The sequence below is a fragment of the Hakea prostrata genome, chromosome 9 (genome assembly GCF_041222555.1).
Source record: "Hakea prostrata isolate BN-2017 chromosome 9, UWA_Hpros_2, whole genome shotgun sequence".
Classification (NCBI taxonomy): domain Eukaryota; kingdom Viridiplantae; phylum Streptophyta; class Magnoliopsida; order Proteales; family Proteaceae; genus Hakea; species Hakea prostrata.
This window is the reverse complement of record NC_142608.1, coordinates 64,086,458-64,374,815: the sequence shown is the minus strand read 5'-3', so window position 1 is coordinate 64,374,815 and position 288,358 is coordinate 64,086,458. Positions and strand designations below refer to the sequence as shown.

The 288,358-nt window shown below is 39.0% G+C and overlaps 11 protein-coding genes across 18 annotated transcripts; 6 read left to right on the top strand and 5 right to left on the bottom strand.

Annotated features, from left to right (window-relative positions):
* The first annotated feature begins 1,321 nt into the window (after nt 1-1,321).
* LOC149006097 (uncharacterized) lies at nt 1,322-3,060 on the top strand. The gene is made up of 3 exons (XM_089169620.1): nt 1,322-1,470; nt 1,561-1,690; nt 1,800-3,060. The coding sequence occupies exons 1-3, from the start codon at nt 1,341-1,343 to the stop codon at nt 2,593-2,595; spliced, it is 1,056 nt and encodes a 351-aa protein (XP_089025746.1). The 5' UTR covers nt 1,322-1,340; the 3' UTR covers nt 2,596-3,060.
* Nucleotides 3,061-4,568: 1,508 nt separating this feature from the next.
* LOC149006096 (NAC domain-containing protein 54-like) lies at nt 4,569-7,257 on the bottom strand. The gene is made up of 4 exons (XM_089169428.1): nt 7,054-7,257; nt 6,622-6,905; nt 5,786-6,154; nt 4,569-5,102 (listed from the first exon to the last, which is right to left on the bottom strand). Exons 1-4 carry the CDS (start codon nt 7,208-7,210, stop codon nt 4,803-4,805), a joined length of 1,110 nt encoding a protein of 369 aa, XP_089025554.1. The 5' UTR covers nt 7,211-7,257; the 3' UTR covers nt 4,569-4,802.
* A 5,791-nt stretch (nt 7,258-13,048) lies between these two features.
* Nucleotides 13,049-14,500, top strand: LOC149006095 (Pectin lyase-like superfamily protein). Its single transcript, XM_089136042.1, has 4 exons — nt 13,049-13,384; nt 13,522-13,877; nt 14,026-14,161; nt 14,291-14,500. Exons 1-4 carry the CDS (start codon nt 13,133-13,135, stop codon nt 14,498-14,500), a joined length of 954 nt encoding a protein of 317 aa, XP_088992168.1. The 5' UTR covers nt 13,049-13,132.
* Nucleotides 14,501-16,415: 1,915 nt separating this feature from the next.
* On the top strand, nt 16,416-25,055 carry LOC149006094 (centrosomal protein). The gene is made up of 2 exons (XM_089169196.1): nt 16,416-16,625; nt 24,494-25,055. The coding sequence occupies exons 1-2, from the start codon at nt 16,425-16,427 to the stop codon at nt 24,680-24,682; spliced, it is 390 nt and encodes a 129-aa protein (XP_089025322.1). The 5' UTR covers nt 16,416-16,424; the 3' UTR covers nt 24,683-25,055.
* A 7,463-nt stretch (nt 25,056-32,518) lies between these two features.
* Nucleotides 32,519-89,833, top strand: LOC149006093 (uncharacterized). The gene is given in 13 exon segments (XM_089168624.1): nt 32,519-32,792; nt 32,933-33,057; nt 52,275-52,427; nt 61,287-61,417; nt 73,592-73,801; nt 74,316-74,488; nt 81,241-81,341; nt 84,660-84,827; nt 85,447-85,502; nt 85,631-85,688; nt 86,997-87,117; nt 87,186-87,349; nt 87,351-89,833. Coding segments are annotated over 13 exon segments (1,494 nt in total). The 5' UTR covers nt 32,519-32,782; the 3' UTR covers nt 87,375-89,833.
* Nucleotides 89,834-100,057: 10,224 nt separating this feature from the next.
* RGLG4 (Ca(2)-dependent phospholipid-binding protein (Copine) family) lies at nt 100,058-107,286 on the bottom strand. 2 transcript variants are annotated; one of them, XM_089168112.1, is made up of 11 exons: nt 106,858-107,286; nt 105,743-105,827; nt 104,925-105,065; nt 104,703-104,816; nt 104,151-104,284; nt 103,987-104,066; nt 101,170-101,275; nt 100,902-101,029; nt 100,684-100,807; nt 100,511-100,567; nt 100,058-100,412 (listed from the first exon to the last, which is right to left on the bottom strand). In XM_089168112.1, the coding sequence occupies exons 1-11, from the start codon at nt 107,188-107,190 to the stop codon at nt 100,326-100,328; spliced, it is 1,389 nt and encodes a 462-aa protein (XP_089024238.1). In that variant the 5' UTR covers nt 107,191-107,286; the 3' UTR covers nt 100,058-100,325. The 2 variants fall into 2 exon arrangements, with proteins under 2 accessions (XP_089024238.1, XP_089024239.1); XM_089168113.1 differs by having other exon boundaries at nt 100,062-100,412; nt 104,151-104,248.
* Nucleotides 107,287-108,602: 1,316 nt separating this feature from the next.
* Nucleotides 108,603-110,641, bottom strand: LOC149006091 (metacaspase-4-like). Its single transcript, XM_089168114.1, has 2 exons — nt 109,987-110,641; nt 108,603-109,740 (listed from the first exon to the last, which is right to left on the bottom strand). Exons 1-2 carry the CDS (start codon nt 110,330-110,332, stop codon nt 108,824-108,826), a joined length of 1,263 nt encoding a protein of 420 aa, XP_089024240.1. The 5' UTR covers nt 110,333-110,641; the 3' UTR covers nt 108,603-108,823.
* A 2,836-nt stretch (nt 110,642-113,477) lies between these two features.
* LOC149006090 (metacaspase-5-like) lies at nt 113,478-115,477 on the bottom strand. The gene is made up of 2 exons (XM_089168804.1): nt 114,929-115,477; nt 113,478-114,594 (listed from the first exon to the last, which is right to left on the bottom strand). The coding sequence occupies exons 1-2, from the start codon at nt 115,272-115,274 to the stop codon at nt 113,627-113,629; spliced, it is 1,314 nt and encodes a 437-aa protein (XP_089024930.1). The 5' UTR covers nt 115,275-115,477; the 3' UTR covers nt 113,478-113,626.
* Nucleotides 115,478-118,356: 2,879 nt separating this feature from the next.
* LOC149006089 (peroxidase 7-like) lies at nt 118,357-120,344 on the bottom strand. The gene is made up of 3 exons (XM_089169407.1): nt 119,894-120,344; nt 119,336-119,678; nt 118,357-119,231 (listed from the first exon to the last, which is right to left on the bottom strand). Exons 1-3 carry the CDS (start codon nt 120,167-120,169, stop codon nt 118,783-118,785), a joined length of 1,068 nt encoding a protein of 355 aa, XP_089025533.1. The 5' UTR covers nt 120,170-120,344; the 3' UTR covers nt 118,357-118,782.
* Nucleotides 120,345-137,602: 17,258 nt separating this feature from the next.
* On the top strand, nt 137,603-144,504 carry LOC149006088 (uncharacterized). 3 transcript variants are annotated; one of them, XM_089169292.1, is made up of 8 exons: nt 137,604-137,734; nt 138,256-139,609; nt 139,736-139,854; nt 140,913-141,914; nt 142,667-143,021; nt 143,115-143,268; nt 143,586-143,685; nt 143,796-144,504. In XM_089169292.1, exons 2-8 carry the CDS (start codon nt 138,425-138,427, stop codon nt 143,911-143,913), a joined length of 3,033 nt encoding a protein of 1,010 aa, XP_089025418.1. In that variant the 5' UTR covers nt 137,604-137,734; nt 138,256-138,424; the 3' UTR covers nt 143,914-144,504. The 3 variants fall into 3 exon arrangements, with proteins under 3 accessions (XP_089025419.1, XP_089025418.1, XP_089025417.1); XM_089169291.1 differs by having other exon boundaries at nt 137,604-138,015; XM_089169293.1 differs by lacking the exons at nt 143,586-143,685; nt 143,796-144,504 and adding an exon at nt 143,455-143,574 and having other exon boundaries at nt 137,603-139,609.
* A 16,965-nt stretch (nt 144,505-161,469) lies between these two features.
* Nucleotides 161,470-286,982, top strand: NUA (nuclear pore anchor). 5 transcript variants are annotated; one of them, XM_089167782.1, is made up of 49 exons: nt 161,470-161,983; nt 162,064-162,210; nt 168,780-168,878; nt 173,055-173,183; nt 173,365-173,457; nt 173,570-173,635; nt 176,462-176,551; nt 176,665-176,742; nt 179,658-179,767; nt 204,540-204,660; nt 204,749-204,841; nt 212,211-212,259; nt 218,931-219,034; nt 219,110-219,178; nt 230,194-230,331; nt 230,414-230,518; nt 230,600-230,713; nt 231,432-231,510; nt 231,759-231,802; nt 231,881-231,954; nt 235,350-235,452; nt 235,679-235,813; nt 235,887-235,985; nt 236,077-236,118; nt 236,209-236,262; nt 240,143-240,322; nt 240,470-240,517; nt 243,300-243,341; nt 246,987-247,070; nt 247,156-247,230; nt 247,357-247,541; nt 247,631-247,733; nt 256,504-256,620; nt 268,457-268,549; nt 275,424-275,576; nt 275,677-275,730; nt 277,458-277,571; nt 277,703-277,780; nt 277,944-278,072; nt 278,165-278,236; nt 279,065-279,211; nt 279,313-279,366; nt 279,522-279,609; nt 279,689-279,771; nt 279,912-280,040; nt 284,033-284,095; nt 284,806-284,989; nt 285,087-286,492; nt 286,601-286,982. In XM_089167782.1, exons 1-49 carry the CDS (start codon nt 161,678-161,680, stop codon nt 286,667-286,669), a joined length of 6,291 nt encoding a protein of 2,096 aa, XP_089023908.1. In that variant the 5' UTR covers nt 161,470-161,677; the 3' UTR covers nt 286,670-286,982. The 5 variants fall into 5 exon arrangements, with proteins under 5 accessions (XP_089023908.1, XP_089023907.1, XP_089023906.1 ...); XM_089167781.1 differs by having other exon boundaries at nt 277,944-278,093; nt 279,695-279,771; XM_089167780.1 differs by having other exon boundaries at nt 277,944-278,093.
* The last annotated feature ends 1,376 nt before the right edge of the window (nt 286,983-288,358 follow it).

The window sequence follows — 288,358 nt, the reverse complement described above, 5'->3', positions numbered from 1 at the left end:
TTTCCTTGTGCAGTTTACCTTAAATATACGTAAAACCTTTCTTATAGCATTACCATCTATATATATTTATATATATATATATATGTCAAGATGCATGTATTCTTTGAGATAGAGTAGAACTCGTGATCAGCACCCAGAACCCACAAAAGAAATTTCTTTTACTATTTATTTACAGATTCTGCATATGTGGGATTCAGTACCAGGCAAGATTTATCTTCATAGATAGAAACGTGTTAAGATATAATTGGTTTAATTTACTTGTGGGTCATGACACAGGAAACTGTGAACCAGCTTTTTACTCGAATTTTCTTTGGTGAGAGTTAGGGGCCGAGGAATGATTGATGCGACGTGAAATGAACCCATGATCAGCTAGCAAGGAAATTTTGAGATTAATTTTTTAATTTCTGTTTCCTCTTAAGTGGGGAAATGATTTTGTTTGATTAGTTATCAAACAGATATATCCGAAAGAGGACTGATTGGGTAGTTGTAGAATAGATTTCTTCCAGTGGCTGGCTGGCGATCAGGGATGCTGCTTGAAGGTTCAAGTACTGTGACCTACCTGGTAAAATGTAATGAATTTAAAACCAAGCATCAGTAATCAAATTGAAAGTTTAACTGTTGAAGACAAGGCTTGGAAGCTACTGAAGCACTCATGAGAATGAGATCACCCGTGGTCCTCATGTGGTCTCATGAGTGTACCCTAAGTTAGAATTCCAGCACATTTTCTCAAGTGCATGGTACTTTCTCTCTCTCTCTCCCCCCCCCCCCCCTTTTCCTCTAGCTAATTTAGTGTTTAATATTATCAATACGTGCGTGACATTAATTTGGTTTTTGTAATAGTATAATTTACGTTACCTGGTAACTTAAATGGGAATGAAATTTTATGGACAAGAAAGTGATTGCATGGTTCTCTATATTCCATATCAGACTTTAACCCAACTTGAGTTCTTCACATTCCAGAATAAGTCATTAAAATACAATAGAGGGAGTGCATGGTACCATTGCTTGTAGATAGGAGTATGTGTGGTGTATGCCATAAGCATGCATGGAAAGGAAATAATTGAATTGGAAAATCGAAACTGATATTTGATATGTGACTAATATTGTCATATATCATTGTATATATGTGTCACATCAACCCATGGATTCTATGTATTTATCACCATGCGTGGTGACAAATATCTACGCAGTTACAGTAATATTTAGAAACTCGAAAATCTTTCTTGTGTGCAACCAAGGAGTCAAGGTTTGAGAGAAGGATAATATATATAATTAAGATAAGGCTAACACTACTTGTTAAGCCTCTCTAGCTGCTGGAACAGCTGAGGTGGTAGTTTGAAATGGGTCATCACTGCTGTAGCAAACAGAAGGTTAAGAGAGGGCTATGGTCTCCAGAAGAAGACGAGAAACTAGTGAATTACATCACTACTCATGGCCACGGTTGTTGGAGTGCTGTTCCAAAACTAGCAGGTCAGAATGAAATGGGTTACATCTTCTCTTCTTTCCATTCAATTATTCTCCATGTAGCTCTAATAAAATGGGATTGGTTTGAGGTTGCAGGGCTGCAAAGGTGTGGAAAGAGTTGCAGACTGAGATGGATTAACTATCTCAGACCAGAGCTGAAGAGGGGTTCTTTTTCTGAGCAAGAAGAAAGAACCATCATCGATGTTCATAGAATTCTAGGCAACAGGTTTGTGTGAATTATTCTTTAACATCCCATTAACCCATCAAATTAATTTGTCCGCATTTCCCAGCTTCTCATCGGAGGAATTGAAATCCCGTGATATTTTTTCCCACAGATGGGCCCAGATAGCTAAGCATCTACCAGGAAGAACAGATAATGAGGTGAAGAACTTCTGGAACTCATGCATTAAGAAAAAGATGATTGCACAAGGGTTGGATCCAAAAACTCACAATCTCCTCCCCTCTCATAAGATTAACAGCACTACAATTAACAATGCATGCAACAATCTTCATATCTACCAAGAAGAACCCACTTCAATTTTCTCTTTGAATTCTTCACAAATGAGAGATGAATTACCGATGAACACAAGTTCGCTTGTTATCAGATTGCCTCCCCCTCCTCCATCTTTTGCATATAATGCTACTACTACTCAAATTCAAACTTCATTCCATGAAAACACATCGATTCCCTCTTATGAATACCAAAACCCCAATATTTCTTGGACTGTAGAAACCCAAAAGTCGCAGGTTTCTTATGATTTTGCTAGTCGATCGTCTACTGAGAACACACCCATCTCCTCAACTCCAATGTTCCCATCTGGGCTTGGATTTTTGGATGACAATCTCGAGTGGGCTGCTTACGGTGCTGAACTACCCTTTGATCCCCCAAGGCAGCAGGAAGAGATGCAACCAATATCACAGCAAGAAAAGAAAGATCAGGAGGTGTATGAAGCTGATCAGTTCAATGAAAACAACGAAGTGAAGGGTGGTGGTGTTGGTCAGGACATGCAGATTGGTTCTTCGTATAACAGCTCCGTCGACTTTGATCTTGACCTTATGGAGTCAACAATGATGTCATGTGGGATGTATTGCAATCCGAGTCCCATGGATCAGCTTGCATGGGATTTTTAGGTCTCTTTAATTTGTGTGTATTCTCTTCTCGTGGGGTTTTGTATTCTTATGATCAAGCTTCACACTACTACGCATTCAGAAATCTATTTGTTCGAATGCGCATGGGGATCGAACTACAGCTAGCTTGTACATGATAGACAGCTCTCTCTCTCTCTCTCTCTCTCTCTCTCTGTGTCTCTCTCTGGGCGGCATTAATTTACCTTAACTGCCTTTTCCACTGCTTGTTCGTGTCACCTAGCTAATTGTCGACTCCAATAGAAGACAGACCATGGTTGTGCTGTGCAGGTTTGAGGATGGAAGTACTGGAGAATCTATGAGGAGGCAAAGGCAATTTGTCTGGAATAGTATTACCTTTTCCCAATTATGTCAATGTTTTTTCTTGTAAATCCTTATGTCCATGTTATGGATGAATATTTTGTACGTAATATCAACTTACAGCAGGGAGGGAGGAAAGTATAACCAAAGAAAAACTTCACATTATAATGGATTCGGTAAGAAAAATGCAGTCCCCATACCAAGGGTCAATTGCATGTCAAAGTTTCGTAAACAACATTGATGTGGGAGCATCTCTTAATTAGGTCCAACAAAATAATCACTAGGCCCACAAACTTAAATAAAACATCTACAAGTAATTAATAAGAAGTAGCTAATTAAACAGTCACCAGTTTTGTATCAATCAATTTTGTACTGAATTCTATATGAAATTTAGAAGCATTTAGTACGAGGTTTTATATAGATGGAAACGTCTTGAAGTCTATTTTTCAACCCAAAAGATAAGAGTCATTTGTCGTTGACGTGAAGGAGTTATGGTCATTTGATGAAGGAGATCCAGCATACTTTCTATACGAGATATCGAGCTTTACTCAATTTTCAAGGCCAATTCTCTACTTTCACGCCTCATTGAAATGAATATATATTGAAGGCTTATAACCAATCAATTCATCATATTTTAACTGTTTTGTAAATGTTATTTATTTAGTTTCAAAAGTTTTCATTTAGTGTGGAAACTACATACGAGTTGGTCATTTTCAAGGAATTATGAGATCGAATTGCCTAAGCATTGATATATGGTTATTTTAATACCAATCTGTATAAGCATTCAATTGCAAAAGAAATTGGAAAGAGAATTGGATGGAATTTGAGTTTAGTCTTTGGTAGTAGGAGTAGATCTTCTAGTTTTGTTCTCATCTATTGGATGGCAATTCAATGTACTATTTTGAGTATTCAGTTGTATATTCCTCCCATTTCTCTATTCTTAATTTCTATGTCATTTGTTTCCAATTTGAGGCTAGATAAATAGTTTTGCTCAATATATCTTTCGGCTTAATTTCTACCACTCCCAAGTCCCAACCACAATTGTTAATGCTAGCTACACTATTCAGATGGAGTCAATCTTTTAATATCCGTGATGGACCCGATACATTGAAAGGAAGTACTAGTCTTTAAAACCCACCCACCAAATTTCCTTGACAGTTAATACTAAGTTTAGAATTTTGATATATGCTTCACCTCTAAATCATCCTCTACCGTTGCTTATAAATTGTGCTATGCAATGTGGTGATCAAACCCTTTTAGCTTGGACCAGCTCAAACGAACTAGAAATTTGGGACTTAATTAAATAAAATAAAAAATCCTTTTAAGTGGTGAAAGATCGACGGCAGAGGTATAAAATTTTCAATTAATCCATTATTCAACTAATCCCCCTAGTTAAGTACTGCGTTCTAATTGGCCCATAATTGGTGCAAGAATATTTTAGGTTTACATCCCTATTCAGCTATTCTCTTGGTGGTACAATTATTGTTCCCATTTTCTTGCCCTTGGGTTTTAACCACAAACACTTCCTTTAAATTCCTTTTCTCAATCCTTTAATTTTTCCATATTAAATTGAGAAGATGTGAGATTTGAACACCACCCAGCAGGGGGAAAAGAATATCTATTGACTAAACAAACACACTCCACCAATGAAAGCCATCAAATTACAACCTCGTTTGAATTTCCTGTCAGATGATCATAATGTTCTCTACTTTCTATTATTCCATACAGAAACATCTTTAGTATGTATATCCCAATGAATCGTACGTAGTATTACAGTATTTGTAATTAAGTAAAAGTGTAAATACATCACTCGGTCATGAAGTCATCCATGTCAACTTAATGATAACTAATGGCTAGTTTCACTATTCTCAAACAATCCTCTACTTGCTCCTTCATTTATCATTCAGAGTAGAACCTGTACCATCCAAGTGTAGTTGTATGTCACCCAGTTTTGAATGGCTGAAATGGGTGTAATCTGGCCAGGGTAGAGCTTCGTGGTTCTCCTGAGAGGAACAGAGATAGAGGATATCCTCTAACATATGATACTTGTCATACATTAATGTTTGTTCATCGATAGTAAGCTTTGAGGATGACTTGGTCTCCACTGTATCCATCTGTGGGAAATCCTCCAATGCTAAGGGTGGATAAGAGAGCTGGTGCTGTAACCATGTGTAGTTTGGCATTGTTAAATCCTGCATCAACAAAATTTTGGAAGAGTATCAACAGGAGTTTAATTCATTAATTCCTTTTACAAAAAAGCACTAGTACTGAGAGAAACAAATTCAAATTAGAGGCCCCAAAAGAAGACTGTGACAAAGATCTGGAGAAAAAAAAAACTGAATAAACATGATGAAAAAGAGAAAGAATCATTATTTGCATCAGCTTGCATCAGTTTTTCGAATCTCAATAAGAAAAGAAGTAGTAGAATATGGTGGTGAATGAGATGGGAGTCAGTCAAGAGATTTTTAGGAGAAAGGAGAACTTTGAAAAGGGCGTTAAGTGCAACTTTTATTACTTTACCCCAAATATTCAAAAGACCCAGTACTGAAGGACCCATCTCCAGAGGGAAACCCTACTCAACTTTATGGGTAAGATCACATTCAATTAGGTCCATATTGGAATTAAAGACCATGCCATGCATCAAATTTTTTTCTTTCCTCACCGGAAAATCCATGATTGTGAACAAGAAGCCTCCATTAAAGTTAGGCACTAACTATTATTTCTCAAAATGTCCCATTCAAAGGTGACCCTACCAGGCTTCCAGTTAATTGATTAAGCAGTAACTAGATAGATCCTTTACATATGGTATCTTTTTGCTTCTTTTGATTGGAATAAAAATATGCATGCTTTTATCATGCCCAAGAAAAGAGTGTACCTTTGTTAGATTAGATGAACATTCCACACTGACCGAGCAAATATTCGTGGCACTATTTGCTTCATCTGATGCAAAAGGAACACTTAGATCGTCTGTAATGTTGCCATTGTCGATAGGTGTTCCCTGAGTGACTTCCGAGGAAGAAGCAGAAGGAAATTTTGAATAATCTTGTTGATCATAGTTGTCTTCTCCAACATATTTCATCCTCATCTGGGAGATGCTTGGGTCGTCCATTAAATCATCTGAACCTGAACCGCTTCCTCGTGTTTCTTTCTGATCAAGATCCGCCACGCTACTTTGTTCATCATCCTTTGCAGATTTGGTTTGCTGGATTGTTTTCTTGAATATACGACATAGTGCATAACCATCCTGCAGTTTGAAACCAATTCGATTTGGTTTATATATAGTATTTACCCAAAAAAGAAAAGAAAAAAAGATTGGTTTATATGGTAACAAAATCATTTCTTCTATCAATCTATGGTAGAAACTTATTATATGCCAAGAATCCATGGAAGTCCTAGTTATCACCCTGATCATTGAGCTACCATATTTCTTGATGCAAATTTACTGCAAAGATTGAAACCCATTCACTTGTTCACAGGAAAAATTAAATCTGACGACTGCCTTCTTTTGCTCAAGATCCTCAAGGACTGTTAAATGACCGTTCCTGAATACTACGCTATCTTAGCAAATCACATGCTTCAAAATTCCTATACGAACTGCTTTTATTTTCAGGGCGGTTTTCTATTTTTGTTAACCCTGCTAGTTCACTCAGCTGAAACTTCAAATGAGTTTGAAAGAAGCATATATATATAAGATTCATGATCTATCTATACCTTGAAAGGTGATCGGTTGCTGTTGTGGCAGAGGGAGTCAAGAAGACGATACTCGTGCATAACCCAATTGGTGCGGATGCCATGAGGAGCACGGCCTCTGTAATAAACCAATGTCTTCTTCATACCAACTGCTCTCTTGTGAGATTGCACCGTCCGGTCCTTCCCTGTCGCCTTCCAATATCCAGCTTTCGTTGCTCGATTAGTTCTTGACCCATTTGGATACTTTCGATCCCTTGGGCTAAAGAAATACCACTCCATATCTTTACTTGGTAAATATGATTTATCTGTAACGATCGACATAATAATACAGTAACAAATTTATGAATATGGAATCCATTTATACGAAATGAAATTAATGAGCTTCTGGAACACAGTTAATTTGAAGTTTATGTGGGATGATATATATAACATAAAGAAAGCAATCATTCGTACCTGGTAAGTCCCATGGCTCACATTTGTAGAGATCAACCTCTGGAATGATTTCAAGCTCAATTGTCCCACCATTGATTTTCCTATCGAGGTAGTATGAAACAAGCTCCTCGTCTGTCGGATGGAATCGAAACCCAGGAGGGAGACTAACAGGCGCCATTCTTTGTAGTACTGTTACAAACAGGAAGCAGAGAGAGAGAGAGAGAGAGAGAGAGAGAGAGAGAGAGAGAGAGGTGATGAAGCAAATGATAGGAGAATGAGTACAAGGGAAGTGGAGGGAATCACATTGAACAAGAAGGCTTGAATGACATTTAACTATATAGCCTACTGTTTGGAGCTTTTGGACCACAGACAAAAGAAACAACAGACATGGCGTTTAATTGTTTGGTTTGCTATTTCTCAAGGGCACAAAAAAAACCCATTAAAATAATAATAATCTTACATGAAAATTCTCAAAAGAAAAATATGATCTTCATCATATGTATGGAACCAAGAGATCTAGATTATGTTTCTCATATATATATATTTGCCCGTCAGATCAATATGTTCTTAAGGTGACTGATGGGATTCCAAGTGCTTAAGATCAGTTCCCCCTAATATTTATTCTTTGAAAGTATTTTAAGATATTAAATCATGGTGTTATTTCAACAGTGATATATTGTTATGAGTTATGACATCAGCATGGTGTGAGAGGTTTTTGTAGATTCTATGCAAGTGATTTTGTGTGAAAACTGAAAACCCCCCAAAGAGGATAAGAAGCTTCTCTGCTTTTGTCTGCTCAGAAACTTACAAAAACAGAGGCTCCTAAAAAGGTTGGGTGGGCCATGAACCGTCCAATCCCACAGACACGCAATACTATGCTATCTTTCTTTAAAAATTATTTATAATCCTCTTTTTTATATATAGTTTTTATTAACTTTTTTAACAATTATTTATTGTAGAATACAATGGCATTTACTCTTAAAGGAATAATCCACTGTTTCTCTAACATGAATAAAGTTCGCTGGGAGTGACAACGCATGGGATGGATGGATTCCTTCTTTCTGCCTTGAAGGTGGCAACAGCAGATCGATGGGGCCCTTATGGTTGTAACTTGTAACCTAACCTAAGGTAATAATAAATATTATATAATAGATCTCTGATTAAAGTATCACTACGTACTGTGTCATTAACTTTGCTTAATCCTTTGATTATGAAGCTACATACATTAATGCCCATGGGAGTTAGTTGTCATGCATTGTGTTATAAATTCAATTAATATTTTATTTTAAATTTTTATTTCTTGAAATCTAGGGGTTTTCAGTAATTAGTTCATCTAATTATCTGGCCTGGTATTGGGTTTAGAGGACTTGTACCTATATATGCTCCAACATTGGTGTGCTAGCTAATGCCCAGATTGATACATTGGATGGTGGGCCACATAAAATGGACGCGGAACGAATGTGGTTTGTGGGGTCCATACGTTCCTTTTCTATATTCTAACTTCTAAGAGGGAAAGAACACTTTAGCATTCAACAGTTGATGATGATGATGATGATGATGATTATCAGTTGGGGATGGACTGACTGACTGAGTCTCTGATATATACAATATTATGTAGCTGATCGCCAACTAGTCTACCTGGCAATCACACTGGCCCCCTCTTTTGCTTTTTCATCGGCTCTTTCTTTTTCTTCTTTACTGTTGTTTCTTCCCCTCCTGTATTGCCTTTTGTTTTCTTCTTCTTTTAAAATATGAATTTCTGTTTAGTTAAAGACACCCTAAGCCCTTTAATGATTACACGCAACACAATCTTTGACTGGTCTCTCTCTGGTATTTCACATCCATCCCTCTCCCTGTGTGACTGTGTCTGGTATTTCTTTCACAACTCAGTTCATGCCACTGGGAGATGTAAAGTTAACTGCAGAAAACCAACTCCCTCCCTCCCTCTCTCTCTCTCTCTCCCAAACAGCCACAAGTCACAGCTGCTGTAAAACCTGACTAGACTACAGAAACCCCCCACCCCCCAAGCTGCAGAGAAACATTAATAAACGATTGGATGAATGTCTTTCACATATCATAAATGTAGATGATATATATATATATCCTTTCTATGTTAGAAACGTCAAGTATAATTGCACCAGGAAAATAAATAAAAAAACCGTTAAGTAAGATTTATGCATGTGATAGCTTCTTTCTCAGAATGTGGAGGCCAGAGGGAGAGGAGACTGCAGGTGGTGGGGCTAGCTTTTGCCGAAAGACCCTTTACTTCCCAACAGTCCCTGGCAAACGCTGATCACTCCATTCCCTAACTCCAAGTCATGAAGAAATAAAAGAGATTATTCCGATCCCAATTACTCTTTGGGGTTCTTTCAATTCATAATTCATACCCCAGAGATACCCCAGAGAGCAAGGAGCAGTAGTAGATCGATCGAGCTATATACGTACGTACATATATAGTTAAGCACAGAAAGTTGAGTTAAAAATGCTGACCATATGTAATATTGTTTTGATTGAAACTTTGCTTAATTGTTCACTACAAGGGGATGGACCGCGCGGATAGATCGATCGAGATCCACTATCAATCATCAAGAGAGTTCTAAAGTCATGCTTTCTTTAATTCCCATACATCTTATAATTAGAGAGGATAAAAGAAGCGTGCGTGGCATGGAGAATTGGCCATAAGCACTGGATTCGGGGAATGTCGGCCATGATTTGCGTGCAAAGCCAAATTTACAGATTCTTCTCTCAATTAAGTTTCATCAGATCAACGTACGTAGCAGCATCCAAGGGAGAATAGCAGATTCTTTTTTCTTTAAATTTTCTTCATTTCTTTCATGTGCTAGCTGTGGTTAATGTATATTATCTTTCTTCTTTTTCAGATACTATTGTTAATTTAATATCTTAAATATTGTTATTAATGTAAAAGCTACGCCTGGGTCTACATGTTCATCTGACTTAACATAAACCGCGTAAAAGCAAGCATATGTAGACAAGTTTCATACATAATACAATGGCATGCAGCTGATATCATAAATATTTATAAAGAAGTGCAATTAAATAATATTCCACAAGAAGCAAGGAAAGAATATGATCTGGCATGTAATTAAAAGATATCATGCTATAATAAAAATGTGCTCACAAGGAATTGGAGTCACACATCAACTGTGGAACTAACATTAGGTATTATTTTAATGTAACATATATAGGCTCCTAGGGGAAGGGTTAATTCTTGATCTAAGCTAGCGGGGTGAGAAAGCCAGTCAGTAGGAATGTGATGTATAAATCAGTTTTTTTTTTTTTTTTTTTTTTTTTCTTTGGTGGAAACGTATAAATCAGTATGTGAGTAATCACAATTGTTAAATGATTTGGCAAGAGCATCTGTTATGTGCTTGGAGTAGAATGAGAGCTCAGATCCTCTACCCCTAACCTGTATGTGCCTTCATGCATACTCTCACACTCACATGTGAGGGTCTCATACTGTTAGGTCTGATGCGAGCAGTTGTGACTGTGCGTCTCACTATCTTATGTGAATGTAGAAGCATGGAAATACAGACAGGTTAGACCATTGGGGGCATATAATTTGAATATACAAAATGATTACAACTATACCTTATTATTCATGTCTCCCTCAAATTGTATAGAAGAAATTTGTTGTAATTCATTGCGAATTAAGTTATGGGAAAAGAAAACTTAATTTGTTGGGGGCGAATAAGCATGAGTACTGCATGAGTACTCTGTCTCTCTATTCTCCATGTGAAAAAACGCACTACCCCAGTACTCCTACCCCTGCCTCTTGTATTGAAGAGGAAAGAGATTTACATGCAAAGAAATCATGGAAGTGCTAGCTATATAGCTAGCCAGCGTAAGCTACAACTCTCACATAGAAAATTAAACCACTTTCCCAACATCATATAAGTAACTTTCTGAAAATACCAGCCCATACAATCCTAAAAGATTTTCTCGAGCCCTACACTTTATTCATCACCCTTTGGAGCCCGTCTACAAACACAAGTAACACAATGAAGACATAGTAACCCCCCAACATATGATTCATTATCGAAAAGGCAAATAGGGCAGACAAGAAGGAAAGCAATAAAGTGTGTTTGCATTGCCTATCTTACTAAATCATAAAGAGTTTCCCTAAATTTATTATCTTTAAACTAATATAAATCATTTCATTGGCACCTATATTAACTGCACCCTACCACGTAAATGGCCAAAATAAAACTATGAGTTTTTTACATGAGCCCCCTTCATTTTCATGGAAAACAAACCGCACCCCCTCTAAAATCAAAACCTTGCAAATACCCCCTCCACCGTTAACCCCGTTACTTAGGACTGTTAAATAATTTAAATATGACCATATTATTCTCAAATATGGTAACATTTGAATTTCATTTTCAAGATCTTTTTACATGCGCCCCTTCCATTTTCATGAGAAACAAGGCGCACCCCCTCTAAAAAAAATAAAAAATAAAAAACCTTGCAAATACCCCCTCCAATGTTAACCCCGTTACTTAAGACTATTAAATAATTTTAATATGACCATATTACCCTCAAATATGGTAACGTTTGAACTTCTTATTTTCAAAACCATGCCACCTCACTCCTCACAGTTACTCACGATGCCTCGTAATCTGTCATGATCACCATTGACAATCAACCCCCACGATTACCACCGGAGGAATATTTGAGGAGAAGCAGTGTGTACTTCACTTGTATTTTTTTTTTCTTGTTTTTTTTCTTCTTCTCCTGCAATTTTTCTTCTCCTCAAATGTTCCTCCAGTGGTAATAGTGGGCATTGATTGGCAGTGATGATGACAGATTATGAGGCATCGTGAGTAACTGTGAGGAGTGAGGTGGCATGACTTTGAAAATAAGAAGTTCAAACGTTACCATATTTGAGGGTAATATGGTCATATTAAAATTATTTAATAGTCCTAAGTAACGGGGTTAACGGTGGAGAGGGTATTTGCAAGGTTTTTTATTTTAGAAGGGGCGCACCTTGTTTCTCATGAAAATGGAGTGGGCTCATGTAAAAAACTCGTGAAAATGAAGTTCAAACGTTACCATATTTGAGGGTAATATGGTCATATTAAAATTATATAACAGTCCTAAGTAATGGGGTTAACAGTCGAGGGGGTATTTGTAATGTTTTGATTTTAGAGAGGGTGCGGTTTGTTTCCCATGAAAATGGAGGGGGCTCATGTAAAAACATCCATCAACCCTATTCATGCAAGTATTGTCTTTAAAAATAACAAGTTGAAATGCACACATATTTTATATAGATAAATGTATTATAGTTTTGAAGTTAAGTTATAATATCAAAACTCACAATATTGTTTTAATACAAATATTAATTAGACGTAAAAAAATTTTGGTAGATTAATTAGAGGGGACAACTTCTTTAAAGAAAGATGAAGCTCCGTGACAATTTTGTTTAGGGGGTGGGAACTATAACATATACCACCAGAAGCGCCGAATCTTTGACCTCTTTCTTCACTAAGAAGTGTCGGTATGAATTTGAAATCGTCTTCTTTTAATTGAAATACCTCCACATTAATAGACTCTTAATTATTAATTAATAAAATAACTTACAACTCTTAAAGGAAGAAATTAATACTGTCACCACATTAATAGGCTCTTAATTACTAATTAATAAGAATAACTTACAACTCTTAAATGAAGAAATTTATACGTTATTAAGGATCGCATTAAGAAACTTAGTGAGTTTTTGTTTTTTTTTTGCCATGTATATAAGTTCAGGTCTTCTTTGTTCTATACATCCCTCAGAGCTCAACACCATTACAGCTTGGATTCAAATTTGCAAAGTTTCATTCAAAATATCAGGATTGTGGTTGTCTGGTTTCAGTGCTTTTTCTTAAAGCTAGGTTCTTGATCAATATTTTGATATTCGACCAGGTTAAAAACCATGATGAGGCCCCAAAACATACGACTTTTTGCAATTGTCATTCTTCTAATCTTTCTAGCAAAATTCAGCTTTGCCTCAAACGTGATCGATCGCTGCTGGCGTAAGGACCCTAATTGGCGAAACAAGAGGCAAAAACTTGCTAAATGCTCAGTAGGGTTTGCAGGGAAAATGACTAATAATATTGGTGTTGGGGTAACTTATTACAAAGTGACAGACCCAACAGATGATCCGTTGGACCCAAAGGTTGGGACTTTGAGGTACGGAGTGACAAAAATTAGATCTGGGAAGGTTTGGATTACCTTCCAGAAGGATATGCTAATCAAACTCCAAAAACCGCTTATTGTTGGCAGTTACACCACCATCGATGGCCGTGGTGTCCATGTTCAAATTGCTCATGGAGCTTGTTTCTTGCTCAATAGGGTAAGCTATAAATATATATATATATATCAATAATCATTCCGGCCTGGCCTTCACTGGGAGTCATCTTAACCTTAATTGGCTACACTTTTCATATCTCCTAATTATAACATACATAATAAATTTAACAATATTTGCAGGTGAGCAATGTGATCATCCATAACCTGAGGTTTCACCACTGCAGTTCCCAAACTCCTGGTGAAGTGATGGGTCCTGGAGGAAAAATGTTGAAACTACAACAGGTTGACGGTGATGCAATTCGCCTTGTTGGGTCTTCGAAAGTTTGGATTGATCACAACACCTTCTATGAGTGTCAAGATGGTCTGATTGACGTCACACGAGGCTCTACTGATATAACCATCTCAAACAACTGGTTTCGGAACCATGACAAGGTGATGCTTCTGGGTCACCATGATAGTTTTGTTCAGGATAAGAACATGAAGGTAACTGTGGTCTTCAACCATTTTGGTCCCAATTGCAATCAACGCATGCCCAGGTGATCAAATTCCTCACGCTAGCTAATTAAGCTACATATATACTTGCGCGTCTTTCATGTTCCATGTATATATATATCTAGCTCTCCGTCAGTTTTGAAAATTGAAATAACGTGCTGCTTACACAATTAAAATATGCATGGGCCGCAGGGTCCGCCATGGGTATGCACATGTAGTGAACAATGTTTACCAAGGTTGGGCACAGTATGCCATCGGAGGAAGCATGAACCCCAGCATTAGGAGCGAAGCCAATCTCTTTATAGCACCAAAATCTGGGAACAAAAAGGTAAACATCCACCGCTAGCTTGCTTTTATTTTCGACTGTTCTAGCTTGGAAGAATTCTTTTCCGACTGCATTTACTTCAATTCCATCGATCCTTCTCAAAAACACGATTTCCATTCAAAAATAAAACAGGTGACATGGAGAGAAGGTGATCAGGGTGAGACAGGATTATCATGGAATTGGCAATCCGTGAATGACATCTTTGAGAATGGAGCTCATTTTAGACAAAGTGGCAATGGAAGACAAATGCCTCGCTATAACCGTGAACAGAGGTTCCCAATATCGGATGCAAGAGCCGTAAGGTCCCTAACAAGATCAGCCGGCATCCTGCGAAAGATTTAATTGCAAATTCAAGGATACGGAGATGAAAGAATAAACGCATGCAACAGTGATCATCAGCATTGTTACTAGATTAATATTATTTTTATAATTTATTCAATCTGAATTCATTCTTAATTGTTACCTTCATTCTTATTCCGATGCAGTCATGCAGATCATGCATGTTATCACTAAGAAACAGTACTCTGTTTTAATACAAACAAATACAAAGAATTTGCACTACCTTGGGTAGGAAAAGAACTTTATTAGAAGGAGAAGCCACGATTACAACCTAAACTTAAAACATCAAATAAAATAAGTCATCAAACATGACGAGACGGTGCATGTGTAGGTAAATAAAAGCCTCCTGAGTTAAAGCACACCTTCCTTAGGCAATGTATCAGCAACTATATTCACTTCCCTGGGCACATGATTGAAGGATATGCATACAAAAGCACTAGCCATACGCATGATATCTGAGATTAGGGGAAAAACCTTCCAAGGGGCTCAGTAGGATGTTTTTTTCAAGAATGGTTATTAGTGCTTGGTTATCATTTTCAATCTCCACCTCACTCAATTGAAAATCTTGTGCCCATCGTAGAGCTTGCCTCATGGCCATTGCCTCTATAGTGAGAACATCTTGTGATGTTGTACCACGACTAAAGCCAAACAACATCTTACCCATATGATCACATGCAATGCCATTATACCCAACTAAACTCTTCTCCTTGAACAAAGAACAAGAATTTGCACTAAGTACCCATATGTAAGCACATGTTACAATTCGTGATCACATCATCAGCTAATGAAGTGAGTGATCAGTTGATTAATGATCACTTTTTCTACTTACAAAAGAAAAAGTGAATGACTCGATTTGAGTTGACATGTGATGGGCATGAATAACTATGACGTATTCAAGATAAAATCCAATGGTGCAGAATCAATATTTAGTTGTAAATATGAATTTTTATTTTTACATTATAAGGGTTTAGTATTTTACTAATTTACAAAATCAAATCCCTCCATTCACCCGACTCACCAATCTCTCTATTTTGTTTTTGCCCTAACTTGAAGATTAGTATTTCTAGAATTCCATTCTTCAAAATCGACCATTCTCCCATACCCTAGTCTAATGTTAGAAATTCATTAAACTATTTGTTTCAACCTATGTGAAGGGCTCTGATTTGGTCATTGGGAGGGTTTGTGGTTCAATTTCAAATTTAAGGGTGTCGTTTGTAATGATTCTCCATGCCCTCTGAATGGCAAACACTTCTTTGTGGTTTCTTCTTCTCTTTGTCATCAATGAATTCATCTTTTTCATCAGCACTTGCTTTTTCTTCCAATTTCGTTTGATTTCGACTTTGAAGGAGGATTATTTCTAAATTGTTCGTTACAATTTAGATTTGTTTTGCCATGATTATTCGCCCCCTTCATCACCGCGGCACCGCCTCTATTGCTTCCGCCTCCAAACCCTTCATACATACTCCAAACCCTCCATCTATGTATGAAGAATGGAACTCTAGAAATGCTAATCTTCAAGTTAGGGCAAAAATAAAAATAGAAAGATTTAAGAGTCGGGTAAATGGAGGGATTTGAATTTGTAAATCAATAAAGTATTAAACCCTTATAATGTAACAACAAAAATTTATATTTCAACTAAAACCCGACCTTTGAAACTGCACCGTTGGATTTTATTTTGAATTCGTGGCATAATCTAGGCCATTGGTAGATACTACAAATAAAAATCCTAACTACGAAGAACAACCCTAGCAAACAATTAATGGGCCTAATGTGGGCTACAAGAATATTTTCCGTAAAGAAAACCCATTGGGTTTATTGTGGAATAACAATTAGGCCCAAAATATGTCCTCAGTAGTTTGTCCCTACGGGAGGCATGTATAAATTAGAGAAAGAGAGCAGCAGAGTTGAGGCACAGGAAGGAAGCATCATGTCGTTCCTTTGGGAGAAAAGTCAGTCATGGCGGTGGATCGTTCGGAAAACTCGGGATTCGAAGCCGTTCTTCATAGCCTTCGCTACGGTGTGTGGAGTAGTTCCTGGCGTTATCGGCTATTGTGTCATGCAACTCACTAGCTCACGCAACGAGCAGCTCGAAGCTCAACTCCGCAAGAACGCCAGACCCGAGTCTATGGTAACAATGTCATTTTCTGCGATCCTCCCTGCTGTCCTCTCCATCTCCTATGGGTTTCAAAAATCTCTAATTTTCTATAGAAGCGTTTGTAAATATGTGTTTGCCTAAACCATTTTATTTATCCAATATCTTATTTCATTCGTAAGGTCCTTCTTTGTTCTAGCATACTTAAATATGAATTTTATTTTCTCAATTATAATCATTCTATCCCCTGGATGGATCTCCTGTGTGTAAAGTGTGATTCACATGAAAGACCGCATTTGTGAATACGTTTGGTAAAAGTTTAACCTAAAATACTGGAAAAAAAATTTAGTTGTGGAAGTCATGTTGATATTTAATTTCTTTTAATTTAAACTTTCCAATGTTGTAAAAGTTATAAGATATTGCTTAGCCTTGGCATTGTTGATTACACGATTGAATGATGAATATGGCATAGGATTTATGATTTCTAAAAATTGGGCAAAGGCCCAACAGGCCTAGACAAGATACCGCAACATACATTTATGGGAGAGGATTACCGAAACTCACTGGAGAAGATCTTCAAGGGAGGCGACTTTCTTATTAAGGAACTCATGGAGAGATATAGAGATGACAAGAAAAATTTTCACATGGTCTTCATAGATCTGGAAAAAGCCTACAGACTTAATTTTGGAATATTCTAGAGAAGAGAAGGGTATCTTGTAGATATAAACATAATTGAACAAATGTATGCTGATGTGGTGAATACCCTTGGAATAGAATTTTTTTCCCGGGGGTGGGGGGTGGGTGGTGGGGGGGGGGGGGTGTGGGGGCAAGGTAGTGAATCCCCAATGTCAAATGGGCTACACTAAGGATCAGCCATAAATTCTTATTTCTTGTGTTGTTGTGGATGATCTTCACAGATGATATTTTCTTGCTAGATGAGACAGTAGGGGTTAATGCTAAAGTGGAACTTTGGAGAATAATGTTGGAACCAATAGGTCTGGAGATAAGTAGAAGTAAGATCAAACAGTGGTGTCTAAATTTGCCATTTTGTAGTGGATGATGAAGTGGTGAACATTGATTAGTAGAAGATCCCGCAACTTTTGCTGTTTAGGACCAATGGTAAACAAGGGGGTGGCATATATGTCAATGTTGCCTAAAGGATTAAAATAGGGTAGTGGAGAGGTCTGACCAGAATATTGATGATTAATGTACCCCTTTAAAGGAAACTTTTATAGGACTATCATTAGACTGTCAGATGGAACATTAGGCTGTGAAGAAGTGCCATTTATATAAACTTGGTTTTGTGTAGATGAGGATGTTGAACTAGATGAGTAAGAAAACTAGGAAAGATAATGTAGCGAATGAACCTAATTGATCTGGGTTAGGAGTAGCTTCAATACATCATAAACTTAAGGAGAGTTGATGAAGTGGTATGGCCATATTAAGGAGGCTTTAGATGCCCTAGATTGGAGGAGTTACCTGATTATGATTGAGGAATCAAAAGAATCAGTGTTAAGCCTGAGATAATATTAGGGTAAGTGGTGAAGAAATACAGGCTTAGCTTAGGTCTTCTTGCTAGCATGACATCAAGAAGAGCTGATTGGAATACTAAAATCCATGCAGGTGACTTCATTTAGTTAGATTGTGATGATCTGATGCTTTTCCTTCTACACTATTTATGTTTGTTGGAGTCATGGCTAAATGGCATACCTAGTGCATGAGGTTTCCACAGTCCCACCACTGCAGAGACTGGGGAGGGTTATAGTGTATATAGTCTTATCACCACCGTGTAGAAAAGGTTGCTCCCCACCTGAAAACCGCAACTTCTAGGATGCGATGGAGTAACCTTATGGAGACAGGAACTGTGTGGCTCTTGAAATTTTAGTTTGCAGATTTAGTTTAGATTGTGGTTTCTGGGAATATAATTGGGTTAAGGGTAGAGTAGTTTAGCAGAATGAAACTTCGGTAGAAGTTTGTAATTTTTTTTTCCACTCCCTTTTTTCCCAAAGAACTTCTCCACTTGTCTGTACTAAATTCATTTATTCAATTCCCTAATACTGGAAGATAGAATTTGAAATCATCCAATGGAGCTCATAGAGTTTGGAGGGACAGCAATGCACTGCTCAGTTGTATATGTCTTTGTACAGTTTCAGAGGATATAACTTCAACAGCTGATGAAGGAATAAGAAAAGGATCTGTCAAAGGACTGTGCTGTGGATACTTAAAAAACCTCGCACTTTGATTACTAGTCGCTTCAAGCACCCCCCCCCCCGAAAAAGAAAAGAAAAAAAAAAAGAACCTAAAAATAAAATACTTGGTTAGTAGTGCAGACTAGAAAATAGCAGATTGAATGAGATTGTCTTGAAGGCTCAGTTATGATGCTGTTTGTTCCTAAGTCAGGTCAATTCCCTGAAGTTTATATTATTGTTATATGCTTCTTCCCTTATTAATTTCTGCTGCTTCTGGTTATCCATGCAGCTTACCCCATTTAGTTTTGATTAGGCTAAGTTTATGTTTTTAGTTGAAGTTTAAATCAAATATATGGGGTTTGTTTTCTGATTAACCCCTATTTGTATGTGGTGATTATAATCAGAAATGCGTACAGCATGCAGAAGGTAAAAAGTTAGCTATGGTTTCCACTCAACACCTAGTTGCTGTTTGTGGACAGTAATTTTAAGTGCTGAAGGAAGCTTAGATGGTCATATTAGCAACTGATTAGTGATAGTCTTGAATTATGGTACATAAATATATTCTTTGAAATGTCTGGATGATCCCCCCCATCTACATTCACTGAAGAAGAAAAATAGCGTTCTTGGAATAAAGATCTAGTTTTGAATTAAAAGGTGCTTCTAGACTGGTAATTAGAATGTAAAACTATTGTTTATACATTATACCATTTGAGTGAAAATTTGTGGGACCTAAGAGTGGTGGGACATGGTTGATCCCTCATCCTTACTTTTTGTATGTTGGTCTACAATTGAGTCTTGTGCATCGCTAGGGAGACTAGAGACACCTTTATCCCTCGGTCTTTTCACCCTACGTATTCATGAGTATAATACTCTCCTTTCAAAAATTTAATGTGGAAAGTGGACATGATTTCAGTTTACTTGAGATCTGTGCAAATATGAACCAGCTTCACTCCGAAAAAGGTTTATCATGATAATTTATTGAGAGAGTTGTCTAAGGTGGTATGTTCATATTCATCAGAGGCATAGTGGCACACCACCATAGAGGAGTGATATGATCCTTATTGGAGGAGCTAAAGCGGCAGACCTAAAATAACCTTATTCGCAGTGGTGAGGAAGGACATGTATAGGCTAGGTCTTACCAAATATGACCCAAGGTCCAGCACCGACACGGCAACACAGGTCGACATGTCGGGCGACTTTTTGAGGGGGTTCAGTGAAAAATTGACCCCCAGTTTCGAAGGGCATTTGGGGTCATTTTTGCCTGAAATTTGACGTGGAGCCTAATTTGAGGCCAATAAACACATTGAGAGTGTTATTTTGACCTAAAACATCACCTAGACTAATGTTCTTAATCAACCCATGTCCGACTGTATGCGGGCGAAAGCCCCGAAACTAGAAATCTGAAAACGCATACAAACCAAATCATCTAAAGTCTACAATTCATTATACAAGTACATAGAGTCATCCAATCATATAAAATCTCCAACTCTCAATTCCAAGTACTGTGCCTAGGTGGATCGAACTCCATTTGACTGTGCTATCTCCAATGATCCTCTAACAAACTCACATATTGATCCCATCTCATACGATACTGATAGTACTCTAGATAATCATCAATTGCAGCGTTATAGCGGTCATCCTCCGCCTCCAAGAGAACTCCCATGTGAGGGAAGTGAGAAGAGGGCCAAGGAAGGTGTTGCATGCTTGATGATGTTACTATTGGTGCCAATGACTGTGAAGTCATGGACTCCTTAATAGACATTGGCCTCCTCGAGAGACCATGGTCATAGTAAGTATCGCGGCTATCGCCTTGTGAGTGCCCACAATACGAAGTACTAAAGGGGATACCCATACCCATACCCATACCGTATTGTCCATGTGAAGGAGGGATGCCATATATACCGGTAGGCCAAGTAACCGATGTGGAGCCTACGGACTCATCCAAGCTCAAGGACCCCATCAGTCCTATTAAGTTGCCTACCGGATCCAAAGGATTAACATAAGAACCATAGGATATATAATCGTAAGAACCGTAAGCTTTGTGCAGGAGGGTGACATCATCATAACCACCTCTGTGCTGTTGCTGGTTCCCATGGCCCTTCCCCTTCCCCTTCCCCTTCCGGTGGTGGCTCGGCCTTGTATCAAAATATTCACGACCACGGTGCTGATCACCACCATGATCATAATCCTGGGTGGCATGTGTGAAATGAATCTCCCCAGTGTATCTAAATGGGGGTTGATGTGTCTTTGGTAGTGGAATATGCAAACACTCTTCAAGGCCTCCACCGCCACCACCACCACCATCATCATCATCATCCCTCACAGTCTGACTAGGAGGGAGTGTGTCATATGGATCGTCATCCTGCCGTTCCTGCGTGCCTGGTGCCATCATCCAATCCTCATCAATAGTAGCAGCTGCCTCTGCATGTGCCTGACCCTCTCGAGAGGCCATAAATTCATTCACATCAACCGCTACAGCTCGAGCTAGCTCTGGGTGAGGCCTCCCTCCAGGTTGGTCCAACGCCGGCTCACCCTTGTCCAACATCCACTGAGTGAGGGGATCTTGGTCATCTATGCCCACCTCAAATATATCATCGAGATCGATGTATTGCCTACTATTCTCAGCCTGCTTCCTAACATGTTGTATCTTCAACCTCATATTATAGTGACAAAACACCAGATCATTTAGACGTTGGCTTCCCAACCGGTTGCTCCTCTTGGAGTGGATCATGTTGAATGTACTCCAATTCCTCTCACATCCAGAGGCAGAGCAAGCCTGAGACAGGATCTTGATCGCCAATCTCCGAAGGTTTGATGCACTGTTCTTAACACTTTCTCTTTCGTAGTTTTTTCTCATCTTTGTTTTATTTTATTTTTTCCCTCCTTTTAAAAACTCCTTTTGGTTTTTCTTTTGCCTTTCTCTCATTTCTCTTAGTTTCTTTGTTTTTTAATTTTTATTTTCCTTATTGTATTTACTTTTTCCTTTTCCCCTCCCTTTCTCTAGCTAGAACTCTGTTTTCCCTACATTTAACTATTTGGATCCATCATCCTGGTAGCCAACCTCATTAGTTGGACAAGGCTGACTTTGTTGTTGTTGTTGGGGAGTTGGCTGGGATTGTCTAGTGTTGTGGGAATGCTTTTGTTATTGCATTGTATCCATTTCAGAGTTGGATTTACATATGAGATTCAATTTAGTCGTCAGTTTTCCTTGTTTGAGTTATTTTCCAGTTTCATTTTTCCTTATAAGAATATATGTTAGTTGGAGACAGAGTCATCAATGTGATCTTTCCTGTTCTCTGTCTGTCTAACCTTTTCCCCCAGTAAGGTTCGTTGCCTCTGTGTGTCCTTGCCCTCAAAGCTCTAGACCCAAACCTTGCTGGAACTGAGAACTAAATCAAACTCAGAGACGGTTCTCCTTTTAATTGGATCTGAGTTTCAGAGTATTTAATCTCCTTTTACCACTGGCTCTGACTTGAGAATTCTATTTGTTTCTTATGTTTTAGAGTTTCTTTACTTTGGTAGTGATTCCAAAACACTGACCCAGGGTTGCATTAGGTTCAGTGGGATCAGAATTTTATTCGAGTAGCCTTGTTAATAATTCCTTTTAAGAGCGCCAAAAACAGCATGCATGTAGTGTCTGGAAATGAATCTATGAGACCTTGAATATGTATGGTTTGTCTATGATCTGTGCAAATTTGGATTTGGGAAGGTCTACTAACACAACTCTGAAGGTACAGAGGAGAAAATCAGAATTAAGGAAACCTGAGGAGTCAGTACTTTCCTTTGCTGTCCTGTGACTCTGTGAGTTGGTATTGGATCAAGTGATAAGTCACTACCAATGATGTAAAACATGGGCAGTTGGAACCAGCTTTGGATAGACCCATGTCAAGCCAGCCACAGGTCTTCTAGAAGGGCCAAAACACCATTCACGTGAGATGTGTTAGCCAATTTTTGTCTTGTGTGGCAGTCCTCTTTTTTGAAAGTTTTACGGGGCCCAAAATCAGATTCCATGGAGATTCTTGGGAGTATAGAAGCTTAGTTTGGTTTCTGTTTTAACAGTTATTGCTTTTATTTATTCATGCATAATTAGTTTGTATTTCTCTGGATTTCTAGTTTCAGTATTAGTGAGTTTCAGTTCTTGTTATAGCTGAGAATCTTAGCTAAATATGTCAGCAAAGTTTAATTTCTATTTTAGTAATGAGAAGTCTCTATTTTTGTTGGGCAAATATTTGCTCTCTATATATACGGCTTAACCATACATGATTATTAAGTCTCCAATTTGTTTGAGGATTTTATTTGAAGCCACAAGTGGAATAATTGGGACTGGTAGGAAAGGAATAAGGGTGAGATGCCATTACAACATTACTAAAGGAACAGTTTGACAGTGAATAAATGAACTACAACAATGAACAAACTCCACAGAAGCAAGTAAAATAGAAAATCTAGTCACACAAGTTAAAAAAGGGACATCTAGGCTCAGTGATTTGATGTGTGGCTGTTTACATCTGTGTCTCCTCTGATAAGTCCTAAATCCATGAGTGAGGTCCTCTGCCTCTTGCCACTGCATGTAGTCTGCTGAAGCAATGAATACTCCAAACAGTGGTTGTCTGTTATGAATGAGATGTTTTTTACATTAGCCTTGGAATACCTATCAAAAGTCTAACGTAATCAACTCTAGCATAGGCTACTCAGTAGGGGCTTCCCACTAACCAAGAAACAAAGATTTGATCTATGAACATGAATGATTTTCCCTTCTTTACCTCTCCAAATTTAATTTTTTTTGGGGTAGAGTTTTTATCCCTCTGAATAAAGAGTTAGTAAAAAAATAACCTCAAATACTGCTCAAACTGATTAATTTTTTATATTTCTGGATCTAGTTTACACTAATGTAAATTAACTCATTCTTTTGGTAGACTTGCTAGGAGAAACCTTGATCTATATCAACTTCCCCTATTAAAAAGGCTAAGTACAGCATGAAGCAGTGGCGGCAGAATCTCTGTAGCAATGACCGTCTCAAAGCTGCTCCTTGATCTGTCATCATTCTTTATATCACAGAACTGATGAAATACGTGGAACTTAAGTCTTTTTTTAACACTCCTAGTTGAAAATGGTTTTGTGGTTCATCGGAAAGGAATTGATGACAAAGTTCAGGCTCTGTGGATTTATAATATCCAGTTAATTTACCTAACATTTTATTGCTAATGCAGTGAATTTATTTCCATTGATTATAAATATGTTTCTGAAAGATTTCCTCTGATTTGCCTAGATTAATGGATAAAGTCATTTGCGTTCTGGCTGTGACTCTGAGTGAGGCTTACTATTTTGTTATGGTGGATGAGATACTATAATCATTTGATTACCCAAAAGAAAAACGATCTATAATCTTTTAATACGTATTAAACCCTCTGCCTCCTTTTTTTTGTTTTTTTTTTTGTTAAATAGAATTTTTTTTTTTTTGTGAAGTTAAATAGAATTTGTCATTAGCTATTATATTATGAATGTGTCATAGGATATTAAATAATAGAAGTGAAGATTTGGCAAATTTTCCTCCGCTGAACAGCCTTGATACTATTTTAACTCGAATAGCACTCATAGTTTCAGAACTGCCTGTTTCCCATTATCATTAGCATCATAATAGACCCTATTCTTTGATGATGCACTTCCCTATTGCCAATTACTAAAGCTTTTGGTTATTTTCTTGTGCTTGTGAATCAGATGATGGGACAAGTTAACAAGGAAAGGCTGGCTGAATTCCTCGGGGAGCTCCAGCGGAAAGAGGACACAAATGACCGATATGTGGCTGCTTTAAGAGGAGAGACACTGACTAGAAACCCTTATGTTAGGATTCAACCGGTTCCAAAGCCAAGCAGCACTGAAGCTGTTAAGGAGTCGAAGTCTGAGTAGTGGAACATGGTCGGGATGTGTCTTGGGAGTGTTTGTCTATGTAACACCAGACTTCCAAGTTAGCTCTTGACGCCAAATGTTAAAACAACAAAGTTGTTGTAGGCTGTTGGATTTGTTCATTGTAGTTCCATAAACACTGTCACTCCTGTGTGGCTAGTTGAGCTTCTGTTTACAACATGAAATTCATATAGACAGAGTTCTTTATTCCCTTCCCCAGTCAAACTGCAAATGTCGATTATAAGATCAGTCACAGTGACAATTATTTTACTGGTGCATTACAGTTTGTAATCGTACTAAGTACTAACTGGTGAACTATAAGTAATTGAAATGCTTCGATACAATGTTAATTAGATACTGTCCTTGTCCGTTCTGGCTGTTCATTCAGTTTATTGTTTTTGGCCTTGACAATGGCCATTTACACGGCACGATAGGCTCAACTTTGATGTGTTGCACTCTGTGTCAAAGATTCGGATGCATACAAGCTCTATGTCACAGCCTTAGTTCTTAACTAAGCCAACTGCGCCGGCACTTAGCACTTACTTGCATTAAGTTAGCAAAAAACCCAACTAAAGAGAGTAGAAGAAAGTTTCAAAGAGAACCTTAAGAGAACTTGTATTGATCACTTGTTTGATGGTTTGTACAAATGGTTCCTTCCCCTATTTATAGGTGAGATATGATACCATGAATGATTATGATTATGTACAAGTATCTATAATCTAATGGTTAGGAACACCTTAGTAAATCTAGATATTTCTTAGAACATTTCTAGAGACAAGATATTTTCTAGTTGTAAGATTTCTCTAGAATCTCTTCTCTTTTTAGAATGTAGATTAAGTGTAGCCCATTAATAACTCTTGCTAAATTGGGCTAGACCATATGTGGCCTGTTAATATTATACCATTGGGTCCATAACAAATTGGGTCATGCCATGATAATTCAGGCTGTGTCATTCTCCCCCGCTTAATTCGTCGACGTCCTCATCGTGGAACCTCCTTATATGTTATTGGAACTGTCACAATGCATTTTACAGTTCTCAACTTGCTTCACTCTCGGACAATCTCTTCTATTTCACCAAATACTCTCGACTCGGAAGCACCTCGCGTTTGCGCATTACTCGATCCACTATTATATACTCTGCCTCCTTGTCATAAGATGTTATGCTTGTAGGTGCCTTTGTAGAAGTCGCACGACTAGAATCCTCCGCATCTCCTTGGTAAGGCTTCAACATACTTGCATGGAAGACAAGATGGATCTTGAGCTTTGGTGGGAGGTCTAGTTGGTAGGAAATCTTATCCACCTTCTTCACAACTTTGAACGGTCCTTCATATCGACGGATCAATCCTTTATGCACATTTTGCAAGGACGTGAATTGTTGCGGTAGTAGCTTCATCATGACCATATCCCCTATTTCAAAGTTTGCGGGTTGTCTATCTTTTTCAGCCCACTTCTTCTTCTTTGTAGCTTTTTCTAAGTATGACTTAGCCACATCCAACCTCTCTCACCACTCCTTGGCAAACTTGTAAGTTGAGGGGCTCTTTCTTGTATAACCCGTCATTATAGTGTGTTATGTTAACGGTCGTTGCCCGGTGGCGATCTCAAATGGGTTTTGATTTGTGGCCTCGCTTCTTTGGAGATTGTATGAAAGTTGAGCCACATCAAGCAACTTGGCCCAATCTCGCTGGTTGGCACTCACAAAGTGCCTCAAGTATAGTTCAAGTAAGTTGTTGACACATTCAGTCTGTCCATCCTTTTAGGGATGAAAGCTCGTTGAGTACCGCAAGGATGTGCCCAACACTCGAACAATTCCGCCCAAAACCTCCGTGTAAAGCGAGGGTCACGATCACTAATGATCAATGGTGGCACCCTCCAATACTTGACCACATTCTTTAGGAATAATCTTGCTGCTTCTTCCACCGTGCAATCCCTTGGTGCTGCCACAAACGTGCCATATTTGGATAGCCGACCACCATAATTGACCCACATCCTTCAGACTTAGGTAGAGTGCTGATGAAGTCCATATATATACTCTCCCAAGCATGACTTGCTGTAGGCAATGGTTCCAACAAACCCCGTGGTGGTTGTTGCTCCACCTTGTCTTGTTGCCACACAAGACAAATCCTTACATAAGCCTCAATATCATCCCGCATCTGAGGCCAATAGTAGGCTGCTTCCAACAATGCACGTGTGCGTCTTTGCCCTGGGTGACCAGCCCACTTGGTGTCGTGGCATTCACGGATAAGGTTCCCCCTTAGGTTGTTCCACTTAGGAACAAAGATCCTCCTTAGGTTGGTCCACTTAGGAACAAAAATCCTCTTCTTCTTGGCATAGAAAACACCATCATCTTCCCAAAATTGCCTTATTTTACCATCTTGGCTAGGGTGAGTAAGCTCTTAGCCATTGGGTCATACTTGTCCCCTCCTTGATAAAGCTCAACAATTCTCCTTCCAATTGGCTAAGAGATGCCAACTCTGCTTTTCGAATTAGTGTGTTGGCCACCTCGTTTGCTTTCCCGAGTTTATACTCATAGGTGAAGTCAAATTCTGCTAGAAAGTCTTGCCACCTAACTTGCTTTGGACTTAACTTCTTTTGGGTTTGGAAGTAGCTAGTAGCCACATTATCCATCTTCACCATGAACCTCAATCCCAACAAGTAGTGTCGCCATGTCCTTAGGCAATGCATTACAACAGTCATCTCCTTCTCGTGCACTGTATAGCGCCGCTCCGTCTCATTGAGCTTGCGACTCTCATATGCAATAGGGTGTCTTTATTACATTAGCACCCCTCCAATTGCAAAGTCGGACACATCCGTATGTACTTCAAATGGCATGCCATAGTTGGTAATGCAAGCACTGGTTCTTCCATCACTGCCTTCTTTAAATCATCAAAGGCATCTTGACAAGCATCGGACCACTCCAACGCCTTGTTCTTCTTTAGTAGATCCATGAGTGGAGCTACCCTCTTTGAGTATCCTGCAATGAACCTCCAGTGTAGTTCACAAGTCCTATAAAAGACCTTAACTCACCAACCTTGGTGGGTGCCTCCAATTCCTGAATTGATTTCACCTTGCTCTCGTCCATTCTCAATGTTCCGCCCCTTACCGTATAACCTTGGAACATCACCTCCTCTTGTGCGAATGTGCACTTCTCCGTCTTCACGTATAGTTGATTCTCTTTTAGGGTTTGAAGAATCAACCTAAGATGTTGTGCATGTTCCTCCAATGTGTTGTTATAGATGACGATGTCATCCAAGTACACGACCATGAATTTGTTGAGGTAAGAGTGGAATATCTTGTTCATGAGGGTGTAAAATGTGGCTGGTGCATTGGTGAGGCCAAAGGGCATCACTAAGAACTCATATGCCCCATATCGAGTCACACAAGTAGTCTTCGGTTCGTCACCCTCCGCGATTGGACTTAGTAATACCCAGACCGCAAATCCAACTTGGTGAAGTATCTTGCACCGCCAAGCCTATCAAAGAGATCATCAATAAAAGGAATGGGATACTTCTTTTTGATAGTTACCTTGTTGAGTGCCCTATAGTCGATGCATAGCCTCAACAATCCGTCATTCTTCCATTGGAACAACACTGGTGTGCCATATGGTGCCTTCGACTATTGTATGTAGCCTGCATCCAATAGCTCCTTGAGTTGCTTCCTTAATTCATCCAACTCCGGTGGGGACATCCAATAAGGTGCCATTGTTGGTGGTTTGGCACCCGACTCCAACTTGATTGCATGATCCACCTCCCTCCTTGGTGGTAGTATTTTGGGTAGCTTCGGGGACATCACATCCTTGAACTCCTCTAGAGTTCTCTTGATCTCTCGATCTCCTTTGGTAATGCCACCTTGGGGGCATCCTCCTTGTCTTCCAAGAGTGCTGCCAAATATGTGACTTGTCCCTTTTTGACTCCCTTTTCCAGTTGCATGGCCGAAAGAAGCTTCAACCCCTCCTTAGTCCCTTGTACCGTCGGGACCATAGATGGTGCTCCTTCCTCCATAATGCACACCTTGCTTATGAATGGCATGGGTAAAGCCTTGACCCATCTCATGAATTCCATGCCAAGCACTAATTCAAAATCATCCATTGTCACGACCGACAAGTCCACGGTGCCTTTCCATGCCCCAATTGTCATCTCGACTCCATTGGCAACTCCCTCGATAGGGAGTGCCTTCGAGTTAATGGCCTTAAGACTCCCTCTTTCCTTGCTCATTTTGAGTCCCAAACGCTTTGCCTCCTCCGTTGAGACAAAATTGTGTGTTGCCCCTGTATCAACCATGGCCCTTGCCATCTTGCCATTGATACGTGCCTCCACGTACATCAACCCCTTTGGTGATGTAGGGTCTTTGTCCTCCTTGGCCTTGATGGCACCAAGCTGCTGCAACGATCACACATGCGCCTCCTCTTCATTCTTGTCTTCGAGTAGTGCACTTAGAGCCTTCCGTTTTGGGCAGTCCCTAGCCCAATGTGGTCCATCACAAAGGAAACACTTGTCTTTGGGTTGGAATTTCTTCTTCTTTTCTTGCTTGCCACCTTCCTTGTTCGAAGAGAACTTATTTGTGCCTTCCTTCGTGTGGTCGATCTTTGATCCCTTCTCTACCCCACCTTTTCCATTGTTGCTCTTCTTGGCCTTAAACTCATCCCTTCTAAACTCTATTAAGGACTCCACCACCGCTATAGCCATTGCAAGATCCTGCACGTCTCGACGTTGTAGCTCTTGCGAGGCCCAATTTTGGAGTCCATCCATAAAGTTGAAGAGAAGTTCCTCTTCGGTCATACTTGGGACCTCCAACATGAGCGTCGAGAACTCCTTCACGTAGTCCCGAATCGACCCCGTGTGTTTTAGCCTCTTGATGTTCTTTTGAGCCAAGAATGCAGCATTCTCCAGATAAAATTGCTTCTTAAGCTCCTTCTTGAAGTCTTCCCATGTGTCTATGGTGCACGTACCCCTTTATATGTAATTGTACCTTCGTCTCCACCATAGAGTTACTCTCTTGGTGAGGTAGAGTTGCACGGTCTTGATTTTGGTGGGCTCGTCCTCCATCGACATAGCCTCAGAATAGCGCTCCATATGCCATAGGAAGTTGTCAACCTCTCGGGCATCTCTTGTTCCCTCAAATGTTTTGGGCTTTGGCACCTCCACCTTTGGTGTTTCATGCCACACATTTCCTCCAATCATGGTTCTCCTATACATTGCTAACTCTCCACTTAATTCGTGCACACGAGCTTCTACCATGACAATCCTTTCCACCACTTTGGTATGAAGAGCATCAAGTTGTTGTTGTTGTTTGTGCTCCATGGTGTTAAGAGCACCCAATAGGAATTCCTTGAGCTCATCCATTCGGCCATCGAGCTCTTCGGTCCTTTGCTCCCCCCATGTCAAGGCGTTCCCTTGCCTCGGCCATTGCCAACTTTACTAGTGTTAGACGTGGCTCTATAGTAGCACCAACTTCAACGGACTTTTCATTGCCCTTATGCTTATCCTTGGTGGTGTGGGTCTCCCTCCTACGGTTTAGCTCGTCTTGTGCACCATTGCACATCTTGGACTTGCTCGTCATCGTGTCTTCCCACAAGCTTGACACACCCAACTGAAGCTCTGATACCACAAATATCACGCCCTTAGTTCCTGACTAAGCCAACTACACCGACACTTAGCACTCCTTGCACAAAGTCAGCCAAAAATCCAACTAGAGAGAGAGTAGAAAAAAGCTTGGAAAGCTTCAAAGAGAAACTTGAGAGAACTTGTATTGGTCACTTGTTTGATGGTTTGCACAAATGGTTCATTCCCCTATTTATAGGTGAGGTAGGATACCATGAATGGTTATGATTATGTACAAGTGTCTATAATCTAATGATTAGGAACGTCCTAGTAGATCTAAATATTTCTAAGGACATTTCTAGATACAATATATTTTCTAGTTGTAATATTCCTTTAAAATCTCCATTCTTTATAGAATGTGGGTTAAGTGTAACCCATTATAACTCTTGCTAAGTTGGGCTAGACCATATGTGGCCCATTAATATTATATCATTGGGCCCGTAACAAATTGGGCCATGCCATGATAAATAAGGCTTTGCCATCTAGCTAAGGAGCAAGGGTGGATATTACTGATTGTATGGATGGACTGTCGTTGTTATTTTGGGAACAAGTTTTCATGCTCTTAAGTTTTCTAGGAATATCAGTGGAGAGTCATTTTGAATTTTGGGGAAAAGATTTGCCATGCCACTAGCAAATTAGCAATGTGTAGTTTCCCTCTTGTATATTCTTTATAGTTTATAGTGTTCTCTCAGCCGTCTAAAAGTGGGTCTCTTGCTCTCATTGTCACATCGGCGATGATACATCAGAGGGAGTGTTCGTAGAGAGAAGGGTTGGAGGTGGTGAAATGGAGAGTGGAATGGAGCATTTGGGAGAGACCGTCAGTATGCTTACCTACTTCAATGCACTTCCACTTGAACAACTTTGCTTTATCAACTGCCTTGGGTATTTGCTCTACCAGTAAAACTGGGTAGGTTGAAGGATTCCCAATAAGGTTAGTCATTTTTCGTTATTTTTTCTCCATGTTATCAGTTTCTTTGTTCGATTCTTCAGCAGTTTCATCTTTGCTCTCTTCACCATTCAAAGGTTATTTATTTTATAGGATATCTGATAGAGGTGAAGAATTGAAACCGATCTAGGGTTTGGAATGAATGATTAGGGTGTGATAAAATCAGGGATTTTGCTTCAGTGTTGCGCATTTAATGCGCAACACTGAGCTGCGAACGGCTCAGATTGAGCCAGAAAATAAAAATAGATTACAGGCGTTGATTTAAAACATGTGAAGGTTTAGTGTTTTAAGTAGGTAAACCGGTTCGGCTCAAAATATTTTAAAACCAATTCGGCTAAAAACTAAACCAAACCGCTCAATTTAAAAGTTTCAAATCGAGGGAAACTAGGTCGTCTTCTTCATTGTTCGAAAAGCAATCTGAGAGGAGAGAGAAAGAGAGAACCCGAGAGAGAGTGATGTGCGATCATCTATTCTGGGTGATGAATGTTCCCCAGATCAAATATCAGGTAAAGATTTTACTGTGGAGAAATCATGCAACCTCCCCCTTCTCTAAATTCCTTTTATCCTAATCTTGCAGCAATAACATGACATTGTGCAACAATTTTCAGAGGCTGTTAGGTTTGATAAGACTCCAGGCCAAGCACTTGTTTCTTGATGATAAAACATCTAAAATGTAGATAAAGATAGAATGAAGGCAGTGATGGAAGAACCAGTGCTTGCCTTACCAACTTTAGGGTTTGAGAATGAATAGACGATCGCACATCACTCTCTCTCGGGTTCTCTGTTTCTCTCTCCTCTCAGATTGCTTTTCGAACAATGAAGAAGACGAAACTTTTGAATTGAGCGGTTTGGTTTAGTTTTTAGCCGAATTGGTTTTAAAATATTTTGAGCCGAACCGGTTTACCTACTTAAAACACTAAACCTTCACATGTTTTAAATCAACGCCTATAATCTATTTTTATTTTCTGGCTCAATCTGAGCCGTTCATAGCTCAGTGTTGCGCATTTAATGCGCAACACTGAAGCAAAATCCTAAAATCAGGGGGTTTGGATTTGTAAATTTTTAAAATATAAGACCTTTCAATGTAAAACAAAAAAATATACTTATAATCAACCCTGTCTTTTTAATTAACATTGTTTGATCATATTTTGCATACGAGGCAAAATCTGGACCTCCGGCTGCTAACAACAACGGCTGCCGCAAATAAAGATCCGATACCGAAACTCCGACCCGTTACGTGTGGGGTTTATGATATATCGGCCCTCACAGACGGGCCCTGGGTTTCGTACTCGGTAATCCGCCTAAAAGCTTGCGTCTTTGTCGGCTGCCGCAGAGCGCGAAACTATAAAATCCCAGGTCCAGTTTTGAGTTTTGACCGTGAGAAGAACGTTGCCTATGCCGTGGGAGGTTTTTGAAAAATCAAACCTGTATTTCATTCCGTCCCCTCTAGTCTCTGCTTGTGTTTTATGTGCTAAGTTGTATTTCGGCCTTCACCCTTAGAAAGACTTCCTTTTTTTTTTTTTTAATTTTCTTTTATTGGTTCTCATTACTCCTAGAAGCATGCCGCAAGGTTCACTCTCTCTCTCTCTCTCTCTCTTTGTAACTGAATCATTTTTCTTGTTCCAATCTTATTTCGGAAGAGTTCGCTCCCTGTCTTGCTGACTATTTGCTTAATTTCCTTCGTATGTTCAAATTTTTGTTAATCTGCAGAGCTTCCGGGCTATTATTATGATCCGGAGAAGAACAGATACTTTCCTCTCAAAGGTCCAATACCCGGCTCTACTCGGAGTTCGTCTGCTTCTTCCTCTTCATCAAATATTGGAAGACCCAATCAGGTAAAACTCGTAAAATTCTACTTTCTGTTTTACTTGTATTTGTGGTTTTCAGTGAAGAAATAAGTATTTTGTCATTCCTTCTAAGTTTGAACTTTCCGATAAATAGACTTGGTTATTTCTTGCTGATGGAGTAATCGTTGGGTTTTTTTTTTCTTTCTCTAATCCTAATATTTGGGTTGTGCATAACTTAGACGAGAGGTGTTGAGGAAGATTAATCCAAACTTTGAATGCCAAGTGACGAAGTGTTCTCCATTCTCTCGTATTTCCTAACATACCTCTTTGAGAGAGAAGATAACAAAAAGAATTTAGTGATTAGGGACCCAACATAGCTATTTATAATAGCAATCCCAAACCTTAGTACACTTCCACAATGGATCGGTTTGGCCGATTTCAAACTTAATGGCAACGCCATGTGTTGAGACCTGCATCAATTATTAACTTTAGTACTTTATCCAAACCCATATATTGTCTAGGATAAATCTAACAATCTCCCACTTTGTTATAATACTCTGTTATAATAAATTGCTAGATTAATTATTCTGTTATAATAAATTGATGTGGCCATGGAATCTCAATCACAAAATTTGCCATTCATTTTTGATCCAGCTAACAAGTTCACCAATGTTGGACAATAGTAGAATATATGTCTCATTATACGATATATGTTTTTCTATCAGTCACAACAGAAGTCTACTTACTAACTAAATCGAAATGAGATAAATAAGAAATATTCAACAATTTGATGGTACGAGAAGTTAAAGCATAAATAATGGCTGACAACCAACAATAAAAGTTTAATAATAATGAAAAAGTCCATCTTTGAGTCCATGCGTGACAGTGTGGAGATGAATGACACTGCAGTAGAATATCTTGCAGAGGTAAAAGTAGTGTTTGAGTTATCACAAAAGGGTGAGAAAAGAGAATTGATGTCCAAGCTGACTTTATCCACATTTGATGGTACAGGATGGGTTAAAGAATATCTTATGGAGATGTCTTCTATAGCAAACAAATTAATGGATATTGGGACAATGATTGATGATGGATTTCTAGTTCATCTTGTTATCAAATCTCTTCCAGAGTCATATGCTACGCTTAGAACTTCACTTAATGTGTAGACAAAGGAAAAGACCATGAAAAACTTCATTTCCATATGTGCTCAAGAAGAAAGCGACAAGAAAATGACAAAAATCGAGACTATAAATCTAGTTGAAGACAACAAAGCATCTGCTAGTGGGTCTCACAAGAACGAACAAAATTATTTCAAGAAAAACAAGTATCATCCATAACAAGGAAAAGAATAATCATGGTGATATTATGTGTCACTGGTGTGATCAAAAGTGACATTTTAAAAGAGATTGTAATGCACGTAAATCTTGGCTGGAGAAGAAAGACGCCAAGGATGGGAAGAAAGAGTAATCTGGGAGATGAAGCCTATTTTCGTTAGTAGTTTTTATATATTTTGAGGATTGAACTTATTCACTCATTTTATTGTTATTTGACAATTTTAATTGAGCTTATGATTTGTTCTTAATTGAATTTATGCTTGTTTAGTGGGAGCTAATAAATTGATATTGATGATATATATGATTAGGGATTTATTTTTTCTTATGGATGTTTTGATGCATGCATGCATCCATTTGTACTTCGTTGTTATAATGTTCTGGAAATAGTAGTTTTACCATTGTCCAAATGCGGTTTTAGTCATAATTAACGGATTAACTATTGACCATGGCCTTGGGCCTAAATATATGTTTGGCTTTATGTGACGGTGTCCAAGGCAATCCATGAATATGACGACATTCAGGGGTATAATGAAGGATCGACCAAGAATAATTTTATTCATGTGATCACAATAGTTGGATATTCCTTGTTTATCTCATTTCAATTTAGTTAGTAAGTAGACTTTTGTTGTGAATGATAGTAAGACATATATGTTGTATAATGAAACATGTTGGTTGGTTCGGTTTATTTGTGGGTTGGTTTAATTATAACTTGTGGTTCAAATTATTATTATTCAGTTGGTTAGTGAGGGTAATTATGTAACTTTGTATATTTCACATTATTATAAATAGGAAGCTTAGGGGTCACATTGATGACCTAAGGATTCAATTATTTCCACATGGTATTAGAGCCAAGTTAAATTAGAATCAAGAAAACCAAGGTAATTTTTTTCTTTTTCCTTCTTTCTTTCTTCCCGCGATTTTTTTCTTTCTTTTTGTCTTTTCTCTTCTTTCTTCCACCTCGGCTTTCTATTTTTTTTTTCTTCTTCTGTTTCTACCATACCCATCTTCTCTTCTTCTCCTTTGTTTCTTCTTCTTCCTTTTGTGTTCTACAACACCAAGGACACATTCTTTTTTTTTTCTTCTTTTTTTCTGCTTCTCTCTTTCTTCTTTTTTTCTTCCGCCTATCTACAACAACAACAACAACAATAAGCCTTGTCCCAATTAAATGGGGTCGGCTACATGGATTCTTGCCCTTCAATTAGTTTTGTTCGAGGCCATGCTAGATACAAGGCCTAAACTATACATATCCTTTCTCACCACTTCTCCTAAGGTTATCTTAGGTCTACCCCTAGCTTTTCTAGTTCCTTCAATATGGATTATATCACTTCTCCGAACAGGAGCATTTATAGGTCTCCGTTGAACGTGGCCGTGCCACCTCAAACGACTTTCTCTAAGCTTATCACTTATGGGAGCAACTCCCAGACCAACTTTAATATGATCATTCCTTATCTTATCCATCATAGTTTTGCCACTCATCCATCTTAGCATCCTCATTTCTGCTACATTGAGTTTATCTATATGATTCTTTTTAACAGCCCAACACTCTGCACCGTACATCATAGCTGGTCAAACAACTGTTCTATAAAATTTTCCTTTAAGCTTTAATGGAATGCGCTGATCACATAAGACCCCGGACGCACCTCTCCACTTCATCCACCCTATTTTAATTCTTTGGGAAACCTCATCCTCTAAATCACCTCTTTTACTTATGATTGAACCTAGGTACCTAAAACAATCACTCTGAGGAATCTCTTTATCGTCAAGTATCACCACCTCATCATCTGCCCGATCATGACTAAAGTTACAAACTAGATATTCTGTCTTCGATCTACTAAGTTTAAAGCCTTTTGATTCCAAAGCTACTCTCCATGATTCTAATCTGGTATTAATCCCCACTTGGGTCTCATCAATCAACACAATATCATCCGCAAGAAGCATACACCAGGGTACCTCATCTTGAATGTCTTTGGTTAATTCATCCATTACTAGTGCAAATAGATATGGGCTTAAAGTTGACCCTTGATGTAGCCCAACTGTTATCGGGAATTCATTACTTTGTCCCCCCACTGTTCTAACACTAGTCACCGAACCATCATACATATCCTTAAGACCTTAACTATATCTACATATTTACTTGCAACACTTCTTTTCTCTAGTACTTGCCAAATTAACGCTCTAGGGACTCTATCATAAGCTTTTTCTAGGTCAACAAATACCATATGAAGGTCTTTCCTACATTCTCTATACCTTTCCATAAGTCTTCTAATTAAGTAGATAGCATCCGTTGTAGATCTTCCCGGCATAAACCCAAATTGGTTCTCCGTAACTGTAGTTAAGTGTCTCAAACGGGTTTCAATTATTCTCTCCCATAATTTCATCGTATGGCTCATCAATTTAATGCCTCTATATTTATTACAACTTTGAATGTCTCCTTTATTTTTGTAAATTGGAACCACAACCCTTCTCCTCCAATCATCTGGCATTTTCCCTGTGCTCATAATATTATTAAACAACTTAGTCAACCAAACTAGTCCATGGGTTCCTAAGCTCTTTCATACCTCAATTGGGATTTCATCAGGACCTTGTGTCTTGCCGAGTTTCATCCTCCTTAAAGCTTCTTTTACTTCGAACATTGAAATTCTACGTATATAAGTTCGGACATTGGTGCCTTGGTGAAAAGTGTAATCGTCCGAAACATAAGTGCTTGAAGAATGCTCATTTAGTAAACTAGAGAAATAGGTTTCCCATCTTTTCTTCATATCCTCCTCACAAACTAATACTTTACCATCTCCATTTTTAATACATCTAACATGGTCAAGATCTCTACTCTTCCTATCCCTCATCTTAGCTATCTTATAAATAGATTTTTCCCATTCCTTTGTGCCCAGCTTATTGTATAACTCTTCATACTTCCTTTCCCTTGCTTTTCCCGCAATTTTCTTAGCTTCATTTCTATCCAACCTATACCTTTGAAGATCCTCAACATCCTTAGTTCTTTGTCATGTTTTAAAACTAACTTTTTTATTCCTAATGGCAGCTTGAACCTCACTATCCTACCACCACGTCTCTCTATAAGAATGGATCTTACCTTTGGATTCACCTAGAACATCTTTAGCCACCTTCTTAATACACATAGCCATCTCATTCCACATTGCATTGGTATCCCCTTTAAAATCCCATTACATTCTTCCGCCTATCTCTTTCTGTTTTTTTCTTCTTCTGTTTCCGCCATTGCCAGGAGACACTCCTTTGTTTCTTCTTCTTCCTCTTGTGCTCTACAACACCAAGAACAAATTCAAAATTTTATTTCTGCTTCTCTCTTTCTTCTTTTTTATTTTTTTCTTCCACCTATCTCTGTATTGATTTTTTTTCTTCTTCTTCTTCCGCCTTTGCTCTCTTTCTGGCTGTGTTTCTGCCATTAAACAGCTTCTTCCTCTTCTCTTTTCTCCTTTGTTTCTGCTATTCTCTTCTCTACTGCAATGCAGAATTTTTTTTTGGAGTTTTTAAACCTCCTGTGATGTTTCAGATTCTTCTAACAGCAGGCTTTATGCAATATTGATCAGCAGATTCCTGCAACATTGAATCCGAAAAATACCACTGCTCAGAGATATATATTTTTTTGACTTCTTACACCTTCCTGGGATATTTCAGAACCAGTTTGCAGCCTGTAGAACAGCAGTTTTTATTAGTTTTTTCTCCAGCAGATTTGATCAACAAGTCATGATATTTTCTGCAGATTTTTCTGGCCATTTTCAGAAGTGAGTGGACTGAAGATATGACTACACCGGATGTTTCTGTGGTCCTGACAAGTCATGAAAATTATCCCAACCTTCCATCACTCTCTGTTAGGTTCGATGGAACCAATTACTTGATCTGGTCTCGTTCCGCCTATTTGACAATTACTGGACGAGGTCTAGTCGGTCATATTATGGGCACTACAACCAAACCTTTGATTGCTGGCATTCTTCAGGATAAGTGGATTTCACACGACTCTCTGATCATGTCATTTCTCTTGAATTCTATGCATCCGAATCTAGCCAGGGGATATTTATTGTTGGATACAGCAGCCCAGATTTGGAAGGCTACTAAAGAAACTTATGGCCAACTAGGGAATGATGCTCAAATTTATGAGCTATGAAAGAAACTTTGTGAGACCAAACAGAAAGAGCTGACAGTTGTCCAGTACTATGCTGAATTACGCTCTCTCTGGCAAGAGTTAGTCCAATATGGTGACTACCAACCGACTAATCCTGATGATGTGGTTGCCTACAAGAAATATGTTGACAAAATTCGGGTGTATGATTTTTTGGCTGGCTTAAATGTGGAGTATGATGCGATTCGAGTACAGGTTTTAAGTCGCTCTCCCTTTCCTATACTGGAACAATCCTATGCGCTTGTTCAATGTGAGGAGAGTCGTCGTCTGACTATGTTACATCACCCAATAGTGGAAAAATCTGCTCTTCAGAGTGTGAGTATGGTGTCCCGAACAGAATCAGTCAAAGATATGGTTAAGTGTGAGCATTGCCACAAGCCTTATCATACCAAAGCCACATGCTGGAAATTGCATGGGAAACCTATAGATTTTGAACAAAAAAGGGCTCAAAAGAAAGGTAAACCCAAGGCTCATTATTTAGAAACTGTTTCTACCGCACCTACTTCAGATATCGGTTTTTCCTAGGAAGAGTTGCTTGCTCTAAGGCGCATTTTATAGTCATCTACCGCTGCCATTGCCACTGCCTCTTCCAATACCTCGTCAACTACACATTCAAATTCCTACCTTGCTACTTCAGGTATTTTATTTAATGGCTTCCATGCTTCTTTAGTTTCTGCTCCATGGATTATTGATACTGGAGCAATAGACTATATGATAGGTTCTGCTTCTCTTTTCTTGAATTATTTTACCTACCTTAGGGAAAGATAAGGTCCGTATAGCTAATGGTTCTTACTCTTCCATTGCTGGAAAGGGAACCATACAACATTCACCGTCCCTTTCTTTGTCTTCACTGTTACATGTTCCATCTTTTTCTACTAACCTTCTTTTCTTTAGTAGTCTTACCAATGACTTGAATTGTACAGTGATATTTTTTCCCTCCTACTGTGTCTTTCAGGATCTGGTAACGGGGAAGGAGATTGGACGTGGTAAACTAGATAATGGCCTCTACTTGTTGGAATCAAATGGAGCGTCTTCTTCTGCTATGCTTGCTACTCCTCATCCGGTCAATTTGTCAGTTCTCCACCAGTGGCATCGTAGGCTAGGCCATCCCCCTATAGGAACTCTGAGAAAACTTTTCCCTTATTAAGTCTCATCTTGTAATAGGAATTTTTTTTGTTGTGAAGCTTGTGTTTTTGCTAAACAGATTCGTTCAAGTTATTTGCCTTCTCATAATAATATAAGTTCTATTCCTTTTATGTTAATTCATAGTGATGTGTGGGGGCCTTGTTGCCGTATATCTATTACTGACCATCGTTTTTTTGTTACTTTTATTGATTGTCATTTTCGCACAACATGGATTTATTTTTTAAAAACAAAAAAAATGAAGTTTTTTGATGTTTTTAAGATTTTCATAATATGGTTAAAACTCAATTCAATGCCACTGTGAAGGTCCTTCGCAGTGACAATGGAACCGAGTTTAGTGAACAAGAATTTCAGAGATACCTCTCTGATTTTGGCATAATACATCAGACTAGTTGTGTTGTTATTGCGACCCAAAATGGAGTGGCCAAACAGAAGAATAGGCATCTTTTAGAGATTGCTCGTTCTCTTCTATTTGCCATGAATGTCCCCATAACCCTCCTCTCCTCATCGTTGTCCGACTCCTCATCAACATCAACAAAAGGTCTAGCCAGCACTGTATCCTCAAATTTCCTTTACTTTTGTGCCATCTGTTCATTTTTTTTTTGTTTCCCTCCCTTTAAAGTTGATCCAATTGCTTTTTGCACTTTATAAAGAACCTTGGGACACGTGGAAACATCTTTCTAACCACCAGCCAAATGTTGCTTTAATCTGGTTGAACACCAGAATTTAAGGTCTTTAGGTAATACTTGCATCGGGATTTTTTCTTGTCGGCAGTCAGATCCCTATGTTATCAAGCAATGTCCTGAATCCCAGTCCCAGTACCAGTGCCGCCACTCCCACTAGTTGCCATTTAAGATACAAGTGTACAACACTGAAATACATACATGAATGTTCCCAAATAATCATTAGAATAATTTTTAGATAAATAAAAACATGTAAAAACAATTCATAAAACAACGAAACACACTTTGTTCTAAGATAACATATGTACAATGCTCACACAAACATGTTTGTATTTTTAAAATAAACTACCTAATATGAGCATCATTTAAAAAAAAAAAGAAGATATTTTTTTTATAAAATATTATTTTTTTAATAAAATATTATTTTTTATAGTTATTTTATGTAAAAACAATTTATAAAACAACAAAACACACACTGTTTTCTAAGATAACATATATACAATGTTCAAACAAACATGTTTGTATTTTAAAATAAACTACATAATAGGCATAAAAAAATTAATAAAATATTATTTTTATAATTATTTTATTTAATTATTTAATTAAAAAATAAAAATAAATACAGCAAGCATGATAATCAATAATTATTTTATTTCATCATTTAATTAAAAAAATAAAAATAAATACAACAAGCATGATAATCAAAATATGAATACATGGGATTGTAGCCCTCTCAATGTAGTTTAACATAAGTGATAATCACATTTATATTATAAGTATTTTTTTTATAATTTATAATTTTAATTTTTTTGATAATATGTTTTTTAAATATGAAAATTCAAAAGAAATTTAATTACAAAAAATTAAATTTGTTTCCATGAAAGTGTAGATCAAAGCTAGTAGATCAACATATATTTATACTACACTCACATACCCATAGTAGAACATTTTATCTGGAAAAAAAAAAATTCAAATTTGGGGAAAAATCTTAGCCTTTTGAAGATCTAGTTGAAATAGGCTTGAATGATGATTATCTATTGTTGTAGATGTGTTAAGAATGTTTAGAAGTTGAATCCCCAACAAATTCCGGCAAAAAATCAACTTTTCGGTCAATTTTGCAACTTGCAGCGAGAGAGAGGCAAGAGAGAGGCGAGATATGTCTCTCTTGAGCGAGACAGGGGGTTTTAAAACCCACTAAACAGGTGGTTGGACCACCTTTGGCGAGATCTCGTGTCGAGATCTTCCATCTCTCCCCTCTCGACTCGTCTCGCTATCTCCAGATAGCGAGATATCTCACGAGATCTCCTACCTTGACTGTACCTTTGTTGGAGGTTATCTAGTTACTTGGAGAAGTAAGAAACATAATGTGGTAGCTTTATCCATTATCGAAGCTAAATATAGAACTATGGTTCGTGGAGTTTGTGAGCTATTATGGTTGAAAGGCTTGCTACAATATATTGTCCAAGTTCCAAACCCTATGATGTTATATTGTGACAACAAGACTGTTATTAGTATTGCTAATAATCCGGTGCAACATGATCGAACAACACATTGAAATTGACAGGTTTTTTGTCAAAGGAAAGCTGGAACAATGGTTTATCTACATGCCTTTTGTGAGGTTTGGAGACCAAGTGGCAGATGTTTTCACTAAGGGTTTGAAAGAAGGAGATTTTCTTCTTATTATAGGCAAGTTGGGCATGACTAATATCTATGTTTCAACTTGAGGGGAGTGTTGGTTGAGTTCTACTAGAAGTTCAATTCTATTAGAGTTTGTGTTCATGTAAATTTCTATTTCTTGTTACCCAAGTAAGGGTATTTATGTAGTAGTGTTCTTTCCACTTTATTATAAATAGAGGGCTTGTGATGACACTGATCACTATAAGCCATTCTACCAACATAGTGTTTCTCAATAGTTTTCATGGCGCTTGGGTGTCTTGGGGGTGCCTTGTCACCTAGGTAACACCTTGCCGCCTTGGTTGTTGTTGCTGATGTAGCCAGGATTGGCATCCAAGGGCAAGGCAGAAACTGGGTCCAAACCAGGTCATAAATAGTGGCCCTATAAGGTGGCCAATCCTATAGGGGCAAAAGGGTCATCTCCCCAACCCCTATGGAGCTCCAAGTGGCTCAGGAAAATCCATAATAATTTTAGGAGTTGGGATCCACTTTTTGTTTTTCAATTGAATAAGTAGTTGGAGTCCTAATCTGTTTAGGAGTCCTAGTTGGAATTCTATTTTAAAGCTGGATTCCTTCTTGAAGTTGGTTGTTTTATTTTGCAAGTTTTATTTGTTTAGGAACTCTAGCAAGAGACCTTTTCCTAGTTTGTTTTGAAGTTGAGTCTAAGAAGGGGAATTCTAATCCAAATGGTTGAGTCCAATTGGGAAGTTAATGTAAGACTCCAAATAAGCCCCACTCAGTTGTAGCAAATCAGATTTGATGAAATTAATAAAAAGACTGAGTTTGGAGACAGAGTGTCATGAGATCCAAGAAGGATCCCCACGATTTGGAGTTTTACAATTTTTTGTAATATCCAGCTTGGTTACTCCTTCACGCCTGTGGCAGCCTTGGAAACACTATCAGTCCAGTAGCTCACTTCCAGTCCATCCCTAATTAATCCAATCCCCAACCCCTTCGCTACCCTATGTCCCTCCCCATCCCTTGTGCAGACTTCCCTCCTCCTCTTCCTTCCTTGCGGCAGCAGCAGCCTCTCCCAGTATAAAACCCTATTATCCCCCTTCCTCTTCATCCCATTCCTTTCCCCCTAGGATTGCAATTCTCTTCTCCCTCTTTTCATTCTTTGAAACTAGTCACAGCCCCACCATTAGTTTAGTAAAAACTTGCAATTCGTCTTCTTCCCTTAAACCTAGAAACCCTAAGTAGCTCACATCCCTATATTCCCTTAGCCGTTCACCCAAAATCCCCAAAATCCGAACCCTTTTAGAACAATTTTCTCCTACCCTCACTCTAGCTTCAATCTGAGCCCTAACCCTAACCCTACTTCAGAAACCCTAGAAATTACAAAACCCTAAGTCCTTGACCTTAGCTTGAAGAATATTTCTGCAAATTAAAACAAACCAGAATTGTTTTCTTCAATTTTAAGACCCACGCCTAGCCTGGCTGAACCCTGGAACCTCTCCCCAATTAACCCAGACTTCCCTATTCATCTCTCCAAGGTTTGGAAGTCAAACCGACCTTAGCTGCAGGTCATTTGGTGCACTTTTAGCTGCTGTCCACTGTGTTCCAAAGTAGAACAGCAGGGTTTTAATTCTAAACTGCCTGCTGATTCTTAAAAAAGATCCTATCACTAGCCCCCTATTAAGGGGTTGCAACTTACAACAATTGTGGGTGATTTTCCCCCTGTCATGGACATGTTTCTTACCTAGATGCTGTAAGAACTATGCGTACAACCTATCAACAAAGTGAATACTTGCCTGGACCACTGTTTACCATTTTTTACTTAGTTGAGAAAACTAGTTACTTAGATCATCAAAGTGAAAATAGAATCTCATATTTATAAGCATAGTATTGTTTTCCTGATGCAAATTAAACAACTCCTCTAACTCAATATTTTCTTCTTTCTTCCTGCTTAGGGCTGAACATAAGATCTCAAATAAGGCCTTATGTTTGAATACTAACGCTGTCGACTCTGTACTCTTTCAGTAGTGGCATCCAAATTGTCTGATTCTTTCGAGCCAATAGATGCTCATTGGAACTTCTATAAGTTGCTTCTATTTTATTTGGTGCTATAGCCAGCTGATGAAATTTCTATTTCTTCCAAGGATCGCAATTTCGGTTCCAAGGCCGGTTACGATGTGGCAAAAAATTGGAATTTCCAAATTTTTTTTTTGGGATGAATGAATAAATAAATTAAACAACAGGAAACAAGGGAACAAGGTCTCTAATTAGAAGATCGAAAAGAAGAACTAAGACCCCAGGAGACAACAATAAGCCTGTTCCTTAGGGTATCATCAACAGGGGGTGGGGCATAGTTAACAACCTAGAAGATACATCAAAATAGATGGCATTCCAAATCCTGTCTATACAGCGGGATTTGGACTAGGGGTGTAAATGGAGAACTGAAATCTGCTTCCGAATTCGCATTCGCATCCACATCCGTTTAGGGGTATCCAAATTCATCTAATTACTAATAGGATGCGGATATGGTATACCCCTTTCTTACCGATTATTATCTGTTCGATAAAATTATTAAGTTACTTATTTAAATTTATTTTTCTTATTTTTATGAATTTTTTACTTGTGATATGTGACTATTTTTCTAGATTTTTTTACTAAAATAGTTACTAAAGTTGCTAAATTCTTAAATTTCAAACCTAGCCCTCACAAATAAAATGGTAAAGATGTAAATAGGTAGTCAAAAACTTATATTCAATCTGTATTCTTGCCCATTTAGAATAATCTACTTAAGAAAATAACTATCCGATTATCATCCGAATTCGACTAAATCTTGTCCAGAAACCGATAGTATATTATCCGAATCCGTCTGAATATAATAGGATGCGGATATGGTATTACCACTATCCGATCCAAATTTGGTCCGTTTACACCCCTAATTTGGAGGTCCATCTCCGAAGATTGCGCTCCCATCAAAGGTGATGGATCAAGGCACAAAACACTAGTTTACCAATCCGATCGCAGATGGAAGAACCTGAAAAGTTTCTCAAAATCCAAGAACCCGTAGGATCGCCTCGAACGGGGCTAAATGGAGGCTATGGTTTTTCCCCAGATAGATCTGGAGAAGGGGCAAGAAAGAAAAGGTGTTCAAGGCTCTCCAAACCGTTCCATCAGAGGATGCAATATGGGTTAGTAGGGATGTGGCGGTCAATAAGGAAGGATTGGGTGGGAAGGGCTTGGTTGAGGGCTCTCTAAAGGGTAAGGGAATGACAAGGAATGTAACCTTTGAATCAAACCAAGGGGGCTTGGGTTTATGGGATCTAAGAAGGTTCCAGGCTGATGAAGTGGAAAAAGATTTGGAAGGGGAAGGGAGCCAAATGATGAGGTCTCTAGTGAGAGGGGGAAGAGATTCCCAAACCTGTGTGAGAATGGGGAGGGGAAGGACCCACTTGAGATGAAGTTTGACAAGGGGGTGGTTTTGGGGATATGGGTGTCATAGACGTTGCGGGGACGAAAGTGGTTATAGAGAATGCACATCCGATGCCACGGATTAAGCCAGAAGGAGGTGGAGGAGCCAGAGGAGATGGAGGTAGAAATAGCAAAGATGGCACGGGGCCGGAGCAGGAGAATTTTCCTTTAAACCCATGAAGGGTTGGAGGGCATAGGAACAGTCCAGAGGGAATCAGACTGGAGATGGAAAGAGTAGACCCACCTAACCCAAATAGAGTCATGCTTTGAGGCAATTTTCCAAATGAGTTTGAGGAGGCAGGCTAAGTTAACATCAGTGATCCGACGGATTCCTAGACCACCTTCAGAGGTAGGGCGGCAAATGAAAGATCAACTGGTCGGGTGAATGAAGCATGCAGTGTCTTGCCCTTTCCAAAGGAAGGCACATAATAAGGATTCTATAGCATGGATGGTAGATTTGGGAATGGAGAAAATCTCACACCAATAGAGATAGGTGGACTGAAGCACAAAGCGGATCAGGACGCTCTCCCTGCAAAGGATAGAAGCTTACCCTTCCAGAGTTGCAGCTTCTTACAGATATTGTCAAGCATAGGGAGGCAGTGGTGACGAGTGAGTCTACCAGGGATTAGCGGGAGACCGAGGTAAACCACAGGAAAAGAGCCGGGCTTAAAACCCGAGAGCTGAAGGAGAGAGGCTTGGAGCTGATTAGGGACACCAGAGAGAAAAATCGTGGACTTGTCGAGATTGACCTGAAGCCCCGAGAGAGATTCAAACTATGAGAGGGCTAAGAGGATGGAGGAGATGGATATGTGATTTGCTTTAGAGAAAATCATAAGATCATCAGCAAAAGCAATGTAGGTGAGGTTTAGGGACTTGCACTTGGGAATGGGGGAAATAAGGAGATGGTGAGTCTTGGATTGAAGGATACAGGAAAGGACTTCTAAGGCGAGGGAGAAGGGATAAGGAGAAAGGGGGCAGCCTTGATGGATCCTAACATGGGAGGGGAAGAAACCCGCTGGGGATCCGTTGGCGAAGATGGACAAGCGGGGAGAAAAGATACAAGTTTCAATCCAATGGATGAAAGGGGGAGGAAAACCTATGGAGGAAAGAACATCACTAATGAAATCCCAACAAATAAAGTTAAAAGCCTTATGAAGATCAACTTTAAGGAGTGCAGTCGGGGAAGATCTATCAAAGCCATGGACAATATCCGTACAAAGGAGAATGTTATCCGCAATGCTACGTCCCAAGATAAAAACTGATTGATTCGGACTCACAAAGGACAGAAGCGCCTTTTTGAGCTATTCATTAGGATTTTTTAGATGAATTCGTAGAGGAGGTTACAGAAGGAGATGGGTCGGAAGTCAGAGAGGGAGGAGGCTCCTGGCTTCTTGAGGATAAGACAGAGGAAAGTTTGATTAATAGAGGATAGCTGAGAGGGGTTAAGGAAGAAGCTACGGATGGCATGGACAAGATCACTCTCAATGAAATCCCAGGAGGCAAGGAAAAAACCCATACTGAAGCCATCAAGACCCGGAGCCTTATTGGGCTTGTGGGAGTGGATGGCAAGAAGGATTTCTTCCGAATAGGGAATGACACAGAGAGAAGAGATGGAGGAGGGATCGATGAATTTGTTAATGCGGTTGGGGGGAAGGGGGGGAGGAGGTAGAGAGGGGGGAGAGAAGGTTGGAGAAGAAGGAGACGATCTCAGCCTTGATGCTTGGCAAGATCGAAATGCAGGTTCCATTATGGTGATAAGGGATGGGATGGAATTGAAGTTATTTCGGGCTTTGAGGGATCGGTGGAAATAGGTAGTGTTGGAGTCCCCAAGCTTGAGCCATTTGATTCTGGGCTTTCGACGGAGGGAGCTTTCTTCCGAGGAGAGCAAGGAAGAAAGCTCAGAGGAGAGGGATTTTCCTCCTCAGCAAGAGTGGGGTTAGACGGTTTTGAAGGAGGGATTGGGTGAGATGAAGGCTTGAGCAGCAGGAAGTGACTCTATCCGAGATATTGCTGAAGGAAGAGGAGTTCCAAGAGCAGAGGGCTTCTTTGGTGTTGCGAAGCTTGCGGGCGAAAGTGATAAGAGGTAAAGAGTGACAATGGATAGGTTTAGACCAGGCTTCCAAAATAGTGGGAATGAAAGAGGCGTTTGCCGTCCACATATCAAAGAATTTGAAAGGCTTCGGACCAAAGGAGATGGGAGCATGGTGGGAGATCTCTCGTTTTATTAGCTTGGCGAGACGAGATGGAGGGCGAGAGCAGCGAGTTGGGATATCTTGCTCAAGATCTTGCCATATCTCGCAATATCTTGCTATATCTCGCTGTAACTCGCTATATCTCGCCCTGGATCTCGCTGGAACTCTCAATTTTCACTTTTTTTTGTGGATTTTGGCTGAATTTTCACTTGCAACTACTCTTAGCACATCTACAACAAGGAAGATCAATCATTCTCTACTTGTCTTATGAATTTATGATTTAATGACTAAATAGAACTTTTAATGGTTGTATAATTATTTTATTCTTGAAAATTGAGATTTTGATACTCATATGGATGGAATTTTGATAACATTTAAGTTAGTTGATGCATTTGATATACTTGCTATTCATTTATATGCCTTAAAGGTTCTATATTACATGTTGTATAACATTGCATTACCTAATCCTCCTACATTTCGGTTTCACACTATGGGTAGACTTAGAAATCATACATAGGGTTGTTTCTAGTAAATCCAAGGCCACCAACGTGTTCAAAAGGCCTTAAATAAGCTAAATACCAAGTTTCAACCCAATTGGGACCCTAAAACCCACCGAGATGGACCACTGAGTTGACGCGAAAAAGTTGTATATCTCGACTGAGATCTCACCGAGATGGTCGAGATCTCTCTTTTTCACATAGTTGTCACGGTGACAAGGCGGTTTAGGCTAATTGAGGCGATGAGGCGCCCTTCGAGGCGCTTTTGAGGGGGTTGAGGCGTTTTAAGTGAAATTTTTAGTGTACATCTCATTCACTCTAAATCTATCATATCTTATATAATAAAAAAACTAATGTCATACTACCTCAAGTCATCCAACATACTAAAAACCACACATAATAGGTCCTAAATAAAAAGTCGCGAGAAGAAAGGAAGAGAAGAAGTTGTTTGTCGCTGGCCACTGCTTGCCGGAGTGTCGTCGCGGGAATGGTAGAGAAGAAGGGAGGAAGAGAGAAAGAGATTAGGGATTAGAGTGAGAGTGAGAGTGTGAGACTTGAGTCAAGAACTTATTCTCTTTCGATTTTGTTTGTTTTTATTTTTATTTTAACATTTGATCGCATGTAGTGTCATTATACATATGCATATAGGTTCAAACAATAGATACTTTACAATCGGAATCTAATAAGTATTTCAATATATGCCTTCAATTAGGCATCTTTCTCGTGATTTAAAAAAGAAAAAAAAAAAGCGAACGCCTTATTGCCTAAAAATAAGGCGACGCCAATTTGAGGCTCTCCGAAGGAGCCCAGACGCTGAGGCGACACCTTGACAACTATGCTTTTTCAAGGTGGCGAGATCTCTCTTGAGAGCGAGATCTTCTACCATGGATGGGAGGAGAGATTTGGACAAAGCAGGGAGAGTGATCGGAAAGATTGGGGTTAGAGAAAGAAGCATGGGAAGAAGGGAAGGAGGAAAGCCAGGGATTGTTGGCAAGGAATCAATCAAGCTTTGAGGCAATTCGAGCCGGGCCCAAACCTCATCACCACTGCTCACTGCCCCTGTGACGCCACTGCCACTGGTATTGACAGATGGAATAGAAAGAAGGATCTAGGAATCCCAAAAGTGACCAAAAGACAACCCTGTAAGAGGCAAAATTGGAGAAGATACAGTATGCCTATTTTTGGGTGAATCAATTTACTGAATAGGAACAATAGAAAGTTTTGATTCGATATCGAAGGAATCAGGGGATGCACTCCCAAATGCAAGTCAAGTGTCTGGTTGGCCATCCATCTTCTTAGATTTCTCTACATGACCATTGCAACAAAGTATGCAGCTAGGGGATGTTGGAATATGCAAAAAGGAAATCCTCCCTGGAAAGCAATATTGAGGAGCATACCATGGTCAAGCTCTAACAAGGGATGAAATTTGAAAACCACAAAACATTATGCCAAATGATAATATCACCACCTGCTCTAGCAAGTTCCAAGCCTACTTCAAACTGAATAACCCAGACTGTCATGCAGTCCCAGAGATTTTACCACCTACCACAGAAGGATCTTTGGGGGAGAGCAGTCTTGATAGACTTTAGGGCAGGTTTTTTTTTTTTTGGAGGGACGGTGTGTGGGGGGGGGGGGGGGGGGAATTCCCATCTGAGTGTTTAATGATTTGAGACACCAAAGATAATCTGTCTGAGCCCAAGCGGTAGAGAGATCTGTCACCCACCTCTGAGAGTAGCACTAGCCAGAGGCCGATGTCTAACCAAAGCCTAGTGGAAGCACTGTCATCAATTAGAGAGGATGTATTGTGGATGATTAGGGGTCTGAGTTGTATCAATTTCCTCCAAACCCAAGAAGCACATGGATGGGGATAGTCCAGTTCAAGTGCTTTTGAAGATATCTTTGATACACCCAATTGACCTACTTAAGTTTTTCCCTGGAGCCAATCCTTTATATCAATTTTAATATTCCAGCGATGTTGGCATCCTTTCACCTTAGACCCAATTCCCTGGAAGTTTCAGATCCCTTTGAAAGAAAATAACACAGAAGGTTTCCAACTCCCCCCCCCCCCTCCCCCTTCCACTTGGATAAAGTGGCATGACTCCCTTCCTGTCTTGGAAATTTGGATCCTTTACTCCCTTTATCCTTGGCATTTTACTTGGCTACCCCCTTCCCTTGTGGTCCCTCAGGCCAGCCTTATTTGGTTAAAAAAAATCATATTCTTCACCAGTCATTGACTGTGTTGTGTGCCCACCAAATCTTTTCTCCTTCGCCATCATATCTAGGTTTCCTCTTCATGCCCTCTTTGATGGAATAGTCTTGAGGACAGTGACCATCTCTGTTTGGCTCTGTTATCAAAGCATTGCCAACATGACAAGGCATTTTCTGGGCTTATAGGCAACCCATTGCCTTTTTTATATGCAAAAAACACTCATGCTTTATTGCATAAGCGACGCCTTGTGGGCAAAGGAATCACTTTTTTGACTCTTTGTACCTAGATTAATTTTTTATTTATTGGGAATTTGTTTAAACCATCAAAATTTATTCCATAAAATTATATATGATTGGTTGTATACATAGCAATACCATTCAACAAGAAGCATAGGATCACAGACAGAGAGAGATTAAAGAGTAAAAATAATTAAAAAAGATTTAAAATAAGAAGAAGAAGAAGAAAGCCTAATCATGAAAGCTGAAACACCAAATCGAGTCTTAATACGCTAAAGAAAGAGGACCGCCTCGGCAGCAACATTATCTGGTTGACCCCAAGTCCACGGCATTTAGGTTTGGTCTTCTTCTCTAAAGGTCCTGCAAAGTGTTCTTTCCCTAAATCGCAGCAGGTCTTCTCCAAAACTCATGATAGCAGCAACCTGCAAGTCTTCTTCTCCCCTTCAATTGAAAGTCATCTTCTGTTCTGAGTCTTCTTCTCCTTTGCAAGTTGGCTTCTTTTCCTCTGCAAGAGTATTAGAAGAATCATTGCAAAATTCTTCTCCAAATCTGTCGAAAGCAGGAAATCTTCTTCCCCAAACCTCATCATAGCAACAGCCAGCAACTCTTCTTCTCCAACTCTCCAAATCTCACGATAGCAGCCCACAGGAACTTTCAACCTTCTTTTTTTTTTGGGGTGGAGGGGGTTTGTTTTCTTTTTTCTCCTACGACTTTTTCTTCTTTCGTGTAGGCTCTAGTGATATATAATCCCACGTCTACTCTTTTCATTTTCATATTTATAGATCATAATCGTATGTTATTATGTTATGTTGCTTTTTGGTATATTCGCATTATGATGAGATGACCTTATGTTTTTTTTTTTTTAATGACAATCTCGGGTAAATTATAACTCTTTAATATTTTTATAACTTATAGTAGAATTATATAAGTTTTTGGTGTGCCACATAAAATAATCATATCAAGAGAATGTTCTCTAAAACGCTTTGTTCGCCAAGACGATGCCTTGCGGTCCCCTGATCGCCATGTTGCTAAAATCCTTGGTCACCTTGCTTCCTTGATAACTATGCCATTTGGTACAAAACTTTAGTTTCCATTTGGTCCTGTAGAAGATGCCCCTTCCCTTCGACCATGGATGGTGCTGGCTGGCCTCCTATTTCTCAGGTTCCTCTATTTCTGACAGTATAGGCAAACTTGTATTTGGGGCTACTGTCTCTTATGCTTTGCTGGAGTGAATTCTTAGTAGGATTCAGAACATAGTTCTCAAGGTGCTAGGTGAACCAAGCATTTGCGAAGATTAAGATACAAGGTGAAGCCAATCAGTTGAGCAAGGCATTTAAGTGCTTCCAAAGGTCACCAAGGTGCCCAGGTCTATCATCATGTAGACGATGCCTTGACAATTGATCAGATTTGGAAGGCTAGCTCTCGTTGCTTTACCTTGTACCTATTATAGATTCCCCAAGGACCTTTTGTTGCTTTCTTTGCTTTCCCTCTCTCCTTATGTATCTCCCCACCCTAACTACATGTAGCCGCCGCCAATATTGTTATTGTACATTTTGTACTCATATTTTCCAAAAAAACTTGGTACTTTAACAGTTTCTATTGCAGATGCTGCATAAGCTTTCTATACTAAATGTTTACACAATTCTTGCATGGTTGATGAACTCTAGTTCTCTCCTACACATTATGGAAATTATGTTTGGATTGATTGTCTTATTTTATTTCAGGCGAGTGAAAAATTGAACATAGCTAGCAAAAAGGGAATAACAACTGGAAAGCTGATTAATGAGCGGGAATTGTTTGGTAAAGTACTCACTTTTAACAAGAGAAAGTTTAACTTCCAGCAGGAGTATGTTAAGATACAAGCATCAAATCCTACGGTATGTGTACTTGTGCCATTTGCTTGAAATTCATATTCTTTTTATGGTGTATGTAGTAATGGATGGCATAGTCCACTGGTCTGTTAGTTTTAAGTGATTTTGGTTTCTCCTAAGACAAGGAGTTTCCTCTTTTATTCTGAGCCAGTTTGGTATTGAAATGATATTACAGGATCTTGAGTTTTACTTTCATCAGGCCTTCCTGGTCATACTGTGGGCATTCTCTGGCCCCTCCCCACCCATTCAATCTATAATGATGTGAAAAGGTTAGTGTTTAGAAATGTCCAATTCATTGTGATTGCCGGCACCAACAGTCAATAAAATGGGTGCGTTTGAAACTGAAATGATAGCTACATGTCCATATGATGACCCAGACACGCCTCCAACCTGTTTTCCAGCATGGTTGGCCTCCCTGGGGTGTCTCTGCCTCCTCAGGGTTCCCACGTCCCCTCCTCTCCCTAACCCAACGTCTCTCTGATACCAAACTGCCCATCTAACCAGGCCTTTCTCCCTTGACCCTCTCATGCTCCTTCCCTAACCTCTGTCCCCATTCCTCCCTCCTTCCCTGCAAACCCTTCTCCTGCATGAAATAAAACCTCATAATTAGTCCATGCTTATTGTATGTCCTCTTAATGTATCAATTTACTCTTCCAACTCCTGATTTGATGGATCAAATAGACTTTCATCAATTCCCATGAGTGGGTCCTTCACTCTGTCTGCCTTCTCTGCAGAGGCAGACATGATGTGGTTGTATCATGTATGGTCACCAAGCAACATTAACTGTGCTGCTGTTAAAGAATAGGAACTTTGAATGACATTATGTACTCATTGGTGGGGATGCCCTCACACTTTGTTATCTCATGCCTCTTCTTCTCCTCCTCTATCTTATGTCCCTGCTTCTGGTGTAGTTGCTTTAGAACTAAAGGAACCAGGTACTTCCCTTTCTCTTGTTTCCTACCTCTATCTTTGCTTGAGGCTGTTGGAATGGTCTCCTCTCTGCCTCTTTTGAAATTAGGCAAATTGGTAGGTATGTAATCACTAAGAGAGGCAGTGCTGCCACTGGTAGGTGTCTCTCTAGCATTACTTCTCAAGCTCCTCTGTTGCCTTTTGCATTTCAGCCTTCTTCTGTCTTCCTTCCCTCTAGGGGTCATAAGGCTGGAGTTGTTGACCTCTGGCATCGTCATTATTGGCGATCTTTTGAACAGCAGCTGTTGTATGTGAAGAACATGGTAGGTTGGAGTTCACTAGCATTGTTACCATTGTTGGTGTTCTTGTGGGTGGTAGTGATTATGTTTGAAGGGCATGGTAGGTTGGCATTTGTCTCTCTTGTAGTTTTTGTAATTTTAATGAATTTGATGAGGAGACAGGAGCAAGAGAGAACGAAGAGAGAATGTGGATCCCGCCTTGGGTATCATATGTTAGGGGTCTGAGGTGGCATAGTACCATGGAAGCTACCAGGCAACCACCACAGCCACAATAGCTCTGTAGGGCATCTTGTCAAACAGGTGTGGAGGGCCTTAAAACAACCACCCTGGAAGTATAAACCAACAGATATATTGGAGCATGGGAAGCGACTTCCAACTGTACAGATGTGAAGCCCACTTGGAAAGGAGTTTCTGATAAAAACTTCATTTGATTTTGGAATGTGTACAGCTCATTGATGAGCTGTTCTTAATGTGAATTTTGGATCTGTTAATTTGGTTGGCTGATGAAGAATTGAACTATGTGAGTAGTCCACATTTTCAGGTGGCAATGGGTGTTATTCATTGATTGATTTGATTGAGGACCTGCTTTGGAGGTTCTATATTAGTGTTCCAAATGGCGCTCATGCATAATTGGTACACCTTGAGTAGTATTACTTTTAATTGTCATGAGGCTATCTTGATTGCTGCTTAAGGAATCTAATCCGATGGATCTGATTTAATCTGAGAATTTGGTAATGATCCAAAGATTGTGGATGCACTCTTGTGTAAAGCGAGGATGGAGTAAGATCTTGGTTTTAATTTGGATTGTCCTCACAGGTTAATCTAAAGGTCCATATTGTATATATATAGTTTTTTATGTGTGGGTCCTTTTAGTAGATCATAAACTAATGTTGGGTTCCCTTAGTGCGATATATTACGTCTGGGTCCCAACTAGACTAACACCGTCACCCACTGTTAAGTGCTTTTAAATTTCAAATCTAGAGGGACCAAAATACCCCTCAGGTTATTTAATAACCAAAATCATCCCCGTACATATCCTATTTTCTTTCTAATGCCAAACTTAATGCTTTTGATTCCTAGGCAACAATTCGAACTCCTGAAGCTGTAACTATCATGCTTACTCTCCCTCTCCCTCTCTCACCGCGGGTCCACTGGAGTTTGCAGTCGTCACTAGGATCACTAGATCAAATGCTTGCATTGTTAAGCTGTGTGTTGGTTGAGTTTTACTAGGAGTTCAACTCTATTAGAGTTTTTGTTCATGTAATTCTCTATTTCTTGTTACCCAAGTAAGGATATCTGTGTAATAGTGTTCTTTGCATTTTATTATTGATAGAGGGCTTGAGATCACACTGATCTATTTAAGCCATTCAAGCACAATCATTTCTCAACATAGCATCAGAGCCAATTGATTAGGAAAGAAGAAGAACAGAGAAAGGAAAAAAAAGAAGAGAAGAGCAGAAAAGTCAAAGAATCCACATACACCACCACTGCCACTGCCCTTCCTCTAACTACACCACCGTTGTCACCGTTGTTGCTCCTGCACCACCATCGCCTCTGCCCTTCCTCTTATCACTGTGACCTAATCGCAACCTATTCACAGAACCATCAATTTCTTTTAGCCTTTCTGCCATTGCCTACTGTTGTTGAAAACCATCATCACAGCTATTGCTCCTGCATTACCATCGTTCCCCTGGTTCCACTACTGTTGTCGAAAACCAGAAAACCTTTTGCATCCATCGTTCTTTTGGTTTTTGAATTGACTATATAAACAACCTTCTTTACAACCATTGAACTAGATGAACCATTGAACCAAAATCATGGACCAAACCAGAACAGGAGTCTATTTGTAAATTCATATATATGCAGGCGTCTCTTCTAGAATTCACAGATTTCCAACGGTCAATGTGTGATTCTCCATATTTTCATGGGCTTATCTGCAATTATCTATATCTTTAAGGGGGTGTCCTATAATTATCTATATTTATAGGGGTCTATCTACAATTATCCATATATATATATATATAGGGTCTATTTGTGATTTCTCATTTATCCAAGGGTCTCTTTTGAGAGAGAAAAAATAATGGTGTTACTTACACTATGGACCCTATAACTCCTTAGATTTGTTTGGGTGGTCCGGCTATTCCATTCAGTGACATTTGAATTGTTTTGAAAGGGTGAAGACTGAAGAAATGCATGCATCTTTTTGGCATGGCAAGATGGTACTATTGCCTCCACTGGCTCTAAACATTACCTCACTCTTCATCCTCTTTCGATAAGATTTGATGGAACAAATTATTTGATCCGGGCTCGATTTGCCTACTTAACTATTGTCGGAAGAGGACTTGTTGGACACATTGTGGGCGCTACTATCAATCCTACCACCACAGATGTTTCACTGGATAAATGGATCTCGAATGACTCTCTTATTATGTCATTCCTTTGAATTCCATGAATTCAAATATTGCCCGTATATACCTGTTACTTGATATTATAGCCCAAATCTAGAAGGCTACTACTGAAACATGTAGATAGTTGGGGAATGATGCACAGGTTTATGAGCTACGGAAGAAGCTTCATAAGACTACGCAAAAGGAACTGACTGTGGCCCAATATTATGCAGAGTTGTGATCTCTTTGGCAAGAATTGCATCATTATAGGGATTATCACCCCACTAATCTGGATGATGTGGCTACTTATAGGAAGCATGTTGATAAGATTCGAGTATATGACTTCTTGGCAGGTTTGAATGTGGAGTATGATCAGATTAGAGTGCAAGTATTGAGTCGTTCTCCCTTTCCTACACTAGAACAATGTTATGCCCTTATTCAGTGTGAGGAAAGCCGTCAATGAGCCATGCTTCATGCTCCTATTGTGGAGAAATCAGCCTTACAATCTGATAGCGCTAAATCTGATTCAGCTAAGGAGATTGTCAAGTGTGAGCACTGTCACAAACCATACTCGTTAGTGAAACCAAGAGGAATTTCCATGTAGACTTCTTCTAGTTTGTTGAAGTATATGTAAATTTGGGAGTTTTACTGTTCACGTGAACAATATTATGCTATTGTTTTTATTATATTTTCTATTTCTAATGTGGGAGTCTTACTACATAAGTTTTGGGAGTTTTTATAGTTTCTATTTTGGTGGTAGTTTCTATTTTCAGAACTTTCTATTCTAGGAGCTAGGAAGTTACTAAAGCTGTAATATTTTATTTCCTTTTTCTAGAGGACAATTACTTGTCTCTCAAGTTGTATTAGATTCATTAGAAGCTATAAATAAAAGTGCTCTGTGATTCTAGACTCTTAAGCAAGAATCACAAGCCTCTAATACTAGTTCTTCATCTCTCTTCTCTTCTTCTTCTTCTTCTTCTCTCTTTTCTCTGTTCAAGTTCAACGGTTGTTTTGATTATTTAATGCTTGTTTTCTAACATGGCATCAGAGCAGGTTTAATCAACTTAGGGATTGTTTTCTCTCTTGGCTGCCCAGTTTTTTTTCCTTTTTCTTATCTAGGGCAGCCCCAACCTTCGCGCTGCTGTAATTGTGCATGTCTATCCTTCTTCTTTAACTTTTGAAGCACCAAGTATCTAGGTATTAATACTACAAAAAGGCCCTAAGCTTTCTGGGGATATATCTACCTATTTGATTCAACTGAGGCTGCTACTACCCTTTTTGTGTGTGCAAATCTGAAGTTCAATCTGCACTATACTGATGTCTTGGGATTCCTCTTGATTCTTGCAAAGATATGCCCATAATTCGGATTGCAAGACCTAAGTATTGTCTTCCATTGTTTGTGCTATAAGTTTAGTTCAACTGTTATTGCACTTCTTCCGAGTGGATTGCTGCAACGACTACTGCAATTTTGAGATTTCAAGCTGGTTCAATATATATTTTTTTCCTGATCTAATTTGCTCCTGCCTAAGGGTTAGCGGTGTTCTAGAATTTTTTCCCCCTTTGGTGCACAAGACTTTGTCCTGTGAGACAATTTTCTGCTGCTTGATCAACTTTATTGGTGAATAATACGCTGCTCTGTGGCTGCTACTTTTCCTTCTTGGTTTCTTTTATGTTCATACTTTAAGATGCTTGTCACTGGTCATCATTAATTGTCCACGTGTAACGCTACACGTGAGGGGGAGAATGGTACCTTATTCTATATCTACTCAAGATGTGCTCATGGATATTATTTGTGAAGATCTTTGTCCTCAACTTATGGCATTCTACAACGATATGATTACATGTCTTTACCTAACTACTTGGTCCGTAGTAACCCATACTACCTTACCTACTTGGTCCGCAGTAAGCCATACTGTCTTTTACCTTACCTACTTGGTCCGTTGTAACCCATACTGTCTTTTACCTTATCTATTTGGTCCACAGTAACTCATACTGTCTTTTACCTTACCTACTTGGTCCACAGTAACCTATACTGTCTTTTACCTACCTACTTGGTCGACAGTAATCAATATTGCCTTTTACCTACCTATACTTTGCCTATTACTTGCCTTCTTGTGAAGCATTTATATGGACATTGGAGTTGTAATTTTGAAAATTTAGTATGGATATTTCTCCCTACTACCGGCATTGTGTGGATGGTGTCTTTGATCCTGCTATACTTATGGACATTGGAGTTGCAATTTTGAAGATTTAGTGTGGATATTTCTCCTACTACCGGCATTATATGGATAGTATCTTTGCTCCTGTTATACTTATGGACTTTGTTCATCTTCAACATCGTCGATTGTTCTTATTATTGGATGGTTCTATTGACATGAAGAATTAAAGTTTTTTTTAAGTCGGTGTTGATTATCTTTTGGGTGAAGTTTTCTCAGTGTTTATCGACATCTGCCATTTCTACACAATTCAAGATTGGTGCTACTTTTCAAGTTTATTCTTATTGTGCAAGCTGAAGTTTTCTTTGTGTACACTCCAGCTTGAGGGGGAGTGTTGAAGTATATGTAAATTTGGGAGTTTTACTATTCACGTTACTGTTCACGTGAACAGTGTTTTTACTGCTCACGTGAACAGTATTATGCTATTGTTTTTATTATATTTTCTATTTCTAATGTGGTAGTCTTGCTACATAAGTTTTGGGAGTTTTTAGAAAGTATAGTTTCTATTTTGGTGGTAGTTTCTATTTTCAGAACTTTCTATTTTAGGAGTTAGGAAGTTACTAAAACTGTAATATTCTATTTTAGGTGTTAGGAAGTTACTAAAGCTGTAATATTTTGTTTCCTTTTTCTAGAGGACAATTACTTGTATTAGATTCATTAGAAGCTATAAATAAAAGTGCTCTGTGATTCTAGACTCTTAAGCAAGAATCACAAGCCTCTTCTACTAGTTCTTCATCTCTCTTCTCTTCTTCTTCTTCTCTCTTTTCTCTGTTCAAGTTCAACGGCTGTTTTGATTATTTAATACTTGTTTTCTAACATAGTTAATGTAGAAGGCATTCTTCATATCTAACTACTGAAGATCTTATCCCAAGTTAATTACACATACAAGTAGAACTCTAACGGTGTTCAGCTTTGCAACAAGCACAAATGTCTTTTGATAGTCAATCCTGAAGGTCTGCGTGAATCCTTTGGCTATCAGTTTGGTCTTATATCGATCTACAGATTCATCACTGTTCTGCTTCAATAGACAGTCAGACACCCACCTACAACCAATAGGCCTCTTGCCTGGAGGAAGAACAGAAGAACAACTAGCTCCCAAGTCCCATTTTTATTTAGTGCTTTTGTTCCTTTTAACATCCTTGCCTTCCACTAAGTATCTGCACAAGTCTCAATGCCATTTCTGTGGGATGGGTTTAGAAGGGAAGGCACAAAACTACGATAGGAAGCTGGAAAAGAGTCAAGGGAGACAACTTGGAATATGGGATAAGTGCATTTCCTTAACAACATTTTGAGGGTTGTAGGTTGTTCAAGGATCCATACCAGGACATGAAGCAGTTGGAGGTCCAGGGTCTGGTCAAGGTGCTTTTGTAGTGGTCTCTTGTCCACACATTTGCGAACATATAGCTCCATAATATCATTACTAAGAGTCTGCTGCTTATTTGTCTTCAGGGTACCTCTACCAAGAGTTTGTCGCTCCTCCTCACTAGGTTTGTTTGGCTGTTTGTTAGTGGCTGCTATGTAGGCTGCTAAAGCTGTTGGTCCATTTTATCTTCAAATATTGGATAAACATCCAGGTTGATCATTTCATTTTCTTGTTGGATAAACTTGACTCACCTGACTGATATTCTGAATAGTTCGAGAATCTGAATAAATTGTTGAATATTACAAGAATCTCAACCTCCTTGATTGCCTGTTACCTGTGAATATCATATTGTTGGACTACAGTATTAGGTGCTTATGACTTCTGTACTATTCATTGTACTTGGACTGTTGGATTGGGTGCATATGTAATTGCATTGTGAACACTTTCGTGTCAGATGTAAGTCTTAACCATTTCTTAAGTTATTGTATTTATATATGTATTGCAAAATTATGTCTACAAAACTCAATCAAAGTGTAGAATAGGCAGTTTCAGGATGCTGAACCATAAACCAAATTAGGTGCTAATTAAAATTTTACTGATAACAATTTGATTATTAAATCAAGTTTATTGATGCTAAAACAAGCTTCCCTTAAAGTTTTGGAGCCAACTATGGCCATTTGCCCATCACATCATTTTGAGTCTTGTAGGCCAAAAAAGGTGCAGAAACTAGCAAGATCTTGGGAGCTTTGCCAGGTCAAGATGGCTGTTCAAGACAAGTTTTCGAACCTTTATTACACTTACAAGGGATCAAATGCCCAACCTTCTTGCTCTTCCAACCTCTGGACCCTAGTCTTGAGCTGTTTGGTAATGCCTATAACAATTTATATCAATAATTAACACTAACAATAAGAAATTCAGTTGTTTCCTTTCTATGGACAGAAAAGAGTAACGAAAATAGCACTGGGTTAGTGCGCCCCTCTCCCCCGCCCCAAAAAAAAAAAAAAAAAAAACTCTGATTATGGTGTGGATTGTTTGTCTTTAGCTAGTGTGACAAAAGCTATTTGGTTTTACGGAATTCCCTAACAGCCTCTTTGCTGATAACTTAGATATGCTAAGACCCAAGTCCTCTCTCGACACAGAATTCATCTCCCATGTTAACTTGATCCTTCCTTTCTGCTTGTCACTGCCACATGAAACTTTCAAGATTTGCAGTTTCCTAGGGTTGGTGTGGTGCGTGCTACACAGACAAGGATAGTGACCGTCGTGAGCTGGCTAGTCCGCACAGCTGATTCTAAATAATGCTTTCTTGGAGCCTTAAAAATGGAATTTTGGTAACTGGTGCATTATAAATTGTACTCAGGATAATTGTGCTGTTATAACTGACCAACCCATGGATCTTTTGAAATGCTATGTGGCACTTTTTTGAGTTTAAAAATTAGCATGCGAACTGTCTGAAACTTGAGTTAAAAAATGAAGCTGGCAGATCCTTTTGATAGGGCCACCGTTTCATTAGAAGCCACTGCTCGCTTAGAGTTTGATGCTAGATCTTTTGCTGAATTAGCATGCATACTGTTTGTATCTTGAATTAAACAAATGACACTAGAAGAATTTTTTATTAATTGTTCTTTATTTATTTATTTTACTGTTATTAGTATTAATTTGTTTTCAATGATCTTCTTTATGAATTATAGGTTTGGAAATTCGAGGACAAAATTGATACTGCCGATGGTGCTTTAGAGCAATTGTGTGTCAACTTGCAAACACCGAGGGGAAAATATGAAGCAGATGTGTTAGTGATGGGAAGTACAAATGGCTGGTTGAGGTGAGTTGTGTGATACCCTGCATCTTAAGCCCATTTTCTTTATATTGTTGTTAGGGTTTGGTTGACATGTGAGACCCACTTGTGGTGGTCCAACCATGGTTTGGCAAAATTTCATCGAAATTTCGTGAGATTTCGGATGTTTCGAGGTCACCGAAATGAAATTGATTGGTTAATTGGAATTTCATTGAAATTTCGGTATTTTGGAAGTTTCAGTCTAGATCTTGGAATTTCAGTTGAAATCTTGGGAATTTCGGAAAACAAAACACCTAATTAGTAACTATTTTTGCACTATATCATATAAATGTGTTAATATAGCCTAAAATAGGGTTTCCATGATTGTGACTTATACTTAAAGAATGTTTCGTCGTGTGAAAATATATTTAGCTTCGACTACAGACCATGGTACATTACAGTCGAAATTACCGAAGTTTCGACCGAAATATCCAGAAAAATTGAAAATGAAACGAAATTACAAATATTTCCTTGAAGTGAAATGTTTATGCTGAAATGTACCGAAAATGTTGGTCGAAACTGACAGAAATTTCGGTACCAACAGGTATTGGCTGAAACAACACGTGCGTAGGTTATAAAATCAGATGTTTTGAGTAGAAACTCCGGAATTTTGAGTTTTTTCCTGTTTCACCAGTTTTGCCCCTCTAGATTTCGACCAGTTTCAAAATTGTTTTTGGTTTTTTTTTCTTCATCCCTCATTTCACATGATTTGTGGAACTCCATTTCAAACACTAGATTTGGTTCTCCATTGGTGGGTCTTCTCAAATCTTGCCAGGTGAGTAACCAACTTCCCCACGGGCCACAGCACGGGGCTGAGCTTCATCAACACATTCTACAGATCCGGATGTTAAGATTCTTTGTAATGATCCGACCCTGTTTAGGAGGCTAAAACAAAAGTAAAGGAAGTTGAAGCACTTGTGGGGGAGTGTGAAGGAGAAAGTGGGGATGGCTTTCTCCAAATGGGCTATGTACTATAGTATTCTAGCACATAAAGCCCAAGGGCCCTCCTACAGGGATATGATTGAGGAGATAGCCGGGGTTGGGAGTGGTGTACAGGGGCCCACCCCACATGAGATATATAATGTGTATTTGCCTAGGCATAAGCATGACTTGGATGAGCATATTGATGGATTGAAGCATATGTGGGCTTATTATGGAGTGATTGTGATGGTTGATGGTTGGATTGGTCCCACTAGACAGTCTATTATCAATTTCATGTTGAATTGTGATGGGAGGACGGTGTTCCTCAAGTCAGTAGATGCATCCAGTGAGAAGAATGATGCAAAATACCTCTAAAAATTCTTAAAGCTAGTGGTGAAGGAGGTTGGAGTGGAGAATGTGGTCCAAATTGTGACTGATAATGGCTCGAACTACAAGAAAGCTGGGTTGAAGATGACGAGAAGTATCAAGACATGCTTCTACTTCTACTACTAATTTTGATTTTTAAATACAGATTACATTTATGCTTTATGACTTTATGTTTGACTTGATGGTTCAGTAAATCATTACTAATTTGGTTAGATATAAGCTCTTTTGGACTCTATGTGTTGCTCATTGCATTGACCTAATGCTAAAGGACGTGGGCTATATCAAGATGGTGAAAAAGACAGTGGAGCAAGCCCAACAAGTTAGCACCTTCATCTACAATCGCACCTATGCACTACAGATGATGAGGGACATGCGTCAAGGTGACTTAGTGAGGCCAGGCATAACCAGGTTTTCTACCAGTTGGATTACACTGCAGAGCTTTGAGAGTAAGAAGACTGGCCTTGGGAGCATGTTTGCATCAGAGTAGTAGTTTAACTAGGAGGGTCTTCAACTATAGGAGGAAAGAGAGCACAATTGACCATACTCAATAAGACCTTCTGGAATAATGTGAGGATAGTGGTGCATCTGTTGAGGATGGTAGATCAGCAGAGAAGACATATTTTACCACACATATGGGTTGCAATAGTGGGATGAAGCAACAAGTTGCTCAGGTCTGCCCATAGGGCAACCAGAAAATCCTCAACATCATCTAAAATAGATGGGAAAAGCAGTTGCAACATCCACTACATAAGGCTAGTGAGTTGTCAAGTCTAGTAATCAATTTGATTTTCATTACATTATGACACTATTCCCTCTTATTTTTGCGTTTTGTTGCACAATGTATTATCTAAATCCCAAGTACCATTACAAAGACATGCTTGGGATGAGGCAAGATTTGATAGATGTTGTCCAAACTGTAGTGGAGAAGAGGGAACCATAACCATCTAAACAAGCAATCATCCTTATGGAGGTGAGATTGTGATTTGATATTCACAACTTATAATTTTAAACTAAGTTATTAACCTAGTTATTTTTTTTTATTATTTATTTTATATATTAGATTAAGGCATCTAGGGATGCCACTGGGAGTTTCGGTCGTTCTGTGGCCATATCGGGATGGGAATCCTCCCCTGGGAGTAAGTTAATTCATTATATATTTAATTAATTATATATTCTATCTTCTAGTTAGTTACTTAAGTATTGAAATGACTTAGAGTCTATGTTTGTTGTACTTGATTGGAAGTTGCAATTTGGTTGACTCACGCCACTTGAGTACGATCATGTAGGTGCTCTCTCAGACATGTTCTGCCACTGGTTGTGAGCAAAATTGGAGCACCTTCAGCCTCATCCACTCAAAGAGACGCAACCGATTGGGTGTGAAGCGTCCAGAAGACCTTGTGTATGTACACTATAATATGAGACTGAGGGAGGATCATATTAATATGATTAAGTTGGCTGGCACCTTTGAGTTGGATGATGATGACAATCTAGTGGTTGACTGGACCAGGAACAGTGGACAGTGGATAGCTGTTGCTGGATGAGGACAGAGGTCGTGTTAGTTGACATATTGGAGATCAGACGGGGGCTGATGTGGCTGACTTTTTGGCCAATAAGAGGGAGGCACATACAGCACCCAAATGTCCCTTTTTGCCACACCCTAGTGCATCCACCTGGAGTGAAGATTTAATTGTCTAGTCCGACACTGGGGATGATGCGACTCAGGCATCTCCCGACGACGACGGCGATGATGATGATGATGATGATGTCGGACCTCATGATCAGGATTTGACTGATCCTAAGGAGAGACCACCACCACCAGTACGTAACAGTCAGAGATGGGAGGACAACCCCCGAGATTCACAAATGAGAGTCGGTTCACCCATACGACGCAGGATTCAGACCATGGAAGAGCTGCATCTTGAAGTCATATGACTTTGACATATACTAGGAAGAGGAAGGGGAAACAACACAGATATGGCAAGGAGGACACAACAACATATGGGTCTTATTCTCTGGTTGATGCGAGGAGCTTGGTGGGCTTTATGGGATCCATGAGCTTAAATGATTTTAGAACCACCAACCTCTAGAGAAGCAGGATGGTATAATTCCCAGTCGCATGATACTTCTACGGAGAGTGTTGATACTGTTTCTAGTTCCATTTATGGACCTTATGGTTATAAACCTTGTGGTGTGCCTCCCTACTATCAAAGTTAAACACTAGTGGGGTAGCTACCAGGGTTCTTCTTCGGGGTCACGGAACTTTCAGGAGTAAATCTTTGACAATAAGGTTCAGCCACCTGCCCCTGCATCTATGTTATCTATTTCGGAGTTCCCCCCATTAGGTTATCTTGCCCATGTGGATGAGGCGACACATAAAGCTGCAATTGTCGACTTCCTCAACAACTATATGCATCATATGTCATGGGATATGTATTGTGTTTGGTATGGGGAGCAAATCATACTGGCTTAAGCACAAATGTATTAGTTTGTAAGTTGTTGTAACTTGCAACTTGCAAATTTTAAGTTTAAGTTCTAACATCTAAGTTTTAAGTATTATATTTTGAATTGTGTAACTCGGTTATAGTCATATGGTTGTATACACTTGAATGTTAATTTTTTAGTTGTTTTCTTTGTAAAATAGTAGTTCCATTGTGTTTATTATACTTAAAATAGGTCGGAGGGAAGAATCCAAATCATTTTGAGGCCATATGAGGCCCAAAACTTTTAGGGAAAAAGTTACAAATTTTGACCAAAATTTTGGTCGAATTTTGAAAATTTCGACCTTTGCTTAGGTCGAAATCTAGGTTTCAACCAAAAGTTTTTCCTTGCCACAAACACAAATAGGAGAGTCAATCCAAAGACCATTATGATTGCTTTGTAACCAAATTAACCGTGGATGTGTGTTTATAGGCCCTAAAATAGGTTGCCCTAAAATAACCAGGCCCATAAAATGAATAAAACTCACCGAGAGATACCACTAAAACTTGCTAGAATTTTTACTATGTTTCGTAGAGATTTTGCTCGTCTCAAGTTGGCTAAAACCTTGAGATGAGACGAAATCTTAAACCTTGGGTCCAACCATAGATTAATGTTTTGGTTGAAACTTATGGAAAACCGAAATTTGGTCGAAATGGCTGAAATTTTTTCGAAACTTGGGACTTCTTCTTGCAAGCTTCAAACGGTATTTTGGGGTGGGACTCTGTATATAAGCTAATTTTGGCATAAAGAAAACATTGACACATGCATTTTGCTAAAAATACTAATTGTAGATATGTCATTCAAAGTCATAGTATTCCTAGAGAGGTTTCTAAAAATACACTACAAACATAACTTGAATTATATATTCAAAGTTCAGAACTTCAAATACCAAGTAACTAACAAAAAAGGGAAGTACAAAAACCACTACTCACTCAATTCCTAAATAAGTGCCTCGGTGGTCCATCCTATAAGCCATGTAGTACTAGTTATGTCTGAATCTCTCCTTTGTCCAGTAGACATAAACGTCCCATGACATGTTCCTCTTATGGTTCCGAGGTAGTTGACCACTACAGCTCTGTAGGTCTGGCCATCCACAGATGCCAGATATTATATCTGAGGGAGCATACAATATAGATGTGGAAGATAAGATTGCTCCGAGAGTAGTGGTGCTTGCCAGCCGAAGGACTCCACAAATGTCTCTGCCCCAGAGCCATTTCCATAAGTAGCATCGGTGTACTGATATACTACATCATCAGGGCCTGGAAAATATGCCCGAATCTATCCCATTAGTATCGGATAACCATAAGGGGTACCATAAGCATGGTTGTCAAAGTGTCTGCCTAGGCGGCAAGGCAGGTTTCAATCGCTTTGTTTGAATCGCTTAATTGACGCCCAAACTACAAAGGAACTCCAAAGCCCAAAGTGACATAAGACCTATTTTTTGCTTCGGGGGCACTACCCCCACACCCCTGTTGGGGTGGCCTCCCTTGAACCCCCGTGCCCGTCGGCAATTGAATGTGAAGCATGAGCCGTACTCAATATTAAGAATCAATGAATGCCTAGGTGGACGCTTTGACAACTATGGTTTGATGAGATGAATTTATGTTTTGTGTTCTTTTTTTTGAATAATTTTTCATAATTATGATTCTTTAATGCTTTTTTTTTGGATGAATATATTGAATAGTTGTTTAGCTTATGATAGAAAGTAGTTGTATTGAAAAGTAGTTTAAAAGTAGTTGTATTGAAAAATGCTTGACCAAATCGCTTTGGTAGCCATATTGCCGCCTAGGCACCGTTTGTCACTTAATCGCTTTGGTCTCCTTGACAACCTTGGGATTCATAACCATGATGCCCAAAAGTAGATTCAACGCTCTCCATCAATTGATCTCTAGTATCTGGATCCTCTAGCTATGGAGCCTCTGGACTTATCCAAGCTCGTGGACCCCTCCAGCTTGGCACATCTATGGGATGGTAAGACCCATATGATGAGGTGTCATCCTCATATCCATGTCTATGTCGTTTTGCCTTTTCCTTCCGGCTGTAGGTCATAGTATGACCACTGCTCCACCACGTTCTATATCTTGTGTGCCATGCATGGGTGAACTGACTCTCCCCCTTGAATCTCAGTGCCCCTCCTTGTCCCTGACTCTCAACTGGTGCTGGTAGTCGTGTTCCCTCCCTAGGATCAGTCGAATCCTAATCATCTGGTCCATCATCCCCACTATCAGGTCCACCACCATCATCATCATCTTCTGCTTGAGTGGCATCATCATCGGTGTTCGACAACACCATGTTCTCCTCACGATGGTTGGATGGAATGGGGTGTGGCACTGATAAGACCCTAATCACAAAGGTATATATGAGAAAGAAGAAGAAGGACTACATGATGCAACCTACAGCTGCTACAGGGGATACATATGAGGAGAGGACAGCTGGCAGAACATGGGTGGATAGAAGAGTAAATTCTGTTGGAGTTTGTTATGGGAAAGGGGAGTACAAAAGAGAGAAGGGAGAGAAGAAACGGGGGAGAAAAAATATAGAAGTAGCAAGCAAGCTTGCGGGGAGAGGGAGGACCTCTGGGAATGGCTCAGCCATGGTGTTGCTCAGTCGGTAGATGTCGATTGATGCTGTGTTTATCTGTGTTTCATTTTAGTTTGTTTAATTTCAGTAGAGTTATCAGTTCTTAGTATCTCAATCTGTAGTCTGCAGCTATTTCCACATCAGAGTTCTTAATGGAATCGATTAGTACTTCAAGCTTACCCTGCTGAATATGTCATTCTGAATTCAGTTTCTGTGATAGTCTCTGCCATTAATTCTTTACAATCCGTAGCAGTAAAAGATTATTAGGGGTTCAGGGCAAGTTAGGGAGGGACCTAACAGGCTCTAAGAGACAATTATGCTCGGTGTGCACTCTCCCATCTTTGGCCAAGAACTCGTCCACATCAGCTCCCATCTCTTGTGCAATATGGTTGCTAAGTCAACCTCCCACCTCATCCAACAGTGATCAAAGAACCCACTTGAGTAAGGGGTTCTCATTATAATCAATTGCAAAGATCTCAGCCTACTCGATCTTGTCCCCATCTAGTCCTTCCATCTCTCTTTTGATGTGCTTTTCTCTCAACCTCATATTTTAGTGCACATATACAAGATCTTCCAGCCACTTCACCCCCAATCTGGTTCTGCCTCTTACAGTGTATCAGGTTATTTCTAGTAGGGTGGAGAACCAAAAACTGTTATTTCTAGTATGCTTACACCCAGTGGTAGAAGATGTCTAGGGAGCACTTAAACTGCAATTGGTACCAAGTGCTTTGAGTCTCCCCCATATTGCAGCCACCACTCAGATGCAAGAAACGTACCCAATCCAATTAATAAGGCTAAAAAGTAATTATAGTAGTAAAAAACTAAAATAGATTATGTAAGATTTGGATTAAATAGGATTGATGGTCTATCGAGCCTGAATAGCACTGCGCGACCCCCAATGGCATCTCTAGAAGCCTTCAACTTCAAAAAACAATAACTATGTTAGTATAAAAAGTAAGTAATTAACATAAGTACTAGTGTTCTCACAAATGACAATTTTACCTCATGATTGATTAATGCTTGTTTAGTCGGATGTGGTCCCAACCTCTCCACTACACAATGGACTACCTAGTATCAAGTCTTGCTCATCCCAAGTTCTTTACTGTAGTAGTATATGGGATTTAGATATTAGGCTACCAAACAAACATACAAACAAATGAGATGGTAAGAAACTACACAACAACATAATAACTTAGAATAATTAATAACTTTCAAGTCAGTAGCCAAACATAATGGATGTTGCAACTGGTTTTCCTACCTCTCTTGAATGATCTGGAGGAATCTCTTATTGCCTTTATGATAGGCCTTCCCAACCATCTCTTTCATCATCTCCACTGCAAGCCAAATATGTGGTAAAGTTGGTTTCTTTTGTAGATCTACCAACTTTAAGACAGTCACCACAGATTCAAGAAGCTTCACCACTATCCTCAGATTTCCCCTAGAAGTTATCACTCGATATGGTGATCTGTGCTAATCTCCCTATTCGGCAATCTAAACTGGGCCAGTCGAACCGCTGTTGTGATGCAAACATTGCATGTGATTTGTTCTTCTTCTTAAAGCTCTTCAAGGCAATCTAATTAGTTGTAAATATGGTGATCCCAGGCCTCACCAGGTCACCATCACACATCCTTCTTGACATATGCCATGCAAATCCGTGGTTATAGATGAATGTGCTCATTTTTCGTGCCCCGTCTACATCCTTCTTCAAAAATTTAATTTGCCCCATGTCTTTCAACATCAAATCAATACAATGTGCAACATAGGGAGTCTAAAAGAGCCTATAGTCAGGATTCACCATCAGCTTCATCCCACCCTTCTTGAAGTTGGAGCAATTATTTGTAATAACCTGCACCACATGCTCAACTCCAATCTCTCTCACTACACTCTTTAGCAGCCCATAAATGTACTTCGCATCCTTCTTCTCCCTAGATGCATCAACAAACTTGATGAATGCTGCCCTCCCATCACAAGTCAACATTAAGTTGATGATGAACTATCTAGTGGGACTAGTCCAACCATCACACATCACTATCACCCCATAATGCCTCCACATCAGCTTGAGACCATCAGAGTAAGTCTTCAAGTCCTCCTATGCCATGGTAAATAAACATTGTAGATCTCATATGGGGTTGGCACAACCACCCCATGCGCATCACCGCTAATCTCGACCATCATAGCCTTATAATAAGGCCTTTGTGCAACATTTGCAGGAATGCCATGATAGAATGCCCACTTCGAGAAGGTCATCCTCAACTTTTTCTTCACATCACCCCACAAATGCTTTATTTTTTATTTATTTTTTCTCTTCGTGGCCTGCTAAACAAGTCTAGATCAATATGTAATATTTGGATATTTGGACCAGTGGGATAGAGTCTAGGTGCATCAGATATAATTCAAGGCCATGGAGGCTATGGCAAGGGATCCGACACTCTTAACACTATGGCTCCTCCTCATAGTGGAGTTGTCTCTCCTTCCCCTCTCAAAATTTGGATCTCTAGAGAACCTTACACCCATGGCCCTTTGTGTCCTCCTGATTTGATTGAGTCTATGAGACTTTTACTTATCCTTAGTGTTATCTTGATATTTGTCTCTAAGGATGATGTGTCAAGGTCCAACTCAAATCCAATGTTCTGCTCTCCCACCTCCATTAAGCATGCAACATTGAACTCATCCCGCTTTGCCCTCTTCTCTTCTCTTTTGTTTCCCAACTCCCCGATACTTTGCTATTGCAACTTTTACCTCATAAGGCACATTGGGGCACCTAGTCACATTGCGGTCCCTGCCTACTAGATGGCACTTCAATCAAGTGGCCCGGTCTCCTCTTATCTGTTTCTTGTAGTAGTTACACTTAGACTTCTTCCTGTCATCCCCTAGAGGTCTACTATGCTGCCAAGCAATGTCCAATATAGCAACTGCCTGTCAAAATGGGTGTTTGATACAAACATACATATTAAATTTTTTTAGCCTAAACACATGTTACTTATAACCTAAGGTAACGTGTTTTGGAGTTCTTTGTTAATTAAAAATAATTTTTATAGTTAAATATTAATCCTTAGTAATTGTTGAAGTATACGCACCTTGGGCTATTTTACTGTTCACAATGTCCAATATAGTAAATGCTTGTCAAAATGGGTGTTTGATACAAACATACATATTAAACTCTCCAAAACACAAAACCACAAACATACATAGGGATTCTTTGCTAATTAAAAATAATTTTTATAATTAAATATTAATCCTTAGTAATTGTTGAAGTATACTCACTTTGGGCTATTTTACTGTTCACATGAGTAGAGTAGCATCACTAGCATAATGTTGTACAGGTGAACAGTACAAACAGATTTTACTGTTCATGTAAATAGTATTATGCTAATGATGCTACTCTACTCTCTATTTCTAATGTAGGAGTCTTGCTACATAAGTTTTGGGAGTTTCTAGAAAGTATGGTTTCTATTTTAGTGGTAGTTTCTATTTTCAGTACTTTCTATTTTGGACAGATTTTAGGAGTTAGTTTTACTAGAAAATTATGTCCATAATTTGTACTATTTATTTCCTTTTTTAGAGGGCAAGATGGCTTTCTTCTCAAGTTGTAATCTAGACTATTGATATCTATAAATAAGAGGCTGTGATTCTAGGAGTGCTAAGTGAGAATCATGGGCCTCTTCTGCTGCTTCTTCATCTCTTTTCTCTTCTTCTTCTTCTCTCTTTTCTTTGTTCAAGTTCAGCTGTTGTTTTGATTATTTAATGCTTGTTTTCTAAAAGTAATTATTAAATACATGAAATCAAATTTAAATAGCCTCAAACTAATTTTGACACCATCACAATGTAGATCGAGTAATGGTGTCTCACATACATCAAAACGATGCCAATACATCATGTGTATGTAGGTTATTTTTTGAAAAAAATGTAATTTTTTAAGTAATTTAAAAAAAAAAATGCTGGCACATTTCAAAAATTAAATCCAGCAAGGAGGTGGAAGGGAATGGGAGAAGGGATCGACAAAGAAGAGGTGGTCAATATCTTCTTGGCCATTCTAAAAAAAGATATAGTTAGGGTTAATAGGGAAGGTGTCTACGGGCTAGGAATGCTTGGATGGGGAGACAAAGGTTAAAGGTTCTCCAAATAGTGGAGTGGCTGGGGATATGACCTTTGAACCAAACTAGGCTGGACCAAATGACCAGTTGGCAGGGGGGGGTGTGTGGATAAGATTTTAGGTGGAGGAATGTAGCTAGATTGGCGACTCTTGAGGAATGGGATGCAAGAGGGGAAAGTTGAACCAAACCTAAGTGAGACCTTGAAAGGAGAGGGGAGGGGGACCCAATAGTTTTGGTGATGAAGTTCAAGAGGAGGGTTAGTTTCGTAGTTTTGAACCCTTACACCTGACGGGGTCCCAAGAGGCTGAGAGGACACCAGGTGGATGCGAAGGATCCAACATAAAAAGGTGGAGGAGCTACCATCAATCTATGTGGAGATAGAAGGAGAGTTAGGGGTCTAAGAAGAAGCAGCTTCCACCAAATCCAGGATGGCTTTGAGGGTAGGGAGACTGTCCAGATAGAGTCCAATTTTAGCAAGTGGGACTAAAGCCAATTGCCTTAACAAGGTCTTGCCTAGAGGAGATTTTCTAGATGAGAATCATCAAGCTGACAATGTCGTAATCTTGAATTCCGTGGAAACAAAGACCGCTTTTATATTTGGGGTGGCAAACTGAGGACCAGCTAATGGGGTGGAGGAAACAGGAGGATTTCTTGGCCCTTCTAGAGTAAGGCACAAAAGAGTCCTTTCATAGCTCAATAGTGGCTTTGGGGATAGAAAAGATGCCACACCAATAGAGGTACAAGATTTAGAGTACTGATCTCATCAAAGTAGCCCTACCAACAAAGGATTTCCTATTATGTGTTTTGGGATGAAACTGGTTACTTCATTATAATGTAGAAATACCTGTTATGTCTTTGATTGTAACATGGTTGTTTTATAATATATACTGGGCTAGTGTAGTTCATTCCATTATACCATGCATAGATAAGTAGGTTGATGACCAAGGGCAAGGACTTAGTAAACTTGGGTGAGGATTGAGAACAAAAGCCCTCCTCTTTTTGTTTTATTGGTTCAATTCAGACCTTGTAATTGTATTTTGTGAGGTGTTGATAATATATAGTAAGTGTTCAGTTCAGGTGGCTGATGCTTAATCATAAATTATATGTATAAATGGACTATCCTAGATGCCATCAGATGTCTGCAGTTGCAATTCTCTCTCTTATTAGCTTTTTTGCTTCCTCTATAATAATTCCTTGGGCTCTGAGGTTGAAAGTTAAAGAGAAAGGTGGTTCAACTGCCTCATGCCCTGGTAAGGTTTAGATGTAATGGCCCCTACCTGGCCCTAAAAGTTGGGAGTTTAACGAGTTGGTTGCGGTTGCACTCCCGCCTTAGGTCCTTTTTACATAACCTCAGTGACTTTTGACAGACTCACAAAACATCAGAGTTATTTGATGCTGCAATTTATTTACCCATAGAGCATAAATTTTCGCTTGACAAGAGACTTATTAGCTGTTGTAAAATAGCATAGATGAATAAACTTTTCCTCCTAGTTGCTGACTCTGGAAAAGTGGATCTACTACTTTACTACACCTTTCATTTTGGCTTTTTATTGTCTTTACAATTGTTGTTGTCACTTTAATTTGCATATGGGTTAATGTGTGCAAAAAGATCCTTTATTCTGCCTTCACTATGAACACATCTATAACAGTTTATTTGAGAAGCGCATCTCCAGTTATCACTGTTAAGTCTATGCTCTTGCAGTCTTTATGAAGTAGGAAAAGTTGGACAACAATTTGATTACGGGGTGAAACGCATGCCAGGTTGCATCTGGCCTCTCACAACAGAAAACCAAGCGGATCACGGTAAAGCACCAGGATATATTTGGAGACCAACAGGAGCTTCAGTATGTCTTGATTATGTAACCTGCATAAAGAGAATTGGAAAGCATTCTTCAACCGTACAGCATGTGTTGTATCCTTAAATCAGTTCTGTTCAAAATCTTCAAGTCATACTTATTTGAGTTATCATATTAGCAAAACTATATGCTTCACTTTTCTTAGAGAAGTTTTAAGGCTTTCGACCTGCCATGGGAGATCATGAGTGACCCATTTCATAGAACCCTGCATCTATCTCACATTGTCGCCTGGAAGGTTTTAGTCATAAATATGTGAAGAAAGTAGATCAAAGTATTAACCCAATATTTAGAAAGCATGCAATCAGGGGAAATAAATGTTAAAAAAAAGAGTTACAAAATTGCTTCTTGATAATTTGAGTGGTCTAAAGGAGATGGTTGCAAGATTGTCTGTCACTTGCACCCGCCCATTTTCTGCTACTTGGTGGATAGTCTAACATGGAAATTGTAGTTTTACTTCAAAAGATGTTAGGCACAAGATATGCATTTTGTACTCTTTATGTTTCTTATTTTTTTTTAAATGCCATTTTCTCTCCTGTTGTGGCTCTTGCAATTCTTGACTTCGAAAAACAGGATAGCCACTCTGGGATCAGAAATGTCTGGGGGAACTTTGTACAATCTGAACCTTGACAAATTGGATCTCAATCCAGTGACATCAATACGCCGTAGGAATTCATTGGTTGCTTCATTGAATTGTACGTTATGGACTGCTGATTGCAACTCAAGGGGGACCCAAGCTATAACTGGCAAGTTCTGCTGTTGCATAGAATATCTGTGTCTGATTATGTAGCAATTACTTGGAATTGATCACCATGAATTTGCTTTAATAGTGTAATTTTCAGTTCACTCAGTCAGTAATTTTTGCACCCTTGTCATATGTGACAGAAAGTTACATGTGAACCTCAAACAGGCTCCTCTAGTGGACCAGAGGGGACATTAGATGTATGATTAGTGTAATATTGCAGATGACTTTTGGATATTACATGTGCTTGGTCTGAAATCTGTTGCAGTTGACTTGTTAAAGCTATATTTGTGAAGTGATGTGCTGTAACCTTAGGAACATCATATTTCACTGTCTCATTTTCTTGATGCATTTAGAGTGTTGCTGTTTGCAGATTGCGCAAGTTAACAATTACCTCATGTCCCTCCCTCCTTTACCCTCTCCTTTTAGTGCATTTTAAGAATAAATTTTATTGAGAAGTAATGAAAGGAAAGAAGAGAAAAATAGTAACACATGATGGATAAAAGAATGTAGTGACATGACGTCTTATGGGGAAGGTTGGAGTCCTTGTGATGATTATTGCCTTTGTTTTCTCCATCTTCTAGTAATATCCAAAATGTCATTGTACTGTCCTGAAGCCTATCTGACAAATGTAGTGCCATGGATGATCTCCACAAAATCTACCCAAAGAAATGCATGGGGTGAAAATCAGAAGAGGGGAGTGAGGAAATGAGGTGAAGGTGTAGAGTGGGTGCAACCATGACATGGTTGATAGCTGTGAAAGAGGTTGCTGTTGTAATTTACATTCATGCTTTTGAGGCGTTTCTTCTTCTTGTTTTTCTCTCATTACTTTGTCTTTCTTTTTCTTTTTTTTTGGGGGGGGGAGGGGTGAATTGAGGGAAAGGGACAAACAAGCGTTTCTTCTCCCAGTGACATGCGTCCTCATACTATTAGGTGGTCACTGCTCAGCTAGGTTGTAGCATTCTTGTTCTCCTTACACTGCCGATACATTTAGTGTTTCATTTATACAGATATGTGCACAGGCTTTGGATTTGCCCCACGTGTTTCTTGGATAGTGGAAATATATGCATGCTCAACTTACCCATATCTGCACTAGTATGCAGTATTATCTCCAACACCAGATGCCCCTATATGTTTCTTCAGGATCTTCTTGGGATAAGATCCTCATTCACAATTGTATTGTACTTATTCTTTTGACCTTTGGGGATAATAGTGGAGGGTATTGAAGAGGGGGGGGGGAAATCAAGGTGATACCAACAGGCCCACCAAGGGCACCAAGTCAACTAAGGCATCACAGCATCTTTGTGAAATCGGGGGTAAGGCTGTGAATAATATGACCTTCCCATGCCCGACAGTGGGAGCCTCCTCCACTGGGTACGCTCTTTTTCGTTGTTCCATTCACTATTTTCCTTCTCTTGATTTATCTTGTCAACAGATAAATGGGTGATTAGTTATAGTAAGTGGTATGTAGCCTTAGATTGAATAGGACCAACTAGGGCAATTAACCAAAGTATTTTATGAGCGAACCATTTCAAGAAGGCCAAAACTGAAGGTGGGGCCTGCTCTAAGTTTAGGTTTAGGTTTAATGATGGGGACTATGTCAAGTTAATCTGGAAGACAGTATATCCCGAAAACTACAAACAAATCAGGTGGTTAAATCTGGAGCTGTAGAGGATTCCTAGAAGAAATAAGATTGAAGGGTAAAAGGGTAATTTCAGTAGATTGTCTGGTCAGATTGTGATGTACCTTCAATAGGATGAGGGCCAAAATCCAAAATCAATTAGGGAATTAGCAGCCAAATTAGGGTTTATAAAGCCCTGCAGCTAGGGTTAGGGTTTTTACAGATTGTAGGAGAGGTTTGCAGGGTTCAGTTAGCGTTTATAGGCTTGCTGTTTTGGTTTCAGATTCGAGTTCCACAAGTCTAGGGTTTTGGAAATTAAGGTTTCAACTTCTAGGGTTTTAATAGGGCTAGGGTTGAGGTTGAGTGCTAGATGGAGAGGAGGGGTTGTGATTCTAGAAGGGGGACTTATTTGGTGGAAGGAATTAGGAGACATGGGATTCTAGGGTTTGGGGGAAGAAGTGCCGCAGAAAAGGGGCAGGGAAAACACTAGGGTAGGAATGAATATTTACTGATCTTAGAAGGCTAGGGATGAAGTTGATCTGAAGGAAAACATTCCCAATGCAGCTGCAAGAAATCTCCTGAAACAGAAACCCGAAAAGCCTCAATCAAACCACAGTCTCTGCTGCAACTCCTCTGCAATATTTTTATTCATCAATACTGATTTCTTTTAAGCTATAGGCTGTATATTTATAGCCTTTATTAGACAACTCCTAACAGTACTCAACTTTGAAACATAAGTCAAAAAGGACTTCTATTTGAAATAGAAGTCCTAATTAAAATAGGACTTCAACGCAACTACTCCTAGGCTGACCCAGATAACAAAATAAATAAATTTGCACTCCTACCAACATTCTAAATTTGACTAGACCTAACTGGGCTTGATTAGGAGTGCCCGAAATTTCAAAATTGTCCCTACTGTGGATCAAACATCCAGTGCCGCATGGTGCTGGGCAACAGTCCTAGGTTTCTTTTGGCCCTTGGGGCCCCTCTTGGGATGGTCGTGGGGTCCTACATCAGGTGACAACTAGATTCAACTGGTTTTGTTAGGAGGGTGTAGAGATCATATATGGTCCAAAGGGGATGAAGATCCAGTGGTTGGATTGGGCTGGGCAGAATCTTGTTAAAGAATACCTTGCTTGTATTCTTCTAAAAGCCCTGGTAGAGACAGTGCAAAATTCAAATTTGACTCACTATAGTTGGAGTCCTATAATGGCAGCGTCTTTGAAACAGGAGCTTGGACTTGAAACACCAAACACCAACAGCTCAATTTGACTTTAAACACCAAGGAACTGGGGAGCTAATACTTGGAATCTAAACATGAAGGAATTTGTAATTGGGCTCTAAACACCAAGCACAAATGACAACTCAGCTTGAAACACCAAGGTGCTAATTAGTCTGACCTCAAAACTAGACAGAGGTCTCTCACAGGGAAAGAAGGCTGCTGCCTGCGAAAGTAAAAATTTCTATAGTAGGCAGCACTGTTACATGTCAAGGAATTTATGCGTGTATGGGGAGAACTGAGCCAACCAGAAAACTACCTTCAGGAATTCTGCAGGCACATAACCAGCTGCAGTGGGAACCTCTAGAATTCGATGGAGAGCTTGAGAAGTTAATCCCGAGGGATGCACAAACACGTGTTTATTACACTATAATTTAGCTTGTTTTCCAACTTGGGACACTAGTTAGGAGGCTATGCCTCCCTTGGTAGGATTCTTCCCTCCCCCACCCCCCCTCTTTTTTTTCTTCTGTGGGGGGTTCTAGGTGAATGAATGCCTTCAATGTATTTTCTCTCTATAATACAAATGTTTACTTGTGCAAAAAAACAGCCAGTACTAGCCAAGCTTAAAATCTGCAATTTTGGTAAAACAAATTCGTATTCCGTAATATATCCTATTACAACTTTGTATAGAAGGAAAAGAAATAGACTTCTATATTAAAAAGGAAGCATCTAACCCAATCCTTAACCTATTAGGTTACTTAAACTATTTAGGAAAGTAATCTTTGGGAGGAGGGGGTGGGTTAGAAGTTAATGTAACCCAGGATTTGGGTTAGATCTTCCAGGACCCTCTTTAATAAGAACCAGCAAATAATTGAGCTCTCAATATGGTTAGGGTTTCGTATGGGATGGTTTGGAGAGGAATCTTGAGTAATAGTTGTTTTAACAAAGATGATTGGTTGGATTTGGGACCTTTGGGTATGCCAAGGGATGGTTAAAATTTATGGGATGTCATATGGGATGGCTTGGGTGGGAGAAAAGGACTATAATATATGTAACATGGGTTGTGGGAATATCCCAAGGCCCTATTGGATGACTTGAAAAAACTGGTAACCTGGGGATATTTGGTTAAACTACGGTTTGCAAGAAAAGAAATGGGATACTCTAGGGTTGATGAAAGAAGGGAGGGAATATTATAAGGTTGATGTGTATGGTTTTGGGATGATATGGAGAAAGTAACGAATAATTTGAGAGGAGAAAATTCCCTAAGTGATAGACATTAGAGTTCTACCAATTAAGGAAAAGATGGGAAAGGAAAATTAGGATTAGAACATTCTGCGATGGGAAAAAAAGATACAGGAATCTTGCAGGCCTGCGGCAAAGGGGAAGGGAGTTTCTGATTAGTTCTTGAAGAATTCGTGGTTCTTTGAATTCTTCAAGATCCTCGATCCTTTCTTCTTCTTTTCTTTTTTCCCTCTCTCTCTCTCTCTCTCTCTCTCTCTCTCTCTCTCTCTCTCTCTCTCTCTCTCTCTTCTTTTCTTTTTCTTTCTTTCTTTCTTTCTTCTTCAATTCCCGTCTTCATTTCTTTTTCTTGGCCCTGAAGCACTAGGTTCACTTCCTGGCTGCAATCTTCATCTTTATTAATCGTCAACTGTTGATTACATCATAGGGTGACCTTATTTAGAGCCATATCACACTGACACTTGGACTCAACTTGGACTTAAACTAATTAACAAACTTGAACTCTAACTTACAACTCAGTACCTATCAAAAGGAATCTCCTAACAATGTTGCAAGATTAAATAGGTAATTATCCAGAAGGAATTTTTTTCATATTCCAACTTGGCCTCTTGACTAGACTAGGACTCTCTCAATTCACAAAATAATAATCCAAATAAAAATATTAAGATCAATCCATGAACCCTTGAATCGAGGGGATTCCAAGTAGACACTTATTGAGCCCTAAAAGGGCTGGAAAATGACCAAAATACCCCTGTGTTATTCGACCAGCTTTAAGATGGGCCTTTTGGGTCTCGTTTTTAGGGCCCAATTTTGGGGGGCCCAACCCTAGTTGCATCAGAACTCAGAAGTCCTAATTACATTCTATAATTAGTCATGTGCTAGTGTTGCTTGTATCTCAAGATATTACGCAAGTGTACGTATCGCAATCAAGTAATAAATGATAAGTAGAGTATCGATCCCACGGAGAATTTTATACTTAATTTTCAATGTAAAAGTAAAACTGATTTAAACAAGATTAACAAGATTGATTTGTAATTGACGAACTAAATAACCAAATGACAGGTAATTAAACTAAAGAACCGAAATGGAGAATAAGTAATAGAAGAAACTTTAATGAGTGAAAAGAGTGTTGGGAATCAATTTCCCTTCTCCTGAATTTATAATGCAAATACTGAAGTAATACTACAACCCAAAATATATCAAGAACCTGGAATGAAATGGCATAATGGTATTTTCCAATACATATATGCTTAGCATCCTAATTCAACATCTGCATATTCCTATGAAAAAATGAAATACGAATGCAATTTAAACCCAATCCCAATCATGGCAATGTGAGGTAATTGAGTATTCCTACCCAACCTACTAATTAACACAATCTAATTAAAGATTATGCTAACTCACACAATTTAGCAAGCATCTAGACTCCATTAACTTTCCAGTTAACTAAATCATAACAATCGTTCATGAAAGATCAATCAAGAACCGAAATTAATCAATATATAACATGCTGAATTCATTGACAATAAGTTGTATTGTAGTAAAACTAAAGAACACATGATAGTTACATCTTAAAATTCAGGTTTAGGTACTACTATCATCCCAACACAGCACAAGTTTAGCCCATAACAGAAATCAAATATACAGAAATAGTTATAGTTATCATCATTAAGCTAGAAGATAAGAAGATAAAGTTATAAAACTGAAAAGAAATTAAGAGCTTCAATGCTTCCACAAGAGCTCCAGCCTTCTTCTCCAGCAGATCGTCTTCTCCAGCAGCTCTCCCTGCTTCCGCACGAGTCAGCTCTGGTTCTCCTCCTCTCAGCCGTGTATTCAATTCTGCCCCCTTTCTCCCTTTAAGCCTTCTCTCCCTTTCTTCTATTAATGCCTTCAAGCATTAGGGTAGAAGTGACTTGTAGGATTAGAACATTTTCTTTTGATATCAACGGCTAAGATCTTTCATGGAATGACAAGAAGAAAGTCCATTAAGTTAGCCATTTTTAGTCATTTCACTTTATGATGCTACGTGTGTCCAATCTAGGAATATTCTGCGCCGTGATGCTGCAGCATCATTACAACAAAGTTATGGTTCGTCACCTACAATGCCAAGAGAAAGAGGGCTGATCAAATTCATCCATTAATTGAAGAGAAATTCATGCAAGAATGACATAAAGGACCTCTACAAGATGCAACATGTTAAGACTCAATAAAACAACATCTAATGACTACTAACACTAAAACAAAGATAAAACTACTCCTAAATCAAGCCATCTCAAGTATAAAGTTACCAATCTTAACTCTATTTCATAGAGTTATCAGCTAGTCACATGCTATCTTGAATTGAGCCATTGGTTCAATGGAACGATGGTGTTCAAACCAAATTTTCCTCTATCACTGGCTGTCAAATTTTTTTCCCCTTTTTTTGTGTATAATTTTAGATCTTCTTATAACTTTAAGAAATTGTGACCTTTAATGATACTTCTAAATTATTTTATGAGATCCAGTTTTGTGCATGAAATCCCAGATGGAGCATTTTTCATTTGTTTAAAGCAGGAGAGACAGAAGCTGTCTTTACTTTTTCCTTTCACTCTTAAATGAAACAAGTGTACACACAGTCAGACCATAGACAAGAACTTTTATCTGTTTTATTTACTTGGCTATTTACTTCTGTTCATAGGAACCGACTTGGGAGCTTCCTTGGTGGATTTAGAAACTGGAGTGCAATCCTGGGTGTTCCGTAGTAGGAGCGATGTCCTTTCACAAGAATTTGATCCATCGGTAACATTATATAGAATCCACTTGCCCAATTTTGGATTTGATTTGCTGAAGCTTGCCTCTTTCCTTGGGAGTTTCTACTTGTTTTTGTATATAATGGTGTATATTGCTCTATTTTTCACCATGTGCGTATGTGTAATAACAAATAAAAAGAGGACTTCATATCAAGGTTTAAAATATTTGTATCAATAACTTATTGGTCGGGTGATTTTTAAGATGCATATCATGCGGTATTGTATCAGAAATATGTATTGAACAGTGTAAGAATGTACAGAAATGGTCAACATACACATGGAAATACACTTGTGGAACAAAAAACAATACATATAACATGTATCATGCATAAACGCTAAAGTAAGAATAATGTGTAATCAATCTAGTGAATTAAGTAATGTATTAAAAGAAGAGGTCTCTCACATGCTGTGATAGTTTATATTAGATGATGCAAACAGTGATGCTCTAGAGCTCATTTGTTATTTTTTGGTCCAAAAGTTTGAATAACCAAGATTAAATGGAAGATTATAAGGTATTGGTTGTGAGATGTTCTTCATTTCTCTTGAGAATAGGAGTTATATCAGTCTGTGAGTGAATATATTTTTTTGTTAAATTTATCTATAGTGTCGGTATGTATTGGTATGTATCAAGTTGTATTGGCTGATATGTTTCAGTGTAGCCATTGAACCCTATACTGAGTGTATCGATGGTATCAAAATGTATTGGTTGTATCAGCCCTTTGCATCCTGTACATTTCAATACAATTCAATGCAAATATTTTTTGTATAAAATAAATTGTTGTATCGGTGGTGATCAATATATGTATTGGCCTGTATCATTCCATATCAGCATATATACCTTAAAAGTGCTAACCCTGTTCTAGATTGCTTTAATTTTTACATATATTCCCTTGTGGCTATTACGACTTTGTTTTGGTCAGTTGAGAGTTCACTTTAAGTTGCATACTCAAATTTGAATTTGGTTCTAAGAGCCAAAATTGTAGCATAAGATTGGTCAATTTGAACATTTCTAATGCTTTATGAGTATGGATGGAATTCAATGAGATCTGGTTCAAACATAGTTGTCAAGGCGTCGCCTAGGTGTCTAGGCACATTGTTTGCTGGTGTTGCTTAGGTATTGCCTTGTCGCTCTAGTTCCCCTGTCCCCCTCCACAAACACCTTGATCCGCCTAGACGTTGTGACAACTAACAACTATGGTTTTAAAGAAGTCAATTGCTCCCACCAGTATAGAGGGGGGCCAGGTGGAGTATAACATGAGGGTTTTATCTAAAAGATCACAGCTCGATGGAATCTACCTGATCAAAGATCATGGTTGGCCAATGAAGAGATACTTTTGCGCATATGGCTAGTGTAATGTTGGAATAAGTAACAACAGGTGGGAAGTTTTGGGGAGAGCCCAGATGGACCCTTGGTGCAATTTGATGGTGCTCGAGGAAAGGGGGAAGGCAATTCTGAACCAAGTAGGATGGGCTGAACCTGGTCAGTCCCACATACCTACCCAAATAAGACAACTGGTGCTGAACCAGGATTGAACCTTGAAGGCACAAGAACAAAACACATAAGGAAGCAAGAATGGGCTACTGTCCAGACAAAGAAGCTGAAGTGTAGCTTCCTATGAAGAACCTAATTAATGGTGGAGACTGGAGAGGATGGGAAAGTTGCAAGATGCCAATAGAGGTGCCAGCTATTATTAATTCACAATGAATCGTCTTTGTTGGGATGGAGAGGAATGAATGCCCCTAAAAGATAAAATCATATAAAGAAGTTTTTTTTTTTGGATGAATAAATAATTATATTAAAAGAAACAAGCAGAACAAGGAACAAGGCCTTCAAGAAGGAGACCGAAACGAAGAACTAAGACCCCAGGAGACAACAATAAGCCTGTTCCTTGGGGTATCATCAACCGGGGGATGGGAAATAGCTAACAATGTAGAAGAAACATCAAAATAGATAGCATTCCAAATCCTATCTATAGAGTGGGATTTCGAAGTCCATCTCCGAAGGTTGCACTCCGACCAAAGGTGATCAATGGATGCAGAATAAACTAGCTTACCGATCCAATCACAAGTAGAAGTACCTGAAAAGATTCTCAGAATCCAAGACCAATCATGCGTAAATCCGAAAGAACGCCTTGAATGGGGCCAAATGGAAGCTAGGGCTTTTCTCCAGATGGAACTGGAGAAAGGGTAAGAAAAGAAAAGGTAATCGAGGTCCTCCAAACCATTCCAACAAAGGATACAATTGGGATTTGTAGGGATGTGGTGGCTAATAAGGAAAGGATTGGGTAGGGAGAGCATGGTTAAGGGCCCTCCAAAGGGTAAGGGAATGACGAGGGATGAAGCCTTTGAGCCAAACCAAGGGGGGCCGAGGGGGTTTAGGGTTGTGGGCTCTGAGCATATTCCAGGCTGAGGATGTGGATAAGGTTTTGGTAGTGAAGGGAAGCCAAATGGGAATGTCACTAGAAGAGCAAGAGAGAGGGAGGAGAGTTTCCCAAACCTGTGTGAGAAAGGGGAGGGGGGCAGGATTCCATGATCCGTTTTTGATAAAAACGGACAAGGGGGTGGATTTGGGGATGCGGGAGTTGTAGACAGCACGGGGGCCAAAGTGGTTATAGAGAATGCCCATCAGATGCCACGGGTCAAGCCAAAAGAAAGTGAAGAAAGTGGAAGAGCCAAAGGAGATCATATAAAGAAGTTGGTAGTAGAGAAAGAATAAAGATTGGCATGCTTGCTAGAAACAAAGCTAGGAGTAGAGAATATGGAAAATGCTTTCCATGGATTTAGACAAGGGTGGAGTGTTATTCACAATGGTACAGTCAATGGTGGACAAGGAGGATCTAATAAGTGGATGTGAGGTGAATCCTCAATTCATTCACGTTAGGGTGAAAGAGAAAGAGATAGGTACTTCTATCGGGTTCCTCTATTTGGCTGTGTATGTTGTAAAATTGATGTTGGGGGAAAGAGCTTGTGGAGTGAGGTGAAATGGCTGGCAACAACTATTAGTAAGCCTTGGCAGTGGGAAGATAGGAGAGGACCCATCATGAATGGCTGCCACGGAGAGCTTAAACCAAGTTTGATCCAAGTTACTAGCAAGCTTTTTCCTGAATATTTAACATTTTCCAGCTGGATGGGCTGCCAATCAGCTTTATATGAAGCCTTGCAATTGTTAAGTGTTCCATGATCTTCTCTCTCTGTTTATATATATATACACATATACATATACATACCAGTATTTCTTGCTTCTGCTATTTATTTATCCTTAATTGGATCATCTGTAATATATACAATTATATATTTATTGTTGCAGGGAAATGTTGTTTTATGTGGACTACGGAATGGAGCAATTGTAACAGTAGATGTTCGCCAGAGACAGCAGGGATCGTCAGCTAGACTTCCTAAACATCGATTTCCTATTCCTCCACATAGAACTCATTCAAGGAGAAAAGTCATGCATCAGACTAACCAGTTTTTTGAGGTACTAGCATCTCGAGTTCTTGTTTTATATCTTTGAGCTAACTCTCACTAATTTTCATGATGATATTAAAAGAGCATACAAATCTGGGAGAAGAGTTGAGTAGTTTCTCTTGTCAGTCATCGTGTAAGGCATATAAAACCTGGAATTATTATTTATGAAAGCAATACATTTTTCTTTTATTGACCAATCAGACATTGCGTGCTTTCTTCCTGACTGAAATACTTAGAGAAAAATAATGACTTGTGTCACGAGAGCACAACTCTATTTATAATTAGAGATATAGAGTGGTAAGTAGAACCCCAAAGCAGATACCAAATTACAAGAAGACCCAAACTACCTCAAGCTCACATTACAACAGTTGTTCTTCCATCTTATTTTCTTTCTGCAAACTCAACAATCACTTCAGTTACCACCATGAATGTCCATCCTAGTCTGGCTAAAGTTTGAGTTATCACATATTGCATTTCTGCACATTTAATGTGCCTGTCATGTCCTTTTGGAAACTTTTATGATCTAGTAAATATAGAATACCTGTGTCTCTACTTGCTTCGAACTATACCTATCGATGCCTTGCTTGTAAAATTTCTGAATCTAAAATGAGTTATGTCGCACTCTGCAGACTAAAGGAAACATACATCCCTCTCATACCATCTTCATGCCTTCATCTATTTCCAGGTTGGTATGAGATTAGACCCTGTAGTGGCAAGAACCTTGTGCACTGCATATGCCTTCTTCTTTTTTTTATATAACTTCAAAGTTGTATCTAGTTGGTTTGTTCTTTATTTAGTCTTTTATCCTTGCAGTTTGGTTTATCTTCAAACCTATGATCAATATTTCTTGGCAAGCTCCATGGATGGACTGGTGAGTTTTCATTGGTTTTTTACATACAAAAAAAAAGTTCTTATTGATTTATTCTAGGGGGATTTTATATGTAATCAAATGTTGGTGATTAATTGTTCCATCATTATCATTTTCTCTACTTATTTAATGTATCATCCAAGAAAATCTTTCCACTGCCCCCCGCCAACCCCAAAGTTGGTATTTAACCTATTTGAGGCCTTCTAAACAAAATTGGTGGCCTTAGATTTGTGAGAATACAACCCTAAGTATGAGTTCTAACTCAATCCGAAGTTTGAAACTGAAATGTTGCAAGAATGAACGTGTAGGGTTATAAAACATGAAATATAGAACCATTAGGACATATAAATAGAAAGCAAGTGATAAGATACATCATATAACTTAAATACCAATAGAATTCCCATCCACGTGAGTGCAATAGAACATCACATTCTCGACTCTCGAGAATACAATAATACAATCATCATAAGTTCATAATAAAAGTGTTGGATATGGCTCATGCTTCACATTCTATTGGGCCCAGGATTTCCTTTGCAATTTGGACTTGGGCCCATGAATGCTATTGTGGCTTTGGGAAGCTATCGGCCAGAGGAGGCGACAATCGGGCAAAAAATGAACTTCAGAAGCTATTGGTGAGATAGGAGACGAGACAGGTCAAGATCTCGACCTGTCTCCCTTGAAACTTGGTTTTTAAAAGAAGGGGTGGACCAAGGGTCAAACCAAGGTCTCAACTTGACTGAGATCTTGGTCGAGTAGGTGTATTTCATGAAACTCGATTGAGATCTCGCCTCAAGACTCCAAAAAAAAGCGAGATCTCACAAGATCTTGAACCATGGTAATTGACCCCTGCCCAGTTTTTATCCCATTACTCTATTGATACTAGTCTAGTTGACTTGATTCTTTTTGCATTGTTTTTTAGACTCAAGGGGCTTTATTTTGTATGAGAATAGGAGGTCCAATGCCAATGTTAGCATTCCCTAATCTGGGTTGGAGCTTGGCTTATTGCAGCCAGCAGGGTAATTGAGTGTACAGTGTTACGGGGTCTTTGGGTCTGGGTCTTACATCACAACAAAGGGGTTAAAATCTAGGTAGGGGTATTAAAGGTGAAGTGGTGAAGAGAGGCATACATACGTCTTGTCTCCAGTATGGCATCGAGTTGATCTGATTGGAGGGCAACGACATGTGTGTAGCTGACCTCTGTAGCCAACTCCATTTAGTTGAGATAAGTCTAAGCTGTAGTTGTTTATGAGAGAGAAGTAGTTACATGTAACTTGGATTATTTTTTTATTTTATTTTTGTTGCTTTGTGCAGATAAAACTTTATGATCACCGAATGATCCAGAGAGGAGCTGTCCAATCTTATGCAGGACAAGTCAATTCCCACAGCCGTATACAGCTTGGAGTTGATCCATCGGAGAGCTTAGTTATTTCAGGTTTGTTCCTTTTCATTACACCTGACTGCTTACAGTTTTCGAGTGGCTGATTTGTTCCTTCGTCTCAGGTGGGGAAAATGGCAACATATGCATTTGGAGCATCAAGAGTGGTCAACTTCTCTTCAGGACTAAAATATCAGATGCAGTTCCTGCTACAATATGCTGTGCAGAGCTGCATGGATGGAAAAACTCTTGGGGGGCATGGCTTGGTTCAAGTGAAGGACTATATTTCATTTCTGGGGCTTAATATGTCTTGAGGTAAATATGTTTGTAAGTGGATAAACAGTGTAATGTCTTTCCATTCCTGAGCAAGATCTTGAAACCAGTGTGGCTCCTAGCATGTTTTAGGAATGGAGGCACAATTGAAGTAGTAGTAATTTACAGTGCAGAAGGTCCAATTTAAACCAATCAACTAGGTTGTGTCCAGTTTCCAGTGCCTGTTTGTAAATGGCAATGTTGGGGGTCACACGATTTTCTCAAAAAAAAAAATCATCATCCTAGTGCCTTTTTCTCTATGTGAGTCTTGTATATTTATATCCTAGGACAGGGGGACGTGTTTGTTAGTCTTCTAAATCTTCGTGGTCTAGTAAAGTCTCTCCTCTCTCATCATTACTGTCTTAGGTTGACTTTGTCATTTTAATGTTGCTGTTAATGATATAATCAATTTACAATTATATTCTTCAACTGCAAAAAGTGAAAGGAAATGAACCTTGGTTGTGTATGATCTTCTGTTTATAAATCAGGTTATTATCCTTTTTTCAACTTTCAACTGATATTTTTGACTTCTACATGAAGGCCACTGTCCATCACTTGTGGTCGGAGTGTAACCTTAACAGATGGACTTCCAAATCTTGCTCCCTAGACATGATTTAGAAAGCCTTTGCTTCGATATCTCTTCTAGGCTTTAGTCCATCCCCCACCCCCTGTCGATGACACCCCAAGGAACAAGCTCATTGGTGTTTCCTGGGGTCTTGGCTCTTCCCTCTGGCTTGGTCTTGGAGGTTCATTAAGTCATTGTACTGGTCTTTTCTATTGAGTCTTATTGTATTTTAGTTTGATCTCAAAGAATGTTGCAACTTTTGTGGATTAGGTTGGTGCTCTTATAGACTTCTGCTTTTCTTTTCTTTTCTTTTTTTATTTTTTTATTTGACTTACATATACTTTCCTGTGAATCTAAGCATTGACAAAGCAGTACTAGGGGTGTAAATGGACCAGATTCGGGTCGAATAGTGGTAATACCATATCCGCATCCTATTATATTTGGACAGATCAGATAATATCCTATCTGTTTTCGGACGGATTCAGTCAGATTCGGATGATAATTGGATAGGTATTTTCTTAAGTAGATTCTTCTAAATGGGTATAAATACAGATTGAATACAAGTTTTTGATTCCTGTTTACATCTTTACGATTTTATTTGTGAGGGCTAGATTTGAAATTTATGACTTTAACAACTTTGATAGCTATTTTAGTAGAAAATCTAAACAAGTAACTTAAAATTTATAAAATTAAGAAAGATAAATCTAAACAAGTAACTTAATTGGATAATTTTATCGGATGGATAATAATCGGTAAGAAAAGGGTATACCATATCCGCATCCTATTAGTAATCAGACGGATTCGGATACCCCTAAACGGATGCGGATGCGGATGCGAATTCGAAAGCAGATTTTGGTTATCCATCTACACCCCTTAGCAGTACAACATGTGAATATTTTACTTTTAGCTAGTTGTTCTTTTGAAATTTATGCAGTTTTATTGGGTTTAGCATTGTGCTGGTCCAGCTTTGATTTATATTCAACAATATCTTGCTTTTGTTGGATATGGCGCCAACTTATTTCAAACTATGTTTTCAATTGGATCTTCCATCTTATTTCTCCAATGAATACATAGTTAATGTTAAGTTGACTATGTTTTCAATTGGATCTTCCATCTTATTTCTCCAATGAATACATAGTTAATGATAAGTTGCTTTTGCTATAATGTGCACTTCTGTTGTTTCTGTTGAATTTGAAGCTTGAGTTGCAATGTATTGGATCATGTAAATATATATCTTTGATTGGTTTATGCTGTAGACACGTAGCTTCTTCTAAAATAATCTCTCTAATGGGGAGCAATGTTTTATTCTGTATTGTAGTTTTCACACCATAAAATTTGGGGATATAACAATACAGGGATGAATTGTGTGAACATGGTTTATCTTTTCTATATGAAAATATGATTTTGAGTGGAGAGTAATGTTGACATGTTAGTACAAACTTTACCACACGCCATTTAATCAAATCTCGTGGCATATTTTAGAATCACTATCATATGTTGAAGGCTCATTTCCTAGATCATCGTAGTTGCATTTCTGGCCATCATAGGTGTTAAAACCATGGTTTAAAGAAGAAGAAGAAGAAGAAGAAGAAGAAGAGAGAGAGAGAGGACACTGATGGAGCCCTAAATTGAAAGGGATCCACTAGGGGCCAGTTAACCAAGATCTCTACAGAACCAACCAGTTCAAGTAAGCCAAATCTGAGTGCAGGCCCACTTGAGGTTATGGTTAGGGTTTACAGTGGGGGATGTCATGTTGATGTGAAGGAGAAAATATGGTTGAGTCCGTGTATAAAGGGTAAAAGGATAATTTCAAGATATCGGCTGGTCCGGTTGTAACCAGATTTGAATGGTTCTCATTGAAGGGTATGGGATGATATAGTCCAAAGGTGATTAAGATGATGGTTGGAACTGGGAGAATCTTCCAGGAAACACCTTGCTTGGGATCTTCTGGAAGTTTTTTTTTTTTTGGGGGGGGGGGGGGGGGGGGTTGCAAAATTCAAGTTTAACTCTCTATGTGGGTTCCTCTAAGGGTAGCAGCTTCAAGTGTGCAATAACTTGAATTAGAACTTTGTTGGAGAGATGAGTCTTCATCACTGGCTGAATCCACAACCAAAATAGGAGTGTGGGCTTGAAATGCCGAACATCAACAGCTTTCTTGAACTTAGAACACCAAGGAACCAGTAGCAACTTGGATTTGAAGCAGTAAGAAGTTAATACTTGGATTCTGAACACTAAGGAGTCAGCATTTGGATTTTAATCAACAAGCACAAACAGCAACTCGGACTTGAAAGACCAAGAAGCTAACTAGTCTGGCCTTCAAACACCGGATTAAGGTCCTTAACAGAGAAGGCAGCCAGCTTGCTATAAGAAATTTCAGAGGTCAAATTCATGTTCCATAATAGGCCATGTTACAACCTTATATAGAAGACTCGAAGCTAGACTGCAGTGAAAAGGAAAGGCCTAACCCAATCCTTAACCTATAGTGTGACATTAAACTGACTAGGAGACCAAAGCAGACTCCACATAATGATATCCTGCTAAATGCTCATGTGCTTGTCGAATGCTAACTTAAGTTGAACCACATAGAACCGGTTCAATTGACCAAATCAAAAGCTACTTAAACTAAACTAACTAAATAAGTTATTTTGTACTCAACCTAATTAGTCATATTTTGGGCCCATTAAGTTTAGAAGTGAAACCCATGGAAAAAGCCCAGTACATATACAACCAATCCTAGGTAATTCCTAGGAAAAGAAGCCCATTTGGGTTATGAATCTCATCAGACAATGTAGAGGAAACAGGATGTTGAACTACAAAGAAAAAAAATTCAATGCAGTGTTTTCTGAAATCAGTAATTAACCCTTTCTTTGGTTTATAATGCTTCTTCTAGCTGAATGGGATGGGTAGGAAGGAGGGTGTTAACATATAGGCATAAAATAGAAGTCTTGGATTAGCGCTAGGGATTTGGTTTTTGTTTCGAACTCTACATCCTCTGTGTTTCATTTCCTATTTGTGTAGAATGGTTTGGAGGTCGTCTAACTTAAAGGAAGCATCTTGCCTGTTCTCCGGTTTTGCTTTCAGATGTGAAGGAGGGGTGTTAGGGGTAGTTAGTTTTTCTTATCAAAAGTGATCAGACTGATATTCTTATTTTGGATCAAAAGTCTGTTTTTTTTTTTTTTTTTAAAGAAATCAGTAGTAAGCCTCAGGCTTGGGCGCCATTTATTACTAAAGAGAAATTTTCAGCGCCAACCCCTAAGTCACCCCCTAAAATTGATGTCACCCCCTGAGTTACGTAAAACCCCCTGCAGTTAGGAAATCACAGTTAAATCATGATTTAAGCAAATTAAACTTTTCAAAAAGAGAAAGAAAAAAATACCTTGAAGAAAAGACCCTCTACATTCAACTCCTGTCCTGTTTCTTCATCTTCCTCTACAAGCTGCCGGAAAACTAAGTAGACTTAGTTTCTAAGGTCTATGATTGATTGTCTTGCATGTAACATCAGTACAGTTGTCCAAAAATCCCCAGCAACCAAAAGAACAATTAACAGAAGAGACAGGGTAACTGAGACAGGGTAACTCAGGAAATCGATAAAATCAATCCCTGCTGTAATTGTAGAAACTGATGTATCTGAAGATGGAATTGGACTACGTAAGCCAGAAGGGAAGCTAACATAATTGAGGGATGTTTATCCAGTCAATGCACAACAAGTGTTGGAGATGTCATTGATTGTAGTACTGCTGAGGAGAGGTGAAGAAAAAGGAAGAAAAAAAGCCAAAATCAGGTATGGGAGTTAATGGCTATCATGGCAATATTGGTATTTGGGTGGTCTATGTTGTTTTGTAGCATGAGTCCCAACGTAGAGAACTCATGCTAGCAGCTCCTCGTTTCTTGAGTGAAATCTAGCTGGGAGGGTGGATCACTAGATGGGAAGGTATGTGGAGAGAGGAAACGGTGGTAGGTGGGGTTCTCAGAGAAGGGCAGTGGGCAAGAGTGGGTGTAGGAGAAGACGGAGAACAGAGATTGCTTCACTAATCTGAGTATCTCTCTGTGCATTCTACCTTTATGAATCAGCAGTTTTAGAGGGAGAAAGCACCACTCTTTCTTCGCATTTCTATACTAGTGTGGCTCCCTCCTTATTGTCTTCAGATCTTTTGTTTTCTTCCTTCTTCATCTTTGTCAGGGAAGATTTCATTTGTGGGTTATTCGAAACAAGCAAGTTCTCTGAAAACAGTAAAAGCATCATCGGCTAAGAACCAGCAGGTGATTATAGACTTCCTTGCAGCCAGGTTGAATCAAGCTTGTGTAACTTGAGCCAATGGCACCATGATAATCTGCTGGAGCCAGACACCAACAATGAACCTTATTGGAAGCTTCAATTCATTGGTTTTGGGCAACAACCCTGGCTGTGCTACTCGTTCCAATTGCACAAATTTTTGTTGTTTGGGAGAGAGCAATTTCAAGCTGAGGAAAAACTAAGGGGACCCTAATCTTCTGTAAATAGTCCAAAGAAACCACAAGGTAAGAGGAATGAGGAATGAATATTGGAGAGAGAGATGAACTTGTGGGGTTACACCGGAAACTGATGAATAAAACTGAGACTAATGGAAGGTGGTCTAGCTGATAAATTGTGCAACTCAAGGGTGGCGCTGAAAATTTCCCTTTCCTGAAATATCATCTCCAATTATAATAAGTATATCAACCATTCTCCATGCAATCAGAAGAACATACACAATGAAACCATTAAGTTATCAAATTTTTTTCATGTAATCTGATGATCAAATTGATGATTTGATGGTTTCATTTTTAACTTGAATTATATATGTGTGTTCTTGTGATTAGGTTGGTCTTGGAAGTTGGTTGGTATAGGTTCCTATCCCTTACCTATGCAACTCTCCTTTGATGATATGTTCGGTGCTGCACTTCGTGTGCATCCATCAAGATTCTTTTCCAGCAAGAAATTTCCCCCCTTTGTTTGGTTATAGCCTTTTCATTTTGCGTTTTATGAAAACTTAATTTGTCCTAGTGCCTTCTGCCTAAGAGAAAGTTGTCAGCCAATTTTGCTTTGATTGTATGGTTCATAATTTGATTCGTGTGAGGAAAACATATATACAAACTGGGAAGAAATCAAGTTGGAGTTCTATTCAAACCCTACCCGGCTAATCTTGATTCTTTGCTCGATATGTTTGGCAGTAGATCATGAACTTGCACACTTCCAGTTCCAGTTTTCAGGTGGTATCTGCTGAAAATTCTTGTAAGTATTAATGTGTGAAGATACTTGTATGTAGACTAGGCCCAGCATCTGGTAAACTACCTTAGAAAAGCAATTGCATGTCAGGCCTACCTAGATTTTATTGATGATCTTATTATCTTCATGTCTTTATTTTTGAGTCCCTGTCCCTCACTTGATTATGCTTGTATACATATCAAACTAAAAGCGGTAGGGTTTGCTTTCACTAATGTATCATCATTTTGTTCTCACTTTTTTTGGTGAGTTCGACCTTTAAAAAGTTTTTGAGACCAATAATCGACCTACCAAAGGTTTGATTATCAAACAGAGATGGCACCATCTGCAGTGTCATTCAATATAGGACTAAAGTTGTTTCTTTGCGAAAAAATAAAGATAGATACCTGCTGGACCATCCAATTTCAATTCTATCTTTTATTGACTCTCCTCAAACATAAAGCGCGAGCAAGTCTTTATGTTTAGCTTTTCCCATCCATTATTTTCTATATCTAGAAAATTACACTAAATTTTTCAGAAGCTTGGGTGAAGGTCTAGCTGCCTTCCATTCTCTCTTGCTCTTTCTTTTTTTCTTTTCTTTTTTTCCCCCTCTTTTCTCCTTTCTCCTCCTCCTTTGGCTTGATCAATCTGTGGTAATCATTTGAGTATTAAAATTATACAGGAAGTCGGTTATAACAAGGATGAAATTATGTGCATTCCTATATGGCCTACATGCAGCTGCAAATGACGAGATTTGCTTTAATCTTTAGGAAAGGTAGATGCTTCTTTTTTTTTTTTTTTTTTCTTTCCCTGAAGGACCTTCAGAGAACAATGTTCCACATCATCATTGTGCAATCTGGTCCCTTGATAAGTAGTTGTTATTGATCATTGTTGTGATTCCTCAAATCATGTATGAACTACCAGCGATTTTTTTTTTCTTTCTTTCCGAAGTCAGGATTTATTCGAAAGCCGTAAGTGGACTCTCAAGAAATGGTGTGGTTTGATGCATTTTTGCCATTTTGCATCATAATTTGTAATGCTCATTTGTTGTTGTTTTTCAAATCTCCAACCCTGTATGCTGTGATAAACCCTAGAAGGATCTGATCGATGGGTTCATCTCCGGCAATATCAATGTCAGTGTGAGAGGATCAGGGCTAATGAATGAATGAATGAACTGGTCCTGCTTGAGCTTTATTCGTGTAAGAGGTTCTTCTGATTATATGGTATGGTTGCCAATCTTTTTCTGGAGGGGAGGGGAGGAGGGGAGGGATTTTCCCCACATTGGACAATGGATAATCAAAAATCCGAGGTTGAGTTGAATGTGAATGAATGAGAAGTTCATTCGACTCTCTCTCTCTCTCTCTCTCTCTCTCTTTCCAGAACAGGAGATTGAATTCCGGAGGAGCTGTGTAGTGTAGTGTAGTGTAGTGTAATTGGCTGCATGCATGCAAATCGTTCTGGGGACCACTCTGCAGATGGCTTTTAGTCTTTTCCTTTTCATCAGTTTCTCTCTCTCTCTCTCTCTCTCGCTCGCTCTCACGAGAATGATAGATAGGCAAGAAAAACAATATTGTACGTACATACACCACACCAGCATCGATCCTCCATGGTCCCTCCTCTGCGTCGCTTTCTCATCCATTCTCTATTGTATTTACAGTGTCGATCAGAATTTCCTCAAGAGAGAGAAAATGCCAATACAATAAAATACCATACCATCCATCTCTTTTCAAATTTCATTCTTTTTCTTTCTTTTATACTAAATAATTGAATGACTTGAGATTGATACAGAACAACAAGAGCAAGAGACGTTAGTTTTTGGTGGGGCCCGGCTCCATGTTCAACCAAGATCAGAGCCTTGGGTGTTGTGATGGTCTTGTGGTGTACTTTGATGAGTTGATCTCTCTCTCCTCCTTTCTCTTGCTTGCTTGTTTGCTTATTTGAACGATCCTACAAAGAGAAAGCGAGAATCTATTCCCCTCCCCACGGCCCCACCCCAAAGGAAAGGAAAAAGAAAAGAAAAGAAAAGACCCAGAGCAGCGTAGAGCAGAGTTCGGAGGAAGAAGACGTAGACGTAGACGAGGAGCGTCCTTTTATGGCGCTTCTACTTGTTTTTGGAAAAGAGATACATACGTACATACATTATACATTATACATACAAGGTGGTAGACGTAGAACCATACTAATCCCAGCAAGGTACACTTACCATGGGAATTACGAAAAGCAAGTAAAACTGTTAACATTCACCCCTTCCACCTCTCTTTGTCAAGCGCGTACCAACAACGTCTACCTTTGGCTTTGGATGCTTTTAAAGCAACACTTTTCACGCAAAACTAGGGTTTATCTTTTATTACCAAAAACAAAAACTAGGGTTTATCTTTTTGCCCTGCTTTCATGATTGCATGCGGTCTCTGTTCGTCTTGAACGAAAACCCAAAACCAACATCTAAAATCATTCAATTTTATCCGTCTCTCTCCTTCTCTTTCGCTCTCTCTCACTTTAATCTGAACTGCTTTTCACTTTGCATTATGACTCGACGAGCTACCAGGAGTCCTGACTTCGAAACTCCAAAAAAAGAAATAAAAAAAAATGAATGAATGAATGAATGAAAGAAACGAAAATGAACCCATCCACTTTTCAAAAGCTTCAATCAGCCAAAACATTTTTATAGATCCTCATCAACGACAAATCACAACAAACAACCGCAAAGAAAATTAAAAAATATCAGGGAAAAAAGAAAATTTCAACTAAAATCATCATAATCATTTAACTGAATCTCATTTACATTCTCGAACACTACACGATTGGTTGGTAGAAGATTGTGTTTGATGAAAGAGGATTACAAGAAGAATATAATTAAGAAACTTACCTAAAAAACCAAGGGTTCTGCTACAATGTTGTTTTTTTCTGCTACTGGGTGTAATACTGTAAACCATGACACACCACCATTGAAGACGTACTACTCTTGATTCTTCTGCTTCAGCAGCTACCTGTTTGAGATGGGGTTTGGACCACTTGGGACTTCATGGGCATCTGCATTGAAGACTTTTTTACGCCAATTCCTCTTGGGAGGACTACGTGGGAGTAGTGCTTGGTCGGTCCTGATTTCAGATGATGTTGTGGTTGTGGATGAGAGGTCTTGCCCTCTCTCAGCCGTGCTTGGAATCGCAACGAGAAGAAACAAGAAAAGGGCCACCAGGAAAATAGGAGGAAAGACCGAGGTGGTCTTCTTGCCAGTCTTTCTTCCATCCCCAGGCCCAGCCATACACAATGACCTAAAGAAACCATCCACGAACCACACTTGAAAGCGGAGGAGCCCTCATGAACTCAAAAACGTTCAGGCGCTCTCTAAAGAATAGAGGCTTGCTAGGAGCTCAAATTAAAACTCAGGAAAACCAGAGAAGAAAGAAGTAGTTTCGAGGCAGAACAGGAGGTGGCTTGTGGAGATGACCATAAGATAACAAGAAGCGAGAATCTTGAAAGGTAATTATAAGTAGTGAGGGAATAAGAGGAGAGCGAGATGTGGTTGCTTTTCAGGTATGCATGGAGAAGATTGTGGCGGTGAATGGTGATGCAGCTGGGGCTTGAAATCGTGTGAAACTGGGAATAGATCGAGGCGTACCGTACTGATGAAGAAGAGGAGGAAAGAGAGAGTGTATATGTATGTATGTATGTATGTATGTGTATGCGCGCCTGAGAAAGAAAGGAAGGGAAATGGTTGGATGGATGAATGGGGTCTTTTCTCTCTTTTCTTTGACCTTTAATTTTTGACTGACAGAAAGAAAAGAAAAGAAAAGAAAAGAAAAGAAAAGAAAAAGAAAGAAAGAGAAGGTAACAAGTAACAACACAACGCAGCGGTCGTTAGGGATGCTATGCATGTCTCTGAGGAGGAGAGAGACCGAGTGGGGTCGACGAATGAATTGGCTAAGCAACGGGACAACGCAGAAGGAGTCAATTCAGAATTTGGATCTTTCAAACTCGCGAATCCACACTGAGGGTAGACGATACAGAGAAATAGACACCAAGTACTTGTTAAATGGTTTTGTGGAGCTACTATTACCATGTGGTTTCAGGCGACCTCCATTTATAACTTCAACTTTGTTGGTTCCAAATCATCTCATTCTTTTTCTTCCTGCCTGCGCCAACCTTTCTTTATGTTCGATAATTTAAGGGTTATCAATAGGAGCTAGGATCTGGTCCACTTCCTAGTGCTTTTTTTTTTTTTTTTTTAATATTTGAAATTTTAAAAAGTCTAAAATACCCTTGACTGTTAGACCATTCTTGTACCACTTGTTTGGTACAAAAATACACCACTGTATGTATGGATTCAGCAAAAAAAATATTTACTCGAAGAAATAGAAACGCATGGAAATTGCAAACACAAAGAGGGGGAGGGGGAGGGGGAGGGACCGAGGGAAGATGGACATGGACATGGGTGGCCTCCGGGTTCCAGTGGTGAGTAGTCACTAGTCACTAGTCACTAGTCAGTCAGCAAATTAAGTCTCTCCACAAGCCTTGCCATCGAGGGAACCCTCCCTGGATGGATGGATGGAAGGTTTCGAGGTAGAGATGCGAAGCAGCAGCAACCAAGGCAAGCTGGCTGGCTGGCTGGCTGGCTGGCGAGGCAGCAACAGCTGATGCATGCCTGATATATATGCCTGATGGGTCACGTCAACTGATTTGGCAAAACACACAAATCACTTGTTACTTACCTTTCAATTCGATTTGCCGATCGAAACGATTTCCATTTCATTTGGTTTGATGGGACTCGCGACTTCTCCCTGTTCAAACTTCAAAATGAATGGATGGATATTTACTTACCTTTCAATTCGATTTGCCGATCGAAACGATTTCCATTTCATTTGGTTTGATGGGACTCGCGACTTCTCCCTGTTCAAACTTCAAAATGAATGGATGGATATTCTCATATTCCATTCTAATGTCTGAAATATCAAACCGTGATTCCCAATCGATATCAGAATTTACGAAAGCCAGATATTTCAATGAAAGGCAGATAATCTCCACCGGATTCCACCAGTTTCCAGTTTCCAGTTTCCAGTTTCCAGTTTCCAGTTTCCAGTTTCCAGTTTCAAGACAGACAGACTCACACTCAGGAGACTCAGTACTCTGAAGATTATGACTACTCCTGCCCAGTCCTAATTAATGAAAAGGAGGATCAAAGATGAAGTTTTCACAAAATCTTCAATAACGTGTTGAAACAGCCATATATGTTATATGACTATATCTTATATGAGAGGAGAATCGCAAATATACGTAAAAGGGATCCGGATCCTCTCATCCTCTCCCAGACGTCTGGGGAGTCTTGTTGACCATGGTCTACAGGGGGCACAGGTACTTGTGATTAATACGTCTTGCTGTTTTGTTTTTTTTTTTTTTTATTATTTTTTATTTGTGAACCTCACATATTTGTGGTTACAGAACCGGATCCATGTAAAAGACCTCGTGAGCCCTATCAATTATCTTATTTTAATGTATTATACCTATATATATTTCCCAAGTTTGGATCACTTCCCTATCAAGGACTCAAAGGAGAACAATGTATTTTCCGAATTCGGATCATTTTTTTTTGTAACAAAGACGCTTTTTATATATAGGGAAATTGGGGTTGGGATAATTACATATGCCGCCGGTAAGGATTGAACCCACAATCTCTCCACTGAGAGGTGAGTTCTCAACCACTGCACTATCATCTTCCCGTCGGGGGAGCACAGTGGCTTCCTGACCACAAAAACCAGTGGGTCCCACTGGTGAAAAAAAATTTTTTTTTTTTTTTCAAAAAGTGTTTTTCACAGTGGGCCTCACAGGTTTTTGTGGTCAAGAAGTTTGTGCTCCCCGTCGGGGTCGCAGATTCGGACTAGTATTTCCCCCCCCCCCCCAAATACACTTTTGAACCGCACATTAAACTGAAAGAGGGGTGCGGGATAGCCGGATAGGATTCACTAGTAAATCATATAAAAAAAAAAAAAAAAAAAAAAAAAAATATATATATATAAATATATATATATATATATATATATATATATATATATATATATATATATATATATATTTTGATAGAAGAGAGAAGGGTGTTAAGTGTCTGAATCATACATTTCGATTTGAAAAAAAATGAAACACTGTTTGTTTTCCTTGCATGTACATTTTTACTAGTATTAAAAAAAATAAAAAAATAAAAAACTCAGTGGGCCCCACTTCACTCGCACTGTGTAGTTCAAAACCGCAGAGCTGATCTGAAGGAAACTCATTTCCCTCAACTTCCTTCACTGCATATTTAGGAGAAAAATTCACCTCTTGAGCATTGATAAAGTATACCATAAATCCTTGGAAGTAGACCTCATACAAATACGCGGTCAAGGAATGTGAGTGAACACAATTCTCTACCGGTCAAGGTTGAAGATTCAGACTCTATGGAGTATGGAGCGTGGACCTTCCTTCGTCCCACTCATGGCTCGAGTTCGACCATCAGGGCTCGCCAGTCAGCCAGAGATAGTAGTGGCTGGACTTGGATTTGGACTTGGACTTGGGAGGGTTTTTCTTCTAGATCCCATCACTTGATTTTGCTGATTCAACATCAGGTGATGCACCAGGAAGTGGCAATTGAGAAAAGGATAGATTATAGAAGACAACTACAGCATTTCGCTAACTGATGTGCTGTCGATCAATCTCGATAGAAATCAGCTAAAAATCCATAATATAGCCCTGTTCCCCGGATATACAACACCTTATCCAGACACCACTGGGAAGGGAAGGGAAGGGTTCATACGAGCTTAGCATGCATTTAGCAAGCCTGTTGTAAATATTCAACTACAGTTTATTTTGTCTGGCTGAACTATAAATTGTCTTATGTGATCTCTCAAAAGTCATAAGATGATTTAGCCATACGAGGACTCAATCTAGCCACCAATTCAAACTTCACAGACATGACGAAATTTCACGGGTATGATCTTCAGGTATGAGGTATCCAAATTTATTCATTTCAACTTCCTGCCGTTAAATTTCGCTTTAAAGATTCCCAAACCGTAACATTTGGGACAGTATGCCCACCTCTCACTGGGTTGAATAATTAACATAATTACAAATGTGTATGGAACAAATAAGAGGGAATGCCATAAGTTATAAATGTGCATGTGATAAATGCTGTCACCCTGATCAACCAGCGTACACTCTGAGGCGAGACCTAATTGGCGCACGGCATATGGGACAATTCGCCAAACTTTGACCGCAATCTCGACAAGTCTGCAAATTTCTGTGAGTCATTAGAACAGTGGTTCATTTTAGGGAAGGAAACATTCCTCTTTTTATAACCAAGTCAATGGTGTCCACAGGAACTTTACCAAATGCCCACACCCAAAAGCTAAGTTCTTTTCATTAGTCAAGCAAATTGGGCATACCTACATCCACAAAAGAACTAATTTAGAGACTATGTGAAACCTGAAAATTTATAATTTCCCCCTCAAAAGGCAAGAAGATAAAAAGTTCCAAACTACCAATGTGTCCTATTCCTTACTTGATTTGGTTCACCAGTACTAACAACCGGCGGGTTGCTTGGTTCCAAAATTGGCTGTTGCCGGCGCATGTAAGGTACAGGAGGAGGCCGTGGAACTATCTTCTTTGCTCTCCCTGTTTTCTTACTTTTCAATAGCACCATAAACATAATATATTAGTATAGATGGACCAACATAAGGAATTATATACCAACAGTTTGGAAGTAGTATTTCTCCCCACCCATGGATTCCAAGTTCCATTGTTGCTTTATACTGCATAGGAATCTCCATTAGTGCAGCAAGAGCAAATGCTGTTTCTTTCTCAGAGGAGTTCTTGTTTGTTGCCATGATATCAGTGAGGTTAACAAACTGCAAGAAGAGACCGAGAGGACACGGATAAAGACATATTTAATGTAGCAACGATACAACTGAATCAAAAAACATCCTTGATCTATATCCCATATTTGATATCTTCTCATAGGTGTGCCCGAAAGGAAGTTAAATAGTACCTGAAAATTGTCAAACTTGCGTGCAGGGAGTGTATCATCAAACCTCCTCATTTCATCCCAAGGCCCATCACCAACTCCAACAAGCACAATTGCCAGTGGATACGAGCTGGTTACAAATCAAGGCATAAATCTACTAAATATATTGTCAACCGTGGTGCAGACTTCCAGTACTAAGCTACCTATTACGATGAGAAAGGCTAAAACTAGAGTTACATCATTAATAGATCTACTTTCTCTATAGTCCAGTAGAATGGCAACATATTGAAAATTTTTTCCATACAAACTATTGACATTTATCTTTGTAGTATTCCTACTTGATTGGTGAGCAGAAATTGGTTCCTCATTGACAGATAATTCATTTCCTAAGGATCGAGAAAATTGTTGAGGTAGGACTGCGTAGGAAAATTGTCCCATTAGACTTTGCTCATGCAGAAGCTTTGGCACAGGGTTCCTCTCTTTTTATTTTCTTCTTTTTTATGTCTCAATACACTGGATTATAAAGTTGGCAGTTCCTAAAATTTGAGAATTCAAACTATACTGTCCGAAATACGATCTATCTTCAACAAGAGGCAGAGTTAATTAACTGACAACTATGAGAATAGCATATTATTTTTCTAGTCAAAACTTAAAAGCTTGTTATAAATTGGATTCCATAAATAAAACCTCAGCAGGCAAAAATTTTGGTGGTTGTAACTCATCAGACAAACCCAGTACTTTTTTCAGTTAGATTCCCAACTCAGGTTTTAGAAATGTTTATTCAGAAGGTCCTTGAAGAAAATTGGCTGTATACTTGATCAATGTATTAACCCTAAAGAATGCAATGTTTTAACCAGAAAAATGCCCAGGACTGTGTGAAAACTTCCCTAGGATTGTGCGACACTTCTTTTCAAGTACATATTATTGAAGATCTGCTTTGAGGTTCAATACCTGGTTTAGGTAAAAGCTGGACATCTCCCTGCTCTTTTCAATTCTATCCAAACTAGATTCTTTAAGAGCAGATGAGTATTTGTTCTTACCGGTGAAAAAGAAAAAAGAAGAGAAGGAATACTTAGTCAAAGATATCCTTACTCGATAATTCAAATCTTCAAGAAAGCTTGATCCTTAGTTGAGTAGAGAAGCTTGACTGAGAAGCTCAATACAGGCAAAGATCAACCTTACGAACCTCAATTCTAACTCCACTTTATGCATTTTGACAACGAGGGGGCCTTTGGATAAGTGGATTGTAAAGCCAGGTTAACTTCCCTAATCTTACCAAGTTTCACATGAAAGCCATAAGGGAGAATTCATGTAAGAACTGGTTTTGATGAGATTTTAGAACAGAATTTATCATATGGAATGACATTTTACTTGCACAGAAAAGTCAAAACTTGAATACCATCAATCAACTTGAGATCATGTCCCTGCTTATTTTGTTTTTGTCAACCCTAATCATTGGGTATAGAGCATGTTCAAATCATGAATTCCTATGGACAATAATGGCAAGAGGGTTCAGAATTTCATTTGGCCATATGGGATATTGTCCGTTAACAAGAAAGGATCACCAGTGTATTTGTCTAAGGTCTCCCAAACTCGGGCAGAACGTACTCTCCAAGTGCTAAGGAAGATATACAGAAGCTAGTTATAGTTTGTAGGGAAAGAGTTACTACAGTTAAGTTGAACATTGATTATTGATTGAGAGACCAGCCAGTTATTCTCACTGTTGGCCAACTCATTACCAAAGGAGCCTCTTCATTCTCAGTGCTAGCCTGCTTGACCTAAACCTTAATCGGAAAAGTAACAACAGACTATCTCCCTACTCATTCTATACTTTCCTTCAAATGCTCATAAATCCTTTATGAGTTTCAGGAGCACCTGGGTGAAGCCATGGTGAAGCCAGCCACTCTTGTGGAAACGTAAGTCTCTTGTTGAAGAATGTTTGGGGCCAAGAGGGTGCATTCACTCTGGACACCATATGGGTAAGAGAAATCATTGAGCCACTGCAAATAACTCTAACCAGCTTATAAGGTAGCTGCAGAGTTGAGCTTATCATTTTTGAACTACAGATTATTAGGGGATTGTAGATATAGAAAGTATTAATTGCATAACCAGACAAGTCAGACGACTAAGAAGGCTCCAAGATAGGAAAAACAGTCCAGCACACAACCCCCCCCCCCCTCTTCCTCCAACTACAGCACGGCTGTTCAACTGTGGAGATTTCCCACTGCCTTGCATTTAATTAGATCTATCAGCTCTTTATTCCAGCCTCCTCCATCAAATAATTAGACGACTAAGTTTGTAGTGATATGACAATCAAATCTAGATTCACAGAGACAAATTTCATTTTTTTGTTCTTTCTCTGAGAAGTATCTGAAATAAAGAATAACAAATTTTAGTTGGTTATGATTTTTCTATGCCAGTAAAGACTTACCTAGGCACACAAGCTTGTCCCTCCCAAATTGGGACATTTTTACCAAAGAGGCTTACCATTGACTAGCCAACTTGTCTCCCAAAAAAACCTGAAATCCCCTACCAACAAACCAAATACCATATCTCTTGTCTTGTATAGGGGATATACATAATGTTATGCCATATACACTAGGGATTAACGCTTTTTAATAGCTCGCAGGACCTGAAAGTCCAACCCAGTCTGTATCTGCATGACTATACCTAAACTCATAAAAAGGCAATTAGAATTGTAAAACCTCTGCAGATTGAAAGTCCTAGAAGTGTGAACCACATGGCATAGTTTCTATGACATAAATTTCTCCAGATCATACAACATTAGGTACAAAAAATATAGGCAATCAATCAAAAGCCCAAAACAGGTAAACACCCTACCTTGCAGTGCAAATTGAGTCAATTGTACTCCGTTCCTGTGGGCTGCAAGCTCCTTCCTTCGTATCAACACTTCTTGTTACCTTCAGAATACAGATCATAACATTGATTGCAAGAATGGACCACAGAAGAAAAAGTAGTAGAAGAAAAGAGGCTATAGTCATTACCTGGCCATCAGCAATGATAACCAAAACATGAAATTGTCCACCACTTTTCTCCACAATATCAATTGCAGCTTCAACTATCGGTCCGAAAGATGTTGGCCCTTGAAATAACAGAAGCACGCATACAATCTTGAGATCTGAAAGATATAAAACATAATGAACAAGAAGTGCTACTACTTGGTAGCACTGTAAGTACAAGCATCAGAGAATGGTTAAAGCACAACCAATCCACAGGGTGAAAACATGAACGAACAGACTTGAGCCAGATGAAGTTTAAAGTCAAAGAAAGTCAATCACTGACTTCACAGAGAAACTTAACATTTTATACCGAAGTTCGTGTATTTCCACCTTAAGGAGCTCGGAAAAGGCATTAATTACAAATCAATTTGCTTTGTGACACAAGCTTATTCGGTATAATTAAGCATCCCTCTAAAACTATAATAAGTTGCTCTAGAATTAACGCACAAAGACAAATGGAATTACGGAATTAAGGTTTTGTCAATGTGATGCAAACAAGTGTTGGATCTCTAAAATCAAAAAACAAATGATACAAACCTGACAATCGCAAGTTTGGAACAATCTGTTTGTAGCACATTAAAACCTCTTCAAAGCCATGACAAGGAGTATGATCACTGTGAAAACTGAACACCTCTTGATCATGGGTGGTGGCTGTAAATGATCAAAACAAGCAAATGATGCAGTGAACCAAAATGATTTGGACCCTCAAAGTGCTACAAATTGATAAAGATTTGAGAACTTCAAAGAGAAATGACTGACCATCACCAAACCCATAACAGGGAATCAAGTTGTCTTCATCAAAGGGAGCCAAAGTCTTGCCAATGATAGAAATAGCCAGTTCATATGGATTAGGTGTATCACCAATTGCATGCAGACTTCGATTGTTGAAGGAGTGTTTGCCTTCAAAACAACATAAGTTCATTAGACAAATGTGAGAAGAGATCAAAACAGTGAAAAATGTATCCAGATGCAAGTCCATATGTATGTCTTAGAACTTACAAATTGGATTTGCTCATACAAATTAAATCAGCGCGTTGGAGGCAGAGAATTATTTTCATGGTGGGGAGATAAGAAGCCAGTTGGATGTTTCACTGTTCCAATTGGGTTTTGAGCTGATAAAGTTTGTTTCACGAAGGATTGTAGGGATGTAGTAGTGTTCCTGGTTGCCTGTTCTTATCTGAGTTGAATATTTTGGTGTTGAGAGTTACATCAGTTATCTTTTTCCATGGAACAACCAGTATATGTATTCTTTACTTCTTACACGCTTCTTTTGAAAATAAAAAGAGAAAAATACTCAAATCCAGAAAACCGCCTTTTGGGGAATTATTGTTATCTCTTATCCATGATCCCATCCCATGCATTCAAGAGAATTTCTGAATTAAGCTATCAACATTTCAGATAAGCGTTTGGATCAACATCAGCCACCAAAGCTGAGTTTCAAAATAGCAGTTCACTGGTAGAACACACAAACTATAGAAACAATTTTCCAGCTTTCCGGCTACAGACAAAGAATGCGCATGATAAATAAGTGTACAAGTAATTCATGGTAGTTGGCGCTCGCTCTCTCTTCTACAAACCTGTCCATTCATTACTTTTTGTGAAGTCAATCCCAAGAATAAGGTTTGATGATTCAAGACCTGATTCCCTCAAGGCAGCAGTAACCTGTAAAAGAGAAAGGCCAATTCAAGACACCAACGTTTTGGAACTCCTTTGAAAAAGACAACAGACGAACCAATAAACAAATATAGCCCCTTCAATTAAATTCAGATGGTTTTCATGATCAGAGCAGACTAGCAGAGGATGGTCCAAAGGAGAAGAGGGTATTATAAAAGGTCCTCGAACTCTGAGGCGTGGGATCTATCCAAATCATCCCGCAGAACCAGAAGTAGACGAACCTGAACCGTAAGCAGACCGTTGGTTATAAACTTATAATATTGATTGATGAGACGCGTTGGATACTTGGATTGTGCCCACCCCAGCGGCCCAGCCATTTGGTTCAACATTTTGGAATCAACCAACGGGTCTTGCTTCTCATCAGGATTATCTGTTACTTTTCAATAATTTCTTTTCACGAGGAACCATGGTCTGACCGGGTCGTGCTAAGCGAATTGTGCGGGCGGGCGGGGCAGCCTACGTCAAGATCAATCAACCAATTTCGCAAAAGTGGGTTTCAACACTTTCGTGAATATGGAATCTGATTTCAATTCGCATTGGGAGCTTGGGATGGGATCCATAGTCCATACCACCCACTGGTATCTGCAATCTCATATGGCTTTTAGGTTGGGATGTGACAACAGAATAATAGAATTCTTTCAATTATGTCGCAGCACCTGCAGCCTATGGTACACTTGTGGTCTAGACGATAACTACTGGGGTCAGTTTTGGATGGTGCGTTTCTCAACTGTTGAGATCGATCCACAATTTTTGTTTAAATCTTGTTTGGTTTCTTTCTTTCTTTCTTTCTTGCTGCCGGAACGGGCCTTCCTTCCGACTTCATCCAAACCAGTCGTGGAGTGAGTGATGGGATGGATCATTTTATCTTTATATCGCAAGGGGAAAACCAATTGTATAATGGGGGTGACCCGAAATCAAACGATCAAAAACAGAAGAGAGGGAGAGGGAGAGAGAGACAGAGACAACAGAGACAGAAAGACAGAAACAGAAGAGAGAGAGAGAGTGTGTGTGACGTGACCTGTTCGAGAGTGTTGAAATTGTCCGGGATGAAGGCATATTTGTTGTTGGAGGTTTTGCCAGTTTGATGGGTAGGTTGGCTACTGGGAGCTTCAGACATGGCGGACCCTGAAAATGTTGTTGATGCAAAACTGCCTCTGCCTGGATTCACGGACGGCGAGGCTTCGGATAAGGTAGACCTCCTCGACAAGGCTTTCGAGGCAGCCTTTCTGCTTCTACGACTACTACTAGTACTACCACCACGATTACTCCTGCTGCTACGCTGTTTTCCAAATTGATTTCCCATTTGATGCCCACTAATTGTAATCCACCTAACGCTAACGCCACTATCCATCAACAACCAACTGCAAGGATGGGGGTAGTATATAGGTAGAAGCAGTGACTAGCTACGGTTTCATCAGGGACTTAAAATCTCCTATAACGGCGAATAGGATTCTCTCCCTCCCACCCTTTTTTCTTCTTTTTTCTTTTTTTAACTATTTATCTACAATTAAGGCGACAGATTTCGTTTAACAAAAGAAGCGTAAAGATTTTATTCCTTACTTTGCTCGGCTAACGCGTTTGCTTCTGGAAGATGCAATCCAACTCTTAGGAAGAAGAAAAGGAATCTATGATTATCATTTCTTTCTTTCTTTTCTTCCTTTTTTTAACAAATTATACAGTGCCACTATATTTGGGTGTGATCCGTCCAAAAAATGTTAAGCCTCCAGATTATGAAGATAATCTGCAAAACAATGTTAGACGTGGCCCGATCGCTGGGGTCAGGAGGCCACCTCCGAAGCTTAAGTCAGTCGCTAAATTGATCATAATGCTCTGCCTAGATGTAAAATCTAAAATGAATACAAATTGTAGGGAAACGATTCATATACCTCTGGGGTGAGTAGATCATTTGTTCATACAGATTTTACCTCCAATTCTCGACCGTTGAGTTGATTCCGATCTCTTCAGAGGACCGTCCGATCGTAAGGTTTTGCCCTAGATATTCGAGGGTGTAAGTGGTTACCAATCTATACCCTCGAATGGGTAGTAACTAGTTTCACTTTCACCCCAAATATAATGAATGTCCCATAATTGGCTCTCTGTTTTTTCATAAAGAGTAAAATAACATTAAAACCAAACTACAGTATACTTCTGTCAATGGACTGACGAGTTTTCCTGAGCTAGTAATTTGACCCTTATGTCTTTAAGACCAGTTAATTTATATGCAACCAAGTTAACAGTGTTTTATTTTGTCCTTGTTCGAAGTCAAAAGAATCAAGTGATGGAGTTGATATTATAAAGATAGTCCCTAATGATACTGGTTCCTTTGTGTAGAGGAATACGACAATCAGATGAATATATCTAGCATACTAGCCTCATTTGTAGAACTCAACGGCTCAAGAAGTATTGAGAAAACTTCGATTTCAATTATGAATCATGCTTAGCGATGAGCCTTCTTTGTTGAAGGGTTGGGAATATGCCAAAGACTTCCGCACAAGCAAAGTTGAGAGGAAGGAAGGGGCCCTTGAGGTGCAATTTTCTTAGCAACTTTTTGATGAGAGTTGGGATTTGGAAATATTATGCAGAGATCCATATCCCGTAGTGATAACATCACAGGAGGGATCCGATTCCAAAGAGTCTGGCTTAGAAAAACTGAAAGTTGAAGCAAGATCACTATTAAATAAGAACAACTGAGGTCAGCTTTAGTGGACAAATTTTCCTCTATCGCTTGATATTTATTCTGCTCAAATTTTTTAAGCCAGGCCATGAAGGATAGAGGGGACATTGTTTATTTAACTGTTAGCTTTTTCTCTTCATAAAAAATACACCAAGAGAACACGCACAAGGAGGGGAGGGGGACTAGGAACTAGGAACTAGGAAGGGAGAGCCCTCCTCCCGAAAAGCAAAGCAATGAAGCAAAACAAATCCACGGAAGAGAAACTCCTCCGTAACAAAAGGGAGATGGATGTAATGTAATCAGGCACTGATCAAGCAATAAAAGGAGCATCGACATGATAATCACTGCAGTAGAGGCCGGGTCGTTGAGTGAATCCCTGGCTCTTGAGGATTTTTCTAGCATTCAAGACAAGCTTCTGGTGGCTAACTGCTCCATCGGATCCAGCAATTATAGTCTGGATTGCATTGCTTAGAGCACCATATGCCTCACTAGCATTTCCCGATGGGGTCGCATCTGCAGATGTTTGGTCAGTCTGGCACCCGCTAATCAGAATTCCGTTATCAGGAAGCTCCCGCTTTTTAGCTCCAGCATAAGCTTCATGTTCGCTAGACACCTCCGTTTCCATCGCAGGCTTGGCATAATCCTCATCGTTTTCCTCCAGTTTCTGTTTCAGGAAATCCTGCGCCAGACTCCCAACCATGCTCAGGAATCCACCGCCGCTGCCACTTTCACCGCCTTCTCCTTCACCGTGTTTGAGCTTATTCATGATGACCTTCATGAATTTCTTCACTTTGGGACTGGCATCGTCACCGAAGACGTCGAAAAGTGTCGGCCGCAGCTTCCCCACATCGATATCATCCTTGCCGGTCTTCTGCTTGAGCATCTCTATGAGAGTGGACAGTGGCAAAGACCTGTTCTTGATGCGGTGGCCACTCTCCGTGTATTGCGACTCTGCTTCAGTGCGATCGGCATCATCATCATCGTCATGCCGATGGTGGCGAGGAATATGAATTCCACGGGACTCGAATGCGTCTTCAACGGATCGTTGCAAGAACTTCTTGAAACCAAAGCCACCCGAGTCGGATTCATCATCGGAGGCATCCTTGGTGCTCTCTCCGATCTGTTCCTTGGCCTCATCTATCAGGCCACCGCTGTGGCACGAATCTGACACGATTGTTATGCTACATCCCTGTGGGACTCTGTCCACTAAATCCCTGAAATCGTCGTCTGTAACAACAACCCACCAACAAAATAAAAAAAAAAAAAAAAAAAAAAAAAAAGGGTTTCTTTTAAAAAAAAAAAAGAAAAAGAAAAAAGACAAGTGAAATCGACAGATCTAAAATCGACAATCGAATTAAACAAAGATCAAGATCGATGGAGGAATCGAATCGAATCGGAGGAGGATGAGAGAGAGATGGGATGGGATATTGGGATGTGTAAATCTGTAAATCTGCAATTATAAAGAATCAGTACCAGTGATGAGGTTCATATCGCAAGGGACAATGCATTCGTCGTAGCCGGTGTCGTCGTTCTCCCCAGTTTCGGCAGGGAGACGGGTACCATGACCGCTGTAGTGGACGAAGAGGATATCTCCCGGTTCGGCGGATCGGACGAGATCTGCAAGAGCACGACGGATGTTCTTGCCGGTAGGCTGTGTGTAAGAGTCATCGGTGTCAATCAAGACGGTGATGTCATCTTCGGAGAATCCATAGCGTTCGATGAGGGATCTGTACATGCGTCGAACGTCGTTGATGCATCCTTTCAGCTCCGCTTTCGTTCCCGGGTAATTGCACCCAATCAGGACCGCCTTCTTTGCCATCTATCTTTCTTCCTTCCTTTCTTTCTCTTCAGATCTCTCTCTCTCTCTCTCTCTCAACGGGTCTTGCTTCCCAACCCTTCCGTCCCCTCCCTTACTCTGAATCTCTGAATCTCTGAATCTCTGAATCTCTGATCCTGATCGATCTCTCCCACTCACTCTCTAGTGATCTCTATTCTTCTGCTCTCTCGCTCCTCTCGCTCTCTCTCTGCAGGCAAACCAATGAGCGAACATGGAGTCTCGGACAAAAAGAAGAACGTCCGCGAACGAACGAGGTTGGGAACTTGCGGATATTTGATTGGTGGTGGATTTTTTATTTTTTATTTATTTCTTAAAGGTAAACCATTGGTAGTGGTGGACTGGTGAGTATTGTTTCGTAATTATGCGCAGATGAGAGAATAAACAAATTTAGAGATAATTACCGCTGCCTTCTTGCAAACTGTTTAATTACCATCTCGACTCTTTATGAGATTACTATTATCCGGATCATTGAACCACTCTTTTCATTACATTCGCATCCACAATCTAATAAAAATCTAAGTTTATCTCTAACTTTCCATTCTTTTCTTCCCAATGGAAATTTAGACCTAGTTATCTCAAATGTTTATGGTATCAAGAAATTGATAGTTTTCAAATTTTAATTTTGACAATGAAAAAGAATTGCCTTCAACAAAACCCAAGAAAAGTTTAGAAACGATACCTAGAAATGCAAGAACTTTTAGAATGCCAAGATCAACTGATAGACAAAGATATGTTTTTTTAGGAACCATCAATATACGCAAGTATTTTGTATGTATTGGAGGACACCAAACAAGATTGTTGCCTAATGCTCTATCGTGATTAGATAAATAGTCCCTTAGTCGAGGGTTTTAAATTTGTATTTTTGGTTAGTAAATTAAATTTTTATTTTTATTTGAATGTAAAAGTTATCTTACTTGAGAAAAATATTACATTTGCAATCAAACTTCTCTATTTTTGCACATTGGGAAATCAATTTCACTTTACATCAAATTATTTTCATTTTCCTTGCAACTAAACAAATTCATGGTGTTAATGAATCCAAAGGCAAAACGTGGGAATTGATGATGGTAGGGGGTAAGGGGAGAGCGAAGCCTTTACTCCCCCCACCCTCCTTCTTTTGGAGCCCAAAGATCATTGATTTGGCTCTCCAGTGTAACTCTATTGGAGGCTGAAAAGTTGTTGTCTACAAAAACTAAAGGTGGAATATGCCACCAACGTCTGTTCAGAGAAAATAGCGAAGTTTAAACCTTTTCTTCTTCTTTTTTTTGGCGTCTAAAAGATTATTAGATTTAACTCTCCAATGTGACTCTACATGAGGCTAAAATGTTGTTGTTTACAAAACCTAAGGTGGAATATGCCACCAACGATTGTTTAAAGAAAACTTCTTAGCTCCATGAGCTAAGTAATCTATCTGCCTTAGAGTTTTGTAGGTTGTTGATAACTTGATATATATATATGAAGTGTAGGAAAGAAAAATCAAAACAAAGAGATATTTTTATTTGCTGCAGCTTGTAGCCAAAGGATCAAGATTTCGCCATGTTTATTGGATATAAACGGACGATGTGGATTAAAATGATGGGGGTTTATTTGTAAATACATTTTTCTTGTTTCACATTCAAGGGTTTTATACTTTACAAATTTATAAAATGAAACCCTGACTCTAATTACACATTACACCCCACGCGAAGAAACTTCTCAAAGCACGGTAACCCTAATTTTCTATGCAAAATCTCTCCATTTTGTCTCCTCCCTTCTTTTGATTTCATGGTGAGTTTTAGAATTTCAACTCAATATGTCATTGTCGACGACTGTTCGGTGAATAAAAGAGCATAGTGGCACCTTAGGGAAGATAATGGTGTTAAAGCCCGAGAAAACCCTAACACCAATTCCCAACAAGGAAAATGTTGGTAGAAAAACCAAGATCGGTTACTGCTACAAGCATTCAGCTCACTTCTCAAAAACTAATGGTTTGCCCAATTCTGATGATTCAATGGGTGGACTAATCTTGTCTCAAATGGTGGAAAGGGTTTGAACGGGTGTAAGGTTATGGAGAAATATCAGCAGAATAGGCCAATCCTAACCCAAATTCGAAGGACAATGAGCTTAAAAAGTGTGGGAGGCTATAGGAAGGTGAATTCAGCCAAAGACAGCCAAAAAAGCCCCAAATGGTGTTAGGGCAGTAGAAGAGAATCGAAAGATGGATTCTTTATTAGCCTCTGAAGCAAATCTGATTTACAACTATTCAAGTGGTGTTGGGGATTATGAAGAGAATATAAATTTAAGCTCACATTTGATGGGTTCCGAAGTTTTATCCATAGATCTGAACTAGGGTTTTTCTCACAGTCCCCGTTTGAATGGTGTTTTCTGCTAGAAATTTGTTTTGGCTACGCTAGGTCTTGAATCCTTCATCCAAGGTTTAAGAGAGTTTCCATGGATAGGAGTGAGTTTTTTTGGATCTCAACATCAATTGTTCCTCAAAGCGGTCTGTAGAACCCAATTCAAGGAAGTATTCTTGTAAATTTAAAATATATTATATCTAAAAAGGTAAAATAAAAATTTTTAATTTACATTCAAGTCCCCAAGTTTTGATTTACAATTGTTGGATATGCTATTATGCACGTGGCACGGGATTCATATCCTTTACAATCTCACCCCTACAATTTCCTGTAATTCCTATGTAGGATTGTGATACGTGGGATTCATATCGTCTGTAATTCCTTTTCCTGCAATTCCCTGTAATTCTCTCATAGGATTGTGCCATGTGGCATTTAAGTAATCCAAAGGTTATCCAACAAACTATAGTTGAAATAAAATTCAAATTTATGGGTGAGTTTAAATAAAATACAAATTTAGTTTAAATTGGATAACCATTGGATTACTTAAATGCCACATGGCACAATCCTATGAGAGAATTACAGGGAATTGTAAGGAAAGGAATTACAGACGATGTGAATCCGTGATACGTGACACTTAATTATCCAATTGTCACAATTAAAACCCAACTAAAAATTGAATCTAATAAATTCTTAAAATTTTCCTTAATTTTCTATCATTATTTTTTTTTAAGCTTAATTTTAGAAATTTATTAGATTGAGTTACTAATCAAAATGTGTTTACCAACCAAAATTATTGTCCATTCAAGCTTCTTTATTTCACGCGTAAAAACAATCCCCATGAGATCACACACCCAAACGTCTATAAACTCTTCCTGCAAGAAAAAATAGAAATGAATTCTTTCTTTGAAGGAGATGTAATTCTAATCGAATGATGTATCAATCAAGCAATAAAAGGAGCGTCGACATGATAATCACTGCAATAGAGACCAGGTCTTTGAGTGAATCCCTGGCTCTTGAGCATTCTTCTAGCCTTCAACACCAACTCTCGGTTGGTAATTATTACTCCATCGGATTCAGAAATCACAGTCTGGATTGCATTGCTGAAAGCACCGTATGCCTCTTTAGCATTTCCTGAAGGGGTTGCATCTGCAGATGTTTCATTACTCTGGCACCCACTCAGTAGAACTCCATTGTCGGAAAGCGTCCCTTTCTTATCTCCAGCGTAGGCTTCGTGTACGCTAGATACCTCCGTTTCCATTGCAGGTTTAACGTAATCCTCTTCATCGTTATCCTCCAACTTCTGCTTCAGGAACTCCAGCGCCAGACTCCCAACCACACCCAAAAGACTGCTGCTGCTGCCATCTCCCTCCTGATCTCCTTCACCGTGTTTCAGCTTGTTCATGATGAATTTCATGAATTTCTTCACCTTGGGACTTGCATCCTCACCGAAGAGGTCGAACAGCGTCGGCCTCAGTTTTCCCACGTCGATGTCTTCCTTGCCGGTCTTCTGCTTCAGTATCTCTATCAGTGTGGACAGCGGCAGAGACCGGTTCTTGACGCGGTGACCACTACTCTCTGCGTATCGGAGCTCTGCTTCACTATTGCGATCCACATTATCTTCATCGGGAACATGGTGGTGGCCACGGTGGTGGTGGTGGTGATGGTCTCCTGAAGGGAGATGAATTCCCCGGGACTCGAATGCTTCTTCAACAGATTGTTGCAAGAACCGCTTTAACCCAAAGCCACCTGATTCTGATTCTGATTCAGATTCATGGGCGGCATGCTTGGTGCTTTCCCCAATCTGCTCCTTCTCGTTGTTTATTAGGCCACCACTGTGACACGAATCTGAAACAATCGTAATCCGACAACCTTTTGGGACTCTGTCTACTAATTCCCTGAAATCCACGTCTGCAATACGTATCACCCAAAGAAAAGAACAGCAATTCAAAAAATTGTTAAAGTTGTTATTTCCTTTTTACTTGCAATTTTGTATGACATATATGGGAAATTAATGCATAAAGATATTGAAGTCATGAACCCAATCCCGGCCCAAAATCCCAATAAAATTGGGCGGACAATCTGACTTTGATCATTTTGCGGTAGATCGATCGGTAAATTAAAAGCGATCGATCAATTCTCTACAGAATAGAATAGTAGCGGAAATCTAAATTGGGAGATCGATCATCTACTCTTAAAATAAGGAGTAGTAGTAGAGAGAGATGTGATCATCGATGTTGCGTACCTGTGATGAGATTCATATCGCAAGGGACAATGCATTCGTCGTAGCCGGTGTCATCTTCTTCGCCGGTCTCGGCAGGGAGACGGGTTCCATGGCCGCTGTAGTGGACGAAGAGGCGGTCGCCAGGGTTGGCGGAGCGGACCAGATTGTCCAGGGCACGCCGGATGTTCTTGCCGGTGGGCACGGTGTAGGAGGAGTCCGTGTCGATCAAGACGGTGATGTCGTGTCGCGAGAATTCAAAGCGTTCGATGAGGCAGCTGTACATTCGTCGAACATCGTTGATGCATCCCTTCAGCTCCGCCTTGGTTCCTGGATAATTGCATCCAATCAGAACCGCCTTCTTCGCCATTAATTTGATCGATGGATTTCAACTTCTCTTCTTCTTCTTCTTCTCCTCCGATTCCTACTCCCACCCTCGATCGTCGATCTCGTCTCTTCTAGTCTTTCTTTTCCCGGCCAACAGATCGAAATTAAAGAAAATACCACACCCCCACCTTTACGGCTTCACCTTCACTAGATGATCGACTACACCAGTAGAGTTTTACATTTGCTAGGTTTGACTAAATTCGACGTGTGACAGCCTAAACAAGTATCGCCATCTCGGTTGGGTTGGGTTGGGTTGGGTTGGTTGGGTACTTGGGTTTCGGACTTCGGAGAGAAGGAGACGATCCAAATCCAATATTATGAGACAACTTTATTCCCTTCACGCTTGGCTTAACTGTATTTTCATTAAAAAGTGTCAGTCGCACAGGGCACAAGGAGTCAAGGACTACTCAAGCACATGAAATCCCAACAAGGGAGATCAGCAGGGGATTGGATAAATAATCCGGTGAGGTAGATTTTCTTCCCAACTCCCTATCCAAGTCTCAGGATTTTTTTTTATTTTTTTTTTTTTGCTAAAACAAGAAAGTAGCGATTATATTAAATGAAAGAGTTTAGGTCAAAAGACCTATATAAACGAGAGGAATCCGCAATAAACAAATGTGGAATACCCCACCAGGATCTGTCTAGAGATAACCTGCCGGCACCCTTAGCCAGAAAATTCGCAAAGCCATTGCCAGTTCTAGGAATATAACTAAAAGAAACCCTAGGGAAGAAAGAACAGCACTTCAAAATATCTACTACTAAACTAAGACACATCCAATCTAAAGATGAGTGGAGACCCTGAAGAGCATTAACAATAGGTAAGCAGTCCCGAATGAATATACAAATCAACCGCTCCTAAAGAAGCGCCCAAAATAATATCATCTCTAATTGCTTCAAGCTCAAATAAAGTTACTGAAGCACTATGACCACATCTGCATTGAGCCGCTACAAAACCACCATTATTTACTATGGAGTTTAATTACTTCACTACAAATTGATCTAATTGATTTCCATAATGTCAGGTTTGCAAGTGGGTGTTACATCAAAGGATAAGAGAGAGGAGTGGTGAAGTTATGGGATCGAACTTGAATGCACCTCCAGCCTAAGGTTGAGATTGAAATCATAATCGCCAAGATTTCGATCTCTAACAGTCCGTTTTGCAAATGGATGAAAATAGGCAATCGAAATTTCGATCTCGACCATAAACGCACATAATTAGAGTTTTAGAATGACGCATCTGTATGTATCAGTATCAAGAAAGGGGTCTACTACATTGATCCAAGACGGTCCAAACATTTCATTCTCGGGTCAGTATCAGCATGTATCGGATGAATACTAGTTCTCGTTTCGGACGGTAGATTTCAATGCTTTGAAGAACAAGTATTTTTACCAACGAGCGGAGGCCGGAGAGTCGGAGAATACATCACCGGCTGGCTGACTCGATGATTATGATTAATTTCGTTAGACTGCTAACCACCTTTCCCAAGCTGGTCATTCTGGTTTGACTTGTATATTAATTTAATTGCACAACTTTCATTGTGGGTTGCAACTTGCAAGCAACTGTTGGAAAATATAGCTGGATTACACATAAGACTTGAGAAGAAGAAGCATTAGCCATTGAAAGGGCAAAAACAGATCCTAATTGGTTTGAGTTTTCCTCCGAATAGTGGCTTTCCCTTTAGGTTATGACTCAAGAGTGATTCTTTTCTGACTCGAAGCTTCATCTATGTTAATAGATGACAATTGATGCTTAAACAAGAAGAAAGAAGGAAACTCAAACATGCACGTTGGTTCAAAGAGTGGGTGAAATCAAGAACCTGAATATATGATAAAAGGTCTTCGATCTCCAAAAGGTACAACTTCAAAAGTACTGTGACGTGAAGGAAATTTAAAAGTAGCTTGATTTCTTAACTTGGTGTTGAAAATTTTGAGTGCTTCAAAAGGGGTTCCGTCGAGGTTTCCATTGAATGGCATGTCTACCATTTGGAATTAAGATTGATGTGCTGCTGGAAGTACTGGTCAAATATACTTGCTCGCTTTGGAGTCCTGAGAAGAAAGACAGAAAACAACAAAGAAAGATGGAAAATGGATTTAATCGGTTCAAACGGAGTCATCGGAGCAGAGGAAGATGGAAAGAAAGGGAGAAAATGTGGATCCTTATTTATCTGGTTTTAGTGGAGCATACCCGATTTTGAAAAGAAATGGATTATAATTGTTGTCAGAAATACGTCTTTTACCATCACCCATTCCCTTAGATGAGAATATTATTACACATGACAATATATAATGGTTCAGTGAGCATTCCCTGGAAGATATTCTCCCTTGAGAGGAGCCAAACATCAACTAAGAATGTAGGATGGCTTAATTACAATTCTTCGGAAAGAAAGGGAGGAGTAGAGATCAGTTGCCTTATATATTTCTTTTTTTTCTTTTTTTTTTCTTTTTCTCCACACAGCTATGAGATCCATAAATCCTGAGACATTTATAACGAAAATGGTTTACTTAGAAATGTAGGATTAGGCTTTTCATATGAAATCAGAAACAACAAACTCATAATTAAAATCAACAAATCCACAAGTTTAATACCAATTTTGAGAAGTTTGGATCCCAATAGCATGGTTCATGCAGAATATTATTTGGTTCACTTTTTAATGGACTATTCATTTCTTTGTAGATTAATGACATGTATCTCAATATCATGTCAAATAGTTAAACTCATTTATAAATCACATCAACCTATTTATAGCCTCACAAGATGGGAAAGCATGGGTTAATACTTATCAGTTATCATCTTAAACATACGTTTTTGCGCATCACTTTTAAGTCCACGGAAGCTTCTACTTGCTTTTTCACATTTAATTTCCACTATTTTAGAAATATGTGATGGCATTCACAGTAGCTTCTCCTCGCTTTTTCACATTTTCATTATTTTAGATTTATGTTATGGCGTGTCTTTTCTAAGTTCATACTGTCCTCTATTTACTCTTCACATTTCAACAATATTATTCCTCAATCATGAACCTATCAAATCAAAATCCGAACTACAATTTCACCCAAGAGTAGCAGACAAGTGAGCTTCAATCCTTAGCAACGAAATAGTTTTTGTCCTTTTCTTTTGTGGGTAAATAAGAATGGTTCAAAGTTCAGCAGAATACAGAATCAAATAAAAAAAAAATGCAGTAAATTGGGGAAGAATTGAGCGGAAAATTAACAAACCTTACATAGAAAAGTAAATCCGGTTCTTGTTTAATTTTTGAGAATTGAAAACAAAAATGCCTTAAGAATAGGCGCTTGTTCTTGACCTTTAATAGTATTTTCAAGTCGTAAATCTTAAAATCTCAAAACTCTTTTGTCCTTGTCGATTCAGGGAACAACTAGTATATATAGTGGAACGAACACAGAAGAGTATATATATATATATATATATATATATTATGAGCTAGATGGCCAGAAAGCAAGCAGCCAATATAAGTTTAGTGATGGTAATATAATTAAGGAATTTTGTGAATGGGAACAGGAGTAGTGCGACGAGGAGGAGATGGATTGACCCAATTGCAGTTGTGTCTGATTTCTCCTTCGTGAATGCCTGTTAGAACTTGAATATTTCCGAGGTTGACCATGGAGACAGCAAACTGAGAGGTGAACATGTAGGGTTGGTTAGCCAATGTGGCAACAAGAGGTGCAGTCCTTGCATCCTGGTAGAGCTTTTGGTCTGTGGCCAGCAATCCCATCTTCTTCTCGAGGTTAGTGAAGTACATGGCATCGAATTTCATCGGGGTCGTGGCATCCAGCTCAACATATTCGGATGCCCATCTGCATTTCCTCCTCAAGAAGTTGAGGTACTTCCAGTCAATGGATGGATCAGGCTTTTTAGTTCCATTGAAGTTATAGAGCCTGTTCTGCAGGGAACCACACGTACTCCTTCCAATGGTGTGTGCTCCTAAACAACAACAACAACAACAACAGCAACAATTAGAAGAAGAAGAAGAAGTTAATTAATTAGTACATACTGATGATCAGTACTTAATTTTAATGAATTTGTACCCGAGAGAACAACCAAATCTACTATATTGAGGCCGCGAGCTTGGTAGAATTGGATGAGTTGAGTGACGGACTCGTGGCCCATAGGAACGAAATCGGCTTCCTTGGCGATGGAAATCAAACCGTCTTTCCTGCCCATGGGAACCTCCCAGAATGGACCACCAAGCTTGACGGTGGCATCCCTAGCTGCGGCTGTGAGGATATCAGCACAAGACACGGTCTTGGGGCACACCTTCTCAATCGCTGCTTTGATGTCATCGATCAATTCAAATCCTCTCAAAGTCTTGCTGTTTGCTGCGTGCCTTTCACTCCCAGCATGGTTTAGTAGAATGGAAGCATCACATCCCTGGATCGATCATACATAATATCGTCGGAGGATCAGAAAATGCACATTAGGTAATATATATACACGCACATATGAATTAATGGACGTCGATCGAAGATATATTTATATGAATATGGTTGAGATCGAGAAGAAATTAAAACACCATGCATGCATGAACTTCGATCTGACTACATACGTTATTGTTGAGATCAATATAAAGGTAATTAAGTATTTACCCTAACAGCGCAGTCGTGGAAGTGGAGCCTGAGGATGGCACCCCCAAGTGTGTAGTCTGTGTTAATCCATTGGTTCACTTTTCTGTAGATAATGGACTCTGCTTGAGGGCATGACTTTTGATAATAAGAGATGGCCAACGACTCTGCCGGCGGTACCAGATGTCCCCTGACCGATAGCACCGCGCCCAAATGAATGACAGTGACACACACAAGAAACAGATGATGAAGGCCTCCAATAAGAGAGGGAATAATAAAGGGCTTCTTCTTCATCATCATCTTATTCCTTCTCTACGTACGTACGTATACCTCTTTCTTCTCTTCTCCTTCGATCCTTGATTAGTTCTTCCAACTCCTTCGATCTTCAGGATGATGAGGAGCTAGCTAGCTAGCTAGTCCGATTTGCAGGACAAGAGTGCAGGAAGGAAGGGGCCACGGGATCAGGGATGCACGTTCTGGCCTGCTTGCTTGATCGATCGAGCTGTACAATTACCTATATATAGATTAATTTATAATATGAAATGATTTGAGGAATCAGAGAAGAAATACGTGGGACGCATACCTGTGGCAAATTAAGCAAAGTAAACAGACATGCCGACCTCTAATCACCTCTCATCTCGCACCCCCGCTTAAAGAGTAGAATATTAATACAGCAATGTGTTAGGATTTATCATGCCACGTTTTGCTTTATAATTGGCTTTGGGGCGGAATACCTACCTACTCACCTTCGAGATTTATGCAATAATTTAAGCTTGTCATTGGAAAACCAATGGATTATGGGTTTTTTATTTATTTAGTAGAACGATTAGAGGTGTAGTTACTAGTTCCCACATAGGAGATCCCATACACCAAATCTAAAGTATATAAATTCTATTTCATTTCTTCTCTTTTCCCTTTTTGGGTCAATATTTCATTTCTATATCACTAACACCAACTTTCCTCCTCGCTCAGGGGGTGGGCTGTAGTGCAAAAACTTGATTCAACCCAAAACGCTGGAGAAAAGGGTTTTGACCTTCGACCTTCTTGGCTTCTTGTGGTTAATAGCCACACGCACTAACAAACGGAACTGCACTCCAGCTTTAAAAGCCCAATTTTTTTCTAAAATATTCCTACTTAGGTACTTTGTATGTGAACTTTTTCTTCATAGACAAGGAATGGATCGAAAACAATTGGAAGGCTCGACGTCTAATTTGGTTATACCTTGCTGATAATGTTTTGGTGAATGTGATTTCTTAGAAGACAGTGAAGGATCTCTGGACAAAGCCGGAAAGCCTTTATCAAAACAAGTCACTCGTGAATAGGTTTTTCTACGAAAGAAGTTGTATAATCTATGGATGAGTGAAGGTGATTTGTTTTTTGGGCATTTAGATGAATTTAATACTATATGTGGACAACTTGCATCTATAAATGTCAATCTAAATGAGGAAGATAAAGCTTGTACTTTACTTTGTTCACTGTCTAACTCATGGGAGCATATATTATTTCGATTGGTTCTGGTGTTAACTATCTTTTGAGACTGTAGTAGCAGCCTTGTTGTCCGAGGATATGAGAAAGATAGGTTCTGAAAGTACCACGAATGAGGCTCTATTGGTTAGAGGGAGAAGCAGTGAGAAATCTAAATCTGGTGATAGATTAGAGGTAAATCTAGGGGAAGATCTAAATCTCAAGATAAATTTGGAGTGGAGTGTTGGAAGTGCAAAAAGGTTGGACATTTGAAGAAGGATTGCAGAAATAAAAGTGTAGGCCCAAAAAAGCGAGATGAGGTATCGTCTTCTACTATAAAGAAGGATGATGACAGTAGCACAGGAAATCAGTACAGGGTAGGTTGCTCATCTCAGAGTAATTACAATAATTATCCATAATTGATACCGAAGCATCTTTCCATATGACACCCAATAGGGAATGGTTCTGTAGTTATGAGCCATATCACGAGGGTACTGTGAGGATAGGAGATGACACGAAACTTGATATAGTTGGTCGTGGGAAGGTGAGGCTGAAGATGAAAGATGGAACAATCAAGGATTTGCATAGTGTGATTTATATTCCTAGCCTTACCATAAATCTTATCTCAGTGAGAACTATGGTAGATGTTGGTGTCAATTTCAGCAATGACAAGTATTCATGCATACTAACTCATGAGTCAGTGGAAAATTAGTTTGATAGAAAATCTAAGTATTGAGGACTACAATGGAAAAGAATATTGTTCAACAAAGTTCAACAAATTTTGTGCAAACAATGGGATTGCAAGGTAGAATACACAAACATATTCACCTCAGCAGAATGGAGTGGCAGAGAGATTGAATCGAACACTCATGGAGAAAGCAAGATGCTTGCTGAACGGTGCAGGCTTTGCAGCTAAATTTTGGGTAGAAGCAATGGCTACTGCCTGTTATTCAAAAAACGGGTCCCCTACATAAGCTTTGAAGGAATAGACCCCATTTGAAGCATTGTTTGGGAAGAGGCCGGACCGGAGACTTCTCATCTCAAAGTGTTTGGTTTTGAGGCATATGTGCACGTGTCGAAGGAGAAAAAAACAAGTTAGACAGGAAGTCAGAGAAGTGCATCTTTATTGGGTATAAGGATGGTATCAAGGGATATAAGTTGTGGAATCTAGAAACTGTACGTATCTCTTACAACAAAGATGTTGTACGTGTTCAGATAATCAAATTTGAATAAGATTTTTCCAAATGCTCCAAGAAGGCCATAGACAGTAAAGTTAGATGTGGGTTTTGAAGAAGAGCTAGTCAACACATAGTTTAGAGCAAAAAATTCAAAATATGAATCTATTGAACCTAACGAGACAATGGATATAGAATCTAAAACTGAGGTTGAGGCAGAGACTGAGGCTAAGGTTGAGGCTAGGGCTGAGGTTGAGGTTGAGGTTGAGGTTGAACCAACAGCTGGTCCAATGTTAAGAAGATCCACAAGGGAGAGAAGACCATCTGAGAGGTATACACCTGATAATTATATTCTTTATGCGAGTAAGGATAGTTGTGCATCATAGATGATGATCCAAGCACAGTAAAGCAATCTAGAAGCTCGAATGATGCCAAACAGTGGGAGGAGACTATTGAAGATGAGATGAACTGCCTGAACAAAAACAAAACTTGGAGTTTGGTGAGACTACCTGCAGATCACAAGGCAATTGGATGCAAGTGGGTGTTTAAGAAAAAGGTTGGTGCAAATGGGGAGATAGAACACTATAAAGCTTGGTTGGTTGTAAAGGAATACTCTTAGATAGAAAGGGTTGATTATTGTGAGGTATTTTCATCTGTTGCAAAATAAATTCCATAAGACTTGTTCTATCTATAGCAATTGCATACAATTTGGAGGTGGAGCAGCTAGATGTAAAAACTACTTTCTTCCATGGTGATTTGGAGGAGGATATCTACATGTAGCAACCAGAGGGATTTGTGTTAAAAGAAATGAAGAGTTAGTGTGGAAGTTGAATAAGTCTTTGTATGGCTTGAAACAGTCTCCCATGATGTGGTACAGGAAATTTGACTCATATTTCTTGACGCTTGGGTTTGATCATTGTGATGCTGATCATTATGTCTATGTAAAAAGGTTAGAAGGTAATTTTGAAATTTTAACCTTGTGTGTAGATAATATGTTGCTTGTTGGGAACAATATGAAGATGATCGGTGCAATTAAAGGACTCGTAGAAAAGTAGTTTGAGATGAAAGATTTAGGCCCAGCAAATCTAATCTTGGGGGTGCAAATTAAGGGGGACCGTGGAAAAGGAAGGTTGTGGTTGAGTCAAAAGAAATATATTGAAAATGTTATGAATAAATTCAACACGTCAAATTGCAAGCCAATGAAGACTCCCATGCCTACAGGTTGCGAGTTTTCAACTCTACAGTGCCCAAGATTGAAGAGGAGGAAGAAGAGATGGCATCAATTCCCTATGCAAGTGTTGTTGGGAGTTTGATGTACGCCATGGTTTGTACTCGTCCAGATATTGCCCAAGCAGTGGGATATTGAGCAGATATATGTCCAAGCCAGGGAAAGAGCATTGGATGGCAATGAAGAGTGTGTTTCGCTATCTTCATGGTACATCTGATTTTGAGTTATGCTATGAACACATGAAGAGCTCAAAGGGACAACCACCATTAGAGCTACAGTGCTTTGTGGATGCTGATTGGGGAGATGACATTGATAGTAGAAGATCTACCAATAGAAATGTTGTTTCCTTATTTGGTAGAGCTATCAGTTGGATGAGCAAGAGGCAAAGCATAGTCGCCTTATCTACTACATAGGCAGAGTATGTGGCCTTGACACATGTTGTCAAGGAAGTGATTTGGTTGCGTAGATTGTGTAAAGAGCTTGGTTTTACACAAGGTGGAGTGACAGTTGGGTGTGATAGCCAGAGTGCGATATTCTTGGCCAAAAACCCGGGTTTTCATGCAAGGACCAAGCACATCAGCATACAATACCATTTTATCAGAGAGAATATAAAACAAAATGTTGCAATGCTGGAGAAAATTGACATAAAAGTAAATACTACTGATTTTCTTACCAAGGCAGTGAGTTCAAAGAAATTTGAATGGTGTACAACTGCTTTGGATTTGAGGAAACATGTGATGCATTCACCAAGTGGGAGATTGTTGAGTACGGTTCATGCTTCACATTGTGTTCCGACAAACAAGGGGGTGTGGGGGCAGCGCCCCCGAAGCCTATAGAAGATCCACATTTCTGTGGGCCTCAGAGTTTCTTTACAGTTTGGGCTTGGGCCCATAAATAGTTGTGGCTTAGGGTTTCTAAGCAAAAAACCCTAAGTACCAGAACATCTGTAATAGTTGTTTGAGAATAATATGGTGAAAAACCTAATGTTGGACATAGCCTCACATTGAGGTGAACCAGGGTAAAATCCATGTCTCTTTCTTTTCTTGTTTTCTATTCGATTGTTTGTGATTGCGCTCCAATCCTAACAAATATGAGTACCAGAAACAGATGGGCGGTTGAATTAAATAGACCATACAACAATTAAAAAAAAAAAGGAAATCCCCAACTTACAAAGTTCCATGTACTTTCATTTATTAGAAAGAATTGCCGTTGCATTATTGCAGAACCTAGAACAATCTAGTTTTAATAACACATACCAATTGTGGTACTAATGCTCTAACTTGGTGATTGTCAAGCCTTGTATCGTCGAGAAGAAAACAGATCCCACTAAAACTCAATGTCAAAATAATGCTAATGGTAACAACAAAAACCGATAGAATGACAACCTTAGTTTTTTTTTTTTTTTTTTCCCCTTTCTTTTTTCTAATGAAATGAAAAAGGTACATTGAGCATATAGTTACATAAGACGATAGGAAAGACACTGTACCCAATAGTATATTTATCTCCTTATTTTAGTATAAAATCGTCAATTTTATTTGTCAAATGTATGATGGAAGAGACTAACATGAATAGATCAATCTTGTGATGTCTAAGCGTACCAAAGGTGAATTAGTTTAGTTATGGTAGCAGAGTGGAAAACAAAAGTTGTTGTAGCCAACCTAAGTAAAATAGTTTAACCCCCCCAAAAAAAGGGAAAAACAATAAGTAGTAAGGGGACAGATGAAAAGGTCATGCCGTAGTCGGGGTTTATGATAAGTGGTTTTGTGAAATCCCCTAGAATCCTAACCCATTAGCCCATGGTTTCAGGTCCGCAAACTCAGAGCTCGAGTAGACAACAAATCTGGACCATCCGAGTTGAGCTCGGAGGTTTAGAAATCTAACCAATGGAAGTGGATGACCACGAAGAAAACCCGACCATCTAATGGAGTTTAAGAGGAGAGAGAAAATTAGTCTGGAAGGCATTAAAAGAAGATTTTGGCATGCCCAAAAATCGATACTAAAGGACTCAAATGTCAAGGTAAACTATACCAATGATTAGGCCTTGAAATGAGCTTTCTATCCTCTGAAGCCTGTTGAAATCGGCCTTTGTATGAAGGAGATAGAGGGCCAGTTGCATGGTTGGATCTACTGCCCATGCCCAGTTTTGGGGTAATTTCAGGTTTAAAACCCTATTTTATGTTTCTCCTACCTTATAAATGCATTGTTTATGCTAGAGGGAGGCTAAGAGCTTGGGAGTGGAGAAAACCTTGAAGTTTGGAGGGATTCTTGCACGTGGAGGAGTGCCAAAACACGATTCATCATGGTAAATGCGTGTATAGGTAAGACACTCGTGAACCCCCTCCCCCCTTTTTCCAACAACTTTGAAGGTATTTATGGAGATTGAATGCAATTTCATGGTGGTTGTTGATGTTGGGTAGTGATGAATGCTCAATCTTGTCTCCATTTATGTCTCCCAACCCCTTTGAATGTTGGTTCATGCAACTCTTTTTGCATTTGAGACCGATTGGACCTCTCTAAGATGCTGGTGAGCGACTCTCTGAGAACTAAATTGGGCCTTTTTGTTTATGGACTTGTTGGGATGATAGGGAGCTGTTTTCGGGACAATACTAGTGTCCCATTGAAGCCCCCAAAACGCCCCAAGTGATTTGATTTCAAAGGAGTTCAAAATCAACCAAACTTGGTGGCAACCCAAGGGTGGGCAGTCGACCAGCCTTGGTAGGCCTATCCAACCGTCCCCTGGTTTGGGTGTGTGTTTTGGCCCCTTTAATACTCAGTTGATCTCTGATTGATACCCATTTTGATATTCATGTTTCTAGGGTTTATTTTGGACTATTTGCACTCTTATAATAAGGGGATTTCTTTGGAAATTGCAGATCAATCTTGTCTTTAATAGCTGAGAAAATATATTGCCATGTATTGTGTATCTGATTTATTCTAAATTCTCATTTACATCAATGTTGTATATTTATTATGAAATGCATTTGCACGAACAGAAGGTAATATGATGTTTATGTTTATTTACTATTCAATCTACATGAATGATGACTGTGAACATGATGTATTTGGATTGGATGGTAGGACATTGTTTGCTTATATTTATATAGCAACTAGGGTTGTGGGTTCACCCATTACCCTAGTGACTTTACGTTCACTTAGACCCACTAAGTACATGGTCAATACATGTCTAGATGAGTCGGATAATCATCTCCTTTCATTCAAATCATTTTTCACAATTGTTTTCTCTACTGCCAAGACATTTTAGAAGGCTTCTATATACTGTAATAGTATAGTTCTTCTATTCTCTTTACACTAGAGTGAATCCCCATTCACTCTAGTTCATCCGTGTTCTTCCAAAATGATTTTAGAAAAGACTTTTGCGTTGTTGAATGCCTATTGATGATAGATCATGTTCTTCTATAATTTCAAAATTTTCTATGTACTTTAGAAGTAGTTTAGAACTCAATTTGGAATCCAATTGTCGATTTAAGTCAATTCTGTATGTACTCGGACATGGGTTGATTGGCCTGGTTGCAACAGGCGACCCACCCGGGCGAGCCATACCCCCTGGTCGATTGCCCTAGTCTCCCCAGGCAACCCACTCGATCAAACCACCCCTGCAATTCTGGCTTTTAATTCTCTTTTCGACATAGGACTTTTAAGGTTGTTCTAACCTTGAACTTGTAACGTCCTGATTTTCAATATGGGAAATTAAGTCGATACTTAGCCCAATAATCAATTTCCCTTAGGAAGTGAACCAGCCGTGATAGAATAGACCATAAATTCTATAACATTAAACTTGAATAATTCAGAATATTTAATCAACGAAAATTTATTTTTAAATTATAATAAACTGTAACATTTCATTATTCTAAAATTTTCAAAATAAATTGTTCGACTATTACATTTATGAAATAAAACGTTTTATCACCAATTACATAATTATTTATGATAAATAAAAGCATATTTTGTATCCTTAACAAAAAATATATGAGTGAGGTTCATCAGCAAGATGAACTTCCTCTATCTCACGACCCAATTCCTCAAGGTCATGCCCTGCACATTCACCATCTAGAGAAAATATTGGGTAAGTTTCCAAAAACTTAACAAGATCAAGACCAATGAAATATCAACATATTTGAAATAACGTATCAAAATAATACAAGAAATACAATCATATGCAATAAATAATGTAATAATATTAATTAACAAAATTATTATTATCTCATTTGGAAATAATACGATGCTCCATGCCGTTAGGCCCGTTATAGGACCTGCACGCGTTATCCAGCATTGACATGAGTATTGCTCCATTTGGGATTCAACACATCATATCACATGCCACTACATGGGTTGCACGCGTTATACAGCCCTGATATGTGTGTTAATCCCTCCATATCATGGGTTTTCCCAATAGAAAGGGATGAAGGTTGGTCAACGCCGTTACTTGACCTACGCGAGTTACACAACCCTATCAACCCATCCAATTCTCTATTGGACCATGATAAATGAAAAAGTTCATGTCTTCTTCTTTTTATAATGCAATATGCATATGCTAAATCTTGATATTCGTAGAAATTCATAAATATTCAATAATTATGGCAAATGACAATATGCAAGAAGACATAGAACACAATGATTCAAATTTAGCAATCAAGATTAAGATGATATATGATGTGTTAAACCATAAACAATTTGTAGGATCTTCAATTGCAACTTAGAACAAGATAAAATACAAGTTTTCAAACTTGTAGATATACACGAAAAGAATCACTTGCGATATAAATTAAATTAAAAACCACAACTCAAACATATAGATATAGTGTGAGGTTGTCACTTGCAATTTTTATTTTATTTTTTTGGTAATGAGTTGTCACTTGCAATTTAGATCAAATAAAAAACAACAAATCAAACATGTAGATATAGTTTGGGATTTGCAATATACATAAGGAGCAAACGATGCAATGGTTCAAATTAGTAGATATACTTGAAGGATTCTCACTTGCAATATAGATCAATTACACAATGGTTCAAACAAGTAGTTATACATGAAGGATTCTCACTTGCAATACAAATCAAATACACAATATTTCAAACAAGTAGATATACATGAAGGATTCTCACTTGCAACACAGATCAAATACACAGTGGTTCAAACAAGTAGATATTCATGAAGGATTCTCACTTGCAACATAAAAATCAAATAACGCAACGATTCAAGCGTGTAGATATACATGAAGGATTCTCACTTGCCTTCACGATAGATTCAAAAATCACAATATTGCAATGTTTTTGAGCAGTCCAAGAAAACATGAACTAAGATAAACGGTTACAATGAAATAAATTCAGTTTTAAATCAAAAGAAATTTATAAATTTCTATTAATTCTAGTGAGCTCTCTCTCTCTCTTATTTGGAAATCTCTCCCGTAAGGTCAACTCCCTCTATTAGGCGTGATAAGGATGATTTGAATTCCTTCCATTCATCATTCTTTACATTTGAATTCTTTTCATACCATCTCATCCTTCCATTTCGTCAATATCCTAATTTGGCTTTGGTTGATTAGGTTTCTCTATTAAATCATTTCCATACAAACATTTCCATATATTATATTTACATACAAACATTTCCATGTATTGTATTTCTATGTTTTATATCTTTCTTTTATTGTTCATAGTTACCTAACAGCATGGGATGTATGCTGCCTATATATTTGAGGTTCTCTCATATGAAATCATTCAACTATTTTTCCCATTGAGATTGTTTCTTAATACCCTCCCCCTATTTATATGCAAGAAATTGATAATAATAATTAAAGTTAAAAATTTTTAATTAAATAAATTAATAAAAAAACTAAATGTATTGATAAATTCTTAAAGGATTAACTACTGTTTAATATATATAAACTTTAATTTATTACATGATATTTTAAATATTTTAATTCTCAACACACTCCTTTTTCTTTACTTTCTTCTTAAGTTTACATCACAAATGAAGTGTTTCCTATTACTTAAAGTATTAATTATAGCATTGATTATAAAGTATTAAATGAGTTAAACTAATAATAATAATAATAAATACTTAACTGATATTATAATTAATAATTTAATATTTGAGTTTATTTAAGTATTATAAATTGAATAAAAAATGATTAATTCACTTGTTATTTAGTGATTTGGTTTCCTTACTCCATTTTCATTAAATAATTAATTTATCACTATTATTATTATTCTCTAAATAAATGGTAATTATCATGATTTAACCTTATAACAAAATAACATATATAGCTATATAATATAATTAGTGATTATTTTATGAGAAAATTGACCAAAATACCCTTAGTAAAATCTAGGGGTATTACATAGCCAACGTGTAATTAGGACTTATTGGGAAGCATGAACATACCTTTGATTGTCTTTGCGGAGTTGCAAATCATTTGCTAGGTGAGGACGTCCACTTGTATATAATCATCGTTGTATTCTTAAATGATGTGGATCTTGCACATTGATATACATGGTGTTGTTCTAGGACTTTGGTATGATATTAATGATTTGAAATTACAGGATGTAAAGTGATTGATTATGATCCTTGTGTGTTGCTTAAATTTAAGGGATTTTGACTTGAATTGGGGTTGTGGTTCAACCATTACACTAGGAACCCTAGAATGGACATGTAGTCTTGGAAGCACTTCTAGGCAGCCAAGAAGAACATGGTTAGGCACCCTGTCATGTCACACCCTATCGGTGGGGGTATTGATGCCAAGTGACCCATGGTATCAGTGTAGGGTGGTGGGCGCTCAAAACCGGAAACCAACCCGTGAGAGGACACCACCACATTGTGGGGGTCATTCATTGATAGGATTGTATATGGTAGGCTTGGGCTCGTGGGTGCCCAAGAGTGTGAGATGCATGAGGGGACACTAGAGCTTTCCACCCATCATATGTGGATGACCAATAGGGTTAAGAGGAAGCGGAGTCTGAGTTGATGGAAGCCATAGGATACGTTGACTCTAGATAGGGGAGGATACTGAACCAAGAGTGTGAAATGCATGAGGGGAGGTATCTAAACCTAGAATGATGTGACTGAGTAGTTGACTTGCATCTGGCTATGTAGCCAGTACCAGACCAATAGTTTGGTGAGAGAGTGGTGACCTAAACCCTAGCCATGGTGATGATCTAAGAGGGATGACTATACCCCTTACCTAAGATCTCAAGACAGGCAACCAACTCGTGAGAAATTAGAGTGACGAGACCCACCCAGAGGAGGCTGGTGTCATATCTTAATGTATCTCTACCAGATAGAGACTTGCATAAGTTAGAATATAGTAGTATCACTGCATTATAACATATTACATTAAATGATATATTTTACTTATGTTGTGATTTATGGTTATATACTTGTGAACTACTTGTTGAGTTCTTTTGAGCTCACCCCTCGGGGATTTGTTGCTTTAGACCTTAATGCAGGTTCTAATCTCGCGTATCAAGATCATGAAGCCCCAATGACTAATCCATACGATATACCTAATTACGGGGATTACGACATACACAGTGACGAGTGTTTGTGTCATAACTGTGCATACCAGAATTAGCGTTACCCATGAGTTGATTGATACTTTTCGCTAAACTGAAGCTTTTGAGATTCATATTTATCATTTAATTAAGGAAACTACTTGAAGTAACTTAGGAGTTTGACTGCATTTTCTTTCCAGACCGATTCAATTTTGGCATCACTTCCACACTCTATTATATGTGTGTGTGTGTGTGTGTGTGTGTGTGTGTGTGTGACTTTGATTTATTCTTGCTCATGATTGGTCTATTGTGTGGGGTGGTGTATGATTGTCTAAGATCTAAATCTTCTGACTGTAGATCACTCCCTTAGGTATTCGGGTGGATGGATACTGGTTGGGTGGATGTCACAAAATTTGTTATTCTGACCTTGTATGTAGATGACATAGTTATGGCTAGCAATAACGAGGAGCTATTGGAATCCATTAAGAAATGGTTGTCTTCCATCTTTGATATGAAAGACATGGGTGAAGCAAGCTATGTGCTTGGTGTCAAGATTATTAGAGAGACGAAAGAGATTATTGGGTTTATCTCAAGAGACCTGTATTGATAATGTTTTTAAGAGATACCAAATGCACAATTGCTAATCGATAAATACTTCGGTGGAGAAGGGTTTGCACTTAAGCCTTGATATGGGTCCTACGACTCCGGTGGAGAAGGGTTTGCTCTTAAGCCTTGATATGGGTCCTATGACTCTGGTGGAGAAAGCCAAGAGGGAAAGAGTTTCATATTCTAATATTGTCGATAATCTCATGAATGCTATGATGTGTACCAGACCAGATATTTGTTATGCAAAGGGTTTGGTTAGTCAGTATCAATCAAACCTAGGCATAAAGCACTAGAAAACAGTCAAGAGGAAATTGAGATATCTCAAAGGAATGATTAACTACATGTTGTGTTACCAAGGACAAAATTTGAGATTGGTTAACTACAGTGATGTCGACTAGGCTGGTAATATTGTTGAGCTCAAATCAACCTCTAGATATGCTTTCTTGCTAAATGGCAGGGCCACTTTATGGTATAGCAAGAAGCAACCTTGCATAGCGCTCTCGACCATGGAAGCAGAGTATGTGGCATGCTTAGCTGCGGTGCATGAGGTTGTTTGGTTGAGGAGGTTCCTACAACATACTAGTCTTGTGTTGACATCTAAAGAACCTGCCTTCGTCTTCTGTGATAGCATGGTTGCTCTTAGTTATGTCAAGGATCCCAAATATCATGGGAAAACCAAACATATACAAGTGCGATATCATTTTGTTAGAGACATTGTAGCAGAAAGAAAGTTGTACTAAAGCACATATCTACTAGTTAGATGGTGGTTGATCCACTTACCAAACCTATAGCCAATGATACTTTTGTTTCTCATGTTAAGTCATTGGGCTTGCGTAGATTGTGATATGTACGCGTACTGGAGCTTTCTTATTTTGAGCAAATGAGTTATATCCAGCTTTGTTTTACCATTTTCTTTGTGATTGTGTTGTTCTAACATAAAACTTGATATGTCAATAAGCACGAAAATGGCTCACTCACATGGGCATTAGCCTCTAGCACCTTAGTAGCAAGCGGAGACGAGATGGATTGTGAATGACTTTGTGTAAGTCGATTCATAATCCAGTTGTTACCTTTATTTTGAAATAAATATGAGATTTTTTGTGGAAAAAATAATCGAAATGAATGTTCCCACCATTCATATAGTCTACAGAAGCCAGGGCAAATTCTTTATGTGGAACTAGGATAGCGACAATAAAGCAGCTTGGGTTAGGTGCAAGTGGTGTGACTAGATTAAAACTGGATGTTGTTAGGAGAGACATACATTCTATTGTTTATAGAGTGCTCCACCATAGCACTTATATCATACTATGGGTGCTTTGCGACCATTGAGAGATGAGAGGATGGATCCCTGCTCCTCTCCTTGTGTGAGTCCTGGAGTTTTGTGGTCCGTAAGTGTCCTTAGTGACTCTTGATGACATCATGAAATGAAGGGTTGATGTAGCTACTTTGGGATGTTACCTATGGTCATGATTGATTCGATCTAAAGAGTTATTACCGGGAAATGAGTCAATCCCAAGTGAAGTGGTGACCTAGGGCAAAATGAAGGTTTGATTCATAGGCACCCTAAAGTGTTTGCTAGCATCAACTGTATTAGTTAGAGTAGCAAACATTTTAAGATGGTCTCTCAAAGGGATCGAGATACTTTTTGTTTTGTGAGTTTGAATAAACCTATAACACTATGGTATATTGATGTTTATTTTATGTGTTTCTTTAGGTGATGTTGCTATCATGGCCTTCTTGGAAAGTTTCTAGTTCGTAGCTCATGAGTGCAGGTATATTACCAGTTGCACAACGCATTTACCAGTATGACTTGTGGATGTTGGTCTTTGAGATATAAGTGGTATGTGTATTTAGGATACATACTTGAGAGATCTAAATATGTATATTTGGAATAGAAGTGTATGTGTCTGGGATTGATACACTATGATGGAGAGAATGTTACTTGCCCTTGGGCAAGTGGGAGATGTTGTGAATTATTGCTATGCCCATGGGCAATTTTGAAAATTGCTAATTAGGTGGTTACAATAAAATGAGATATTGGTAATCATTTTTCTTGGTCTCTCATCTTCTTGCTCGATCTCATCTTGACCATTTCATCTACAATGGTTCTTGGGGTTGTAGATCTTATTCTCTTTCCATGTGATTGAGAATTCACTAGTGTGTGATTTTGTGGAGAGACGATACGTGGGGTTCGATTCGTATATCTTCCTCTGGAAATTCATTGAAAAACGCATATCCAGGTAGGATCCTTATCTTCCTAATTTTATATTGATAAATGAATCAAATTCATGGTGTACTCGATTCATGATGTTGCTTTTCCCATATACATAGAAAACCAACATGTATAAATGTAATGGAATGAGCTAATGAAGGCATCAATGAAGTTTGTCCCTCTCGCTCTCTCTCTCTCTCTCTCTCCCCTTTATATAATCTCTCTGTTTTGCCAAGTCGCAACAAAGTGTAATGGCCCAACCTCTCACTCAAAACTAGAAATGCCTTCCTTCCTCCCCTGTTCCACCCTCAACCAGAATGACACGTCCCCTCATAACTGTTTTTCCCCACTCATTGAACACTAGCTTCCACTTGTCCTTTGCCTCTAAACCATGTCTTCTATGAAGCTCATTATGTCCGTACGAGTGTAGACTTGTTAAATTAGGATTTTTATTTGGAGCAGCCATTACTGGCTGTAGACTGTAGTTAACATTGCTGATTATGCCATGTGTACGAAAAATAATTCGACGGGTGTAGGATAAACTTACAGGGACGCATATGTAAATGTTACTTTTTCTTTTGACATTTTAGTATTTAATATTTTGAAAATTTACAAAACAAAACTCCTACTTTATCCAATGCTAAACCACCGTAATTCCAAAAATTCTTGATAAAATTAAATAAAAACGCCCTCTCCTTTCCTCACCTGCCTCTCATTCTTTCTCTCTCTCAACAATACTTTGTTGATGTGATTCTCCACCATATTTTCAAAAAATTTATCAACCTTTATATTAGAGATAGGTTAAAAAATCGTGGTTTTTCTTAGGTACCGGCCTAACTAGATCCACCTAATTGGCAACAGGTCACATATCTTAAGCTTCTTTCCTTCAATAACTTCTTCACTAAAAACAAGTGGTTTATGATCGGATAAAATTAGGAGTTTTATTTTATGAATTTATAGAATATTAAAGACTTTAATGAAAAAATAAAAAGCTATATTTACATATATATATATATATATATATATATATATATATATATATATATATATATATATATATATATATATATATATATTCTTATCAATTTATTCTACACCGTTAGGATCGGTTTCTATACACGTGTTATAATTCTCGTCATTAGCTATAAATAGCAAACTTGCAGCAAATAAAAATTTGTTAAATTAATGGTCTACCACAATCAAACGTCCATGTTTCTTTGGGTAAGTAACATACAGTTCCTTGGACAATAGTTATTTCCTTCTCTTGATCTTGGGCCTCTTGGCACATCAGTCTCCAAGACGTACTTGGTTATCCAAGCTTTGTAACTCGGATGTTTGTGCTTCTTTGGTTGAATGAATTTGAATTACCAAAAAAAAAAAAAAAAAAAAATCCTCAATCTCGAATCATTGGGAAGAGTACGTAGGAGTTAAAGTTCAAACTATCGTTTTTTAATTTTTTTGGAGTTGGGGGCGGGGGGCAGAACCTACTTACTTATTTTGTGTGTGATGAGAACCTACTTGATCGTATCATTTCAACTGCAATAATGGCCTAAATTTGATGCCACAGCATCAGAGAATCCGTAGTAATTCTTGTTACTACAACCAACACACACAAGATTGTCAACCATGATTACGTGATCTTTCCATTTTAGGTACTTAAGGTGAAGTGGATAAGCGGATTCATTTATTTAGTTCTTTTATTCACAATCAAGAGTTCTCCCATATCCTACTCTAATAAAAGATGAACTGACTGAATTCGTTGATTCTTAAAGAAAATAGCCAACGTCTAAGGCATGGGAGAATTAATGTTGATTTATACATTCAAATGTTTAAGGTCGGATAGTCAGTGGTTTTTTTTTGTTAAATTTATAAAATATTAAATATTTGGATAATAATAATAATAAGGATAAATATCACTTACCTCCCTCTTAGCTGGACAAATAGCACTTACACCCCCTCTTAGTTCACTTACCTCCCTTCTACCTAGCAAATATATCAAACATCTCTCCTCTGTTAATTTTCTTCGTTAAATTTAACTTTTACCCTTAAATATTTTTCTAAAACCCCAAATTACTCTGGGCGAAAAATATTTTTTTATTTACCTTAAATTACCGTAATCATCCTAACAGTTAAAATACTAAATTACCCTCAATTAAAATAATTATTAAAATCAAAATACCATAATTAAAATTCAAATTAACTTTAATTATTAAAAGCCAACATACATTTTTTTTTTTTATCAAACAATTAAAAAAAACACCTACTACTATCAAGTAAAATTAAAAATGCAATTAAAAAAAAAAGGGGTATGTTCATAAAATTAAACACTTACTACTATTTTGGGTTTAGTAATTTTTTTTTAATTGTTTGATAAATATTTAAAAAAGAAGAAGGTATGTTAGGCTTTTAATAATTAAAGATAATTTGAGTTTTAACTATGGTGTTTTGATTTTTTTAACAATTATTTTAATTAATGGTAATTTATTATTTTAACTACTAGGGTGATTAAATAAAAAATATTTTTAGTCAAACGTAATTTGGGATTTTAAAAAAATATTTAACGATAAAAGTTAAATTTAACGGAAAAAGTTAACAGAGGGGAGTGTGTTTGATATATTTACTAGGTAAGAGGGGAGGTAAGTGATATTATCCAACTAAAAGGGGGTGTAAGTGCTATTTGTCAAACTAGGAGGGGAGTTAAGTGATATTTACCCTAATAATAATAATAAGTCATACACCGATCTTATTTGATACTATCGGATTATTTGTTGCAAACGTGGCGTGGTGTAATCACAATGCTTGGCAACTACAACCATCATACTAACAAATAAAAATCCTAGATAGAACCATAGAAACATTAGTGTCTTCCAATGGGAGGTCAAGATTCCATATTCCATGATGGTATATGTAACAATCCCCACTTCCCTTTCCCAAAGTTCTTTTTGTTTTCATTCAAATTCAAAAATTCTCTATGGTATATGCACCCAACAATTAATATAAATAATTTGAAAAAAGAAAAAAAAACAATTAATATAATTATATAAAACACACTTTAAAAGAAAATCCAGGAATAGAGATCCCAACTCCTTTCACAAAAATGGACCACCGCGCCCGGTCTCCCACGACCTCAGCACAGCCAGCTCACCTCAGGGGAAGCGGGAAGATGGAAAGGTCAAAGGTTTCGTTTTTCTTTGCCCTTACAAGTTACAACCCTCACCAAAATCTAATCTAATTCAAAATGTAGTAAAATCTAATCAGGAACAACTTCTCACTTTCCATTCAAGCACGGTCGACACGCGTCACGGCCAAGGAGGTATTCCTTCACCTATGGTCCCACTTTGCACGTCCACTCGCTTCCACGCCAAACCTTCCCTTCACTGATCACTCCTTCAAGGTGTTTTTTTTTTTTTTTTCCTCCTGTAAATCTCCTTCAACGCTTCAACATATAGTTTTTAATAAATGGGGTCCCACCCAACACTTCCCACTCTCCCTCGAGACCAAACGGCTACAATCCAACAACGTCTCTCTTTCCTTCCTTCTTCCTCGCTGCTCTCGCCATCACCGTAACCATCACGATCACCACAACCGTCACTCCTCCTCTGCCCCCAAAAGGCCAAAATCGTACAGTGGAGCCTCATGATCAATCAAGCTTTCGTCCTATGTAAGGGTTCCTGGTAAGTTTACTTCCTTGACTCTCATTCTTTCTCAATTCTCTATCCAAAAAAATCATTCAGCTTTTGTTTGGCCCCTGAGACCAAAAACGGGTTTCTGCTGTTATAACCACGCCTCTCCCAATCCCAGGAGGTAAATGCCTTGCCTTGCTTTGTTCCTACTTCGTTATCTTTCCTTATTTGTCTCCCAAATTCGTTCCTTCCATTAGTCATTTTATCCTTATCAGCATCATCGCTTCATCTCTCTTTCAAGCGGTTTGCTGGATTGCAAAAATAGATAATCGGTATGAGACTATGAACTGAATAAGCGGTTTTACGTTATTGTTTCCTGAATTAACTCTTTGGATTTTGTCCTTTGTCCTCCCTTATTCGATTATTCTTTGAATCGTTTCTCTCTCTCTCTCTCTCTCTCTCTCTCTCTCTCTCTCTCTCTCTCTCCCCCCAACCCTTTCTCTTTTGAATTTTTTTCTCCGCTTTTTATATGATTGTTCTTCTTCTTTTCTTTTCTTTTTTGGGGGATTAAGGTGGGCGAAGAACATTGATGGATGTTAAGGGCGTTCTTCTCTTATCCGTCCTGGATTTTTTTGCCTTGATTTGTCTCTTCGAGGCAAATTTGAATTGAAAAGGATATCAAGGAGCTGAATGCTTGATTCGAATGAGCTAAAAGGAAAAAAATCAAAAAATTAAAAAAGAATGGCCTCTTCACAAGTCCAAATGGCCTCGGCTCATTTGGGTTGTGTTCTCAGGGATCACAATTGGCGTCACAAAGACAAAGAAAGAGAAAGCCAAGACGACGGTCGAACCCAGCAGCAAGCATCTCTTGAGAAGAATCTCAAAGAGTTTGTCAGGGATAACTTTAACTCTTGCATCGCCTTCTCTGGCTCCAGAGGTCCCGTCTCTGTTTTCGATGAAAATTCGGAGAATCGAGTAGGCAATCGGGAGAAGAACGACCATAATTTTAGAGCTCCTGGCAAAAGGGAGGAAGAAGAGCGGTTTGTTGATGAGTCTTCACCATTGGTGATGAAGCAGTCAAGAGTACTTGATCGGTGGGCTACTCGTGAGGCGAAGGAGATGAAGGTAACCACAGAGAGACAGACACATGAAGCAGAGCTCATGGCCCTCTCTAACTCTCACCCTGTTTCAACGGTCGGATCGTCGTTCCTCTCAGAGAGTCCTCATGGTCCCTCGGAGAGCTCCGTCGATCTTCCCAGTCTGCACACTTCTTCCCTTCTACAGATGTGGAGAGAATTTGAAGCAGAAGCGAAGCCGACATCCGGTAACAACTGCAGCTTTAATTCGAATTCAACCATTTCCAGTGGCGGTGGGCTCGATTCTGGAACCTACAATCTTGAGAATGCCTCCTCTCCGGAGGACCCAACACCACGCTCTGAAGTTTGCGACCCTGGATATGAAAGATATGCGAGTCACGTGGCTCCCGAGGACTCGTTTACGGATTGGGAGTCCGAACAAAAGACAACGAATGAACAACTTTCTTCCTCATCCCAGGGACCCAGGGTTTCGGATGTTGAAGGGGTCTCTGAAGTTGGAGAAAGAGAGAGGTCCAAGGTTTCAGATATAATTAGAAAACTGACTTCAGGGGAATCAATAGCAGCACATAATTCAATGACCCCTTGCACCGGTGAACACCATCAAGAGCAGCCCACGGTAATTGACCCTCTAGTACAGGAACAAGGAGGAGAACAGAAGGGCTTCCTTAATGTTGCTGGCTTCCTTAATGTTGTCAAGAGTCCCCGTGTCAGAGGGAGGCAAGCAATGATGGATTTACTTATATACATGGAACGTGAAAGGCAGAGGGAGCTCAAAGCACTGGTGGAACGCCAAGCTGTATCCCGATTTGCACATCGGGGACGAATTCAGGTTATTAATTCTATGCAAGGATGATGTCCATCCTTGGGAGTTTTATGAATCTCTCAGCCTTCTCATCAAGTTGGCTCTGCTTTTTGTTCATTCCATATTGACTTACTTTGTCCCACCACTTCTCAGTGCATGCTTAAGCTCAGATTACTACAACGGGAAGTTGCAGCTCTTGGTCAACAGAGTCCATCAGCAGCAGCATCTGAACTGGGTAGATTACAGCAAGGAGCTAGCATATTGGCACTAAGGTAAAACTTTTCTCTTGTTTTAGTCACAGTGGGATCGAAAAATTCCTACGACTCACATGGTTTATAAAAAATCACCAGTAGTTGCTGATTCTGATGATTCCCATCCTATTTTTAATGACTCGCATCAGTGAAATAAATATGTCTTTGAAAAATTTGTATGGTAGGATATCATAAATCTGCTGCCGAAAAAAGAACTATGCAGATTATCAAATTAGGTGTATCTACTCTCCATATTGTTTCATAACTCATTTGTTAGAGTCAAATATGGTGATACAATTTATTCTACACACATTTCTCCTTTCAATTTGTATCGTTAAATCTGAAGCCCAAAAGAAAGCTAAATCCAATAACTACTATACAAGTTAGGTGCCATTTCTGGAAGAGAAAAAACATAGTTTTTTAGGCAGCACGGCATGATAACAGACACAAGTTCCACTCTCCCATCCGATGCCTTCAAAATTTTAGTTTATTGTGTGCTGGGTGATATACATTCATTTGTTTGCATCTATTATGGTGATACATTTTCTTCTCCACACATTTCTCTTTCCAACTTCTTTTATTAAATCTATAGCCAAAAAAATGCTAAATCCAATAACTACCATACAAGTTAGGTGCCGTTTCTAAATAAAAATTTGTTTTTAGGCAGCATGGCATGATGATGGACACAGTTTCCATTCTCCCATACGATGCCTTCAAAATTCTAGTTTATTAAGTGCTGGGCATGGTTTAAAGTATGCCATGATACAGTGGATACTAGTCAATGTATATCCATATTGGATACAACCCATATGATTCATGTCGACATGTCTCTCTTTATTATTAAAGGGCACGTACTGAATTGCACCAAAATGTATTGGCTAGTATGATACAATACTTGATACAAGACGATACATCTCTTAAAATCACTTGACCGATAGGATACTCGATACCGATGTTGTAAACTTAGTGCTAGGTGATTTGCATAGCTTGCACATTTGTTATCATCTTCAATTTTTAGAAGGTGGACTAGTTTCTTCCAAGCCTTGAGAATTGACAACAGATCTAAAAACAAAACTCAGGCAGAAATTTAGTCCTGACCGAGATGCTGCGGAGGTCCATGGTGGAGAATCTGGGGATAGGTCAAATTCTTGTACACAGCTACCAGATAACAACACAGATTCAAAGCATTCTAGTGCTTCTAATTGGGTCAATAATGAAGAAATCCATCATCGGGAGGTAGCGAGAATTGAGCAGGAAGGCACATCCCCAGTGAACCACTCAATGCGTTCTACTAATGAAGATCTGCAAGAAGCAGCAAGTCAGAGTTCAGATTATGCACGGCCAGGATCATGGTTAGTGGTTAGGGACCCTGCCCAGGAAAGAAGAATGAACAGTTTGCCTGCCTCACATGATATAGAAGAGAATGGTTTAACCGAAGAACCAGAGTCAGAAACTGAGCAGCCTGTTGGATCCTCTGGTGGAACCTGGCTGGGTGATGTTTCTCATCCACAAAGTGAATGGAGAGCTTCAGTGCAACCATGGTACCAGGACTTGCTTCTAAATAATTCAGAAGATGGGGAAAGCAATATTGTGACAAGCGTACAAGAACCTGGTATGCTGCAACCTGCAGGATCCACAAATATAACTTGGCTTGATAATGTTCCTAGCTTTCAACATGATTGGAGACATTCGACACGAGCATGGTACGAGGATGTGCTTGATCACAACTCTGAAGTCAGGGAGAGGGTTTCAGTAACAGAAGATCCAGAATCTGAGATGCTGCAGCTTGCAGGGTCTGCTGACAGAAATTGGCTAACTGATGGTCTTCACCTACAAATGGACTGGGGAGGGCAGTCATGGTACCAGAATGTTCTTGAGAATAATCCAGAGAATGAAGGAAGGAATGCAGCAACAGCTGAACCAGATCTTGATGCTGAGCAGTTTGAAGGATCTACCAACGGAACCTGGTTATGTAATATTTCTCGTCCATCTAGAGATTGGAGACGTGCCAGACAAGAATGGTGCCAGGAAGTGCTTGAGAACAGTTCAGAAAATGGGGAAATTCGAGAGCTTCTACAAAGGTATTCATATCTGGTCTTAATTTCTTTATGTAACCATTCATTTGAGAAATCTTAAAAGGTTTTTGTTTGTTGGGTAGAATCTTAAAGGTTTTGAATCTCAAAGAAACTGAAACTATATTGAGTGGCCAGGGGTGGCAAAGTTAGAGACTAATCCACACCCCACACCCCCAACACACACTCACACAGAAAAAGGATCTGCATGAGGATTATCTTCTTCATGTTGTAAGTTCTTGTTGATGGTGTCAAAGATTAAATCCTGGATTCACTATCACATATTGGAAAGGCTGGAAATATTCATATACACCACAGGAAAAGCTCAACAGGGCACCACAACTAAATGGTGTCTTCAGAACTCAGGCTTCTTTTCATACCCTCCCAATTCTGTAGTGAACCCTGTCAAACATGGAGAGTTTTGAGCTACATATGACTTGGATGCGCTGTCTAACATTGATACATCAATCTTCTTTCTTTCTTCTCCCCTCCCCTTGGGTAAAGGGTGTCCGAGTTCTTACAAAATAAATGTGAAATCCTGACTTATGTGGTGAATCTACTACTTATTACCAATAGGTTGTCTTGAAACTGACAACTGTTGTACAAATTAATATATAAAGCTCAACATTCAAATTAGAATTTTTAGATTTCTTATACATGATCATTGAACCTGAAAAGTACAAGATATTGCATGTAGCTAAAATAAGTACCTTCATGGCAATTCTAGTAGTTCTCATGGATCTCCCCTCTTTCATATGCAGAAGAAGTGTATCAAATTTCCTTGCCAGTGACTTCAGGGAAACTATGAACCAAATGATTATGTCTTGCATACAAAGACGAAGGCATGCGTCAGAAAGCCGAGAAGGAGGAGATAATAATTTTGAGCATCCATATCTCGAAGCAAGCGTTACATCTGATAATTTTTCATCTACATCATTCAGCGTACCTTTCTCTATGTCATACAGCCTCCCTTTACCATATCAACTGAGATCACAGGACCAGTATCAAGATTATGAAGCCGGGGACTATTCTGAACAAGTTGCATCGACTTCATTACAACCATCTGAATATCAGAGTCAAGCCAATCTACAGTCCTCCATGAATCATTCTGCTGTTGTGAGTTTCCTTTGTTTCTCTATTAGTGGTCTTAATACAAAGGTCCTCATGTTATATTTAGACGAGATAACATCATGTGGCCCATGATTACAGGAAATGGATCTCGTATCTGATTTGAGAGGGCATATGGTCCGACTCCATAATGAGATATATGAACTGCGAAAATCAATGGAGAGCTGCATGGACATGCAGAACAAGTTACAACATGCTATTAAGAAGGAGGTATCTGCTGCTGTTTTCCATTCAGGTCAGCTGAAAGATGAATACCCTCATTTCTCAGACTAGAATTATTAAAACTTCTCTATTTTTCATTTATGGGAATTCTCAGGTGTCCCTCTTTGGTCCAGTATCTTTTGATTAACTCTCTAATATGTCTGTTGTAAGGAATGTGTTTTGTGTACAATATAAGATTGTTTTCTTTCTGTTCTCACAGATTGCCCATTCTTCAGTCCGTTTGAAGGTCAAATAAATGAACGTGTGCCTTCTATGTCTGTTTATTAATCAGTTTTTCTCCTGTGTAAACCGTCTCATGTCAGAACATCTCCTTTTTCATGGCCATTGCAGTTCATGGTGGAGATGCAACAGAATTGCCTAATGAGGTACCAATGCCAAGAGGAAAGTGTTGTATCTGCTGCGAGATGCAGGTTGACTCACTGTTATACAGGTACTATAAAAGTGTTGGTTTCAGGTTGGAAGTTATTAACAAAAATTGATGGCGTCTGATATCTAATGTTAACTGGTATTCCAAACACCCCCCCCCCTCCACTTGTTCAGATGTGGGCACATGTGCACTTGTTTCAAGTGTGCACATGAATTGCAATGGAGTAGTGGGAAATGTCCGATTTGCCGAGCTCCGATATTAGATGTTGTGCGGGCGTACTCCAACTCCTAGGATACTGGTGGATGGAGGTCCTTGGTCTGGAGGATCCCTTGCAGTGGCGGGAGCTCATGCACTGGGTACACCCTGTTTGTTTTGTTTTTTTTGGGTAGAAAAAGTACGCGCTGTTTGTCTATCCTTGGTCCAGAGGAACTTGCTTTTACTTGTGTGACAAATTTAATCTAATCAAACTTGAGCTAGACAGTGGGATGGTGATTTATAAGCAGCCAGCTTAACATATAATGACGTGTTTAACGCTGGCTTGATTATTTATTTTTTTGTACAGTGCTAAATATTGGCAAAAGGATTTTGTCCCAGCAACAGCAAAAGCACATATAGGTAACATGTTTGTGGTGTATGAGAATAAATGGAATTGCAGATATTGTTTATTGAGTTTGAGAAGATAATGCCTACAAGGTCTTTGGTCTCTCTTTGTGCGAAATCTTGTCGTTTCAGATATTGTACTCGACCTCAAAAAATAATAAACATAAAATGCGATGACACTTGGTTTTTTTTTTTTTTTTTTTTGGTAAATGACACTTGTTAACATAATAAGAAGTTGCGTTCAAAATATTTTCAGAAAACACTTGATGCCGTAAGAGACAATCAAAACAAAGTTATACACTTATACCTCGCCCATAGGCTTCAGTCACACTTTTTCAAGGTCCCCCCCTCTATCGGACGATTGGGCCCAACCTCCCCTCTCTCTTTCTGTTGAGGCAAAAGTGCAGGTCGTGTGAAACGCTCACCCCACTGACAAGAAATTGAAGGTAGGCGTGATTTGTACTCAAGGAGCTCAGTAAGTGAGGCTTCGAAGCAGTGGCGGACCCAGGATGCAATAGTGGGGGCCGAAAAATGAAAGGTAGATAACCTTCCCATTTGGGGTCTCACCTCTAAACTATTTTATTAAATTAAATAATAGACCCACATATATTTTGTGGGGCCTACACATATTTGAAAAAAAATTATAAATTATTGATAATGATATTTTTTTTCGACAAAATATAGGTAAAATTAAAGCCACAATATAAAAAAAAACATGACTTCAACTCTAAAAAGTTAGATGTAAACCAAAATTTCTTTGGTAGGAGATGTAAACAAAAAAAAATTTTAGGTAAGAAATGCAAATCAATGGTAGTTAGTTACCTATTAACTATAGACATTTTATTCACAATACAAAATCAAATAACAAAAATTGCAGAAGAAATAAAGAAACATAGAATATAAAATCAAATTAAAAAGAATAAAAAAAAAAAAAAAAAAAAAAAAGAGAAAGAGACTAATTGTGGAGTATATTTTTTTCCAAATTTTCTTAGCCACGCTTATAGAAAGGGAAGAGAATAAATAGGAAAAAAAAAAAGAATAGAGGAGAGAGGAGATAGGAGAATAAATAGGGATTGAAAAGTTAGTTTTTAATTATAAATAACATTTTAATTTTTGAATACCTAATAAGATAAGATTTTTTCCCAAAAATTTCCTTTAACCCCACCTTTATAGAAACAAAAGAGAATAAATAGAAAGAAAAGATGAGAGAGAAGAGAGGGGAGGGGAGAATAATTAGGGATTGATGAATTAATTTTTTATTAGGAATGTCATTTATACCCATCATTTTACCTTTAAAAATTGTTCACAATATTGGGGGGGGGGCCAAATAGTGACATTTCACAAGTGGGAAGAAAAAATATCGGAAAAATTAAAGGAATTAAGGGAATATGTATAAAATTTTTAAAAATCCGGGGGGGGGGCATGGCCCCCTCCAGCCCCTTCATGGGTCCGCCCCTGCTTAGAAGGAAAGAACAAGAGCGCAATCCATGTTCATGAACGACACAGACAAATCATTGATTCAGCAGTGGGGAAGTCCTTACATATTACACAAGATGCACCTAGAACTTGAAAAGTTTGATCTTCAGGACCCACTTAAATCAGTAGTTCTCCTCACCGGCAATTCTACTTCCGAGTCTGATGGGGGTGGGAAAGCTTGTTTTGCATGAAGATTGCTCACTCACTTTTTCTTTTTCCTCTCCACCAATCCAATTCTCTATAACACCTTCCCAACCTATTTTTTGTTTTTAAATAAGCAAATTGTCAGGAGCCAGCTTTTTTTCAGCGAGGACGGTCGACCCGATCAGCCCACGAAGTTCACCCTTCTTGCTTTTTAGTTGATCATAAGCTGAATTTCATTTCAAATTCCTTGCATCAATGCGCGGAAGTATGCAACTCACTCTAGCAACGGAAAAGGAATGCATCCAATTTTTTATGTTCAACAGAGCAGATGTGGGAGTCTCTGCCGAACGGATCGGGAGGAAACCCCTTTGTTGATTATAGTCTCATAGTATGATAGTAATCAGCATCATCGTCTTCTCTTGGCTCTATATTAAGGAACCCCCTACCACTTAGGATTTCATATTAGCTATATGGGTATTCTGGACATTTCCTATTCTACATTTTTTTGTGTAAATACTTTGTATAGTGACATTTACATCTTTCTACTAAAAAGAAAAAAAAAAAAGAAAAAAAGAGAGAGAAATGAAAAGAAAAGAAGACATTACATCTGTTGAATAAAGATTCATTTCACCCACTATATGATCTCAGGTTTTGTTAGGCCATTGTCCTTTTGTCGATCTTGGTAATGGTGTCGACTCCTTATCCTACGATGGTTCCGTCATCTTCTCCAACAGTGGCTCCATCATCTTCTCCGTCCACTGTTGGGCTAAACTTCAATTTTGGCTTACTGATTAAGCTCAATGCGACGAATTTTCTTGTTTGGAAAGCTCAGTTCCTCTTGTTTCTTAGAGGTTATGAGTTTCTTGGATTTGCTGACGGTTCTTTTCCATGGCCGACTTCTTCTCTCTCCGAATCCTTTGAACATTTGACTTTTGCTACTTCCTTGGCTAAAATATTAGCAACTCTAGGATCGATAGGACTAACTTATCCCGAGATGCATGGTCTCTTTGCTTTCTGTAATCCACCAAGAATATTTAGCCTAGTAAGGGCTTCTCGGGAAAACGCACTTCCTGGGAAGGGTATCCTTTGAGAAACTTATCCAAGGGGCAATATGGTACTTCTACTCCCAGAGGACTTCTCGGCGAAGGTAGAAGTTCCCTCAATGTCTCTTATGCATTTATTGAGTACGGAGGATCTCTGATATCCCACTGCGGATATGGAAGCTTCTAATTAGTTCAGAGTCTCTCTCGAGCCTAGCTGCCTGCTCCTTCGCCCAGGCGGCCATGGGATGTTGTCATGTCAATACAAGCGCTGACAACTCACCCGTTGACAAGACAACACGATGGCAGGGCAGCCCAGTCATCAAACTTATCTATCAAGCCCTGTGGATGAAGTCATCCCCACCTTCCACTGAAGAGATCCCCATCGGAGGGCTGTGAACCACCTCCTACCACGACAGGTGCAAATCAGCTATGTATTCTTAGAGAACGCATGACCAAGTAAGAGAATTCAAGTCTCCTCATAACATGGGATGAATTTCTTCTCTTCACTCCTCAAGGAAATCCATTATTGGGTAGAAACTTCAGCTTCCATCTCTCGAATTGACTTGTCCTTCGGAGGTGGCTTCCCGTCCTCAGAGGCGGCCCACTCTCATGTTTGGTTTTGTCTCAGGATAAGGAACTGGGCCAAGGGTGAGCTAGGACAAAAACAAACTGAAGGAGCTAAGATCATATTTTTCACACCAACATTTGGCGTCGTCGTGAGAAGGCTGCTAACGAAAAGATCGGTAGCTCTCCCCCTTTTTTTCCTTTTCCCTTGAATCCTTGTTGGATGCCTGTGAAGGCAGAAGATGATTGAGATATCAAACTCCCATACCTCAAGGAGGAACGTCAGTCTTCAGGTGACCAAGGAGATATGCGATTATCCTTGAGTATTTGTTGATCCTCCCTTTGGAGTGAATCACATGTTCAACTAGAATCTTACCCCGCGTAGTAATGCGTGCCCTTAATGCTCTGAGTGGGCGTCTTCCCCCGATGGGGACCAACCTGTGTTCTCTCTTCTCCCCAATCATAGCCTCACACCCTTTGAAAGAATCCTACCCTCGCTCTCTCAAGCGACAGAGTTAAGAGGAATGGTCAAGTGTGTATCACGCTTGATACCAGCAAAGAAGCGAAATGTGGCTATCACAGGTCCCAGGACCTAGAAAAATAATCAGGGGAATTATCAGTCCCCCTCGAATGCTCAAGATCCACAGTCTTTAGGTGAATCCAAGACCCAAAAGGCTAAAGGAAATCAAAACCCCTGAAGGCGTACTTGCGTACCTCCATCGTAGAGGCAATGCGTTTAAGAACAGCCGTTGCAACCAAGGACATAGGCACCATATGCACGATGATCAGTTGCTATGGGAGAGGATAAAAGAGCAGATCTTTCGAAGGCAATGGAGAAGGGCATATTAAGGTCCTTTATTGGACGAAGCCTAAATCCACCCCTAGAAAAATGCTATAGATCTCCTCCATATAATCAAAAGATTGAAAGCCCTTGCGGTAGTGAAGGACGAGGACCTTGTTGTGATAACTGCAGCATCCACTAGGTTCACTCCTAAACTGCCAGGGCAGGCGAGGCTACACGTGCTGCATTGTGCCATCAGGCCCTTTATTGCCACACGTCTCGTTAGAAGTAAACTGGCCACTCTCATTGAGGATGTGGCTCAATGATGTATAAATCCCCCATCACAAAGAAATCATCGCATCCAAGGATAGGTTGGCTAAGTCAAGCGACAAAAGAAATCCTGGTTGGTACCGAATCATCAATAGACACCATGTCTTTGGATGCCTTCCCCTTTTTACGAACCAGTCAGGAAATGTCGCAAACAACCACAACCTTAGTAGATGACCCCCTGGGAAGATCCATTCCCATATGAGGAAGTATAGTCTTCTAAGGACTTAAGACGTTTACGCTGACAAGTAAACCGATTCACTGTGTTCAGGATCAGTCGCAGCTGGTCGACATGCAATGCCCATGGGAGTTAACCCATGTTTTGGGTAGTTAATACAATTACCCCCTAGGCGTGTGATTTCATAGTCACCAACCGCTTAGGGCGTTGGAAGTTCCGCAGTACCCGTTGTAAACGGTCTAGGACTTGACTAACGTAATCATGGAAAGATAAACCACAATTTTACTCGCAAAAGCCATTCTCACTGTGTGAAATCTAGCCCTTTCCTAACCCTGACCCGGAACCCTTGATGTTTGTAAGTCCGAAGACCCGAAGCAGTGGTAGAAGAGACTTGTGGACCCTACTAGTTGATGATTTAGTGTGGAGTCCGAGCCCATGGACATTGACGATGATGCCCCTTACTTGAGTACATTGTCAGTGTTTAGTGAAAATCTGCCATCGAAGAGGGGTGAACTAGTTGAAGTACCTAATGAACTCCCGTGCACGATTCGAAGGTATTTCCCGAAACTAGACTTCTTAATTGACTTGTAGAAGAAAACCCCACTCAATTTGACCCCGTATAGCCCTCCGAATCCATGTCCGAAGTTGCTGAACTATTGCTGATTCTTTGCTGAACTATGTTTGGTCGATCCTGCTTGGTCGATCCCATCGACCAAGGAGCATCAACCAAGGCTGCCAGATTCGAGTTAATGATTCCTTTGGAATATTCCACACCTATTTATGCTAGCCTTGTGTTTTGAACCCTATTCTAATCATTGCAACACTTGAGAACGTGGAGAAGGTTCCCCAAAGCTCCTCCTTGATATTGGTGAAGGATATTCTACTCTAATCATTGCCAATCATTTGATTCTTGCCTCCATACTCATCTACAAGGAATGAACTCTCATCTTCACTCTCTATCCTACTCCTTTCTCTTCTTTTCTTACTGTTACAACCTTGGAGTTGATGCTACAACCTTGCAACCATCACTCCAAATGTTCATTCCTCACTAAACCATGATCTCTTTCCATTCCTACTTATATGATATACTCTCATTTTGATTCTTGCATATGCCTTACCATGATTCCTTGCTTAGCAACTTGATTTCTTGTCCTAAACTGAAATGTGGAGTATGATTAGTCTAATTAATGGCTTGCAAATGATTGTAATCTTATTCCTAACCTATTCCCCAACTAATTCCCTAGCTTCCCTTTCAATTACATTGATTTCTCATTGATGCTATGATTCTTGTCTATAGAACTTAGTATTCCAATTTGGGGCTTTCTAATTAAACCATTAGATGATGTTGATTACTTGCTAAGATTATTCTTAAACTGTTATTAATCATCCCTCCAAGTTCCGGATCGATCCGAGCCCCGGAAGACCGATTTCTGACCAAATCACCAAAATACACTATGCAGCCCCGAGACTGTCTTTGGTTGATCCTGCTTGGTCGATCCCATCGACCAAGGAGCATTGACCAAGCATGCTGTTGAACTGTGTCCTTTTCCGTTTTGACCCGTTTGACCTCCGCTTTTCCCGATTTCTTCTCTAATCTTTCATTTATGTTTGTCTAGGGTCTTATTACCATCATTAGATCATTCTTTTGTGACCTTTGGATCATCATCATCATAGTTTAAGGCAAGGACGGTTATCGCCATAAATATACAGGCCATGTGATTATGTCTTGATGTTCATAACTTAGTGAACATAATTTCTTTATTACTTTTGGACATCATAGGACTGCTATACATGCTTTAGAAAAGTAGCATTGTGTTTATATATATTGTTGTTATAATGATTAGTCATCCTTGTTACTTATATATATGATGAATCATTGCGATGTTATGACTTAACTTCTATTATGATGATGTATCAATTGTGTATGGTATGATGGACTTGAGCATGTGATTGCTTAGGTATAATTTGGGATTGGGGAGTGTCCTATTGACGCTTCTATCCTTGGACACCGGAGGGAATAGTATGGGATGTTCTCCGAAGGTGTCCATCGACACTTTCCCGAATTATTGGATGACATACATAGGATTGTTTAGTAGTGTGGCTAGGATGTCCTTGTCGTGTCAGACCCGAATCGGAAGGGTATTGAGACACAACGACCTGTGGGAGCAATGGGGATTTGTGGGCACTCAAGACCGGTGAAATGATCCGTGAGAGGGCACGAATCACACTATGGGAGCCATTTATTGGTAGGGTTGCAAATATCTAGACTTGGGCTCACGGGCACTCGAGACCGGTGAGTCATATCCGTGAGAGGACATGAGAGCTTTCTGTCTACTATTTGTGGATGACCAATAGGGTTGGTGAGTCTGGTGGGTAATATCCGCGACTCTAGTGTGAAGGATCCCGGGATGGGAGGAATGGAAGTATCCGGATTTGACTTGATATGACTAAGTAGATGACTTGCACTGGGCTAGGCTTTACCTTGACATGCGCCAATACTTAGACCAAATGGTGGTGTGAGAGAGCGGTGACTGAAACCCCAGCTATGGATTGTCCAAGAGGGATGCAGGACCCAATTTCCACCGGTGCTGAGTGACTGAGACTTACCTAAAGAAGTATGGTGCTATGACTTAAAGTATGTCTATCATAGAGACTAGCCTTCATAGAGTTAGAATCATGTTTACATCATGTGTTCATATCATATTGCACCATGTTTGACTTGTACTCATATGGTTTATGAATTATGGAATAACTGCCTTGCTGAGTTCTTTGAACTCATTCTTTTTGTGCAAATGTTTGTTAGATTATTCCACAGGTGTTGAAGACCCAGATGGTACAACCTATGAGACGGACCAGGATTCCACATACTACCCTCCGGGTGGTGGCTACTATGTAGATCAGGGTTATGGTACCGAGGAAGATTATGCTACGTATCAAGGTTAGCTCCACTGTGGTGTGGGAGCGGCCGTGTTGGGTTTCCTTCATCTACACTTATGAGGATGTACTTATTAAGATGGAGGAAACACTTATCTAGCCACCCACCCCTAAATTTTGTTAAACACTTGGATCTGTAATTTAACTTTCACTGATTACTCTTTTACATTTTGGTTGTAACCTAACTTTGACTTAACTACCTTCCGCTGTGGTTATGAAGGAGTGAATTCCGCTCACTTCCTTCTTTTGATTACACATTTGATATCATATTTATTTCCGTACTCTGATTATCTATTCTTATCATATCCATGATTTCTTTTATTAATTGCTTTTACCTTGATTATTATCGTTCATGATTGTGTTATTGCGTATGTGGGAGGCATGGTCCCTCGATTCTTGATCCTTGGACTGTGGATCACATACACAGGTATGCCAGGTAGAGTATTGGCTGGGTGGATGTGACACACTGACTAATGTATACGTGAGAGCATGTTGTCCCTTGTAAAGTTGGTCTTTAAAGGGGCCAAGGTTTTTAAACCTACCCCAGGTACCAAAGTGGCAACTTCCTGAAAAGTGACTTCTCATAAACCAGTGAAGTAAGCACTTCTTAAGCCTCCACTTCACTACTGGAAAATGTTAAAGGCTCTGTTGAAAAGCACCCATAAGTCTACATAAGGATAGTAGCAATTCGTGAAGCAGGATTCACAATCCTCATTGAGGAAAGACGTCCTTCATCCTTCATAACCTGCAATCCAAGGGTGACGAAAACGGCAAAGTGGCTTTCCATAGCATTTGGAGCCTATGGTTCTTGGAAAGGATGTTAGTCTTGATAAGTTGACTCTCTGCAAATGTACAAAAAATGTGAACTAGGGGGAAGACTTCCAAAGAAAAAGCTTCTTTGTCAACAGGGAGGATCATAAAACAACATGTACCTCTGGTTCTCTCTTTCTGGCAAAATCGCATCTGGTTGTTTCCCACGAGAATACTTATAATAATGCTTGAACCAAGAAAAAGTTCTCCATTCATGACAATAGGAAAAAGATAACAAAATGAAAGGAGCTACCACCAAAATGAGAGCTCACACAAAAAGATTGAAAAGAAAAAAAAAAGAGAAGAGGATGTGGTTTTTAGCAAAAACAGAAAAATCATGGGCTAGTATCTTCAGGGATGGTCACTACGACAGTGCCATTAGGATTTACTTGCTGTAGAGGGATGGTTTCCAGAATTTATGTCGAGGCTTTAGGATCGAAGACTGCATTAGGAGCACGAGGAGGGACAGAGGTCTAAGCTACATTTTTTGAGGAGGAGGAGGACGCTCCTTGTGATGGTTGCATCCAACTGAAAACAGGAAGATTCAACCGTTTGCAGATGTTAGCGTTAAAGATAGAATTTTGGCAAGACTGTTCCAGCATATATTCAGGGAGCCTCTCGACCATCAACTTGAAGGCCTCATCCAGCCCAAGCTTGAAACCGGGGGTAGCAGTGTCTAGTAGCTCCCTCCTATACTTCTCGAACCTCTTGGCAGCATCTAGCGCCTCCCTCCTGTTTGCATTAGCCCTTTTTGGTTAGCTTTAAGATCAAAGACTGGTTACGATCCCATTCGGATTGAAGGGCTCTCCTCTCATGCTCCATTTGCTCGCATCTGCTCGCCAGGATCTCTTTCTCTTTGAGAAGATTGGTCAAAGACTCTTTCAATTCATGAACTTGGATTTGCAGTTCGAATCTTTTGGCCTCTATCACCATTTTTGCCTCAAGGTAATCTTTGCAAAGTTTATGCTCCTCAATGACTTCATCCCTTAGAGTCTTGTATCGAGCATTACCTTGGAAAGCAGCTCCAATTGTTCCTTCAGATACTCGACTTTCCTTTGAAGAGTATCCCTCTCTGCCACAGGTTTATCATATTCGGCTGTCGAAGTGTCTTTGAAGTCAAGACGCTTTGACGAGCTTCTGGTCAGAGAAGACACCTCGAAAGATAAGTATTTGCTTCGGTGGATGAGCCCCTCAGTTAGGGACGAAACGATAAGTGCTCCTGGAAGATGATGAAGATTGTAATAAAAAGAATAATAAAATTAAAAATTAAAAACAAAAACAACAAAAGGAACTTATTGAGCGATATGTGATACCAAGGAGTATAGAGGAATTTGGTCCACGGATAATTTGTCCTCTGGAGTCACCCCATGCTTCATCCACTCCTTTGTCCTGGCTGACTCTCCCGACATCCCTGCCTTAATAAAAGAAAAAGGCTTGGGGAGCCTCCCAGGGATCTCAGGCTCCTGGTTAACTGGGGACATTGGCTTAGAAGATGCTGCTGCTGCTACTGGAACTAGTGGTGCGGCTATTGCCGGTGCTGTTGGTACTGGTGGTGCTGTTATTTCTACTGCTGCTGGAACTGGTGGTGTGGTTGCTACTATTGTTGTCACTGTCGATAGGGCTACCATTGTTAATGGTATTGATGCTACTGGTGTTGCTACTGTCGCTGCGACTGGTGGTGTTGGTGTTGGAAAAGAAGCTCCAATGGAATGAATATCTTCACAAATTTATGGAAAATAGGACACTAAGGTCCTTGGTATTGGACTGGACTTGCTAGTTCTAGAAACAATGTTTCAAGAGGATCTTTCTCTAATGGAGATCCCAAGAAGAGGATTCCCGGGAGTTGCCATCAGGACGTCCCTAGAGACTTTTCCGATTTGGCTAGCCTTCATAATTTTTTCCTTGCCTCTAATTAGGGGAGGAGACACAAGCCATTTACGGCTTTCTTCCACCACTGACCCTCTCCTCGAAATGACTTCTTGAGGGCTGCCTCCACTGGATACATTGACTAGTGACTCATCCTCCCTTACCGCTAACATGTCGGCCTCCTCCTTCACTCCTCGAATAACCTCTATGGTCATCAATTTGGAGTCTCGAGGGACCCTGGTTACAGGACTGGGAAGTCCTGCAGGGGGAGTGGAAGTTCCAGTCTTTGTGTCCTTGGGCTTTTCATGCTCCAATCTGGCTGCTGTTCATCCCAGTATGTAGCATTGGAGAAGATCATCCCTATTCAAGGGCATGTCGGGAACTGCACAAAGCAAGACTTTTCAGAAGAAACAAAAAGGATCGGATCGGTATCAGGTTCAAAAAGGGCTAGGGGGCTCACCAACCATTACCCCTCTAAGCAACAAGGAAGCTTCGAAGTCCATTTCCGGACCGTGAACTGGGCCCCTGATAACTCTATGAAATAGAGTTAATTCTAGTAATTTTATACTTGAGATAGCTTGATTCAAGAGTATTTTCATCTTTGTTTTAGTGTTAGTTGCAATTAAATTTCGTTTTAGCGAGTCTTAGTGTTTTAAATTTTGTAAAGGTCTTTTATGTCCTTCATGCATGAATTTCTATTGAATTAATGGATGTAATTGATCAGCCCTCTTTCTCTTGGTCATGTAGGAAAAGAATAATAAAGGATGAAGATATGACTTGAAACATATAAGAGGAACAAAGAACATGTCTTCTCACTTTGCTGTAAAGATGCTGCAGCATTACAGAGCATAATATTCTCAGATTGAACTCACGTGGTACCACTTAGTGAAATGACTAAAAAGAGCTAACTAATTGAACTTTCTTTGTGTCAATACGTGAAGGATCTCATCCCTTGATATCAGAAGGGAATGTTCTAATCCTACAACCCATTTTACTACCCTATCACTTAAGGAAAATGGGGGAATTGAGAAGGGAGGCGCATGAGCTGAAGAGGACAGCAAGGAAGAGATTGCAGAAGGCTGAAAATAGAAGGCTAGAGCTCGTGCAAGAAGCTTACCTGCTGAAGATATGAAGCTGGAACAATGTGGAAGCATCTCCTAATTCTCTAATTTTGGTTTTATAATTCTTAAATCTTCATACTCTAGCTGAACTATGTTAATGAATGTATATATTTCTCTGCTTATGAACTTTGATATGAGCCAAGCTCTTATTGTGTTGGGATGATAAGAGTACTTGAACCTATGTTTTGAGCTATAACTATCCAGTTTTATTTAGCTTTACTGTAGCACGATCTATTATCAATGAATTCAGCATGTTAGTTTATGAGTAATTTCATTTATTGACTGATTCATGGATAAATGCTGTGATTTTAGTTAACTAGAAAGTTAATTAAGTCTAGATAAATGCTGAATGGCGTGAGTTAGCTTAATATTTATTTGGGTTTAGCTATTTAGTGGATAGGGTAGGAATACTCACCTACCTCACGTAGCCATGATTGGAACTTGGCATAATTTGCATTCTCAGTTCACTTCTCCATAGGAATATGAGGATTTTGAATTAGGATATTAGTGCATATGTGGATTGGAACATACCCGTATGTAATTTGTTTCAAGTTCTTTGATATACTTCATGTTGCAGTGTTGCTGTATCATCCACAGTATAAATTCAGGGGAGGGGAAATTGATTCCCAACACTCATACCACTTACTATAGTTCATTCTATTGCATATTTTTCATTTAATAACTTTTGCATAAGTCACCTTTCTTTCATTCATTTAGTTTGTTAATCACAAAGTCATTTTGTCATTCTTGTTTAAATTAGTCTTCCTTTTACATTGATATTTGAAAATAAAATTATCTATGGGATCGATACTCTACTTACTAATTGCTAGTTGATCGTGACACGTGCACTTGCATAACATTTTTAGACCCAAGCAAACAGTCCCCCTCTCCTTTAATAGGAAGATTATAACAGCGTTTCTCCCTTTTAATCAAGGGTGGTTTGCGATTTAATCTCTTGACATCACTCTTTGAGAGGAAAGGCCAAGAGGAAGAAATGCATTTAGGATGGATCTTACAAGCGATATACCTGTTTGTCCACCTCTCATAGCTTTTGAGAAGTGAACCAGCTTCCAGGATTGTGAACTTAAGAGTGGAGGTACCCCGCTTGCTAATGTTGTACCATCCCACTCTCCCTAAAGCTCTGACAGAGGAAACACATCGGAACATAGTCAAGTTGCAGCCTATGTTGAGGCGATGGCAACACCCCATAAAACATATGAGGTATCTCCAACCGTTTGGGGCTAACATTCCCGAGTTGAGGCCATAGTACTCTAAGGTTTGCTTGACGAAAGGACATAGTGGAAGGCGTAAACCGCCCAGCATATAATCAAAATAGAGGGGAATCTCCCCCTCTCTCAGTAGGTTTGCTCTCTCATTGGGGCCAAGTAACCTTATAGGAAACTCTTCAGGAATCCTGAAAGCCATTTTCAACAATGTGACATGATGAAGACGAAGGAGACTGGGGTAGTCAGAGGGTCCTGACCCAGTTCTATGTCTAACCGGAGAAAGAAGTTGAGATAGTGCCTTGGAAGCCTTACCCTCTTCAATGCCATGGCCCATGGTTTCGCTCTATTTGAGTGGTGAGCCTAGCAAACCAAGGACAACTTTAAGGGAAGGAGAAGGCGGAGGAAGACTGTCAGCTCTGAACAGGGGATTTCCTTCCTGGCCCACTTCCTCTTGAGGATATGGTGAGGTCCTCGTAAAGGGGTTAGTTCTTCATGCAGTTTTTCTGCCCATCTTTCTTTCTGTGGATGGAGGGAACTTACAAGGTGGAAGAAGAATGTGAAACTTCTGCGATTCTGAATTTACTTGAGGAACAATAAGGAGAAGAAGTGATAAAGATTCAATTATAAAGGCATTTGGAGTCAAAAGCGATGTTCAGATTTCCTTCAAGTAGGGAATCTACCCGCATTAACATTCCCACTCCCAAGGGAAGTTACTGCTGATGATACACGTGGCAATAGAATGAGCATATTGAACGACGTGCACCTTATCAAGGATGACATAATTCATTGTCGTAATTGTCAGTTGATGGTACCTGCCTTAAAGACACAAGCTTATCCATGTTTTGGAAATCGTAGAGGAAATACTTTGTTGCTTCCGAAGAAGTTGTTTCGGCTTCCTAAGACGCCTCAGCTCCAGGAATGTCGAAGTTGGAGCCGAATATTCTTTATGACGAAGAAGTCGTCATAAAAACTAGGGGGCTAATGTTATCCACCAAAAACATTTAGCCTAGTAAGGGCTTCTCGGGAAAATGCACTTCTTGGGAAGGGTATCCTTGAGAAACTTAGCCAGGGGGCAATACGGTACTTTTACTCCCACAGGACTTCTCGGGGAAGGTAGAAGATCCCTCAATGTCTCTTCTCGTATTTAATGCATATGGAGGATCTCTGATATCCAGCTGCGGATATGGAAGCTTCTGATAAGTTCAGAGTCTCTCTCGAGCCTAGCGATGGCTACTCCTTTGCCCAAGTGGCCATGGGACGTTGTCATGTCAGTACAAGCGCTGACAACACAACACAACGGCATGGCAGCCCAGTCATCAAACTTGCCTCTCAAGCCCTGTGGATGAAGTCATCCCCACCTTCCACGGAAGAGATCCCCATCAAAGGGCTGTGAACCACCTTCTACCACGACAGGTGCAAATCAGCTATTTATTCCTAGAGAATGCATGAACAAGTAAGAGAATTCTAATATCCTCATAACATGGGATGAATTTCTCCTCTTCACTCCTTAGGCAAATCCATTCCTGGGTAGAAACTTCAGCTTCCATCTCTCGAATTGACTTGTCCTTCGGAGGTGGCTTCCCGTCCTCAGAGGCGGCCCACTCTCATGTTTGGTTTTGTCTATGGATAACGAACTGGGCCAACGGTGAGCTAGGACAAAAACAAGCTGAAGGAGCTAAGATCATATTTTTCACACCAACATTTGGCGTCGTCTGTGAGAAGCTACTAACGAAAAGATCGGTAGCTCTCCCCCCTTTTTCCTTTTTCCCTTGAATCCTTGTTGGATGCCTGTGAAGGCAGAAGATGATTGAGATATCAAACTCCCATACCTCAAGTAGGAACGTCAGTCTTCAGGTGACCAAGGAGATATGCGATTATCCTTGAGTACTTGTTGATCCTCCCTTTGGAGTGAATCACATGTTCAACTCAGATCTTACCTCGCGCAGTAATGCGTGCCCTTAATGCTCTGAAGTGGGTGTCTCCCCCCGGATGGGGACCAACCTGTGTTCTCTCTTCTCCCCATCATAGCCTCACACCCTGTGAACGAATCCTACTCTTGTTCTCTCAGGCGACGGAGTTAAGAGGAATGGTCAGGTGTGTATCACACTTGATACTAGCAAAGAAGCGAAATGTGGCTATCATAGACCTTTCCCAGTGATTTCGCGAAGATTTGGATCGCAAAACACATTCGGAAGGATGGGAACCACTCTTCCTCTTGGATCTCGTCTTCTCATAGCCTCAAACTCATCCTTGCATAAAGAAATGCGGTTACGGATGAGTTAAAACATAAAATAGGGCTTAAAAACCCGAAATTCCGTTTTTGCCCCTAAACAGAAAATGGGTGGGGGGTTGGTTCACCCAATAGGCCCAACTTACCGTCCATAGTTGGACCCTCAAACTGACTCCAAATTCGATGATTTTTGGCTCGTTGGAAAGTTCTTTCAACGATCTTCAATTTGATACCTTATTTGTGTCAATTAGATTCTCCATCGTCGATCTACAGACATTCCAAGATTACCCTTTTTACACCATCGTGATTAATCTTCTCTCTTCACTTAAACTCTAGGAGAGTTGTTGAGTCATCACAAAGGTCATCCACCAACATTAGTTCCATTTTCCAATCCTTCGGGCTCAACTTGATTGGCCCACAGTTGTCGCCGACTCAAGGTCCGGGTTCTCGGTCTTGAAACCACGGGTTAAAAGGGTAAAAATCCGGTGAATTTTCACAGCTGCAGCCTTATCAACATGTGGAGCGGTCTTACCTTCTTCATGAACATCTTCCGACTTGATCTTTCTCATGCTTGGATATCCATCGGGGTTCGACTAGTTCTTCTTATGGTTCCTAGTAAGGCAGGTTCTTCACCAACAGTATCTAAATCTATAAGTTATGGAGCCGAAATATGAGCCGAAATCCGGATAGCCCATAACTTCTTCTGACTAGAGCTTCGGGTACTTGGACTTGCAATTCGAGTTTTGGGTTAGGAATACGGGGGTTATTACATCCACTCTTGATCAGTTGGCAGATCTACTTATAAAGGGTTTGTCTCGCTCTCGGTTCCTTTTACTTAGAGACAAGCTTTATAATATGTGCCTAATTGGGCCCCACTAGGCACACAACGTAGTCCATTAGGCACATGACACATTTGGTGTTGGACTCGATAAGCTTAAGGGAGCTTGAATTGCACTACTGACTACACTCTAGCATGTCACCATCCTAGTTCCCAAACGATGCTTGGCTATCTATTGGGTTTGGTGGTTACCAGACACGGGTTCCTCTTCATAACTCTTCCATAAATGAGAATTGATTTTATGGGCTCCATTAAATTGTGACCTCCAAATATTAAGGACCTCCATTAATGGCAAGTTAGTGCCATCACATTTAAATTTTAGTGAAACTACACAATAGAAAATCAAACACCTTAAAATCTAATCACAGTTGAGAGAAATTCAAACCAACTGGCGTGAAGAAGGGTAATCTTGAGATCGAAACTAAAAAGAACGTCGTAAAATGGGAGAGACAAACCTAGGTAACTTAGATTTCGAGGATTGCTCATTTGTAACAATGCAACATGGATAGCTCTCCAATCTAAGGATTTCGTAATGCAGCTTGAATTTCTTGCTTGTTAGCTTCATTTTTGTGTTTTGAAAACTTTGAGCAACAACCATTAATGGTTAACCCAACAAAAAGAAAAAGAAAAAGATAGGGTTATGTAGTCAGTAAGATGGCATGAGACCTTATGTTCTTCATTGCAAGGCGGGGGGTGATTTCTATAGGGGGAAGAGGGGGTGGTCACTGGCATGGGGAGAGGGTGCGGTGGTTTCTAATAATTTTGGATAAGTTCTAGTAGGGTAAAGGGGGAATTCCTTCACCCTCCTAAGGGTTTGTACGGGTTGAGACACAATGTTAGTTTAGTAATTTAACATTAGGAGGGTATTTTGGTTATTCTATATTGAGAGTTGATTGGCACTTACATCTGGGAGTGTTAAGTTATGGCCTAGATATAATTTAATTGTGGTTTACATTACATGCAATTTAGGCTACTTAAGAGAGGCAACATGAGCTTTGGTTCAACTTAGCTGGGGTACACATAAAAACCTATGAAGAAAAAGAAGTATGGCTTTCCAATTCATTGATTGCAATTTATTGAAAGAAATTAAAGTTTGACCAAAACAAAAAGAAAAAAAAGTCTTTGCATTTAGTCTTGCTCCCGTCACTCATTTGGGTTTGATCGTGACTGGTCTTGGATATTGAGTAAATTTCTTGGTACCTTTATTTGTGACCAAGTAGGTAAGCTTGTCTTTGGTGCTATGATCCACCATATTTGGTGTGATCGGAATCTCAGGCGTTGGACTTTTAAATCACGCTCTCTCGATTCGATTTGGGATGCGATTTATTTTGATTCATCGGCTAGACTCATTTGTATTCTCCATTTCCCGGTTGTTGATTCTCCAAGAAATAGACTCATTGTTGTCTTTTGGGGTCTCAACTCCCAATTCATCAATTTTTCCTTATCCTTTCCAGTTTGGATATTTCTTGTAGTTCGTGTTTGTTTTATATTATTATTTATTCATTAAAAAAAAAAGAAAAAGAAAAAAGTAACCGGCTCCAAGCCCATTAGTTGGCCCATTCGGCAGGGTTGTTCGTTTCCAGGCCCACGGCCAATCAAAATCGCGGTGGTCGGTGGGTTTCTTTGTCGGTTCGGGCATGCAACATCACAGTGCACCCATGACCCATCAGTGCCATCATTTGCTGATTTATGCACGTATAAAGGAGAGCAGCGAGAGAACGTCTCCCTCCAGGCTCCAGGTTCCTCTTCTTTCGTTTTTCGTCTTGTTCTCTTCCCCGCACTTCCTTGGCGTCCGTTATATCCTTAATATCTTCCCTCTGTCCGTTTCAACGGATTGATCTTTATCCTTTTTGTGTAGTCTCTTCCTTTGTTCCCCTCTTCTCTCCATTAACTCTGGTGGAGTTGCTAGGGCATGCGATGCCGCTATTCCTGTCGGACGAGGAGTTTCAGTCGTGTTCCCATGATGCCTCGCTGGTGGCCGAGAAGGCTGATGCTTTCATCAGAGACCTTCACCGCCAACTCGAAACGGTTAAAGCTCAGGCCGATGCCTCTTCAATAACTGCCGAGCAAACCTGTGCGCTTCTTGAGCAGAAATACATTACCCTCTCTGCTGAGTTCGGCAAGCTCGAGTCCCAAAATGCACAGCTCAACGCCGTTCTCGAACAACGCATCACAGAGCTTGCCGAAGTTCAGACGGAGAAGCACCAGCTGCATCTCAAAGCCGTAAACTTCTTCTTTTTTTTTAATTTTTTTTAAAAATTTTTTCAATTGGCAAAAGCTTACTCTTGTTGCACCTATCATAGATATCTAAAGATGGAGAGATTGAACGTTTGTCAACTGAAGTTTCTGAGCTTCATAAGTCCAAGCGACAGTTACTAGAATTATTAGAACAGAAGGATATAGAGATTGGTGAGAAGAATGGTACCATTAAGAGCTACGTCGATAAGATTGTAAGTAATCTCGCTCTTTCTATATTAATCGGCGGTTCCATCTGTCATCATTCTACTTTTCAATCCTTGTTCAATGTGCCTTTTGCTATTGAGATGCTGTTGTTATTATTATTTTTGTCCTCATTTCTGACTTGTTAAGGAGCCGCAGTATGTGCATAAAATGCAATGATTTGTTACTGGCTTATTTTGTTACTTCCTTTTCCAACTTTAAGCTTAAATTTGCTTAAATATTTGTCTCTTGAAGAGAGTAAATCCTTTATTTGATGCACTTAATATTCTTCCCCTGGCAAATCTAGGAAATCCTATTGCCCCACCACAATTATACTTTTTAATAGAGGAGGAGATAGATATGCTAGTTGGATAAGGAGTCAGCAATTATACACAGTTTACAACCCAAAACAAAAAGTCTCGTCACCTCTTCCGGCCCGTGGGTAACCAGCATCCCACTGGATTCCTGCACTAAGCCATCATTAAGATGTGGAACCTCTTTGATTCCTTCACCTCCCAAGCTAACCAGGAAAGTAAATAATAATAATAATATAAATAAAAACTGCAAGACCACATCTTGAATCTGCCTATAACCTTTCCTACCAGCATGTATTGAAATCAACGTCTGAACCACAAATTAACCTAATTAAGTAAATTCAATGAATCAATGTACTAATTTCCATTTTCCCCCCAATTACAATGACCAAGATGTGCTAAGGCACCTGTTTTTATGTAGATTCCAAAAGTTACATCATATGTTAAATACAGTAACTGCGTATATAACCCTAATTTTAGTTTTACTTGTCAGAAGGAGTCTTATTTGCTGAAAATTTGTGGTTGAGTACTGCCACAAGCATCCCATTAAAATTTTGACCATCATTTTTTTGGAATTGCAATTGAGTAATGAGTAGTGACATAATTTTAAACACAAAGAAGAGGTTTACTGTTTATTTAGAAATGGAAATGCCTCTTGATATCTCCGTGTGATCAATGGTTTGTAATCTCAATGTCGCCAGATATTTGTACAAATCATATGTCGAGACTGTTCTGTTTCTGGTTTCGGTTGAAGGGTACTTCTTTTGATCAGCCCATGATATTTTGAGTTTCGTCCAGACAATACCCAGTTTGACTACCTGGTTGGAACCTAGGAAATCCTGGTTATGGCTATGAATTGGGTTTGGACTTTTGCTTTGACTTACAGTTACTGGCTTGCATAAAATTTTGTTTACTGGTATTAGAATGTCCTCATTTTTTTTGGTAAAATGGATTTAACCCACATTCTTATCCAGCTAACATCTAATGGTTAACCTTTCATGGGATTTGGAAGTTGCATCTTTTTATAACTTTATTAATGATTTTGTTTTGAGGTTTAGTTTGCTTATGTGAAGTTTCACATTGTTCTGCTCAGCATTGGAGCTTGCTTCTGGATTTGATTGGCCAATCACCTGGGGCTTCTTGACCGAATACTCCATCATGGCTAGCTTTAATGCCATACTGATATTTGCATGGGGGAGGGGGGCATTGTTTTGAAGTCCAATATGGTTAGCAATTTTTAAAAAACAAAATAAATGTAGAATGCCTGATGTAAACTCAGATTTAGGGTTAAAGGTAGTGTTGGAATTTCTCTAAGTCTGAGGGCTGCGTGGGAATTTCTAGCAAGAGAGAATGGTTATCCTATGGCTTATAGGGTATCTTGCTATTCTAAAATCCTGTTGTAATGTGAAGTGTGAACTCAGATCTGAACTTTAATGTATTATGAATTCCAGGTCTGAGTTTTAATAAAAAAGGAACTGAAAATAAGGTTTTAGGGTTTTGGCTAGGTAGGAGGATGGGCTGCTGCATTGGCTATGTAATTTCAGTTATCTTCCCAAGGTTTTAGGGTGTAGGAGAGGGACTAAGTTGAGTAAGGGCTTAGTTTTCAGAAGTAAAAGAAGAATTGCAAAATCTTCTGTTGAAGAAGACAGTGTAGGAAGTTTCAGGCTTTTGGGAAATAGGGTCTAATCAGGTAACCAACAGTAGGACTACTGCCTAGCAGTAGGTGCGATCCTAGGGGGAGGAAAAAGGAAGCTAAAGGGGCTGTGGTAGTGGAATTGTCTGAGGGTTGGGGTCTGCTGCTATTGCAGGGAAGAAAGGGGTGTGTGTGGGCCTGCAGATGCCAGGGAGAGGAGGGGGAGGGCTTGCGTGAGAGGGAGGAGGGGGTAGGGAAGCTGCGATGGGGTTTGAGGGGACTGGACTAATTTGGGATTGATCTGGAGCTGTTGTTTGATGGATGTAGCTGGTGAAAACTTGCTGGAAATTGCATAACAGAATTCAAAAGCTCGAAGAAACCTGCTGGAACGTGAATGATGCTGAATATTTGAAGAAGATCTTCTAAAATCTGCCGAGGCCCCCTCAAAACTGAGACCCTGGTCCTTAGTAACTTTTCATTGAATACAACTTAACCATTAGGATGAACAATGAAACTTATTTTTAGCCTTTGTCTTCCAAAATCTGCCGAGGCCCCCTCAAAACTAAGACCCTGGTCCTTAGTAACTTTTCATTCAATCCAACTTAACCATTACGATGATCAATGAGGCTTATTTTTATTCTTTACAAAGAAAGAAGAACTTGACTCAAACTCAACTAAGACTTGGAGACCAACTTAGCTATCACCTAAGTAAAAGATTTCTTCTTGAAATAAAAGACTGACTTATCTATTAGAGTCCTCTTTAGGGAAATACTGCTTTCCTAAGTAATTCACAAGTCACAACCACTAATAAAGACAAATTCTAATAAAAAACAAACTCCTAAAAGATAAGAACCCTTTTTGCAAAAGAGTCTTATCTTATCCACAACGAAACTACTAGAAACCTACTCAAACATAACTCAAATAAGAATTTAAAATGGACTGGACTCTTTCATAACTCACAAACTACTAACCCAAATAAAATAAAAATTGAGATAGACTCATAACCCTTGGATCAAGGGGGTTCCAATCAGACCAAGCCCTAAAAGGGCTGGAAAATAACCAAAATATCCCTAGAATGGGGTTCGGTCTGCAACTTTAGGTGGGTCTTGTGGCCCACATTGGGGTTCGGCTAGGGGGTCTCTATGTTCACATCAATGCCTAATAGGTTGACTTTTGATGGGTTGATGTGTTGACTTACTCAACTCCTAGAAGAGTTAAAGATGTCAGTTTTCACTAGGCATTGACTTATTGTCCATCTGATTGACTAATTCTCAAAATCAAGAGGGGCAGGAGGAACTCTTTGATGAAACCCTAATAATATTTCCCAAAAATTCATACAAGAATGTAAGAAATAACAAGGTAACACTGGTTTCTATGGTGCCAGTCACCCCCCACACCTCACAGTGTTCCCTCAGCCTACGGTTGCCCACAAGACTCTCCAAAATTCGATTTCCTCTCTCTTCCCTCTTTCCGTCTATTTATTATCTCAAATAACCCTAACTAACCCTCATTCCAGAAGGCCTCATCCCTAGGGTAACCCTAACTAACCCTCATTCCACAAGGCCTTATCCCTAGGGTAACCCTAACTAACCCTCATTCCATAAGGCCTCATCCCTAGGGTAACCCTAACTAACCCTCATTCCACAAGGCCTCATCCCTAGGGTCCTAACACTTCCAACCCCTCAAAAATCACCTTGTCCCCAAGGTGATGGAATTGTTGAAGTTTAGTCGTATGATGGTGCCGCATAACCGTAGTAATTCAATATCGTCCTCTCAGGCTGGATAACACACCCACTGCTCAAAATCAGACTTGGAGCGTTTTTTTTTGTTGCCTGCAACGAAATTAATCCCCATCGCACCGCTGCATCTCAAGGAGCCTGCGTGCAGCTGTTGGAAGACGTTGGATTTTCCTCAGTTGCTGCAGCCCCAACGTTGCCGCCTCCCTTTCTATTATGAAGTTCAGAGGTTGAAGACGATGGTTCCCAACTTGTTGGTTCGGTTGGACCATTTTCTGGCAAGTTCTTGGTTCAGGCTTGGTTTGGGTTTGGGTTTTGACCCGTTTGAGTTATTTGGGTTTAAAGTAATGCTGAAAATGCTTGGATTTTGGGTATACGAAATGGGCCAGGCCCATGAGTGATGATGAAAAGGAGTAAGGTCCAAATACTTAAACCCATGGGTGAAGAGTAATGGGCTGATCGTTGGTTTGATTGTAGGGATTGGGTTTTGGGTTATGAAACTGTAATGGGCCCAAAATAATTCTATTAAATGGGCTATACATGAACACTTAAAATCATGGGTTAAAAAATATGGGTTGGATATTGAGTTAATGAAATACGATGGGCTGGGGATTAATGGAATGGGCTGGGCCCAAGGGGGTTTCTTAGGAAAACGTACGGCCCAATCTTTGAACTTGGATCTCTTGGGCTCTAAATCTGATTCTAAGCATATCTGAATTGGGCCCGAATTAGAACCTCCTTGGCCCTTAATGTTTGAACCAAATTGATTGACCGGTTTGGGTTGAGCCGAACCAACCTCAAAAACCCTAAAACTCCACCGTCTTCTTCCTTTCCTGCGAATAGAATTTTTGGCGGCCTGCAACTTGCCGTCGATTGTACCTGGCCTCCTTCTATGCTTCTTCACTTCACTGCATCTCGATTTTATAGCAGAATATTGCTCCTCCACTCTGGTCCGGTAGGTATCTTCACTCAATCCTATCTTCATCTTTTTGCTCCATGTTTGGTGATGTGTGACTTTCGTAGCCGGCAGTACTTCATCCTTCATTCGATACTTCTCAACCTGGTTGTTGTCTATCTCCAAATTTGATGTCGGTTGTCTCCCGTCGCTAAACTCACACCTAAGGGCTTCTTTGAATCCCGTCCAAGAAAATGCCGTCCAATTCTTGTGATAGATCCAGTCAAGTGCCTCTCCTTCCAGATGTTGGATCGCTACCCCCAACCACTGCTCTTCCTCGATCTGGTTCTCCCAAAGAGAAGAGAAGAACCTCTAAAATCCATCTCTGAACTCCTCCTTCACCAGAAAACGAAGGCAGTGCCATCACCTCCCTGGATCGTTACAGCTCTGATGCCAATTGATGAAACCCTAATAATATTTCCCAAAAATTCATACAAGAATGTAAGAAATAATAAGATAACACTGATTTCTATGGTGCCAGTCACCCCCACACCTCACGGTGTTCCCTCAGCCTACGGCTGCCCACAAGACTCTCCAAAGTTCGATTTCCTCTCTCTTCCCTCTTTCCCTCTATTTATTATCTCAAATAACCCTAACTTATCCTCATTCCAGAAGGCCTCATCCCTAGGGTAAACCTAACTAACCCTCATTCCACAAGGCCTCATCCCTAGGGTAACCCTAACTAACCCTCATTCCACAAGGCCTCATCCCTAGGGTCCTAATACTCTTCATTAATTTTATTTAAAAAAAAAATTTGGGGGGGGGGGAGTTTCAAGTTTATGCAGTAAATTCTACTTTGATGACAAAAATTAGGATAATATGCATAGTCTGGAGTCCACAATATCCTTGGAGGCTGTAAAACTGATTGAAAATGGCAATTTACAAATTAATATTTTCTCCAAAATAACTCAAGTATGCAATTAAGTATTGGAGGAAAACCATTATCGAACCTTGTGTTATTTCTTGTATCCTTTTGGATTCTAAGTCCAAAAGCATAGCATGATCGATGAAACCCTATTCTGCTGCTTGATGGAGAAGTTGATGAATTATGGAACTGAATTTTGTTCCTTGATGGAGAATTTGGTAGATCTGGCAAACTCTACGTCTAAGAACTAATTGATAAATGCGGAAAGCAATTTTAGGGTTTCTAACTTAATATTATGGATTCTAAAGCATAGTTGTCAAGGCGTCGCCTAATTGCCGCCTCGGCGTCCGGGTGCCTTCGGAGCGCCTCAAATCGGCGTCGCCTTATTTTTAGGCAATAGAGCGACCGCCTTAGGGTTTGAGGCGTCACCTCAGGCACCTTGGACACCTTATACCTTAAGGCATCTGCTTTTTTTTTTTTTTAAAATCACATGAAAGATGTCAAATTGAAGGCATATATTGAATTACTTATTAGATTCCGATTGTAAAGTATCTATTGTTTGAACCTATATGCATATTTATAATGACGCTACATGTGATCAAAGTAAAAAAATAAAAACAAATAAAATCGAAGGAGAATAAATTCTTGACTCGAGTCTCACACTCTCACTCTCACTCTCACTCTCACTCTATTCCTAATCTCTTTCTCTTTTCCTCTCTTCTTCTCTTTGACTCCCGCGACTGGTACTCTTCAACTACTTCTACAGTTCTTGCAGCATTTAGGTCTAAAAAAAGAGGAATTTTTTTTTAGCATTTTATCAACATGTTGATTTAGATCTCTTGGTGTTCTGGTCAGTATGCTGCCATTGAGGTGTGCTTGCATTTTATATTTCAAGAGTTAATGGGAAAATATCTTTATTTTATCTTCTCTTGATACATTTCACTGGAAAATTCTGTTGATAATTCCCGATATTATGACTGAATGCATTCTATGTTACATAATGCTTGATTCGATTGTTCAATAGATCCCTGGGTTTCCAATAACATTTTCTAATTTCGTTGCTTTTGCATTTTGAAGGTTAGCATAACTGAAAATGCTTCCCAGAAGGAGGCCCGGGTGCGTGATAGTGAAGCAGAATTGGCACGTTGTCGTGCTGCTTGTGATCGTCTTTCACAGGTAGATGGTGCATTCTCTGTTTTTAAAGTCATTATCTGTTTGTAATGTATTATAGGGTGCAGTTTCTTAAATTGCTAAGCAAACGTGTGCATGTGTGTGCTTGCGTTTTTTTTTTTTTGGTTTATTTTTATAATGTGGAAACATATGCAGGAGGGTACTAACCAAACCTGATGCATTCTGATGCCTGCTGAAATTTCCAGGCCTTTGTTGGTAGATGGGTACTTGCAGGGAATATTTAGGATTGTTGCAGATGAACTGAATGAAAATACATGGAATTGCAGAGCAGGACCAAGGATCATATTTGAGACTTAATGGGAACAGGAAACTGGACAGATTAGTTTTATGTTGAATTCTGATCTGTCAGTGATTTTAGGTTGAAACCGAGAAAAATTGTCAGTTATTCTACAGGATATTTTCTTTCACTACTTCCCTGGCAATCGGTTTCCAAATTGCTCTGATATGGGAAGGATTTTAGAAATCCCTGTTCGATTTCAGTGATTGGATTTGCGAGGTTATAGTAATGGAATCTCATAAAATGATTTGAATGCAATCTGAGTTCTTACAGAACTTACAGGTTTTAAAAGAACAGATAAGCAATGGGGTTAGAAAAAAGAGTATCTTATAGATGTTCTAAGCGTTGAGGAACTTGATTATGAAATGAAATCCAGAGTGAGATTATTAGAGCTGGAAGGAGAACAAAGAAAGCTGGAGTGGGAGTGTAGGAGGCCACCTTCAAACTAAGAAATTCTTCCAGGGAATCCTTCCTTGAAGGATTGAGTATGAAATGAAATCCCGAGTGAGATTATTAGAGCTGGAAGGGGAACAAAGAAAGTTGGAGAGGGAGTGTAGGAGCCCACCTTCATAGTAGGAAATTCTTCCAGGGAATCCTTTCTAGAAGGATTGAAGTAATCCACATTAAAGTTGAGGTTTCCACCTCCAGATTTCAGAAAATTCATCCAGGAACATCACATATCAACATGACAAAGGAAAGAAAAGTCACTCAAAAGTCAAAACTTTGTTCGTCGAATTTATATATCCTGTAGCAAGGTACTATAGCATGTATAGTATTCTGAAATTCTGGCTCCTGCCATGACATGAACTTTCCTAGTTATAACATGAGTCAGTTCACTATGTATTTGAGCAGCTGCAAGACTAGAAATAAAATATTTGAACTCCTGAACTTAGTAGGCAAATTAGAAAAGGAGAAAGAGGTTTTTTAATACTGTTTTAGAGAAATGACAGATTATTAAAATATGGTAAATAATTAGAGTTTAAATAATAGAGTGGTCAGATTGCGTAATATCAAGTTAATGGACTTTTTGTGAGAGCAGAAGAAGAAAGGGGAGCTGCAAAGGACAATAAGATGGAAAACACAGCTGAAACAGAATATAAAAGAGAACTGTGATGTGGCCAGGCAATGCCTATAATTGGAGATTAGGTTTGAGGTTTATATCTGTGCTGCACGGGTCAATGTAAAAGGGGTTTTCTGATAAACTGGGGCTCAAAAGCTTGCTGGTTCTGTGTATTGTTGCAGCCTGTGCGAAGTGAATAAATAAAAAGGGCAAACCTGATGCCGAAGTCTTGTGCACAAGCAGAGTCTGGGTTTCAATTTTCTTACACTGCTAGGAGGATAATAAATAAAAACATAAATAAGCGAAAACCAGAAAGATTGCTACAGAAGAGGAGAAGTGGACAGGGAGAATGTATCATGGTGTCCTAAGAGACCAGAAAGACACCTGCAGGGGGGGGGGAGAAGTGATGGATTTTTGGAAATTTACTGAGCAGACAAATCAGGTTTGCTATTGCATACAAACTTGCTCTTATTGAGTTTGGGTTTACAAAGGACCCAAAAACAGTATTTCATACTTATTGAAGGTCTATATATATGTGTATATTGAACCCTCTTTTTGGTAATTTTACCACATCTCCCGTTTTGGTAGTTATATGATGATGACTCAGCTACATTAACTGAAGTACACCAAGGCACTTAACAATGAAAAAACGTACTGATGCAACCCATAATTCTAGGGTTGAGATTTGAGATAAAACCCTAAGATTGGGTCACTGCAGGGTCCTCTCTTGTGAACCAGCAATCAATGACTGACACTTGTAGTTGAGAATTATGTTGGTTGGTTGGAAATCCTAGGGTTTTAATTGAATTGGGTTGGATTGAGAAATTTTGGGTCTTAACGAAATAGGATTGGACCAATTGGGGAGATTAGGGTTTGTAATCAACTATGGTGGGATAATTTTGGGAAGGATTGAATTGGGGAAAATTATGTGCAATTTAACAAACCTAAAATGGGTTAGTTTTGGTAAAGAAATTTGGAGAGATTTAGCTTAACCAAGATTTGAGATGGCTTGGAGAAAATCGTATCTTGGTTTTGGATGAGTTAGGATTTTAACAAATTAAGAGGGAGTGGGGTTGTTGTAGGGATGGTTTAGGTTTAACAAAAGACTAGATGGGTTGGGTAAAGTGGGTTCTAGGGTCTTATGACAAGGGGTGGGAGGGTTGTAGGGTCTTGGGAGAAGGGTTCTTGGCTGAATCTTGATCTTTCATCTAGCTTTTTTGATCCTTTTTTGCCCCATGCTTTCCTCTTTCTTCTCTTTTTTTCTTTCTTTGCCTTGCTCTTCTTTCTTGCTCTCTCTTTCTTTCTTGGATTCTCTAACTGCCGCAGGTTCAAGACAGGGAAAAAGAATAAGAAAGAAGAGGGGGATGGGCTAGGAAGGGTTGCGGAAGAGAAAGAAGAGGAGGGAGGGATGGGGGGTTGCTGCTGCAGGGTTCAAAAGAGTGGGGAGGGGGCCTGGGGTTGTAGTTACTTGTTGGAGAGGCCATTGGCTTGAGATTGGGTTGAAGAAGACTTCTTGGCTGTCGCAGGCTTGGTGAATAATGCTGGAATTGCAGAAAAGCATGTTTCAGCCTGCCCCTTGGGGCGCCAATGGGCTTGGTTCTTGGGCCAGTTGTTGCTGGTTCTTGGAGGGGGTGGGCCTGCTTAAATCACATCTCAATAAGCTTAGTGTAAGGACTGCTTAAATCACATCTCAATAAACTTAGTGCAAGTGAAATGTATTAGTTGGGATGCATTATTTAAGCCTAAAAAGGATAAATGAAGAATGAACAAATTAGGGATAATTTAGGAGTCGACTCCCGTAAATGGTAAGTTGGGAGATGTTGTTTTGGTGGCACAGACATGCAAAGTGAAGCTCTTTGAGTGTTACTGTAACTCTGTAAGTGCAATGATATGATTCAAAATAGAGTAGATAAAAGGGGCAGGAGTCTGCTTAAATAACCTTGGCAGAAGTGAGGAAGACTTGCATAGCTTAGGACACGTATAGAAGTGAGTGAAGATAGAAGATCCATGGATATTACCCATTTAGTCGGGATATAATCAGAAGATTGAGTTGGCTGTGTATGTTTACCAAAGTGGATTTGGGTTGTTACGGGCATTGTCTCTTCTGTTTGCTGACTAGTAAATGATCACTGGGGATGTACAGTACCCATGTGGGATACCCCTATAGTTGATGCAGATTGGAAAGTGTGATCTGTTGGTGAAGAACATAAGAAAGAGAAATAATGCTGCTGGTACAGAAACTGCAGCTATGAGGAAGAGAGAGACAAGAGGGAGTAGAGAGGACAGACAGAAGCGACTACCTCACTTTTGAAATGAACTAAATCAGCATGTTAACCACTTTGTGGGGGCCAAGGGTTTCTTGTATTTTACTGAGCTTTAAAAACATACATAGATAAAAGACTAACTAAGTACTGTTAAAAACTTAAAATGCTTCTTCACATTGCTTTGAAACAGCTTTAGTTGTTGCTCAGCGATTTTCTGTTGTTGCCATGGGGGTTCTTTAAGGGTTATTAGAAATTGAGATATTTTCCCTGGAAAAGAGTAGGTTAGGGAGAGAGGAGCTATTTCTTGCCAGTGAAGATTCACTTACTTTGGACTTAGGCAATCTGCTGAAGCATGCCAAACTTGCTGTCTTATTTCTTGCGTTTGGTTTTTGTTCAGAAAGTTTTCCTTGGGTTTTGTCCAATCATCCACCTATTATCTGGTTGACTTTTTACTTTATGTTCTGTTGTCATCTTCTTCTTCTTATTTTTTAAATATGAGCTGATGCATAATTCTTTATGTTGCTCTTGATATTTATTATGCTAAATTTTGCTGGGGGCAGGAGAAGGAACTTATTGAAAAGCATAATGTGTGGCTTGATGAAGAAGTAAGAGCCAAAAGCACTGAGCTCGTTAAACTTCGTATGGCACATGCTGAACTTGAGGCAGATACATCTGCTAAGCTTGGTGATGTAAGCACATCAAACTCTGATGCTTTTAGCATTTTTGTTTTATGATATTTACTTATTTTCTTCACATATCTTCTAGAACTTGTTTGTCCTTGTGAGATATCTCACTTTTTCCATTTAGTGAGACGAGATAATATGTTGTCCTTAATTTATTTGCTGGGCCATCTTTTTCTGGTTCTTCCAGGTTGAGAGACAATTGAATGAATCTTCTAATGCCTTAAAGTGGAACAAGGAAAGAGTGAGAGAGCTGGAACTGAAACTGGCTTCCTTGCAGGAGGTGCAAACATGGCTCTTTTTGCATTTGTTAAACTTGTACCTTTATTGTTATTTTCTTTAGATTTTATGGTCATCTGAACTGATTTCTGCAAATGAATTTTTCTCATGTGAAGGAGTTATGCTCATGCAAGGATGCATCAGCAGCAAATGAAGAAGGCTACTCTGCAGAAATTGCTACTGTAAGTTCCCCATGGAATATTGCATATGAGTGGCTTTTTGACTCAACCCCCCCCCCCCAAAAAAAAAAAAAAAAAAAGAGGAAAAAAGTAGTGTGTTTTCATTTTTTCTTCCTATTTTCTTGTTCTATCACCATTTGAAATATCATAATGGACATCCCAAGATTTCTTGGATGAAAATAATTAGCTTTAGTAATGCCTCAATTTTCTTCTTGATCCCCTGGGAAATAGGTTGCCCCCTTCAAAGTGGCTGCTGTTTGATTTCTTTCATTATGTGATTGTTTTTTGTTGTAGCATTTCTTCTAGCTGTTGCAGAATTAGGTCTAAAGAAGTCCTTTGTCAAGGAGCTACCTTACCTGTGCATTTTCGCCACTTAGATGGCGTTGTCTCTCTTTTGAAAAGTTTATTGTTGTTGGAATTACCAATTTACCCTTTACCCTAGACCTAGTTTACATCACTTCCTTTCTATAGTAAGGAAGTAAGCTTAAGAGTAATATACCTTATAAGAGATTAGCTTCTTGATGTTCCCTTTTTGATCTTTTCTGCTTTAGGACTTAGGAGGCCTTGGATCTTTTAATGGAAAAAAAAAAAACTGCTTCATTGAAGCTTTGCTTTATTCTTCTGCTGGACTCCCCCCTCTTTTATCCAGTAAGAAGTTTTTTGATTTTTGATTTTTTTGACTTTTAGATTTAGCACTTTTTCTTTTTGGGGTGTGTGGAATTTTAACAGCATTAGAGATTCACTTTAGAGAAAGAAGATCCATGTAGCTGATTGTAAGAGCAAAGATCCATGTACCTAATGTTGAACCAGTAATTTTACAACATTAGAGCTGATTGGAAAGCAAGGATCCATGTAACTATTTAGGTGGGATAAGGCTGAGTAGTTGTTATTGTTGTTGGTTAAGGGTTTATGTGTAATGTTTAGTGATGCTAATATTTTTTTTGTCTGATGATAGTTGTGGGATTGATGTCTAATAGCTAGTTATTATTGCTTGAATGCTCTCACATGAGCCTTGATGAGTTATACTTGGAGCATGTGTTTTTTAAAAGTGAATTGAAGACAGCAAAAGATTGCACCATTCTGATGCATGGTAATAGTCGGTAATGAGCTAGATTGTTTTGTGGGTCTGTGGAACACCAATTGCCATGAAGTGGGTGCCAGTAGGGAGTGATTGTGTTGAGCCATGTTTCTCTTGTAGTATGGGTGTTGGCAGCTTCTTCCCTTAGTGCTGGCTAGAGTGGTTACACTTGGAAGGAAGCGTTCAGTGAAAGAGTTTTTTCTTCCTCCCGAGAAAACTGGATGAAGCTTTGTTTGCTGTGACTTTTGGTTGTTTCTATGATGTGCTCTTATTATATTAAGTCTTATTGGGCTATAAGCTCAACCTGTTTTTCCCAGCATCAGGGAGGATTGAGACAGGTAGAATTTTGATGGAGAGTTTGAGGTTGATTTTTTATACTTATTTCTTTTTATTATTTATTATTTTATTAGATGGATTGTATGGAAGGAGTTTGAGATGTAAATGCTGACTGATTGGAATTGGAGATTTTAGTTTTGGCAAACATTGACTGCTGTTAGTATGATTTTTTTATGGGATTTAATGTTATAATTAGAATATTTAGGCTGAAACTTGATTTTGATAGTTGAATTAATTTGAATATTTCCACTTGTTTTTGCTACCGTTTCATCATTGGCCATGAAGGCTGTACCTCTGCCTATATCTAGGTTTGGATTTTGACATGATGTCATTTACCAACGCAAGTGGGAGAGCTTAAGGATCTTACATTTATTTTTTTGGGGTGGGGGGGGGGGGAAGGGTTTAATGAACTGCCATGTGGGAGGTAGGATGGTTCTGAATAAGACTTGAAGGACTAATGCGAAAGGTATGGAAAGAGGGGTCTGCCTTGGGTGGTATCCAAAGGTGAGGCAAAGTAACTCACAAGATTGCCATTGATAAGGAGAGAAAGTTGGGAAAAGGACGTAAGTGGCATACCTAGTTGGTGTAATAGGGGGAGAAGACCTTGTTCATCACATTGACTATGAGTTCCCATCTCAAGGAATCAAAAATGTTATGGATATGGAACATTCAAGAGGGCACCAGGGAACTGAGCGGGGTGAGGCATATTATCATGAAGGGGAAAATCTTAATGGTGGAATGTTGAAACACTGATTATAAGGGTTAGAATTATTTGGTAAATCGCTAGATTGTGATGGGAATATTGTTTCCATAAGAATTCCTTATGGATGTATATGCAGTTATTTTTCGTCTTAATAGGACTCCTGACTTCAAATGTATCATGCAAGAGAGTATGATTTACCCGTATTAAAATGTATTGCTATTCTGGGTGGGGTTATTTTGTTCTTCCTTTTTTTTTGGTATGTCCATCTTATAGGGGATTTGTTGACAAACCTGTGTTTTTGGTAGTGGTCAGAACCTTTATTTCATTATCTGGCATATCTTTGGTTAAAGCCTTTGAAATGAAGGTCCAGAATGGTGTTCGACTCCTATTTGCTTCAGTGATGACCCACCTCAGGGTACACATTGCCTTTTCGTATATTGTGCTTGTGTTTTTCATCTTGCGGTGGTCGAAGCCTTTATTTTGCGTCTCTTTGCTTAAAGCTCAGAAACAAAACGTTGTTTGAATCCTACTGGTTTCTCTGATGAATCTCCACAGTGGTAGTGGTTGCCTTTTCCTATATGGTGCTTGTGCTTTTCATATTGCATTACATGTTTATTTGCATTATGCTGCTGTGCAATTTTTTTTATATAAATTATTTAATCCATTAACTTGTATGAATGTTTCAGTTGGTTAATTCTGCCTTAAATTGTAGGTAGCAAAGCTTGTTGAATTGCACAAAGAAAGCTCGGAAGAGTGGTCGAGAAAGGCAGGAGAACTTGAGGGTGTGATCAAGGCGCTGGAAGTACACAATTTATCTGCAAGATGGCTGCTTTTGAAATTCTGATTTTCTGCATTCCTGTAAAACCAGGTTATATCTAATCTCTTGGTGTTTTATGTTGACAATTTTATATGCAGATGCATTTGAGCCAAGTTGAAAACGATTATAAGGAGAAACTTGAAAAGGAAGTATCTGCAAGAAAAGAAGCTGAAAAGGTTTGCAATCTTTTGCATCATACATCTTGGTCATTAAGATTCAAGTAGCTGAATAGATTCACAGGAATGAATTTTATGAAAATAACATTCACCATTTGTTTTCAAGTTCAGATATTCTGTTGAAATTTTGAACTTGTCATTTTTACTTATGTTGATGACAAAATCTTGTAATATTGGAGTACAGTTCTGTGACTAATTTTCAGGTGAAGTATAGTTGTCTTGGGCATCTGGGAGTTGTTTTTTTTTCTTTTCTGGGGCTGAGGGCTGGGGCTAGAAGAAAGGTGAACCTAACAAGGTTCTGGGATATTGCCTTGACAACTATGACCCAAGAATCCTCCCACCCCCCAAGCCGCAAGACCCTAAAATTCACTGTTTGATAACCTTGACCACCCCAAGACCCAATCATGGGCTTCCTAAACCCTCCCAAGGTAAGTTTGGGTGTCGCAAACCATCCATTCCTTTTCTTACCAATCCTAGTTCATCCCATAGGATCTTTCAGTAACCCAAAACCCTTGTAATCTCAAAACTACCATTCCATCTTAATATTGTTAAAACCCTAAAATCATCCCTGACCTCCCAAAACCAAGATACAATCCTATTGCCCATCCAAGGTTTTGTTATCCCAAACTCACCTAAAATTCCTTGCCAAACTGCCCGATAGGAACCCATAAGTTTGATATTCTCTCAAAACATACCCAAACCAACCCATAAATGAATTCCTAACACTTCGGTAGCCATTTATTTGCTGGTTTAATTAAAGAAAGGTCCTGGAAGTTCAACTCAGACCTGGGTTATGTCCCGGGCGCACCGGGGGGGGGGAGATTTGAGGTAGTTTAGGACCTAATGATGGATTGGGATGAAACTTGGATACAGTCTAGGGGCAATTGCTTAATAGATGCTCACCAAGTTCCATTAAGTTTCAGTGGTGGAATCTTAAGTGATAATGAATTTTTATTTTGGAGAGAAACTATGTTGTCAAAATCAATAAAAGGCAGATCTGGAGTACAGTTGGTTGTTTGGGGCTGCAAGGGGATTGAAGGTGTGTGCTATGGTGGCTGGAACGTGAATGGATTGTGGTGGATGGATGTGGAGTAATGAAATTCATGTGGGAGTGAAAGAAGGGAGTGAACCTTGTATAGGGGATTTCAATAAAGGGAAATGAGAAGGGTGTAAGGGCTAGGCTGCCAGATACTTGGATGGGGCCTCGTTGATGCTTGAATCAGGTGGAGGTGGTCATGTTGAAGGCAGTCCTTCCAGCCACAGCAAGATTCAGGCATGACTTTTTCCAATGTTCTTCAATTTTGGCTTCTCCAAATTGAACAAACATATATTGCAACAGCTAGGAATAGAAGTTTGGTCCTGATGGCAAAGCAACCTTGGGCCTAAATTTGTTTTGGGCTAAACATTCTGGCCCTGCGGGTGGGTCAATGCTGGGCCAGGTTGGCCCTGATTTGGGTCAAGGTTGAATGTTTGACTGCTTGGTTTTTTTTTTTTTGGGGGGGGGGTTGGAGGGGGTAAAAGTAGTGCAAGAATATGAAATTATGAATTGTTTTATTGTTTTGTGGTTAGGGTTTTGGGTCTGAGCTGGGGTTATGGCTAGGGTCAAGGTTAAGTGTTTAACCTGGCCGGACTAAGGGGGGGTTGGAGGGGGGTAAAAGTAGTGCAAGAATATGAAATTATGAATTGTTTTATTGTTTTGTGGTTAAGGTTTTGGGTCTGAGCTGGGGTTATGGCTAGGGTCAAGGGTAAGTTTTTAACCTGGCCTGGCCTTGCATTGAAGGGTTGGAGTCAGGGCTGGACTAAGGTATTTAGCGTCAGGGTCAGGGTTGTAAAAAGTTCGGCCCAACCAGGCCTGTTACAGCCCTTGCAGCAGAGCAATACTGATAAGATACTTGAACTGAGAAGACTTTATTAATGATCTCAAATTGGATGCTTTCCCCATTGATCGGGGGCTCGTTTTTACATACAAAGTGGGGGCCTTTAATCTAATTTCAACTCCTAACAGAACTCCAACTCAAAATAAAAGCCAACTTGTTCAGACTAGGAATAGAGATACTGGCCTTGAGTCAAAAATAGAGATGCTAACTTAGGTCTTTATATATGGACCTTTACGTGGACTAGGACCCTAATTCATGTGCCCTTTAATGACTTAAAAAATAACCTAGGGAATTGCTGAAATAACCCAGAGATTTGGCAAATTACAAATCTGCAACTGCCCTATCAAACTAAGCTAAAAAAGAAGAAAAAGAGAAAGCTGTTGCTGGCCAGCAACGCTAGGGGTTTTTTCTAGCATTGGCCTTCCATTTTGTGTGGTTCGGTTCCTACATCAATGGTACTTTCCTGTCAATGTTACTGCAACCACCTCTGTTCTCCCTAAGGCGTTGTGACTGTTATGAGGAATTTTACAGGACTGCATCTTCTCCTTCTTCGAATAGGTTTCCTTTTGTAAAACTGTAACTTAAAAAAGCAATATTTAGTTCTTTACATCAGTGTAAAGCGCCTCCCTTTAAAACTAGAAGTTGGATTGAAGATATTCTCTATAGCAGTATAAAAGTCCTCTCTCTTATGTACTTTTCTTGATAGCCTAGGCACCTAGTCCAACATCTAGAGTTTCCTGGGCATCCTTGACAAGTTGAAAATTATTAACTATGATAATGTCTCTCAGCACCATCTTTGCAAAACCTTTATAGATTTTCCTGTTGAAACCTTAGATAAGAATAAGATATTGGATTCAATTATGATTTATATTAGTTTCAAAGTAGAGAAAAAGAAGTGTTATTTTTATGTTTTTAGTTTGTCACATGCTCATGTTTTTTGTTTGGCCTTTTTTCTTTTGGGGGGGGGGGGGGTTTGATGTCTGGTGGGAGGGTATTTTTACTTTCCATTATGATGAAATTTTCTATTGGTGGCTGCAGGAAGCTGGAGTGTTGAAAGAGAAACTGGATAAGTGTGAAGTTGAAATGGAGAATAATCGGAAGGCTGATGAAATGAGTATTCTTCCAATTGGCAGTTTTACCAAAGAAATGTATGTTGCTTTGCTTCTTATTGGATGATGTTGAATCAACTGTTATATTACCTGTACGTTGATTATTTTGCTAAATAGTTGGTTACTGCCCACACACACTTGTCGATTTTGACACACTTGATTTCCTGGGTATCTCATTTTTCTTTCTCTCCCATGGTTTATTTCTTCTCTCTCTCTCTCTCTCTCTCTCAAATAAAAAATCCCTGTGGGGTGGTGGGGTGTGGTGTTAAAAATTTTTACTGATTCTTTTTCAATGTTGTGTTTTTTTTTTGGTTTCTATAAATCTCAATAATGTTTTAGGACAGGTTTGGGAAACTAACTGGTTGAACCTAATTATAGAGGCTTAGAATTAGAGAACGACAGCAGCTTATCCCAACTTAGGTGGTTGGCGAAGAGGATGCTTGCATTCCAATCAGCTGTATTTGGATTTCTATTTTAAGTCATATACATCATACGACTTGCAAGATGTAAGCTAAGAATGCCTTTCTTCACCATTTATCTTTTGGGCCTGGCCTGACTTTCTTATTCCCTCACTCCGTATCAAGTCACTCCTACGTGCTGAGGCATCTATAGGCCTTTGTTAATGTGGCCTTGCCACCTCAAAATCTCAAATCTCTCTCTAAGCTTATCATGGCTGGTTCAACTCCTGCCCCACATCTGCTATGGCCATCCCTTTATCCTTCCTAGTTTTCCCACACATCCATCACAACATCCTCATCTCTACTACGTGTGGTATATTTATATGACACTTTTTAACTGCGCCCAACATTCTGTAACAAAAAGGTTGACGTAGCAAGGATTTGGCTTTTCACTAAGAACCTGAATGGAATACTCAACTCTTTGACCTTCTCTGCCCAAAGTTGACATAAACCAATAGTTGCAGCAGCAACACAGGTAAAATTACTTAAGGCTTGAAGGGAAAATGACCTATTAATCAACGATGTTTGCTCCAATTGTTGGCGATACTTATAGCCTTACATAAGAAGTCCTAGTGAAGTTAGGATTTAGAGACTGACTTAGAGTAGGGAAGCTGGTAAGCTACCTCTAATTAACCAAGACTTCTATGTAATTATACATTAATTTGCCCTTATAACTTAAGTTATATGCGAAATTCACATAATTAAAGCAATTAATTAAACTTTTTACATATGTACCTTTGCACTTCACCTTTAGGGCCATAAAATAGGCTCATGACCACATAAACCTATTGAACAAATGCTCAATACCCATATCTATTTCCCTAGGATGATTTCAAAGGAAAATAGCCCAATTTGGTGCTCGATCTGCATCACATTTGAATTTGGTTTTGCTTTGACCAGCTGAAACCTAGAGTTGGTTCTTATTAGTTTCTTCCTTTGAAGACCCAATTTTCAGATTACTTTCTAAGTTTTTGCTGATTTTTTTTGGTGGCATGGTGCTTTTTCCTCTACTAGAGTTTGATCCAAACCCCAGCTCAAGTTCCATCTGCAAACCCTAATTCCTTCAATTCTGAAATTTGCGAACGTTAACCCTAGTTTGTTCTATTTTAAGATCTTGTACGAACTGGCTCTTGTTGGTCTTTTGTCAAGCTAGGTCCACGTCATCCAATGCTACTAGTTTCGAGCTTTGCATGTCTAAATTTACTCATTGCTGAGAAATATCTGGTCTTACCCAGAATCGAGACTAGCGCTATGACCTCTAAATGGTTTCTATGCTATGACATGTTATCTTCTTGATTTAGACAAATGCATGTATCATGCTTACAAAACAGGCATGGTATTGAGCATGTATTCATGCCGGACCTCTACGTATTAGTTTGCTGATATTAGTTCTTTTAAGCCCCCTCTCTCTTGAATCTTACCACTTTTTTTGTTGGAAATATTGCGTTTTTATTGCTCTTTGTTGACAAGGATTCATCCAAATCATGCATTTTGAGATTGGCATTAAATATTGCATCTTGTGCTTTTTGGGGTATGGGAGGCTTGGGTTTATAAATGGAAACCAGAGTCCTGTAGTTGTTGGACGTTGGTTGTGGGCATAGTAAAATAGCCGGAACTTGAAACTGCGCTGCCGTATATTGTACCTTGATTTTTGGTAGATGTAAGAAAACTCTTAATTCTAGACACTATAATGTGTATATGCAAAATTGTAGTGGTTGGTCTAGTAATTTATTAGTCCGTCTATCTGTAGTTGCCTTGTATGTATGTGCTAAATTTGGGCTGGTGTTAGTGGGGTGCAGACAAATGGAGGAAAGGATAAGAAGATGGTGGATGGGGGGAAACTGAGAAGAATCAGGGTTGCTGGGGAAGAGGGAGAAGGAATTGCATAAGAAGAAGAGGGAAGAAGTGTGCCCATGCACGCAGGCTTAGCTTGAATTCATCATCTTATATTCTATCCTCATTTTATATTCTATCTTTAATACATTGATTATATATATAATGACTAAACTTCCATGAGGAAACAATTATGCTAGGACTCTTAACTCTTCAAAGCCAACTAAGACTATTCCTACTTATCCAACCAAAATGGAAGTATTGAAAAAATTTCCAGAAAGATATCCCATTTCATATTGAGATACTTCAAAAGATCTTTAGTTCCCAGAACTTCTTTGTTGCTTCGGCCCATCTTATTATATATCTTCCGATAATCAAGGCCAAGGGGGCCAATATTGTCTCTGTCCTTCGAAATCTGCCTGCTTCTTCTGTCTCAAATGCCCAAATGATTTCATGAAGGATCAATCTGCCCAAAATGTAGAGGTTGAGATCTGACTCAGTCGGTGTGGCAAAATTACATTTAAGGAACGATTCAAGTACATTTTCAAATAAGCCAAAAAGCCTATATATATATATTTATACTGACTGCTGTCCTTTTTACTGCTGCCATTCCCTCTATTTGGTACACCTTATTCTCAGTCAGTCGGTCATTCAATGTTTCTGTTGGTTCTTGGTTGTTTGCGTTCTACTACATCATATTTTATTTTTGGCTTTATGCTTGGTTTCCCATGGAGCTATTTACTTCTCATGCCTGGTTTCATCACAGTTCAAGAGTTTGGGATTGAAGATGGGAGCAGTTTGCTCTAATGCTAATTCTGGTCTTACTGGAGTTGGCATGAAACTATAGGGTGATGTATCCTTTTGGCTGGAAATTGGCCTATTGATGTAAATACAATTCTAGGGTTAGGGTTTCTAGGAGTATCTCCCTAGAATTTGGGATTTGCGCACAATCTTCCAGCAAATAAAGTAAAAATATTATGGATGCCTATGGGTGTCCAAGAAAGTTGTTGGAATCTCTTAGGAGGGATATGGGTCAATTCAAAATTATGTGGAAAGGCTTTTGGAGAAAAGGGAAAAATTAGGATTTTGTCAAAACCCAAGACAATATTTTACTAGGCAGTAGGATAGCCAAAATTATATTAGGGTAATTAGGAAAGGTAATGGATTCCTGCGGTAGGGATTTGTATGGGTTTCGGAATGACTCTTGGGAAGGGTACGGGTGGATCTCTAAAAGATCTTGGGCAGCCTTGATTCTTTCTTCTTTTCGTTCTGTTTTTTCTGTTCTTTTCTTTGCTGCTGTTGCCGCAAGGGGGAAGGGAAGGGAGTCCTAGAGAGAGGGAAGGGGTGAAGGTGGGGAATGGGTTGGGGAGGGGTGTGGGGGTGACGGGCAGGGGCTAAAGGGCCTGCAGGGGTGGGAGGCTTGCTGCTGCGTTGCTGCAGCAAGGGAGAGGGGCTTACAGGGATGCACAGAACAGGGGAAGGGCAGGGAGGGTCTTATTGGGCTTGCTGGAAATGAAGGGAAAGGGAGAGAGAGTCTGTGATGGGGTGGGTCTTCTAGGGCTGTGCTAGGAAGAGTAAGGGTGGGGGAGGGCTGCGGGAGAGAGGAGGCAGGGGATGGGGGTGCGGAGCTGCTGTACTTACTTTTTACTTGCTGTACTTGAGGAAGATGACTTTGAATGCTTGAAGATACTGGAAATAATGATGGGGATGCTGATCCTTGAACAAAACTCTTTAAAAATCTCAACCATGGCCCCCTCAACTGGGAACCATTATCCTTAACTCAGCTCAATTATTCAATAATCAGACTTAGCATTACAAGAAACAATAGGCTTATTTATAGCCTACTAAAAGACTCCAAATACCAAGTGTTAGGAATCCCACCACAAAATCTGAACTCTTCAATTGGAATAAAAAAAGACATGCTGGAAATAAACTTTCTCAAGACTCTAATAAGCACATGCCTGAATTCTATTTCAATTGGAACTCTAATGGCACATATGGTAGAGATTAAAATAACCAAGGACTCAGTAACCAAGGAAAAAATATCGATCGATATGGGAATTTCAACCTTGAAAAAGGTCGAAATTTCCATGTAAATTTCGACCGAAACTGGATACTTTTTATCTAACTCTTGAAAAGTCAATTTCGAGCCTCAAATGCACTCAAATTGATTTGGATTTTTGCATACTACCTATTTCAAGCATAATAAACACTATAGAACTACTAGTTTACTAAAAAACTACTGAAAATGTAACATCCAACATTCCAAGTATATACTATATAGTACATGAATCAGAGAAGAAGCGGGAATGTTATTACTTACAAGTTACAAGTCTATTCTATTCAAGCCTCAAGGTCTCCCTCTTCCGTCTGCACCCCATACAAATGACAATACAACTCCCATGATGTTTGCCCCATATAGTTTTGGACATAGTCAACAACTGCATCTCTGTACGTGGCCTCATCCACATGCATAAGATTTCCTGACGGTGGGAAGTTGTGAATCTCCAAAGGAACTGGTGGTGGTGGGCCTTGTGGCTGTGGAATAGTGTGGATGTGGAAGATCTGCTCAACAAATGAAAGAGCACATTGGCTCTCAGGACTAGGAGAAAGATAAGGATATATATGAGGTCCCAGTGGGCTGACTCGATAATCGACAGTGGGGGGGACACCATAAGCTCCATAGGTTGCTCCATTACCATAAGGCTCCACTAGTGGCTGACTGGCTTGACCCTGAATCTGATAGCCAGGAGGGACACCATATGGTCCATAACCATAAGTCGACTCGGTAGAACCAATACTGTCCACAGCAGTATCATATGAGGACTGTGCAGGCCTATGCCATCCGGATCCTCTGGAGGTGGAGGAGTCTCTAGCATCATCAATGCTCATCGATCTCATAGATCCCACCAAGCTCTCGGCATCGGGTGGACGGTAGGAGCCATATGATGGCGTGTCCTCTGTGCTCCAACCGTGCTGTCTCCCCTTCCCCTTCCCCTTCCTTGAATATGTAGAGGAAACATTTTTGCCTCGAGATGCAGTTTCAGTATGGTCTGAATCCTGTGTTGCGTGGGTGAACTGACTCTCGCCTGTGAATCTCAGTGGTCGTCCTCCCCATCCTTGACTCTTAGTTTTGAAGGAAATGGAGTACTAGAAATTAGGTGTAGAAGGGGATGAAAGCTAGAGAAATCACCAAAAATTTCAAAAGGGGGTTGAAATGCAGAGGGCGATATCACTCGAAATGACGATATAGTGTCGGTAGGTCGAAATTGGGTTGATTTTGGGTATTTTATAACCTGTGTAAGTGACATTGCGGCCCAATATGGTATCAGGCCAATATTTCGACTCGTATCGACTGATATTGTACACTTTTCGTTCCTACAACTACATTTCGTTTCGATTTCAAAATTTGTGGACATATCAATCGATTTTTGTTCCATGCATAGAACATTGCAACAAAGTCCCACCCAAGTACAAGAAGATATTGGAATTGTTTGAAAATAGAAAAGAGGCAAACATAATACACATGTCCAATGATTTGTATATTTTCTTGTTTTAAAACAAATTTTTGGTATATTTGATGAATTACGTGACAAATATTTATTATTATTATAATTATAATTTTAATGTATTTGACTTATCAATCTTAGATGTAGAGATCCAAAAAAAAAAAATCTCTCAACAACTAGGTTTTTGTTTTATTCTTTGTTTTTTTATAGGGAAGGTTTTTGTTTGTGGAGGCATAAAAACTCTGAATTTAATTGCAAGAAATAAGTTTGCTCTTCATTTTTACAAAGACTGAACCCCCCTCTCTTTACCTGTATTTTTGCTTCTTTACTTCAAATTAGTCGTATTAAAACACGTACTAAACATGTAAAGTACAATTGTTGTGCCCAAATTATTGGGCCAAATTAATGGAAACGTACTACTTTCTGTATGGACTTGTTAATTGTCATATTTATCCATACCTGAACTATTGCCACACCCGAACTTACTATGGTAGTGGGCTCTCTTTGCCTTTGTAGTAAAGCTCCCTTTCCATAGTGCTCCACCAATCTCTGGCGGCTCTAACCAATTTTGTCTTGGCTTGCCGCAGCTTTCTGTCTTCAGATAAATCATACCAAACAAAGTAGTCGTCTAGGGTTGCCCTCCAGTCATAGAAAACCTATGGATCTAGACGTCCATTGAACTCCTTAGGTTCTAGTTTTACCTTGTGTTTGTTAAACCTTTTTTCTGTTCTTGGCCCCCATTGAAGTAAGCTCTCAGATATTCTTCTGGTGATGTTTGGTTTGGGTAACTAGGGTGAATTCAGTTCTCTATCAGTGCCCAATAATGAACGCCATTCATGGGGCTTCTTTTTTCCTGTTGAGTGCTAAAAAGTAGTCCCTTAAAGCTACCCCTTACTACATTCTCATTATTTCTGAGAATCATTGTTATGTGTTTGGTCAAGGCTGACAGAGTCAATGTTCATAATCCGGTTGACCACAATATCCCTTAAAGCTACCCCTTGCTACATTCTTTCATTTCTTTGAATCATTGTCATGTGTTTGGTCAAGCTGACGGTGTCAGTGTTCATAGTCCAGTTGACACATTGTGGTGGGAAGCCCAGGTTGTTATTTTTTGGTTCTTTGTTGCATTCCCATTACTATTCTAGAATTAAGCAATCTGACCTCAAGGTCTTTTTCATCGCCAAGAAGTAAGTTCAGATTTCTCAACCCTAAATCCCCATTCTGTTATTTCTACATCCAGCCCAGTCCTATCAAACTGTGGAAATCCCTCTAGACTTCTATTGAGTTCTCCATTGCCCTAATAGGTAAGTCAATCCTTGTTGGGATTTATTCTGTCCAGCTCAACCCTCAGTCCATTATTTTTCCTACACCTGCTGTTGAATTTATTGATCGCTGGTTTACAGATCAGAGTGTATTACATCACTATACTTACAAACTAAAGACCTAATGTCAACCCAGGATGGGAGGTTTATTTACCCAATCCAATTGGGTCTTCGCCATTTGAATTTGTCCATTTTTTTTGCCATTCCGATGATTTTATCCCAGGATGGGAAAACCCCTTCCTTTTTGTAGTTCTAAAGATTTCACTAGTTGTCTTGAATTGCCACTGCTTTTGGAATCAGAGAATGTTGGTAGGCAAGCCCAGCCTGGGTTGCCTACTAAGGACTGATGTTGGCTAACCTTTTAATTTAATGAATCTTCTTCTAAAAGAGGGGGGGGGGGAGACTTAGTGTCACCCGAAACCTCCATTTCCGAAACACCAAAAGAACTAGCCGTAATTAACTTTGTCCTGAAGTTTTAACTCTAAAACTGAGTATCCTTTGAGATTAGATTTGGGGTTTGATTCTTACATTGGCAAAGCAAGTCGACGATTACATTACATTGTTGTGGCCCCTGAATAGCTAGAGCTGTTGGATAAGCGGTTGAGATTGTGTTTTTAGTTGTATGTGAAGAAATGGAAGAGTAAAACGGAGAAATAACTGCACAAAATTTAATGCTAGAACTAGCTGGAGAAAGGAGGTAAGGTGGGACAAAATGAGAAACAGTCGCGGTTACATTGGCAAATTCAGTGGCCTAGTGTTGTTACTAAAGCCTGATAACTCTGCAGTGTTAATTTACCATTATCACAGAATCCAAACCATACTAATGATGTAAATTAATTATCATAGGACTTTGGATTATCTTCAAGGACTTCAGATTTACCAACTGTTTGTGTGGAAAATCTTAGAATCATATCATAATATTTTATTAGTATCTTTAATCTAAGTAGATCAGGAAGCTAATATTCTATTACAGGTATTTTTCTTATTGTATTTTTCTATTCTAGGTAGATTACTCATTTATTGCAATCTTCTATTCTAGGTAGATTTCTCATTTATTGTAATCTTCTATTCTAGGTAGATTTCTCATTTATTCTAATCTTCTAGGTAGGATATTTTTTCCTATTCTGTAGATAGTAGCTGTATAGGATATCTTCCTATTCTGTAGATGGCACCTATATAGCTTCTTTCCTATTTCATAGATAGCAGCTGTGTATCTATTGATTGTAAAGTCAGCTGTGTATATATTGATTGTAAAGTTCTGAATAATATACATAAGAATCAAACACTTCAATTCCTATTATGTCATGGCATCAGAGCCAACCAATCTTGGGATTGCTGTCCAGCTTTCAGGCCTTCATTGCCTTTAATCTCTGGTGTTTCCGCCACACAGAAATTATTCTTCCTTTGTCCTTTATCGCCATTCTTTATTTAGCTCTGTTCTGTTTTTTTTTCTTTTTCCTTTACCTGAAAAACAGATTTTTTCTTTCTCTGTCTTGTCTGTCGTTCTACTGCATCTTTGGTTACTGTTTCACATACTATTTTTAAGCACCTACAAAGAATATGTCAGAACCAAGAGAGGTTACTTCCGAGACTGCATTTGATCAGACAATAAAAAATCTGTAGAATGGAGAATTGCAGAATATTCAATCGGCTTATAGGCTTGATGGAAGATATTATTTAAAATGGTCTCAACTCATTCAGACCATTCTAAAGGGCAAAGGAAAGATGAGCCACCTGACTGGAGATGGACCGAAACCAGGAGATCCAAAATATGAAGCATGGGACGAAGAAGATTCTATGATTATGGCATGGATGTGGAATTCTATGATTCCAGAAATCAGTGATACATGCATGTTTTTGGCAACTGCCAAAGACATTTGGGAGGCTATCCAACAGATGTATTCTAAGGCGAGAGATGCGGCCCAAGTCTATGAGGTCATGGTTAATACAGTAGCAGCCAAACAAGGAAATAAAACAGTTACAGAATATGCCAACCAGCTGAAAGCTTTGTGGCAAGAGTTGGATCATTACCGAGTCATCAAGACGAAGTGCTCTGAGGATGCTGCAGTAGTAAAGCAGTATATTGAGCAAGATAGAGTCTATGATTTTTTGGAAGGGTTAAATCTTGAGTTTGACCAAATATGGGTTCAGATTCTTGGAAAACCAGATGTGCTATGTTTCAATGAAGTTGTAGCATTGGTTCGAGGGGAAGAGAGCAGAAGAGGACTGATGTTAGAGCCTACAAGTGTTGATAGTTCAGCAATGGTATCTCAAGGAGGAGAGCATTCAACTCCCACAACCAGCAAGGCATTTGCTGCTGAAAGTGGAAAAACTGGGCAATCCAAACAGCAAAATAGAGACAATCTATGATGTACCTACTGCAAGAAAGCTCGTCACACACGGGAAAGATGCTGGAAACTTCGTGGTAAACCTCCTAGCCGAGAGTGGGGGCACAAAGGAGAGCAATCTGGAAATAATGGTCAGGCGCATGTTACATCTGCACAGCAACCTGAAGCCACTAATAAAGTGGTTGCTAGCCTTAATCAGGAGGACATATAACGTGTAATATATTTTTTTGAGCAACCTTAACAAAAAACCAGGTACATGTTCTTTGGCATATTCAGGTAAGTTTCCACTTTCTATTGGATTAAATGTCTCTAGTAATTCTCTTCCAAGCCCCTGGATCATAGATTCAGGTGCAACTGACCACATAACACACTCACCAAATCTTTTCACCATATATTCTCCCTGTCCAAGTAGTAGGAAGATAGCTACTGCTGATGGCTTGTTAACTACTGTGGCTGGAACTGGAAATATTGAGCTCAACTCATCCCTCACCTTGAAAAATGTCCTACATGTTCCTAGACTATCTACAAATCTCGTTTTTGTGAAGAAACTCACGCAAGATTTACATTATAATGTAGTCTTTCACCGTAGTCATTGTGTATTTCAGGACAAGGATTCGGGGAGGACGATTGGACATGCTAGAGAAAGGGATGGACTCTACTACCTTGAGGCACCAAGCCAATCACATGCTACTAATGGTAGTCCTTCTCAAACCAATAAAGAAAAAAAAATCTGGCTTTACCATCACAGACTTGGACATCCTTCCTTTAGGGTAATCAGTATTTTGTTTCCTTCTTTGTTTAAGGCATGCATGTTGATGAGTTTCATCGTGATGTGTGTGAGCTTGCTAAACACAAGCGTGTACCACTTCCTTTAAGCAAGAAAAGAAGTTCCATCCCCTTTTATCTCATTCATATTGATATTTGGGGTCCTTCTAGAGTTCCTAATGTGTCTGGGGCTAGGTGGTTCGTGTCATTTATTGATGATTGCACTCGTGTCTCATGGATTTTTCTACTCAAAAATAAATCTGATGTTAGTTGTGTTCTTCCCAACTTCCATTCCATGGTTAAAAACCAATTTGGAGTTAGTATAAAAAGATTTAGATCTGATAATGCCATAGACTATTTCAATCAAATTCTAACTCCATTGTTTCAACGGGAGGGAATTATACATGAGTCATCGTGCGTTGATACCCCACAACAAAACGGAGTAGCTGAACGGAAAAATGGCCACCTTCTTGATGTAACTAGAGCCTCCCTATTCCAATACAATGTGCCTAAGTCATTTTTGGGGGAAGCAGTCCTCATAGCAACTCATCTCATAAATCGGCTGCCTTCGAGAGTTATAGGATTCAAGAGTCCAATGGATGTCCTTTCCCAGTTCTACCCAAACCTACAAACGACAAATAACCTTGTTCCTTGAATTTTTGGGTGTGTCTCATTTGTTCATATTCATGGACCACATCGGGGTAAATTAGATCCTAGAACACTCAAATGTTTATTTATAGGATATTCCTCCACTCAAAAGGGCTATAAGTGCTATCACCCTCCTTAAAAAAGGTTCTATGTTTCCATTGATGTCACTTTTCATGAACTTAAGTCTTATTTTTCCACATCTCATCTTCAGGGGGAGCATTCAATAATGGAAGATAAGAATGGGAATTCCTTACTTGATTTAGAGTTCACTCCCAAATACTTCACTATGTCACCTGAGTCAAACTGTGAACAACCTAAACTTGTGTCAGACTCACCTGTGTCAAACTGTGAACAACTTGAACATATGTCAAACTTTGAAATGAAAGAGCCTATTTCTGATAGTGAGCATGTGAGATTTGGCAAAGGAAATGTGTTCTCGAGGAAGAAGAATCTTGTTCCAGAATCAGTACAAGTTCAAGACTCCAATCCAAATTCAGGAAATGAGGTACAAATGACTAATCCTTCACTACAAACTGAATCTGATGTGCCCACAGATAGTAATGAACTAGACCTTCCTATTGCCATTAGGAAAGGCACTAGAGAATGCACAACGAAACCCATGTACCCTCTTGCCCAATTCTTGTCCTTCAAATATTTTCCCCCATCTTATAGAGCCTTTCTGGTAAGTTTAAACACCATTGCCATTCCTAAGAACTTATCTGAGGCTTTATCCAATAAGGAGTGGAAGCTATGAATGTGGAGATGGAAGCATTAGAAAGCAATGGAACCTGGGAACTTGTAAGGTTACCATAAGGGAAGAAACCTTTGGGGTGCAAATGGGTCTATACATTGAAGTATCGAGCAGATGGATCTTTAGAAAGGTACAAAGCAAGGTTGGTAGCCAAGGGCTACACCCAAACTTACGGGATTGACTACCTTGAAACATTTGCTCCAGTTGCAAAAATGAATACTGTTAGAATCTTACTATCCTTGGCGGCAAATTATGGTTGGGACTTGCAACAGTTTGATGTTAAAAATGCATTCTTGCATGGTGAACTAAAGGAAGAAATTTACATGGAGGTTCCATCGGGTTATGAGAATGATTTAGCTGCTAATACTGTATGCAAGTTAAAAAAGGCCTTATATGGACTCGAACAGTCACCACAGGCATGGTTTGGCAGATTTACTTAAGTCATGATTAATATGGCTTACAAGCAAAGTCAAGGAGACCATACATTGTTCATCAAGCACTCATCATCAGGGGGAGTCACGACACTACTTGTGTATGTTGATGACATAATAGTGACAGGAAATGAAGAAAAAGAGAAACAAAATTTGACTCACTGCTTGGCTAAGGAATTTGAGATCAAGGCTTTAGGAAGATTAAAATACTTCCTTGGCATTGAAGTTGCTCACTCTCAACAAGGCATTTTCATCTCTCAAGAAAATTATATCACTGATCTCCTTAAAGAAACAGGAATGGCCGCGTGTAAACCAGCAAGCACTCCAATAGACCCAACAGTAAACTTGGGAATGCAGAAGATGTTGTTGTGGACCGAGAGATGTATCAAAGACTAGTAGGAAGACTAATCTATTTGTCTCACACAAGGCCAGACATATCATATGCAGTTAGTGTAATCAGCCAATTCATGCACAGTCCAAAGGAAATTTACTTGCATACAGCTCACCTTGTGCTACAATATTTAAAAGGGACGCTAGGGAGAGGCCTTTTATTTAGAAGGAATAAATGAATGATACTAGAAGCATACACTGATGCTGATTATGCAGGGTCAGCAGTAGATAGAAGGTCAACCACAGGATATTGCACCTTTCTTGGTGGCAATCTTGTGACATGGAGGAGCAAGAAGCAGAATGTTGTGGCCCGGTCAAGTGCTGAAGCCGAATTTCGTGCAATGGCTTAAGGAATATGTGAATTTTTTTGGTTGAAGATTATCTTAGAAGACCTAAAGGTTGAATGGGGTGGACCAATGAGACTCTACTGTGACAACAAATCAGTAATCAATATAGCACATAACCTTGTTCAACATGACCGAACCAAGCACATTGAGATTGACAAACACTTCATCAAAGAGAAGCTGGATAGCGGACTGATTTGTACGCCGTATGTGTCTACACATAGTCAACTTGCTGATGTACTTACTAAAGGATTGAGCAGCTCAACCTTTCAAAAATGCATATCCAAGCTGGGAATGGAGAATGCCTATTCACCAGCTTGAGGGGGAGTGTGGAAAATCTTAGAATCATATCATAATATTTTATTAGTATCTTTAATCTAAGTAAATCAGATTGTAATATTCTATTGCATGTATTTTTCTATTCTAGGTAGATTACTCATTTATTGCAATTTCTATTCTAGGTAGATTTCTCATTGATTGTAATCTTCTATTCCAGGTAGATTTCTCATTTATTGTAATCTTCTTTTCTAGGTAGATTTCTCATTTATTCTAATCTTCTAGGTAGGATTTTTTTTTCCTATTCAGTAGATAGTAGCTGTATAGGATATCTTCTTATTCTGTAGATGGCACTTGTATGGCTTCTTTCCTATTTCATAGATAGCAGTTGTGTATATATTGATTGTAAAGTTCTGAATAATGTACAGAAGAATCAAACACTTCAATTCCTATTTCGTCAGTTTGACTTATTTTAGGAGATTTAATGGTCTAGCTTTTATAATTGTCAAGGTGTGGCAGGTGTCCAAGTGCCATGGTTGCCTTGTTGATGCAACTTGATTTTTAACCCTCTCCAATGCCTTGGATTGCTTAGGTGCCACTGCAACTATGACATAGACATGAATAATAGAATGTGATTGGTTCCCTCATTAAACTTCAGGGAGGAACTTGATTATAAGGTAATAGCCTGTTTTTCAATATAAAATTTACATGTTTGACCCTTGCTAGTCAAAGAAGGTAGCTCCCGTTGCAAAAAGTCAATCTTGTTGGCCTCTGGACAATAAAAAGCCTTGGAACGTCCACCCTGCTTTCATAGGAAGATCGGAAGATGTCTTTAGCATTGATCACACAACACTGTAGATGCATTTCTCAAAAAATTTGCTTAATACTTATCCGATTACAACTTATAGAAAACCTACTCGGGCGATCATACTAGGGAATGGCCTTTATGAAGGAGATAGGAATTCTGCTATTTCTCTCATGGTTACAATTAGGTGTGTGTACCTTTGGTTGCCTGGGTTTTTGAGAAGTTGAATGTCTCCTGGTAAGAGGCATCTGGTATCTCTTTGCATGCTTGGAAGTTGGTTTTACTTTAGTATGCTTTCTTTGGGAAATTGGCATGATTTTGTTAAATGGGTGATGGGTTTTGATTTGCAATATAATGAGGGCTGTTTTACTCTAGGTGAATGTGTTGAAAACATGGACTGAAGTTTCTTAATTAGAATAGGATTATGTTTCCTCATAAGTCTAAAGTTTTATTTCTATATTTCCTTTTCCTACTTAGTATAGGACTTAATTAGGTTGTAACTATAAATACCCTATTGGGGTCTTGTGAATAATATACTTTAGGGGAGCAATTCCTCATATTACAACATAGTATTAGAGCAAGGTTTTGTTTTCATCCTACAGAGGTGCTGTAGAATTTTTTTTGAAGTCGCTATTCACGTGTTTGTTTTATTTTCGGGTATCCTGGAACTGTATATTGGGTGATTAAGTGCATGTCTAGGAAAATTTTGTCTAAGGAGTCTGGTATTTAAGCGGACCGGTTGTGTCCCTCCAGTCTTTCTTAGAAATTTCCTGGTGTACTTTGATTCAACAATATACCAATTGGAGGTAACCTGAGGAGATACTTTTCACGTGAATTAGTGGGAGTAATTTTGAAAATATTTTAGGGATTTTTTCGTAATTCTGAAAAAGTTCAGGGATTTTTTTTTGCAATTTGCAACAACTTTAGGGGACTTTTTCGTATATTTTGAAAAAGTTCAGGAACTTTTTTAATTTCTCCTTGCAATTATGGTTGATCCCATATCTCCTTTATTTGGTACATCTGAAGAGTCTCCTATGTCTTCCATTCATAAGGATCGTGAGTTTTCTCCGCTTCAGGTAACCACTGTGAAACTTAATGGGGCAAGTTATCTTAGATGTTTTCGTTCAGTTTCCCTAGTTGTTGGTGCTCGTGGTCTTACTGGCCATCTTGATGGGACTTCTACAAAACCTTCCACACCTGGTCTGCAACTTTTCAAGTGGTATACAGATGAATGCTTGGTCATGGGTTTTCTCATCAACTCCATTGAATTTAGCATAGCAGAGAGTTATCTCCTCCTTCCTGATGCGGCAACTATTTGGAAAGTTACTAAAGATACATACTCCAGAGTTGGCAATGATGCACAATGCTTTTAAATTAGACGGAAAATCAATCAGTTACAGCAGAAGGACCTTCCTCTTTCTCAGTACTATAACACTCTTCGGGGATATTACCAGACTTTAGATTTCTATGGGAAGTTTACATCGAAGAATGCTGAGGATGCTATCGCCTATCAACAATGGGAAGATAAACAGAGAGTTTATGATTTTTTTGTAGGATTGAATATAGAATTTGATAAAATTCGCACACAGATCCTTTCGAGAGAGACTTTCCCTTCTCTGGCTCAAGCCTATGCCATGGTAGATACCGAGGACAGTCGAAGGACAACTATAGTACACACTCAAACATCTGATAGATCTGCATTGGTGGTTGGTTATGGCAATAATAAATCTAGTTATGGTAATTTTCGTCCTCCAGTAAAGTGCGAGTATTATGGAAAAGAGCGTCATACAAAGGACAAATGTTGGAAGTTGCATGGACGTCCAACAAATTCCCGTGGAGGAGGTAGAAATGGAATCAAGGGCAGCAATCAAACCTCTGCAAATCAAGCCAGTTCTGACACCTTGAGTACTCCAACACCTCTTTCCTCAGATGAGCTCCAACACCTTCGCCAATTGATGTCCAGACTTGACTCATCTTCTCCAGTACAGACTTCCAGGACGAGTATAGCCTCTGTCATTGATCCCTCTGTTGATCCACAAATCCCCACAGGTATTTTTGGTTGTCACAATGTCAATTTGACTTATCCCTCTTGGGTAATCGACTCTGGGGCAACCGACCATATGACAGGCTCATCTACTTTGTTTCATACTTATTCATCTGTCTCTATTGCTCAAGATGTTCGAACGGCTGATGGGTCTCTCTACCTTATCTCTGGGAAAGGATCTATTATCTGTTCGCCTTCTGTTACCTTATCTAATGTCATGCATGTTCCTAAGTTTTCGGCTAATCTTTTATCTATTAGTAGCCTTACTCGTGATATGAACTGCAAAATAACTTTCTTTCCTTCTCATTGTGTGTTTCAGGACCTGAAAACAGGGCTTACAATTGGTAGTGGTAGACAGAAAGAGGGGCTCTACTTAATGGATGGGTCCCCATTAGCTCTTTCTACGGTCTCTAGTTCCACCTCCCCTGCACTTTTTACCTTATTACAGTGGCATAGTCGTTTTGGTCACGTTCCTTTACCTATTTTGTCCAAATTATTTCCTGATCTGATTAAAAGGTGCAATTTAAATGATTTTTATTGTGAGGCATGTATTTTGGCCAAACAGACTAGGCATGTTTATCCTATTTCAGATAATTGTAGTAAAATTCCTTTTTCAGGGGTCCTTCTTGGACCGTGTTTGTATCTGGTCATAGATAGTTTGTTACCTTTATTGACTATTGTACTAGGACCACATGGGTTTACTTACTTCACCAAAAAAGTGACGTTTTCTCGTGCTTTCAAAATTTTCATAATATGATTAGGACTCAGTTTGGGGCGACAATCAAAATCCTTCGTACGGATAACGGAACTGAGTACTTGGGTGGCGCATTCCCTTCCTACTTAGCAAACCATGGCATCATACACCAAACTAGTTGCGTCGACACTCCACCTCAAAATGGGGTTGTCGAACACAAGAATAGACATCTACTTGAGGTAGCACGTTCCCTCATGTTTTCTATGCATGTTCCTCTTCGGTTTTGGGGTGAAGCTGTTCTTATTGCGGCATATCTAATTAACCGAATGCCTTCTCGAGTCTTAGACCAATACTGCCCCTTTGAGGTTCTTTTAGGTACAGCAGTCTTTACAGTCTCACCTAAGGTTTTTGGATGTGTTGCCTTTGTCCGGAACCACCATGTTCATGGAAAGTTAGATCCTCGTGGGTTAAAGTGCATTTTCTTAGGTTATCCTCCTACATAGAAGGGGTATAAGTGTGATCATCCTAGTTCTCGTCGTTTTTTCGTCTCTATGGATGTTGTGTTCCAGGAACAAATTCCTTTTTTTTCCCCTACACCTCTTCAGGGGGAGAGTTTTAATGAAGAGGTTCCAATGTTGATTCCTCCTTTCGATATTTCTCCTGAGATTCCTACAGATGATCCTCCTTTGGAAGATGGAATGATCGGACAGGAACAACTGGTGGATGATATACAAGGGGAGATTAGACCTCTGAAGACCTATCAAAAAAAGCAACAAGTGATCCCTTCTGAACCAAGCCAGTCAAAAGCTTTGGTTCCTGACCCTGAACAATCCATTCCTTTAGGTGAGTCTTACTTTGACCCTTCTTCTAATCCTACTTTAGACTTACCAATTGCATTAAGAAAGCAGCCTCGAACTTGCACCAAACATCGTATTTCCAATTATGTTTCATATTAGTCTCTATCTCCAGAATTTCAAAGTTTTATTTCCTTTTTGTCCTCTACTTCTATTCCTAACACTTGGCAGGAGGCATTATCTCACTCAAACTGGAAAGAAGCTTGGATGAGGAAATGCAAGCTCTGGAAAAAAACAAAATGTGGGACTTGGTGACTTTGCCCATATGAAAGCAGACTGTTGGGTGCAAATGGGTGTTTGTGATCAAGTACAAGGTAGATGGGACTGTTGAAAGGTACAAGGCAAGATTGGTGGCCAAAGGTTTCACTCAGACTTATGGCGTTGACTACCAGGAGACATTTGCCCCTATTGCCAAGATGAACACAATTCGTACTATTATTTCATGTGCAATTAATAAAGGGTGGAGTTTACAACAATTAGATGTGAAGAATGCATTTTTGCATAGAGAATTCCAAGAAGATGTATATATGGATATACCACCCGAGTATTCTACTACAGAGGCTTATAGGAAAGTGTGTTAAAGAGGGCTTTATATGGGCTGAAGCAATCTCCAAGAGCGTGGTTTGGAAGGTTCCATAAGGCAATGATATCTAATGGCTATAAGCAGAGCAATGCAAACCACACTTTGTTTATTAAAAGAAATGGTTGCCACACTACTATACTTTTAGTATATGTGGATGATATTGTGATCACATGCTGTAGTGAGGATGAGATTTCAGCATTAAAGACTTTTTTGGGAACTGAATTTGAGATCAAAGATATGGGAAAACTAAGATATTTCCTAGGTTTAGAGTTGGCATATGCTACTAGTGGTGTATCTCTATCGCAGAGGAAGTATACATTGGATCTTCTTGAGGAAATTGAAATGCTAGGATGTAAGCCTGCTAAGACTCTTATTGAGCCTAACCTACACTTGAAGGCAAAGGAAGGAGAACCAGTTGACAAGATAAGGTATAAAAAATTAGTGGGAAAGTTGATCTATCTATCTCACACTAGACTTGACATCACATTTGCAGTTAGTCTTGTTAGCCAATATATGCATGATCCCTATTCCTCACATTTGGATGCAGTATATCGGATCTTGAGATACTTGAAGACTACTCTAGGAAAAGGAATTTTAATTTCAGCTCATGGACATTTGAAGATTGAGGCATATACAGATGCAGATTGGGCAGGATGTCCAGATGATAGGAGTTCTACCTCTGGGTATTGTGTATATGTGGGAGGTAACCTTGTGACTTGGAGAAGCAAGAAATAGGCTGTAGTTGTGTGATCCAGTGCCGAGGCCAAGTTTAGGCTGATTGCTCAAGGCATTTGTGAGGTACTATGGCTTAAATGGCTGCTTCAAAAGGTTGGGACAGATTTGGAAGTTCCTATACAGTTATACTCAGATAGTAAGTCAGCAATCAGCATAGCTTATAACCCAATACAACATGATAGGACTAAGCATGTGGAGATTGACAAACATTTCATCAAAGTGAAGCTTGAGGCTGGGCTGATCCATATCACCTTTGTTACTTCAAAAGAGCAACAGGCTGATGTGCTCACAAAGAGCTTGAGAACGAAGATATTCAATTACATTATGAGCAAGTTAGGCATGATAAATATCTATGCTCAAACTTGAGCTTGAGTGTTGAAAACATGGACTGAGGTTTCCTAATTAGAATAGGATTATGTTTCCTCATAAGTCTAGAGTTTTATTTTTATATTTCATTTTCCTACTTAGTATAGGACTTAACTAGGTTGTAATTATAAATACCCTATTGGGGTCTTGTAAATAATATACTTTAGAGGAGCAATTCCTCACATTACAACCAAGGTAAGAAATTCGATCGAAATGAACATTTCGACCTTGGAAAAGGTCGAAATTTCGAGGTTTCGGTCGAAATTAAACTGGATACTTTTTTCCTGATTCTTGAAAACTCAATTTCGAGCCTCAAATGCACTCAAATTGATTTGGATTTTTGCATACTAGCTATTTCAAGCATAATAAACACTATAATAACTACTAGTTTACTAAAAAACTGTTGAAAATGTAACATCCAACATTCCAAGTATATAATACATGAATCAGAGAAGAAGCTGTATTGTTATTACTTACAAGTTACAAGTTACAACTTACAAGTCTATTCTATTCAACCTCAAGGTCTCCCTCTTCCGTCTGCACCCCATACAAATGACAATATAACTCCCATGATGTTTGCCCCCGCCCCATATAGTTTTGGACATAGTCAAAAACTGCACCTCTGTATGTGGCCTCATCCACATGCATAAGATTCCCTAACGGTGGGAAGTTGTGAATCTCCAAAGGAACTGGTGGTGGTGGGCCTTGTGGCTGTGGAATAGTGTGGAAGATCTGCTTAACAAATGAAAGACCACCCTGCCCCTGGCTCTCAGGACTAGGAGAAGGATAAGGATACTGATAAGGTTGCAGTGGCTGACTCCGATAAATGACAGTTGGAGGGACACCATAAGCTCCATAGGCCTCTCCATAACCATAAGGCTCCAGTCGTGGCTGACTGGCCTGACCCTGAATTTGATAGCCAGGAGGGACACCATATGGTCCATAACCATAAGGACCATAACCATAAGTCGACTCGGTATAACCAATACTCTCCACAGCAGTATCATATGAGGACTCTGCAGGCCTATGCCATCCGGATCCTCTGGAGGTGGAGGAGTCTCTAGCATCATCAATGCTCATCGATCTCATAGATCCTACCAAGCTCTCGGCATCGGATGGACGGTAGGAGCCATATGATGGCGTGTCCTCTGTGCTCCAGCCATGCTGTCTCCCCTTCCCCTTCCTCGAATATGTAGAGGAAACATTTTTGCCTCGAGATGCAGCTCCAGTATGGTCTGAATCCTGTGTCGCGTGGGTGAACTGACTCTTTCCTTTGAATCTTCGTGGTCGTCCTCCCCCCCTTGACTCTCACGTCTAGCAGGTGGTGGTGGTGGTGGTCTCTCCCTAGGATCAGCTGAATCCTGATCACGAGGTCCCACACCCTCCTCATCCCCTCCATCATCTCCATCACCGTCATCATCACCACCATCGTCGTCATCGCCGGAGGCCTGAGTCACCTCATCCTCAGTGTCGGACCAGAAAATCAAATCCTCAGTCTGGGTGGATGCACTAGGGTGTGGCACGAAGGGAGAGGCGGGCTCTGCATGTGGCCTCCCCTCCTGGGCCATGAAGTCCCCCACATCAGCCCCCATCTCCTCTGCAATCTGACTATTGGGAAGACCTCCATCCTCATCTAGCAATCCGTCTCCACTATCCCTGATCCAGTTAACTACTGGGTTATCATCATCATCCATCTCAAATATGTCGGCCAACTCGATATTGGTGCTCTCTCTGTCCATCCCCTGTCTAATATGATCCTCTCTCAGTCTTATGTTATAGTGTAGGTGGACAAGGTCCTCTAGATGCTTCACACCCAATCGGTTGCGCCTCTTCGAGTGAATGAGGCTGAAGGTGCTCCAATTTCGCTCACAACCAGTGGCAGAACATATTTGGGAGAGCACTTTGCTTGCAATCCTACTCAAGTTGTGTGAATCACGTCCAAATTGCAACCACCACTCAGCTGCAACAAACATAGACTCCAAGTCATTTTAATACTTAAATAACTAAATTAAAGATAAAATATAATAATTAAATGTATAATGAAATAAATGAATGAACTTACCTGCAGGGGCGGTTTCCCGTACCGATACGGCCACAGCACGACCGAAGCTCCCAGTGGCATCCCTAAAAGCCTTTATCTAATATATAAAGAGAAAAAACAATAACTAGTTAGTAGTTACTAGGTTAATGACTTGGTATAAAACTACGAATTGTGAATATCAAATGATTCTAATCACTATCTCACCTCCATAAGGATGACTGCTTGTTTAGCTGTATCCGGTTCGAACTTCTCCACTACAGTTTGGACAGCATCCATCAAATCTTGCCTCATCCCAAGATTGTCCTTGTAATGGTACTTGGGATTTAAATAGTATGTTGTGTAAGAAAAAGTATGTCATAAAAGGGAATAGTTAATGCTTAAGCCTTAATAGTGTGATAACATAATGAAAATTAAATTAAATACTAGACTTAAGTACTTAACAACTTAACAACTCACCAGCCTAGTGGATGCTGCAACATAGACTCCCATCTACTATTGGTGATTTGAAGGACTTTCTTGTTGCCGCGTGGGTGGACCTGAGCAACTTGCTGCTTCATCCTATCTACTGCAGCAAATATGTGTGCTAGAGTAGGTTTTCTTTGCTGATCTACCATCCTCAACACATTCACCACAGGCTCAAGCATCTTCACTACTATCCTCACATTGTGCCAGAAACTCTCATCAAGGATAGTCAACTGAGCTCTCCTTCCTCCCACTGATGAAGAACCCTCCCAATTAAACCACTCCTCTGATGCAAACATACTCCTAAGGCCAGTCTTCCTACTCTCAAAGCTCTGCAGTGCTATCCAATTAGTAGCAAATTTGGTTATGCCTGGCCTCACTAACTCACCCTGACACTTGTCCCTCATCATCCTTAATGCATAGGTGTGGTTATATATGAAGGTGCTAACATGTCGAGCTTGGTCCACCGTATTCTTCACAAGCTTGACCTTTCCAATCTCCTTCAACATTAAGTCAATGCAGTGAGCAGCACAAGGAGTCCAAAAGAGCCTATATCTGTCCATCCATCAAGGCATCAAGCCATCAATACAAAGTTATAAAGTGTACATGTATATGTGTAATGTAAATATATGTATTTACAAATGAAAATTAATACTATATGTTTAGACTTTAGATACCTGGAGTTCTCTTGCATCTTCAACCCCGACTTTCTTGTAGTTGGAGCCATTATCGATCACAATTTGAACTACATTTTCCACTCCAACCTCCTTCACCACTTGCTTCAGTAATTTGTAAATGTATTTTGCATCCTTCTTCTCACCGGATGCATCTATTGACTTGAGGAACACTGTCCTCCCATCACAATTCAACATGAAATTGATGGACTGTTTAGTGGGACCAGTCCAACCATCAGCCATCAGAGTCACTCCATAATGATTCCACATGGGCTTTAATCCCTTAATGTATTCATTTATGTCCTCTTTATGCTTAGGCAAATACACATTATATATCTCATATGGAGTGGGGCCCTGTACACCACTCCCAGCCCTGCCTATCTGCTCAATCATATCTCTGTAGTAGGGCCCCTGAGCTGTATGTGCTGGAACACTATGGTAATGCTCCCATTTGGAGAAAGCCATCCTCACTTTCTCCTTCACACTCCCCCATAAGTGCTTCAACTTTCTCTGTTTATGCTCAGGCCTCGCAAATAGGGCCGGATCATTGCGAAGAGTCTCAAGATCCGGATCTGTAGGATGTGCTGAGGAAGCTTGACCCCTTGTAGGGGCGCGTGGGATAGGAGCCTCCTGCCTTACACTCTGAGACCTCCCCATAGGGACTTGGGAGCCACCTATGCCTCCCATACCTACTGGCTCTCTAGAGGACCCACAACCCAGACTCCTCTGTTGCCTCCTGATGTCATCAAGCCTCTGTTGCTCCCTACTCATCATCATCGCCCTCCTCAGCTGATCAGCCTCTGGATCAGGGTCACTGTCTCCTGGCTCATCCCTACCATAACCCTCAGGATCTTGAAGGTCATCTAAGCAGGCATCCTCGAATTCATCCCTCTGTGTTCTCCTCTTTCTTCTTTTGCTTTCCACCACTAATATATGAGGCCATTGCCCTCTTGACCTCTACAGGCACCTTTGGGCACCCTGTTACATCCCTATTGCCACCAGCTAGATGTACCTTCAATCTAGTGGCCCCACCTCCTCCTATTTGTTTCTTGCAGTAATTACACTCACTCTTCCTCTTATCAGCTGTCAGTGGCCTCCCATGATCCCAAGCTATGTCTGACATCTTTAAAATAGAGTGCCTGATACAAGAAAGACACACTAAGTATCTTGAAAAGCTCCACAATATGCTCCAAAAATGACATATATGCTTCTAATAATAACCTCCTATTTTTAAATATTAAAAAAAAAAGTATAACTATATAAGTATTTTTTAATATATAAATAATTTTAAAATATATAAAATACACACTAACTATCTTAAAAATATCCACAACATGCTCAAAAAATTGCATACATGCTTCTACTAATACTCTCCTATTTTTAAATTTAAAACAGAAATTAATTATTTTTTAATATTTAAATATTTTTTAATTATTTAAATATATATTAAATACAGTAAAATTACATAATTAACAGAAAAAAAATTAATTCAACACCATCACAGCAATATGGTGTCTCAACTCTCACATACATCCATTTGAAGCTTATACATGTACTATACATAAACATTTTTAACAATATACATAATTTAGTAAATAATTTTTAATAACAGAAAAATAAAAAAATAGTAGGAAGAATAAAAAAATAATTTTGACACTACAAATTCATAGATCATCACTCTAAAGTAAACATATATAAATTTGGAAGCAATCTAACATGATTTAAGGCACAAATGAAACAAAAATCAAAAAATGAGGAAGTTGGTTACTCACCTTGCAAGATTTGAGAAAATGCACAAATGGAGGAGCAAATCAAGTGTTTGGAGGAAGTGGAATACTAGAAATTAGGTGTAGAATCGGATGAAAGCAAGAGAAATCAGCAAAAATTGCAAAATCATGTCGAAATCTCCTGGGCGATATCGCTCGAAACAGTCGAAACTGACGGTAGGTCGAAAATGAGCTCGATTTTGGGTATTTTAAAGCCTACGCAAATGTCGTTTTGGCCCGATATGGTATCGGGCAACGAAATGGATACTTTTCGTGCCTACTACTATATTTCGTTTCGAGTTGGATTTTTGCAGGCATTTCGATCGAAATTTCGACCATTTCGATCGAATTTTCTTCCATGATTACTACAAAATGCTTTCTTTGGGAAGTTGGCATGACTTTGTTGAATGGGTGATGGGTTCTGATTTGCAATATAATGAGGGCGTGGTTGATGTTTTTGTGTAGACGGTCTTTCTATGGACTCATTATATTGATGTAGCATTCTCATTGTATTGGTTTTAGCTGCTCATTTGAGAACATTCTAGCACAAAATTGTTCATTCCTTTTCTATTTTATGAGCGGCTTATCAGTTGGCTGCTGTGGTTCTTAATGGAGATGAATCTCAAAGCAGGATTTCTCTAGCTTACCGACTCATATTTCTCATAAAATTTTACTAGCTAATAATAGTCTCAAGTCCATTGTTGTTTTGCAGGCATGTGCATGGAACTGAACATGATGATAGTAGTGAGGATAGTCGTATACTTGTTCCTAAGGTTCCAATGGGTATTTCAGGAACAGCTTTGGCAGCTTCCCTTCTTCGTGATGGCTGGAGCGTAAGTAATTCTTTTCCAAATTTTTGTAATTTTGTGAAGTTGTGGTATCTGTTCTTGCCCTTTTAATGTTGTCTGTAATGGGTTTCAGCTTGCGAAAATGTATGAGAAATATCAAGAGGCAGTTGATGCATTGAGGCATGAACAATTAGGAAGAAAGCAATCACAAGCTGTTCTTGAACGGGTATCGGTTAAATCTGTTGTTACATTTATCTTCCTGTCTATCCAATAATTTTTCATGTATAAGATTTCCTGTTGCCAGTAATGTTATTTGTAGTTGGTAAGCAGTACACACACTTGAGGGACACTCCAGGAAAAAAATTCTAACAATATAGCTCTCATTGACTGTGTTCTCTGCTGTACTGGGATAGAATGAGGTTTATATGGCTTTTTACTGGTTTTTCCCTTTTCATTTGGAATTTTGGTGTTATTGGATTCTAACAGATATGCTCCTGAAATTGGACGTCTTAAATCTTTTCTTTTACTGTTCCTACACTCTATAGTTTCTTCTGTCCTTATTGCCTGGCAAAACCAAAGAAAAGTACAGTAGTCTGGATCATAGTGGGAGATCTCGCTCTCGAGCGAGATCTAGCCACTCAAGAAAAGCGAGATCTCGACCGAGATGGCGAGATCTCGGTCGAGATCTACCAAAAAAATGGCGGTAGTCTTAGTGGCCCATCTCGGTGGGTTTTAGGGCTCTGGTTGGGCTGAAACTTGGTATTTAGCCTATTTAAGGCCTTTTGAACACATTGGTGGCCTCAGATTTGTGAGAAAATAATCCTAACTATGTCTCCTAAGTCGACCCTATTTGTAAAACCGAAATTCTGTGAAATGCAAGGTTAGAGTCTCTTAGAGTCTTAGAGAGTCAGAGAGACAGAGACAACATGTAATATTGTAATGTAAAGATATCGAGTAATTCAAGTTAATGAGTTATCATTTATCAAGTATCAACTATCAAGTATCAACTACAATAAGTCAATAACATTACACATCAAGTATTCAAGTCAACAAGTGATCTAAGTTCAAACTATCAAAGATTCAAAGTAATAAATTGTTAAATACTTAAATGTCTTCAAAATTTTACAACCATAAGAATTAAGAAGATTACAGCTTACAACTTACAAGACTAAGAGTCTAAGACTAAGAATGTCAAAACTCAAAATTACAACTTACAACTTACAAAATTAAGACTAAGAGTATGAGTATCACTCAGCATTCTGCATCAATTGATTCTGAACGGTGGCCACATATGACTCCCAAGTCCATCCATCACTGAAGTATGTCACATATCGGTTTATATGGAACTGATATGTCTCCATGTCAGAATATTGGAGGAATAGCACTCTGGGATAACCGTCAATCGTGGGTGGGTGAAAGAGCCATTGTTGTTGTTGTTGTTGTTCATATTGTTGTTCAGTATCTGGGTAGGGGTTTCTAAACCACTCAGTTAACAACCCACCTTCACTCCCATATGTGTACTCTCCAGGTGCAGGGTCTTAAGGAATAGTATGACCTCCATAAGAAGAGTACCCACTGTAGTCTAACCCGGTGGAGTGATCCCCGTATTGGTACCCCGATGACTGCCAATTGTTCAAACTCTGCTGTTGTGAATCACTCTGACCATGATCTAGGCTCATGCTTCCCATGTTGAATTCAAGATCATGCATGCTCGCATCATCATTCGGTTGCCCCTGCCCCTGGTTTGATATGCTCTTCCTACTTCTAGCATAAGTCCGAGAGATAGGGGAATTGTGGGTCGCATGTGTCAGATGACTTGGACCTGGTAGAGGTGACTCCCTTTGTTGATGTTGACTTCCATCATAAACACGACCAGCCTGACTGCCTCCATGACTCGAACTCGATGGCTGACTTGGGCCACTTGGCCCTCTGGTATCATCGGCATCATCTGAATCCCCACTACTAGTTGTCACCTCAGTTGTTTCAAGTCGACCAGGTGGCTCCTCAAATGGTACAGTTGGTCGTCCTTCTGATGCCACTACAGCAGCCTGACCCTCATCAGAAGATACGTGCTCAGGCACAGCATCTGGGCCCATAGCAGCAACAATGGTAGGATCTGGCTGCCCTCCTGGCCCATCCAGCACTGGGCTACCTCGATCCCTAACCCACTGATATATGACATCATCTTCCTCATCTTCTGCGGGGGGCTCGTGGAATACATCAGTCAACTCAATCGGTTCATGATTGTCGTCATCTATATCTTCTTGTATGTGCCCTACTCTCAATCTCATGTTGTAATGCACATACACTAAGTCCTCGAGCCTCTTACTCCCCAATCTGTTCCGTACCTTACTATGGATGAGCAAGAAGGTGCTCCAGTTCCTCTCGTAACCAGAGGATGAGCAAGTTTGTGAGAGTACTTTAATTGCTATGTCTTTGAGATTTGGCGCACTAGTTCCATATAGCACCCACCAGTCAGTTGCATAACAAAAAATAAGAATGCATTAGGCAAGTAAATCTTTATATTTATATAACTTATCAGTTATCATCTATAGAGTTATAGTCTATAGACTTATAGACTTAATAACTTATAGAGTAGTGGAGTATTTACCAAGATCAGTTTTTTGCCTAGTTGCAACTTGCAACTGCAGAAGGGTTTACAAAACTCCCAGAGGCATCCCTGAACTCCCTGATCTATACACCAATTCTTCAATTATTGTATTATGTATATGCTTAATGCACTAATGCAAGAAGTTGAAGAAACAATTGAATAAGCTCTCACCTCTCCATTAAGTGTCCCTTGCATGACGGGATTTGACACAAGCTTCTTGACCACCTCTTGCACCACAGTCATCAACTGTACATCAAGCCCCAGATCATTCTTGTAATGGAACTTTGGGTTGAGGTAGTAAGCTTGCATTGTGGAAATAAAAAATTTGGTTAGTGACTTAGTGATTTGGTTGTTTACTTGTTTATAAATTATAAGTTATAACAAATAAAGAATGTAAATTATACAACAAAAACTTAAAAGTGACTCACCAGCCAAGTGCAAAGGATGCATCAAGTGCATCTCCCATCTATTATTGATGATCCTCTCGTAGGATTTGAAGGTGCTAGGGGCAGCAGCTTTAACCAACTCTTTCATTTGCTAGAGGGCAGCATATATGTGGGGCATTGTGGGCTTCTTCTCCGAATCCACCATCCTTAAAACAAACACAATAGGCTCTATAATGCCCAGTGTCCTATTCAGCTGCCTCTAAAAGGAATCATCAGCAATGGTTTGTTGGGCTAGTACTGCATCAAGATGGCTAGATCCACGCCAACCAAACCACTCCTCACTTGCAAACATGTGCCGAAGACCCACCACTTTCTTCTGGAAGCTTTTCAGAGCTACATAGTTGGTGGCGAATCTAGTCAATCCAGGTCTGACTAGATCACCCTTACTGTGGTTCCTCATCATCTTCAGCACATAACCATGGTTATAAATAAAATTACTAACCCTTCTAGCCCTTTCAATCACTGTATTGATTGACTTTCTTTTCCCCGAGTCCTTCAACATAAGATCAATCGAATGAGCTGCATATGATGTCCAAAAGAGGTGGATCCTACTGCTCTTCTTCCTTATCAACATTTCTCCAGCTTTTTTGAAGTTAGCACCATTATCTGTGACAATTTGGACAACATTCTTTAGCCCCACCTCGAAGACCACCTCCATAAGAAGCTTGTAAAGGTAGTCAGCATCTTTGATCTTATCTGAGGCATCCACTTACTTAAGGAAGGCTGTCTTTCCATTGCAACTTGCCATGAAATTAATGATGGACTGTCTAGTAGGACCAGTCCATCCATCAGCCATCACAGTAACACCATATGTACTCCACTTTTCCTTTAATGAACCAATGTATTCACCCACCTCCTGCTTTACCTTGGGTAAATATTTATTCATTACTTCCCAAGCACTTGGGCCTTTAACCCCTACACCTGCCCTAGCAAATGCATTGATCATCCCCTGATAGTATGGTGTTTTGGCTACATTGGGTGCAATGTTGTTGTAGAGCATGAATTTGCTGATCGCCAACTTAGCTTCCTCCTCCCTACTGCCTTCTCTACCTCCAACAAACATATATGGAATGCTTCTTTGATAGATTTTTTGTTGGTTGAAGAGGGAGGGGTCTTGGTCAAATGTGGAATCATAATGTCTAGTCTTCCTCCTCCTCCTTTCGGTCCTCTCAGTCTCAGTTCCCTGAAAACTATGTCTAGGTGGCATGGATGCCCCTGACCCCGAACGACCTGCTCCCCTTGTCTGTTCATATTGCCTCACACTCTCAGCATGTAAGGACTGTCTGCTAGCTTCCATTGCAGCCTTCATCTGTCTCCATTCAGCTCGTGACTCAACACCCATAACCCTCCTCCTCTCTTCATCGTCGCTTGACTCCTCATCAACATCAAGAATAGGTCTAGATAGCACTGTATCCTCAAATTCCCTTTGCTTTTGTGCCATCTCGTCTTTTTTTTGTTTCCCAAACCTTAAAGTTGCTGCTATTGATTTTTGCACTTCATAAGGAACCTTGGGACACTTGGAAACATCTTTGTAACCACCAGCCAAATGTTGCTTTAATCTGGTTGAACCACCAGAGTTCAAAGTCTTGAGGCAATACTTGCATCGGGATTTCTTCTTGTCAGTAGTCAGTGGATCCCCATGTTGCCAAGCAATGTCTTGAGTCCCACTACTAGTGCCGCCACTCCCACTAGTTACCATTTAATATTCAAATGTACAGCACTGAAAGTCTGAAATACATACATGAATGTTCCCAAATAATCATTAGAATAATTTTTAGATACATAAAAACATGTAAAAACAATTTATAAAACAACAAAACACACACTTTGTTCTAAGATAACATATATACAGTGCTTAAACAAACATGTTTGTATTTTTAAAATAAACTACATAATATGAGCGTCATTTAAAAAAAAAACAGATAAATTTTTAATAACATATTATTTTTTATAATTATTTTATGTAAAAATAATTTATAAAACAACAAAACACACACTTTGTTCTAAGATAACATATATACAATGCTCAATAAGACATGTTTGTATTTTTAAAATAAACTACTTAATATAAGCATCATTTAAAAAAATAAAAGATAAAATTTTAATAAAATATTATTTTCATAATTATTTTATTTAATTATTTAAATAAAAAGATAAAAATAAGTACAGCAAGTATGATAATCAAAATATTAATACATGAGATTGTAGCCCTCTAAATGTAGTTTAACATAAATAATAATCACATTCATATCATAAGTATTTATTTATAATCTTTAATTTAATTTTTAAATAATATATATTTTAAATACGAAAATTAAAAAAAAAATAATAACAGAAAATTAAATTTTTTTCCATGAAAGTGTAGATCAAAGTTTGATTATCAACATATATTTATACCACACTCATACAATCATTGTAGAACCTTGTATTTGAAAAAAATCAAATTTGGGGGAAAATCTTACATTTCTTGAAGATCCCTTGAAATAGGCTTGAATCACTACAGATATGCTTGAATTTGTTGTTGAAGATGAGTTGATGATGTTGCTATGTTGAATCCCCAACAAATTCCGGCAAAAAATCGAGTTTTTTGGCTAAAATGATGCTTCCAGCGAGATAGAGGAGAGAGAGAGAGAGAGGCTCGAGAGAGGCGAGATATGCCTCTCTCGAGCGAGACGGGGGCTTTAAAAAGCCCCTAAAGTGTGGAAAATGGGACTGTTAGCGAGATCTCGCCGAGATATTGGCGAGTGGCGAGATCTCGTCTCGCTACTCACAAAAAGCGAGATATCTCGCGAGATCTCGCATCATGGTCTGGATTCATTGTGTTTCTATAGGTGCAATCATCAACATAATGTGAATACCCCATCCTAGGAAATGTGTCGTAAGGGTTAATACTCTGATAGACACCTGCTCTCGAAAGTGGCCTAGCTGGCTATGATGTTACTGCTACTACTACAACTGATACTGATGAAACTTCAAAGATGGTGTCCACCAATGATGCACATCCATAGGCTCCATTACCATATGGTCCATACCCATATGCGGGCTGCATGCTGCCGCCATCATCAGAAGAATAAGTAGATGACCCCCAACTCCACCGTTTGCTCCCCCATATCTACATGGATCATATCCATAGCCATAAGCCCCATATGGTGTAGACCCGACACCGCATACATTAAATTCAATTCATACATCATGTATGCATATGTATTTTTTTTTCCCAACATATAATTTAGAAAATATTTTTAAAATCATAAAATAAAAAAAGCTATCATTGATAAAAAAAATTTTTTTTACAGCACACAATCATATATCATAGTCCTAGACTGAACATATATAAATCTTTATAGCCATACGAGACCATTCAAGGCATCTTCAAAGCAAAAATAAAAAAATAGGAAGTTTGGAAGTTGGAATAGACTTTGCAAGAATCATCTAAAATCCTCAAAAGTGGAGCAAGTGGTGTGGTTGAAGGCAAATGAATTAATTTAGGGTGAAAAAGAGGTTGAAAGCACAAAAACCGGCAAAAAAGAGGTTGGGGGGGGGTCAAAACTCAGTCAGTGAAACCTAGTGGAAGCTGTTGAAACCTGCAAAATCTCACAGGTTTGACCAAGAGAGTGTATTTTTGTTAAAAGAACCAACCGGCCTGGACTGAAACCAGGTTTGGACCCATCTCAGTTGAAATTTGGACAGTTTTCTGTCGAAACCTAGTACTTTTTTCTATTCCACCCAGGTTTTGTTTCTTTTTTTTGGAAAACTGAAATTTCGGTGGTTTTGACTGAAATTTATATTGTGATTTGAATCCAATAAAAATAGTTCAAAAATAAAATTCTAGGGAGATGGGAAAGATAACCCACCAGATGTGGTGTATTTATGTTAGAAAAGGTCGAAGGGGCACACCTAAATTGCCGACTCACCTCGATACCGTCTTAGTGGGCACCTTATCGCCTGAACACTTCAATTGCCTCAAAACATCTTGGACCGCCTTGGTGCTGTGACAGCTATGAGCAGAATTGAGTTCACTCTTTTGTCATGCATTCTCTATATTTGAGTTCCTCGTAAATATCAGATGTAGCCTTTTTCAAATTTATATTCATGCAGAACTTTATTCAATCTTTCTTCATGTGTTGTCTATGCTTGACTTCTTCCCCTCTAGAATTGCCTTTCTACAGCTTATATAGAACTTTTGTTTGCACAACAGGATTCAACCCACATCGAAAGAATCAGAAAACTAGGGGCAGACCTAAGATAACCTTAAGAGAAGTGGTGAATGGTGAGAAAGAATATGCATAGCTTAGGCCCTGTATGTCGTATAACCTCAAATAGAGTTGATTGGAAGGCAACGATCCATGTCGCCGCGCCGACCCCATTTAGTTAGGAAAAGGCTTCTTGTTGTTATGTTTGGACAAAGGAATAGTTAGTTAAAATGGGAGTTGCTAGGTTCTGATTTTAATCCACATGCTTATTTCTTGTTAGATGTGTGTGAATGTCTGTGTTTTTGTGTGTGTAATGGTTCTTATATGTTAATTTTCTTTTTGCAGGTCCTTTTTGAGATCGAGGAGAAGGGTGCACTAATCTTGGATGAACGAGGTACAATGTGCCTTAAGAAAGTGTTATTTTTTTTTGTCTTTGAATTGTTGTACCCTCTTTTTAATTTATGGTATTTTCTTTTCAAAATGTGTTTAATGTGGAATACTTATTAATCTTTCTTGCACTATTCCTGCTGGTTTCTGTTTGTGGCTATTGTTACTTTGAAACCTAAATCATGGTGTTTGGTTAAGTGTTGTTTGACTTGTGAAATTTTCTCCTCTTAGTAACTGCCGCAATTGTGCTGCGTAGAATGTGTGACCATTGTGAGCTTGTTTATCTTTTGTGACTCGTGAGTGGTTTCACATAGAGAACCAATTGATATGATTCAGTGATTTGCAATTGGATTTATGGATAACCATGTAAAGAGGGCATTGTTCACATGGGTTATGAATTTAGAACTGTGATTTGGGTTTATAGGCATATGTGGGAGTAATAGTTTTTGAGTTCTCTCATGTTGGTCATATCCTAGAGTTGAAATTTAATTAGAGCCGTTGGCTTTAATTCTCTTGAGGCCCGTTATGGGTGTGACTGCCTGCTGATTTTTATTTTGTTTGGTGCTATTAGAAGGTACCCTTACAAAAAGAGATAAAAATAGAATATGCTAATGCATCGTGGGCGGGCCTTGTGGAACAGTAAGGTTGCTACACATCATGACCTTCCTTGAACACTGGGGTGGCAGGAGCTTCATGCAGTGGGTGCACCTGATGTAGGAGAAACCCTAGAAACTAGGGTACCTACAAAGTGGGCTACTAGACTCTTAGAATTAAACACCTATTCTTGACAGATAGTAAAGAAAGGATTTTGCAGCACTTGAAATCTGATTAATCATGCATGTAAGACAGCTAAGCTGCTAAAGTAGAGAAATAAACACAATAAGTCTTACTGGTAAGCACAACTAAACAAGAATCAACAGGGAAACAAGGGGATGGGGATCTTGGCACCATAACACTAAATTGAATGCAAGGGTATTAAGAAACTTAAAGAAAAATAGAGTTGTCCTATTCAATATCTGATTTCTAACAAGGAATTCAACAATTAACAATGTAAAGGGAGTCTTGGGAAGTTTTTGTTTTAAACAAAACTACTCCCAAAGAATAAATGAGAAATATTTTGGGAGAGATAATGTTACCTGCTGATCCTGGCTGCAAAACAGGGGTTAGAAAGCATCTAGGAATAGAAATATGAGAAAGAAAAAAATATTTTGAAGTAGTGGTGAATCCTAGGAAAGGAGAAAAAAATATTTGGAAGTAATGGTGTATCTGAGGAAAGAGAGTAGGTGATAAGATAGAGGGAGGGAAAGAAAAGAAACAAAGAGAATGGAAGGGAGACTAACAAAGAAAACTAGACTGCCGTATAAGGGAAAGAGGGAAGAAAAAAACAAAGGTTTTCTGCAAGAAAATTATAACAACCGTGGGGTTTGGGGAAGAAGAAGAAGATTTCCAGGGAAGAAACTAGGTCTTTTTTTGAAAAAAAGAGAGTAGATCTTTGTAGAAGAGAACAAGGGGAATTTTTATGGGAAACAAGGGTGAAAGGAGGAAATAGAGCTTACTTGGAGAGAGGGGGAAGAACTTGTACCGCTAAGGGAGGAAGGGAGGGAGGGAGGGAGGGAGAGAGAGAGAGAGCAGCGTGAGCTTCTTTTCTAATTCTTTTTTTCATTTCCAAAAAACGAATTCCATACAAGATTTAAATAAAAAGGTTGATCCCTCACAACCCTACATGTTTAATTCCCAAAATAACCCCAACTTAAGTTGTATATATGACCCAAACTCAAAATAATTCAAAATTGGGCCAAAATAGTCTCTAGGCCTAGCCCGTAAAGACTCAACATGAAATTAAAATATTTCAATAGTAAACTACTACCCAACCCACTAAGACTAAGGAAAATAACATGACAAACTGCTTATGAGCAGTGTTTCTCATCGAACCATCTGATACCCTTCGAACACATCATCCTTCCACCTAGATGATGTCGTGGGATGATCTCTATGTCGGCGTTGCCAGTAAACTTGGAACTGCTCACTGATGTCCTCATCAGCACCTTTTTAGAATAATCAAATATACCTAGGAAGCTCAGGATTCTGATATTTGTTGTTATTTCTTTTGTGTGTGTGTGTGTGTTTTTTTTTTTTTTAATATTTTGGGGTGGGGGTTTAAATTCTAGGGATGTAGTTCTATTCGTTTTTATAGGATTATAGTAAGTTACTCTGTTGGTTGATTTGATGTCAACCATTTGGTAGGAAATTTTATGGCTAAGACGGGTGCTGATGTGTGTGTGTGTGTGAGAGAGAGATTTGTTGCTTTTTTAGGACCTCTTGCATGGTTTATTAATTCTTAGCTTTGCAGGTAAATTCAACTTGTCTTTTGACACTTCTTATGTTCATATGTCCCTCTCATCAGTTGGTGTGGGCCTAGGAAGGTTTGGGGGCCTAGGTGTGTTGGTCTGGGGATTACTGTGGCACTGCCACCACTTATTGTCAATTTATGGGAGGAGATAAAATAGGTTGCTATTTTTTCCAGCTCACATGAGCTCCAAATAATTTTTTGTTGAGATGTGTTGACACATATGGTGAATATGGTGTTTTAGGAGACTATGATCTTTGATACTCGAAAGAGGAGGTTGAAAATCAGCGCTGCTGTGTAATGGCTAGAAGTCGTCTTCCATTGTTTATTTCCAAGTTTTCTATCATTTTTTTTTTATTTTTAAAATTTGAGATGGGTGTGGCTCTTGGTGGTGTTTTGGGTGATCCGTTGTTATGGTGGTGTTGGGGAGTCTTGGTCTTGTTGGGCATCGCATCATTTTTGGACTTTTGGGGATTTGTTCAAGTCCGTTGTTTTTGGATCACTTTCTTGCATTATATCTTGTCCTTTTCTTGATGCAACCCTCGGTTCTGAAACCCTACATTTGGTTTCCTATGAATGTATAAGAATATTAAATAACTTGACATAAAGGTGGCTTGGCAATTATGCAAGAATGTTAGCGTTTCAAATCTTTTGACCTTGTTTAGGCAATTAAATCTAGAAAGGGAGGGGAGGGGTGGCTACCTTTTTGGAATTTAAATGAGAAGGGGAATGAAACTTAACAAGCTTAGATTAAATATAAATAAAAAATGCATGGATTTAATTGAATTAGAACTGGGGTTATCCTGCTGTCAAGAGTTTATCTAACAAGAACTCAACTGATTTGAAATTCTGGGATTAGATAGCCAAGCCAAAAGCTCTTTGAAGGCCTGCCAATGATCAATCAAACAGGCAATCTGGAGACAAAATTCACTGCCTGAAACAAAGCGTGGCGGTAAAGCAAGATCCTGGACTGAAGTTGGAACTTGTAGCAGGAAAGCTTACATGGGATTGGGCTATAGGGTTCAAATTGGTATAGTATAGAGTTTCTGTTTCCTACGGACCTACTCTGAAGGTAGAAAAGTGAGTTAGAAAAGAGATCAAGTCTATGTGGAACCTGTGTTTCAGCTGAACAGTCTACTGCAAGAAGGAAAGGAGAAGCTGAGGATAATAAGAAGAATAACTAGGAGGAATAAAATTCACTGGAAAGGGAGGAGATAGGACGAGACTTGGCGTTGCTTCTTTGTTGTTGTTCTTCTTCTCTTCTCTTCTTCTTCTTCTTCCTTTTATATACTCTCTCTCTCTCTTTTTCTTCTTGAGTTTCTTACTGGTGGCCCACTTAAGTGGGAGTGAAACTTTGGTCTCCCCCCAAAGTAGGTAAAATTGTTCGTGACCCACTTTCGATAAAATGGAAAATTACTCAGTGGGTATCTTTGACTCTGTTAGTCAATTCAAAATTTTAAATTGTAATGATCATTTTGCCCTTACGTGTAGTGTTATGACCGTAATGTCCCACCATTTGTGTCATTCCATTCGCAACCCTTAGGTGGGTGAAGGGATTCCCCCTTCACCCATCTTCTTCTAGACCTCGCTGGAAACCACCGCCCCACCTTCCCCACCGGAAATCACCCATCACCTTCCTCGGTCAAAACTTGTGACTCACCGGTGTAACATGAGCCGGTTTCATAATTCAAGCAAAAATCACCGAAGCAGTTCTATTTCGTCTGTTTGGTTCTTCAAAGATTGAATCTGAGATGTTATTAGGACAAAAGCTATGACTGCTTTTCTTCTGAAATGAGGGCTTCTGCTTCTTGAACTTCTAGGGTTTTTTTGAACCCATATTTCTCATTGTGTGTTTTCCCCTGCATTTTCCTTTTATTTGTTGGGATTGAGGTTCTGTTTCCGTTTGCTTGCTCGAATCTGTGAATCTTTAACAGGGAAGGTGGGAAATCTGTTTCTGTTACCATTTCGGTAACATTAATTTAGAGAGAAACTGAAATTCATGGAAGCTGTTTGTGACTTGTACATCTTCAGTCTGACTACAAACTGAACCACCCAGTAGGAGTTGAGCTGACGATACGTCTAACTTTAATTTCTGCTAAGAACCATACAGAACTGAAAATCTAGACCCCCAGAAAAGGGGAAAAGAAGGCTCCAGAACAAGCTGAAAACCCTGAAAACTTCCCACAATCCTCTTTCTTATTTGTCTTTACTTTCTGCCGTTTTGAAATTGCTTCAAGAAAGTATGCCTGTACAAAAATATTTCCAACAATGTGAACAGAAATATTTTCTACATTTACTGAAAATTCAAACAGGGGAGACAGAGAAGCATAAGATGCATAAACCTTAACAGTCCGCTCCGCATTGTGCAAGCTCCCTGGCAATATTGTAAGATCCATATGGTAGAGTTTCTCCGAAATTTTCGCCTAGTGATTGGTAGCTACAGGTGAGAAACAATCGATGCATCTTCAAACAATTTCCTCCAACAAGAAATATTTAGAAAGAAAGAAATTTCAGAACCACCACCGCAGTGGAGACTCAGGCTTTTAGAGAAGGAAATCCTTGAAAGAATAAATATCAGGGGCTCAACAAATGAAGGCAGAGAAAATTAAATAGAAAAAACGACGGGGAGGTTTCCAGTTTGAAGAAGGTTCTGGTGGTGGTTGCTGGTAGGGTGAGAGGGTGTGGTGGGCAGTTTCCGGCGAGCTTTCGGAAGAAGATGGGTGAAGGGAGAACCTAAGGGTTGGGAAGGGGAGGGTAATATGGTCATAACACTACATGTAAGGGCAAAATGGTCATTTCAATTTCAAAATTTGAATTGAATTACATAATCTGGGTAATGAGTAATTTTCCACCTTATTGAATTTGGGTCACCAATATTTTTTCCCACTTAAGGGGGGAGATCAGAGTTTCACCCCCACTAAAGTGGGCCATTGGTAAAAATTTTTTTTTTTTTTTTTTGGGGGGGGGGGGGTGTTTGCCTGTTTGGTGGTGAGGGGAAGTTGGTACCAATGTTGTAGTGTATCTTATTTTCTTCTTCCCCTTGGGTGGAATTTCCATTTGGCGTTGCTTATCAGGAGAAGTAGTGAGTTCTTCCTAGGATTTATCAGTTTCATTACCGGTATAATAAACTTACACTACATGCTGCATTGATTGTACTGCTTATTTAGTAACTTATTTATTTCTATTTGTTGTCCCATTTTTTGAGTGGATGTAATTTATTGCAAGTATAAATCATGGTCGGAGAACTCTTAAGATCTCATAGATATCCTTTTTTTCATTTAGCCAGACAAGAGAGTGTGCTTAGCACATAAGGTTGCAACTCTCAAGTCTCAAGTCTCAACTTCTAACTTTGATGATTGGATTAGCAATTGAGCTTTGTAATTTGAACTATGAACATGTGTGATGTAGTAGACTTGTCTGAATTTTGAAATTTGAGCATTAATGTAGGAGTATATGGTGTGTATAATAGGCCATTTTAAGGTTTTTCGCCAGCTTAGTGGTTTCCTATTTGGGGTTCGAAGTGGAACTCACATTTATGCTATTTTTTCCATAAATCAAGCTCACCAGCCTGTTTTGAAGGGCTAAAATAGGCTGGAGGACAAGTTTGATCCCCAATGACCCCTAGTACCCCTCAAGTTGGGAAAAAAGTTCCTAAAACATGGCGAGATCTGCCAAGATCTCAAGCCAGCTTCCTTTTTTGAGTTGGTGAGATGGGCCTCAAGATCCATATTTTGAACCATGGCATAGATGCACTTAATTGCAGGCTTTTACAATGTGGTAATATCATTTGAATGGTGGAAGAAGAGTGGAGGAAGTGGGTGGTGAAGCTCCTAAATGCAGAAGAACATATTCTATTGTGCAAGCCAGCTTCCATCTCTCACATCGGGTTTCCTCAATGATGAGCATCAAGCTTCCACTTGTGTGGCAGTCTGGTCTCCCATAGACTGTTGTTTTGTTTTTATTTCTTTTGATGTTTCCTTCTGCTTTTGTACTGATGGCTGTTGATTGCAAACCGACTTGGACTGCCACTTGTTTATCTGAAAAGTATTTTGATTACCAGTGTTTGGCGGTTTCTGTCATCATACTTAAGGCTCTGTTGTTCATCTCATTAATGTTCCTTGGAAGCAACCATACTAGGACATCCTCACGGGTAATATTATAGAAAGTATCTGGTTCAGTTTGAAAAACATTTCTCTGTTTTTATTTTGTTCCGTTTTGTGTTAACTGCTTTATTCTTCTTCTTCTTATTATTATTATTGATTTTTGTGTGTGTGTGTGAGGGGGTGATCTTCCTTAATCACTGGAACTAATACGATATTCTCTTACCTTAGCCGAGCACGAGAGGATGGTAGAAGCCTACTCTGTGATGAATGAAAGATTGCAACAGTCGCTTGCTGAACAGGCTCAGTTGGAAGGCACCATCAGACAACTAATGGTAGAAATGTTCTCTACTGAGCTGGGTTGTATAGTTTTGCTTCTTTTCCTTCTGTTGATGTGGTAAGTCTCCCAGGCTGAGTTAAAGAGGCGTGAGCGTGACCATGGCTTGGCAAAAAAAGAGATAGTTGACCTTCAGAAGCAGGTATTAGAAGCTTATTTTCTTTGTGATAGTGATTCTGAAATTTTCCCTAGTTTTATGCTCATGTTGTTTTTGCCATTCTTTATCTGGTTGTTTTTTTTTTTGGATGAATAAATAATTATATAAAAGCCAAAAGGAATACAAGGTCTTTAAGAAGAAGACTGGAGAGTAGAACTAAGCCCCTAGGAGACAACAATGAGCCTGTTACTTGGGGTATCATCGACCGGGGGTGGGGGATAGCTACCAATCTAGAAGAAACATCTTTATCTGGTTGTTTTTTTTATGTGAATAACAATAGATTTCTTTAGCGTGTCTATGGAGTCTAGTTTTGTATGATACTATTTGCTTTTTATTGTAGCATTTATGTTTAGTCACTAATTGTAATTGGTGAAGAGAAACAATATCAAGGGAGAATCATAAGTGAATTTAAGGGAGATATAAGAGCTCATCGTTCTCTCCCATGTGCAGCTCATCATTCTCTCCCATGAGCATTATCATTCTTTTTGGCTGCTTGGTATTGCCTTTTTGGTGTACTTGTTTGGAGTCTTCGGACATTTTATGGGTGGGGGGATGCATGGTGGTGAAGTGTCTCAAGCTGAGTACAAAATGAAAGCATAAATGCTGTTCATTATGAGAAATGCCATTTCTTTATTTCTTTTATACTTGATCACTTATAAATCTCTACCATTACTCGTATTATGATGAAATCTTATCAGCTGGTTGCATCTTCTGCCACCATCACATGGTTTGAGGTCTTGGTATCTCTGCTGGTTTTTGTCAATCATAGAAGATCATTGTTTGGGTAATTCTGCGAGAACATAGCCAAGCATATACTACATTTCGTTTAGTCAAGTCAAAATGGCTGAAATTTTGGTGAAATATTGTATATGTCTGTACCTTTTCTTGAATCCCAATCTTGGTGGGTTTTAGGGTTTTTCTGGGCATTGTTTTCGGTGTACAACCTAATTTGAGGCCAATAAACATAATGGAAGTGTTCTATTTTCCTAAAACCCAACTTAAAATGGTGTTCTTGATCGGCACATGCTTGGTTGATGCGCGGAACTAGGAGTTTGGAACATGCATTTTCGCAAATGTATATATAAATATTATGCAAGAGAATGCTAAAATTTTCATTAAAATTTAACGACAAATACAAATACAATAGCAAGTAGAATTTGATATACATATTGAAGTGTTGGAGTCAATACTCAATTAAAAATTACAATGAATGATGTATTACAATAAATGAAATGAATTACAATGGATGAATGGATAGGATTGATCATACAAGATACAAAAGTCCACATTAACAAATACACACAATGAATGGGACCTAGTCTGATCAAATAAAAGCTATTGTGTTGGGTTGGATTCATCTGTTGAGTCATGGAAGAGAACTCTAGATATTGGACAGAAGCATGCCATGAAATATTATGGATAAAATTATCCTTGTAGTTTGTAACTACCCTTCTATAGGTAGCATCATCAACATAAAATAAATAGTCTACCCTAGGGAATGTGTCGTATGGCCATGGATTGTAACCCGGTTGCAAAACTGGCATAACTGATTGTGTTAGTTTTGATGGATAGCCAAGATGGAGTTCAAAAATGATGCAGCTGATCGATCCCATACCCTTATGCAGACTTGCTACTGGAATTAGCCGATGAACCACCATATACTCCATGTGGTGAAAATTTTGGTTGAAAATGAAGTTTCCACCTTGGAAAACCCAAAATTTTCAGGTTTTGACTGAAATTTTGGTTGAAACTTGGTACTTTTTCTGGAAAGTTTCGACCATAAGGTCCATAAGTCGACCCAAAAGTAGAACCAACACTCTCCATAGAAGTATCATATGACTGGGACCCTGCGGGTGTATGACATTTGGATCCTCTAAGGAGCCTCTAGAATCATCCATATGATGGCTTGTCCTCTATGCCACATCTTTGCTTTTTCTCCTCCCCCTTCCTCGAATACATCGTCGAAACATTGCGACCTTGAGTTGCAGCTCTACCATGGTCCGAATACGGTGTACCATGGGTGAATTGACTCTCCCCAATGTTATCTTGGTGATAAACCTCCCCATCCCTCACTCTAATATACTGGTGGTGGTCTCTTCTTAAGATTAGCTGAATCCTGCTCACGAGGTCCAACATCCTCATCATCATCATCTTGTGGGGATGCTCGAGTCGATGTGTCATCCTCAGTTTCCGACGACCACACAATCAAATCCTCATTGGGGTGGGATGCATTGGGGCATGGCATGATGGGACGAACATGCACTGCATGTGCACTCCCTTCATGGGCCAAAAAGTCCTCCACATCAGCCCCTATCTGCTCTGCGATGTGTCTACTGGGACTACCTCCCTTCTCATTTGTGACTGGTTGTCATCTTTCCCTGATCTATTCAAACAATGGGTCCTCATCATCTTGCAACTCAAAGATGTCAATGTACTCAATCATATTACTCTTTCTGTCCATCCCATTTCTAATATGATCCTTCATCAGTCTCATATTATAGTTCACGTGGAGAAGGTTCTCTAAACGCTTTACATCTAATCGATTGCGCCTCTTTAAGTGGACGAGGTTGAAGGTGCTCCAATTCCGCTCACACTCAGTGGCAAAACATGTCTGCGAGAGCACTCTACATACAATCATAGTCAGGTGGGGTGAGTTATGGCCGTATTGCAAGCAACATTCAAATGCAACAAACAAAGGCTTGAAGTCAATTCTTAAGTAAGTACTTAAAAAATAGAGTATAAATTATTAGATATATAATGACTTAACTTACCCCCAAGGGTGGAATCCAGTCCTAGTATGGCCACGAAGCGACGGAAACTCCCAAAATCATCCCTAAATCCCTTAATTTAAAATAAAGAAAAAAAGTTATCTAGGTCAATACTTAATAATTATTAACTTAGCATGAAACTATGAATTGTGAATCATGAATTCTCCCCCTCACCTCCATAATGAGGACTGCCTCTTTGGATGGATGCTGTTCCATCCTCTCCACTACAGTTTGGACAACACCTATCAAGTCTTGCTTCATCCCAAGCACGTCTTTGTGGTGGTACTTGGGATTTAGATAGTGTGGTGTGCAACAAAAGCAAGAATAAGATGGAATAGTGAAATAATAAAATGAAAATTAAATCCACCAATAGGCTTATTAACTCACCAGACTTATGTTGTAGATGGTTCAACTGCTTCTCTCATCTGTTGTAGATGATATTGAGGACTCTTTGGTTGCCCCATGGGTGGATCTAAGCAACTTGCTTCTGCATTAAGTCCATTGGAGTCCATATGTGTGGTAGAGTAGGTCTTCTTTGTTGATCCATTATCCTCAACGCATGCACCACAGACTCAAGCATCCTTACAACTATCCTCATATTATTCCAGACGATGTCCCTTAATATGGTATTTTGGGCTCTCTTTGCTGCTGTGGTTGAAGAAACCTCCTAATTAGACCACTGCCCTGAAGAAATGGTCCAAAGGCCAACCTTGTTACTCGCAAAGCTCTGCAGTTCAATCTAATTGGTTGCAAATTTTGTAATGTCTAGCCTCACCAACTCACCTTGACAATGGCGCCTCATCATTTGCAGTGCAAAGGAATGGTTATAGATGGAAGTGCTCACATGTCTTGCTTCCTACATCACTTTCTTCACAAACCTATGTCCTTTAGCATGAGGTCAATGCAGTGAGCAACACATGGAGTCTAGAAGAGCTTATATCTACCTAGATAAACATTATGAGGTCAATGCAATGAGCAACACATGGAGTCTAGAAGAGCTTGTATCTACCTAGATAAACATTTCCAAATTAGTAATGAACATATGATCATCTACTATGTATGTATGTTTTAAAAAATTAAATTTAGTACTAGAAGACTAGAAGGAGAAGCATGTCTTGATACCTAGGGTTCTCCTCCATCTTCATCCTAGCTTTCTTGTAGTTGGAGACGCTATCTGTCACAATCTGGACCACATTTTCCACTCCAACCTCCTTCACCACTTCCTTCAACAATTTGTAAATATATTTTACATCCTTCTTCTTACTAGATGCATCCATTGACTTGAGGAACATTGTCCTCCCATCACAGTTCAAGAAGAAAGTGATGATGAATTGTCTGGTAGGACCAATCCTACCATCACACACAACTTTCACTCCAGAGAGAGCCCATATAGGCTTCCTTCCTTTAATAGTCATTCAGATCCTGTTTATGCCCAAATAGGTACACATTGTAGATCTCATGTGGGGTGGGCCCTTGTAAACCATTTCCAACCCAGCCTATCTCCTCAATCATATCTTTGTAGTAGGGGCCCTAGGTTGCGTGTGCTAGAATGCTATGGTACAATGCCCATTGGGAGAAAGCCATCCCCCCTTTCTCATTCACACTCACCCACAAGTGCTATAACTTCTTTTGCTGATTCCCTGATTTCCTAAATAGAGCCGATCTATATGAAGAATCTCAACATCTGGATCTGTAGCATGTGCTGATGAGGCTTAGCCTTGTGTTGGGGCTTGTGCATACTAATCTCTTTACTCACACTCTCTGAGTCCTCCTTGTAGGGCCTCTTGATCTGCCTCCCATACCTACTGGCTCCCTAGAGGTCCCACAACCTATAGCAATTTGCTGCCTCCGCATATCATCTATCCTCGCCCGCTCCCTACTTGTCGTCATCACCCTCCTCATCTGTGCGGATTTTGAGTTAGGCTCACATCCGTACTTTCCAGGCTCCTCGGTTCAAGTCTTGCTCTCCTAGCTCTGGAAGGTCATCTAGGCATGCATTCTCAAACTCCTCCTCTGTATTCTCTTCTCTTTCCTCTTTGCTATCCACAAACCAAGTATAAGGCCATTGCCTTCTTGATCTTGAGGGTACCTTTTGGCATCTTGTTGCATCCCTACTTCCCTTAGCTAGATGCACCTTCAATCTACTGATCCCACCTCTTCTTATTTATTTCTTGCAATAATGCACTCACTTTTTTTCTTATCATTTGTCAGTGGCCTCTGTGTTGCCAGACTATGTCTAACATCTTCAAAGAAAGTGCATGATACAATAAATACATAGCAAGTATCTTGAAAAGCATTATAATAAGCTTAAAAAAATTAAATACATGCTTCTATAAATAATCTCCCATTTTTTATTATATAACATAAATTATTTTTAAATAAATAATTTTTAAAAATATTTGAATATTTTTCAACAATTAGAATGAATAATTAACAATGAAAAATATGATTCAACACCATCCCAACATAGATCAAGTGATGGTGTCTCACAGTCATCAATTTAAGGCTCATACACGAGGGTATATATGTGTATTTTAAGAATATACATATTTTAGAAAATAAATTTTAAAAACAGGAAAATAAAAAATAGTAGCAATATCCAAAAATTAATTTTAACTTCACATAATCATATATCAACACTCTAGAGTAAACATACTTAAATTTGAAAGCACTCTAGGTTGAAGAGGCATAACCAAAAAAAAAAAAAAAAAAAACAAGGGAAACTTTGTTAACTCACCTTGTTTGATTCTCAAAAACCCAACAATGGAGGAGCAATAGTGGAGTTGGAATGCATAGGGATTGTTAAAATCAGCTCAAATGAGTGTAGAATCCAAAATAAATTAGAGAAAGTGGTGGGAAGACCTCGAAACAACATTGTATTTTGCAGGTTCCGCTCGAAATGATGCACTTTTATAACTGAGAATGTTCTGTTTCAGGGATTTTGCTTGGCAGCAGTGCCTACGTGGCACTGCTCCAAGCAGTGAATGTTCAAGATGAAAAATTGAGTCTTAGATTAAATCGTCATTGTAGATTTTACCCATGTGCAAGAAAATGAATTTTAAGTAGGAATAGACCCGGTTCGCACGGTTCAAAACGAACCATTACAGAACCAAAAATCTATTTGAAAATAAAAAATAAAAAAAAGTTGTCTTCTTCCTTTTCGTCGTTGCTACTGTAGCACTTGAACCTACAAAATGGAATGAAACCCACATAATAAAATGAAAAACCAACAAATGCGAGAATGTTACTTTAGAAAATGGAAATAGAATTTACATCTCTGAGAGAGAGAGAGCACAATTACTTTACTGTAGCTTGCTGCAAAACAAGGAAGTTTTAAAAAGCGTTGGCACAATTACTTTACTGTAGCTGCTGCAAAACAAGGAAGTTTTAAAAAGCTTTGGCACAGTTACTTTACTGTAGTTGCTGCAAAACAATGAAGCTTTTTGCACAAGGTGGGAAAACCTTTAAAACGGAGCTAGAAAAGTGGTCAGCTCTTCAACACTCAGTTTTCAGCTGGAGCCATGCTTTAAGTTTATCAATGGGAATCCGAAGAACGAAAGTTATTGATTTGATTTCGACCGGGATCCTATATTTTATTTTGACAAATTTATCTGATGTGAAACATTATGTTTTGATTTGAAAAACACTGGCAAGAAGAGACAGAAACGAATGCAGAAACAGAGGAAATGAATTAGAATGGACTAGAAACAGAGAAAAAACGGTAGACAATGATTGAGAATTAATAAACATCAAACAAAACTAAGAAAAGCATTAGAAAAAACCTGCAAAACTGAGTGATAGAGAGGAGAGGATAAAGAACCTGTGATGACATCAACGAATTCTCCATTGATGAAGAGTTTGGTGAACTTGATTTTTGGAATCTTGAAATGATTTTTTGAGTTGCCGTTGCAATCCACCGCTGCCATTGATCTGTCTCCGTGGAAATTTCTGCTCGTCTTCACCTGTTTAGAAATACAGAAAATCAGGAGGAAGTGTTCGCTACTAGAAAATCAAGTATTTGATGGGTTGGTTTTTCGTTTTATTCTGCAGGTTTCATTCCATTTTGTAGGTTCAGGGGCTTCAGCAGCAACGATGAAGAGGAAGAAGACGATTCTTTTTTATTTTTTATTTTAAAATAGAATTTTGGTTTTGTAATGGTTCATTTTGAACCGTGCGAACTGGGTCTGTTGCCACTTAAAATTCGTTTTCTTGCACATGGGCAAAATCTACTATGGCGCTTTAATCTAAGACTCAACATTTCATCTTGACCGTTCGCTGCTTGGAGCAGTGCCACGTAGGCACTGTTGCCAAGCAAAATCCTTGTTTCGGCCAGTACCTAAATTTCGTGTTGTTCGACCGAAATTTCGCTAAGTTTTGGTCGAAATTTTGTATTGGGACAAAATATTGTCACGACCCAAGTTTTCACAGGCTTGGTGGGGCCTACGTTATGGACATTTAACTAGGACACGTGACAATTCCTTCCCTTATCAACCTGTTTATAACTACTAAAACAAAATATTAAACTAAACATTCTTAAGAACAAACAAAGAATCTGTTTGACAGTTTAACTCATAAACATATGTACATAATCTAATGTCCTGTTATGTCTACATTTGACTTTTCAACAATGTCTAGTAAAGTACATACAGTCTCAAAAAAATATATACATTCACAGTTCAGTTAAACCAACATCAGTTGCAACAAAAAGAAAAAGGTTTCCATTTTCAACTTTAAAGGTACTGTCAGGTGGCAGCACCCTTGCCCTTATCACGTATTTGAGGACTTGTCAACATTTTCAATAGTGAGCTTTGCGGCCCAGTAAGCAATATAGACAACCATGTGTGTAAGTCAGGCAATTCATCATGTATCAAACATCACATCACTGTCATATAAAATCATGTATTCCAATATCCTTTTCATTTACCTTTTTTCTTTTTCCGTTTTCATTATTAAACTAGACCTAAGCACTACCTGTAGAGAGAGCACCATCAGTCTAAACTACACAAGTGGCAGCAGTCTCAGTCTCAGTCTTAGAGGTTCTCATCAAGAGATTCTCTTTTCAGTCTTTTGGCAGAAGGCCATGTGTTCTCTACAGAAGGCCATTATCAGTCTAGTAATAGTAAATCTTTCGACTTTTCAGTCTCACTTCATGCCCTCCCATTTGGGTACACAAGTACCAGGACTTACAGAAGCCATTACATTTTCTTTCTTTCTTTATTCTTATTTTTTCCTTTCTTTTCTTTCCACTTTTCAATCTTGCTTCATACCCTCCCATTTGGGTACACTAAGCACCAGGACTTACTGAAGCCGCTTCATGCCCTCCCATTTGGGTACGTTAAGTACCAGGACTTCCAGAAGCCATTAATATTTTATTCTTTTCTTTTATTCTTTTTACATTCAATTTTAGTATTGCATTACCGTGCTCTGTCCATTTCAATGTACATTTTTCATTTCAATCATCATTTAGTCTCATCTGAATAAAGCTAGACACCTAGTCATACAATCCAATCATTTAAACATGAGAGCATGTTAATTTACATTTAATATGCATAAGCATCATTTCAAATTCATGATTAACAGTTCTAGAGTACTACCAGCATTCCAATTTGTCATCCAATCCCATGCATTTTTGTTCAATACACAGAGACATATATCATGCACTCCATAAATTGCATCAACAAATAAATAAAATAGATTTCATGTTATAATGTAAATGCTACATGTCTACTAAAGGGAATCACCCACTTAACATACATAGGTTGATCAATATCACTTACCTGTCCCTGTTCCGTTATAATCCACTCTCCCTCTTGTACCCCAAATAATTACTGGCTATTTTGAATACGCGGGAACCAACGGGAGATTTTCCCCTTTTTTTTATTTTCTCTCTCCTCCCCACGGTTTTCCTCTCTCTTCTCTCTTGCCTTTCTCTTCTCTCTCTCCTCTCTTGCCCACTCCTCTCTCCTCTAGGCTTTCTCCTCTAAGGCCTTTAATGGCTTCTCTTTTAATTCCTCTTCTTCTGTTTCTATCTTCTTCTCTCTCCACTCGTTCTCTCTCTTCTCTTCTTAATCTTCTTCTTCTGTTTCTATCTTCTTGTTGCACGTACAAGTACAATTAAGTACAATCAATGATACACACTCTCTCTCTTAATCTCTCTTCTTACTCCTCTTTTCTCTTCTCTATCCTCCTTAAAATACCTTTTAACTGTTTCTACAACCACACGAATATTCCTCTTTTTCTTTCTTTTCTCTTTTTACTTCTCTCTCTCCTCAAGGCCTTTAATGGCTGCCCTTTTATGCTCTCTCTTTGGTTTTTCTCTTTTAATTGCGTCTTCTCTCTCTTAGTCTTTCTTCTTCTTCTTCTGTATGAATTCTCCAATACGCAGAAAGCAAAATATTCCCTATTAACTCTCTCTCCTCCCTCTTATATTAAACCTAGTATATGCTATTAACACCTCTAGTATACTTCATTTTCTTAAGCCCCCACGTAAGTAGGAGGTGGGGGAAGAGGTGTCACCTCCCTCCCTCTCTCCTCTTTAATCGATTAAGCATTTAATATATATATATATATATATATATATATATATATATATATATATATATATATATATATATATATATATATATATATATATAAAATTAAATGATTAATGGGATTGTGGGCCCGCTGTAATATCTTACACAGGGCCCACTCTGAGATGCTAATATTATTACTTCTGGGTTCAGAAAATCATGCTAATCATTTCCTCATTTTCAATTCAGTTTAATTCCATTGTTGTGGGACCTACAAGCGATGTCTGAACTCGACCAAATGTCAATTGGAATCTAGCCTCAATTAAACTATCCTTTAACTACACTCAGATTATTTGATTAAACCATCAAACCAATCATCGGATCCTTTAATAATCTTAAAGGCTGACACACTCACACACAATAATAAAATAATAATATAAAAAGATGCGGGGCGTCACATCCTCCCCTCTATAAAATAAATTTCGTCTCGTTTTTTGAAATTGCAGGCATTCTATTGAAAATTGACCGTTTCGACCAAGATTTATTTCATGATACTCTATCTCCATAGCCATAGCCATATGCCTTGTATGGTACAATCCTATGAAATTTTCAAATTTCACCAGAACTTCTGAGATTCCGGCGAAATTTCAATGAGCTATTGCAAGTTCCTATCTCGACTAGCACTTCGTTTTGGTAGAAATATCCGAAATTTCAGCGTGATATTGCAAGTTTTGATTTCAATTGGCATTTCTTTTTTGATGGCTTGAAATTTAGCGAAATTTTGCGAGACTTAGTGCCATGTGGGCAAGTGAGTTCATTTTCTATGTTAATGTCAGCACTTTTGAACTTAATTAGGTTGTTTAGCTTACAAGACATCCTATCTTTGCCTTATAAACACGGTGGAACCATGAATCCTTTTTAAGTTCACACTCAAAATGGTATTTAGACTTGGGACCCTAAGTTGGTGGTGTGGTGGAACCTTCTGTATGGCATATATCACAAAATCTATGGTATTAGAACATATATAATCATGTAGGGTTGTGTAAGTGTGTCTCCTATTTCACACCAGTTTATAGTGTTACAAGTTAAAACACATTCAAGTAGAAAAACTTTAACAAGCAACAGGAATGAAAAGACATCGTATTATCAACTACATCATATATAATAAATTTATCATTGTTTGTTACAGAGATTCAAATAAATTTTGTGTCAAACATTTAAACAATACAAGTGAAGAGCTACCAAGTACCAAGTCACCTGAGTCCCTTTATGCTCATCATAATTTTGAATGAATGCTGGCCTTCAAGGTCAATCTCCTACAATGAAGGCTGTTGGCAGAAAGTCCCGTCCAAATGTTATTCTTGGACATTGAATTCAAGTGTATTAAGTCACTTTGTTAGATTTTTAGCTGTTTTCTTTGCAGACCAGAGAAGCAGGGGAGTTTACTAAGAGAAGTTGAAACATGTATTTTATATAACTATGTGACATTTTGGTGAGAAATTGACCTTTCAGCCAAAACCATGTAATTTTCTGTATTCACATGTGGTTTGGACTTGAGACTTACCAAAACAAAGTAAATCACAATTATCTTAAATCATGGTGTATCCATAGTTGCTACAGTACAGGTGGTGTGAGGTTACTTGGCTTATTTTACCAATTTTTTTTCTTCCATACATAGAAATGTTAGTGTGATCTAGCATGACTGTTGACCATTCTGCAGGTGACCATTCTTCTAAAGGAGTGCCGTGATATTCAAATTCGTTGTGGATCAGGGAGTCATATTTCTACTGATGATTCTTCGCTTCCAGTTGATATGACTAATGAGTCTGATGCAGAAAGAGTAATCTCGGAACGGTTGGTAAGTAAAGTTTTTTATTTGTACTCAATTCTAATTTGATTCTTCTATCCTCATTAATGACGGATAAGTTTTGGGGAAGCAGTTGACTTTTAAAGATATAAATGGATTAGTGGAGCAGAATGTCCAGCTCCGGAGTCTTGTTCGTAGCTTAACAGACCAGGTCGAGAAAATAAATGCAGAGCTACAGGTATCTTAAAGTTTTGTGTTCTTAGTTGCTGTTGATTGTTGGACTGCATGGTAGTTACTTTGTGGTTCCTTTGGGTTTCAGGAGAAGTTTGAATTGGAGCTTCAAAGACAAAGCGAAGAAGCTGCTGCTAAAGTTTTGACTGTGTTGAAAAGAGCTGAGGAACAGGGGCGCATGATAGAATCACTTCACAGCTCTGTGAGTCTTCTGTCATCATATTAGCCATTTTCCATTTGGCTCTTGGGCTACTCGTAGGCAACAGACGTAGAAAGCAACGTATTTTGGTCTATTTCTATCATATTTGACAAGGCATCACCTAGGCATCTGGGATCCTTGCTGGATGCCTTCTTGTGTTCACTCAAATTCATTCAGTCGAACTAACTAAGAACTTCAAGTTGAAGTAATCATATTGATTATTGAATCATCAGAACGCGAACTCATAGACAATGGCTTGGTTAAGGGAACCCACTAGAGCCATAGTGAAACGATTCTTCATAGGACAATTGTCACTGTTTATGGACCCAAACTTGGGTGATCTATGCATGACCAGGATGAAGCTGGTGAAACTAAGTGGAGGTCCGAACTGACTGATGCAGAAGAATCAGGTTGTGTTTAGGGGTGCAATGCAGGAGCCAAATTAAAAAAAATCTATTTGAAATCACATAAAAGATTCTTTGTACACAAATTATCGGTGTAAATTAAATGAAATTCAAGTCATAATTTTACGGGTGTCGTCTTTCCCATCTCCGGTTTTTATAAACCTAGGTATCCATATCCTCAAAGACTTGGCCTTGGGTGCTTGGTTGCCTTGGCAACAAATATTTTTATTTCTTTCTTCTATCTTTGACCATCCATTGGTTTCTGGTGGATGATTATTCTTAGTGTTTGCCACTTTCTGTGCTCTTCTCTTTATTAGGTAGCGATGTACAAAAGATTATATGAAGAGGAACTTAAACGTCACGCATCCCTTCCTCTTTCTTCTGAAGCTGTATCAGGTTTTCTTGCTAAACCTTTACTCTGGTATTAGGTTTTTTTTTTTTTTTTTTTTTTTTTTTTTTTTAAATCTTCTCAATAACTGTACTCATGTTTGCACTTCTCGTCTTGCATTATTTATGAGGCATATATGCAGTGGAATATTTGACTAGTAGATATTATCATATTCTTCTTTTTCTTTTGCTTCTCGTCTTCCACTGCCTTTATTTTCTTTGTATCATTGTTTATTTCTTTAAGTTTTGAAATGCAGAGGATGGAAGGAAAGATCTTATGCTTCTTCATGAGGTTTCTCAGGTACTTTTTCTATATAAGTAGACAGATTCATGCTGTATTCTTGTATCTAAACATTTTTACTTTAAAATATATTTGTAGGAGGCTAAGAGTAAGGCCGATGAACAGGCCAATGAACGTCTTCGAAGTCTCGAGGAAGAGCTTGCCAAATCTAGGTAAATTAATGGCTTTCTCTTAATTCTGTTTATAATATTTCATGGTGGCTAATATAACCTTACCTGTGGGATGAGTGCTTGGTGGTAGCTCATATTCTTGTTTTCTGTTTGGTTGGAAATGGGTCGTTTGTTTTCCTGTTCTTCCACAACTCAGACACCCCCTTTCCCCTTATTCTTCCTCCCATCCAGTAATTTCTCTGGTTTGTGAAGCTTTCTTGTCCAAATGGCTCTTGGGGCTGAGACGAGAAGTTTTCAAAATTTGTGTTTGATCTTCTGTTGCTCTGATCCCATAATGGGTGTTTTGGACTTGAGAGCATTTTTGTAAATGAAATAAAAGAATATATACATATAATAACAAAAAAAAATTGTTTTGGTAGGCTGCTCTACACTGAAGTTTGTGTTTGTAGTCAAGGAATAATGCAGACAGCTAACTTGGCGGAATTGAATGAACTGGGAACGCTAGAAAGATTTTAGTCTTAATAGAGGGTTCAATAAAAGTTGAACTGTAGAAAAACATTCTTGGATTTATAACTTACGTTATTAGTTTATTCTCATTTAGGAGATTGGTTTGAGGAGGAAAGTACAGGTTCAGGATTTTTGTAGATAGCAAGGGATGTGTGTATTATTGAAAGTTGGAGGAACTAGACAGGGAAGTCGGTAGCAGACTTGTGTCTGTGTAGTTTTGGCTTCTCTAGATTTTGCATTATAATTAGACTGAAAGCCTAGATAGAATATTCACCATCTCTGAGTAATTGACTCATTGCTGTTCTGGTGACTTCCATTTCTAGCTTGGTCCTTCCTTTGAAGTTTGTGCTGCAGAAATGTACTGTGTTTGGATGACTTCCGAAAGGACACAATTTAGTTCTTCTTAACATTTTCCTCTTTGAGTATCTTTAGATTCTTCAACTGCATTCAAATGGGTTCAGTCTGGGGGATGAAGCCTGTGATTGTAATAGAAATCTTGGGCCAACTCATGGTTTTCTAAACCAGTCCTCTTGTAACTTAACTCTTTTATAGCAACACAGGTTGCTGAGGTATTGACTATTTTGTCAAATTTGGACTAGGATCCTTGGTGCAATCATTAATATTGATGTCAAGATAATAGTTCCCCTGATACAGTTTGTCTCTCTCTCACCGGCCTCAGGTTGGGATTTCTTCCTACACTAGCAATGTTAGATAGGATTCCTACATTGGCACCAAAATTGTGGTGATAGTTTTGGTGTTTTGATTTTTCTGTAAGTATATCACTTGTTCTCAATTTCCTGTTTGGTCTTTGTTTGAAGTTGTATATCCAACAGGGCTTCTAAAGTTACTGTGTACTTTAACAGTAAACTTGGTTGTATGTTGTGCCTGTTAATGAAGATCTAGCTCCTAATTTGCATCCTCTGTCTGCTACCCTGCCTTTAGTCGCCCTGGCTTAGTCCTTGGGCTTGCTGACCAGCAGCAAATCAAGTCAAGATCATAGTTGTCATGGCGACGTGAGGCGGTTTAGGCTAGTTGAGGTGATGAGTTGGCGTGGCGCTTTTGGGGTGGTTGAGGCATTTCGAGGCGCTTTAAGTGAAATTTGGCCGTGATTGTAAATGAACAGAAAAGGATCATATTCTAGTCATCCTGTATGGCATATATTGATGCATTCATATGTGTTGATGATAATGAAGCTTCTATTCTGAAAAAGAAGAAACTCTTCCATATGACTGGCTATTGTGGATTCATCTTAGATGGTGTTTGGGTTGGTGGAAGCTGCAACTCTGATATCTTTGATGTGAACTAGGTTGTTGGGTTAGGGTTTTCGAGAATTTTCCTAAAACTAAGGGCTTCCCAGAATCTTCCAGTGAAGAGACTTGCTGTAATGCTGAATTCAGGTCTGAATTTTAACAAGAAGGGTTTGAAAACTGGGGTTTTGGGGTTTTGGTTAGGTGCGAGAGTGGGCTGTTATTGCTGCTGTAATTTCAGACGTAGTTCTAATGGTTTTAGGGTGTGGGTGAGGTTTAAATTAAACTAGGCTATAGGACTAAAAGTTGAAGATGAATTGCAGAAAATTTTGATGAAGAAGATGAAGTGCAGGAATATCTCAGACTTAGGGAGATATGATTTATTCAGGAACCAACAGTAGGACTGAGGTAATTGCAGGGGGTGAGGATTTGGTGCTACTGCAGGGATGAAGTAAGGGGTGGGGGAACTTGTGGGTGCTAGGGGAGAGGTGGGGGAGGGGCTGGGAGATATTGCGGGAATTAGGGGAGGAGGTTTAGGCTGCTTTCGGTGGGGGTGGGGGGTTGGGGAAGAACCTGGGAGGGCTGCGATGGTAATGGGATGGGCTCCTAGGATTTGTGCAGGGAAGAGAATGTGGTGGGGGTGGGTGGGGGGGGGGGGGGAAGGCTGCGGGTGAGAGTGGTGGAAGGGGAAGGAATGGGGCTTCTGTGCTTGGTTACTGCTGGAACTCTTGAAGAAGATTGCTTCGAAGGCTTGTAGAAGCTGGACTACTGGTAGAGGTGCTGATCCTTGTCCAAAATTCTTAATTACTCACCCATGGCCTCCTCAACAAGGAACCATGATCCTTAAATTCAATTTTATTCAGTAATCAGACTTCAGGATTGCAATAAGTAATGAGGCTTATTTATAGCCTTTACATCAAAAGGAGAACTTGACTCAAACTCAACTAAGACTTAGAGATGAACTTAACTAAGGTATTCTTTAAAAGTTGGGAGCCTATTTTACAGCTAATTAACAACCACCTAAAAGAATTCTTCTTGAAATGAAAGACTTAGCTATAAGAGTCCTCTCCATAAAAAGACTCCTTACCTATTTAAATCACAATCACTAATAAAGACAAATTCCAACAAAAAACAAACTCCTAAAAGATAAGAACTTTTCTTGTAAAACAGTCTTATCTTATCACAACTTAACTAAGAAAACCAACTAAAGTACAACTCAGATAAGGAATTTTAAAATGGACTAAGACTCTTCTGATAAAGCTAAAATTCTGGAATTTCGATTTCAGCTGTAAATAGGGTCTGAAATAACCAAAATACCCCTTTAATAGGGTTTGGCCAGCTTGCTTGGGTGGGCCGTGGGGGCCCCTTTAGGGTTTGGCTAGGTCAATCTTTGTTCACATCACCTATCTTGTCAATAAAGTTCTGAGATAATGTTGTTTCCTAGTTAAGTTTTCTAAATATATTCTTGTTTTATCATGGATGGCTGCTTTTCTTGAGTGCTGAGGTGCCACTCTTTCGTGTTTGCGTATGACTTTTTTTTTTAATTAATTAGTTAATTTATTTTTAGGTGGGGGGGGGTGGTTGTGGGGGGAGAAAGGGTTGGTTGTGATTGTTGCTTTAGTTGGATTTGTGTTGGTTGATGAACTAGTATTACTGTAGCTATCAACATGTGTCTATTTGCAGGAGTGCAGCCGCATCATTACGGCTAGAGCGTGATAAGCAGGCTATGGAAGCTAATTTTGCACGTGAAAGACTTGATGGTTTTATGAAAGAGTTTGACTACCAGGTAATTGAGGGGATTATGAGGAATATTATTTTATCAGCCTCGTGTTGCATTGATTTGTCCCTCAAAAAACAAGAACAAGAAATATTTGATTCCCATACCTCCAATTTGCTCCTAAAATTTATCCCCAAAAAAAGAGAGGAGGAAATTATGACATTCAAATTATTTTACTTTTGAAAGCCAGTTTTGCCATTCCATATTTTGTAATGTACTGTTTTTGATCTCCCAGAGAGGTGAAATTAATGCAACTCAGGCCAGAAATGTTGAGTTCTCACAGTTGATAGTTAACTATCAACGAAGTCTAAGAGAGAGTGCTGAGGCATTGCGTGATGCCGAGGAAACCTCTCGGAAGTTAACCATGGAGGTGAGAATTATCTCTGCGTACTGTCTGCTTAGATTTCTTATGATTAAACTTATTGTCTTTTATGCTTTAACAGGTTTCTATTTTGAAGCATGAAAAAGAGGTACTGTTTAATTCTGAGAAACGAGCTTTGGATGAAGTTCGCAGTGTAATGGATAGGGTCCATCGTCTTCAGGTTGGAACAGCCTGCTTTAGGAACTTTTTTATTTTATTTTATTTTTTTGTGAGGGAAGTTATGTTGGGGTTATTGGTAAATTTTTATGCAGACAAGTTTGGACACAATTCAGAGTGTTGAGGAAGTTCGTGAGGTAGGTCTTTCAAGTTTGTTTATTTCTTTCTGCAATTCATATGCTTTTGGCTTCTTGTGGTTACTTTATATTTGATTTTTGGATTTACAGGAAGCGAGAGCTTTGGAGAGGGCCAAGCAAGAGGAGTACATTAAAAAACTTGAGGTGTGCCTTTTTAATGTTTCTTGCACTCTTTTTATTTCTTTAGTGGTTCCCCTTGGTTTTTCTTAATTCAATTGGTCATGCAATTCTTGGTAGTTCTGTTTGGGTGAATAAATAATCTAGTACGAAGGCTTTCTTTGGCATAATTTGTATTTGCGTTTATGACCTCTTCATGAATAATCGATTATGGTACAGGTTTTGGTTGATAAAACAGTTTCATTTGTTTACTACTAGAATAGTATATTATATAACAATAAATTATGGTACAGGTTTTGAGTGATAAACAGTTTCATTTGGTTACTGGTTTGGTACCGTTGGGTGAATATTGTATTATTATTGTGTATCATCAGCTTGGTTTTGGTTTACCTTGTAAAATATGTATTGGCCTTTGTTTAGGTTTGGGTCGCTTTTATTGGTTTGAGCTAGTTTTGATATCCCAAAAATACTGTTTAAGTTGAGATGGGAGCAATCTGGAGGTTGGAGAATGAGAAAAACAAGGTTTTGTTCTAATTTTTTGTAATTTTACCATTTACCCCTGCTTAAGTTGTAATTCTGCACATGTTCATTAATGGCACCTGCATAAAAAAAATTAACAGTTTATGGTGATAAATGATAAAACAATCCTTGATCTATATATGAATTTATGTATAAATTGATTTATTTTAATGAAAACAAGGGTCATACAACAAGAACAATGACAACAAAAAGAACAAACCTTGCCCCAACTAAGCGGGGTCTGCTACATGGATCCTTGCCTTCCTATCAGCTCTGTTTGGGGCAGAAACAGGGGTGTAAAATCATACCAAATACACCTGTTACATTTATAGGTCAATTAATCATAAATTAAACTCTAAAAGATATGCTGTTTCAACTGAAATTTTGCTTGAAACTTTGAACATTTCAACCCATGTTTTGACAGCAGTTTTACCCTTATATGATATTGATAGGCCCCTCATATCTCGTGTGTATATCGCAAGCACAAGAAGAAAGCTAGATTTGGCGAACAACAACTAGGGAAGGCAATCAGATATGATCCTAAGAAGGAGGTTGCTGAATAGAGAAAGCAATCAGATTTGGTCTTGAGAAGGAGGTTGTTGAATAGAGAATGATTTGCAGAATATTGCAGAACATTGTAGGATATTTACTATTGAATAAGAGGGATCTGGGGACAGGCAGAATATTGTGAATGATTTGCAGAATATTGCAGAATCTTTACTACTGAATATGAGAGATTTGGGGATAGGCAGAATATTGCATAACATTTACTACTGAATGAGAGAGATTTGGGGAGATTGATTAGGGGTTATAAGGGGTAAGATGTGAGTGGTAGTTAAGGATTATTTATGTGAGTGTTTGGGCAGCCGTAGGCTGAGGGCAACAATGTGCTGTGGGGGTGACTGACACCATTGTAACCAGTTTATCACTGTTCTTTGTTATTCTACAAATTAAATAATATCAATTTTGCATTCGATTCATGGGGTTCTTATCAAATTGGTATCTGAGCAGTGACGAACTGCGGGAATAGATGGACATCGGATTGTCCATGTTTTCCGGCGAAGGCAATGTGCAAGAATGGCTTCTTGAGGTGTTGTTATTCTGTTGGGAACACCAAATTGAGGAGGAAGGTTAAGTGTGGTTCTCCAACATTTGGAAGGAGATGTGCTGGATTGGGTGTATGATAGATCTTGGTCGGAATTTACTTGGGTGAGTTTCCAAGAATCCATTAAAATAGATTTTGGTTATAGCAGAGAATCAAAATGAATTTTGAGTTCACACAATCTTGAAATAGGGACCAACGTTAGTGAAGACAACCATGCTATGCAATCACGGGGAAGAGGAAGCGGATCGAGGAAGGCGAAAATTGCGGATGAAGTCGTCATTAATTTCAGACCTGTTTAGGCTTGCGCCAATAATTGAAACAATGGCTTGGAAGTTTTATTTGAGTTTTCCACTAAAGGGAGAGAAGAAAAGAAACATAGGAGGGGGCACAAAGGCTTTTCCGGATAGAAAGTAAGGTGGATTGGGAAGCAAGAACTCCGGCGAAACCACCATAGCTGATAGTGGTAGCGATGGAAGGGGACTCGTTGGCATCGTCGGAGATGAAACAACTTGAATTCTGGCAAAATTTTGATGCGATTGCCCAATAAATTCTTTCCTGATTTTCACCTTGAAGACAAGGTGAAACTGTTGGAGGGGAGTATTGATAGGCCCCTCATATCTCGTGTGTATCTCGCAAGCACAAGAAGAAAACTGAATTTGGCGAACAACAGCTAGGGAAGGCAATCAGATATGGTCCTGAGAAGGAGGTTGCTGAATAGAGAAAGCAATCATATCTGGTCCTGAGAAGGAGGTTGCTGAGTAGAGAATGATTTGCAGAATATTGTAGGATATTTACTATTGAATAAGAGGGATTTGGGGACAGGTAGAATATTGTGAATGATTTGCAGAATATTGCAGAATATTTACTACTGAATAAGAGAGATTTGGGGACATGCAGCATATTTACTATTGAGTGAAAGAGATTTGGGGAGATTTGGGTTGATTAGAGGTTATAAATAGGGGTAAGATGTGAGTAGTAGTTAAGGATTATTTATGTGAGTGTTTGGGCAGCCGTAGGCTGAGGGGCAGCAATGTGCTGTGGGGGTGACTGGCACCATTGTAACCAGTTTATCACTGTTCTTCGTTATTCTATAAAGTAAATAATATCAGTTTTGCATTCGATTCGTGGGTTTTTATCAGATATATTTATCATTTGATTTCTTGCTCTACCTATTTAAAGCATAATGAACCCAATGAAACTGGTGTCTTGCTTTGAAAAAAACCAATGAAAGGTTGTCATTTAAGCATATATTAACACATGGGAGCTTCCTACTTCCTAGAAATACAAACTTTGTAAAATTGAACAAATTGTATTGTATACGTGAACTCTTTGATTGAAAATTGCATATACAACAGATTACAATAACAAAAACAGAGTCCCAGGCTTCAATTCCATGTTGAGTGCCTGGCCGGAATTGGTGGATCCATCCCTTTTCTATGGTAGTACTTTGATGAAAGCTTCCCATGGCATATCATGCCTAAAGTTGTTGAGGAACTGATTCGCTTTGTTTCTAAAAGGAAAAAATAATGGAATTTTTTAGATCAAACCTTGCAAAAATCTTCCAAAATCCTCATAGGAGGAGCAAATGGCATGATTGAAGGCAAATGAGTAATGTTTTTGGGTGAAAAAGAGGTTGAAATCACAAAACACCAACAAAATAATAGTTTGGGGGTTGAAACTCAAGGGGTGAAATCTGGCATAAGCTGTCAAAACCAGCTAAATCTTGCAGGTTTCAGGGTTTCGACCTTCTAGGTCGAAGCCTGGTTTTTTTTTCCGATTCCACCCAGGTTTTGTCTCTTTTATTGAGAAACCAAAATTTCGGTGGTTTTGACCAAAATTTATACCATGCCAATATGTATGTAAAATGTGTAACCTATAGAAGGACCTCAATCACCAAGATTCATTTCTTGAATGCATGTATGGAAAGTGGAAACCACTCATGTATTGTCCCCACTTAGCTCCAGCCTGCAAAAAGTGTTATGATTTACATTGTTTGTTTCGTGCTTTCTTTTTGTTTATTATTATTATTATTATTATTTTTTTGGCTTGTTACCGTATCTATGCTCTCTCCCCTTTGTGGTTCTTTCACTGTTGTAGCATGATCAGATACATCACATCTTGGATTAGCCTTTTTAAGTTTCTTCTGCTATTGCATCTCTATTAATTCGGTTGGATCATACATATAAATATTATTTGATTAATGAAATTCATTGGTAAAGATGATTTATATTAAGAATATTATTTCCCGTTTGCAATTGGACACTGACTGTTCTAATAATGTAGAGGGAATGGGCTGAAGCAAAGAAAGAACTTCAAGAGGAGCGGGATAATGTGCGTACCCTTACCTCTGATAGAGAAAATACATTAAAAAATGCGATGAAACAAGTGGAAGAAATGAGTAAGGAAGTCGCAGATTATATCCGTGCTGCTGCTACAGCTGAGGCGAAGGCGGCAGTTGCTGAGGTCTGTGTTCCATGTCCACTAAATTTATTTATTTTCTACAGTATTTTTTCCCCTCTCTTCTCTTTGCCTGATGAGAATGACCATCAGCACACGAGTGGGGTAAAAGGAACTTTTTATAATACTTGTCCCTCTCTAATTGTTCTGCAGGCCCGATGTTCTGATTTAGAGGTGAAGATCAAATCCTCTAAAAATAAGGTGTGTATATTGTTTTCATTGCATTATTCTTGATGTATATTTCTTTTCTGTGATGACTGGCAGAGGATCATGGTTCCTGATTTTTATTTCAACCTGTGTTGAGAACTTGAAACTGAAATATTTAATTGATTCATTTCAGTAGTGAAATGTTCATATTTTGACATAAAACTTGATGTTATTGTTCTAACTTGCTACTATACTTATGAGAATGTTTTGGCTTCACCACTGCCTGTTATTTTCGTTTTTGGATGGTTTGTTTGATAGGATTGTTTACTTAAGTTCCTGGGCGAATTACTTTTGGTGTCTATTAGCATTTGCTATTGTTACATACTTACATATGCTCAAGTGTAATGAGGTTTCTTGATATGTTGTTGTTATTCAAAGCTGGAACCAGTACTATGCATAGTCCATCTTAAGTGTTGAAATATCACTTTTGATTTTAGATTAAGTTTTTATTTTTGGTTACTTTTTAGCATATTTTTAGAGATTCCATGCAATATGTAACTTTTCCTTTTTGCTGTTACCATGGAACAAAATTTGCGCAAAATTTTCCATTTGTGAAAATGGGAAACAAAACTATAGGGGATTAGAATAAAGTCCTAGGTTTCCCTCGAAACATGGGAAAATTTGTCGAATCCATGCATTATTGGGAAGTTTCCCCCACCTAGGTCGAAAGCTGGTTCAACCTTGGTTGGACCAGCCGGTTTATGAGAACAAATTCGAGGAAATTTAAGTTTCGACCTTGTGAAAATGGTAAATTTTGTGTAAACCTGAGACTTTTTCCTGCTAGTTTCGACATCAAGTTTTGACAAGTTTTATTGGGTATTTTGGGGGTGAGACTTTGCATATAAGCTAATTAAGTATTGCTAACACACTGACACATTTATTTTGCTAAAAAAGTATAGATATGTCATTCAAAGTTATAACATCAACGTAGAGTTTTTTGACAAATAGACCATAAACTTAACTACTTTAGTGCATAACATTCAATATATAACTTTTAAGTTCAGAACATCAAACATAATGTAAGTAGGAAGTACAACTCAGTGCCAAGAGGAGTGCCTTGGTGAATCCATCCCATGAATCAGGTATTACTGTGCTTGTAACATCCTTTCCTCCGACCAACAAACATAGACATCCTGTGACATGTTATGCCTATGGTTGTCGTGGTAATCAACAACTGCAACTTGTAAGTTTGGTCATCAACATGCTCAAGACAACTAGTTTGAGCGAATACATAATTTGGATAGGGAAGCCGGATGGCAGGGGTATTGGTTGGGGTGTTTGGGGAAACATGAAAGAAAGGAAAAAAATCGAAAATTTGGGGAAACCACAACCAATACCCCCTCCATCAAGACTTTCCTATCCAAATTATGTACTTGCTCAGACTGGTTGTATAAGGCATGTTGATGACCAGCCTTACAGAGTTGTAGCTGTCAATTACCTCAACAACCATAGGCATAACATAACATGTCATGGGATGCCTGTGTCCGTCAGTCGGAGAGAGGATGTTATAGGCGCAGTACCACCTGGCTCATGGGATGAATCTACCTAGGTACTCCTCTTGGCACTGTGTGTTACTTCCCTTTTATTGTCAGTTACTTTGTATTTGATGTTTGGAACTTAAAAGTTAGTTATTGAATATTACGCACTAAAGTAGTAAAGTTTCTGGTGTATTTGTTGGAAAACTCTACATTGATGTTTTGTACTTTGAATGATATATCTGCATTGTCTTTTTTTTTTTGTTTTAGGAAAATAAATGCACCAGTGTGTTATTTATACTCTAATTAGCTTGCATGAAGAGTCTCACCCTAAAATACCCCCTAAAACATATCGAAAATTGATGTCGAAACTTGCAGGAACCCAGGTTTCCACGAAATTTCCCATTTTCATGTGGTGGAAACTTGAGTTTCTGTCAAAATTTTTCTATGGCTGTAACTAAGTTTAGGATGGCTTTCCCAACTGAGATTTGATTTTATGTTTTAAATAAAGTACTAGGGGTGAGCCAACAAATATATGCAAGTTCTCTTCCCCTTCTCTTCTTTTTCAGTCTTCTTTTATTCTTCTTCCTCTTTTTGAATTTCCTGTTAGTCCCTAGGCTGATTATAGGTTTTGAAATCCTAACAACAGATATTTGGCTAAATGATCATGTTGAATCCATCCAAAATGTTGGAATGGATGCTTCAAAGTTGACCACTATGTATTGGTTAAGCTGCAAATGTGTGACTTTGCTGCAAAAATAAGGTTCTGCATTAGCTCTGGAGTTGTGAATGGGTGTAATTTCAGAATTGTGCCAAAATGAGTATAATTTCACCAGAATGAGCCAAAATTTGATATGCCTACAGAGTCACCGGGGCTTCTCATTCCCAAAATATTCCCACTGAATTTTTGGATTATGCTGATGGGCTTCGTTGGCCTCCAGAGTCACATACTTATTCTTAAGACTGTAAAAATTGCTGAAAATCGCTGATGGTAGTCGTTTTGGGCCAGCATTTGGTGAATTTATTGTCATTGTTCATTAAAAATTCTCAAATTTGAATAGGATTTCACCGACTGTTTGTGGCGTTTAATTCCCATTCAATAACATTTAGCTGCACTTAAGTATAAATTGGTCTGAGCTGTTGTGATGTAAGGATTGTGTTAAGTGTACCCTTGGATAACAATGCATATTGTGGAGTGATATCATTCTTAAATGCAGTTAAATTTAAACTGAACTGCACTGCACTGTTTTGTCATTTCTTGAGCTCAGTTATTTAAATTGTGTTTTCCACTACTTATGCAGGTTGCTGATATTGATGGTGGATATGATGCTTCTAGTAATGAGGTTTGTATTGTTCAGGACTGCCAAAGTTTCAGGATTTTCCCAATTTGGCATGCTTCCCACTTATGCATGCAGAACTTTTGTTTTTATACTAGTGTTGGGGGTGTCATGTATTTGAATTCATTTGCTAACACTTCTTAAAATGCCGTTGCATATTCTACTGATACTCAAGAGACATGGCACTGTTATGTGACCCTTTTTGATTAATCTCTTTTGTGATTTGATTGTTAACTGTACAACCCCCTCACGTTAGGCTTGATGCTGTGCTCCTGAGTTCTGATACATTTGCATGATTGTGTATGGATTTTAAATTACTGATAATGTAACGTTTAATCATCTTTCTTAATAATTGTTGCAAATTCCAGGCTGAGTTAATAATTGTTAAGTAGGTCTTACTCAAGATTTAAACTATAAAAACACATTGGGGTCACTGACTAAATCAACATTCTCTGTGTAATTTTCTCATAAAGTCAACAACATAGTGTTAGAGCTAAGCTCAAATTTCGCTCCCTTCTTTGGAAGATATTGTACTTAATTAATTGTAGTGAAGATCCTCCTCAAATCTTAATTGTGGCAAGCTGGTTTTCCTTCTCAATTCTCAATAGTGGGCTGGTTCCTTTTACGTTGCAGCTGCCTGGTTCTTCTCAAACTCACTTGAAGAGAGTTGCTCTGGAAACCCTGTCGCATTTGCTAGTATGTTATCCTCCAAAAATCCTATCTGAGCCCTTGTTTTACCCTAACTTTGCAGAGCTTTTCCATGAAGCTATACCTGTTCTCCCAATACCCTTTTTTAAAGGAAAATTCTCATCTTCCTTGTAGACCAAAGTTAGCAGCAGATCTGAGATTTTTTTTGTCTTTCTGCTGTACTTTAGCAGTTCATACCCTTTTATAATTTGCTCTTGAGGGCTAGAATTAGTAACAGTTAAAGAATCTTTGATTTGTAATTTTCTTTTTCATCTGGCAAGTGGCTTTTGTTCCGGACTGCCATTAGTAAACAGTTCAGACATTTAAAGGTTTATTATTATTATTATTATTTTGACGAAGTTGTTACCCTAAAAATGGTTGACCGTTTCCACTTTACTACTGTAGCCGAAATATCTACAGCTGAGGATCCTGACAAGAATGATTGCCAGCCCCTTGGTTCCCTGCTTACTATCCTAGATGGATCAAACTACCTAATGTGCCTATATTTATCATTGGCTGAGGACTTCTAGGACATATTACAGGTACTGTTGGAAAGCCAAAAAACTCTTGATCATCACAAGTTTGATTGCTTGCACATGATTCATTGGTAATAGGAATCCTAATTAGATCTATGAAACCAGAAGTATGTCAGACTTTTCTGCCGTTAGACACTTCTATTAGTAGTTGGATTGCTGCTCATAAGACTACTGGTAAAGTTGGAAACAGGAGGTGCCGAGTCTGTGAACTCCTTTAACAAGTTCATGACACCAAACAGATGGAGATGTCACTCTCTGCGCTACAACATAAGTTCATGACACCAAACAGAAGGAGATGGCACTCTCTTTGCACTAGAACACCCTTAGTGCCTTCTGGCAGAAGATTGACCATTACAGCATATTTCAACTGAACGACATGATGACATCACACCTACCGTAAACACCTCGATTGGATGTATGATTTCCTAGCTGAACTTAATATAGAGTAAGATCCTATTAGGCTTCAAATTCTCAGCCGTGATTCCTTTCCTACTTTAAAGGAATCATATGCCTTTGTACTCACGAAGATTGGATTCAAGGTTTCCTTCCTTTACATGTGATTAAAACTCAGGTTGGGAGACACCAAAATAATTTATCAAGTGTGCACAACGTGGTTAACCATGGCATACAAAAGGAAAATATCGGAAACTACATGAGAAGTCTAATGGCTTTTAAGCAAAAAGAAGGGCATCATCGAAAGATTCGGTGAAAGAATAAAGCTAACCAAACTGAAGCCATCCCCACACCTTCTATTGACATGTTCTCTGGGCTCTCTAGTGAAGAATGACAAGCTCTGCATTGGTTACTACAAGTTCCCCACTACAACTTTTGTCATGGTAGCGAGATCTCGCCACCTTGAAAAATCGAGATCTCCACCGTCTCGGTGAGATCTCGGTCGAGATATATAGTTTTTAAGCGTCAACTCGGTGGCCCATCTCGGTGGGTTTTAGGGTCCCAATTGGGTTGAAACTTGACATTTAGCTTATTTTAGGCCTTTTGAACACATTAGTGGCCTTGGATTTGTTAGAAAACAACCCTATGTATGATTTCTAAGTTTAGCCATAGTGTGAAACTGAAATGTTATAGGATTAGAAAATGCAATGTTATACAACATGTAATATAGAACCTTTGAGACATATAAATGAAAAACAAGTGCATGAAGTAACCTAAATGTTATCAAAATTCCATCCATATGAGTATCACAATCTCAATTTTCAAGAATAGAATAGTAAAATTATACAACCACATTAGAAGTTCTATATAAGTCATTAAATCATAAGTTCATAAGACAAGCGGAGAATGATTGATCTTGCTTCAATGTTGTAGATGTGCTAAGAGTAGCCAAAATCCACAAAAAAAGGCAAAAATTGAGAGTTCCAGCGAGATCTCGAGCGAAATATCCCAACTCTCTGCTTTCGACCTCCATCTCGTCTCGCCTATGTGAAAAAATGAGATATATTGGCGAGATCTCCCACCATGACTACTGCTTCCACAACTACCTCTGCTCTTGTTGGTAATTATCAAGCCCAATATGGTACTTTTGACCTACCCTTTGTCCGTCAAATGTATCCAACTCCTAGATCATCGACTATAGGGCTACAAATCACGTGGCTGGTTTGTCCACTCAATTCCATCAATACGCCCCTTTGTCCCCCCCCCCACAAAAAAAAAAAAAAAAAAAAGAAAAAAAAAAAAAAAAAAAGAAAAGAAAAGAAAGAAAAAAGGCAGTCCTTGTTGCAATGGATCACTCTCCAGGAAAGGAGCAATAAAAAAGGCAGTCCTTGTGCTTATAGTCCAATGCAACTTGACAAGACAAAGGTTGTGGTGATTGACAGACATTTTATAAAAGAGAAGTTGGAAAGCAGCCTAATCTATATGCTATTTGTTAAGTCTGAAGATCAAATAGCAGATGTCGTCAAGTTGGGCATATGTGATATCTATGCCTTAGGAGCAGCAGAAGCTATACTAGAGAGATGGCAATTAGAGCCGACTCAAGAATGAATGAATAAATTCTGTCATTTCCGGTACGAGTAGGCCAATTGTGGCTGGTTTAGAGTCTCTTTCGTGAATTAAATTTATTATCAAAGCTTTGATAGGGAAACCTTCAAAAGGAACAACATTTTTATTTTTTATTTTTCATGTATTGTTACATTTTCCTTCGTTGTTGATGATATACCCTTCCGGTTTTGTTATTTATATATATAGCTGAGAGTTATTTTCTTAGCTAGGTTTACAGTTTTTGAAATACTTATCTTGAAAAATTTGCGGAAGGAATTCTATGGCAGTACCTGTTATGCTTATGATTGGACCATTTCCATATGTTAATCATATACTTTGTGTCACTTAATGGTATGTTTCTTTTGAATTTCTATCATATTTGTGTAGTTGAAACTGCTCAAATTTTTTATTTCCTGTTCAAAATGATTAGATCACACTGAACCTGCACAAAGCGAAAGAAGAGATTGAGAAACTGAAAGAGGAGGCTCAAGCTAATAAGGACCACATGCTACAGGTTTTTTGCCCTCTGGAAGAGCCTAATTATTTTATTGGTCTTTACCTCTTGGTCAAAAATTTATTTTTCACTCAATTTTTTGCAGTACAAAAATATCGCTCAAGTTAATGAAGCTGCACTGAAACAAATGGAATCAGCTCATGAGAAGTTCAAGGATGAGGTAATTTACATACACTGTACTGTATGCTTTGTTGGAGGCTTTTTTCCCAACATGTCACTGGTTAGGTCATCTCAATGGGTATGTAACCCCACTACTTTTTCCCTTCTTGGTGTTTTCTTATTATAGTCGGATAGATTGAAGAAGTCACTGGAAGCTGAACTTCTTTTGCTTAGAGAAAGAATCTCAGAACTCGAAACTGATTCTTTATCAATGTCCAAAGATGCTGCTTCTGCCGTGGCTGCGAAGGAAGTGGCTCTGAATTCTGCGTTATCTGAAATCGCCAGTTTGAAGGAAGAAATTTCCATGAAACAGTGAGGCTATTTTAGTGACTTTTTTTTGCTACTTTTCTGTGTCTCATATCTGTTGTGTTGAGTTTCTCTTGTTGTTTCTTTTTTATTAGGTCCCAAATTGTGGGAATGGAGATCCAAATGTCTTCATTGAAAGAAGATATGGAGAAGGCTCACCAACGATGGCATACTGCTCAAAAGAATTATGAAAGACAGGTAGGAATAGTTGTTGAGCAATTGTGCCTTCTATCTGATATTAACTCATTTTTTGGGTAATAGATCTTTTAAGTTTTAACAAGTGCCTAGAACAATCTTGTCAAGCATACTGGTACCGCAGACTTGCACAGTGGCTGAACACAGTGAAGTCACTCAGTCCATGTTCACAGTATTTATTAAACTCTACAAAGTTGATAACGGTGACTAGGTCGGCTCTTTATCAGCAAGCTGTATGGGGTTTCAATTGTCAATGGTGTCTGATTGAGTTGTGTAACAAATAACACGGAATAGCAAATCGAAATAGAAACAAAATGAAAACACAAAGATTTAATGTGGTTTCACACTCCAATGCGGTGTGCTACATCCATGGGCAAAGAGGAATAACTTGTTCACTATGTGGAAGAAGTACAAAAGGAGATTTGACAACTAATCGCCAAGAAACAGCATTACACGAACTCTCACCCAAAACCATAACTGAAAACCCAATCTCTCAGTAATTTGTAGGCAAACATGAGATAATCTCTTCATATATTTATTGCCCAATCCCAACACACCTCAATGTTGTTTAACTCTCGGTGGTACTCTCTTTCTAATTGAATAACATTGGATTGGATCGTCACTGCCATAGAAGAAAATTTAATCGAAATTTCGACAATTTTAGTCGAAATGCCTACATTTTTCAAAAAACGAAACGAAAATTCCAATTATTTCGGAAAAGTGTCAAATTTCATCCGAAATTTCAGAGATTTCGACCATTTCAGAGGTTTTGACCATTTCAACTATTTCGACCGAAATTTCGAACATTTCAAAATTCCAAGTTGTTTTTCCTTAATTTTTGTTGATTTCTATCCCATTTTCACCTAATTTCCACAACTCTTTTGCCTTCAAACACCTCTTTTGCTCCTTTTTTTTTTGCCTCCTAAACCATAATAGCTACAAAGGAAACTCTGGGAACAATAGAATGTGAAACATAAGTCATGCCCAACGGTTCCAAACTTCCCCTTTTTTTTTTTTTTTTTTTTTTTTTTTTTTGTTTTGTTCATGCCTTAAATGATCTTGTATTGTCTTGAAATTAATATATGTTTAGCCTAGGACTATGATCTATGATTGTGTTTTGTTACTTATCTTTTTATTATTTGCTACCATTTTTTAATTTTCTGATTTTAATTATTATTTTCTAAAATTATGTATTTTTATTCTATGTATATCATATATATAGGCTTCAACTTCATGTTTGTGAGACACCATCACTTGATCTAGTCGGTGATTTTATTTTGTTGACTTGTTGTATATGTAACCATTCTACCAAATAATTCATGTATGTTGATGATTCTATGCTTGTATGCAATACAGTTTGCACTTGTCGGAACCAGTCATTTGTTAGTATACTTGACTGATAAATTTTCAATGGTTTTTTTTTGGGCAAAATACTAGTTCCATTGTGTTTATTATGCTTGAAATTGGTAACATGAAAGAATCCAAATCATTTTGCGTCCATATGAGGCCCGAATTTGAAGTTTCAATTTTCAGAAAAAGTGTCAAATTTCGACCGAAACATTGAAATTTCGGCCTTTTGCAAGGTCGAAATTCCTGTTTCGGTCGAATTTTCTTTCTTGGTCACTGCACTTCTAGGTTCTTATCTAAACAAAAGGCTTCTTGGCTCTTACCCCGGGATTTACGCAACTGGAATCTGAAAAGTGTAAGTAAGAGAGAGAGGTGTGCGTGTGTGTATGCATATATAAATGGGTCGACCCCACACACACACACACACACATATATATATATATATATATATATATATATATATATATATATATATATATATATATATATATATATATATATATATATATATATATATATACGACCCCTCGGTGGGCAGTGGGCCCCACTCCCTCTCCATAGGCCGAGATCAACAGTGGGCTCTGGGCTTGGGCCTATTAGCCCAAGCTGTCTGCTTCCACCATAGTTCTGCAAAAACGGGTCATTCGGGTCACCCAACAAAATATGTTGGCCCACACCTCCATCTTCAAATTTGGGTCACAACATAACAAGCTGTATTAATTTGAAGCAAAGGAGAGGCTGTTAGCTTATAACTACTCTGTTAGCATAGGAGAGGCTGTTAGCTTTCCAAGAAGAAAGACTATCGGAGACCTTGCTAATGATGAAGTGAAAATCTCTACATCAAGATTCTAGAGGGGAAGGTAGGTCCCCAAGTATTTGCTAGAAATGCTCATTTCCGGTATCCCAGTGGTTTTCTAAGAAAACTTTTCTTTAAGACTATTTCTTTCATTAGTGGGGACATTTGCACTAAAGAATATTCCATTTTTATTAAAATTGTTACTTTACCTCAGCAAATCTGCGAATAAATCTAGACCAGCCTTAACGATGATCAAATCAGATTCAGAGGCTCTACAAAAAATAAAAGCGCTGTTGGAAAAGAAAGGAAAAGTGATTTCCGGAGCTCTCCTAGCAATCTTGATGGTTTTAAAACTCCCCATATCCTTAATCCTTGTAAACCCCAAGAATCCTTGACAGGACTTCCATAGCACATAGGAATAAATAAGGGCTTAAGGGGCATCCTTGTCTTAGGCCCTTGAAGACAACAAGTGATGAGAAGGTTTTCCATTCAGTTTAATCGAGGACACTGAAGAGATAAGAGAGGAAACAATAGAGATCTATTCTTCCCTAAACCTCTGGAATTTAAGAACACCATTAATAAGGCCCTATTCAACTGTATGGTAGGCTTTAGAAATATCTAATTTAATGGCAATATATCCTACTTTTCCTTTGTTCTTCTTATGGAGATGGTGAAATATCTCATCTTATGGAGATAGTGAAATATCTCATGGGCAATCATAATATTATCATTGATCTGTCTACAAGGCACAGATGCTCCCTAAAAGGGAGAGATGGAAATGTCCAGAAGAGGCTTGAACCTATTAGCCACAATTTTCACAAGAATTTTGTAATCAACATTGTATAAACTAATAGGTCTAAATTCATTAACCAACACAACTTCCTGAGATTTAGGAATTAAGCTTAGTAGGTCATGGTTCACTCCAAAAGGAAGAGATTTGGATTTAAAGTATTAGTCATGAAGTGAACAACATCAAGACCAATTGCTTCCCAGAATCTTTTATAGAAAATAGCTTGGAAACCATCGCTTCTTGGGCCATAAAGGGTTTAACAATAAAGATCACTTCAATACTTTCCTCAAAAGATGGAGGGGTGGAGAGATTACTCATAGTCTTGTGCCAGATATAGGTAAGAAAGAGGATTTCCACAAACGAAGAATCAAGAGGGTCAGAGGAGGAAAACAAGTTTTTGAAAAACTAGCATCTCTAGGACAAGAAAGCTTTTTCCCACTATCATTAATTAGAAGCTTAATTCTATTTTTATGTTGACAAATTTTGGCCATAATATCTAGTGTTCCTATCTCAGTTGTTGCGAAAATCACATCTGGATTTTTGAAACCAAAACACTTCTTTAGCTTTGAGAATGCACTCAAGATGGGAGACCGAAGGAGTAGATCTTCCTTCTAGGAGATCCTTCTTAACATGGTTGTCAAAGCGACAAGGCAATAGAGGGCAACGGAAACCAAGGCTACACCAGATTGCCTTGACCGAAAAATGGGCCAAGGCGCCTAGGTGGATGGATGCTTTGACAACCATGCTCCTCAACCAGGCAGTCCTCAAAAGCATAGATTTAAAGGTTTTCTATTCTGCCGGATACTTTGGAGTTCCAATTTTTAAGCAAAAAACCCACACTAGCCAATTTAGAGGTTAAGGTGGGGCAATTAAGGGAATTCCAGGAGTTTGAGCTAAAGGAGAAATATTTTGGATGGAGCCCTATCCATCCTAATATTGAAAGAAATTCCGAAAATTGAGGTCGAAACTTGCAAGAAAAAGTCCTAAGTTTTCTCTAAATTTCCCATTTCACAAGATCAAAACTTTAGTTTCCCTCGAGTTTTTTTCCATGCGAAACACTGCATGTTTTTTTTTTACTTGCATTTCTTTTTGGCCAGCTTGAAATTTCCAAAATTTAGTGAAATTGGCTGTATGATGTTTGTAAGTGGTGGTTAGTTTATGGGCAGATGATAAATGTAAAACAGAGGATAGGGATTAAGTGGGGGTGAGACTGATAGTTGCTGTGCCTTTAACATTAGCATGGAAACCATCAACAAGGGTTACAATGCATGAGGATGGGCAAAAGTTGAAAGACTAGCTGAGACACTGGTCATATGGTTAGAAGCCCCTGAATCAATGATCCAGGGACATCAGCTAGAAACACAAGGTTGTAGCATCAGGTAGAAGCACAGGTTTAGACTGAAATGCCTGGAAGTCTGGAACTTGGTGAACTGAACATATTCTTCACCATTCTTTTCATAGTCTTCTTCCCATCAGAATCTGGAGTGGCAGTAGTAGAGGTCTTTGATGATGTGTAGTATAACAACACGAGGGTGGCTATATTAGCACTAGTCGAGATACTCCCAGTAGAATCTGATCCATTTGTATTTCTTTGTGGGTTGGGGTTTTTCCTTGATCCTCCACCCAAACTTGTTCCAGAACCTGAACCTCCTCCAAATCTGTTGGTCGGGGCCAAGGATGCTAGAACTTAATTGCTAGTGGAGTTGGACTCATGGAATACTTGGGAATGTTCCAGACATAATTTACCTCCCCCTAGAATCTATGATCAAACTGAATGAAATTCCTTTCCAAGTCCTCCCAAAAAATCCCATAGCTGCTAATTGTTTCCGCTGATTTTGCATCCCAACCACTATTGATGTGATAGGTAAAATGGCGTTCAACTCTTCATACATTTTCTTGAATTCTCCAAAGTATTGGGTTAAACGTCTTTCTTATTGGGACTATAAAATTCTTATGAAACCTCATTGATGCTGGAAAGATTACTCTGTCTGGAGTACAAAATATTTAGGTAATCCCAATACTCAAATCACTGTGTCAACACGTGTTACTAAGTCAGCAATATTTCGCTTCATGGAGTTCAGCATCTGTCCTTAAATTTGAGCATCTATAGTTTTCCATGTCTTGTTCCCAGTTGACGCTGTGAGATGGTCTTGCATCACACGGCCGGTGAACAGTGAACACAACCCCTGACTGTCTTTTTCCTCAGGTAGAAATTACATTCCCTTGAAGTTTGTGTTCAAAAATACAATGTGACTAGTTTTAGGCTCAGTTTAGGTTCAAAGGTACACATAGTGACCTAATCCTCCTGTCCAGGAGAATACCAATGCATTCCTATTGGAAACAAGTAGGCAGCATTGATAAACAACAGGCAGCACTTAACGAAACCTCAATGCTAGCAACCGAAAACACTCAGTCATACATCAAATCTGAAATGCTGTAGCAGCAACAAGAATATCTCCAATATAATTTATCATAAAAGACTTAGGTCTGAAACCTTAGGCAACAACAGACCCTGGAATATCTTTAAGGATCAATTCAAGTGAACCAGCAGTAACCTTAAACATAAAACCCTTGACCCCTAAGCCTAGCATGACCTACCCTTACCTTAGTTATGTGAAACCCTATTTTACTGTTAGTTTTTTTTAATGATTTCTCTAGAATTAAGTCTTGTCCAGAATCTTCCTGTAATCTAATGAATAATTTGGGAAATATGGGAAGCTAGGGTTTTATCAAATCCTAAGATGGATCATTGTGAGATGATGGGATGTTATGGATCTGTAAAGAAATTTCGGGAAACCCTAGGGACAAATTAGGATTGTTGACAAATCACCCGAGGGAGGATTTGAGATACCCAAAACTAATATGGGATGGTTTATATGGTAGTAGGGTATCAATATGGGGTGTTACAAAATAATATGGAGTTGGAAATATTATTAGATGGAGGTCCAACTATAGAGGTTATGGGTAACAAAACTAGATGGGAAGATTAGGGAAAGGTTTTATGCTAAACAATTTTCTTATGGGTTGATAAGAACTTTTCTGTCTCTCCTTGCTCTTCCTTCCTTTTCTTTTCTTTCTTTGCTTTTCTTTTTCTGATTTTCTTTTTCTCTGTATTCTGGTTCTGCCGCTAGGAAGACGAGACAGAGAAGGACTGAGAGGTTTAGGAGGGAAGGGGGAGTGCCATATGATGGGAGGGTATGAGAGGATCCTGAAGCGATCATAGGGGGCTAGGGCAGTGAATAGGGGTATTGTGGGGTCCTAGGGAGGCTGCTGCCTAGATGCGGCAGCTAAAGGGAGGGGCTGGGGGTTGCTTGAATTGAAGGGAGACGGGTGGGAATGGCCTGCGATGGAGTGGGAAGGGGGGAAGGGATTAAGGCTTGCTGTACTTGTAGGCCGCTGTATGCTCTTGAAGAAGATGATGGAGACTGAAGAAGAGTAATTGACAGAAGATAGGTGCTGTGATCTTGAATAAGAACACTCAACTACCCAACTGTGCCTCCTCAACTAGGCCACATTCCTTAACTCAAGTTCAGTTTTATTAAATAATCAAACTTGAAGAATTACAAAGAAAGAATGGGCCATTTATAGTCTACTAAAAGACTTGAAACCTAAGTGGGGTGAGCGAGGGGCTGGGGGTTGGAGTTGAAGGGAGAGGGGTGAGAATGGCCTGCCATGGAGGGGGAAGAGGTAAAGGGATTAGGGCTTGCTGTACTTGTAGCTGCTATGTGCTCTTGAAGAAGATGATGGAGACTGGAAGAAAAGTGATAGACAGAAGATAGGTGCTGATCTTGAATAAGAATGCTCAATTACCCAACTTGGGCCTCCTCAACTAGGCTATGATCCTTAACTCAAACTCAATTTTATTAAATAATCAGGCTTGAAAACTTACAAAGAAAGAATGGGCCATCTAGTGTACTAAAAGACTCTAAACGTAAGTGCGGTGAGGGAGGTCTGGGGATTACTGGAATTGAAGGGAGAAGGGTAGGAATGGCGTGCGATGGAGCGGGAAGAGGGGAAGGGATTAGGGTTTGCCGTACTTGTAGGCTGCTGTATGCTATTGAAGAAGATGATTCTGGCAGAAGAGTTATAGAGAGAAGATAGGTGCTGATCTTCAATAAGAACGCTCAATTACCTAACTGTGGCTTCCTCAACTAGGTCACGATCCTTAACTCAAACTCAATTTTGTTAAATAATCAAACTTGAAGAATTACAAAGAAGGAATGGGATATTATAGTCTAATAAATGACTCTAAACGTAAGGGAGATCCCTTTATAGATTAGGCTTGTACCACCTTCATCACAATGGACCAAATAATATATCTCATGGACCAAATAAAAAAAGTGATATAAGTGTGCTTTGTGGCAGAGTCCTGCAATCCAGTCTTTTTCTTGCCTTCTAAACGCAATGGTGGCCTTAGATTTAGGAAAAATGATACTGTAAATGTGATTTCCATTTCAGACCCAAATTTGAAACCACTATGCTCAAGATGCACCCTAAAATGGTCTATTGTATACATCATATACTTAATATCATGAATACATTAATGTCCAAGCGTTATACAAAGTTTAATATATTATGCATAACACATGCTCATCTTCATAGTTCAAATTACAAAGTCCATGTGATGAATCTAAGGGGCAAAGGTACAACTTGGAACTCAAAGATGAAGACATAACTTGGAACTCGATGACGAAGACAGTGTGACCAAAACCCTCCCCTCAAGTAAAAGCATCTAAATCTCAGTAAGGTTGGGAATTTCAACCGAGTTCTAAGGTCGAGTTCTTGACTTGATTGAGATTTGGGTTGAGTTTTATTCTTTTTCTTTGATGAAACAAAAATTTTCCAAAATTGATTTTTCTCAATTTCTACAAATACACAGGAGGGATCACTCAAGGTCCACGATGATAAATTGGCATTGACCAGAATCCTTGAATCCAAGACATGCCAATTGAAAACTTAAGTGAATTTTGATTTTCCAAAAAGACTTTCCACCAAAAAGCAAAGTTATGATTAACACTTGAATATCTTATGAAGATAAAGCCTTTTCAGCCAACAACATACTAGTGAAATTCCCGTTGCTAGAGATCGGAGAGACCCACGAGTTAAATGAATAAGTAAGATTGAAAGAAATTAAGATGTCAACTGCATGAATTCAAATAGAATGCACAATATTGGTTTCGGAGGAGTCTGGTCCCCAACCACATCAGCCACTGACGATTTCCAAGGCTAGATTCCCTGGTTTACCACACCAACACGATGATTTTGGGTTGAAGTGACCAAGGTATCAAACCAGAAGGAGATATCAGCTCCTTTTCTGATGATTCTAAAAACTATTACTGCAAGGGTAGGGAGAATTCAGCAGAACCTATTCCAAGTCCAGGAACCGGACTTGAGAGATACCTTTGACTAGCATCTAGCCTTAATAGTTCCAACCCAAAGTGCGAATTAACAGAGTCACTTGTCACTGTGGTGCATACAATTACTTTATGCTTATTGATGACCACATTTCACGTGAACCCGAGACAATATATTGGTAGTCGGTACATGCACCTGAGTGAAAGTGTCACTTGACATGGTATCTCCACTACCCAATGCAGAAAATGTTGATATTAGAATCCGAATGCATAACCAAATTGTAGAATTAGTACAGGTAGTTTTCTGATAATGATTTTGTGGTTGTTTTTTTATTAGAAATGATTAATCACATTTTTGGAAAAGTACCTATAATGTTGCAATTAGTTTTTTTTTTTCCCCTTTATGAAGAGTACCTATTATTTCCCGACCATGTCTTTTTTTTCCATAATCACTGGTAATTTATTTTGTCTATATTGTACGTACAGGTCATCCTACAGTCAGAAACAATTCAAGAATTAACCGAGACTTCTAAAGCTTTGGCGTCACTGCAGGAGGAAGCATCAGAGTCGAGAAAATTGGTGGATGCACAGAAAAATGAAATTGTAGCACTCTCTGTCATTTTTTGGTTTTTCTTTCCTGCTATTTACTAGTTTTTTAGTTTGGTGAACTTGATTCTGTTGCATTTCTTATTCTGGATTAGGTAATTTTGCTTTTGTTTCTGTTTCTTGCTTGCCCTAAAAGGCACTATCCACATAATGTCGGTACTAAGGAGAAATATCCACACTAAATCTTTAAAATTGCAACTCCAATGTCCATATAAATGCTTCGCAAGAAGGCTAGTAGTAGGTAAAGTATGGGTAGGCAAAATATAATATTGATTACTGTGGACCAAGTAGGTAAGGTAGTATGGGTTACTACGGACCAAGTAGGTAGGTAAAAGACAGTATGGGTTACTGCGGACCAAGTGGGTAAGGTAAAAGGTAGTATGGGTTACTGCGGACCAAGTAGGTAAGGTAAAAAACAATATAGGTTACTGCAGACCAAGTAGGTAAGGTAGTATGGGTAGATATAGAATAAGGTACCATTCTCCCCCTCAGGTGTAACATTACACGTGGACAATTAATGACAATTAATATCCAATATAAAAATATCCCAAGCAACAATTTCCAATGAGACCTCTATGGTAGATATAATTTTCATTCGTATAGCAATTCTGAATCCAATAAACATGTTCTAAACTCTCTGCATGGTGGATTAAGATAATGGCAAAATTGTAATAAACCACAATTTTTCAAGTGGTCATTGGTAAATATATAAGCCCAAAGGCAATTCTAATAAATCAGATTTTTCAAGAAGCTATTTGTAAATAAGGAAGAGATGGACTGCAAGGAACTAGATTTATAAATGGAAGACATGAAAGGGAAAACACTTGACGGCAAGATTATAATATAGTATAAAAGAGATGGGTAATTAATGAAAACAAGGATTCTGCTCCTTTTCCTGGAAGCCAGACAACTGCACACAGTGAAATAGATGTTTAGCAAGGGTATCATTAGGCATGTACTCAGCAACAAGTAACCTCTCATCACCATCACAACAATAACTGATCAAATTCGCAAGCCTTCGATGTCGCAACTTTCCGACGCCCCAAGCTTCCTCCTAAAACCCACCGGGAAGGAAGAGAAAAAGGATCAAAGTCAAGTAAAAGAGGGGAGGAAAAACACCCAAAACCTAAGGAGTAATGAAGAAAGAAGACGGGATTGAGAGAAGAGAATTAGAAACCCCAAATGGCAAATGAGAGAGGGATGTAATACAACAAACTGCTTGGGATCGGGCCAGGCGAATTTGGGGAATTTCTTGATAGCGATTCTGAAGACGACCCTTGTAGACTAGATTGGGGGCTTTCTCCCCACTCTCGGGAACGATAGACTCCGAGCTGAAGTTTTTGGTGGCGGCTTTAAGGTCGGAAAGTGAAAACTCGGAGAAAGAAGGAACTCCAACAACAACAATAGTAGGGTCCGAATCACCAGCCTGAGGTGGGTGCTTCAACGGCAGAATTTGGCTATGATGTTGTTTGTGATGTTGTTGTACCTTGTCTTTATCTGTTCGAGCCTTCCTTTTTAAGAGCGATAAGAGCGATGATTCACAGCAACCCATGACTACCTTATTCCCTCTTCACATGCTCACCTCACTTCTCAGTTTGATTGAGAAAGCTCTGGAATCATTAAGAAGCAGAAGAAGAACAAACAAGAAGAATAAGAAATCTAATCTGGTTCATTGCAGATCAAAACCCTAATTGTCCCTTGCATGCTTTCTGTAATGGGAATGAGATTTCAATCAAGGTATAAGTTTGTAAATTTGAATTCTTAAAGATCCTTGAATATAAAATAAAAAGATTAAAATTGCAGTTATAATTTGTCTTTTTAAATCCCCATTGCACCATAAGGGTATTTTGGTCATTAAATTATAATTTGTCCTTAGTTAGTCATTTTTAGAAACCTCAGGGGAGCCATATGCAAAGGAGGACTTTTTTTGGACTAAAAGTGACCTGGACCAAACCTTAGGGGGTCCAGATGAAAATATATGGAGAAACAAGCAGAAGGGGGAAAAAAATCTGCATAATGCAGAACTGAAAAGTGAAAAGAAGATGTAGCTATTTCTAAATCTGATCAAATTTCTGGAATCTAAGTACAGATAATAGATAGAAGAGATCAGTTTACATAATCAAACCTGATCTAAGTAGCACATTATTTGCAGCAGCAGGTGGTTGCACACCAAAGTTAAAGAAGAATAGCAGAAAAATTTTGTTAACACAGAATCGAATAGGTGTTTGCAGAGAAAAGCAGATCTCTGAGAAGGATGTAAAACTGCAGAAAATAATAGATCAGAATAATCAATTTAGTTATGGGATAAGTAAGAGGTAAGTAATAGAATATATATATATATATAAGTTTATATATTCATCTGATCTAACTATAAAATAAATACAGCAGTAGGTGGCTATGCACCAAAGAGAGAAACACTGAAATAGAACTTTAGAAGAGAATACTTGAAAACACTGTTTTGATTTAAAAAGCTCTGATACCATGTTAGAAAATAAACTTTAATCAACCAAAACAGTGCAATAACAAGAAGAACTAAGAAGAAGAATTGATAGGAATCACATACGCCTGCGGTTCTAGCTTAACACTCCTAGAATCTTAGCCTCTTATTTATAAATATCAATAGTCTAGTTTACAATTTGAGAAGCAAGCCATCTTGCCCTCCAAAAAAAAAAGAAATAACGAGTACAACTTATGGACTGAATTTTCTAGTAAAAGCAACTCCTAAAATCTATCCAAAATAGAAAGGTACTAAAAATGGGAAGTTCTGAAATTAGTTACTAATAGAAAACAGATAGTATGCTTTCTAGAAACTACCAAAAACTTGGGTAGCAAGATTCCTACATTAGAAAGAGTAGCATATCTAAAAAGGAAACAAGGAATAATGTCATAACACTGTTCACGTGAACAGTAACAACCCAAACTTCAACATAAGTTAAAAGGCAAATTAGGTATGTAAAGAACTGAGGGTAGGGTAATGGATGGAGTGAGTTGAACTGTACCCTTTTGATAAAACCCTAATAATATTTCCCAAAAATTCATATAAGAATGCAAAAAATAACAAAATAGACTCTGGTTTCTATGGTGCCAGACACCCCACACCTCACGGTGTTCCCTCAGCCTACGGCTGCCCACAAGACTCTCCAAAATTATTCCATTCCTCTCTCTTCCCGCTTTCCCTCTATTTATTATCTCAAATAACCCTAACTAACCCTCATTCCACATGGCCTCATCCCTAAGGTAACCCTAACTAACCCTCATTCCACATGGCCTCATCCCTAGGGTCCTAACACTATCGACCCCTCGAAAATCACCTTGTCCCCAAGGTGATGGAATTGTTGAAGTTTAGTCGTATGATGGTGCCGCATAACCATAGTAATTCAATATCATCCTCCCAGGCTGAACTGCTCAAAATCAGACTTGGAGCGAAGCGCTTGGTCTGGATTTTTTTTTTCCCTTCGCCGTAATGGAGCATTGCATCTCCCCTTCAGTTCGCTGCAGCCCCATCGTTGCCACCTCCCTTTCCATTTTGCAGTCCAAAGGTTGAAGACGATGGATTTTCCTTTTCTTGGCTTGGCCGGACCGCTGGTTTGGTGAATCGTTGGTTTGAACTGAGCCTTGGGTTGAACCTTGGTCTGTTTGACTTAATTGGGCCCAAATTAAAAATCAGAAGAAGTGGACTTTGGGGTAACGAAACGGGCCAAGCCCATGATAGATGTGTTAAATGGGTGGGGTCCAAATACAAACTATGGCTTATGATAATTGGGTGGGACGTTGGTTTGATGGGTTGGATTGGGTTGTGGGTCTTGAAAATGAAATGGATTAAGAAATATGGGTTAATAAAATGTGATGGGCTTGGGGTTAAAGAGATAGGTTGGGCCCAAGGAGGTTTCTTTGGGAACCAAGCGGCCCAATCTTTATATTTGGTTCGTTTGGGCCCTATGTGGGAGGATAAGTGTACTTGAGTTGGGCCCAATTTAGAAGAACCTAGGCTCTTAAGGGGTGAAACCAACCCAAAACCCGGTCTGGGGTGAACCAAACCAACCCTAAAAACCCTCCAACTCCACCATTGTCTTCCCCAATTTTTGGGGATAGAAACTTCAGCCGCCGTTTGCAGCTTTCCAGCGAGTTTTGTTGGAGTCCTTTGATCCTTCTTCTTCTTCGAATCATCGGCATGATTTCTTTCCTTCTCAACTTTGGGCTGGTAGGCATCGATACCTGAATTTCTCTCTCTCTTCTCTCTTCTCCATGCTCGGCGAGACACATCCCAACCGGCTGCAACTTCCACCGCTTTATCTATTGATTTTACAAAGTGGTTTTGCGATTCTTCCTCTCCAAGAACCAATACAGATTCGATAGAAGGACTCGTTGCAACCTTCGCGTTACTGAAATCGTTAACCAACGCCTTCTTGAAGTTTGTCCAGGTAAATTCCATCACGTCCTTGCCATAGATCCAATCGAGTGCCTCTCCTTCCAAATGTTGGATCGCCACTCCTAGCCACTAGTCTTCCTCGATTTTGTTCTCCCAGAAAAACAACATAATTTCTAAAGTCCATCTCTGACTTTCTCCTTTGCCAGAAAATGAAGGCAGTGCCATTACCTCCCTGGGATCGTGAATGCTCTGATGCCAATTGATAAAACCCTAATAATATTTCCCAAAAATTCATATAAGAATGCAAGAAATAACAAGATAGGCTCTAGTTTCTATGGTGCTAGACACCCCCCACACCTCACGGTGTTCCCTCAGCCTACAGCTAGACTCTCCAAAATTATTCCATTCCTCTCTCTTCCTTCTTTCCCTCTATTTATTATCTCAAATAACCCTAACTAACCCTCATTCCACATGGCCTCATCCCTAGGGTAACCCTAACTAACCCTCATTCCACATGGCCTCATCCCTAGGGTCCTAACACCTTTCCTTTGACATTGATATGAGAACCCTCAACAAGTGTAACCAAAGAGGACGATGGAACAAAAGAGGAAAATATGCATGTAGCCCTGGTCATATGATTAGAAGCTCCTGAATCAATGATCCAAGGGAGAGATGTGGTTGAAAGGCAAGCGGTAACATTACCTGTTTGAACAAGGTTGACAGTGGCAGTAGTAGATTGTGATCGAGTGGCCTGAAACTGAGTGAAACAAATAATATCTTCCTCGGTCATCTTTATAGTCTTACCCTTAAGTTGAACTTAGTAGTTGTAGAGACTGGTTTAGAGGTGGTGATTGCATTAGCCATGTGTAGGGGCTTCCCGTGATGCTTCCAACAATATCGTTGAATATGTCATGGAGAATCACAATGATGACCAGTCTTGACTTGTCCTCTAATTTCAATAGAGTTGTGTGAACTCAAATTTTATCCAGTATTATTTCCTTGAGTTCATCCTATATTCTGTCCACCATGGGTCTGTCCTCCAAAAGTGTCTCGGGAAACTGTTGCCAAAGCTAATTTTTTTTTTAGAGTTATTGGTACTCACCCTTGTAACACGAAGAACTCATGAAAAGGTGTCAGCTAACATGGGTACATGATCACTACCAAGAATCTGTGCTCTAACTGCCTCAAACTCCTTTCCAATGCCTCCTTAGAAATTTATAACAGCTAATTGCTCTCTTTGATTTTGCATAGTTTTGACATCAGAGGAGATAGGTAGAATAGAGTAATATCTCTACCTTTCCTATCTACGCGATGAAATTCCTTGGACAATTTGTAGATTCTAACCAGATTATTCTGACCAGAATATAACACATTCAACAATATTATCAGCCAAGGAATTAAACATTTGCCCAAGTATTCGAGCATCAACAATTGCCCAAGTATAATCATCTTTAGGTACAATCTTAGTCGAATGATCTATCTGTCCCCGTCCAGTAAGAACAATTCTAACTATAGCCCTCCACTGGTGGAAATTTGATACACCCTCCAATTTCTTCTCTGTTAACCGATGAGAGGATGAAGAAATAATTTCAGTCATGGTATTTTTACTTGGAGCTTCTCCCATATCCAGACACAATTAACATCAAATCAGATCAATCTCATAAACCAGAATCAAATTAATCCTAGAATCAGAATTAATCCCTAAAAAAGAGCCGGATTGAACCAGCTAACTAACTCAAAACCAATAAGTGAACTAGTTGAACCAAGAATGAACCAACCTTAAAACCCTTTCTTCTTCAAATCGTCTTCTCCAAATCATTGACTTCTCCAGATCGCAGAATTTCTCCACTAGTGTAGAAAACAAATTCTGGCACAACTCCGACAACCACCAAGGCAAACAGCATTCGGATACTCCTCCACTGAAGAAAAACACAAAAAGGGGTACCAACCTCTATCGATACCAGCCAGGAGTTGCCCCAGTTCACCAACTATCGAACTCTAGAACATACCTTCAACTAGAAATTCGATATAGTTGCAGCGTGAGATGGTGCTTCTGTTCTTCGATTGAAACATCAAGAGTGCAGCGTAAGGTGCTGCCTTCCCTTAATTATTTTTGAATATGACCCTCAAACCAGGTATAATCTCTTTTCCTTTATTTAGATTCATTTCGACAAGTAATTTTAGGATCGAAGGATAGGAAAGGGAAGACCTACAGCTCTAATACCATGTATTTTGAGAAAGAATAAGGTGAAGAACAAGGGAGAGGAGAAAATGGAAGTGATGATTTTGCTGTGGAGGCTCAGATAGAACTACTGAGCACTCCTCAAAATAACTTCGCCATTTATAGGCTAATTTACAAATTGATTATATATAGAAAACAAAGTAGAACTTAAATAGGAGAGCATCAACCAAGTTTGATTGGTATGGAACACCTAATTACCACATCCTTTTCCTATCGTTGGTTAGCGCTTTGCACTCTGACTCTCGATGGAACTTCCCTTTCCCAAATTGCCCTTCCTAACAGTGATAATTAAGAAACCGTTTGATAACCCACCAAAAAATAGTTTCTAGTGTTTCTTGCTTCGAGGAACAAACAAATTAGTCGAAAACCATTTGGTAAAACCATTTGGTAAAACCATTTGATTTTGCATGATTTTTGCAACATAAATTGAAATTTATGAAAAATTTTGCTTCGAGAAACACTTTTATCGCATTGTTACGTCTGTTTCTTGAAGCAAAATTGGGTGGGCATTGGGTATAAGTGACACAGTTTTAGAATGGGTATTTATCGAATTTGACACTCTAAACATATTAATGGCAGATTTCATAAATTTTACTATGAGTTTCAACTTTTCTACTTGCAAAAGCAAGTTTTATCAGATGCCTAAAAAAGTGTTTTTGCTTCCAAAACACTCAGAACTGTTTTTGTTGTTGCTTCGACTTGGTGAGTTATCAAACGGGTCCTAGGTTGCTACTTGCATTACCATTAACACAATGATTAATGAGAGGAGGCTAGGACAGAGCTATCATTTTGCTCGAGGTGTTGTTGTAGAGAAGCTCATCGTGACACCTTTTTATTCTTCGTCCAACCCACAATTGGTTGATGTGCACACCAAGGCCTTGTTTGGTCTTAGATTTCGTTTGTTTTATTCGAAGTTGAGCATGGGGGTTAGTGCAACAATTTTAGCGTAGTTGTCAAGGTGTCGCCTAGGCGTCCTGGTGTCACCTTGTTTAGTGTCACACTTTGCATAGACACCATGACAACTATGTCTATTAGTGAAGGCCTGATGCAAGACAACCAGCAGGGAACCAATTTGAAGCAACATTGAAGGCCACCTCAAACCAGCCAGCCAGTCAACTAGAAGGTTCCCTTGTTCCATAGTTTTGACCAATCAACTTGGACTACTACAATGGAACAAAACATGAGGAAGGAGCCAAAATTCTATTCACGTCAATGTTCACATGAACAATGTTACAGCCCATTATTTGGCATAATGGGATTATCCGTAGAGGATTTTACAGGGGCTTGAGGTCATATTACATGAAGATTTGATTATTGGGAGGTTTAGAACCTTAGTTAGAATTCTACTTTGGTAGCGTATAATTTTATTAGTTTCTATTATGTTGTGACTCGAATTTTTGTACCTGACTTCGAAGATGGACGCACACTAATATATTTTGGTGGAAGAACCTAATGACCCATTTTTGAAGATTTGTGATGGAAGCAGAGGTCTTAGGTGGATAGAACATAGCACATTGTATGGTATGACCTGACCTTATGGATTGAATGTTTACCCTGTTGGAGTCTATATATATGTACCTTATGTTCACCTATTGAGAGATTTGTGATTTTCACTTTAGGATTTTGGGTGAGAGTTATTGTAACGTTGTTCTTGGTGACTTGTTTTGAGATCTCCATTATGTTCTTCTACATGGTGAAAAGCTCTTCCTCTTCACCTGTGGATGTTGCTCATCACATTGGTGTGTGAATCATATTAAATCTTTGTGTTTTCATTTTGTTTCCATTTCAATTTGCTATTTCTTGGTGCTTGTTTTGACAGTTTCTATTTCTTGGTGCTTGTTTTGACAATTTCTATTTCCATAACATTATGTTGTCATTAATTACTAGGATATTAGTTTCTATTTTTAGTCTACTGAGTTTCTATTTCTTGTTAAGCTTAGCCAAGCTTTGAATAGGCCTTTACATTGCAATAAAGGAAGACTTTTGGAGAGACCGGGGGGGGGGGGGGGGAAGATGACTTGAAGCTTCAACATTTTGCTTTTGCAGTCCCCCTTTCTCTCTCCTCTTCTCTTCTTCTTCTTATGATTGGTCTTCTCCTTCTTCAAATCTAATTCTTCCCAGATTTCGCCTTCTTTCCCCTATTCTCTTTATGCTTCTTTCTTCTCTATTCCGTCCCTTAATAATTGTTAGCAGAGTCCGAACCTAGTAAATCTCTTCATCTTGCAGTCTGTTCAACCTTCTTGACTCTCCTCCCTAGTTTTCTTCTCCTCCCCCAGATCTTTCTATCACTTACATCTTTTCCTCTCTCCTTTTTCATTTCCCCTAATTTGTTTTCTTAGTGATTGTGACCAGAAAAATGCTGCAACCACCCGTCATCCTTTTCTTGTGGTGCCTATCATGAAGCAGATTTTTTCTTTGAAACTCGAGGACAAGTTTTTTCTTAAGTTAGGGAGAACTTGATGCAGGTCAACCAGGCAGGAAGCAATTCAAACCAGAGTCAAGGCCACCTCAAACCAGCCAGCTGGTCCAACTAGAAGATTCCTTGCTCCACAATTTTGACCAATCACCCTGGACTGCTACAATGGAAAGAAGGGTGGCCAAAACACGGTTTATGTCTCTGTTCACTTGAATAGTGTCACAGCCCATTATTTGGCATTTTAGGAATATTTATAGAGGATTTTGTGGGGCCTAAGATCATATTACATGAAGATCATATTTTGTGGCATTTCAGGAATATTTATAGAATACTCTATTGTCACTAGTTTTTAGGATATTAGTTTGAGTTTTTTATATGAGCCCCCTCCATTTCAATTGAAAACCATCAAGTTTCCTTTTGTTTCAAATTTGCTGTTACAATTTTACCCTCACTTTATAAATTTATTTGAAATCCTAAATAATATTTGTAAGAATCTTTTTACATGAGCCCCTTCATTTTCATTGGAAACATGGTGCACCCCCTCCAAAATCAAAACCTTACAAGGCACCTTCACACTTTACACCATTAGTGAAGGTACTTTGTAAACTGATTAAAGTCAAACTAATTTGTTTATATGACAACATTGGCCATAGATTAATAAAATGATCATGCAAAAGTTTTTTTAATTTGAGAAAAATTTCGATCATACAATTTGGGGTAATATGGTGACATCAAAATATTGTTTAGGATTCTAAAATGAATATTAAAAATATTATTTATGATTTTATATGAATTTATTAAGTGTGGGGGAAAAATAAAATCAAAACAGATGGGGTGAAGTGTGGACGGGGGGGGGGGGTGTTCGGTAAGATTTTGATTTTGGGGAGGTGTTGAGTGTTTCGAATTGAAATGGAGGGGCCTCATATAAAAAAAATTTAGGATTTTAAATAAATTTATTCAAATTAGGGTAAAATTGTAAAATTAAAGCTAAAACTAACAAAAACCTAACGGTGTCAAATATGGAGGGGGGCTTTGTAAGATTTCAATTTTGAGGGGGGTTCATTGAGTTTCCAATGGAAACCGACGGGGCTCATGTAAAAAATTCTATTAGTTTCTATTTTCAGGCTATTAAGTTTCTATTTCTTGTAAAGCATTAGCCAAGCTATAAATAGGCCCTTATATTGCAATAAAAGGAAGACTTTGGAGGGTTAAAAAAAAGAAGGATGAATTGAAGCTTTAACATTGTGCAGTTGAACCCCCCCCCCCCCCCCCCGCTTCTTTTAATGAGTGTTCTCTTCTTTCTTCCCCTTCTTCAAGTTTAATTCTTCTCAAATTTCCCTTATCCTTCTTTTTTCTCTATTCCATCCCTCATTAAGGGTGATAATGCCCAGATCTGTGTACTGTAAATAATAGAAGCTTATGACTCTAGATTGTCTGTCTAGAATTTGTAGGCATCGCTTCTCCACTATATGAGCCAACCCGTTTATCTTCTGCTTCTTCTTCTTCTCTAGTTGTCTTGCTTTATTAGTACTGCTTAAAATCCAACAAACTAAAATGTGGACTGGCATACATGGTTGTATTCAAGGAAAATTGTTAAGCTAAACTATACCAACTGTCTTTGAAAGCTGCAAGAGGGATCAGATCATTCTACTAACTGGTCTGTAGTAAGGATGGATTGAGGTTAAAGTGGTTTGTATTGGAGAAGTCAGTAATATATCATAGAAAATACAGTCTGTACTTATTGATGATTCTGTACTGAATCAGGAGAATGTTCTGTTGCCCTACCTGCAAGAGTTTTTTATGCCTTGATCCTGTTAATGTGCTGTTCAAAGTCTGCTCAGGGTTCTGGTTGGTCGCATGAGCATTTCACTGTACCATATAGGAGGCATTTTCCCTAAGGCAAACAGGTAGAAACAGTAGTCGAGTCTCTTCTGAGCTAATAGGGATGGTCCATTAGTATTTCGCACCTGTTATGGTGATGATAAATTGACAATTTGGTGATGATGACAATGCAGTAATGGTTGGACTATCTTGAGTTTGTCTAGTGTCTTCAATTGGACAGTTCTGTGACGAAAGTCAAAGTTTCCTTCTCTTCCTTTTCCCTGTATATGTCTCTTTTGTTCTAGTTTTGGCAACTGCTATGATGCTGGTGGCCAATGTAAGGAAGTCTAATCAACATCAATCTACTTCTTGGATGTTCAGGGCATATGTTTCTAGATCCATCTGCCTGATTGGGTGGTTTGACAAACCTGTCATCTATAATCATTAATTGTTTAAGGATTCGGGCTTGGTAATTATTGATCTGTCCATTGTCGTGTCTGGGCTGTTCTCAAGAAAGTATAATGGTCCAATCCTCAGTCTTTTGGATGCTTGAGATGTTTTTCAGGTTAATTATCCGAGTCCAATTTAAGTTTTGGATCCTTTTAAACCTTTAGAACTGGAATTTTCAGGTTTTGAACATTTTCTGTTTGCAACCTATTCTAAGGCCCAACTCTAAATTTTGATTTATTGGTTTCAAAATCTCTACGAGATCTTGAAAAAGGCCATAAATTTAACATATTTTTGGGTTTTTGAATAACATATTGACCTTTTCAATCTTGTCAATGCCATGTAAGTTGGGACTAATCCATTGGTTTGTATCTTTGAAACAGAACACATAATATATTCTGCTTTTTTTTTTTTCTTTTTTTCTTTTTTCTTTTTTATATGCTGTGGTATGATCCCTTAGATTTTATTCATTTTACATATTGAATTTGTTACCTGTAGTAAGCTCTGATGATATATTCCTTGCTTTTGTATAACACAGGACATATTGAAGGCAAAATGGGAAAGTGAAAAGTCTGTGCTGGAGCAATCAAAGAATGAAGCTGAGAGAAAATACACTGAGATTAATGAACAGGTGAATGGTTGGTCAATACATTTGATTTGCCCGTGTTTCCTTTTTTATTCCACTCTATGATGTATTCTTTCGATTTTGCTGATGTATACTGCAGAGGAAAGTATCTGTGATTGGTTATGTGTGACAAATTTTAGCATGAAAATAAAAAACAATAATTTTTATTTTATTTCTTTTTTTTTTGGGGGGGGGGGGGGGGGGGGGTGCCTACTGCTGGTCCCTTGTGTAGGGTCACGTTGGTTTTATGATGTGTGTATATTTGCAATGTTAAACATTTTTATGATGTGTGTATTTTGCAATGTTAAACATTTTTATAATGTGTATATATTTCTAATGTTAAACTACTCCCAAAAGGCTATTATATGGTAGTCTTTGCTGACAGAATGGTTTTGTTCCATAGAGTGTCGAGCATCTTATATTTTGTAACAGTTATTGTTGAATTGATTAGAATATCCAACTAACCATCCAATCTTGAGAGTTACATGTTGAGTATCCTACCTTTTTGAAAATTTTGGTTGTTCAAGATAGAATTGGAAGATCCTGTTGGACAGTAAGTCAGCTCTATGAATTTTCGGTGAGTCAAACTCAGCATGATGAACAGATTTTCCTCTAGGGAGGGAAAAGTATGTGATTGGAATTCAATTTCCAGCAGAAAGGAAAAGAAATACCTGTATTTGGTCTAGTTCATGTTGATATGCTTATTTGAAGTATGGTTAAATCCAGGTTGTTCTAGAAACTAGAAGTCATGAAGCTCAGTTTGGACTCTCCTACACAGCTTTCAGTTCAAGAATTTCCCACGTTCCCGGTCATTCCAGAAATCTTATCTCTGGACATGACGTGGTTTTGGTGTCTTGTCATTTTCTTGTATTTTGTTATTTAGTAATAGTTGTTTGGTGGGTTAGGGTCTCTGTTAGTCCATCTATGTCGTAAGTTGTTTTCATTTATTATAGGGCAAATCGTTCAGACTCCCCAAAAAGATGCCATAATGCACTAAAACCCCTTTTATGTGATGTATCCAGGGTTGGACGCCCCAAAAAACAGCATAAAAGGGGCCCAAGCCCATTCGGATGAAGGCCCAATCAAAGCGGTGCCGAATCTGAGCTAGGGGCAATTTGGTCCATTTCAGCCCCTAGTTCGAGTAGTTTTGGTGAGATTCAAAGTCTGGATTTTAAATTCTGTTTTGGGAGTCTTAGTAAGTCTTGTCTCCTTTTTAGGAGTCCTAATTGTTGAGTTAATGTTAGTTTTTTATTGTTAGTTGGAGTTGTTATGATAGGGTTCCTTAATTTTAGGAACCTTATCTTAAAGTAGTTTTATTTTGGTTAAGCCCATGTTTGTTTTAAATTAGCAAGAGTTTAATTTTAAGTAGGAGTCCATGTAAGGTGGTAGTATCCTAAACTATAAAGAAGTCCAAGTTCAATAGTTGGTCAACAGTGGGATCCCTCTCACTTAAGTTGAGTCAAAGAGTCTGTACTTACTACTTAGGTTATAAATAGCCTCTTTAATTCTGAATAAAATAGATTGGTTAATTTGAGTTAAACAAGAGGCTTGGGCCGTGAGGAAGGAAACCCTTGCTGCCTAGGCTGGAGAGTAATTCTCAGAATTTCAGGAAATCCAGCAGCGTCTTCATCCTCTTCAAGCATTCTTCTGCAAGTTCAGCCAAGCATCCATTCACAAGTAAGTTCGACCCATCCATAAACCTTCCCCAACATACTCAGCCCTTTCCCTTGGTTTCAACCCCACCCTAGCCCCCAAAGCAGCTGCAAGCTGCAAGCCGCAAGGCTCCTTCTTCCGCCGCCGCCTTCTTCCCCACACCCTCAGTCCTAACCCTAATAGGATTAACCTATACCTTCATCAATTCAGCCCCATTCCACCCTCAATAGAGTCGCCCTAGCCTAGCCTATAGGATTGTCTTCTAAGTTCAGTTTACCCATTACAGCCCTAGTTCTGGAGTTAAGGAAACCTGCACTACATCTTCCGTGGAAGAGTTGCTGAAAATTCGAATCTTTCAAAAAGTCCAGAAACTTCCTACTTCCTATCCCCATCTTCTCAGACCTGTTTTGGACTCCTGGAAACACAACTACAGCACCACACCACCTCTGAACCTACATCCACAGCCCTCTCCTCTATCCCAGCCGAACCCTAAGTCTCCCTCCAAATTCAAATCTTAAATTAGGGTTTCAATTCTGTTATTTCTCAGGCTTTTCCTAGATCCAGCAGCCTTCTAAACTTTTAACCAAGATCCTTAAAGACTCCAATCATCTGCTGCAACCATTTAGAAGATCCTGGAAGTTAACCCTAAATCTGGGTTTACATCATTATGTTTCAAAAGCTCAGGCACCACAGAGTTGGGAGCTGAATTGTGGATATCAGTCCAGTCCATTAGTGGTTTCCATTAGATTACTATTTGAGATATTTTATATATGAGATGATCATAACTCATAAGAACCCTACTCTGTCCTGCATTAAGTCTTCTCTGTTCATTCTCTAAAAACTCTGATCTGCCATTGAAAGCCAAAACCCTAGTTGTGAGAGATCCTGCAGCTGAGTCGCTTGATTTGGTGCAGCAACTGTGTCACTTAATTTGCGAACTCCTAATTCAAACCCTGGTGTTGTTCATTTCACAAAACCCTAATATGCGGCGAATGTTGATCTCAGAGCATTGGTATTGAACAGCAGGGTTTGAATCAGAATTTGGTGTCTTGATTTCAAAAAGCATTCTCTAAAGACACGTATAGAGATCAGAAGGTTGTAGTGAACAACCTTGGAAGTCAGATGTGAAAATTCATCTTCCTGAGCATTGTTGATTACCATCTCCAACTGTCCAAGCTTCTGAGCCACTCTGGCGATGTTCGTTGACTTCACCTTGTAACCTAACACAGATAGAAGCATTCCTGCATCTTGCTGCTGTGCCTCATCCTACTTCTTCCCCTAAATCCACTGCAGGTCCTGTTGAATAACCTCCAGCACTACCCACTGTCGCTACTTTCCTGATGCTTCCTCTTCATACAACCAAACAAATCCCACAAAAAAGAGATCAGTACAGAATCATTTTCTCTTCCCCAACTCTCAGAAGATGAAAAATCTGATCATTTTGTGGCAGTGGTTCCCTTAATTTATTGGAGTTGTGTTTCCTTCCATCAGAAAATGGAAGAGTCTGGTGACAGGCTCGTGCTTCAATGACCAAAACTGAAGAAGCTAAATTATTTATCATTTCTGAAAAAAAGATAGTGGATCTGTTGTACCCATTTTATCTGAGAAACCATATATCTCAGGTATTTCGCCTTTGTCCCAACCCATTGGTCCTCTGCTTCTCATCTTTTCATTCAGATGGGAAACTCTGGTCAAGCTTTTTGGAAAGGAAAATGCCAATGGGTACAATTGTCTTTCTATTTTCAGTTCCAATTTGTGGAAGGGTACAATTGTATTTTTATCTGTAATATTAACCATTCTAACAGATATGGAATTATGGATGGATGCTTTTAAAACAGGGGTGTCAGTGCATTGAGGCCTCTGTTTTGGGCTGTCGGAGCAATTTGCTCTTTATTTTATTCAGATTTATGGTCATATTGGTAAGATGTCAATTGGTCTGATTCCAGTTCCTATTGTTTGACCTTTTTCGTTTGGGTTAAATTGTCAAAGGTGCAAACCCTGAATTGGAATCTGCCAAAATCAGAATAGTTTTTCATTTGGTTAGGTATGACCAGTATCTATTCTATTTCTCTTATCAAGTTATGTGCGGCTTTGTAGTGCTTGTATTTTAAGGGCCTGTTTGGTTACATGAGTCTGGAGATTTCAAATATCTAGAGATTTCAAATCTATGGAGTTATAATTTATAAAATTAGATGTTTGGTTGTGGAATGAAATCTGTGGTTTCATCCTAAAAAACTATTTGATCGACGTGATTTTTGTGAATGTGCAAATGTATAGTTTTTTTGAAATCTCTGGATTTCACCCCTTACCCATAAATCTACAGATTCACGTTTTTAGTGTAAAAAGGTGAATCTCTAGATTTCATAAATCTATAGATTTTTACTACCAAACGGGTATAATTCTCAGATTCATGAATCCAGAGATTTGAAATCTCTGGATTCATGTAAACAAACAGGCTCTAAAACAGTCTGCAAATTCCAATTTGTAGTTTGTTTAGTTCTGGTTCACAATCTGTGTACGTGCAGCTTGTAGTGGTGTTTCACATTCAATTTTGCCATTTTACCCTTTATTTCAATTCTTTTTACAGCTATTTGAGAGCATGAACAGATAAATTTTGAAATAATTAAATCTTACCATCTTAATGTATGTTTCGGATTCTCTTACTGTACATCCTAGCAAAATAAAAAGCCATTTTTAGAAATACAGTCCCTTAGAAAAATATAACTGGCTCTTGCTTGAACCTAAGGTAGTATAGAAAATCAAGTTCCTTTTGTCCAGCTTTGCTGGTTTCTAATTCAGTTCGATGTTAAAGGTTTCTGCTTGGTATAGAATAGTCTTTGTTCTGCTGCAGATCAAAACTCAGTCAGGAATAGACTAGACTGGTTCTCAGGTGTAGTTTCCCGATCCAGTTTATGTTTTGTTTTTCTATACATTTTTTAAGGTGAAGAAATTTCGACACCATAAGATAAAAAAAAAAATTATGGGAGATGCCATGATACTCATACAACAGAGAAAAAGAATAAGACTCAAAGGTCTAGCTTTTAAAAAAAGGGGAGGGTTTTGTGGCCGAGAGACGGAGAGCCCGGGAGACAGCAATATGCCCATTTCTCCTCTCTTTTTTTCCCTTTTTCTTTTTTTTTCTTTTTCTTTTTTCCTTTTCTTTTTCTTTATTTTTTGGTGGGCTTTTGTTTTTGAGGGGTTGGGAGGTAGCACTATTAGAAGAGTTCCATATTATTTTTCTAGAATTTGTGAACCATTCTTGGTATTACATTCCATTCGAGTATGAGAGATTATTGCTTCGAAAGAAAGCTTCCTATACGATCACAGATAGAATAGCCGCCAAATGTCATATCAACCTAAATGTGCCCAAACCATGCCCACTGAATGAGAGAATTTTTCTTCGCCTGGGCACACACTTCACAAGGCCTTCCTGTTCTGTGAAATTCATAGTTCTCTCTGCTTTCTGAGTCAAAATGAACCTGGAGGCGGTGATTCCAGGAGGCCTTGTTGATCTTCAGTCAAATTATTGAATTGCTTGTTATTTTCTTTGTTTTCATGATTTCTGTTTCTCTTCTAATAATTGTTCTGTCAGTTGTTTTCCTGCTTCATTCTTCTTCAGTTTCTACACTGGTTTATCAATTTTAGATTCTGATTTGCTAAACTTAAACCTGATTTTTGTGACCATCAATAGCTCCATGTTGTTTTTATTGATTGAAGCAAACCTCTAAAGTCTGTTCTTAGACCTCTAAAATCCTGCTTTGAATTATGTTTCTTGTCTGGATTTTTAAGTTTCCTACCTACTCCTGCTTTGAATTCTGTTTCTTGTCTGGATTTTTAAGTTTCCTACCTACAGTAGGAAACATCCATATTTCAGAATTTCAGTCAGATTGTTTGCAAACTTTACGAACCCTTGACTGTTAGGCCACTACCAAAATTTCTGGCCAATTATATCTGTTAGGTAAGAATCTTGGAATCTAATTACTGTTAGCCATCTATATGTCCAATATTCCCACACTATCAAACAAGGAACCCCAAAACAATTGTCTGTTAAATATCGAAACCCTAAAGACCCTGTTTAAATTGGTTCTGAGCTAAGATCTTGGAAATAGCCCTCATTCATTTGAGGCTACATCAGGATGCTGTATCCACTTTTAAAAGTCCAGGTGGGTCTTGAGTATTGAGTTCTCAAAATAATTCTTGTACCTGGATCACCCTTCTAGTAGCTTCAAGATTCACTTCTCAGTAGATGTCTGTACCTAGATCGTTGTTACATTTGAACGTAGTTGTCAAAGCATTTGCCTAAGCGCGCCTAGGTGGCAAAGCGGTTTTTTCAACCGCTTTGTTTTGAAACGCTTAATTGACGCCAATCTGCAAAGGAACTCCAAGGCCCAAAGTGACAGAACCTTTTTTTTTGCTTCGGGGGCAGCCATTGACAACAGAATGTGAAGCATAAGCCATACTCAACATCAAGAATCAATAAATCAGTAAATGCCTAGGCGAACACTTTGACAACCATGGTTTGATGAGCTGAACTTATGTTTGTGTTCCTTTTTTGAATAATTTTCATAAGTATGATTCTTGAATGCTTGATTTTTTGGGATGAATATGACTATTGAATATTTGTTTAGCTTATTATAGAAAGCAGTTGTATTGAAAAGTAGTTTAAAAGTAGTTATATTGAAAAAAATTTACCCAACTGCTTTGGTTGCCTTATTGTCGCCTAATTACCTAAACAGAACCCCAACGCTTTGGTCGCCTTGCCGCTTTGACAACTATGCATTTGTAATATTTGATAGTCTTGCGTTGGAATTGGCTCTATTCCAAGTTCCAACCTCATTTATTATTTTGAACCTTGTTCAAAAACTTTGTGGTCCTACATTCTGGCCAATAACATTTAATTTTCTATCAGTTTTTGTGTGCTTGGATATATTCTTATCTTGTTGGATTTTTGCAAGTCCTGTTACTTTCTATATTCCTGAGTTGTGCAAAGAGTGTCTTCTAGTCTTGAGAACTTGAGTGAATAAAATTTTTCTGTTTCACGATACCAGGTATTTCAAATGTTCAGATGGCTCTTGTTGATGACTGGCTAGTTGCTTATGTGATATCTTGAAACACCTGGCAAAGGCTAGGTTGATTGGGCCTATGATGTTTATGATCTGATAACTGGCTTACTTAAAATTTAGCTACAGTCAAGTAACTTCCTACTTTATTTATCTTCTTTATATAGAACAAGATACTACATGATCATCTTGAGGCTTTGCACATTAAATTGGCCGAGAAGGACTGCAGTTCTTCTGGGATTTCCTCTGGAAGTGCAATTACACACGGTGATGGTGACTTACAAAATGTGGTTAGATATCTCAGGAGATCAAAAGACATAGTAAGTTCCTTCCCCTTTGTTCTCCATGCAACGTTCTTTTATACTTAAATTATTCTCTGTTATTCTCTGTAAGAACTGTATAATGCTTTATGGCTTGCAGGCAGAAACGGAGATCTCTCTATTAAAGCAGGAAAAGCTTCGATTGCAGTCACAAGTATGTCTTCGGTCTTTACTAATATTACAATGTGGCACTTTTACTCAATATTGCACTCAATTCAATATTCACCAGAAAAGGCTTTAGTCATTGTTAGTGCTATTTGTACCGATATGATTTGTCAATTTCCTCTTAGTTGAGTTGACATGTAACTGATAACTTATGGACATTAGTTGCCAGTAAGTGACTGACCATATTTATTACTTCATGTCTTGATCTGCATCACTCCAGCATGAACTAAAAATGTAGTAAACCCCATTTCCTAGGCTTGAACCTTTTTTTAAGCCCATTAATTTGGATTATTACAGCAAAACCCCATTGGACCAAAGACCAAACATGTACACAAGCCCTATTTCCATTAAAATAAGTACTACTTTTTGTAATGCCCTGCGTCAATGGATTATTGTTGACGGATATGATTTTTGTTGCTTACACCAGTCGAGTGGTCTCATTGTTCTGTTTAGTCTGTATGGTAATGCTGTTTCTTGAATAAGTAGGAAGTTCTTTTTCTGTTTTCATTTCTGATCTTTAACGTTGATATTCCTTTATTGTATTATATATTTGAGTTGTTCTTCCTGTGTTCTTGCGTATTGTAATCTGTGCATGGAGCTGCTGCAATTTGGGAGCAAGCTGAATGGAACCAAAATCAATTTGCAGTATCTGTATGCTGTAAAAACACACACACAATAACAGTTGAGTATAAGTAAAAACACAGACACAATGACAGTTGAGTATAAATAAAGTAGAAAACATATGGTATGCTTAGACCAGTTAGCTAAATGGCATCACACTTGGAATTTATTTATTAATTCAGGGGCCTATAGAAGTTAGGTGATCTCATAGAAAATGAGCATCTGCTGTTCGAAATTCAAATACGATCTGGTTACAGTAAAGGGGTTCATTATTGTGGTCTGGCAATTCCCTTTATGATCTATGTTCAGTTCTCATTTGAAGCAGGATACAGCTGCAGACAATAGCTTAGGTAGGATAAGTTATTTGATGACAGGTTATCAAAATATTTATTATGGAAATGTGTGGTCATCCTTCTGTTTTACCAACCAAGAAAAGACATTGAATTATAATGCAAGTTATTATGTTAGGTATTTCTAAACTGTGTGAGCTGAACTGTTGGAAAGGGATCTTCTCTATGCATTGCACAATGCTGCATGACTATTATGGGAGGTAAAGACAACCAGCAGAGCCATAGATTATCACCCTTTCATGCAGATATTTCTGTTTACTATCCTAGTAATTTTTCATGAGGTACTAGGTGTGGTAAAGAAGTGAATGCTTGAATACGTACTCCAAGTATATGTAGTAGACTGATGGGACGAGAAATAGGACCCCCCCAGTAGTTTATATACTAGTGAATACTTAAATTTCTTTTCTGAGCATGTATAGTGAAACGATGAGAATGGACGGAAATTGCTGACTAGTTAAATTTTTCTTTCATGAAAACCCAAACAACTTTTGTAGCAACGATTATTGATTTTGCTTTAATGAGTTCTTGCCTTCACTTAGAAGCTGAAAATTTTGGATATGTGGTTGTTTATCTAACTTGGGAGCTTCATATGGTTTTCTTTATCTATCATGTGGCTGATAAGTTCTAACCTTCTTGTTTTTTAACTTTCTAGACAACACTAGATATGATTGTCTTCAATTCTGTTAGCTTGTTTTAAGCTATTCTGACCTTTCTTGGATTCAATTCTCGCTTGACTATGTTGTAGCTTGATAGTGCTTTGAAGGCATCTGAGAGAGCTCAATCATTGCTACTTACAGAGCGGGCCAATTCTAGAACAGTAATGTTCACGGAATCTGAGTTCAAGTCACTGCAGCTTCAGGCATATTTTTATTCACTTCATAAAACTCATCTTGCCATGTCATAAATATGCATTTTAGGAGATCTATATGATAAGGTGATCTGCTGGCTAATTTGTGTTTCTCACGATGGCGTATTTGCATGTGATTCCAGGTCAGAGAAATGAATTTGCTCCGTGAAAGCAATATGCAACTTCGAGAGGAAAACAAGCACAATTTTGAGGAATGCCAGGTCTGGATTGGTGAAATCTTCTTCTCTTTCTGATGGCTTTTTCATTCTAAGTTCCAAACTCTGTCATGAGTTACAGCTGTACTTAATCTAGTTAAAAGATAGTCAATTGGGTTGGAAAAATTTTTGGCTTTTTGTTTATGAAGATGATTACTTCTGCCCCCAGAAATATCGTGAAGAAGCTCAGAAGGCTTTGGTGGAGATTGATCACATTAATTCTTTACTGAGGGAAAAACAGATTGAGCTTGATGCCAGTCACAGAGAAATTGAAATGCTTAAAATTGAGAAAGAGCAGGTAGAAAAAAAAATTTCAGAGGTTAGCATATTGAAACTGTATTTTATTCTAGACTTGGTATTGCACGATTCTGATATGTAATTTCTTTGAAGGTAGTTGAGAAATGCAAAAATATAGATATCCAGGACTACGATCGCATGAAGGGTGCTTTCCACCAGATTCAGGTGTTCTGAATTTCTTATGTCTGTTATTAGCTCAGTTTTCTGGATGTTTGTACAAGAGGTGCAAGTTTGGCTATACAGCTGAAGTTTGCCATGACAGGTCCTGTGTTGAGATATATCTTGGCCCTAACGGGCTAGGGATGAGAACTTCTGGCCTTGAATCAGGTTCTGGCAGGGTTAGGGTAGAGGCCTCAGGCTGAGCTCGGCATGGCCTAAATGATATTGTCTTCTTCTTCATGTTCATCTCATCCTCCTCTTTCTACTTTCTTCTTCTTCGAGGCAGGTCAGCCTTCGCATCTACCCGTCCCCTCCCCTCCCCTAAACACGATACCCCCTCCCCCCAAAAAAAGAGAGACAAGGGTTACAGCAGGTCAGAATTGGATTCTTCTAGCCTTGAGTCAGGGCCAGGCCTGCCCATAGCCCAGATAAGAGGTCTCTGTAGGGTTTTAAAAACCCTAGCCCAACCTAACCTAGCTGCCGCCCTAGTTTTTACTTTCCATTGGAAAAAAAATTTGCCTATTGTTGTCTGATTTGTATAGTTGTCCTGGCATCTTGTCAGCCCAAGGAAATGGAAGGAGGGCCTGGGCACAAGGCAACACCATCAAGACCTATAGAGACCTTCTTGTCACTTAGCATCTTGACAATGATATTTCACCACACATTCATGGTGCACAAAGAGTTGAATCAAAATATTCAAAACTGGTCAATTTGTATAAGAATCAGGACTGATTGATTCACTTTGATTAGTGACTGATTTTGCCATGTCGATTCAGCAATCAACACTGGCCGATTCAAATAAATTTAAAACCCTGATTATATGTTCTGCACCAGGTAAAATTGCAAGAGAAAGAATCTGAGGTTGAGGAAACAAAACGGCTAGTTTCAGAGAGGCAGGATCTCATAACTGGCTTGGAGCAAGAGCTTACAAACAGCCGGTCTAATCTAGCTGAAAAGGAGAAGAGGATAGTTGATATTGAGGTACATTGTGTCTTGTTCCATTGATTTATTCTATACATGCTCATGCTTTATGTTTTCTGTATCAGAGGGATGATAACAATTATCTTTCGGATAAAATGCAGAGTTCCCTCAAACTAGACGCGGACAAGCAGAAGAAGACACTTCAAGCTTACAAGGTTGTAAATTTCTTTATTCACAAAAGTTAAAAGTTTATTTGAGTTTTGTTCCAGGTTTATTAGGATTCTATGATTTTATCTTAATTACTAATCTTTTAGCATGCATAGGCAATTCATTGTCATTTAAATTGCACTGATTCTGTTTCATTCTACAGAAGAGGTATGATGGAGTTATAAGAGAAAGGGATGAGCTCAACAAAGAGAAACAGACTCTTTCCCGACAGTTAGAAGAGTCTAGACAAGGTATACATTTATCTATGGCATGTCTAAGCGAGAATGTTGCCTGTCAAATGCGGTGATTACTTATGCTGCTTAACTATAGCTGCAGGAAAGAGGCCTGTGGTGGATGCTACAACTGAGAAAGCCATGAAGGAAAAAGAGAAGGAAAAGGATACCCGCATACAGGTCATCCCTCTTCTCAAACCCAAATAAAATAAAACAAAAAAGAATTAGGATGTTTTTCCCCTTTTTCCTACTCTCTTTTTCCTCCTTTCTTTTCTTTTTATCCTTTGTAATGATCTTCCCATCCTAAAACTTCCATTCAGATGCTGGAGAAAACACTTGAGAGGGAGCGAGAAGACCTGAAGAAGGAGAGGGAAGACAATAAGAAAGAGAAAGCAAGACGTCAAAAGAATGAAAATGCCATTTATGATCTTCTAAAGATTATTAGTCAGGTCATTTATCATATTCCCTTCATAATATTTATTTTTAATCAGCTATTTTTACTTTGTGGTGGATTGAAGATTCTATTACTAGCTTGATAGATTCTAAGCCCGACGAAATACATCTGAAATCAGTTTTGACAAACTTGAGCTCGGCTAGGTTGGCTTTTCAGCCCTTTAATTGGGAAATTAAGCATGGTTTGAGACCTTAATCTCAGTGAGGATCTTGGTCCCTCAAAAAATTGAGATCTCGGCCCAAATCTGGTAAAAATACTTGGTCATTCGACCAACATGAGAGCTAGAATTTGGTATTTAGTCTATTTTAGGCCTTATAACCATGGTGCCTTTAGATTTGGGAGAAAACAAGTGTCTATGAGTTCCATTTGATCTTAACTTTGACACCAATATGCTGGAGGATTGAATATGCAGAGACCTATAAAACATGAAATAACAACCATTACTCGATGTAAATGAAAACATATAGGTTTAAAGTAAAATAATACATCAAACATGTTCCATTCTTCACAATTTCACATTACAAGAGTAAAATCACTAGGCCTGTTTGGTTACATGAATCCAGAGATTTGAAATCTCTGGATTCACAAATAGGAGATTTTTACCTGTTTGGTTATGTGAATCCCTAGATTCATGAAATCTAGAGATTCACCTTTTTACACTAAAAATGTGAATCTGTAGATTTATGGGTATGAGGTAAAATCTAGAGATTTCACCCCTACTATCAAAGCGTTAAACATTTGAATCATAATTCAATAAATATTTTTTAAAGATAAATCTACAAATTTCATTCAAAAAATTCAAGCTAACCAAACAGCTAATTTTATGAACCATGACTCCATAGATTTGAAGTCTATAGATTTGAAATCTTTAGATTTTTGAAATCTACAGACTCAAGTAACCAAACAGGCCCTAAGCAACTTGCGACTTCTGCTCCACAAGCACCAGCACCACCTCCATCAATGTAGAGCATAGTTTTTCAAAAAATGAAGTTCGGGAAGAACACTATAACTATGGCCAGATCACTAAAACTAGCAAAAACGTAAGTATTGATAAGGTCTAGATCGAGATATCTCATCTCGGCCGAGATTCGGTATTTTTAGAGACATGGTTGAACCGAGATCTTGTATTTTTCTGGGATCATCTTGTTTTGAATGAGATCTCGTCTCAAGTTCTCAAAAGAAGACATGCCAGCGAGATCCCGAACTAAGAAATTAAGGGTTAAAGTAGCCGGGTTTGGGTTGAACGATTAGGCAAGACTGGCCCAGACCTTATGTGTATACAATTAATTAGGCCTTCCCCCCACACCCCACCCACCGGCGGCCCCGCACCCCGTCTTTCTTTTTTGAGGGGTAAGGGAGACAATTGAAGTTGTATTATGTAACATAGGACTACATCAGTTTGTCAAAAATGGGGCTCAGCCTCATGCATGTGCGAGTGGATAGGCATGAGCTGCCGTATACAGGATCTTGGATGAGGATTCTTAAGACCTGGAGTTGGTTGGAGCAGCTAAGGACCCTAAGAGAATGGCTACTTGACTGCGTGATGGGATATGCATTGAAAATATGAACATGGGTAGGATCAGCAAACCATCCAGCATAAAGGGTTGCACTGGTGTATTATCTGATGTCAGACTATTAAACGAAAAATGTTACTCTTGGGTAAATTTCAGAACACCCCTCCCCCTAAAAAATAAGAAAAAAGAACTATTTAAATTTCTACTTCCCCCCTGAAGTTTAAGTTTACACAACTAAAATGTCGAATTTAACCTCCATTACGTAAATACATAAAAGACAGGGAGGTTTTTATTTTCAGTTTGGGGGTGGAGGGAAAGGACCTCAGCTTTTGCTAACTTCTGCTGTAATCCAGCAGAGTATCTGCAGACTGATAGTGGCAATGGAGATCATACCAGTTGCAGGGCAGCCTAAATTGAATGAGGACTAATAGGAAGGTTATTCATTTTCTGCTGTCTGGGCTTACATTTTAAACAAGTCAATGAGGAAAACATCAGGCACGCACACACACACACACACACACACACACACACACACACGCACACACAAAAAAAGACCTACTCAAATGGAAGAGCTTGTGAACTGAAATCACAAATCAAGGTTAAATTTCATAAGCAAAGTTACCTCATTCACACGAAACAAGAGACACCCATCTTCCTTCAACCCATGTGTCCCCATGACATGAAAGGGAACAGGAGTTTACAGTAGAGTGAGAGATTCAAAATGAATAGTGAAGTGGAGAAAGAATGGGACATTCCAACCGGAAGCCCCGTGTTGAAGTTTTTCGTCAGCTCAAAATTAAAAAAATAAATAAAAAACAAGAGTGCTGATACGGAAGAACAATGTTTCTGACAAGACAAGAACTGGAACAGTGAAAATTGTCATTGCAGGTGCTGCATATGCCCTTGTAAATTTTTCAGGAAAGTACAGAATAGAAACACAAGGATTAGAAAAGGCCAGAATGGAAAGCATGGTTGTCAAGGCAGCAAGACGACCAAAGCGGTTCGGGCTTTGCCTAGGTGATTATGCGGCAATAAGGTGTCCAAAGCTGTTTGGTCAATTTGTTTTTCAATGCAACTACTTTTAAACTGATAAATAGCTATTATAAGCTAAACAAACATTCAAGAATCACATTCTTCTAAAAATAAAAAAAAAGCATTCAAGAATCATAATTATGAAAGATTATCCAAAAAAGAACACAAATATAAGTTCATTTCATCAAGCATCATAACATATGACTAAGACCTATATCAAATTATAAAGATGAAAATGAAAGTAGTAATTTTACATTTTTACTTACCTCTATGATAGTGTGATGCCAAATAAGTTCATTGTGCATCTAATGATTCATTGATTCTCGATTCCAAAATAACTAACTATTAAATTTGTAATATGGCTTTGTAGAATAAACTTCGATTGGAAAGAAAAAAAATCAAGAAAAAAATAGTGTTCAAAATGTCGAAAAAGCGACCACTTGGCGTCTAGGCGGCAATAAGGTGCACAAGGCCACAAAGTGGTAGCGATGAAGCTAAAAAAATGGCTGATAAACTGCATGTCAACAAAGCAGTGGCAAATAAAGTGGTTGAAACACCGCCTTACCGCCTAGGCAGAGGCTTTGAAAACCATGATGAAAAGTGAGCATGCTAGAAAGAAAGGCTATGTACCCTCCAAAGAAAAACATTGATTAAAAACCCAATTACTCGGCTCAGTTGTGCTTGGCCAAAGCCATTTCCATGCATCCAAAAAGCGGAGACATTGTTTCAAAGATTAATGGAACCTAATATCTAAATCCTATAAATCAGGAGGTGCCAGAATCTAAGCTTCTGAACTAATTTTACCATGCCCTCAGTTATCTTTGTCACAAAAAAAAACCTCAGTTTGATGATGCTGTCCCTCAATTTGAGGTTGTTTCCTGAATATGCATCAACGGAGGTGGAGCTTCAAAACATCCATTTGAATAGATGGGTTGTTTTTCTTTAAGGATCTATATGGGGAAGAGAGTGCGAAGTTGCAATTAGAGAGGCTGAAGAAGCAATTAGTTAGTGCATTGAACAATATGGGGCAGCCCAGAATGCTTATTGGTTCACTCTGAAGAACACTGATATTACTCTTTGGTAATCCTCTAGATCAGAGACCTTGGAGCTCGAAGATGCCCAAAAGACCTTGTATTTCCTCAGTTCCCTCCTCCACTTCCTTCACCTTCATCTTCAAAACATCGAAGACAAATTTAACCATCACTTGACTGTACACGCCTAACATAGTTGACTTACTAGTATAAATTCATACGCTAAGGGAGTGCCCATGAAATTTACCCTAATTTTACTATGTCTTTGGGTCAGAAACTGCCACATGCCTCTGAACTAGATTATGAAACGCGGTTAAATCTGGATCTGATGAATAGTTCTTCTCTTCTCAAGATTCATGCCTCTTTTTTTATCAATGTGGTTGCAATTGACTCGTCATTTGTTATTTCAGGAGAAAAAGAAGCTGCACGATGAGTTTGATAAAATCAAACATGCAAGAGGCCATCTTGCAGAGGTATTTTAAAATTTGCTTTCACTTGTGTGAACTTAAGTAATTGTTCATATGAGTAATCGAGAATCTTGAACTACTGAAAGGAATTAGCACACTGTCTAGTTGGTAATGTATAGTGGGATGGTTCTCCCTTCCTAGTAGACACATCTTTTGGGATGGTTGGGCCAGGAGTGGTATCAGGCTGAAACCGATGTATGCATATGAGTCTAGGGAAAATGTGATGTGGATCCCTCTCTCTAAGGGTACTAGGGAATAATTAGGGGGAGATTGTCATGGGCCTCAAATTCCTCAGTACTCCCACATTACATGCTCACAGGGAAGATCTTGGGCATATACTGTGGAATTGTTCGTCCCCTGTAGAGGCAGCTTTTGGGGTGGTAGGGCCAGGCCAGTGATAGTACGCTGTACAGCCTGGTGGCAGTCTTCCTCCCTTTTATTAATTGCAATTATGTTAAACTATTAATATTATATTAATTTTTTTGGGGCAGTTCTGTGGGCTTACAGCTTGCCATAGTTCTCCAAAAATAATTTTGTTTGTATCATTGTTGATTTCCTACAACTATTATTCAGTAGTTCATGATTGCACATCGTTGATTTAATAACAGAGTTATCTTCCATCATGTGGTCCCAATAAGCTGCTCCTGTGGATTCTCAGTATATGGTAGTTCTCTTTTCCATTCCCTCACTCTTTTATTGGCCTTTCAAACTACCAGAGTACTGAAGCATCAGGGGCTCCAACTTCTGAGAGTACGTTAGATGAGCAAATGGCTACATATTTAACAGCAGTTGAACACGTAGAAGCAGCAGCAAACTCAAACTTTGGAGATTCTCTTGCTGCTCGAACTCTTCCTGTGGAAACAACTTCACTGGTGGATACATCATCTACAGTTGCTTCTGGTACTTCACCTTTCCTCTGCTGCGTCTTTTATTTTAGTTTTTTTCAATTGATTTTTTCCCCTTCTGTGAGAATACATGTTTTCACTCTATTGTGCAGGTCGTTCGGTTGGTGCTCAAGCCCCAGTTACAAAGCCTCCAGTGGGAGGTACAGCAACTTCTACACGGACAAAACCAACAGATGCTAGAGACAAAGGGTCCATCTTGCCAAAACCCACTGTTGAAACACGTAAAGCTGGACGGAGGCTGGTTCGACCTCGCCTTGGACGGCCTCAAGAGCCTGCTGTTGATGCTGAAGTTTCAGAGATGGAAGGAACCTCCAACATTGAGGAAACAAAACCTGGACCAGCTCATGAGACGGAAACTCAGGGCGATTTTGCATTACCAACCCAATCAGCGCCTCGAAAACGCTTAGCTTCTTCATCAGCATCTGAATTACATGAAGACTCACCACTTCATCAAGAGACTGGTTCTGATGTCCCAGCCCAGATTCTGAAGAAGTCCAGGATTTCAGACTGCCCTCAAGAAGGTGCTGAAGGACAGCTTTCTGTTCCTGCTGAAAATCTTCAGATGTCCACTGCCATGGAGGAGTCTTTTGATACTGCTGGTCCTCATACTACAATTGAAGAGGCATTTGATACTGAAAAGGATGTTGAAGCTGACAAAACAAAGGAGCACTCTGAGGAGCCAAGGGAACTACCCTTTGATACTACAAACCAGGCTGAAGCACAGAATGATTTGGATACTGTTGCAGAAGAAATTTTGGATAAAACAGGGGAGACAGATGAGGTGTTTAATGATGGACAGCCAAAGGATGGGGAAGGGCATGATCCTCTGCAGTACATGATGGAAGTTGAAAGTGAGAAAGAGGAGGGTGAGTTGCTGCCTGATGTGGAACAACCTTCTGTTGAAGGGGATATGATGGTCATGGTAAACAGCCCAGAACCTCCAGAACCAACTGAAGGACCTGAAAGTGCAATTTCCTCAGCTGGCATTGAGGAGGAAGCCATTGTTTCTGCAGGACTTGATGCAGCCGAGACCACATCTAGTGAGGCACTAAATGATGAGAAGATTGAAGGAGGTGGTGTTGATCAAACAGAAGAGACTGCTGAAGTTTCAGAGAAGTTTGATCACGATCAAGGTTCGGACAAGTCTAATAATGATCAGGCTTTGGACAAGTCTAGTAATGAACAAGTTTCAGATAAGTCTACTAATGATCAAGGTTCAGATAAGCCTAGTAATGACCATGAAATCAGTGAGACTGAGCAGGGCTCTAAAGGTGCTTCTGGTTCTGTTGATAGTTCTTTGCCCATTGGTCCTGCAGATGCTGCAACAAAACATAGTGCTGGCGATGTTTCAGAACTTGACGAGGCAAAAGCAGATTCAAAGAGCACAACGATAAACTTGACTGAGAGAGCTAGACAAAGGGCAGTTGTAAGACAATTAGGAATGGCATCGTCATCACCTCCCAGTAGAGGACGTGGGAGAAGTAGTATGGTCCCAAGGGTGAGTATAGTGCCATTCATCTAGTTCTTGTTAATAGTTGGTCAGCAGTTTTCTTGCTTGTTAATTATTATCAGAATGTGAATCCGTTTGTGTTTTTTTCATATCCAGAATCGTGGTGGTCGAGGTGGACGCATTGGACGAGGGGGACGTGGTCAAGGATCTGGCGAACAGGAGTAGGAGGTTTGAGCCTAGTTGCCTTTTGTGTTCACTGCTGGGAAAGGTCTTGTGACTAACAAATTGTTAAAGAGGGAACTTGCGCTACAGTATCATTGGGAGAATTTCATGTTGCTGCACATTTCTCCCATCATTTTCACTTGACCAGTGGATGCATATGTCGTTACTTACTTGGGTATTGGCTACGACCCCTGCACTATGGATAGAAAGTTTTTCATATGAAAATTTTACAGATCCATTTGGTATATCGAGCGGATAAGGAAGTGGAGGATTAGTAAATAGTAGTGCAATCAAGCTGGATGTGGAGTTGGGTTTAGTTGTCTTTATTTTTTTTCTTTCTCTTTCTTATTTATTTATTTTTCTTCCCCAACCCCCCCCCCCCCTCCCCCCTCTCTTTTTTGGGGTTAAAAGCTGGAAGTATAGTGTGGCCCCTGCCTACGCCAAAGCCTACTCGGTTCATACTATGACCAACCGAACCTGGCCTACTCCGATTGTGCCTTGATGACCAGCGATGTACCCCAATGATAAGAAGGCTCAGAAACAAATGGGCAATGAAATCAGACGTAAAATTGCTCATCGCCATGCATGCTGTTTCAGAGAACGAGACCATTGCAGGAGTCCTGAAGCTTTAAGGGCCTGTTTGGTTACATGAATCCAAATCCAGAGATTTCAAATCTCTGTATTCATGAATCTGAGAATTATACCCGTTTGGTTGTAAAAATCTCTAGATTCATGAAATCTAGACATTCACCTTTTTACACTAAAAACGTGAATCTGTAGATTTATGGGTAAGGGGTGAAATCCAGAGATTTCAAAAAAGCTATACATTTGCACATTCATAGAAATCACATCGATCAAATAGTTTTTTAGGATGAATCCACATATTTCATTCCACAACCAAACATCTAATTTTATAAATTATAACTCCATAGATTTGAAATCTATAGATTTGAAATTTCTAGATATTTGAAATCTCCAGGCTCATGTAACCAAACAGGCCCTAAAGGGTTCCGAATAGGTTTTGGCCTACCAAAATTGAAATCAACTAGCCCCCCACTACCTCTGAGCAATAGTTAATGTAGGAAACCTTGCCTGGTTCCGATGATGCATAAATGATCCCACTCGTAGATTTAGATTGTTTGAGTTGAGCTTTTGCAAATTATCTCCGTAAACCTTTGTACACGCCTGAAATGCACCAGAGACTTGACAGGCAACCTGAGTAGAACTTCAATTACCAGTTCGCAAGGGAGAATACTACGTGGGATTCTTTTAGCCATGCCCAGCTAGCATGTGCAAGTTGAACACTCACCTCCCTCTGAAGTCATTATCTTTGGCCTGAACGGAAAGCCGACCTTGAATTAGTCTAGCATTTATGGTGCTTGGCTTTCCTTCAGTTGTGGGGAATTATTTCTTACTTTTAGCTTTTTCTGGTAAAGAGTTTCAGTTGAGAAAACAGTGAAAGACGAACTAAGGGATGCAAAGTTTCTGTAGCAAGTGAGAGGAAATAGGTCAATTATAATTATTATTATTTTTTTTTTCATGAGAGAAAAAAGACTTAATATTAAACTTGAGGATTACAAATACAATTGAAAGCAGCCTTGGTCATTATAGTAGAAAAATTTTGTATTTCCTAGCGTGCAACCATAAACATGTAAATATGCACTTTGGGTCAAGGTTGGGATCAATTTTAGA

Bases quoted from the DNA above. Each gene is read 5' to 3' on its own strand.
- LOC149006097 (XM_089169620.1), top strand. From the start codon at position 1,341: ATGGGTCATCACTGCTGTAGCAAACAGAAGGTTAAGAGAGGGCTATGG. The intron at 1,471-1,560 runs GTCAGAATGAAA...TTGAGGTTGCAG, and splicing joins TGCTGTTCCAAAACTAGCAG to GGCTGCAAAGGTGTGGAAAG. The intron at 1,691-1,799 runs GTTTGTGTGAAT...TTTTTCCCACAG, and splicing joins CATAGAATTCTAGGCAACAG to ATGGGCCCAGATAGCTAAGC.
- LOC149006096 (XM_089169428.1), bottom strand. From the start codon at position 7,210: ATGGCGCCTGTTAGTCTCCCTCCTGGGTTTCGATTCCATCCGACAGAC. The intron at 6,906-7,053 runs GTACGAATGATT...CGATCGTTACAG, and splicing joins TGAGCCATGGGACTTACCAG to ATAAATCATATTTACCAAGT. The intron at 6,155-6,621 runs GTATAGATAGAT...TTCAAACTGCAG, and splicing joins GCAACCGATCACCTTTCAAG to GATGGTTATGCACTATGTCG.
- LOC149006095 (XM_089136042.1), top strand. From the start codon at position 13,133: ATGACTAATAATATTGGTGTTGGGGTAACTTATTACAAAGTGACAGAC. The intron at 13,385-13,521 runs GTAAGCTATAAA...CAATATTTGCAG, and splicing joins CTTGTTTCTTGCTCAATAGG to GTGAGCAATGTGATCATCCA. The intron at 13,878-14,025 runs GTGATCAAATTC...CATGGGCCGCAG, and splicing joins TGCAATCAACGCATGCCCAG to GGTCCGCCATGGGTATGCAC.
- LOC149006094 (XM_089169196.1), top strand. From the start codon at position 16,425: ATGTCGTTCCTTTGGGAGAAAAGTCAGTCATGGCGGTGGATCGTTCGG. The intron at 16,626-24,493 runs GTAACAATGTCA...CTTGTGAATCAG, and splicing joins ACGCCAGACCCGAGTCTATG to ATGATGGGACAAGTTAACAA.
- RGLG4 (XM_089168112.1), bottom strand. From the start codon at position 107,190: ATGGATAGTGGCGTTAGCGTTAGGTGGATTACAATTAGTGGGCATCAA. The intron at 104,817-104,924 runs GTCAGTCATTTC...GATCATTTACAG, and splicing joins CTGTTATGGGTTTGGTGATG to CCACCACCCATGATCAAGAG. The intron at 101,030-101,169 runs GTACTATTTAAC...CTCTTCTTGCAG, and splicing joins GCAAGTTTGACAATTTTCAG to TTTGTTAACCTCACTGATAT.
- LOC149006091 (XM_089168114.1), bottom strand. From the start codon at position 110,332: ATGGCAAAGAAGGCGGTCCTGATTGGGTGCAATTACCCGGGAACGAAA. The intron at 109,741-109,986 runs GTACTGATTCTT...TTGTTGTTACAG, and splicing joins CGATATGAACCTCATCACTG to ACGACGATTTCAGGGATTTA.
- LOC149006090 (XM_089168804.1), bottom strand. From the start codon at position 115,274: ATGGCGAAGAAGGCGGTTCTGATTGGATGCAATTATCCAGGAACCAAG. The intron at 114,595-114,928 runs GTACGCAACATC...TACGTATTGCAG, and splicing joins CGATATGAATCTCATCACAG to ACGTGGATTTCAGGGAATTA.
- LOC149006089 (XM_089169407.1), bottom strand. From the start codon at position 120,169: ATGATGATGAAGAAGAAGCCCTTTATTATTCCCTCTCTTATTGGAGGC. The intron at 119,679-119,893 runs GTAAATACTTAA...TGATCGATCCAG, and splicing joins TCCACGACTGCGCTGTTAGG to GGATGTGATGCTTCCATTCT. The intron at 119,232-119,335 runs GTACAAATTCAT...GTTGTTGTTTAG, and splicing joins AGATTTGGTTGTTCTCTCGG to GAGCACACACCATTGGAAGG.
- LOC149006088 (XM_089169292.1), top strand. From the start codon at position 138,425: ATGGCCTCTTCACAAGTCCAAATGGCCTCGGCTCATTTGGGTTGTGTT. The intron at 139,610-139,735 runs GTTATTAATTCT...ACCACTTCTCAG, and splicing joins CACATCGGGGACGAATTCAG to TGCATGCTTAAGCTCAGATT. The intron at 141,915-142,666 runs GTATTCATATCT...TTTCATATGCAG, and splicing joins ATTCGAGAGCTTCTACAAAG to AAGAAGTGTATCAAATTTCC.
- NUA (XM_089167780.1), top strand. From the start codon at position 161,678: ATGCCGCTATTCCTGTCGGACGAGGAGTTTCAGTCGTGTTCCCATGAT. The intron at 235,986-236,076 runs GTTGGAACAGCC...ATTTTTATGCAG, and splicing joins ATAGGGTCCATCGTCTTCAG to ACAAGTTTGGACACAATTCA. The intron at 277,572-277,702 runs GCATATTTTTAT...ATGTGATTCCAG, and splicing joins TCAAGTCACTGCAGCTTCAG to GTCAGAGAAATGAATTTGCT.